At 50.4% G+C, this 284,604-nt stretch overlaps 2 protein-coding genes and 3 long non-coding RNA genes across 9 annotated transcripts in view; 2 read left to right on the forward strand and 3 right to left on the reverse strand.

The window, feature by feature from the left end:
• Positions 1-3,965: 3,965 nt before the first annotated feature.
• LOC118522499 (uncharacterized) lies at positions 3,966-9,107 on the reverse strand. The gene is made up of 2 exons (XR_004910654.2): positions 8,987-9,107; positions 3,966-5,103 (listed from the first exon to the last, which is right to left on the reverse strand). It is a non-coding gene; the product is annotated as an uncharacterized LOC118522499 (long non-coding RNA).
• On the forward strand, positions 8,477-172,550 carry SLC24A4 (solute carrier family 24 member 4). Of its 4 annotated transcripts, none has more exons than XM_036071554.2 (17): positions 8,477-9,274; positions 11,134-11,244; positions 113,574-113,650; positions 116,706-116,780; positions 119,156-119,240; positions 119,754-119,857; positions 120,673-120,747; positions 123,627-123,652; positions 125,420-125,473; positions 127,013-127,155; positions 131,453-131,622; positions 135,732-135,936; positions 159,936-160,102; positions 163,893-164,007; positions 167,871-167,983; positions 168,422-168,487; positions 168,583-169,203. In XM_036071554.2, the coding sequence occupies exons 1-17, from the start codon at positions 9,145-9,147 to the stop codon at positions 168,679-168,681; spliced, it is 1,815 nt and encodes a 604-aa protein (XP_035927447.2). In that variant the 5' UTR covers positions 8,477-9,144; the 3' UTR covers positions 168,682-169,203. The 4 variants fall into 4 exon arrangements, with proteins under 4 accessions (XP_035927447.2, XP_035927446.1, XP_035927448.1 ...); XM_036071553.2 differs by lacking the exon at positions 168,583-169,203 and adding an exon at positions 169,690-172,550 and having other exon boundaries at positions 8,478-9,274; XM_036071555.2 differs by lacking the exon at positions 168,583-169,203 and adding an exon at positions 169,690-172,550 and having other exon boundaries at positions 8,479-9,274; positions 127,013-127,098.
• Positions 172,551-191,475: 18,925 nt separating this feature from the next.
• Positions 191,476-193,189, reverse strand: LOC144378880 (uncharacterized). The gene is made up of 2 exons (XR_013440814.1): positions 192,988-193,189; positions 191,476-192,500 (listed from the first exon to the last, which is right to left on the reverse strand). It is a non-coding gene; the product is annotated as an uncharacterized LOC144378880 (long non-coding RNA).
• Positions 193,190-193,564: 375 nt separating this feature from the next.
• RIN3 (Ras and Rab interactor 3) overlaps positions 193,565-284,604 on the forward strand; it is a 123,582-nt gene continuing 32,542 nt past the window's right edge. The window contains exons 1-5 of one of the 2 annotated variants that reach the window (XM_036071562.2): positions 193,565-193,751; positions 231,444-231,651; positions 245,837-245,954; positions 272,364-272,436; positions 279,148-279,239. In XM_036071562.2, coding sequence (XP_035927455.1) covers positions 193,708-193,751; positions 231,444-231,651; positions 245,837-245,954; positions 272,364-272,436; positions 279,148-279,239 — 535 coding nt within the window. In that variant the 5' untranslated portion in view covers positions 193,565-193,707. Of the gene's footprint in view, positions 193,752-231,443; positions 231,652-245,836; positions 245,955-256,954; positions 257,055-272,363; positions 272,437-279,147; positions 279,240-284,604 lie in introns of those variants that run through there. The other variant, XM_036071560.2, reaches the window with a different exon arrangement.
• LOC118522502 (uncharacterized) lies at positions 280,185-281,465 on the reverse strand. Its single transcript, XR_004910656.2, has 2 exons — positions 280,920-281,465; positions 280,185-280,337 (listed from the first exon to the last, which is right to left on the reverse strand). It is a non-coding gene; the product is annotated as an uncharacterized LOC118522502 (long non-coding RNA).

Genomic DNA, 284,604 nt, shown 5'->3' on the forward strand with positions numbered 1-284,604 from the left:
GCCAGGCGGTACACCATTTCGGTCCTTGGATCTTGGTCTTCTCCCGTCTTTCCAGCCGTGGGAATTAGCAGGAATGTTTGTACAGGAGCCCCCAAAGTGGGCAAAGTGAAACTTTCCCTCATTAAAACCCCAAAGCACAGGCTAGAAGGATGCTCACCATGTGGAATTGGCATCTGGTTGGGGGGGGGGGGTGGCTTGCGGAAATGCACCTGGATAGGAGATGCACCTGTCCCAGTGGCATTTAGTGATTCCCCTTGTGGCAGATCTGCACTCCCTTGGATGAAAATCTCTGGCATTCTATCTGTCCTTCTCTCTCAGCACTTGTCGTCTTACTTCTGGCATAATTATCATTTCTTCCCGTGTATTCAGGCCCTTCCAGAGATGCAGAGAGGCTGGGGCTTCTGAGGCTCGAGCCATTAGAGAGAAATGAAAAAATGTGAAAATAGGGCACATTCCCAGGAAAACAAAAACCCACACTGCTCTCGCCTTTGGCTGTGCAGTACGCTGATTGTAAAGGAAAATCTGGCTTTTGTGCAATGTCATGGCTCCTACCGAGCAGAGAGACGAATCCAACAGCAGAAAATTAGCAACGGTCTAAACTGGAGGCACCTTTTGAGCCATGACCCTTGCCAAATAGCCCTTCCCACTGCCCCTCGTGGCGAGCCCTCCCCCCTCTACTCTCAGACTGACAAGAGCTCAGTGACCATAGGGGCAATGAGTAGAGGGCACTCAGTAATCCGCACCCTGGGGAGGAGGCTTGGATCTGTGACTTACTACCTGGGGCGTCTTGGACAAGTCCCTTATTCTCCTGAGTCCCCCCATTCCCCATCGGTGGTGGAGGCCTGTAGCTGTCCACTGAAATCCCCCCTCTACTCCCACCATCACAGAATTGTCCCGGGCACATGCTGCCCAGACAAGCATTTTCTTTTCTTTTTTTTTTTTTAATTTTTTTATTGTTATGTTAATCCCCATACATTACATCATTAGTTTTAGATATAGTGTTCCATGATTCATTGTTTGTGCATAACACCCAGTGCTCCATGCAGAACGTGCCCTCCTCAATACCCATCCTCCCACCCCCCTCCCCTCTAGAACCCTCAGTTTGTTTTTCAGAGTCCATCATCTCTCATGGTTCTTCTCCCCCTCCGATTTCCCCCCCTTCATTCTTCCTCTCCTGCTACATTCTTCTTCTTCTTTTTTTCTTTCTTAACATATATTGCATTATTTGTTTCAGAGGTACAGATCTGAGATTCAACAGTCTTGCACAATTCACAGCGCTTACCAGAACACATACCCTCCCCAGTGTCCATCACCCAGTCACCCCATCCCTCCCACCCCACCCCCCACTCCAGCAACCCTCAGTTTGTTTCCTGAGATTAAGAATTCCTCATATCAGTGAGGTCATATGATACATATCTTTCTCTCTTTGACTTATTTCGCTCAGCATAATACCCTCCAGTTCCATCCACGTCGTTGCAAATGGCAAGATCTCATTCCTTTTGATGGCTGCATAATATTCCATTGTATATATATACCACATCTTCTTTATCCATTCATCTGTTGATGGACATCTTGGCTCTTTCCACAGTTTGGCTATTGTGGACATTGCTGCTATAAACATCGGGGTGCACGTACCCTTTCGGGTCCCTACTTTTGTATCTTTGGGGTAAATACCCAGGAGTCAGACAAGCATTTTCTAGCCTCCCTGGGTTAGGTGTGGTGCTACGACTAAGCTTCCACCAACAGAATATGAGAAGTGAGTGATACAGCCTGGGGCTTACAACACTGGGCTCTCCTCCTCCTTCCTGTTGGCTGCAACCAGGACCGGTGGTGAATCAGCTTCAACCATGTAGCTGACGATCATGCCCTAGGGGATGGCTGAGCCACAAGGTGGCAAGAGCCTGGGTGGTGATGAGGTGCCAAGCCACCTTACCAACCTGGACTGCTCTATGCGGACCCTTGTTTAAAGAAACACTTGTCCTTTAAGTCATGCTAGTGCTGGATTTCCTTGACACAGTAGCTTACCTTGCACTCAATCTGATGTATTGTTTGGAGGCTTGTGGCATGGTAAGATATTTAAGTCTGAAGTGATATACAGTTAGGTGCTCAGTAAATGTTTTCTGAGTGGTAAACAAAGCAATTTGGTTATTTTCATATTTAAATCCAAGGACTCTGGGCACCTTGGTTTGGGTCATGATCCCAGGGTCCTGGGATTGAGCCCCGTGTCGGGCTCCCTGCTCAGTTGGGAACCTGCTTCTCCTTCTCCTCCCCACTTATGCTCTCTCTCGATCTCTCTCTGTCTCTCTCTCAAATAAATAAATAAAATCTTAAAAAAAAATAAATCCAAGGACTCTGAGAAGCAGGCTTGCAAAGCATGGAGCAGCTACATGGGTTGATTTTAGGAGACCCCGGTTCTGGTCTAGGTAAGCGTCTTTCCTCCTCCAATCAGCCTGCACTGGGAGTCCCCCCACCATTAGTCAGTAACCAGGAGATGACCCAGGCAGAACACAGCGCCACGACACGTAGCCTTCTGTCTCTATTTATAACTAACTTATCCAACAGGCTAGTTAGCATGCCCATCAGGATGAGTCGCTGTGACATGCTGTCGTGGGTGAAGGGTCTGGCTAACGGGCAGAAGACCCGATTCAGATCCTGGCTGTACCTCTAACTCCTTGTGCGAGCTTGAGCAGGCTGACTCAGTGTGAGGGACTCTAAAAATGGGGATGTTAATTCTTGTTCTGCCTCCTCCTTGGGGCTATTATGGGGGTTAAAAGATGCAGCGATGGTGAAAACACCACATATTACAGATGCCGGTAGGAACAACACAATGGGCTGAGTCACACATGGTGAGTGTGGGCCAGGTATGCTCTCCCTTCCTTCCATGAGCATTTATTGAGCACCTACTACATCCAGGTCGTGAGCATGGTAGATGTGGTTCTTGTCCCCACAGAGCTTAGAGCCTGGGGGAAACTATACACAAGGAAATAGGTCATCATAATATGGCCTGATGAGTTATTTAATAGAAATACAAGGCACCATAAAAACACAGAAGAGGGGGTGCTTAACTCAGACTTCAGTGGTCCTGCAAGTCTTCTAAGAAGTAATGATATCTTCCTCAAGATTGGAAGCAAAAGAGTTAACCAGGCGTCTTAGTTCAGGCTGCTCTAACAACAATACCATAGAACGAGTGGTTTATAAACAACAGACATTTATTTCTCACAGTTCTGGAGGCTGGAATGTCCAGGATCCTGGTGCAGATTTTGTGTCTGGTGAGGTCCACTGCCAAGTTCCTAGACAGCCATCTTCTTGTTGTGTCCCCCACGTGGCAGAAGACGAGAGGGAGCTCGCCGAGCCCCTTTTATAAGGGCACTGATCCCACCAGTAAGGCCCCACCCTCATGATCACCTCTCAAAGGTCCCACCTCCAAATGCTATCACATATGCATTTTGGGGGGAACACAAACATCCAGTCCATAGTGCCAGGTGAAGGGGGCTTTGGAGGTAGGAGGGCATGTTCCAGAAAGATGGGACAAGGGTCACCCCTGAAGAACAAGAAAGGAATTCTGAATGGCTGGAGCCTGGAGTGAAAAGAAAGGAATGATGAAGGATGGGGTGCAAGGGGCCATGAGGGTCTGGAGCAGGGTTCACCACACTGGCTGTCACTTGGATAAAATACCAATGTCCAGTGCCCACCCCCCAGGGGCTGAAAAGTTCCCCAGGTGAATCAAATGTGCAGCCAATGTGGAAAGCCCTGATTAGATCATGCAGGATCCTATGTCAAGCTAAAGAGCTGGAAGTCTGTGCTGAGAGCAACGGGGAGTCTCTGAGGGTTTCATGGAAGAAAGGGACATAATCAGATTTTCCTTCTTTGGCAAGATTACTCTAGCTGCCCAGTGGAGACAGGAATGTGATGGACAGGCTGGCCTTCGAAATATGGTTAAGAAGTCCGCTGTAGGGATCAAGAGAGGCACAGAGCCCGTGGTGTCCACTGCAATGGCAAGAAGTAGACCCATCTGAGGTCCTAGTGGTGACAGACCGGGGCGGGAGAGGAAGAGGTGGGAGGACCAGGATGAAGCCCAGATTTTTGATTTGAGCAATCTGAACACACAAGCCTACATTCCTGAGAAGGCTCCAGCTCCGTACTTCTAAGTCAGCAGCAGAGGGCAAATCGTGCCATCCAGAGAACTGATGAGCTCTCCGGGGGAAGAGAGGAAAGAGTGAGAAAGACAAGCCCAGCACAGAAGCCCAGAGGGCTGGGGGAAGAGCTGGTCAGAGAAGGAAGAGAAAACCCAAAAGCACGTGCCATCCAGAAAGTTACGGATGTGACTACTGGTAGGAAGGTGCATTCAAGCATGTCAAATCCTACTGAGATGTAGCCACAAGTCGCTGGTGACCTTGACAATGAAGATGAATGGAAACTTAGGGTGGTGCGAAAGGGATCATGAGAGCAGGCGCCACCCAACAGGGGCAACGACTATTCTTTATCTTCTTCACATTGTAGCCAAAATGTGTTGATTTAGTCATTCCCTAAATATTTATGAAGCAGCTAATGTGCTGGGCACTGTGTTCAGAGCTGCGGATAAGACAGCAAGTCCTTGAGGCCCTTGCTCGCCAGCAGGAGATGGATACTCTCACTCATATCACAGGCTGTGTCATGGAGATGCACGTCAGCGGCTTTGCAACACTCGGAGCCCATTCTACCAGGGAGTGGGGAGGGGCGGGTAGGAAAGTTCCTAACAAGCCCGGGAGAGGGATGTGAGTTCTGCCCTGGGGTTGTCACTGGGGCCATCCACTGAAGAAGTTCAGATCTCAACCAGCAGGGAAGAATGGCACTCCAGGACCTCCTGGTGGTTTGGTGGGACCCTGGGACTGGCTTTGGCCAATGAGTGGTAGGTAGCGGTGAGCATGTCCCTTCCAGGCCAGCGTGCATATTCCCTTGCCAGTGCCAGCGTCAGATCCTCCAGAGGTCTCCCTCTGGCATGGCGAGTGGCCAGGTTTCAGACTGCGGCTGCTCCCAGGTACCTGAGTAGCTGCCCCCAAGAGAGCATACAGGGGAAGAAAAACTGTTTTCCCTTTATCCATCTTAGGTTCCTTGGCTGGAGGTCTATAAATTAGATCAACGAAAGACAGATTAGCAAGAGAAAGACAAACAGAAATTTATGAACATGTGCATCGTGCGTACACACAGGAGCCCTCAGTAATGAGTAACTCAAAGGAGTGATTAGAACTTCGGCTTGTATCGCATCTGAACAAAAGAACAATACATTTTTAGCAAAGGGACAAGACAAAGGAAAAAAGACTTTGAGCTTCTAGGGGTGGCAAATTGTGGGAAGGCAAGTACATGGGGACCTAGTGGTAGATAAGGGCTAGTTTTAGCAAAATTCGTTAGATAGATCCCTCTGGTGCTGTCTCTGGGCTGATAAGGATCTAGAGCTGTCACCCATGATTAACGTCTGTCCTTCCTGGTAGGGGTGGGTGTGGGGGGGGAACACCTTTAAAAATTTATGTCCTGTTTTTACATAAATAGGGGAAGGGCAGAGGGTTTTTCATGTATCTGCTTCTTCCCATTTGCCTTCAGCTCAAAATAATCCTTATGCCAAAGTGGCATATTTGGGGATTGCGTATTTTGCCACCCAGAAGCAAACTTTTTGTGGTTTGTTATAGTCACCATGGCATAACCTAGCCCAGTGGTTCTCAAAGTGGGGTCCCTGGACCAGCAGCCTGAGTTTCACCTGGGAACTTGCTGGAAATACAAATTATTGAGCACCACCTCGAACTTACTGAACCTCACTCCCTGGGGCGGGGCTCAGACCTGTGCGTTTTAATACACCTTCCAGGAGATTCTGAGGCATGCTCAGGATTGAGAACCACTGCCCTAGCTGGTGCTGACTGCCTACAGCCATCTGAAAGGCAGAGCAAGAGGAATTAGAATTTATAGAGAAGATCATTCCAGTAAACTTGAAAAAACCAAGTAAGAAGAATTAAATGGTGAGGTTCTTCCTGTCACAGGAAAAAATTTTTAAGAAAAAAAAAATATATCGTATCTATCCCCAGACTGAGTCTTCCTACTAAAATGGCCAAAACTGTTTGGCTTTGTGGAGAGTCTCCAACTATGTCTCATCAGAAGAAAGCAGCGTCATGGAGGGGATACTCTGAATCCAGCGGCACTGAAGCCAGACCGAGGGCCTGAGATAAACCCAGAAATGCATTTCCCATTTGTCCCCATGGCCTTGCTGACTTAGAAAATGCTCCTGAATGCTTTGAATCTGAAAGGTACATAAAACCCAATTCTCTCTTCTGCAGGGTGAGTCATTAGAGATGGAGTGGAGGCTATTTGGTAATGGGCACTATTTAAATGAAGCAAAAAGTACAATTCAAACGAATTGCTTTTTAAACTGTCAAAGAAGAAGAATCCATTTGTGCATGTGAAATTATTCCAAGGGTTCTAACTATTAACTGAAAGCAGGTGGAAGCTGTCAAAGAAAACAAATGTGCTATAAAAGAGCCGGCTAAACGTTTAAAGGCAGACACCTGATGACTCCTTTGGCCTGTTTCGGATTCAAAAATTTGTTTTAAACAGCCCTAGGTGGGCTCCACGGACGGAAATTTTAAGAAATTTTTAAATCCTAGTAAGCGGATGCCATTTTGTTTCTTGGACTTGTTTTAATCAATGTGACCCGAAGGCTGTCTTATGGATAGGACAACAGCATATTAACATTTTAACTTTTTCCTTTGGCTTCCATTTGATGCCAAAGGCTCTTGGCTGGCTTTCCAAATGATGCATTTCACACATTCTTGGGTTTTCTATTTGCTATTGATAAATGCATCCGTGTACAGCCAAGTCAATGAGAAGAAAATTCTTCAATAGTATGAAAAGTGCCTTTTTATCCCTGGCAGGCATGCTTGGTAACAGTCACCCATATGGAGCAGAAGCCTTAATGGTACGTGAAGCATCTCTGTAGGCCACAGGGAGCCCTGCGCTGTTCTGTAGGAGACCAACAGTGGCCTTTTCCGTTTCATTTCCTCTAGGGGTTTCCACTGCAATTAGTCTTGTGTTCATGCCTTCAGGGTCTTGTAGGCACTGAAACAGGGCTGCTGAAAAATAGTGAGCCTTCTCCCTTTCCTGGCCCTCTAAGTACCTCTTACTTGTGCTCCTGTGCCAGACTAACAAACACAATTATCCGTGCTTAGCCCAAGAGGAATCGTGCAGATGGTGACCAGCTCGAGGCACAGGGACAGGCTCAAATGGGCCATGCTTCTCACACTTGGATGTGCACACAAATCTCCAGGAGGTCTTGTGAAAAAATGCACGTTCAGACTCAATAGATCTGGGCTGGTGCCTTGGAGCCTACATTTCTTGCAAGTTCCCAGGCAGTGCTCATGCTCTGGTGGACCACATATTGAGTAGTGAGGGAATAATGCAGGTTCTGCATAAGTGACTTTTAGAACTGACCTATTAAACAGAGGTGTAGCCGAGGGTCTGGCTCCCCTTTGATTTAGGGTTCCTTGAAAGCAGGGGCTAGATCTTACACTTTTTTTTTTGGTTGTTTTGTTTTGTCCTCTGGCTGGCACTTGGCACAGGTCCCTGCACACGGTGTGTGTATATTTATTTAATTAAACAGATCTGGCTTTGTTCCAAAAAGGACTTTAAGTGGACTTAACCCCTAGCGGGTCCTAAGCTAGGTGCGTGCTGAACTGGCCAGGGAGGGAAGTCAGTTCCGGGGTGCATTCACAAACCCTCTGGGCTGAGGCCCTTCCTGGGCAGGGCCCCACCGCTTGCTTGCACCTCGATGCCACTCCAGCAGCTCTTCTTCTGAAATTCTCCCTCCTGGTTTACACTAGAGAGTCGATCAGAGACAAGGAGGAAAACAAAACCAGACCAAACCAGAGAGCCCTGCGAAGCGGTAAGGCAGCAGAACATCAAAAGCGCAACTCCGGGCGGCAGGGCCGCGGAACTCTGGGGTTTCTCCCACTGCCTGATCTGGAGCATTTTGCAGGTCGGCACTGCGCCCCAGCCGCCGGCTCCCCCGCCCGCCCCGAGAGCCCTGCAGGAGCGGTCCCGGCGGGCGCGGGCGCCTGTTGGCTTGGTGCAAGCCTGTTTGTTAGCTCCGCTCGAGCAATTAATCTTCTCGTGCATCTCCCGCCCCGGGTGGGGTGGGGAGAGCGGGGGGGGGCTCGGGTCGCCTCGGGGGTCGTGGGGAGCCTGCACAGGAGCGGCCGCGCGACAGAAACCCTTGTTCCGAGAGTCCCTGCGTTGCCAGAACCCGTTCCTCTCTGCAGCGGCCTCGGAGGGTAGAGAAGCGATGGTTTCGGCTCCAGAGGGGAGGGAGGGGGCGATTATATTGGTCAGTAGTTGAGCCTCACGGGGGGAAGGGAGGAGCGCACGGGCGAGTGCGCCCTCGGGGAGGAGTACACGTGCTGAGGAGGGGGGTGAGAGGCGGGCGGGAGGGGAGGAGAAGGGAGGCGAGAGCCGCGGGCGGGAGGCGCCACGGCCTCGCAGACGCAGGCGCCGGCAGCCGGAGAGAAAGTTCCCGGGGAGAGCTCACCCCCGGGAGGGCTGACGTCGAGGCCGTTCGCCGCGAGGGTCGCAGGTCCCGGGGGGCCCCAGCCTGCCTCCTCCCCGCGCGCGCGCGCTCGGCCGCCCGGGCTTGGGCTCGCCGGGAAGCAGGGGAGCGGTGCTTGGGCGGCCGCCGCCAAACTTGGAGGGGGAGAATGCTGCGAGTGGAAGCGGCGGCGCGGGGCGCGGGGGCGCACTGAGTGCTCCCCGCGGGCGCCCCCCGGGCACTGCTGCCGGGGCTGCGGCCGGCCGAGCGCGCGGAGGCCGAGCGGGCAGGTAGCGGCTCCAGCGCCGGGACTGCGCCAGCCCTACGAGCCAGGGCCGCCAGCGCCACCGTGCCGGCGTCGCCTCCTCGCCCCGGAGCCATGGTGCGCGGAGCGCGCACGCCGCGCGCGGGACTCTGAGCTCCGGCTGCGCCGCGCGCCCTCACCTCCCTTCTCCCGGCCTCCCCGCCGACCTTGCCCGCGGGCCATGAAGCTTTGGCCGGGAGCCTCTCGCCTCTGAGCTTCGCGTCGCTCCGCCACAGATAGCGCTCCGGCCGCCGAAGCTCCCCGTCCGCTCCCAGGGACGGCACCCGGGCGCTCCAGGATGGCCCTCCGCGGGTGCCTCCGGCCGCGCAAAGTTCGCAGGAGGCGAGAGATGCTGCCGCAGCAAGTTGGCTTCGTGTGCGCGGTGCTGGCCGTGGTGTGCTGTGCCTCCGGCCTCTGTGGCAGCTTGGGTAGGTGCCGGTGCGGGCCCGCCCCGGGGGTTGAGGGGCTCGGGCTGGGAAGCCGCCGGGTAGCTCCGAGATGTCTCCCCTGCCTTCCCCGGCAGCTTGGTCCCTAGGGTTCATCCAGCCCCGTCCCCTCCCCACCGGGCAGGTAGAGCGCACCCAGGAGGGCTGACATCGACGCTTTGAGCTGTGGCGCTCGTTTCCCTGAGCTGCGCGCGGCCCCTGGGGGCTCAGGACTCGGCTGCAGGTCTGTGTTACCAAGATGAAAGCCTGAACATCGGGCCCCTCCGTGCCAGAGTTCTGTCCCCAGAGTGCGTGGGGGAACGCGCGGCGCAGAGGCGGGGTGCAGGTGTGAATTCTCTTAGCCTGGGGCGGACCAAGCTGAGTGGTCCGCTTTCCAATTTTGCGGAGCCAAGACGGTTGTGCTCCGCGTTTCTCGAAAACCCAGATACGGAGGCTGGGAACTGAGTCTCAGCCCTCCCCTCGCCCCTTGCCGAAGGAGTGCCCTGGGTGTCCTGGCGCATCCTCTCCAAACCCTAAAAACGTCGAGGGCAGCCCCCTCGGGAGGTTGCTGCCAGGTTTCAGCATCGCTTAACTCCTCTTAATCCCCAGGGCAGGAGAGCTCTGGTGTCTGGAACCACAATTCACACTTCTTCATCCAAGACTGAGGGATTTGGGAGTTGCTTAGGATATGCAGATTTGAGGTGGAGAGAGAAAGAAACTTAGAAAAAAAATCGGGTGGAATGGGGGATGTGAGCCCATGTGGAATTTTCAGAAGCTATGCACTTGGCTAATACGCCCATTTTTAGTTGGACACGGTGGACCTTTTACTTCTTCACATTTAAAAAAAAACGAAAGAAATGCAGGTGATTTAAAGCAATCTGGACATGGAGATAAAACAGGGGGTGCCTTTCTGAGCAATTAGACCATCTAGAGCGGTTTATAGTGGTAGGTAAAAATCAGGTGGGACTTGATTAAACTCTTAAAAAACTGCTTTTCAAGACCCCAACTTGTGATTTGAGGATAGAAGGTCAAAACATGGCTCTTTCCAACAGAAACCCAGAAAGGTTATTTGAACATCTTAACCTGATGCTTTGCAATTGGTCAAGTCAGTGTATTTTTTCCCCTCAGTTACACACCAGAAATAACAAAATACTTAGAGGCTCTTCGGTGTCAGCATTATAGAAGAGGTATTATTACCCAGCTGAGGCAGTGTGCACATGAGGAGAGGTAAATGAATACTCTGAAGCTCTTAAAGTGAGAATCGTTCGTATTTGCTGGATCAGGAATTACCTTTGGGAGTTTAACTGTGTGGTCACTGGCATCCACACCACTACTCTCCCTTGTTACTCTGTCGCCCTCGGACCAGCAGAATTAGCATCACCTGGGAGCTTGTTAGTACAGAATCCCAAGGCCCAGCCCAGACCTACTGAAACAGAATCTGTATTTCGACAAGGTCCCCAGGTGATTTCTGTGCACATTCAAGGGTGGGAAGCTCTGGGCCAGACCCCCTCAACCTTCTCCACCTATCTGCTGACCTAATATCCATTTGCAGTTCCCCTGGGGGCAGGGACACCTGTCTAAATCCTTGTTGCACCTGTGAGGGGCCGAGCCCTCTTGGCCAAGGTCAGATCACGGGCTGACGCATCTGGGACTAGAAACAATGGACCAGATCTAGGAAACAGATTACTGTGTGTGAAGCAGGTGATACTGTGCTTCCAATCATTGTATTACTCCCAACAGGTGGCTCTAAATAGTCACACAGGGCTGTTGCTGGTGTGTGTAGATACAGACATGTAAGGTCATTGGAAGAATGGACGCACCATATTGACCTAATGGTGTTTGTGACTTATTTTCCAATACAGGGCATAAAACAGCTTCTGTTAGCAAGCATGTTCTACCAGACACATGGAGACCTAGAAGGCTGATGGCACCTGTGAACGGGACTCAGACAGCTAAGAATTGCACAGATCCTGGTAAGAAATCAATCTCCCCCTTGCCTCAAGGCATTTGGCCTGGAGATGGTGCTTCTGTGGACATTACAGCCAGAGCTGAGAAAGGTGGTTTGACGAACCCAGTGGGAAAGGGTAGCTGTAAGGTGTAGACAGGTAACGTGCAGGCATTAATCAGTTGTGCTGCTAAGCAACTCAAGTACTTTCTTTACCCAGCAACGGGAAAGGTCACATTGGAGAGTTTTGCAATTTCCTTTTTTGTTCTCACAATGCTCCTAAAGGCTCCGTGTTTCCCTCTGCTGTCTTGATTGTGCTCGCCTGGGTGTCTTTGTTTTCGTTCCCTTTTGCTCACGGTATCCATCTGACGGACCTCAAGGGGCAGCAAGGCTGCTCTGGCAGGTGGCACTTTGGGATGACCCGCCCACGAGGGTCGCAACATGCCAGGGCACCTGCAGGGGTAGGACACTCTGGAGTGCTGGGGTCCTCTCTCTACAGTGGGAGTTCCCAGGGTACGGTGCTGGCTCGGGGGGGATGGATTCTGCTTGCTGTGGGAGGCGGTCTTGCTGTTCCCTTTCAGAATTCTCTAGGGGGTCGGAGGCTGTAGGGACCCAGAGATGACCTCTTATCTGTCCTGCCAGGGGCAGGTTTTCCTTAAATGGGTGAAGAAGATTCTCGGGAGTGTGCCAGCAAGCGGTGAGGCAAATGGAAGCTGCCCAGGCCTCAGGGCAGTCCTGGGCCAGAACTCTGTCTCCAACAGAGTCTTTGTGGGCAAGATCCAGTGGGATGAAGCATTCAAAAGCCCGCTGAGACCTTTGAGGTCTTACTGCAGATGGGTGCCACTTGGCTCTTCCACCGCGTTGCCCGGCAAGTCACAGCATCTTTGGGGGTCTGTTTTCCCACCTGTGAAATGGGCAGAATTGTACTTCCTGTTCTGGGGTTGTTGGGGGAAATCTGTTAAGGCCCTGGCTGGGGCTGGATGTAAATGGGAATGGAAACCCAGGTTTTGATGGCATTCTTCTTCACTTGTGTTCATAGGCAGGTCTTCTCTGCATTCTATAGGTCAGGAGACCTCTAGGGGAAGACATGAGTTGCTCAGAGTCATAAGTCTTGTAAGTGGTGAAGCATTGGAACCTCAGCCTGTGTGATTAAAATATGTGTTTGGTTCTATGGGCATAAGGAGGTCAGGGCTGTCCCTCAAAGCCTGTCTGCTACACCATCAACCCCCCTTCCCTCAGGATGCCTTCTCAGAAGGCCTTGTGGGACATGGAGGGTAGGTGAGTCCAGGCTTGTAGAGAAGCTGCCAGGATTCCCTTTGAACTTGGACCATCCATTCCTGAGAGATTCCTGGTGAGTCACTCTGCAGGCGATGGTGCTCATCCCATCATTTAACCTCCCTCGGACCTCTCTCATTACCAGAAGCAGTGGAGGCATGGACTGGACTGACAGGTGACCTGTGTAAGGCCAGAGGTTAACATTGGGGTCCATGTCCTCCAGGGACCCGAGATGTGAGGATCAGCACCAGCCGCGGGGGCCGGGGATGCTTTGCTACTCTGGGTAAAGAATCCAGGGTAGTGTAGCTTTGGTTTCTTCCTCGCTGGTGCCCTCACTTTGGGCAGGCTCTGCCCTCCTGTAACTGCTGTCACCTGTAGTCTGGCCACATCAGCGTAGACAGGGCCCTGTTTCTTGGGTTAGAGTCTCATGTGCTCCCTCATTGTCCCGTATCTTCAGTGTACTTTCTCATCCAAAATTATCTGACTGACTGTGGAGCAGTCAGTCCTATTTGGCAGGAAGACCTGGCCTTGTCCCCCTTATGGAGAGGGAAATGAAGGGAAATCAGCATTATCTTTAGCAATAATGAACCCTTGGATTATGCTTCTTTTTTTAAATTTTTTAAAGATTATTCATTAGAGATCATGAGAGAGCATAAGCAGAGGGCGGGGCAGAATCCCCACCAAGCAGGGAACCAGACGAGGGGCTTGATCCCAGGACCCTGAGGTCACGACCTGAGCCGAAGGCAGACCCTTAACCGACTGAACCATGCAGTCGCCCCTGGGTTATGTTTTTTGTTAACTGTTTCTGGGATAGGGCCCTGCATGTAGGAAGGACTCCATGAAGTTTGGTCGAATGATGGAATGAAAGTGCATTTCAACTATGAAGCACTTTTATCCTTTCAGTGTTTTTGCAAAGATGAGGAACGGGGCAAGGCTCAGAAGTTTAGTGACTCCCCAAGACCTCTTGGCAGGCAGGTGCATCCCTGGTTCACCTGGGCCCAGATCCCATGGCTTCCCCATCGCACCTGCCCTAGCTTTCCTTCCCGCCCAGGCGGGGCTGAGACCCGACTTCCCTTCCAGCCACCTGGGCCCTGGGCCCCCTTTCCAGTTCACAAGCACGTACACAGCACGCACTTGCTGTTGTCTCTCCTACCCTGTGGTGGGCACGTGGCGGCGGTGGGTTGGGGGGGACGTGGTATAAGCAAGCATGAGAGACAGCCCTTGTCATCAAGTAGCTTACGGTTGTGGAGAAGACCAGCTCCTGACACAGGGAAAACTCGGTGAGGAAGAAGGACGGCAGAGGTCCTGTAGTCAGCAGCCCCAGGGGGCCACTTTCAGGGGGCTCAGAGGAGGGTGACTGGGTCTGACGTGGTGTGTGGAGTCTTGCGGTCTAGATGAGGAAGGCCTCGATGGCAAAGACAGGAAACTTCCCCAGACTGGGTTTAGTGGAAAAAAGGGAAATTTATTGGGCCAGTCACTGAACGCGTGAGATCAAAGATTAAGTGTCATGACTTAGTTTCCCTCTGTCTCTGGACTCCGGAGTCCTCCAGTGTGGGAAGGTGGTTACCACGGCCCCAGCTTTCTGGCCTCCCAGACCGCAGCATGTGTGCCCCAATGGGTGCTGTCCTTCTGTGGGAGTTCTGAAGTCCTATGGGCTTGGGGCACATGGCCCCCTCAGCTGCTTGCGGGGCCGGGGGATGGCTGGGTGTGGGCTGGCTTAGACCTGAGTCTCAGGCTCTGCTTCTGGAATGCTGCTTCGGTAAAGGTGGACCAGAGCTTCCTCCCACTTAGAGTTTCGGGGTGTGACGGAGGGTGGCACCCACTGGTTGCCCTCTTCCCTCCACGGGTAAAGGAGTTGCCTGGGAAGAACCATACAGGGGGTTCTTGCATCCTCTGAGGCTTCTGTTCTGCATCCATTCCACCAGTCCTGGTCTACTAGGTGAGGTCTTCTAGGGACGTGGGAAGATGGAGCTTTAAGAATTTCCTGCTGTGTCAGAGTATCCCGAGCTAAAGCACCCGCATCCCCCACCCCAGTCAGCATTCAACAGGTCAGTTCATGTTTTTGTAAGAACGTCTTTGTTGGGGGGGACTGGGTCTTATTTTCTGTAGCCTCTGAGTGTTCCTCCTCCCCTGTGAGAGGAATAGCTTCTCCTGTGGAAAAGCTTCAGGGCACCCTGCTCTAGTCGTTCCTGAAGACTTGGTGTGGAAAATGGGCTCTTGGCTCTGCCTGGGGTCACTTCCCCAGGTCTTGCTGGTGTTCCCATCCCATGGTGTGTGTTGTGCTTAAGTGCCTCCCCCATCACGTTACCCTATATTTTTATGACCTGTATCACCATCTAAAGTAACTTATTTGTCATCCGTTCCTCTTGAGGGCTCCCTCGCTCACTGCCCTGTGTCCAGAAGAGTGATCCCTAACCCTGCCCTCATCTTGCAGTCAGGGAAGAGCTTCTGAAATGCCCAAGACCCAGCCCTGGAGTGGCTGCCGTCACGGGTCTGGGGATGGGACCCAGGAAGCTGTATTTTTTAAGAGCTCCCAGGTGAGTCCGAGATGAAGCCAGGGGTGGTGCTCGCTGGGCGAGAGTCCTGCTGTCCGGGGTGGTTGGCATCACCAGGCAGCTTTCTGGGAATGCAGAGTGTCAGGCCCACCCCAGGCCTTCTGCATCAGAATCTGCATCCTAACGAGATCCTGGGGTGATGTGCGTGCACCCCACAGGCAGAGAAGAACTGGGCTAGGACGCTGCCTGACCCTTCAGAGGAGTCCAGTAAATATTTGGATGTTGAATGAGGGCTAAGACTTGGTGTAACACAGAGATTTTCTTGAAAACCAGTTTGGTGTCGTTTTTGAATGTAGAGAAATTATATAAAAAAAAAAACTTCATTTTTGACTACTGAGGTCTGGGGGGAAGTCATTAATTTATCTTCCCCCCGAGATCTGGGCCTCTAGGACCTAGATTTTTATTTCATGGTCTGTGAAGAGCAAGCACTACAAAAGAGAAGTGGGTCCCTCCACATAAAATGCATGAAATAGTGAGAGGCTGCTACTTTGAGTCTTCTGGACTCTGTCTTAGCTCAGGCTGTCATAACAAAATACCGGAGACGGGGTGCCTTAATTTAATTGACAGACCCGTATTTCTCACAGTTCTGGAGGCTGGGAGGGTCCAGGGATGGTTCCTGGTTTGCGATGGCCCCCCCACGTCACTGTGGGCTCACTGGGTAGAGAGAGAGAGAATCTGGGCTCTGGTCTCTCTTCCTCTTCTCCTGTCCAAGTACTAACCAGGCCCGACCCTGCTTTCTTTCTCTTCTCATGAGGGCACGAATCCCATCATGGGGAGACCCCATCCTCATGACCCCCTCCAAATTACCTCCCAGAGGCCGCACCTCCAGGTCCCACCACCTTAGGAGAGGAGGGCTTCAACACAGGAATCTGGGGGAGACGCAGACCTTCAGGAACCAAAGAGTTTCTGCACATTTGCTTTTTAAACCCAGCATCTGCTTCAGTTTTTCCTTCTGGGATAGTAAAGGGGGTGATAATTGCATCCACCTCAGAGGGTTGTTAGAAATAAATGAGTTAATACCCATGAAGCACTTAACACACATGCTCAGATGTGAGCTTCTGTTTTCATTATTTTTTTTTCTTATCTGCTTACCCCAGACATGATACAAGGCCTATGAATCACAGGTACTGGAAAACTATTTGTTACTTGAATTTTATGAGGACAAGGTAAGAAGTAAGCATCTTGCCAAACGTTGTTTTTTGTTTTTCCTCCTGGAAACAAATTTTTGGTTTTGTTTTTTAATATTTTGAGGATTTGGGATGTTGGAGGATGGCCCACCTTACAGAACATGCCTCTACATCGAAAAACTGTCAGGTTTTTTTTTTTCTCTCGACAGTGAGGCATTACTTTACAGGTTGGCTGTCAAACTGGGGTGGGTATGCCTCCCCCTCTTCTCACACTGCCTTTCCCCTCACATTTCAGGCTGAATCAGTGGTGTCCTCCACAATGCCACACCTCTTCATTTGGGTTCCCAACATCCTGTGCCCATATTCAAAAAAGAGAGGGGAGCTTTGCCCCCCTGTTGATGTTGGAGGGATTTGCTTTGTCATGTTTGGTTTTCTGCTTTTCACATACGCCTTTTGAAATGCCCACTGGCTGTATGTCTGTCTTTGCTCAGGCTGCCGTGACAGAATTCCATAGCCCGGGTGGCGTAAACAGCAGAAATACCTCTTCTCATGGTTCTGGAGGCCGGGAGTCTAAGGTCAGAGCGCCTGCCTGATCAGGTTCTGATGAGAACTCTCCCTGGCTTGTGGATTGCCCTCATTTTGCTGTGTCCTCCTGTTCCAGGAGGGAGAGCTAGTGAGAGCCAGCTCTCTGGGGTCCCTTCCCGTAAGGCCTCTGATCCCATCAGACCAGAGGGCTCCCCCCCCATGAGCTGGTCTAGCCCAGATCCCCTCCCAAAGGCTCCATCTTGAAATAGCATTTCTTTGGGGCTTAGGGCTTCAGCATAGGCATTTAGGGAGGACACAGACTTTCCATGTCCCTAGAAGGAAGGCTGGGAAGAGAGGGCTGCCGGGGTGAGGGGGTGCTTGAGAGCGATCTGCGGATGGAGGTGGTTCCTAGCCTTTCAGGAGAGCAGAGGAGTGGATGTGGGCGCTCGATGGAGCATCTTCTGTGGCTGGTTCACCTTTTGTTCTGTACCGGGGCTGATGCGCGGCCACAGTGGGAGGGGAGGGGAGGGGAGAGGTGGAGGCAGCTGGGTGGGCCCGCACACAGGAGTTGGTGTGGAGGCTGGGCTGGGAGGAGATGAGGTCACTGAGCAGGTGGGCACCGCGGTGGGTCTCCGTAGGCGCCCCTGTGTGGGGAGCAGAGGTGCAGAAAGCATGAGAAAGCAGGGGTAGGAGGAGCGGACCTAGAGCTGCGAAAAGTACATCAGGATGTGGGTGTGGAGGTGTGGCGCTCCCAGGGACATGAGGCAGTGTCTGGATTCTGAACGGGTGTCTGTTCGAATGCTGCCTCAGCAGGCTCGGGAGATAAGTGGCACATCTCAGGTTTTGAAGTCGTTACGTAAAAGCAAACCCTGACTCGGAGAACCAAGAATTGAACTCGCTACTGTGGGCAGCGAGCTCACAGTCTAGTTACGGTCCTGGTGGGGGGGGGGGCAGGGAGAGGAGTTCCAGCCCTGGGAGGGCATTTTCTAGGTGGGGCAACCCCAGAGAGCCAGGTGGCTTCTTGAGGAAAGTGTCACCAACCACCTTGGGACGGTGATAGGCTCGCAAAAGGAGGCCAGCCTGATGACAAATGGAGCCCAAGGAAGATGGCAGCCCGTCATCTGTGTGATTGCTCTTTGCTTTTTGGGGGCTTGGGGGCAGGGATGTTCTACGGGGGATCGAGTGGCTTAGGGACCAAAGATCTGCGTTCTAGTATTGGCTCTGTCTCCAGCAGCCAGAAAGGGCTCCTGTCCCAGCAAGCACCAGCCCTTTCTTGGAGAAGACAGTTGGACATGGTGAAGGCAGATGCCTGGGTGTGAGTCCCAGCTCACCCTGCTGGCCAGCTGTGTGACCTTGGGCCAGTTACAGAAGCTCTCTAAGCTTCAGGTTTTCTCTTTTGTCAATTGAGGATGGCAGCAGTTCCTACCTGCCTCACCTGCAGGACTGAAAGCATATGACGTGTGGAGGTATGAAGTATGTAAGGTGTACCGAGCACACGAGAACTGTCGTCGTCGTCATGATCGTGGCTACCACCAGCATACCCCGTGCTGGGTGCTATGCTAAGTGCTTTCCCTGCATTAACTTACTTGCTGCTCCTAACAGCCCTTTAGGCGTGTGCTATCAGTATCCTCATTTTGCAGATGAGGACAGGAGACCCAGAGAGATTAAGTAACGCGCCCAAGGTCACCTGGCCAGCAAGAAGCAAGGCCAAGTGTGCGTGTGTGTGTATTTAATTAACAGACTACATTTTGGAGCAGTTTTAGGTTTACAGAAAAATTGAGTGGAAAATAGAATTCCTATATGAATCCCTCCCCCCGCCCCCAGCTTCCCCTGTCTTATATTAATATGGTGCATTTGTTGCAACTGATGAGCCAGTATTGATATTATTATTAACTAACGTCCATAGTTTACATCAGAATTCACTCTGTGTTGTACTTTCGATGAGTTTTGATAAATGTACAATGACCTGTAGCTACCCTTGTAATATCCTACAGAATAGTTTCACTGCCCTAAATATTCCCTGTGGAGCCTTTTAATTTGGATGGCCTGAATTGTGAGCCTATAGACTTCTCCATAATTATCAATGGATGGGTGGAAAGAGACCACTTGGAGATGAGGCTCCTGTTGTAACTTCTCATCTCTGTCACTGTCTGGGTACCCCACCACCTGGGTACCCCACCACCTGGGTACACCTCTGAGAAATGGGACTGCCTGTTCATTGCAATAGCAAACACCTGGGTGGGCCCTGCTTCTTGGTATGTTTCTAATACTGATTTGTTTGCAATCAAAGCTTTCTCCTCCCTACTTTTATTGAGAAATAATTGACATATATCACTGTATAAGTTTAAGGCTTCAGTATGATGGTCTGATTTGCATATATTGTGAAATGGTTACCATAGTATGTTCAGCTAGCATCCATTTTCTATAGATAAAAAAAAAAAATTTCTCCTTAGGACGAGACTGCATAGGATTGACGCTCTTCCCAGCTTTCCTGTACATCACGCCGCAGTGTTTGCTATAGTCATCATGTTGTACGCTCCACCCCTAGAACTTAATTCTCTTATAACTGGAAGTTTGTACTTTTTGGTCCCCTGCCTCTGATATTCGCTGCCCCCACCCTCCACTTCTGGTAACCACAAGTCTGGTCTCTTTTTCTGTGAGTTGGGTTGTCTCCTCCCCCCCACCTATTAGTGAGATCATGCAATATTTGACTATTCGACTTATTTCACTTAGCGCAATGCCTTCAAGGTTCATCCATATTATCACAAATGATAGGATTTCCTCCTTTTTTTGTGGCCGCATAGTATTCTGTTGTATGTATTCCATGGATACCTATAGATGCAACTTCTTTATCCATCCAGCCATGGATGGACACTTAGGTTGTTTCCATGTCTAGGCTATTGTGAATAGCGCTGCTATGAACGTGGGAGTGCAAATATCTTTTCGAGTTAGTGTTTTCATTTCCTTTGGCTATATTCCCAGAAGTGGGATTGCTGGATCAAACAGTATGGATCCTCCGTACTGTTTTCCACAGTGGCTGCACCAGTTTGCATTCTCACCAACGATCCCCTGGGTTCCCTTTCTCCACATGCTCGCGGATACTTGTTACCTCTTGTCTTTTGGATACTAGCCATTCTAACAGGTGTGAGATGGTCTCTCACCGTAGTTTTAATTTGTCTTTCCCTAATGACTAGTGATGTTGATCATCTTGTCATGTATTTGTTGGCCTTTCATTTATCTTCTTTGTAGAAATGTCTATTCAGGTCCTTTGCCCATTTTTTCATTGGATTATTATTATTTTTTTTTGCTGTTGTCTGAGTTCTTTATGTATTTTGGATAGTAACCCATTATTAGCTATATAGTGTGTAAATACTTTTTTTCCGTTCTGTAGGTTGTCTTTTCACTTTGTTGATAGCTTCTTTTGTTGTACAGAAGCTGTTTAGTTTGATGTAGTCCCTCTCGTTTATATTTGCTTTTGTTGCTTGTGCTTTAGGTGTTGTATCCGAAAAATCATTGCCAAGACCCATGTATAGGAGCTTTACTCCTGTGTTTTTTTCTGGGAATTTCATGGTTTCACATCTTACCTTTTAAGTTTTTAATCCATTTTGAGTTAATTTTTCTGAGTGGTGGAAGATTGAGGTCCAGTTTTATCTGTTTACATACGAATATCCAATTATTCCAGCACTTATTGAAGTGCTTTTTTTTATTGAAGACACTCTTTTCCCCATCAAGTTTTTTTTTTTTTTAAGATTTTATTTATTTATTAGAGCTCTGTGAGAGAGAAAGAGAGAGAGAGTACATGCACGAGAGCAGGAGCGGGGGAGAGGGAGAAGCAGACTCCCTGCTGAACAGGGAGCCCGACGTGGGCTTGATCCCAGGACCCTGAGATCATGACCTGAGCTGAAGGCAGACACTTAAATGACTGAGCCACCCATTGAGTATTCTTGGCTGCCTTGTCAAAGGCTAGTTGACTGTATATATGTGGTTTGCTTTTGCACTTGCGGTTCTGTTCCATTGGTCTATTTGTTTCTGTGCAGTACCATACTGTTTTGATGACTATAGCTTCATAGTGTAGCTTGAAATCAGAAAGTGTGCTGCCTCCCACTTTATTCTTCTTTCTCAGGATTTCTTTGGCTATTAAGTTTTTTTTTCCCCCCTTATCCAAACTATTGGGGCCATCTGCTAGCAGTCTCTCCTCCCTACTGGGCCATCTGCTACCCCCTGACTTCCAGATTCTCTGCTCTTGACGCCATGCGGGCCTCCCGCAATCCAGAGCGCGCCCACTCGGCTTCCTCTTGAACTCTGAGAAACGTTCCTCCTCGAGTTAAAAATGGAAATCATTAAGCATTGCCATGTGTTGCCTTGGGTGGAAGAGAGATAGTCCTTCAACTCAACGGAAAAGGTTTAAAAAAAATTTTTTTTTTATTAAACATTGTCTGTTATTGAAGAGGACATTGGAGCATAGCATTTTACTAAAAAAATAAGAGAATGTGCTGGAACAGTTTACAGAAGTTTCTCCTGAAAGGACAATGGATGTGTCCCTTGGGAAAGGAACAGAAGTCACTGTGTGGTTGAGAAGCGAAGGTGCTCCCTGCTCGGTGGGTCGTCCCCGCCCGGACGGGGCAGCACAAGCACTCCGTGTGCGGGCCTGCAGCGCCCTTTGCTCGCTCAGCACAGTGCAGGGCTTCAGCCCTGGGTCTCCTGGTAAGCGCCCGAGAAATCCAATGCAACATGCACTTCTGAGTGTCTACACGTTCTGCACCCTGCTGGGCTCTGAAGCTGAGAGGGACCCAGGGCCCTGTTGTCAGGGAGTGTGCAGCAGAATTTGGGGGGGGTGGTCAGGCTGGGGGAGCTTAGGTAACACAGAGCCAGCTGTGGCAGTTACCTCGGGGCGGGGCGGGGGGGAAGAGGGGAAAAAGTGCCCTGGTTCAGGGGAAGGGCGCCCTCCCCGGAGGTGACCTCTGATCCCAGCCTCAAAGGGGAAAAGGTGGCAGTGGGAGGACATTCTAAGCAGAGGCACGGTGTCTGGGAGATGGCCGATTCATGTCTGTACCTGGAGCCGTGCTTGCTAGCAACCGCTGCGTCTTGCTCACTGGCTATCCGAGGGGAGAGCGCGAACAAACACCTCCCAAGATTACCATGCAGAATGGTAAGTAATTAGGCTTTGGGGATTTAGCAGGAGTCAGTGCTCAGCCAGGGCCGGGGCTGAATCAGATTACTTTTTTTTTTTTTTTTTTAAAGCAGGAGGAGGGGGGCTGGGAAATGTACCGGGGCCCCGGGTGAAGTTGGCAGACTGGTTCCCAGTGGCCCCGCTGAGCCGCAGGTAGGGCAGGCACCCAGTTCCCGGATTGTGCCCGGCTCCGTGATGGCTCAGGACAGACGGCAGCCGTACTCATGGAGCTATCTGCCAGTCTTTCCCTGCTAGCCTGTGCGCTGCTAGAGGGCAGGGCTGTGTCCCCGGCATCGTTGGCTCTTGGGCTGAGGCTGGAGTCTGGTGTAAATTCAGCTTGCAGCAAATGATGTCTAGAGAGACAGCCCCCCCCCCCGCCAACCTACCTGTCGGGGGCCTGTGCCCCAGAACAGTGGCTGCTGTCTCCCTGGCTATCCCTTCTAGCCTGATGCCGTGGGACAGATCAGAACGTGCAGCCAGGAGGGATTAAGGGTTAAGAACGTGGACTCTGGAGCCAAACTGCCAGGTTTCCAGGCCTGTGTGTGTCCTTCCTAGTTAGGCGACCTTGAACTAGTTTCTTTGCCTTTGTGTTCTAACCTCAGGGAAGGGGCAGGCTTTGTTTTGTTCACTGATGTAGCCCGAGCTCTAGAACAGTGCCCGTGTGTGGGTGTGTGTGTATGTGGGTGTGTGTGTATGCGTGCAAGTGTGTGCGTGCGCTCGTGTGTGCGCGAGGCCATACAATACCACTACATGTGGTGTTAATCTATGTAAACTGCTCACGAGAGTGCCTGGCACAGAGAAAGTGCTATACAAATTTTTGCTGCTGAAATTATCTCTGAAAAATAACTTGCATTGAACTATAACTTTACAGGATAGATTTTTAGAACCGACCTGTGACGAAGGATTGAGGGTGAATTTTGTAAATGCAGTACTTGCTTTATTTCTTTTTTTTTTTTTTTTTAATTAAAGATTTTATTTATTTGTCAGAGAGCACAAGCAGGGGGGAGCGGCAGGCAGAGGGAGAAGTAGGCTCCCCACTGAGCAGGGAGCCCGATGCGGGGCTCGATCCCAGGACCCTGGGATCATGACCTGAGCCGAAGGCAGACGCTTAACCGACTGAGCCATGCAGGCGTCGCAGCACTTGCTTTATTTCAAGTTAAAAATGAACATCTGGACTTACGTTTGCTTGTTGTTAATTCTTTGAGGACAAGAAGCTGTTGACTTTGCATGGCTGATGCTGAGAGGCGGCCCAGCCCGTGAAGGCTGCAGCGGGCCTCCCCAAGTGTATTCTAAATCTGGTCCCCCCTGTTGGTGATGGGGGATGTGATGCATGAGGCATTAGGAGACCAGTTTGCGTTCTGGCCCTGATACAACCTGGGCGTGTTTTGCATAAGCCACTTTGCTACGGGAGCCTTCGTGTCCTGCCCGTGAGATGGGCAGCAGGGGCATGCTCTTGATTCTGTCAGCTTTTCAGGATTCGGCTGTGCGAGTATCATTTACCACCGTTGGCACAACTGTGCTGGATGCTTGACCCTTTGAAGAGTGTTCCTTCCTTGTGGAATGGAGAACATCAGTTATTCAGGGGTTTTCGGCATGGATCCATAAAACCACAAATAGGATTTGGTGAAAGTATTGTGTTTGTCTTGGGTGAGGCAAAGGGCCTGTTGGTGGAGGGTCTGGCCAGAATGGGAAGATGGAGATCATTTTGATCGTCCCCATACCTAGCAGCTTGTGGGACGCCACCATCGCTTTCTCTCATTTCACGCTAGAAATGTCTCCCTGGATCCTATTATACATGCTAACTTCAGGGACCAGCTTTTTAGTTGGGCCGATCACACATCAGCTGGACCAGCTCTTTACTTAAGGCATGTTAAAATAATCACATGTGTGAAAAAATTATGTAGGCCTCCTGAGGGCAGTTGCTCAGAGCTCAGGTCAGAAGTCATCCTTGGCTTTAATATCTGGTGGCTGAGTGAGTGCTGACCGAGCATGCCTGTGTGCTGGGCCCGTGGGGAAATTAAACCCGACCTAGATGTGCAGCCTGCCTCCAGGGAGCTTCTGTTCTCGTTGAGAAGATCAAAATCCGCAAAGCTACCCCGTAATACAAGGGGGGAGTGCTGGAATCCGTAAGAACAGAGGAGGGACGGGAAGTCCTGAATGCCAGGATCAAGAACACCGCCACATCAAGGGGTCACTGAGGATGGGCAAGTTGGCTTTTGAAGGATAATCACGGCATTGACATTTGGGTAGCCCTGGTCTCCGTGCCTTCCATGCACCGCCCCCCTTGCTGGCCCTCATAACAGGCCTAGGAGGGTGGGTACCCGTTTTACAGAAGATGTGAGTAGCAGGGATTTGAACTCGGGCAGCCTGGCCCCAGAGCCTGTTACTCTTTAGGGAAAGAAGATGCAGGGTCCCCTGGCTGTGGGACAAGTAGGTGCCGGGTAAGGTTGGGGCACAAGGTGTGTGAGCAGCTATGGGAGGCGAGTCATCCTGTAGTGAGTGCGTGTGGGACCACGAGGCTTAACCACTCGAAGGCCCTTCCTTGTGCTCCTGTGAGCAGTGGGGGCCGGTGTTTCTGAGCAGCTGTGTTTTAGGAAGATGATTGCTGGCAACGTGGGGGGCATAGCTTCAACTGAGCTGTAGGTTAAGGTTGTTGGCATTACGCTTGATAAGTTTTGGGGACCCCTCCCCTGTGAAGACTGAGAGAACAATGGGGGGTATTGCTCCAGTATTAGGCAAGATGTAGGCAAGAGTAATAGGCTTGTTGGGGAGGTTGAGGAATAGATTGGGAGGCGGAGTCTACGGATCTCAGCAGATGTTGAGTTTGCAAGCAGAAAGGTGGAGTCCGCTCTGCTCACAGATGCAGATGGATGGTCCCCAGTACAGGGGTGCAGATGGGGGCACAGGAAGCCCTCCTTCCTTCTTTAGATTCGGACCCCTCTCTTGGGGACCCTCGTCCAAAAACAGCCTTGTACTGAGCACAGTGACTGGTTTGTGTCCTGTATTTGATTATTCCTAAGTACACCTCTGACACTCCTGGGACATCTGTGGGTGGGGCACTGGTTGGATGTTGGCCCTGGGGGGAGAGCTCCTGTCCTCGATGAGCCCCCAGGTTAGGAGGAGAAGGTAGACTTGTAATCGCCACGTGTGACCTGGAATGACCTGGGAATGCCCAGCATGGCTGCAAGGCATCACGAAGCATGGAGCATTTGAGCCATGCTTTGACGCAAGTGGGTATTTGCTAGACAGATGGGAGCATTCGACGTTCCTGGTGGTGGATATGGTGATGCAGAAATAGGGTGGTAGGAGAGAACCTGGCCAGAGCAGGGAGGAGGGGGGCATGTTCAGTTGGCCTTAGGTTTGGGTCCTCGAGGGGACATCATGGGCCCTGTGGTGGCATCGTGCCAAGCCAGAGGTGCACGGCTTCGGTGTCTGGACCCCCTCTGACTCATGTAGAGTTTTAGGAGTAGGAAAGCTTAGTAACTGCTCACCCTTCTTTTCACCCAGGCGCAAGGATTCTGGGCACCTGCTGGGCAGGGCACTGAGGGGATGCGAAGGTGTGCCTAATGCCCTCAGGGAGCAGGGCTGAGAGGAGCATGGGCCACTACAGTCCCCATGCTCCTTCTGCACATTGCCTTGATGGGTGTTGGGACACCCAGTTTATGATACTCTTTATATCAGCGTGGCTCAATCCCAGTAGGACTCCGTGGGGGCTTTTACTGTAAGCAAACAAAACCACAGGGAAGAGTTTATAAAACGCAGAGCGTGGTCCGTACCTATGAAAGGGAAGGCTCTGGGGTCCTCTCTCTTGGGGACAACTGCCACTCAGAGCCTCATCCTGGTTTCCTTTTCTGTCTCTCTCCAACCCCTCTGATGAGCGGGAAGGGGGTGGGGTTGCATGCTTGAGCTGAAAGAGGATTCCTGTCACCACATGGGCACCTGGGCCAGTGGCCGCAGCCCAGCCTCCTGGCGCGTCCTGGTGGCCTTTGTGCCTCACCTTATTTGGTGATGAACACTGGGGCCCCGAGGACCACTGACGTGCATGTGCTGTGCCCCCCGTGCCAAGGGAGCCTCCCCATGGTGGCTGATGAGGGCGTGGACGCGGTGCTGGGTCCTGCACGGCAGGAAGGGTGGAAAGAGCCAGAAGTCGTCCCCACGCCGAGCCGAGGGGTGGTCTGCAGCCTACAGAAACCCAGTACCGAAAGGGGTGGAAATGTCCCCAGGGGCCCGAAGGGGTGTTGATAAAGGCGATTAATGGAGTAGATAGAATGATTTACAAGTGAAGATTAGGGAAGCTAAGTGGCTCTGGCCAATTAGCTAAGCCTCCACGAAAGAGCGCTGTGGGAAGGGGCCCCAGGGTGGTTTTGCAGCGATTCACCGGGTGGCAAGAGGCTGCACCTAGGGAATCTGCAGACCAGCGAGGGGAAGAACGGGGGCAGCTCGCCTCCCCTAAGTGCCTCTTAAAGGAAACCTTGGCTCCTCTGACAGCCTCCCCAGGAAAACACGGGGGGGGGGGGGAGGGAGGGGGTAATCCCATGGCCTGGAGTATTTAGATTGGGCAGCGGGCTGGAGAGTGAGACCCCCGCACGGCGGCAGGGTGGCCTGACTGTGCTCTTGCGTCTTTTCTCTCTTGTTTCTGGGTAATTCTGTGGGCCACGGAAAGGGCAAGCCCTTGAAAGAATTGCTTTTGAAATCATTTAAATCGTGCTTGTTTTTCCTGAGCTGGCAAAAAGCCCACTGTAGTGTGGTGTGACTAAGTGACTTGTGGGCTTTGGGGGACCCAAATGCATTAGCAGGAAGAAAGGGAAGGGGGAGGGGGTGCAGACCATGTGCCCCAGGAGGGTGTTGCTGCTGCTCCGGCAGCCTCCCCCTCCCACCCCCCCAGGCTCCAAGCTCACAATGGATGCTTAGAATCCCACAATCCAGTCGGAAGGGATGGAGAGGAAGGGGAAGGCAGCAGGTTTTGAGCTGCGGCTTCTGCATCTCTCCTGGGCCCAGGAGCACCTGGGGGCCTGGTTAGCATGCCAAGGCAGGGGGAGGTCTGCCGTGTGGCCCGAGGCTGTGCATTTCTGACCAGCTTCGGGGTGAGGTCAGTGCTGCTTCTCTGGAGACCACACTCGGAGCAGTGAGAGCCGGGAGTCCGCCCGAGACCCGGCTTTGGGTCCCAGCCCTGCCAGTGAGCCGTGTGACCTCGGGCAGGTCTCTTGGCCTCTCTGAGCCTCTGCTTTCCCCATCAGCGAAATGGGGGTCCAGGACTTACCTGGCAGGGGTCTTGGCAGAAATAAGAAACTGTGCCTGTCGGCCACTTTGCTTGGTGCTGTGATAGCTGCACGGCCAGAGCCCGGTGATGCGAGGCTCGTGCTCAGAGCTTGACCCGGCATTCCCCACACGACTTCGAGGGGCCCTGGTCCGCAGCTGGTCTGCCCCCTCTCTCCATCTGCTGCTCAAGAAAACTGCCATGACCAAAGAAGTCTGGGGAAGACTTGTAAAGTCTGCCTCTGGTGAGGATGGACTGGGCTGCAGTAGCATGTTCAAGATTCTGGAATATTCTGTAGTAAAGAACCCTTTAGGCTTACGAGCATTCTATGGCGGGAAAATGCACAGAACATAAAAGTTACAGTTTTAACCATTTAAAAGTTAAATGCCACCGTAGTTGGGTGGCACTAAATACATTCACACTGTTATGCAACCTTCACCACCATCCATCTCTAGAACGTTATCTTCCCAAACTGAAATTCTGTACCCATTAAATGATGACTTCCTGTTTTCTCCTCTCCCTAGCCCCTGGCAACCACCCCCCTCCTTTCTGTCTCTGATTCCCACTATCCCAGGTACCTCATTGTAAGCACAATTGCATGGCATCTGCTCTGTTGTGACTGGCTTGTTTCACTTAGCGTAATGTCCTCACGGTTCACCTCTGTTGTAGCACGTGTCAGAATTTCATTCCTGTTTAAGGCCAATTAATATTTCATTTGATGTATATACCATATCAATGGACACTTGATCTTTTCCACATTTTTACTATAGTAAATAATGTTGCTATGAACATGGGTGTGCGAGGATCTGAGCTTTAAACTCTTTAAACCCAGCAGTTCCCAAATATTGGGCGTGGGTGTGTGTGGATGGAGAAATGCTCAACAATCCAGCCCAGTATCCCCACCCTTGCATGTTACAGTACCCCCACCCTTGCATGTTACAGTACCCCCACTCTTGTATGTTACAGTACCCCCACCCTTGCATGTTACAGTATCCCCACTCTTGTATGTTACAGTATAAGGGGAACTCTCAGGTCTGTAGCTGAGGGGTTCAATCCTGGCTGTGCTTTAGACTCACCTGAGGAGTTAAAAAATTTTTTTTACCCATGGCTGGGCTCCACCCTGGACCAAATTAATCAGATTCGGTAAGGCTGGGACTTATTCTCAAATCTTCAAGGTGATGTTAAGGAGCAGCTGGAGTAGGGAGCCACGCAGGGCTTCACTCCCAGCTGCCGTGCGTCCCTGGGACAAGAACCAAGCCCAGGCAAGCCCCACGACCTCCCCTGCTGCAGCCCTCCAGGAGTCTTCCTCACCCAGATCAGGCTCCTCCACTGGAATTCCTACCATGGGCCTGCAGGGCATAGGGTGGTGAGAACGGTGTGTCCAGGAGCAAGGGCATGACCTTGTGGTTAGCAGCCCCTCAGCCTCAGGCTCCCGTAAATCCAGCCCATGTTGACAAGTGTCCATTGTCCACCTCTGCTCGGTAGCTGACGAAGGTCCTGTCTTCCGGGAGCAAACCCAATCAGGAGGAAGGCCCACACGTGCATGAAATCACCTTCGATGCCCCTGCATGCCCCAAACTCGGACTTGCCTGAGAACGGTATGCAGAATAAAGGCAGATCAGATGGAGCATTTCTGATTTTGAGGTTTTATTAAGAGAGGGCATTAAGAGCACCACATTCAAATATTTCTCATCCAGGGAGATCACACCCGTTGATTCTCCTTGTCCCTTGGAGATCGGGAGAGGGAGTTTCTGGCCTTGAGGTTATCAGGCAGATGGCCTGGTTTGTAAACGCTGCGCCTCCCTGAGACTGGGATTTGTCTCTGCAGGACTTGACCTCGGGAGCTACTGTTTAGTGGCCTGCTGTCGCTGTTTAATTTCCAGGGCTTGGCCATCTCAATTGCCCAGTCTCACTTGGGTCTGATGTGCAGTCATGTGGAGCAAAGACTTAGAGACATTGACATTATTTTAAGCATATTATGAGCCTGGGAAAACAAGCCACAAGTCCATTTATACTCCAGTTTCAGTCTTCAATCTGGCTTGTTCCTCTCCTTCCAGGATCGTACGATGTGGCGCTTTGCTTGATAGGGTTTGTCGTGGCTCATCTGTTCATTCACCTCTTTCTGTTCTAGAATTGTATCTTAGGAGAGTAGTCTTTGGATGCAATCCCATGTCTTAAATTGTAGTACCCGGCCATCTTTTTCCGGGGGTAGTTGGCAGACAAGGTAGAAAGCAGTTTGCAGATGTATCAGAAATTCACTGTCACTCCATTTCATCGAGTGATCATGATTCGGAGTTAAGCTAATCCTTGAGGCCAGATTTTTACCCCAGCTTCCACCCCCCACCCCCCAGCCTCTCAGACTGATTGGGTTTTCCACTCCCACCTCCGCTGCCTCTGGGCTTGGAGTCTGCTCCGGCTTTCTGCTCACTCATTTATTTACCCATTTGTTCATTTATCCAAGAAATTGAAGAACCTCTGATGTGGGAAGCACTTTGGCAAGTGTAGACGAATCAAACAGGGCTCACCCTAATACAGTGCGGGAGGAAGGAGGCACCATGAATCCAAATATCAGTGGATTGTCATGAGGAAAGAACTCTTTCTGCCAAAAACCCCCCCCCCAAAAAACAAAACAAAACCCAAAAAACCAAAAACCCTCTAAAGCCAAATGGGAATCCAGCTCTCCGTAAACTCACTCACTGAGGATACACTGCTTCATGCCTACTCTGTGCAGAACAGCCCGGTTCAAAAGACTGAAGCCACTTCCAAGGATCCTAAATTATTATCCAACAGGGAAGGTTGTGAACTGTCAAGAACTGAAATGCCCTCTGGGGCTTGAGGGACATTCACATCTTGCATTCAGGGGCTCAGGGCTCAGAGAAGCAACAGGTGTTTCCTTCTGGGTCTTCACGGAGGATTGGCCTTGAAGATATTAACAGCCTTTCACCCCCTGGATGGAGGGACCACATGGACTGAGGCTTCCAGGCAGGGCATTCTGTAATGGCTTATGTGACTGCATTGACCTACCACTAGACCTTCCTGAAGAGGTAGGGACGTGACTTGCACAATAGGGTGTTCAGTCCATTGGCGTTGGACATGGACACTTGACTTGCTTTGGCCAAGGGCACGTGAGCAGATGTGGCTTAGAGCGTGTCTGAGCAGAAGCATTAAAGCCATGTGTGTTTCTTCCATCTCTTCTCACCACCCCCCCAATTTCCCATGAGGATGGAGTGTCCTGGATGGGACTCATCCTTCTGCTTGGATTCTAGAATGGGAAGACATGAGAAGCCAACCCGTGGCCACCAATACGTGATGTGAATAAGAGCTGAGGGTGTGTCGTATGCCACTGACGTTCTGGGCATTGTTCATGACGGTAACATAACCCACAGCTGGCTAGTGAAGGCTGATGGATATAGTCTCAGCAGGAGAATAGTGTGGTTCGCTCCTGAGTTGTGTTCAGTGAAGGAGATTGGGGGAAGGGAGATCATCTCAGAATCAGATGACAGCAGGCTTCTGTCCAGCTAAGAAGTTTGGGTTTCTCACAAGGTGGTGGGAGTTGGGGAAGGCTTCTGAGCCAAGGATTGATCCAGTGAGGCTCGTGGTTTGGGAAGGAGGACTCCAGCCTCGGGGTGGAGGATGGAGTTGGTTCTGGGGTGATATTTGACCCTGTTTAGGGTGCACACACAGGGAGAGGGGGGCAGTGTCCGTGGAGAGAGGGTCCAGTTTCAGAGAGCGGGTCGTGGTCCCGCGAAGACGCACGTGGCTGTTGCCTGAAGGTGAATGAGGGAGGCAGGCAGAGGGGCTGGGTTCTTGCCGGGGAGGGGGCTCTGTCTTGTTAGGCCCTCCACAAGCTAGGAGAACCGGGCTGAGTGAACGTGGGTCTAACGTCTGGCCAGTGTCTTGTGCGGTCTGTTTCCAAAATGCTGTGCTTGGCTGTGTCACCGTGAGATTTCCAGCGGGATGTGCCAGGCGTTGGGTGGACTTCGGGTTCTCTCTCCTGGCTTGGAGGTGCCCTGAAGTCCCGCGACTACCCACACTGTGGTGCAGACGGGATGTGAAGGTTTGATGGCACCTGACTGAGGAATCAGGCAGCGTGCTGGGGGCCGGGGTCTGGTCAGGGTGCACTGGACCCCAGGGCAAGCTTCAGGACGGCCCCGCGAGTGGCCCTGCTCCATTCATTGACTCCTTAATCATTCATTCAGCAAAGCGGTTAAGAGGGCAGACTCTGGAGCTGGACTGCCCGGGTTTGAATCCTAGCTCTGCCGCTTCCTGGCAGTGACCTTGGGCAAGTTACTTATTAACGCTCTGTGCCTCAGTTTCCCCATCTGTAGAACGGTGCTGACAACCCTGAGGCGAGTAGTCTTCACGAGCAGTGTGTTAGCAGAAGTCGAGCAGCAGGAACAGGATTTGATACGTAACCAGGGCTGCCGCAGTGGCGGGCATGAAGCACCTGCTACGTACGTGCCCCGCACTGGGCATGCGGCAGGGAACAAAGAGGCCCTGCCCTCGCAGAGTTTCCTCTGGTGCAGGAGGCAGGAAATAAATTTGTAAGTGGAGTGTGAGGTAACAAATACCATGAGGAAAAAGAAAGGAGGATAGGAGGGTAGTGACCAGGAGAGGTTTGGGGATCTAAAATAGAGCCCAGGGCAGGCCTCTTAGGGGATGAGTCCCGCATGTGGTGAGGGGAGGGCCTGGGGAGCTTTCTGCCAGAGGAGAGGAAGTACTGGGAGCTGTGTTTCTGGCCAAGGGAAGAGGAAGTGCAAAGGTCCTGAGGAGGCTGTTTCTGGGGCAGCAAGGGGGCTAGTTCTGGCTGGAACAGAGGGCACTCGTTGAATATTTCCCCTTTCGTAAGGAAATTGAAGCTTTCTGAGTCTATTACTAGTTGCGGTTTTAGAGCAAATGGGATAGAAAGTCATGCAGGAATAGGAAGGTCTGTTGTTCTCCAAACTTACACTGTTTTTGGCGCCTCACTTTTTCCATCTATAAATGGGGCTTGTCCTCCCTGCCTGTCTGGATGGTTGTGAGGAACACCCGAGGCCATGTGTCCCCTGTCTCTGCAGACAGGAGATGCTCAGCAAACATTAATTATGGGAGAGCAGCATGATCCGAGGGCAAAGATGGAAGAAGCCTCTCTGGAATATAATATGTTGGGCTGAGGTCATGAGGGAGCGATGGATCATCGTCGTGACCATCTACTTAAAAAAATTAAAAGGGTCTTATGTTCAGGCTCTTACTCGTATTGTAGTAATGGCTGCTTGCAGGGGTAATTTTCCTTGTGAAAGAGGAAAATGAGTGTGACATCGTGAATTGGCATTGAGCAAGGGCTGGGGTTTTTTACTTTGGTTGCTCATTAGAGTCACCTGGGGAGATTTAAAACCCCTGCTGCTGAGGCCAGACCCCAGACAAGTTAAGTCCGAATCTCTGGGTGTGGACCTAGCCTGGGGAGGATTTTAAGGTTCCCCCAGTGATTTGAATGTGCAGCCACCGTTAAAAACGATTGAGCTGGGTTGGGTGGGGATGTGGCCTCCCTGGCTCTGGAAGATTCTGGAAGGGAGACTCGGGGGCCCCTGTGGTTTGGGATTGGGGTGGGGGGGTGGAGGGTGGTGTCGGAATAAGAACGAGCTCAAGAGTCAGGGTCCCACCAAGCTTCTTCCTTTGTAATCCCCACTGCCAGTATGGTTCATTTATGTGGCTGGACATCACTTTATGTTTAACCTTCTAAACATTTTATAAAAAATGAGAATGCTTTACAATGGACTTTATCAATCTCCTATTTCTTCCTCTTTGGGAGCCAGTATAGTGATAGGAACTTATGGGGTGCATTCCTGATCCCATTTAGTGTTCCACACTGGGCTGTTCCTGCCTCATTCATGCTGGGATGCTTGGGGTCTTTTGAGGACCCAAAAGCACCAGGACCCCGGTGTATCACTTTGGGGCGTAAGACCTCACTGATGACAGAGGCAGAGTTGGGGACACCAAAGCTTAGACTAAACTAGCAGCCAGGAAGGGATGATTTGTCTCATTAGGTAGTGACATCCTTGTTGTTTACCTTGTTTCCTTCATTGCTTTGGCCGCCAGGAAACTTAAAAGTCTTTTATGCTCACTTGTCTTGGATTCCCTTACCATTTTTTTTTTTTTTTTTAACATCATGATCTCTTCTGTCTTTACCATTACTTCTGTGTCCTGTTACTTTGCTCTCAGCGTTTCATTCTGGTCTCAAGCCTTTCTGGGAGGAGTTGGGTTATAAAAATAGTTTTGTCTTTGTTTTTTGTTGTTGTTGGGTTTTTTTTTTTAAGAAAATGATAATACAAAATACAAATTTTATTTTGTGATATAAAATATATACACCAGATAAAATGCAAAGAACTAGACTAAAATATCCAAAGTGTCACAACTGTGAAAATTCTTATAAAGATGAGGAAACAAATTTCATCCAACTTAATTTTCTCCAATGAAAATTTCTAATGAAATTTTCTAATGAAAAATAGCATTTAGTTTCTTGTATATGGCTTTTCCTTCATTACACTCATTCCCTTTTTCTGTTTAATTGAAGTAGAGTTGACATACAGTGTTACATTGGTTTTAGGTGTACAGAAAGTACTTTTAAAGAAATTGATGGGGGCGCCTGGGTGGCTCAGTCGTTAAGCGTCTGCCTTCGGCTCAGGTCATGATCCCAGGGTCCTGGGATCGAGCCCCACATCGGGCTCCCTGCTCGGCGGGAAGCCTGCTTCTCCCTCTCCCACTCCCCCTGCTTGTGTTCCCTCTCTCTCTCTGTCTCTCTCTGTCAAATAAATAAATAAAATCTTAAAAAAAAAAAAAATTGATGTAAGTGTTGACCATTTGGGGCATCACCCTGGTCGCTGAGACCTGGCTGGGAAAGAGTTGTTCTCATTAAGTTCAAAGGAGTAGTTGGGGTGTTAGAGCTTCTTTTGTGACCCTGCCGTCCTCACAGATGAGGACCTGGTCCCAAAGGGGAAGGCTTGCTCAGGAGGTGACATGATGGAGGGAGCTGGGCACTCAGTTATCAGATGCACTGGAATTTCAATCCTCGCTTCTCCACTTACTATTACATTGGGCAGGCTTTAACCCCCTTGAGCCTCTGTTTCCTTACTTATGAGGTGCAGACCATCCCAGCTTTGCAGGTTCGTTGTGTGGATTGGTTGAGCTAAGGTGTAAAAAGCAGTTGGCATGGTGCCTAGCACTTAAAAACTCTGAGAGGGTAGCATTTTTAGCATGATTATTGCTCTAAGTCAGGGGCAGCTGATTGTTAATGAAAAGGGCCAGATAGGAAATATTTTAGGTTTTGCTGGCATACAGTGTCTGAGGTAACTGTTCAACTCTGCTGTTATGGGGGGAAAGCTAAGCAGTGTGTGGGGCTGTGTTGCAATAAAACTTTATTAACCCCCCTTACCAGCCCCCTGCTTGCTGACCCCTGCTCTGGGGCACAAAGCCCGTGGGCGGTTTCCTGATTCCCAGCCCCGGGACCCCAGAACTGGACACATGAGAAATGGAGACTGCTCAGTAATTAGTTTTCTGTTGTCTGTGGCTAGTTTTCTAGGTTAACTTTTTCCCTAAGATTCATACTAAGGCAGAGTTTCATCTTGAGAACTCCAACGGGCTCAGCATGCCTGTGTATTTTCTCTGGGCTTCATCTGCTGTATGTGAGGAAAATCTTTCAGAAGCTCAGTGTTCTAAGGGCCCCTTTGGTGAAGGCTTTTGGCATCCAGGGCCCCCAAAGTGTGGAGCCAGGCCCCTGTGAATTTGGGAGCAGTGATCACTGAGAATGTCACACGGAAGTGACAACCTCAACTCAGGAAGGAGCCCAAACTTTGCAGAGAGGTTAGCTGCTGACCGAGGCTTCTGATCCGGAGTTCCCAGCTCTCAGGGGGCCAGCAAATCCTGCTGCAGGCTCCAGAAGGCTCATGCAATGAACCATCACGAAACAAGCGGGAAAGAATAGGGACACCCCCAATTCCAAGTAAGAAGACTGATAGAGCGATTGCTGTGAATCCCTCACTGCCAATTTTCAATGTCCTGAATAATAAAAGTGACTGGAAGATTTTTTTTTTTTCTGAGTATAGAGGTCATATTCTTTTTTAGGTTTTTTTTTTTTTTTTTTTAAACTATTTGAGGACTGTAGAGTCTCCTGCAGCTGTAAGAAACAGTACAGGGAGCTTCCTTGTACCCTTTACCTTGTTTTCCCTAATGGAAATATTTTGAGAAACTGTATCACAGCCAGGAAATTGACATGGATACATTCAAGCTAGAGAGCGTTTCTGTCCCCACAAGAATCCCTCATGTTGCTGCAGGGCGTTTTAAAATACAAGCTTTTGAGGGGCACCTGGGTGGCTCAGTTGGTTGGGCGACTGCCTTCGGCTGAGGTCATGATCCTGGAGTCCCGGGATCGAGTCCTGCAATAGGCTCCCTGATCAGCAGGGAGTCTGCTTCTCCCTCTGACCCTCCCCCCTCTCATGCTGTCTCTCTCAAAAAAAAGAAAATACAAGCTTTTGTTGAATTTGGAAGCATTCAAATAGGGTGGCATACCAGTCATTGTTTTAATGACTTGCTTTTTCAAATAATCTCTGTGGCCAAGAGGCTTATTTCCAAAGGCAGAATGTTTCCTTTCTGAATTGTGGATGAAGGAGCCGTGTCATCGATTGTCTTTCTAGGAGGCAGTTCTCAAGGTTTCGAGGATGTGCCACTGCACGGGTCCCACAGGGCAGCCACTCACCACTCAACCCAGCAGACGTTTGACCAAAAGGGATCATTTAGGGCTCATCGTGGGTGGAAACTTGTCCAGGCTCAGAATAATGCATTTATGAATGGTAGCTGCAGGCTCATGGATGCATTGGACCCTATTAAAGTCTCTGTATCTAGAAAGACAACATAGAGTAGTAGCTGGTGAACTGATCCCACCGGTTTCATTACGTGCAGTCCTTTGTGGGAGCTAACAGTGGTGGATGGGAGCCAGCCGCTCCTTAACACTCTTGCAACCAGGTTATAAAAAAAGCAACGTTAATACGTTCTGCCCCGTGTCTAACCTTCAGTAAGCGGAATGAAGTCCCAGCACTCTCGTTTTGAGTATTCTGAGCACAACTTGCAGGAAGGATTGGCTCAAGGTAGAATCGATAACATTCAAGTGTCAGGATTCAGTTAATCTTATGGTCAGGATCAGACAGCCAGAAACCAGCCATGCCAGTGGCCAGACTCGGGACCACTTGGGGACCAAGTGTTGGCACCATCCCTAAGGACACAGGATACAGGCTTCTCTTCCTAGTCACCCGGGGTGGGGGAATGGGGGTGGGGATGACCCCTGGGATCCCTCATCTTTTCCACTCCTCTCAAAGGCTATCGAGTTCATCAGGGAGGGTCCATTTCCAGCTCCCAGTGTACTAATTACGGGGTCATTAAGTTACCAGCAAACCTGACTCATTATGCAGATTAGCAGAGTCCCTGATGTTGATGGGAAACAGAAGCAGCTGATGGATTTTGGAATTTTGCCAATCATCGTGTTAACTTAAGGCCCCTGTAGTAGGAATTCAGGTTTTGGCAACTGACCTGCCCTAGAGCTTAGCTGAAACCACACACACTCATGCACCCGTCACGCTGTCCATGTGAAGCTCAGGGTGAATTATAGGCATCCTAGAAGTGGTTAGCCCGATATGCTGGGCTCCAGAATGCCGGTCTCTAACACTTAGGCATTGTGCGACTCTGGGATTTTTTTTTTTTTTTTTAACTGTTCTGTTTCCCCATCCGTGGAATGGGGATAATAGGACCTACCTCAGGGGGTTGCTGTTTGAGTTCAATAAATGTTAGCTGCTCTTGTTAAGTGGGGAAAATAGACATGACTCTCAGCTTTCTTCTGCCTCCATTGGAATGAGTAAGACAGGAGTCCTTTAGAGTCCTCCTTAGATACTCTTTCTCTTCTTGGAAAGTTATAGGCTTCCTTTTAGTTGAAGGTGGGGTAAGAATAGCAGGTTAGGTAAGTGGAAAGGAGGAAGGTGACTCCCATGTGAGCCCCTGCTATTTGGTCAGTACTCTTGCAGGTGGCAATGAGTAAGAGTCCTGACCCCCTAGGGAAGCTGAGGGTCTATAGGGAAGATAGACCTATATCTATCTAGGTCTATAGATAGTTAGACTTGCAAGGGGACTTGGGGGAGGGGTGGGACTGGTGAGACCAAGGTACTTGTTGGAAATGGAGGCTGCCTGCTAAGTAAAAATGAAATCTACACTTTGGAAATGCTATCAGCGATCCATGGAAGTAAGTCCCTATCTTAGCCTTTTCGGGCTGCTGTAACAGAATATAAGCAAAGGAAATTTCTTTCTCACAGTTGCAGATGCTGTAGGCAAGCTCAAGTGCCAGTCTGGGGAGGTTCTGCTTCTGGATTGCAGACTGCTGACTTTTTATTGTGTCCTCACATGGTGGAAAGAGGGCAAGAGAGCGCTCTGGGGACCCTTTGATAAGGGCAAGAATCTCCTTTGTGTGGGCTCCACCCTCATGACTTAATCACCTCCCAAATGTCCCACCTCCTAATACCATCGCACTGGGTTAAGATTTCAACATCTGAATTGGGAGGTAGGGGCTGAACCTTTAGCCCGTAACAGTCCTGTTTGAGAATGTGATTCCGGAGAGGTTGGGAAATTCTGAGTTAGAATCCCTCAAAATTCTGATTAGGATATCCTGATGGTGCTTTTTAAGATGACCTGGCAGAGTAACTTCGGTTCAGTATAGGGAATTTTTAAAAAAGTTAGTCGTTGAGTAAATAATATAATTCATGTGATTCAAAATCAAAAAGCACAAAAGAGGATATAATAAAAATTCTCCCTCCCAGCTCTGTCCAATAGTAACCCAAATACCTTCCCCAAAGGCACCCCATTACCAGGTTTTGCCGTGTGTATCCCAGAGCACGGGGCTGTGATAACTCCCAGATCTCACTCAGTTGTTAGCATAGCATACCCACCGTTGTGTACCTTTCCTTGCTTTTGAAGGCCAACCCAGATCATCAGTAACCTCTCTCTTCCCATAGTATCTATTGTAGGACAGGCTGCGATCTATTTAACTGGCTCCCTACCACCTGCCCACATAGACTGTCGAAGCAGAAGGAGGCAGAAGCAATGTTGTGAAGAGTAGCTTAACCAGTAGAGTTCCTGGGCCAGAGTATATGTGAATTTGTGATTTTGATAAACGGTGCCGAATGGCCTTCCATTGAGCTTTGTATCAGTTGACGGCCTCTGTCCCACAAGCCAGGGATGAAACGTCCTATGGTGTTATCAGACCTGTGCTTGCCAGCGTGGAGGGAGAGTCCTGTCTCAATGGAGTTTTTGCTTCTGTCTCACTCCCGAGTGAGGTTGAGCACCTTTTCCTGTTTGATACCTTTGTGTCCCCTCGCTGCTTGCTGTTGCTCACGTGCTTTCTGTGCAGACACTGGATCTCGCGGAGCCCTCACAAATGGGATTGTTGCCCTTATAAGTGGGTCCCCGGGGAGCTCTCCTGCACACTCCTTGGGCTGTGTTGTCGGAAAGAGAATTGTCACCATCAGGTTTCCTGAAAAATAAGCTTAGAGAAGCTCAGGATGACAGGACCTGGTCCAGAACAGCTGGAGGGGGTTCTTGAGCGCTAAGTTTTCTGAGGGCGCCATGACCCTAGAGCGGATCAGAGCTCCAATTCCACCTGTCCCGCCTGTGTCTATCATAGCCTTCACACGAGTCTTCCACACAGCTGGCCCAGAGAGGGCAGCCACGCCGATGGGCCTGCACAGCACTGGAGTTAACCAGCCCCTGATAGAAAATGAACCAAATCACCTCCTGGTTTTCCCTGCCCCTGCCAGGGAGCTTGGTCCTAGGGACCTGGCTGTCAGAAACCCAAGGCCGGGTCTCCCGCCTTAGCGAGCTCACCTGCCCCTGGCAAACTCCACCATGAATCCAACTCTGCATTATCCTGACCTTCACTTCCTTCAGAGTATTCATTTGTTTGTTGTCTATTAGCACATCTGCAGTGTGGCAGCTGCCTTTGTAGTTTGGGGACCCAGTAGAGGTTACAAGGGACAAATGCCTGCCCTCGCAGAGTTTGCAATCTGGTGGGGAGGAAATGGGCACAATAAAGAAGCAAAGCATATAAAGCTAGAATAGAATTTCTTACACCCAAGCGTGTACACAAATCTTCTGGGGCGCCTTATGACTCTGATCCAGTGGGTCTGGGGTGGGGCCTGGGATCCTGCATTTCTCCCAGGCTCCCAGGGGCTGCTGCTGATATTGGTCCCCAGGCCACACTTGGAGTAGCAAGGCCCTAGAAGGTGCTAGTGGCAATTGGGGAAAAAGAACAGGGTAAGGGGACCCCCCCAGGTGCTGTTGGGGATGAGGCAGTTGGCATATCCTATAGACTGCCAAGTCACGGCCTCATCGAGAACATGGTATGTGAGGCATCTATGGAAAGGAGGCAGGGGGCAGGCTGGCAGACACGGAGGGGGCAGCCAGCACATAGGCTGCAGGGGAGGGCATGGTTGGTCTGGGGAACAGCAAGGAGGCGGGCATGGCTGGAGTATGGTAGCAGGGAGTTGGAGTTGTAGATATGGGAGAGAGGGCAGATGGGACACAGGGTCTGGTGAGCCATGGACGACACATGAAGGGACACTTTATTTGGCTACTGACAACAATCTGCTGGGGACGCTCACTCTCAGCTGGAAGCAGGGGTTGGAGAGATTTGACCACTTGCTGACAGCTAGCCCTACGTCGGGGTCCTCGGACTCCAGGTTTCATACAAGCAGATGCTGACCTGCAGGGTGTAGGAACTTCTTCAGTCCCTGCAGAAATTGGTCTGGTATCTTAAAATACCTCTTTGCCCAAATGCTAGGAACCAGGACCGGGCTGGGAAGGGGTAAATCAGGTTTGCTGGGCCTGAGAGCCCTGCCTGCCCCAGGTTCAGGGGCATCTGGCCACGCCCAGTTCCCATGCTTTGGAGGATCTATCTCCATTCTGTAGCCGGAGGTCACCCAAAGCGGTTATGAGTGACACTGGCCATGTGAGCCGGCCAGGTGAGATATTGTGAGTGTGGCAGGTGGCAGGAAGTCTTTCCACTTGTGGGTCCATGTGGAGCTCACCCTCTCCCATCCCCTGACTGGCAGGCGTCATGTAAGCTTGGGGGTGTGCACATGCTATGGAAAGTAGGAGGGGCTAACCCACACTGTAGCCTTGCCTTGCCCACGCTTAGCCCAAACAGGAAACATGGAGCTCTGATGGACTTAATGTGACCTTTTCCGTGCTTGTCTGTCTTCAGCACCAGAATGCGCGGATCTCTATGCCTCTAACAGCCTCTGCAAACGGTTACAGGATAATAAAGCTTCATGGTCAGAACACAGGCTCTGAAGCTGGAACAGCTGAATGGGTAGCCCAGATCCGTTACTTACTAGCTGTGTTACCTTGGGTGAGCCATTTGACCTCTCTGTGTCTCTTCATTCCTCCAACGGTGATGTGGGGATGGCAGTGTCTGGGTTGTGGGGATTATAGGAATTAATAGAATAGAATTAATAGAAGGCACATGATGTGGCACAGTGCCAGGAACATAGGATATGCTCAGGAAATTATCACGGCACGGACCGTGTCCTCCTCCTCGACGAAGCTTCGGTGGGTCCCCGGATATGGGATAAAGTCCAGACTCTGCAGCAGGGCACATTTCAGTTCCCTCTGGGATCGGGCTCCTCTCCCCTCATGTCCATTGCCTCCCTGATAACCCTGGTGTGCTGGTCACTGTCACACACGTTATAGCTATTTGTCCTTGATTGAACACAGCCAAAAAACAGCACCTCTCAACTGCCGCAGTACAGAGAATGCACTCAGTGCGTGAACCTACAGAGGCCATCTGAGGCTGATCGAGTGTCTCAGGTAACTGGAGGTGGGGCATTTCTTTGTGTTGGGGCTGAGTGGCGTTTCCTTTATATTTTACTCTATCTTATGTCTAGCTCTGGTGAGTGTTCGTTGGATAATTACATTCTCCCTTCAGTATTGGAAGAACACTTCTCTGTCTGAGACTCACTAGGGCTGTCTCCTCAACAAAGGTTAACCGAATGTTACAGCCTTGGAAGGGTAAGAAGAAGATCATCTCTGGTAGGACTTGGCACCATTGAACTCCAGGGAGAAGTTCTTCTAAGCTCAATAAAGATCCGTCCAGAAAACTTGGTTGTAAGAAGGAATTGGAAATCCTGGTGTAAAGCCAGAAATTCGTCAGCTCGATTAAATTTCATTTAGGAAACGAGGAAGAATCCATGTTGCATTTCAGGCCTCTAAGAGATGTCCACTTTCTGAGGGGTGTTATTCACCACACCCAAAAGGTGGAAGCTGCCCAAGTGTCCTTCGGTGGATGAATGGGTTAAATGTGGTACATGCATCCAAGGGAATATTATTCAGCCCCAAAAAGGAAGGCCGTTCTGACAAATGCGTCAGCATGGATGAACCTTGAGGACAATAAGCCAGTCACAAAAACACAGTTGCTGTATGATTCCACTTGTATCCGTTACATAGAATAGTCAAATTCATAAGGACAAGAGAAGAATGGTGGGTGCCAGGGGCTAGAGGGGAGGAGGGATGGGAAGTTGTGTGTAGTGGGGACAGAGTTTGAGTCTTCCAAGGTGGAAAGTGTTCTGGAGATGAACGGTGCAGATGGCCATGCAACACTGTGAATGTACGTCATCCACTGAACTGAACACTTGAAGCTCGTGAACATGGTGGATCTTTATGCCCTGTGTATTTTACGGCAACAAGAAACATTTTTGTGAAGGATGGGTGTTGCGTTTGGAAATGGTGACAAGGGAAGGCAGTTTGCTTCAACCCGTCTTAGGGGATGAAATAAATGGAGAAGTCTCCTATGTAGAGTTCCATAAAGCCCAAAACGAAGTTCGGCGAGTGTGTGTTTTCAGTAAGATACCTTCTAAGAATCTGCTCCTGGAAGGCCTGCTATTTGAGGCTGCTTTGGCAAAAAGTGTGGAGTGGGGAGCGAAATTAAAGTTGGTTCTTTTCTATTCAAAATTCTCTTCTTCCTAAAATTACTTGTTTCTGTTCTGCGTGGAGGGGACATAAGGTGGAAATACTGTGTAGGAACTGGGGAGGGGGTGGGAAGTGTGTTCAGATTGGCCCGTTAAATGCTTTCAACTGGGATAGGTCCCCCCCCCTTTTTTTTCTGCCTTCATCTAAAGGGCAAATGATGATAACCCCTTTTGAAACATGTTTATTTTTAATTAAGTTGGCCCTTAGCAATGATATAACGCTTGGGGTTTCTGCTGTTTGGGATCACATGCTGAAATCTCATCACATAGAACAGTATCTTGGTTGGTCCACACATGTTCGAGAGGTGCTGGGAGGCTGGCATGAAGGAGGGGTGCGTGACTTATCTTAGCGTGGGGAGCTCCAGGCTCCACTATCCACTGGCCTCTGGACGCTTCTCCTGGGATGTTCAGTAGGCCCCTCCAAGTTGACATGATGCACACAGATTCTTGATGTCCTCCTGCACCGCTCCCCATGCCTGCCTCGTCTTACCTTCCTAGTGCCCAAACCAGCTATCTCGGTACTCAAGCCTGTGCACTGCCTATCTGACCCACTTACCTCCAGAACCTATCCTGACTCTCTCCCTTTCCCTGTCTCCATTGTGATCTCCCCAGTTCTGGCCACCATCCTCTTTGATGTAGTCCAGGGTGATGATCTAGTGTAGGAAGCTAAAAACTTAGAGCGCTCGTCCAGTCTCATCTAGCCTAGGGTTCTAGTCTGTTCTAGCCTTAGCCTAGCCTTGGAAGAGTCAGGCCTCCTCTATTCTCACCTGTTGGGCTCCTCTAGAGCAGTGGAAGGGCACCTTACTGAGCACTCCGCTTTTCCTCTCCCCGATGGTCCACTGCAAATACAACTAGGATGCTTTAAGACCTTCTTAAAACAATCCGATATTACCACAAGCAGAAATGTGCATAAAACAAAAATGTAAGTGTAACAAATAAAATGGAGATCCTCGTAAAGATCACTCAGGTCAAGCAATGGAGCATTACCAGGACCCCGAGAAACTCCCCAGCATGCTTCCTGCCAACCACACCCTTTCATCTCCAGTAACTACCAACCTGACCTACATGTAATCACTGTCTTATATTTCCTAAGTAGGTAAAACCAGTTAATTTTGTCTTTAAAAAAAAAAAAAAACCCTTTATATTAAGGAAGTTATACTAAAATGTAGTTTTGTCCCTGCGTTCCTTATAGCTGTAGTTCATTGTTGTCATTGTGAGTATCTTACACAATGGAATACTAAACAGTTGATTTGTTTGCAGTTGTTAGATCTTTGGGTTGTTTCCTGTATGGGGCTAATACCAATAATGTTCTTAAATACAACTTTGTTCATGTCGCCTGGTACATATGGTTATCCTTGTTTCTGGGGTAGTTTCTAGAAATACCTAGAAATAGAATTACTGGACCATATGGCCAAGTGATTTTCCTGGGCATTCATATCCATTATCCCTGGTATTTATTTTCCTGGTGGTATCTGTGAGTTCAGGTTGCTCCATATCCTTGTCAATGCTTAGTATTTGTGGCCTTTGTTAGCTAGAGCCTTTCGGGGGTGTGTGTGGTGGTATCTCCTTGGGGTTATACTTCTCTGATTTGAGACTGATTTTCATCAGTCTGATGGCTACTTGGTATCCTCTGTGTGAAGTGCCCGTTTACATCTTTTTACTCGTTTTTCTATAGGTGCTCTGCCTTACTGATTTGTAGAAGTTGTCTGTGTATTTTGGATCTGAGTTCTTTGGTTTTTGCTACAAATATCCCCCAGTCTGTGTCTTGCCATCTTTCTGTTAAGTGTGTCTTTTGATAAAAAGAGGTCAAATTTTAATAGAGCCAAACGTGTCCGTGTATATAGTTAATATTCCTTGTGTTTTGTTAAAGGTTGATTTCCCTGCCTCAAGGTCACAGAGATATTCTTCTACTTTATCTCCTCAAAGCTCTATAGTTTTTCATTTCACATTCAAATTTGTAAATTGCCTGGTGTTGATTTCTGTGACTGTTTTAAGAGAGGAATCCAATGCCACCTTTTCTGGTAGATAAACTCAATTGTCCTATTAATGTAGGGTGATTTTTACACCTTTTACAATGTAAATCATGCTGTGTTACTTCCTCCCCCTTTTATTAGTCATATTAAACCTTCAAGTGGCTTCCAAACCCCTTACCTCTTGGTCACCCCATTCTGTAGCCATCTTGGCTTTAGTTCTGTTTTTCAATCAGGCCAAGCTCATTCCTGCCTCGGGGCCTTTGCACTTGCTAGTCTCATTCCTTTTCCCAGAGTTTTACCTGGTTGTTTCCTTTGTATCTTTAATATCATTATCACCCTCTCAGAATGCCTTCTCTGTTTACACTATAGATTCCCCCAACCCATTACTCTCTCCTATATTAAAAGTATTGGTCACTATGTTAATTTTATTCTTTAATTTCTTTATCCCCCTCCCCATTAGAATATTTGAATGCCAAGATTATTTGACTTGTCCTCTGCTGTGTTCCTGGTCTCAAAACAAAGCCCAGGCAGATACTCATTCATTGTTGAATGATTGGGTAAATCAGAATTTTGTGAAATGAGAAATTCTGTGAAAAATGACCACCGAATGCCATAAAGGACTTTTGCAAGTTGAAAAGGTTGTTGATGTGTGTTGTGAGGATTTTCTTTATTTAAAAACACATATGTCGTGCTTAGATTTAGTAGGCACCATTCTGAATTGCTTACAAAATATGAACTCATTTAAATTTTTAAAAATAATGCAATTATGCAATTTCATTATAACGACATATTGAATATAAAAACAATCATCTCTTCCTCTTTATTGGCTAAATCATACCATTATTCTGTTATTCAGAAAGTGGAATCCAACCCTTTGAAGTAGGTATTCTTGTCCCCATGTTGCAGATAAGGAAAACGAGAAAGAGACCGTTAAACACCCAAGATCCTCTGACTAGGATGTTGAGGGGCTGGGATTCAAACCCAGGCAGGATCCATGGGAAATGGTAGATACAGTGGAAATGTGACCAAGGAAGAGTGTGAAGGGAGTAAGTTCCAGGATCTCTCCAGAGACTTGCGGGGGTCCTTGGTAAACAGCACAGTTTACTGTAGCATTCTCCAAGGTGTTCCATGGCATTATAAACCCTGAAGATGAGCCGGTGGTAAAGGACATTGGGAAATATGTATCTTGTTGTTGTTGGTTTTTTAAAAATATTTATTTATTTGAAAGAGTGAGAGCAAGGGCACATGGAGAGGGGCAGAGGGAGAGAGAAACTTTAGCAGACTCCGTGCTGAGCTTGGAGCCTAAGGTGGGCCTCGATCTCACAACCCTTGAGATCATGCCCGACTGGGGCCCAAACCAGGAGTTGGATGCTTAACCGACTGTGCCACCCAGGGGCCCTGGGAAATGTGTATCTTTTGTCCTTTGGAGAGTCACAGCCCACTTTCACATGGTAGAAAGAAATTCTGCAGCAGGAACTATCCTGTTGAACCCACCATCTATAAGCACAGCCCCCCTCCTCCATCAGTATAATGATAAACAGATCTGTGTTGTCACAAATGGTAAGATTTCATTCTTCTTTTATGGCTAAGTAATATTCCATTGTATATATACTACATTTTCTTATCCATTCATCCATCAATGAAGACTAGTTGTCTCCATGTCTTGGCTATTGTAAATAATGCTGCAGTGAGCTTGGGGGTACTGATACCTTTTAAAATTTGTGTTCTTATTTTCTCTACATAAATACCCAGAAGTGGAATTGCTGGATTATATGGTAGTTTTATTTTTGATTGTTTAAGAACCTCCATATTCTTATCCAGAGTGGTTGCACCAATATATAGTGCATGAAGGTTCTCTTTTCTCTGTATCCTTGCCAGCACTTATTTCTTGTCTTTTTAATACTAGCCATTCTCATTGATGGGAGGTGGTATCTCACTGTGGTTTTGATTTGCATTTCCCTGATGATGAGTGATGTTGAGCATCTTTTCATGTGTCTGTTGGCCATCTGTTGTCTTCTTTGGAAAATTGTCTATTCAGGTCCTCTGCCCATTTTTTAATCGGATTTTTTTTATTTTTATTTTTTGCTATTGAGCTGTATGAATTCTTTATATAATTTGGATATTAACCCCTAATCAGATAGATGATTTGCAAATACTTTCTCCCATTTACTAGGCTGCCTTTTCATTTTGTTGATGGTTTCCTTTGCTGTGTAAAAGCTTTTTAGTTTGATATAGTCCCACTTGTTTTTGCTTTTGTTGCTTTTGCTTTTGGTGTCCGATCCAAAAAGTCATCCCCAAGACCCATGCCAAGGAGCTTACCACCTATGTTTTCTTGTAGGAGTTTCATGGTTTCAGGTGATAAATTCAGGTCTTTCATTTTGAATTAATTTTTGTGTATGATGTAAGACAGTGGTCTAGCTTCATTCTTTTGCATGTGGCCATCCAGTTTTCCCGACACCATTCATTGAAGACAATGTCCTTTCCCCATTGGCTCCTTTGTCATAAATTAATTGGCCATATGCATGGGTTTATTTCTGGGCTCTCTGTTCTATTCAGTTGATCTATGTGTCTGTTTTTATACCAAAGATTGCTTTGTATAATTGCATTATGTCCTGAAAAGTGACTACACCATTAAGTAAACTAAACTATTGACTTAAGTTGTTAGATTTCTAGGTGGTTTCTAACATTTGCTGTCCTAAATAAAGTGTGGAGATAAATGTCTTCTGCGAAAATGCTTTTAAAAAATATTTACAATTGTTCCTTAAGATACTTTCCTGAAAACAGAATTACTTGGGCTGAGTACACACATTTTTAAGACTTTGATCTCTCAAATTGCTTTCCACAAGATGCCAGTTTGCCATCTGCAGGATATAAAATTCTTTGTTTTTAAACAAACTTCGGTGACCCCTTGTTAATTAGAAAATTCTATTACAAGGTGACTAAGTGGTGCTATGAATGTTTTATATCCTTACCATTAAACTGGTTTCCCATGTGTCACAGTAAGACTGTTATTGTTCAAGAACCATTCTTGGAGTGCCTGGGTGGCTTAGTCGGTTAAGCGGCCAATTCTTGATTTCAGCTCAGGTCATGGTCTCAGGGTTGTGAGATCAAGCCCCGCACCCTGTGGGAAGTCTGCTTGAGATTCTTTCCCTCCCTCCCCCGCCGCCCCTCTGCCCACGCCCCCCCGCCCCACTCCCATGTGCATTCTCCCTTGCCCTCAAATAAATAAATCTAAAAAAAAAAATTATTTCTCATTTCAATTTTTGTAACTTCTCTTTTCTGTAGAGTAAATAACTGATCTATTTGTTCCTTATCTGTCTGGAGATTTTGTGCTTCTACAACAAATGTGTGTTGTGTACTTGAACAGATTTCAGAAAGGCCTGACCAGATACTGAGATTCAGCATGGCTGCTGGGGGAGGGTGGTGGCTCAGGGTGGGAGCACGTAAGAGCTGGACCATTGGTGTGGGGGCGTACCCCTTCCATGCCAAGCCCAGTCCATCTGAGAAGCCCCAAAAGGGTCGGTACATAGCTGCTTCTGCTCACAGTTGAGCTGATAAGGATAGGAGTTTATTTCTTCCAAGGCCTTTACTTTTTAATAGTGTCTTGAGGACCCCTGCCCCCAAACCAATACCCTGACACATGTAAATCATACCCATCGTTTTATCCTCGCTGAAGCCCTGTGAGGGAGAAAATTATCCCTGTCACCATTCATGGATAAAGCGATGCCCCACTGGACAGGTGAGAAGCGGCTTACGGATACGGAGAAGTTGAGTGCTCACTTTCTGGACTATCCATTACCTCCCCTAGATCGATGACCTTTCAAGGACGCCCGTCCTTTGATCTGTGTGATCCCGGCACACTGCCCATCCATCCGGTTCACGCCGTCTGCCCCAGTGACCAGCTAGTGAGTGGCAAGCTTGGCCCCTGGCTCCGCTGTCCCTCCCTTAGCACCTACCATGCTCCCAGGTCACCGTGGAGCTCTTGGTTTCTGTGGCCCAAAGGTCACCAGTGCCTGATGCAGCCGCACGGTGTCCTCTTGCATTTCAGAGGACCAGCCATTCTGCGTGTGAAAGTAATTAGAATAAAGCAGTCAAGCCTTTTCAGTACACATTTGAAGTGAAAGGGAACATTTTCATCTTATAAAAAGACATGGTGTTGCCATGCTCCCGGCAAGCGCCGGCCTCAGCTTTCAGGTAGGAGGTGTCGGGATGGAAAAAGCCACAAGTGTTCATGGCCAAAATCTGCCCATGGCTGTTGAGTAGCTCAGGTTTTCCTACAGTTGGCATCATTCCCCACACGTTTCTCATCTTGGGGATGTTGACGGATTATGTAATAGAACATTTTTTGCTGAAGATAGCATTTGAAACTGCAAAAATGTTCCCTGCACTAGCTAAAATATATATATATATTAAAAAAAACAACACAACCTTCAGCTGCAGGCATTCTCCTTGGAAAATGTCACAGGGGTAGAGGAGCAGAGCTGCGGAGGGGGGGCTTGGGAAGGTAGAAGGGGGCACCATGTAATTTTCTTAAAACCTTGAGATCTCAGCTGCATGAATTTCTGGCTGCGAGGTCACTTTGTAAAAATAAAGCAAGTGGAGGTTGAATCAGAAAAGAAGGGAGGGGGAGACCTTTCAGAGGCAAGGGGAGCATAGTTAGATTCATTTAGTCAACAAGTTTAGTCTTTCCTAGGTGCTAGGGTCAGTGATATGCTCAAACAAAGCCCTTGTCCTCATGATGCTACAATCTCGCATGCAGGGGGAGAGAAATCCCGGACGAATACGGTGTTCGGTGGGAAAATGAAGCAGGATGATAACTATGGGGGGGGGCGGGGGAGTCAGAGTGACACTTGAGTGGGGGTGGGCTTTGCTCAATATTAACTTGAGGTTTCCATGGGTCCTCCAAGTAGGAACAGGTGCCTAGCTGGTGATTGGACATGGAGCCAAGAGAAATGTGGGCTGGGTGGAGGATCTTCAGGGAGGAGGGGGGAGGCGTGTGTGTGGGGGGGCGCATGTGTTGGGGCAGGCAAAGACTGGAGCCTTGGGAAGCCTCTTCTGGGGGAAGGAGAACCCTGTGTAATTGCTGGCTCACAGGTGCTCAGGAAACATTGGTTGAAGTAATGAGTGCTGGTAATGGCCTAGAACACGGGGAAGTTAGAGCAGGTGTGGTTCCCTGAATGTGATTTAGCACAAGGCCTGGGACTTTCCTGTCCGTGCTTGGTTGGACTAAAATAGAAACCCTGGGGCCTCAGCTTCCCTGTCCAACCCCAGCCGGTGAGTGGGGTGTCTGGCCTCAGGGGCCTCTGGGTTCACCAGACTGTCCCTCGGGCCCAGCAGGTGGAATGGACTCCCTCGAAATGTAGTTAGCGGGTCAGTGAGCCAATAGATGCCTGCAGCCGCTACACGAGCGGGCACCCACAAAAAGGCCTTGGGGGGGCTCCTGGTGGAGGTGGCTTCTGGCTTCCAGGTAGATGGAAGTTTCATCTTAAAAATCAGGAAGCTGTTTTCTAAAGTTGTCCAGGCTGTTACCGTGGCAAGCCCCGTGCCACACGGGCGTCTGCTCAAAAACTTGTGTGGGTGTGGAGTAAGTGTGCAGAGAGAGGCAGCGGCTGCAGGCCGCATGCGCAATGCCATTGATACTCGGTCGGCAACCATTAGATACTTACTGTATACCCGGTCGGCAACCATTAGATACCTACTGTATACCCGGTCGGCAACCATTAGATACCTACTGTATACCCACCCGATGCTGCCCTCGGGGTGCCTTGCTCTGCAAGGAGCACCCAAGAAGAAGCCGTCAGCCTAGCCGAATTTCTCTTGACCAAGCTAATGAAACTTGGAGTGGGTTGGTTTTTAAAAACGAATAACAAAGAGGAAGGGAGAAGGAAAAATGAGGAAGGGAAAATTTAGGTTTTTTAGTCCTCCGCCGTTCTCGCTTTGGGGCGGGTGCCGCAAGGTGATGCGAGGAGCGTGAATCAGACGGCTCAGGTCCGTCTGCGCCTGGAGGACAAGCCTGTCCCCATCTGAGTCCCCACGGTAGCAGTGACAGGGCATGAAGACCGAGCAGACCAGCTCAGGGCTGAGCACGAAGTCGGGGCGTCGGGAGCTCCCTGCCGGCAGTGGATGCAGATATCTGGTCTGGAAGTGGTTCTATGCGTGCACGTCATCTGAAACCTGGTCAGTCGGCCCCCGGCTGGTGGCCTGTGGTTGCTGCTTGACCAGTGCCCGCCCCCCCCCCCCCCGGCAGAATGCAAGACACTGGACGACTTCACATTATGTTAATGGCACAGGCTGAGAGGCCGTCATTCACGTGTCCACGATCCTGCCCTTCTGAGAGCTCCCCTTGTCCATGTCCCTCCTTTGATGAAAGTCTTCAGAATTCTGCATGGCCCTTAGGATGAAGAAGAAACTTCTCAGCCTGGCATCTGGGGGCCCTGGTTCCATTGCTTCACCCGTGTGGGGTTATGGCCACCTGAACCCTGATGGCATCACCCTCGATGCTTCCGTGTCACCCTGTAATTTCTCCTCTTCTGTGCAGAGTCCTCCAACCTCATTTGTCAACATCCACCTTAAATTGCTCCCCGGCAACACTCCCGATGCCCTTGGGCAGAGTTAGTTACTCTTTCTGTTTATTTCACTACTGTTTTCATGACATAATTATAATTATTAATGTGTCACATAGCTGCCTTTCTGGACACATTGTGAACTCCTCTGCTCCCTGCCCAGCCCCCAGCCGGTGGGTGGCATGTGGCAGTCCCAAACTTTCACAGAATGGACTGGATCCATGAGCTTCATGGGTACCTCCTTAGATGATGACCCCCCCCCCCCCCCGGGCAGAGCTCTATGCTAGGCTCTTGGGGCCACAGAGGGGTGGAAAGGACAAGGAGAAGTGGTAGGGCAGGGCTACAAAGGAAGGAGGGTGGGATCACTGCCCTTGGGGAGGAAAAAGGGAGAGGCAGAGAATGCAAGAATAGTTATCTGTAAACACATGGCAGGAAACAGGTGTATATGCAGAACACCTGCGAGGGCTTAGGGAGGAGACAGCATGATGGTGACATTGGAGCACACAGCCCAAGGGAGAATGGCCTTCTCCTCACTCCCAGAGCCACCCCCCCCATCCCTGGAGGCTGGAACTGGGGAAGGATGGAAGGACTCGAATGTGCATTTGCTGTTCCCTTGACCAGGCATGCTTTTCCCTGGTCTTCGTACAGCTGCTTCCTCCTTAAGTCTCTTGTCCCTGATCACCTAGAAGAACTCAGAGCCTCTCCATCTGTCCTCTCCGAATGACAAATTGGTGACCAAGACGGTCGTGGCTCCTGCTTGAGTGTATCCAGCAGAATCTCAAACCTTATCTGGCGGGTGCTCAGTAAATGTATGTTGGACGAAGTGCATCTCCTGCCCTCCTCCCCCAGTGGGGCCAGGCAGCCCACTCATGTGCCCTATGGGGCCCTTTTTTCCTGCCTTGCTCTTGCCCTCCCCTGTGCCTGATCCTTCCAGGTTTGCCTATGTGGCCCACACAAAGCCTCCTGTATGCCCCCTGGCCTGAACTGGGGGCTGCTTTCCTTGGCACAGCCAGGCCGCTGAGCATGGGCTAAGTCGTGGTCTGCCCGCTGTCTATCACAACCCCTGTGTTGGAGGCCCCGAGGTCGAGGACCACTGCCGGCGCTCACTGGCGCTCACGGGGGAGAGGTTTGTGTGGATCTCAGTTCACCTCCCCAGGCTGTCGGAGTGTTGATGACAGTGGGTCCGTAGATCAGGCGGATCTTAAAGCATCTACCGTGATTCTGGGCTTGCTACCATCCTTACGATCCTCACTTGGAGCAAGCTTCTGCATAGGCTTGTAGCTCACGCTCAAAGACTTCGTGTCTGGATGGGCCAACCCAGGAGGACTTGGGTCGGTGCTCCCCACTCCCCTGAGCACTGGCATTTATGGGGATGAACAGTAGCCTGTCGGCACGGGTTTGTGCTTCTCCCCCACTCCTACACTGTTCCCCTGCACTCCCCTATTTAGCGTATCTTATGGTGTGATGCGCTGGTGACCTCCTCCTTCCCACCGTGGGACGGTAGCTGCTCAGCCCTCTGCTCCCAGGGCCTGAAGCTCAGAAGGAACACTCTGTAAAGAGTTGAGCCAGCCTCACTTCCCTGGGTCTCACAGTTCCCTGGGCTGGGAGATGTTGTGATGTGAGGTCCCCAGGCAGGTTGGAGAGGATTATGATATAGCTCATATTCATTGGTCCCTTGCCATGTGTCGGCCACTGTTCTTAGAATTTCAGATCTGTTAACTATTTTTATTTTTTAGCTTTATTGTATTGTAAAACTCACCCATTTTGAGTGCACGGTTTGAGAACTTGGGTAATTGTGTGTGGTAATTGTGGAACCACGCTATGCTCTAGAGGGAGCAGTTTCCTTCCCCCCACCTCTGAAATTTCCTCATGCTGTCTGTGTGTTCAGTCTCTCCCTGACCCCTACCCTGTCCCAGGCAATCCCTGATCTGCTTGCTGTCACTAAAATTTTCCTTTTTCTAGAATTTCAGGTAAATGAAATGCTATAGTATGTAGTCTTCCTCTTTGATTTCCTTTATTTAGCATGAAGTTTTAAAGATCCACCACTGATGACGTGTGCCTGACTTTTTTTTTTTTCTTTAAAGATTTTAAGATTTATTTAGAGAGCACAAGCAGAGGGAGAGAGAATTCTCAAGCCAACTCCCCACTGAGCGCAGAGCCTGACCCGGGGCTCGATCCCGGGACCCTGAGATCCTGACCTGAGCCGAAACCAAGAGTAGGAGGACGCTGAACCGACTGAGCCCCCCCAGGCACCCCTGTGCCTTCCTTCCCATTGCTGAACGGTATTCCACGGTGTGGATGTACCACATTCATTAATCTCTGCACCAGTCAGTGGAGATCAGGGTTGTTTCCAGTACAAACTCTTCTTGCAACAAGACCGCGAGGAATCTGGAACAGAGAGCGAGAAACTTGGCCAAGGTCACACAGGGTGAGTGGCAGAGGTGGGACTGGAACCAGGAAGTCTGGTGTCAGAGCCCGTGTTCAAACCAGTAGGCCGTGCTGCTGTTCACCTAGTGTCTACCGTAGCCCAGGGACTCCCAGTCCTAACTTTCGCTTGAGAGCTTCCTGCGTGCCGGGCACTGTTGCAAACCCTTCACATGCATAAACTGGGTTGCTTGGCCCAGGCTTTTGTGGGATGGACACCCCGATATTCCCATTTAGCAAGTGAGGAGGTGGAGGCCCTGAGAAGTTAGGTAGTTAAAGCAAAGTCTGACTGAAGTGGGGAGGGAGGTGCACTCTTCCTTCTGGATATGCTGCCCTGGAGGCGGGCCGCCTTGGCCTGGGAGTACTTGATCCTGGGGCCAGGCCTCCGGGAAGGGGGCAGCAGAGTGTGTAGGGGGCACGGTCCTGCTGGCGCACACAGACCTCTCTGGTGGGCAGGCGGCCACAGGATGATGGGTTTGCCCGCAGATGCTCAGGATAAGCCGCTCTGGTCCCGGCCAGAGGGACGAGGTCATGGCCGCCTTGTTCAGGTGGGAGCAGGTGCAGAAATGGGGATAACCTTGTGCCTCTGGCAGAAGGTGTATCAACTAGTGTGAGGTGTATGGGGTCACCCCGTGACTTCAGCCCTCAGGGTGGAATCTCCTTGGCCTGAACCGTGCCCTCCCCTTTGCATGTCGTCAGCTGGGGTTTGGAGCTTAGACATGAAAAAACAGGCCAGCACAGCCTCGGGACAAAGACAGAGGCTTGCTTGGATGACAGAGTTCATCTGGTGAACTTTGTGGAGCTGGAGGGCACTTTCTAGGAGCCTGTCTCTACATCGCTCACCACCTCCAGTCCCTGTCCCCACAGACTCAGTTCAAATGTAAGGATGTCCCCTCCACAGACACACCTATGTGTGCCCATTGCTGCCACTCCTGTGAAAAACAAAACTTGAACTGGAAGAAGGCCACAGGCACTGTTTTCTTTTAAACTGGTCTGATTTAAGGCCGCGTGGGTGGCTCTGTCAGTTAAGCGCCGGACTCCTGGTTTTGGCTCAGGTCATGATCTCAGGGTCGGGAGATCGAGCCCCACGTTGGGCTCAGCACTGGGCATGGAGTCTGCTTAAGGTTCTTTCTCCCTCTCCCTCTGCCCCCCATTCTCTCTCAAAAAAAAAAAAAAAACAAACGCCCCCCCCCCAAAAAAAAACCCCAAAAAAACAAAAACAAGAAACTGAAACTTTGTCTGATTTCAGACTTGTGTTTAGGTGACAGTGGGCGAGTCAGGGGTGAAGATCCCCAAAGCCAGAGTTGCTATTTATGTTCCTTTTATTTCTTTAGTATCTAAATATAAAAACTCTTAAACAGTTAAGTAGGGGCACCTGGGTGGCTCAGTCGATTAAGCATCTGCCTTTGGCTCAAGTCATGATCTCAGGGTCCTGGGATTGAACCCCACGTTGGGCTCCTTGCTTAGCAAGGAGTCTACTTCCCTCTCTCCCTCTGTGCTCGCTCTCTCGCTCTCTCTCAAGTAAATAAATAAAATAAAATAAAAACAGTTAAGCATAACAGGTATGACTCCTCTGTTGGCTGGATTAAGAGGATCGTGGTGATAATAAATCTCACTTTATATTTTCCTGTGAGCTTGCAGAAGCATCGTCTTTTTAGGTTTTTAGAACAACCTTGGAGTAGATAGGGAAGGGGTGATTAATTCCACTTCTTTTTCTACCCAAGGCTCAGAGAGCCTGAGTAACTTGCCCAGGGTCACACAGCTGGTGAGCAGCACGCTGGGACTAGACTGAGACCTCTTGTTCTGGGTTCGGTGTCTTCTTGGCCACTCTCCAAAAACCCCCTGCCTGACTTTCTATTTGGCTTTGAGGTGACACATTCCCAGGAGTGGGGTAAGGGATGTCCAGGGTGGATGTCCAGGGTCCCCTCCAGGAAATGTGGGAGGAGTCCTCACATGTCGCCTCAACACCTTCTGATGCAGCCAGAAGAAAGGACAAGGCACACCAGGCCTTGCTAAGTCAGAGGCTGGGAGGTCTGTCCTTCGACCCTGATTATGAGAAAGCCAGAGTACAACTGAGTGTTTCCGCCTTCACTCTGCTGTCTGTGGCTTGAGATGGGGATTCATACATCCAGGAGCTACTGAGTGCTTGCTGGGTGCTGGGTGCTGTTCTAACATGTGTTCACTCCTAGACTCCTCCCAACAAGGCAGAAAACCAAGGTAGAGCAAGGTCAGGTGTGCCCAGCCAGGCCAGAGCTGGGCTTCCGACCCCTATGCCATGATCAGAAGAACAGAACGAGATTTTGGTAGACCCCAGCTGGGTTTGGACGATGATACGATTTGAGGTAGCAAGCTGAGTGCTCTGCCTCAGAAATGAACAAGAGTGAAGGGTTATCCACAGCGGGAAGGTGGCTCTCGAAGGAGAAATAGCAAGAAAGAGAGCACGGCGAGCCGCTCAGGGAGAGGTGGCCCATCCTGCAGAGAATGTTCGGAGGTTCAGAGTGGCAGTACGATGTTCCGTGTTGTGGCGTTTGTAATGCCAAGCCTTCAGTCACGGGCTGCCCATGAGGGCCTTGAGGGCTAGGGTGCTTTTGGGGATGAGAAAACAGAGGAGGGGACATCACAGCGCAAGGAAAGTGGAGATGGGCTGGGATTAGCTGCCCGTGAGTTGCATTGGAGAGAAACCGAAGCGCTTGGAGAGCTGTCCGTGTATTCTTGAAAAAGTTAAACACATAATTCTCGTACAAATAGCAAGCTTGTGTCAAAGACTTATTTTAACTCATGAATGAGGGAACCTGCAGCATGATGAAGCTCACCCCAGGAAAGAGCCAGGAGACCTCTCTTATTAGTGAAATGATACTGGAATCGGATTCCTGAGTGAGATCCAAAACTTGCCAACATTCTACAGGGCAATGAAGCCACCACTTTTGGGATTGTCTCTTATCCCAAGACAGAAACGAGTGGCGATTGACAAGTTAACCACTAGCTTGACAAAGTCTGGGCCACAATGAGGAGGGAATTATCAACGCGATCTTCCCAGGGGAGTCACATGACCCTTTGCTGGGCAGGTTCTATGATGCTCCCGTGTGATTTGGGGAGGACAGCCAACATCCACCTGCCTTTCTTTGGAGTTCTGGAAGGTGGTTTTCCCTGTGTCTTTGGAGACCTCTGGGGAGAAGTTCCTCTGAATTTCCTATGGTAGAGGGTTTGGGGACTCTACCTGTTACTTAAATATTGAAGGATGCAGGCTCACCATTGAAGGTGGTGGATTGAAAAATGCACATCGCCTTGGCTCCTTGCCATTATGAGTTCACCAAAAAGGTTTTTGGAAAAGCTAAAAAATTCGGAAAGATGAGAAAGAGAAAATGAGTATTTTGGAAGCCGGAAAACAGAAGTGTGAGCAGTAAGTAAGTTGTCTTGCAAGCTGGTGGGATGTGCCACCAAAAACAGGAGGGTTGGGGGGTGGTCAAGGAAGCAGTTTGGTGCCCACCCCCCGACCCCCCCACCCAATTTAGCAGAGCCAGACTACTCTGTCCTGACTGTGGCAGAAAATGAGAATTTACTCTTTGGAAAGCATGACACCAGGTCCTTGGAGAAGAGGGATTAGGAGGAGGTTTGTGTGCTGGATGGAGACCCACAGCTGTCCTCCCCCACTCAGCTTCCCAAAAGCTGGTGGCCTATTCTGTACCCACTCGGAGGAGACTGGAAAGTTCTTCCCTGGAAACTCTGATCACCCTGAGAGGAAGCATCTAAAGACTCTGACCTCTATTTTTTCCACATCTTTGCGAGCACTTGTTGTTTCTTGTGTTTTTGATTTTAGCCATTCTGACAGGTGTGAGGTGATACCTCCTTGTGGTTTTAATTTGCATTTCCCTGATGATGAGCGATGTTGAGCATCTTTTCATGTGTCTGTTGGCCATCTGGATGTCCGCTTTGGAAAAATGTCTATTCAGGTCCTTTGCCTATTTTTTAATGGACTTATTTTTTTTGGTGTTGTATAAGTTGTCTATATATTTTGGATATTAATCCCTTCTTGGATATATCATTTGCAAATATCTTCTCCCATTCAGTAGGTTGCCTTTTTGTTTTGTTGATGGTTTCCTTTGCTGTGCAAAAGCTTTTTATCTTGGTGTAGTCCCAAAGAAAATGAAAACACTAATTTGAAAAGATGTATGCACCCATTTACAATGGAGCATTATTTACAATAGCTAAGATATGGAAGCAACCTAAGTGTCCGTCGATAGATGAATGGATAAGATGTGTATATAAAATGGAATATTACTCAGAGTAGCCCTCAAAAAGAATGAAATCTTGTCATTTGCAACATGGACAGAGCTAGAGAGTACAATGCTAAGTGAAATAAGTCAGTCAGAGAAAGACAAATACCCTATGATTTCACTCATGTAAAATTTAACAAATGAACCAACAAAGAAAAAAAGAGACAAAAAAACCAAACTCTTAAATACAGAGAACAAATGGGTGGCTGCCAGAGGGGAGAGGGGTGGGCGGAATGGGTGAAATTGATAAAGGGGATTAAGAGTACATTTACCTTGAGGAGCACTGAGAAAAATAAAGAATTGCTGAATCATATTGTACAGCTGAAACTAATATAACATTGTATGTTAATTATACTTGAATTAAAAAATCACCTAAATACAAAAACAAATAAATAAAGACCCTGACCTCCAGAGATTCCCCACGGAAACAGCCTGATAACCCTATAATCGAGGCCCTCAGTCAGGCAATGCTTCATGCTTCTCACGTGAGCCCAGGCAGCCAAGAGTCACCCAACATCTCAGGAGAGCCTTGACTTTGCAAACCAGACAGAAGAAAAGCAATTTGGAGGGAACCATGTATGCAGGGAAGGAGCCAGCCTGTGTTCCCTGGATGAAAGTAGACTTTGCATTACATGTGTCATTTTTTTCCCAAGATGTTGAGTGTGGATATAAACATGAGGAAACCAATGAATCCACATGGAGAGTGGTATATAAGAAACTGATGTGGAGACTTCAAAGATGTGAATGAGAAGAAGAAAAAAGTTGGTCCTCCCCTGGAGCAAATTAGCTATGACCACCGTATGAAGTGGTGGGATCCAGAACTGGAAAAAATATGTATTTGCAGAACACATTTTGGGGACAGCTGTAGAAATCCGAATATAAGCCATATGTGAGATAATATTCTATCAAAAGATGAAATTCCCTGATAGTCATAATGGTGTTGTGGGTAGGAGCAGGGTTTCTCGACTTTGGTACTGCTGATGTTTTAGGCCAGATAATTATTTATGGTGGAGGCTGACCCGTGCTTTGTAGGATGCTTAGCAGCACCCACCAGACACCAGTAGCTCCCCCTCAAGCCTTGACACCTCAAAATATCTCCAGACATTGTCAAATATCTCTTTGGTGTGGGAGGGGCTAACATTGCCCTTGGTGAGACCCATTGGAGTAGAGGAGAATATTCTTGTTCTAAGGGAAAAGGTATGGAAGTATTTAGGGCAGAATTTTATGATCTCAGCAATTTACTTTTAAATAGTTTAGCAAAACAAATGTGTGATATAGAGAAAGTGAATATGGCAAGTATTAAGTGGTCAGTAGGTGTAAAGGGTATGTGGGCATTCATTGTATGTTTCATTTTATTGAAGTATAGTTGACAATGTTAGTTTCCAGTGTACAGCATCATGATTCCATAGTTCTGTACACTGTGCAGTGCTCATCACAATAAGTGTTGTTACCATCTGCCATCCTATAAAGCTATTACATTATTATTGACTATATTTCCTGTGCTGTACTTTATATCCCTGTGACTTCCTATTTTATAACTGGAAGTTTGTACCTCTTATTCCCCTTCACCTGTTTTATTCATTCTCCCCATACACCCTGCAACCATCAGTTCTTTGAATTTATGAGACTGTTTGTTGTTTGTTTGATCATTTGATTTTTTTTTTTAAGATTTTATTTATTTATTTGACAGAGAGAGACACAGCGAGAGAGGGAACACAAGCAGGGGGAGTGGGAGAGGGAGAAGCAGGCTTCCCGCCGAGCAGGGAGCCCGATGCGGGGCTCAATCCCAGGGCCCTGGGATCCTGACCTGAGCCGAAGGCAGATGCTTAACGACTGCGCCACCCAGGCGCCCCTGACCATTTGATTTTTAGATTCCGCATATAAGCGAAACCATGTAAGTCTTTCTCTGACATATTTTATTTAGCACTTACCCTCTAGGTCCATCCATGTTGTTCTGAACGGCAAGGTTACGTTTTTTTTATGGCTGAGTAATATTCTATTGTTTGTATGTACCACATCTTTATCCATTCAGCTATTGGTGGGCACTTAGGTTGTTTCATATCTTGGCTATAGTAAATAATGCTGCAGTAAACATAGGGGTGCCTGTATCTTTCCAAATTAGAGTTCTTGTTTACTTTGAGTAAATACCCAGTACTGGAATTACTAAATCATATGGTATTTCTATTTTTAATATTTTGAGGAACCTCCATAGTGGCTATACCAACTTACATTCCTACCAATACCGCATAAAGGTTCTTTTTTCTCTACACCCTTGCTCACACTTACTATTTCTTGTCTTTTTGATATTAACCATCCTGACTGGTATGAGGTGATATCTCATTGTTGTTTTGATTTGCATTTGATTGATATTAAGCATCTTTCCATGTATCTGTTGAATATCTCTAAGTCTTCACTGGAAAAATGTCTATTCAATTTCTCTGTCATTTTTAAATTGGATTATTTGAGGTTATTTGGTGTTGAGTCATGTGAGTTCTTTATATATTTTGGATATTAGCCCCTTATCAGTTACATCATTTGCAAATATCTTCTCCCATTTAGTAGGTTGCCTTTACATTTTGTTGACTGTTTCTTTCACCGTGTAAAAGCTTTTTAGTTTGATGTAGTCCCAGTAGTTTGTTTTTGCTTTTGTTTCCCTTGTCTGAGGAGACAGATCTAGAAAAAAGTTGCTAAGGTTTATGTCTAAGAGATTACTGTGTATGTTTGCTTCTAGGAGTTTTATGGTTTCAGGTCTTGCATCTAAATCTTGAATTGATTTTGAGTTTATATTTCTGTATGGTGTAAAAAGTGGTCCAGTTTCATTCTTTTGCATGTTGCTTGTCCCGATTGCATATTCCTGTCTCCTTTGTCATAAATTAATTGACCATGTATGTGTGGATTTATTTCTGGGCTATTTATTCTGTTCTATTGATCTATGTATCTATTTTTGTGCCATACCATACTGTTTTGATTACTATAGCTTTGTAGCATTGCTTTAAATCTTGAAATATTATAACTTTGTTCTTTTTAAAATTGCTTTGGCTATTTGGGGTATTTTGTGGTTCTATACAAATTTTAGGATTGTTCTATTTCTGTGAAAAATGCTATTGCGATTTTGATAGGAATCGCATTGAATACGTAGATTGCTTTGGGTAGCATAGATGTTTTGACAACATTCTTCCAGTCCATGAGCATGGTATATCTTTCCATATTTTTGTATGGTCTTGAGTTTTTTTCATCAGTGTCTTATAGTTTTAAGAGTTAAATTTATGGGGCATCTGGGTGGCTCAGTTGTTGGGCGTCTGCCTTCAGCTCAGGTCACGATCTGGGATTGAGCCCCGCATTGGGCTCCCTGCTAGGCGGGAAGCCTGCCTCTCTCTCTTTCACTTCCTCTGCTTGTGTTCCCTCTCTCTCTGTGTCTCTCTGTCAAATAAATAAAATCTTTTAAAAATTAAATTTATTCCTTGATTGAATTTATTCTTAGGTATTTTATTCTTTTTATTCTTGATGCAGTTGGGATTTTTAAATGTTTTCTTTTTGTTCATTATTAGCATATGGAAATACAATAGATTTTTGTATCCAACTTTACTGAATTCATATATTCTAATAGTTTTTTGGTGGGGTCCTCAGAGTTTTCTAGTATCATGTCATCTGCAAACGGTGACAGGTTTACTTCTTTTCCAATTTAGATGCCTTTTTCTTGTGTGATTGCTGTGGTTAGGACTTGCAGTACTATGTTGAATGAAAGTGGCAAGAGTGGACATTCTTGTCTTGTTCCTGATCTTAAAGGAAAGCTTTTAGTTTAACAATGAGTATGATATTAGCTGTGGGTTTATCATATATAGCCTTCATTTATGTTGAGGTGTGTTCCCTCTAAACCACGTTGAGTTTTTATCATGAATGGATGTTATATTTTGTCAAATGCTTTTTCTGCATTAGTTGAGATCATCGTATAGTTTTTAACCTTCATTTTGTTAATGTGTATCACATTGATTGATTGTGGATATTAAGCCATCCTTGCATCCCTGGAATAAATCCCACGTGATCATGGTAAATGATTCTTTTAATGTGTTGTTGAAAATGATTTGCCAAAATTTTGTTGAGGATTTTTCCAACTACGTTCATTAGAGATATTGGCCTGTACTTTTTTTTGTTTTTGTTTTTGTGGTGTCTTTGGATGTGGTATCAGGATAATGCTGGCCCTCATAGAATGACTTTGGAAGTTTTCCTTTCTCTTGTATTTTTTGAATAGTTTGACAAGGATAGGTATTAAATGTTCAGTAAAATTCACCTGTGAATCCATCTGGTCCTGGACGTCTGTTTGTTGGGAATTTTTCAGTTACCAATTCAACTTCATTACTAGTAATTGGTCTGTTCAGAGTTCCTACTTTTTCCTGATTTAGTCTTTGAAGATTGTATGTTTCTAGGAATTTACCCATGTCTTCTAGCTTATCCACTTTGTTGGCATATAATTTTTTCATAGTAGTCTCTTGTCATCCTCTGTGGTTCTTTGGTACCGATTGTTACTTCTCTTTCATTTCTCATATTATTTGAGACCTTTTTTCTTGATGAGTCTGGCTAAAGGTTCATTAATGTTTGTCTTTTTGGAGAACCAATTCTTGTTTTCATTGATCTTTTCTATTGTATTTTTAGTGTCTTTAATTTATTTCTACACCAATATTTACTATTTCTTCCATGACTTTGGACTTTTATTTTCTTGTTCCTTTACGTGTATGTTTAGATTGTGGATTTGAGATTTTTCTTTGTTTCTTGGGGTGGGCCTGCATTGCTATAAACTTCTCTCTTGGAACTGCTTTTGCTGGCATCCCAAAGATTTTGAACTATTGTTTCCATTTTTACTTCTCTCCAGGTAATTTTTAATTTCCTCTTTGATTTTTGTTGTTGTTGTTGACCCATTGATTTCTTAGCATGTTGTTTAGCCTCCACATGTTTGTGCTTTTCCCAGTTTTTTACTTGTAATTGATTTCTAATTTCACACCGTTGTGGTCAGAAAAGATACCTGACACAGTTAAATCTCCTTAAATTTATTGAAACTTGTTTTGTGGCCTAACGTGTGATCTATCTTGGAGAATGTTCCATCATTGTATTCTTTAAACTTCTCTTTGGATTTGATAAGTCTGAAAGTAAGTTAATATAAAAAAAGTTTACAGGGGCGCCTGGGTGGCTCAGTCGTTAAGCGTCTGCCTTCGGCTCAGGTCATGATCTCAGGATCCTGGGATCGAGCCCCGCATCAGGCTTCCTGCTCAGCGGGAAGCCTGCTTCTCCCTCTCCCACTCCCCCTGCTTGTGTTCCCTCTATCGCTGTGGCTCTCTCTGTCAAATAAATAAAAAACTTAAAAAAAAAAAAAAAAAAAAAAATTAAAAAAATTAAAAAAAAAAAAAAAAAAGTTTACAAAAGAGAACCCATAGATTTGCATACAGGAAAGGTAAAGAACTCAGAAAATGGTTAAAAAAGAAAATTGAGAACGTCTCCCAGATATAGAACAAAAAGAAATTTAAGACAGAAGATGCCTGAATCTGCCACAAATTAGCTGCATGACTTTGGGAAAGTCTCTTGACCTCTGTGGATTTCAGTTTCTTTGCTGGGAGGATGGAGCTCATAATTTCTGTCCTGCCTACCACACAAATATAAAAGGCAATTCCTATCCTTGCAATTACATGAATTTCTCTGACTCTCTGAGATACACCTGTTTTCCTGTGAATGGTGTTCATGTACTAATTCCTCTGATTGCATTCATTCACTCATTTGAGAAACATTATTTGAAAATACTTCTATGAGTAAAATGTGATTTTCTTATAAACAAAAAACAGAAAAAATAATAGAATTAGAGAATGAGATCAGAAGGTCAAACATCAGAATAATATTCTAGAAAGAGGGGACAAGGAAGTGGGGGCAGAAATCATTAAAAATTTAATTCAAGAGCACTTCTTGGAACCGAATTTCCAAATGAAAAGTACATTTAGGTCTTCAGCAGAAGGTATGAAAAGGGCCTCACTAAGGCTTGTCATTGTGAACTTGTCCCTGGTGTTGAGAAAAACGTCTAAAAGTTTCCAAACGAGGAAGAAAGAGGTCACATACAAAGGACTGAGACCTAGAGCGGCTTCTGACTTTTTGCCAACAGCACTGGACACTGGAAGGCCACAGAAGAATGCCCTGGAAATCCTGAAAGTTATTCTGGCCTGGAATTCTCTACCCTACAGAGCGTCTAATCAAACTTGAAGGCAGAATAAAGACATTTTCAGACCTGCAGTGTCTCTTCTGTGTCTCCGTCTCCATGGATTTGCACGCACACACTCTGAACTCAGGCTGTCTCATGAAGTGTACATTTCAGGGGTCGTGGCCACTTCCCACCCCCAGACCATCACCGTCCGTGGCTGCGTGAATCCTGAGTAGAGAGAGCAGTTCCAGAATCTGAGGATCTGGGGTACAAGGATGACATGGAGGGACACACGGGCAATGGTGTGTTTATATAAATAAAAACATCATAATAAAATAACAGTTCCAGCCTGTGACAGCCAGGGCAGGCTCTCAGGGTTCTGAGCAGCATCTTGACGTGGGGGCAGGAATTGGGGTGTGTGTAGAGGTGTGCTGGCGTGAATCCGTATTGGGGTGAGGGGAGAGTCGTCACAGGGAGAGGTGTCCTCCGTATATGCAGGTTTCCTGTCAGTCCCTGTGACTGTCTCAGAGTGTGCGCATCTCACTAGACAGACCCACCTCCCACCGCTGAGTAAATGAGAACAGCAGAGTTCCGGGAGCCCATGACCTGGCTGGCTCTGACCTTGAGCAGCCAACTGCCCACAGGTGTTTGTGACCAACAGCCTGAGGTTGACCCAGGAGAATGAGGAGTGCACGGGGTCCACGGTGCTCAGTCCCGGGGTCATGAGAGAGAGAGGGGGGGGGCAGCCAATGGGCGAGGACTCCTTTTAGGAATTGTAAGACCTGTGCACATCAGGGCTGCAAGCATGCACACCTGGCTCTATTTGAGACTTCCCAGTGCTGAGCTGGGATGGAACGGCATCCTATAATCAGGTGTCCTGGAGTCTGTGATTTGCAGCTAAAGCCTGCCCAGGCTTCCAGAATTGGAGGATCTGGCTCCCTCCCTTGTACCTTCATCAAGCTCTTGGCCTTTCTGAACTTGTTTTTCCCATCTGTAGAGTGGGGATGACGTTGACTTCCAGGTTTCAGAGATGTGGGGAAACATTGCCCATGACATCACATTTGCACCTGGTAAAGCCCTAGGGAAGAGAGGGGGTCATGGTAGTTTTTAAGAAAAATAGACACTTGGCAGAGAATGAGCTGCTGGGCAGAGAAGCACCTTGCCCGGGTCCATAGTGAGCTAGAGTGAGTGGAGAGGGTACCCAGGGTGCTCTGGCCTCCATCCAGGGGTCTGTGTCCCCCCCGCCTCCACCTTGCCTCACTCGCCTCTCAGGTAAGCTCTGCAGTCACTTATCAAATATCCTGAGTGTGTGTGTGCTTAGGCTCTGCGATAGTTATTCTTTCTCTCATTCTTTTATACATATCAGAAAAATGCACCACTGAGAACAAGGTCGGGGAGAGATCTGTCTCCATATCGGGTGGACTTTTAGGCTGGGGACAGTGAACTCTGTAAAGAACACCCTTCACTTAGCTCTGTGTTTGTATGTGTTCAACCATGTTTGGCCTTTTTTATTTTTTTAAGATTTTATTTATTAGAGAGAAGGACAGAGATAGCGAGAGAGCACGAGCAGGGAAGGGAGGGAGAAGCAGGCCCCCCACTGAGCAGGGAGCCCAATGCAGGGCTCCATCCCAGGACCCCGGGATCACAACCTGAGCTGAAGGCAGATGTTCAACCAACTGACCCACTCAGGTGCCCCAACCTTATTTTTAAAAAATATTTTTTATGCAAAATTTCAAAAATATGTAAAATCAGAGATAATAGTATAATCCCCAACATACCCATCACTCAGATTCATGGCCAGTCCAGGAGGTTTTATCAATGCCCCTTCCTTTCACCTCTTCCTATAGCATTATTTTGAAGCAAATTCCTTATATGAGGTATCATTCATAAATAATTCAGCATGTATCTCTAAGAGATTTTTTAAAAAATGACATAACCACCATTATTGTGCCTGAGAAATGATCTGATTTTATTCTTTGTTCACACTAGACCTGGGTCTCTGGTGCCTCCACTAGGAAGAAAAGGCCCCAGACAAAATGCAGAGAGAAGCCCAGAAAGTTCTTTGCCTTTGTTCTTCCCTGGGCGCAGGTCCTGAAGATGGAAGAGTGGTTTCAGGGACGGTCACAAATGTTTTTTGTTTTTTTTTTTTAAGATTTTATTTATTTATTTGAGAGAGAGAGAATGAGAGAGAGCACATGAGGGGGGGGAGGGTCAGAGGGAGAAGCAGACTCCCTGCCGAGCAGGGAGCCCGATGCGGGACTCGATCCAGGGACTCCAGGATCATGACCTGAGCCGAAGGCAGTCGCTTAACCAACTGAGCCACCCAGGCGCCCGGTCACAAATGTTTTTGACCGTGCGTGACTTTGACCCCAACTTTCTCGAGCCAGGCAGGGCCACGGTGCCACTCTCAGTGCGGGCTTACACCCAGAAAGCCAGGGGGGAGCTCTGGTGTCAGTGGAGTCCCTCCTGGGGTCGGGGGGGAGCACCACGCACCATTCCCTTCCAGTGGAGCGGGTGGTGTGGTTCCCGCTGAACAGAGAAGACGGAGGCTCAGAGGCTCGTCAGGTAGTGAGTGACCATCCGGGATCAAACCCATGACTATCTTGGAGAACGTGATTCTGTCTTGGGTTTCTTGGAAGGTGGTGTCAAATCACAAGCTCATCTCCATAGACAAGCTTTTTCGTGCAGGCATCTTCCCATGCCCAAGGCTACTACTCTCACAGGGACGTGCCTGTGGGTTCGGCACCAAGGACCGTGTTCTCAGTTTGCAGAGGGCTCAGGCATTCCGGAGAGAAGTGTCTCCTGCAACAATCCCCTAGCTCTGTCTTCTCTTCCTTGATTCTGCAACACTGGCTCTGGCCACATTTTCTCATTATGCTCAGCATTTGAGGGTTGAGTCTGAATTTTAAATTTGTGCTCTCAATATATCGAGCCTTAAAAAATAGGACGTTTCAACATCCTATTACCCATAGTTAGGGGACCTTTAAACATTGGATGCAATGTTTTGCAATTTGCTGGTTTGCCCTAGTTTTGTTAATAGATCTTTAATTCTCTTTAAACATTTGCTCCTATCTTTTGGTTTTATTAAATTTTGAAATGTACATGTGTTTTGAAGTCCTCTGGGTAACAAAATGTCAACAGATTATAGAGTACATTTTTTTTTGTTGCCTACCAGCTCGTAGAGTCCTAACAACCCAAATCTGATTAGAAATGAGGTTACAACCCCCCACCCTAACCCAGATCTTCTGAGAATAAGGCCACCGAAATGAGAGAAATTAAACCAATGATCGCGTTCCCCTCAAAGAGTTAAAACTTTTTACCAAAGTCCTTCCTGGGGATTGGATTTCATAGGATGAAATGTCCTTCAGCCCCGTACTGCCATCAGTCTGCTGAGCACTAGAATAAGGTGCATTCATGTTCGATCAAGAGAAAGTTTGGGTGATGCCAATTCGAACCCCCTAGGGTGGCTGTGATTTAAAAAAAAAAAAAAAAGTGTTGGTGAAGATGCAGAACAACTGAAACCCTCATATGCTACTGGTGGGAATCCAAAATGGTGTAGCTGCTGTGGAAAACAGTTTGGAGGATCCTAAGTAAGGCGAACCTAGAATTACCATGTAACCCAGTAGCTGCCCAATGTCATTGAACACAAGTGCTCAAACAGAAACTCATCCATGAATATTCATAACAATACTCTTCATAAAGGCCAGAAGGTGGAAACCACCAGAATGCTCATGCCCTCACGAACGGGTGAACAAGCTGTGGTATGTCCATACAGTGAAGTGTTACTCAACCATAAAGAGGAACCAAGGACCATGCTATGCCACAAAGGAACCTGGAAAATGTGATGCCAAGTGAGAGAAGCCCCATATTGTAGGATTCCATTATGTGGAATGTCCATGATAGGCAAAACCATAGACAGTCGGCTGGTGGTTGTCAAAGGCCGTGTGGAGTAGCTGGTTAATGGGTAAGGAGTTTTATTTGGGGATGAAGAAACCGTTTTTGCAACTAGACGGGCAAGGGAAGGGAGGGTTGACAACCTTGTGAATGTGCAAAGGCCAGCAAAGTGTGTACTTTAAAATAGCTGAATTTATGTCCTGTGTTTCACTCCATTTGAAGAGAGTGAGACAGTTTGGCTTCTTGGAACATACTTACTATTGTTCTACTTGGCGTGAGACCAAGTAAGTAAGGGAGGATCTGTAAGTGGGGTGGTTCAAGCTGCAGCCTGGAGCAGTGGATTAGAGAACGGGCTCTGGAGGGAGATGGGTGCGGGCTCAAATCCTGACTTCTCCACGCTGTGTGATGTCAGGTAAGTTAGTTAACCTCTCTGAGCCTTATTTCCCTTCTCTGTTAAATAGAGCTGCCGTAGTGCCTACGTCACAGGGTCACCGAGGAGACCGAGCTCTTAATCTTAAGGTCAACCATGAACGGGTTCAAGCTGCCAGCTGGGCATACCCCTTCTCCGAACTCTAGTTTCCTCCTCTACTGAAGAGTGAGCACCCTGCCTGGCACATCCTGTCACGTGGGTGACGAGATCGCAGGTGGGAGTGCGTTCGGGCAACCCCCCCGTTTCTGTCCATGATCTCAGGCCACACAGGCTCTTGGCACTTAGAAGGCAGATGGTTTTCCTTTCCTCTGTGTTCTGTCGATGCGCAGGGCATCAGGAGGCTGGGCTGGAGCTGACCAAGCCCCTGGAAGCCCTTTGCCAGGTGTGGGGCGGGCCTATACGTGTCCAGCTCCCACTGCGAGGTGGCAGACATACTCCGTCCCCACAGGGCGTGTGAGTTTCCCAGGCGGGGTGTAGCCTCTGAGCACCAGGATCAGCCGGTTAAACCTGCTTTGGCTCAGGTGCTGGGGGTTCTGGGGATTCCTGGGATCAAAATCTATGTATCTGGTCCCCACCTGCCTCCCAGGGGACTTGTGGCAAGCTCTGAGACCTTCCTGGTTTCAGGGGCCCTTACTGGCATCTGGGGAGCAGAGACAGCCTGCAATGCCCAGGAAGCTCTGTAGACCAAGAACAAACCGGCCCAGGACGTCAGCCATGCAGAGAAGACCCCTCTGCTAAGGGACCTGTCAGAAGGATGGGTTTATAATGCCCTGAGAAGGGGACCATTCCTGCCTGCCATTGGCACCTCGTGAAGTATCTCAACAGCCGTGGAGGCATCTCCCCACTTCATACATGAAGAAAGTAAGATCCAGGAGGCTCTTGTCCAGGGCCCACAACTGCCAAAGATGTGAACTTGGGTCTCACTCCAGAATCTGTTTCCTTAACTGCCTATCAGTAAAACAGGACAACAGAACACGTCTAGGCTGCCTTATGAAGGCCAAAGGGGACCAAGTATGTTTTATTTGGATAAACCAACATTACTCAGTGCCTCTTCTTGCCTGGGAGCCATGTGCCATGGTCCTTGCTCACAAGGCACCTAGAATATAGTGGGCAAGGGGGCAGACCTCCAAACAGAGAAATTAAATCCACTTTTCTAAGGATTAAGAGTTGGAGAAGCGTGTACCCAAACCGAGAAGGTGCTGCCCGAGCTGAGCACAAAGATAAAGTGGCAGTCAGTGGGGAGAAGACCGACAGGAAGGGTGTCCCAAGTCGATGAAAGAGCATGAACGCAGGGGTGAGGTTGTCAAGCTGTGTAGAGCTGTTGCAGGGGGCGGGGCTGGACACTTAGCTGACCTGGGAGGCCCACGATGACAGGAGAGCCGTGTGGCTCTAGAGGACGAGGGAGTGTGTGTGTGGCACGTGCGTGCACTTGGACCTTATCCTGAGGGTGAGGTGGGGAGCGACAGGACAGGGTCCGTTCTGGATCAGGCATTCAGGCTGCTGGGTGCAGACGGACCTGAAGGAGCAATGGGCCAGGCAGTCAGGTTGCTTTAAGTCATGAGGTGGGGCTGGACGGTGGGGCGCCGGGGCCGTGGGAGATGGATTAGAGGCAGGAGGTAAATTCGTAGCTGGTCTGCCTTCTGGAAGAGGAGAAGGGAGGGGGTCTGTGGGTATCCCAGCTCTCTAGCCTGGGGGAAGGGGAATGTTCTTATCCTACTCACAAGGGAGGAGAGGTGGGGGAGAGGTTTGAGTTTGAGCTGCTGGGAGACCGGCAGGGGGATCCGTCCAACACACAGTTGAGTGTGCTCTTGGGGGCGTGAGTACCCGCAGCCTGGCAGCTTGCCCGCACCGTTGTTTGGGATTCCTCCCTTATGGGGAGCCTTAGTTGATTTTTTTTTTTCATTGTTCTGTCAAATTCCATGGAATGAGCAGATAAGTGATTACCTGGTTCACCCATTCAACCATCAGTGAACATTTAGGTTGTTTGGAGCTATTAGGAATAAAGCTGCGGTGAGCATCTGATAGTTGCCTTTTGGGAGTCATGGGCTTTCATTTTTGTTGCATACAAAGGGGTAGAATTACTGGGTCCTGGGAATGTGCTTGGACGTTTTCGTAGCTATGGCTGGATAGTTTTCCATTCTACCACTTTACATGGCCTCCAGGAAGTATAGGGGTTCTTGGTACTTCATGTCTCGACCAACATTTCAATTCTAGTATCTCGTGAATTTCACCTGCATCCCTGGAGATAAATGGTTCTGAGCACTTTCTTATGTTAAACACATAATGGCTGTTTAGATATCCTTTTCTCCCCTCTCCCCCCATGATGTGTCTTTGTCCAGTTTTCTATTAGATTCTTTTTCTGATTATATCCGAAGAAGTCCTTTTGTTAGGGGCTGTATTCTGTTTTCACTCTTACTGATGTCTTTTGAATGGAAGTTTTTGATTTTAATGAATTGTAGTAATGACAGCAATGAAATAAACGTCATTGTTAAAAACGGAGCGAAGTGGTATCTTGGAGAGAGGACGCCTAATACTGCGGCTAGTGTGATTTTTAAGGGAATTAAAAGTCTTCTGGTTTCATGAGTGGAGAAGGGAAACAGCCGGGATGGATCTTGAGTCTGAGAACTTCTATTGGGCAGGTCCCCAGTTCTTGGTCTATAAAAGGGGGGGGGCTGTCGGCCTGGCCTCCTGGGGTGTTCACAGGGCCCAGTGAGTTCACTTGGGCAAGAAGGCTCCAAAGAGGGATGTCCACACTATTCTCAGAGGTTCTGCTCAGAGCCTGAAGGCAGAGGGGAGGCCCCAAACCCATCTCCTCCCTGGCTGTGGGGGCGGGCCTGGGGGACAGGGGCATGGTGGGGGCTGCTAGAATCATCTAGAAGGGAGTGGATCAGGCCTGAGTCATCTAGAAGGGAGTGGATCAGGCCTGAGTCAGGTTGGGGAAACTGGGACACCCATGCTCTCTTCTCTTTCCTAGGGTCTCCCCCTTCTCACCTCTTCCCATCCAAGGCCTGAGAGCCCTTGCCTGGTGGCAAAGGCCCTCTGGAGGGAGGACACTTCCAGAATGCACTGGCTGACCTGCTGGCCACCTGTGCCATCTTGGTAGATGCCCAGTTGGATGGGGCTCGGAGCTCGTTCCCACAGGCTAGCAGTCATGCTCGAAACCCACGTTCCTACTACACAACGCCATTTCCCACCACATCCCCATCACATGCTATGCTCCGACCACACTGACCTTTCTGTTCTGGGAACATTTTGCCACTTCCTGCCTGTGCCCAAACCAGCCCATCAGCTGAAGATTCTTCCCCTGTCTGCACATCCTCAAGCCTTCTGCTCTCTGTCTCCCCTGGTTGGTGGCCTTTTCCCCACCCCCACCTTTGCCCGGCCGTGTATTCCCTGAAGCTCTCCCTGGAAGCCGGGTCACATGGCACTACCTGGGTCGGGTTCCCCCTTGGTCCCACCCGCAAATGCTGGAGGGCGTGGACCTCACTCCCCTTTGCTGCGTCCCCACAGCCTGAAATTGTGCCCGGCATGGGATGGGAGCTCACAGACCCTGAAGGCAGGGGGACAGAGACACTTGCCAAAAAGTGGGTCCTCTGCAACTGAAGGTGGAACAGGTTGGCAGCAACAGGGAGCTCGGAGCGAATTCCACAGTCAGAGGTCAGGGCGCCTTACTTTCCACCACTGCCCTCTGTCCTCTTTTGCAAGAGGTCTCGGAGGGGAGTTTTAAGCTCTTAAGGGCCAGGTTGAGCTTCCTAGGAAGTGGCCAACCATGCTTGCTTCTCCTCCACAATTCCTGGGTCTTGGTCAGTTATAGAGGAGGGGGGCCAGCCCTTGGTCACATTTCCTGGCCCTGGGTAGGAATCTGCCCTGAGAAGCCTGCTTCTCAGGCCCCCTCTCTCCCCCAACCCCCCTTGGAGCCACATGTGGCCATAGAGGCCTCAGTCCCCTGAGGGCTTCGAGAAGTGCAAGATGGCCCTCTGCTAGGGGCAGGACGGGTGTCGGTGGCAAAGTGACATTCAGGCGTCTGGGCAGACGTTGTCAGCAGCCTGGGTCCCGGTAATCTGCAGTTTTGTTTTCAGCGCCCTGCCCCGCACTGGTGGGGCCTCTCTGGACAAGTCAGAGCAGGAGGCGCTGCTTTGTTAAAAGCCTGGGCCACCTTGGTGACCACCGTGGAGTTGCTGCTGGGGGGGGGGGGGGCGGGAAACTCCGCTTTTGAGGCAGGTGCAACTCATCAGCCCCGGAAGGAACTTGGGGCTCCTGCCCAGGGTCGCAGGACGGCCAGAAGGTAGCCCGCAGGCTGGGCTGTTCAATGCAGCACGAGGCTGGGTGCGGAGATCTGGTGGGCAGGACAGAGACCCCAGGGCGAGGCGGGTGGTGTCGGGCTCAGGGCCGTGTCCGGGGGCTGCCACTGGTGAGCCAGTGACCGGGTGGCCAGAGAGGTGGCCCTTCTCGATCTCAGTGTCTCCTGTGTAGAAGGGGGTGGCTCCTTTCTCTGGGGCCTGATGAGGGGGTTCAGTGAAAAATTGCAGCCCTGGGGTGGGTGAGGCAAGAGGGGGGGTGGCCCCATGAAGGAGACGGCAGAGATGCCCCCTGAGCCTTGAAACATGCTCTGATGGGCACGTGAAGAATTTTCAGTTGGGGCGTCCGGTGCACTTCACTTCTTGGATTATTTCATAATGTGATTTTGCTCTGTTTTTACCCTTTTAGGCCAGTGACTCTCAAACAGGCCTGCATATTGGAATCACCTGGGGAGCTTTCAAAAATGTAAAGAACTGCCCAGGTGCCCCCTCCTCCTCTCCCAACATGAAGATGTACTCATCTGGGAGGTGGCCTGGGCACCCGGGTTTTTAAACCTCCCCAACTGAGTCTAAGGCCGAGAGCCCCTGTGTTAGGCAGCCCCATGTATTCTGTAGGTCACCTCCTCTCAGAAATCCATATGAAACCCAGCATAGGTGATTGGAAAATGCACACAAGTTCTTAAAAATTTTTGCCTTATTACATCAATTTAGATCTGCTGGATCCCCAGGCCTCACACGTGGGAAGCACCCATCAAGTGCTTCCTGAACGTAAATGGGGTTGAATGCGCATCTTTGGCATTTGTAAGCCCCTCCAGCACAGGCCCGAGGTCTGTGCGTCCCTTTGAGGCCTCTCGCAAGGCCTGATACTGGAAGAGAGGCAGAAGTGTGCTGGTACAATCTATCCATCGACGTGTTATGGGGTAAGCCTCTCAGTAGACCAGTCTGTTTTCGGATTTGCTCTAGGTTATTCCACGGGGAAGAAGAAATGAGGTTAAGTTACAAAACAGCCATGCACCATTTTGATTTGGGGTTCTATACATCTACTATAACAATATGTGAAGAGATAGGCCAAAAGTTGAATGGTAGTCTCTGGGTTGAAGGATGGCCAGGCGTTTCATTTTCTTCTTTATGGTGGATTCATAGTTTGAAAATTTCTTATAGTGAACACGTATTTTCCTGTAGCCAGAAATAACTAAATTTTAAAGGGGAGATTTGTATTTTTCAATGCTTCTGGTACAGTCGTTTAAACACTCTGATGTGCGATAGATAGGTAGGTAAGTGGATGGATGGATGGATGGATGGATGGATGGATAGGTGATAGAGAGAGAAAGGAAAAGAAAAGAAAACCAAACCAAACCAAACCAAATCTTCTGGTTCCAAAGCCAGACCAACCTGGCTCCGCAACTTGCTAGCTCTAGCTTAGGCAAATTAACCTCTCCCATCTGTTACTACTACTAAGGTACCAGGTGAGGCTCTCTTAGCTACACTATCTCCCGTAACCCTTTCATCCCCTGAACAACCTAGGAGGTAGACAGAAGCAGAAACCGAGGGAAGCAAAGCAGAACTTGCCATCGATTGTTGTCATAGCAGGTATGGGACGCAAGTTCGAGCTACCTCCTCAGGAGGTCATGCACAGACCCTATGGGGAAACAAAGGAATCGGTCAGTCCTGTAAAATCAGTCCTGGAGCAATTCTTAGAGAATCCTGTGCCCTCCAAGTGGCCCTGGGGTTTCTCGGTGCTGTGACTCCGAGGGTCCTGCCTTGGGCGCTCTGCCCTCCAGTGGCAGACGCGGGAAGTGCGTCTCTTCCAGGCCACTGAGCCTCTGGACGGGGTACAAAGAACACTGGGTTCAATCAGAAAGTTTCTTCATTCACTAGCAGTGAGAGGCTAGTGGTTCAGGTCTCAGCCATGGTTTCCTGACACCTCTGCCTTAGACCTGTCCCCCCACCCCATCCCACCCCATGCACCTTGTCCGGACTGTTGCAGTAGTCTGCCTGCCCGCCTCCCTCCCACAAGCCATCACAGTTATCTGGATAACCAGCAGATAGGTCTTGTCACTCTCACCCGTAAAGACCCTGTGGGTCCTCGTGGCAGGGCGAGAGACCTCATGTTTACTGAAGGTCTGGCCTGAGCTGGAAGCTTGCCATGTGAGACCCTCTGTCTACCCCCCCAACCCCGTTTGCTAACCTCATTCTGTACCCCCTCTCCTGCGCACCCCTTGCGTTGACCCTTGGGAGCACCAAGGCAAGTGGGACTTGGTTATAGAAGTGACACGGGGGCCAGGACGTAGGACGGAAGGTCCGGAGTGTAGGAGACTTTGCACACGCCATCCCCCTCCTGGAATGCCCTTCTTCGCTGTCTCCAGACACCCACCCTCCCATACAGACTTGGGGGCACAGACCCACCTCCCCTTTCCTGCAGCATTGCCTGTCGGTGCTCCAGTCGGCAGGAATTGCTTTCTCCTCTCCTGTGACCACTCTGCTGAAATCCCCGCAGGCTTCGTGGGTCCTGCCCCATACTCTGTGTTTCCCGCCTGGCCTCCCCTGCCAGACCCCGGGAGCCACCCCCTGGGCAGAGGCCCTATCAGCCCCGGGAGGCGCTCCCCCACCCCAGCAGGGTGCCCCCCACACAACAGGCTGCAGTGTTTGTGAATAACTAAAGGGGATGCCAAAGATGAAGACCACTTCCCAGGCACCCAGATGTCCGGTGCCCGTGCCCCCAGGGGCCTCCTGCGGCACCCTCTTCACCCGTGCCAGTGCGCAGGTCTCCGGCACGGCCCAGAGCTGTGCCTGGTGGGGAGCAGCTCCGAGATGTAAGCCAGAGGTAGTCAGGAGCAACCCACTTAATGACTCCAGCTTGACTCTAGTGAGATATGAACTGAGTCAACGCCGAACAAAATGAATTTTTGATTACCACTTGGGCATTGTGAATATTTCTGTCTGACTCGCCCGGTGTTCTGCTGGGGGTTTTTTTTTTTGCCCCCAACTCAAGCATGAAATATACCCTGCGGTTCCTCAGAAGAGCCCGGCTGGCAGGCAGGGCCCTTGGGGTAAAGGAATGTTGGAAATTATCAGCATAAGAAAGGAAAATGACAGACCTCTGCAGGCGGAGGTTTTAGCCCCTCTCCTGTAATTAAAATTTACTTCGTATTTCAGGGCTGCATTTATGAAGCCTGGAGGGAGGATTGTATACCATAGCGTGATCACATTTTAGAGCTGGTGTGTTTTTCAGGGAAATGTGATGGAGAGGGGGTTTTCGGGTCAGTTCTGATTTTTAGAAATGTCATCAGCACGTGCATCAGGGGTTCTGTGCCTGTGCTGGGGAGGGGGTTGTGGTATGGGAAGGTGATATAAAGTTAAACTGGGTGAGAAGCCTGCCTTTAAGCAGACAGCTGTAAATTAGGTAGAGGGACAAGTCGAATGGTTTCAGGGCTCTGGAAAAGGGCAGCAAGTTCAGCGCCCCAGCAAGTCAATCCCGGGTGGCTTCATGGAGGAGGTGGTGTTCTAGGCAGGCCTTGGGAGACAATGAGGCTTTAAATATGAGTTACCTGGGGTTGGAGAAGGGCAGCCCAGGAGGAGGGATCATGGTGAACAAAGGCTCAGATACCAGGGAGCCCGTAGGTGGGCCAGAGTGCGACCGAGGAAGGAGGAGAGGACAAGCCTGGGAAAGGAATTTGGGGGTCAAGTGGTTGAGTGCTGACAGCCACTCTCATAGCGATGGCTGCCCTTGGCGTGGAAGAGCTATTGTCACTGGGGGGGGCATTTTTCCATTGTTGGGGGCTATGGGGAAAGCAGTAGACATGAACCTGCCAACTGGGGCGTGGCAGGTGACCATTCCTCCTCCTTGAGCTCAGAAGGCAGTTTATGGGGGTTGGTTACTAAGCATCCCATTAGCAGGATGCAAAAAAAAAAAAGGGATCTGGCTCTGTGTATCTCTGTCCCCCAACCCTTGTGTTATATTTGAAGCCTGATTCCAACTGAGGAGCATAGGAGAGGGGCTTTTAAGCTTTAAACCGCGGCCGGATTCCGGCCCTTGCTGGCGGTAGCTGTGTGATTTCAGGACTTAGCCTCCCTGAACCTCCGTCCCCCATCTGTGATGTAACGGGACGGTGTAGTTGGGATAGCTCCTAAGTGCTAAGGCGTTCTGAGCAATAAAGGAAGCATCATGCCACACTGAGAACCATGCCTGACAAACAGCAAGTGCTTAATAAGTGCAGGCTGCCACTGCTCTGCTCCAGCCACTCCCTGATTTCTCCTGCCTGGTTTGATGAGCGTGCCATCAAACTCTTAGCATCTCTGCTAAGACGCACCATGCCTTCCAGCTCCCGGGCACTGTGTCTTATAAAATCCCCGGAGGGGTCTGCCAGGTAGTTTCCTGTTGCCAAACGGGAGACCGAGCTCAGCGGGGTGGGTGATGTGGTCACGGTTGCACAGCCCCATTTAGATGTACATCCGAGGCTTCTAATGATGGCTGGGCTCCCCAGGCTCCTCAGGGATGGGTCCTTATCACTGGTTCCAGGTGAGCTGATACCGCACGCTCTGGGTGCGGATCTGTCTCCTGATTAGGCTGAGCTGGGATGTCTCAAGGTTGGTGCCTGACCATCCCGTGTCCCTTTCTCCCAGTCCTCCATGCTCTTCTTGAATTTGCTGTCCCACCTCCCTGGATGCCTGGGGAGAGGTGAGGGGGCTGGGTGTCCGCCTTTGCTATACGACAGGTGAGCAGTTATGGAGGAAGAGGAGCTTCCAGATGGCTGGGCTCTGGGTGCTGGGATCCCATGTCCCCCATGGCTTCATGGCAGCTACCCATCTGGTGAGGGTGCTGGACCCTGCACAGATTTGGGGGCACGGGCATCTAAAAGACCTATGGGATCCCTCAAAAGGGGAATTTTCAGACTCTAACTCTCCATTCTTAGAAGCTTAAAAGTAGATGTGTTTCTCAAAACAGTTTCCTCTTTCCTTTCCAGTAGATGTTTCTAGCCTGGCAGGAAGGCATGTTTTGGGAGGCAAGCTGACTGCCTAGGTAATGCTCTGCATGGACTGTTGTGACAAACACCAGTGAGTGGCTTTGGGAAGAGACAGGCCTGGGCTCAACTCCTATCACCTTGGCAAGTCACCTAAGCTCTCTGTGCCTCAGTTTTCTCAGCTGTGAAATGGGATCATAACAGACATACCTCCCCAGGTCACTGTGCAGATTAAACAAATGCATATAAAACACTTCTCCCTTCTGTAATTTCCCTGAGTGCCTAAAACCAACAGGACACTTGGGGTCCAATTGCAAGCAAGCAAGACTGCCCCCAGAGTCTACTTTCTTGGGGGACAGGATAGCTTTTAGCACAAAGCTCTCAAGTGATACATGGTACCTGCTGTTAACCAGAATTAGTATTATTTAAAGCCAACCTCATTCTCCCCTCACCCCCGCCCCCCGCCACCCCACCCCACCCCAAGAAAGGCAGTTAAACCAGCAAAAGAAAAGAATGTAGTCCCCAGCAACGTGGCCCATCCTACTGGAGAGTTTGTTAGATATTTCCATTAATCCCTGTTTAACATATAAGCAGATTATCTGAGCAGAACCAGGATTTTGGTGCAGAATGATTTGCCTGTCCTTGGCCTGGGCTGCTGATGCTGCCCTTGAGGCTCTGTCTGTTCCTTGTGTTGAAATTCCAGGTAGTCTATGGAGAAGAGCCGTGGGCAGGGGGAGGGGGCTTCTAGAGCTCTAAAAATGTGTTCTCGAAGATGTCTGTGAGTACAAATGTGCTTCCACCTTGACATTCAAGAGGCTCCTGCAGCAAACCTTGCTCTCACGCCCGCCCCCCCCTCCCCCCCAGACCCACCTCCGCCAGCCTCCCACCGTCCTCCAGGGTTGAAGGGAGGAAATGGGACGGCAGGAGCTGAGGGGCTCCAGAGGCAGCCAGGCAGGGGTGGAGTGGGTTGGTAGGCCTCGGGAGAGGAACATTTTTATCACCGATGTTTAAAATTGCTGGCCAAGGGACGCCTGGGGGGCTCAGTTGTTAAGCATCTGCCTTCGGCTCAGGTCATGATCCCAGGGTCCTGGGAATTTTTGATAACTTTAATTTTTAATTTTTTAATTTTTTTTATCATGTTCAATTAGCCAACATATAGTACATCATTAGTTTTTGATGTAGTGTTCAGGGTCCTGGGATTGAGTTCCCGCATCGGGCTCCCGGCTCAGCGGGGAGTCTGCTTCTCCCTCTGCCCCCCCCAACCCCCGTTTGTGTGCGCATGCTCTCTGACAAATCTTTAAAAAAAGTTGCTGGCCAGTGTGAACCACGAGTAGTGCAACGTCTATGATTTTTTATCTTGGGAAATACATCTAACATAAAATTTACCATTTTGACCATTTTTCAGTGCACAGTTCAGTGGTGTTAAATACATTCACATTGCTGTGCACCTGCTACCACCTCCCATCTCCAGAACTTGCTCATCTTCCCAGACTGAAACTCCGTCCCCCGTAAACACTAACTGCCCATCCCCCTGACCCCAGCCCCCTGACCCCAGCCCCCGGCAACCACCATTCTCCTTCCAGTCTGAGTTTGAGGACTCCAGATACCTCATGGAAGCGGGATCACAGTCTGTGTCTTTTTGGGACTGGCTCTATTTCCCTGAGCATGGCGTCCTCAAGGTCAGGATTCATCTGTGTCCTAGCAGGCATCAGTCCGTCGTCCCTTCCCAAGGCTGAATGGCGTTCCGCTGTGTGCGTCCACCGCATCGTGTTTACCCGTTCATTCATAGGTGGACACGTGGGGGGCTTCCCTCTTGGCTGTTGTGAGTCGTGCTGCCTTGGACAGGGGGGTGCAATATCTGCTCGAGTCCCTGCTTTCTGTTCTTTTGGGTATCTGCCCAGAAGTGAAATTGCAGGATCCAATGGTTAACACCACGTTTAATTTTTTTGAGGAGCTGCCGTACTATTTTTATTTATTTATTTATTTTTAAGATTATTTATTTATTTATTTGACAGAGAGAGACAGCGAGAGAGGGAACACAAGCAGGGGGAGTGGAAGAGGGAGAAGCAGGCTTCCCGCTGAGCAGGAAGCCCGATGCGGGGCTCGATCTCAGGACCCTGGGATCATGACCTGAGCCGAAAGCAGACGCTTAACGACTGAGCCACCCAGGCGCCCCTGCCGTACTATTTTTAAACTGTATAGACCATGCACCCCTTTATTGCCTGCACCTGAGGCTGACATGCCCAGCCGCTCCCCCCCGCCCCACCTTGGTGCCCCATTCCTGTACCATTTTCCTCTCTTGTTGCCTGATGAAGTCCAGAAGGACTTGTGTGTGTGACATTTAGGTCTGGAGGTTGTCCCCGTCATGGGAGCTGGGCTTCCCCCGGACTCACTAGTGTGGTCTGTGGTTTGGTGGCTGCTGGCACCCAGGCGGGGTTCCCCCCTATGTCCTCTGGGATTCTTTAAAGCTCCTGAGGGCCGGCTTCCAGTTTTCTTTTCATGTGGAGAAGGCCCACTGGCATTGATTGGGGACACCTATCCTTAGGGCTGGGCTTTGGCTGGTGGTCCAGGTTGCCCCTCCCGCTTGTAGTGGTGGGCAGGGATGGGGTGCTTCCCCTCCCCTTTTAGTACCGAGGAAAAGGGAACATCAGAGGGGTCCTTGTCCATCTGCTCATGGGGAGCGGCTGGTCCCAGATCCAGGTGATGGTTCTGGAACTCGCACTGTCCACCCTGAGGAATGTCAAGGTTGGCGATGTGCAGGTATCTGGGGCCAGGTTTCAGACCCCATGGTGGACCCTAGACCCAAACTGGGGCCCAGGAGCCTCCCTGCCTGCCTCTGGTCAGCCTGCACCTGGAGCAGAGAACACCTCTGGGCTCTCAGGGACTCTAGCCAGATTTTCTACTGAGTTTGCTTTAAAAAGGCAACTTATCTTAGATCTGTGCGCTAGAACATTTACGGTAGAAGTCCTGTGCTAACTGGGATCTTCTTCACAATAACCCGGGTGGGGAGCTGGGGAAGCGGCAGGGTTGGTGGGGGCAGGAGATGAGACCACGTCGCCCTGAGGAGGACTGGGTAGTTGTTGAGGTGGGGAGCTGGCTGCGTGAGCACCCACCGTACTGTTCTCTCTATTCCTATGTCCCTGTGACCTTTCCCATATTACAAGTTCAGAAAAATCCTGACTTTTTTTCCACCCCACTCCTGGAGGAAAACCTTTCTTGAGCACTCCTTACGCTTGGACGTTTCCCCTGTGTTCTCTTATGAAACGTTCAACACAAGTGCAGTGGGTACTGGGAGCCCCATTTTAGAGGCAAACGGAGGTGCTTTGACATTTCACCAGGTGAGCGGCTTAGCTGGGATCTGAACCAGGTCTGGTTCCCAAATGTTGTCCTGCCCCCGGACCTGCTGCCCTGGAACGGAGATCCCGGCCCTGCCTCACCAGCCGGGGGTCTGCCCCTGGAAACCCAGTACCCGGAGTGAGGGTGGGGGACCCCTGATCCTCTCCCTGTGGCTTGGCCTTCTCCCTCTCCTATCCCCATAAAGTCCTGCCGGCAAGGACCTAGAGATTGGCATTCAGAAGGGCAGGAGGGGTGATGACTTAGCCCAGGTCCCTCAGCTGCTTGTTGGAGGCGCCCCGCCCCTGTGCCCCCGGCTGCTGCCTCCCCAGAAGCCTCCCTGCCCCGGGGGCACACAGCCTCATTAGCACACGTTCATTTCCTGTGTCTTCCCTGGGCTCCTGCACCTTGCTGCTCAAACCTCCCCTCACCCCTGGGCTCCTGCTTCCGGGCGCAAGTTGCAGTCCCAAGCATCCGTGCAGCTTGTTTGTTTGGTTTCTTAACTCCCTCTTCTGCTCTGTTGGTCTGAGGCCAGCTGGTCCCTCTGCAGAGGTATTTTGGTATTTTATTCCCTCCCATTCCCTCTGCAGAATCTCGCATCACCTCTGCTTCCCTTGGGCCCGTGTCTCCCCAGCCAGGTGTCCCCACTGCTGTCCCCGCTGGTCTCCAAGCCCAGGTTGGCAGTGCCCCCCCCCCCACGATCCCACCAAAGGGAGTGCATTTCTCTCGGTCCCGCCGAGGCATGCCCACGCCATCTCGCCCGTGGCAGCCTTCCCCCGAGCGGAGAGGGCACAGTGCTGTCAAACAGGACCTGGTTCCCGGCCTCCCACTCGGTCTCATCAGCTTGTCAGCCTTCATTACATTGAAGATATTTTTAAATACTTTTTACCTTCTTTTTAACCCCTCCCCTGGTTAAAACATGGTTCTTCTTCCAGTTAATTTTTCCCCTCAGATCTGACAATGTATTTTCTGGAAATGTTTTCTGAACCTTTATTTCTTCGCCACTGTAAATTTAAGAACAGTTACAGAAATAATAAAACCTCCTCCATGGCTGTACCCTGTACCCTGCCCCTGACTGGGCCAGGGTGTCCTCTGTGAGCCCCAGGAGGCTTTAATGTGCTGGGGTGTGGTCCTGGCTGGTGGAGCATCTTCTCCGTGGTCATTCAGAGACCCGGGCTCCTTCCATCCATGGCTCTGTCTCACTAGGGCTCAGATTCTTACACATCATCCAGCAGGTGGGAAAAGAAAAGCATGTAATAAATGCACCTGATGCTTGACGACCGTGGTCTGGGAGGGCCCACATTACTTCCACCAGAGAGGGCTGGTCGCATGCCCTCCCTAGTGCAGGGGAGCCTGGGAGGGGTCCTTGGCTGGACAGTTACTTCTCAGCAACTACCCCGCTCCAGAAGAGAGAGCCACAGTCTTTGGAGGACAGCTAGCCAAGTCTGCCAGACATGGGAGCAGAATGCGAAGTGGGAAGGAGGAGTGGGGAGTTGGAAGAGACCCTTGTCGTTCCCATTTTTAGGTTCACTAAAGGAGTGCCAAGTCTTTCACCCAGTTTGATCTTCAGGGTTTATATCCCCGCTCAACCCTTGTGCCCTGTGATCAGGAGCCAGGGTCTCGGTGGGGATCATTACCATCTGCAGTGCCGGTTTCCCCAAAGTCTGGCTTGGGGATGCCTTACCACATTGCTCCTGGGAGTAAGCTCTATGTGGACAATCTGTCTGAATCCCCCAAGTGCCTGGAACGGTATCTTGTACTTGGTAGGTGTAATTGATTGTGGTGGCCATCTTCAGAAAACTGTATCTCCTGTCCCATGGGCTCTTCTGCCGTGTCACCTTGCCACTTACCAAGTTCCCTCCTCTTGAATCCGGGCTGACCTTAATGACTTTCTTGACCAGCAGAATGTAGCAGAAGAGACATTCTGGACTTTTGAGACCAGATCATAAGAGGCCTTGCAGCTTTTATCTGCGTCTCCTGGGACTCTCTTGTCCGGGCTCCTGCACGATCACCTGCCATGTTCTGAGAAGCCCAAGCAACACTAGAGGTGCTCCACTTCCCATCCCCAGCTAGGCTCCCAGCAAACTGCCCATGTCAACTGCCAGCCATGTATGTGAGGGTGTTACTGTGGACACCCAGGCCCGTTGAGCCTTCAGAGGACAGCAGTTTCAGCCAACATCTGGCTGCAGCTGCATGAGAGACCCCAAGTGAGAACACCTCTTCCCTGACCCCAGCACTGCATCCCATCCCCTACCTGCTCTTCCACGGGGCTCTCAGTCCAGACTTGAGCCATGGCTGCCAGCTCTGTTGCATATGGGACACTCAGGCGGCTCCATCCCCCTTCCCAGCGCCCTGTCAATTTGTCCACATGATTCTAGAGGCAAGGCGGGATTTCTGGATTTAGGGATGAGCATATAGAAAGCGAACCCATCAGGATCTGAAAAATACATTGGGTGGTTATCTTCTCAAAGTTTTAGAACCCTGGAAGAAGAGACATTAGCAGACGGTTTTCCTTTTCTCCCATGTCCCCAGATTTTGTCTTGCTTGATTTCATTCTGATGTCCCCTCTGCCTGCCACTTCCCTTCTGGACCCCTGGGCCAGTTTTCCATCCTCACTAACAACACCTTGGTTTATGTATCAGGGCACCGGCTTTCCTCTCTGGGCTGTGGCTGGAAGTGGCCTTGTTTCCAACGAATGCTCTGCAGGGAAATATTCAGGGTTCGGTGGTTGGTTGTGTATCCTACTGGCTAGCAGGGGCTCACTTTGAGGACCACCCACCAAAGGGCACCTTGGAACGGGAACGGGAATCTCAGCGATGGAATTGCAGAGCTCTGAGTTGGGGGCAAAAGAGTAAGAGGGAGAAACGATCAGTTAGGATTGATTTTCCTTTTCCATCAGAATCTACACTATCAGGGAGCAGCTCCCCCTCTGGAGGTTTCTAAGGAACAGTTGATGTTTGGAGGTTCAGGTATCTCCTGAAGCACTGAGGGTATGGGGGAGTGCCCCCCACTCCGTGGATGCCCCTGTGGATGCCTGTCCCCCTGCCCGCATGGATGCCCGCTATCTGAAATAGAGGTTGGGTCAGGCACCAATGGTCATTGCTTCCAGTTCCATTCAAGACAGAATGGAATAATGCCATAACCTCTCATTTTCTCTCATCATTCCCGTGTTTTGATGTTTGTCATTTCTAGATGTTTTTCTTGGTTTGGGAGAATCCATTTGCAAGGATTTTTAAATGCAGAAATGCAGACTTCTGCAAGCAATTAAAAATGGCCATCCAGATGGAAAATTACTACCGTTGTAATATTACTGTTCTTACCATAATATAAATTTTGTTTAAAACAGTCATAAGGGAGGGGCACCTGGGTGGCTCAGTCGTTAAGCATCTGCCTTCAGCTCAGGTCATGATCCCAGGGTCCTGGGATCCAGCCCCACGTCAGGCTCCCTGCTCCGCGGGAAGCCTGCTTCTCCCTCTCCCACTCCCCCTGCTTGTGTTCCCTCTCTCGCTGTGTCTCTCTCTGTCAAATAAATAAACAAAATCTTAAAAAAAAGTCATAAAGGAGACTGGAATCAGGTGATGTTATTTCAGTGGGGATTCAGATTGTTCCTCCTATAACTTTTAAAATGATTCTGAACCATAGATAGCTACTTAATACACACATCATTCAGGATGTCACCAGCACCATTTACGTGATCTCTGTGAATGGTGTTCTATTTTAAATGATGGGTAGAGTGGGAAAGAAAGTAAACCCTACTCCATCAGTCCAGGTCCTTCTGCTTCAGGGCAAGCTTCCTGACTTCCCTCCCCCACCTAAGAAAGTAAGGTACCGATTAAGAGATGCCGTGGGACTTGAACTTATAATGACCTTCCCACTCAAAAGCCAGACAGCAGGAATGACAAGGGATGCAGGTAAGTGGGGAAGTGTCTGAGTGGCCTCCAGGATGGATAATAGTTATGAACTTGACCCCACATAGGCGTATAGATTGTTATCCTGTTCACTTTATTTTTATTTATTTTATTCATTTGTTTTTTTTTAGAGACCATGAGCAGGGGGGAGGGGCAGAAGAAGGAGAGAGAGAATATTAAGCAGGCTCCACACGCAGAGCCTGATGTGTGGGGCTCAATCCCACAGCCCTGAGGTCGTGACCTGAGCCAAAATCAAGAGTCAGATGCCTGACTGACTGAGCCCCCCAGGCGCCCCAGTATCCTGTTCTCTTTAGAAGTGGTAAGAAAACAGGAACCCATCATTTTTGCCTAATTTTTACAGCCCACTGTTTTTGCCTCCCTTGAAGGCAGGGGGCTCTGGTGTCTGGGATAAAGGGTTAATTTTGGCTGCCCTCAATTTCATGAGAGGAAGCCAAGCCCCATTGCCCCTTGACAATTCAGTGATGCAAAAGGTCTCTTGAGATCAGCAATTCTCAGAGCAGGATCTGCCACTTGACTGGAAGAGTTAGGGACCCTCCTGAAAGACCAGGATTAAAAAAAAAAAAAAAATCCTCTCTGGTTCTTCTGGGCAATGATGTATCTACGACTAGCTCCAAAACCTTCCATGTGCAGAAATGGCAAAGGGTTACTTATCACCTGAGCTCGCTCTTAAGGATTTCTGTGATAAGGCTGTATTTGTAAACTAAAATTAGTGAATTTCTAGAGTTTGAGGGCCCTAATTCAGGATTCTGTGTGAAGCTTGGATTCCACTCCGCAAAGGCTGATAGTGCCCAGTTCCTACAGACATGTGTATGCGTGGAGAGTTGGAATTCCTTTGCCTTAAAGGAAGTGTGCTTTAGGAGTTTGCTTTCTGTTCATTGTCTTGAGATGGTCTCATTTTTTAATTGCTGCTCTTCTTTTCATCTCTAAGTCGATCGCTGTTGGTTTGGCTTCATCGCCAGTTTAGTTTGGTGTGGGTTGTTGGCATCACAGGGGAAGGTCAACCCCATTTGCATATTTTGGCTTGTCATTTGCCAGTATTTAGACTGAGATGTGTATAGTTTTTAAACATTTTTAAAATTTTTAATTGAAGGATAGTTGACCTGTAACATGAGTTTCAGGTGGGCCATGTTGTGATTCGACAGTTCTATACATTACAGTATGGGAAGTGGGGATAGGTGAGGTAGGGGGAGTCTGAAGCACTCCTTTCCATCTTCGTGGGCCATGATGCAGAAAGATACAAAGTGAACGGTGTGGGCACTGGTGCTCCTGATCAGACTGGGGAGCCGCGATCGGCACAGAGAGGAACGGAGTCCAAACCAGGAATGTGACTCTCTGCATCATTCAGCAGCTCTGTGTTGTATTTGAAGATAGGCCCCCAGTTTCCTCATTATGTTTACTTCCGGGGCATCCATAGCTCTTTGTCTGTGATGGGGCAGGTTTTATACACAGCGAGCATGCTTTGGCATTCCGCTTCATTATCTTCTCTGTTGTGTTCTGTGTCTCTTTGGTGCTCAGAATTCTTGCTTGGTGGTGCAGTGGTCCGTTGAGTCATGATGCCATGCTGACTGATGGCCTGGGGCATTTGAAGGGCTTTCTGAATCTGTCATCACTCCCTCTGCTTGTGGCACCTCCCACCCCCATATACACCCCCTCTTGATGCCAGTGTGGCCGTGAGACTTGGGGACATGCCGTAATAATGGGCTTATAAGGCACAAAGTGCCAACACTGTGCTGCCCCAGGGACTCTGACAGGGACAAGCCCCTGGTTCTTGGCACTAATACAATTTTCTCTTCCTCCGGTAGGAAATTGGAGGTGTAAAACCTACATGTTCTTAATGATCTCCAAGTTTTGATGGATTCTGTATAGAGTTTTCTATAGAGAAGCATCATGGGGACAAGAGACATGCTACGGCCGTTTTTCTGTTGGCATTTCATACCAGCGGTTGCTCTGAGGCCGGAGGATGGTGTGAAATCTATCACAATGGATAATCCCAAATTTGCATTTGGAATGCAGCGGTATCTTTTCTCCAAATCCCATGGAAAACTAGCCTCCCTGCGTGCCCAGCTCCTTCTGCTCTTGCCTGGTTCTCCCGGCTGGGTGGCATTGGGAGGAGTCCCTGAGTCACCATGTGGAGCAGCCATCTGTGACTGAGTGATCACGGTCTGGAGCTATTTGGGTGTCTGGCTTTGGCTTGAAAAGGAGTCTGTGATGAGCCCAGTGCTGCTTCCTTCCAGAGCAGTGTTCTTTCCCCTGTTCCAGAAGGAGGAAAGAGCTTTTTGTGTGAGGATAGTTGCCCCCGCCTGGTGGCAGAGGGGGGTGCTCTGTCTGCACTCTTAGTGTGCAGGGAGGGGCGCATGAGCAGAAGGGCAGAGGTCCGAATGGCCAGAGATTGTGTGTGGGGCAGTGATCAGGCTAGAGTCCCGAGGAGAATGGCTGGCAAAGTTGAAATCGTCCAGAGCCAAGTTCTGTAAGGAATGAAGGATGCTTCTGGAAGTTCTGTTTGTGATTATCTAATGTGGTAACTTGGGATTTAATAGAACTAAGAGCCTGGTAGAGAGGCTTTTCCTACCTATATCCTTTTCCTCACCCTAAAAATAGAAACAAGTGATATATTTAGGATCCACAGAATAAGTTGGATTTGACTTCAAAGTGGTCCCGAATCAGAAAACTTGATTCAGATCAGCAGGACCCAAGCCTGACCCCTCACTCAGTGTGTCCTTTTTGAGAATAAGCCGTATAATCCAAATAGGGGCCCATGGGGCCAAACCCTGAACAAGGGACTGCCTTTGTGCCTCCTCTGTCCCAGCCTCCACCCCCACCCCAGGCCCTGGCTTGGGGCTAGACCCCGAGGAGGATGGGCCATTGCTATCATCCGTTTTGGGTCTACACACACCCAGTGTGGTCTCATTTCAGGTGTTTGTGTGTGTGTGTGTGTGTGTGTGTGTGTGTGTGTGTGTGTTTTGTGTCCCTGGAGTGTGTTCACTTAAGTTGGTTGAAACCTGCAGATGGGCCATTGTGGTTGGTAAATCGGCAGGTGGCAACCATTTGGCAGCAGATGGGCAGTTGGGTGGCACACTTAGAATGGCCTCATTCCCGGGACAGTGGGGATCACTGAGGGTCTCTGAAGAATGGCCTGGCACAGCCTCCACGGGGCTAAGAAGGGGTGACGGTGGCAGCAGGCATCCACACAGAGCGTCATGGGAGTGGGCAGGGAGTGTGTGACCCGTTCTGAAGGAAGGGCTGGTAAAGCTGTCCGAGCCGGGCAGGAGGCAAGGGAAAGAATGCAAAGTGAGCTCACCTCCAGGACCCGATTTTATGGACACCTCCTCCTCCTTCCTGAAGCTTTCCAGTCCTCAGAATAAAAGCCTGTTAGCCTCAGCCCCTGGCTTCTCAGGGCCCCCAACCAGCCTGGGCTGCTAGGATAGGTTCCCTTACATCCTTGCCCCCGTGGGTTCAGACATACTCCTCCCCACACAAGCCAAAGTGGAAGGAGGAATTAGCACACAGTGCCTAGAATCACCCCTGAGACAAGGCTGCCCTAGGTGGAGGAGCCCCATAAGGGACACTTGCCTCCCTCCCCACTGCCCCCACTTCCTTACGTAGTTCCGCCTCTTTCCCAAGGTGAGATCCCCTCGGTCAAGGACTGTGTCTATGTGAGTCTGACAACACGACTCAGTACTTGTGCGGTGTTTGAGGATCATCAGGTGGCCTACTTCAGGAGGATTCCAGCAAGATTTAGGACCTTAATTAATAATCTTAACCACCTAATCCTGCTCAGCCCTGTTAGATGACATTTAAATGTTGGCACTCTTATGAAATACCCGGGGAGAGCCCTGCTAAATTATTCAGACCTTAATTGATCTTAAAATGCATTTTCAGTAGGATACAGAGTTACCTAGACGCTTGTTCTCAGAAAATAGCATGCTGTTGATTTCATGCACACCGAGTTAAGAATGTCCCTCCGTGGGGTCCAAATTGCCATAAACTTGCTTATGCGGCTGGGGCTCACCTTGGCTTTGACACCTGCTAGATAGGGGTCAAGGTTTCCCATTTGGCATGATGAATACAAACAGTTCAGATTAGCAGCTTCCAGAGCTGATGTTTCTTTTCTCCTAGAAAGGGTACAACAAATATGTCTTGAAGAAATTAGGAAAAGGCCATTGGATTTTCACAAAATTTGGATGGAAAATAACTTGATGTCACTGTCATTTTTCACAGGCAAGGTACTACCTAAGAACGAAACCAATGTTTATTTCCCGGCTTTGGCTTTTAAATGCTGCCCTGTGTTTCCACTGAAATCATTTTATTGCCTTACTGGGAGCGGCTGTGAAATCTGGAAGCATCCTCAGTTACTTCTGTCCCCCTTTCCCTTCAGTGAGCTATTGGGCTGGAACTCAGCTGGCTACCGGGGTTTTGCAGTGTGATGGAGCTAATCATTTCCTCCTCTGGTACCCTCCAGCATATTCCCCCAGTGAGAGTTTTTATCACATTGGTTAATTAAGACAATTACAGTAAAATTTATGAATTGCAAAGGTGGTTAGAGAAGAGAGGTGACCTACAAAAGCTTTGCAGAGAAGAATTTGCCTCATCTGAGCTTTGGAGGATGAGGGGCAGGGGTGGTGGAAGGTGGGCGGGGTGCAATTTTAAATAAAATACTAGTATTTTGTAACTGGTGGTGCTTTGTTAATGATCTGTAATTATGATACCTAGATAAACTGGGAAAACCCTGAAGATGTTGGCTTACAGTTGGGGGGAAGCACACCCTGTGTGTCCACCACCAAAGGACAGGCAAACCTGGGGAGGGAAGATTCCTCGGAGCTTGACAAGGAAGCGCTGGCCATAGTGACCTTCTCTAGGCCATGCAGGACTGCAGTTTCTTCTACGCTCGGCTTGGAATCCTGGTTCATTAGGGGCATTCCCCCCCCCCCCCCCGCCCACTCCGGGCAAGTAGTGACCAGTATATAACTGAGCACACAATCAGCTGTTATAATTAGCTGTAATGATATGAAGCTAACTCTCTTCACTCCCTCTGATAGGTCTAAAAGCAACCTAAGAACATGGGGTCCCCTGCTGTCTGTCTTTTCCTGCTTATTCCTCTGGGCATTGGTGTTTAGTGCGAGGTACACACTTTGCAAATACCTTTTGCTTTTGCCAGTACTCTTGATACGTGACATAAACAAATACGTTTGAAAGGTTATTGATGAAAGGAAGGGAGCGAATCTCAAATCTCATTGGTACTTTGGCCAGTCCCCACTTGGGAGGTGAAACTGAGAAATGGGAATGAAAACCTAGGTGGAAATGATTGTTTTGAATGTATCTCCATCTCATAGAGAGGGAGGAGCTCCTACAAGGCACCCAGCCACTGGCAGGCCTTGCTCCTCCACCAGCAGTGGGGGGGGAAACAAGAGAAAATTCTGTGGCCTCAAACCTTGGTCTCATAAGGAAGAGTCAGAACACAACAGTATTGTGTTTTCCTCTAAAAGTAAAAGAGAAATATGGACGCATATATTGAAATTCATCTAGGCCCATTGCCTGATTTCCTTCATGATGGGCTCATAAAAGTGATGGGATATATGGTTCCATAACATTTAAGCACTTTATAGTTTGCTGATTGTGGTCCTCAGATAACATTTATCAACTTACACTCTTGTTTCAAGGGACAAGGGCAAAGCTGAACAAGATTAATGTTCGCTGGAATAAGTAAACCATATGTCAAAAGCAAGACATAACATTGGTTACCCTGGCTTCTAAAAATACCTCCGCGAGGCAGGCAGAATTATTGAGTGCTAAATGTAATCATAATTTAGTATGGCCACTCCCTAATTGTGATGGTCCTGACATATACTGAGTTTTATATTCATGGTCTAAACTTTTTCCTTGTCCAGGGGTATCTCCTTGGTGACAACCCCAAAGAGTGTCCCTGATCCTTCACATCTCCTAGCAGGGTCTCTGTCCTGTGATCTAAAATCTCGACCAGACAATGTAGAGGGATGCTTGAAAAATCAGAAAATGTGAATCTTTTGGAGGCTAGTTGGGATAACGATCACAAAAGTAACAGAGAAACCCTCAAATCTCAGTAGCTTCACCCAGTACAAGTTCACTTTTGACTCCCACCACAAGCCAGTGTGTATGTTCAGCAGGGAAGCTGCCCGACTGGTGACCCAGGGACCCAGGCTCCTTCCTGCTCTGCCGCCATCAGAAGGTAGCCTCCGGGGGGCCCCGTGAAAGGTGACGGAGGTTCGGGAAGACATACCTGTTTCTGAAGCTCTTTGGGGAAGAAGAGACACATGGCCCTTGTGGCCTGGCTAAGGAAGTCCTCTGGTGGGCAGCTATTTCTCTACAACAGGAGCTGCTCTGTCCTGGGAAGGAAGCACGAATCTTTTGGAAGCCCCCTGCTGTCTTGGTCAGCAGGCAGGTATGAGAAGTTAGCCCTTCTCCTCCCCCAACCCCCCACCCCCCACCCCCCAATGAGTTGGTTCAAAACAGCAGACTATCGAAAGCCCAAAGAGTACTGGCTGAGGTTTGAGGTTTTGGAACCTGGACCTTATACATCAGGGAGAATTGCCCCCAGTTGTTCTGGATGCATTGAGGGCCGGCCTTTAGCCACATTTCGAAGGAGCCATCTTCTCTCATCTCTTCCTCCTTTTTTCTACATCCTTCTAATGCTCTTCTCTGCAGACTCTGCTAAAAATTTCCATTTCGGCGCCACACCCCCACCCCCTCCACATATGCTCTGTTCCTACATTACGTACCTAGGTTCTCTTTCAGCCAAACTACTCATTCCTTCAGTGCTGCTTGATGCTTAGTATTGAGAGGTAAAGCTGCTGGGGCTAATTTATACTACTGTGTAGTTGACTGACAGCTCTATTTCTCTGGGAAATAATTGCATTTTTTAAAAAAAGATGTTTGAATAAGCTTTGATCTCTAGGTTTGCCAGAGCCTCGGTTCAGTGACTGTTAGAAAAGAGCAAGTTGTGTAAATTTAAACAGCAGTAAACAAAAACCCCGTCCTGTCTCCGGTGCTATGTGTCCTGTGCTTGTCTTCCCTGAGAAGCGAGGAATATAGTGTAGCAGTGAAGTGCTAACTCTCTGGGTACAAACCCCTGCTTTGTCACTTGCTGTGTGACTGTGGGCAAGTTACATAACCTCTCTGTGCCCTAAAATCAGCTGTTGCAGAAGTTTCTGCAATAACCCAGGCATGGTATGGGTCCAGCCAGGCAGGCCGGGTAGATCAGTTAGCCCTTCACTTAGAGGTCGGATCCCCTCCAGAGAAATAACAGGATTTAAGAATAGGGCTTAGGAACTGTGTTTATAGCAGAGAGGTAAGTCTGAACATTCAGTTGGAAGCTTTTCCATCAACTCTTGAGTGGCAAGGTGGAGAGCCAGGAGTTTTTAGCACGGGCCTCACCCCAGTGGTGTCCAGTGTTAAGGACGGCTTACAGCAATAGAACCAGTTTGCAGGCGATCAGAATCAGCCGATGCACGGGGATTGTATGTACATGCCTGTTAGGGTGGCCGGCTTGTTCCTAGCGTGGATTCAGCTAGAAATGATTCCGTATGAACCAAAGTGCTGAATTGTCACGGGACGCTCCTGTGGTTTGTGTGTGTGTGTGTGTGGTTGCAAGAGTGTGTGTGTCTTCTTTCACATCTGCCAGGGGGGATGAGTCCAGATGGAATTAAAAAAAGGGGGTAACTAAATCGACCTGGGATTCGAATCTATTCTTGTATCTGTTGTGGTTCCATTGAGTCTCCTGGGTTTATTTGTTTAAGGAAGTAGCTTGCCTCATTATTTACTTGATTATCCCAGAATAGCAAGCCGTAAGTGCCTGTGTGTTGGAAACATAGGTTGCGGATGAGCATGGGCGGGTGGGGAAGGTCAGGGGAGCTGGGGCCTGGAACGGGGCTAAAGCTCTCTGGATCTCTGCAAAGGTGTGAGTTTGTGTTACCTTGGAAGCCTTTGTTTTAAGATGGTGGCTATGAGAAGTGAGCCAAGGTGGAAAAACCCTAGGCTCTGGAGCCAGGCCCATCTGGCTCGGGATGAGCTTTGGCTTTCCTGCTTATGGGCGGGATGGCTTCAGACAAGTCCCTTAGCCTTCCTGGGCCTCAGTCTTCTCATCTGCCAGATGGGGGCAATGAGACCTCCCCTTCAGGTGGTAATTAGGAATTAAGATCATGACTAACAAAGGTTGGTTCCTTTACTTCTCTGCTGGTGTTAATCACGATTTGTTTTCCTCTTCCCTAGTCCCGAAGCAGGTCAAGATATGCCTGTTCTATGGGTAGCTCTCCTGCGGGAAAATTTAGTTAGCGTAGATGTATACATGCCTTTTCCTCAGTGTGAGAGGGCAGGGAACTTTGATTCCAGTATCTGGGAATTACAAGTCACTATTGTCAGGACTAAACAGACAGATAAGGGGCTGGAGTTTTCTGAGAGACAAGAAGCGGCAGGTAAAGAAATTCTGGCCCTAGAGCCATCTGGCTGAGTCTTGGGGTGAAGGGGGGTGAGTTGGGCTTTGACTGGGGTTGCTGCAGGCAGAGGTGGGGCTGGGTCAGGACGGCTTATGGAGAAGAGCGCCTCGTCCAATGCTGGGTAGAGGCCAGTCCCCTGGGCCCTTCCCATCTCAGTGGTTCAGCTGCTCTGGGTCATTACGACTTGGAGAGGTCCAGCAAGCTGACGTCAGCAGCTCCAGGAGGAGGCGATGCTGAACAACTGGATGGAGGAATGGACCTGGAGGTGGGGAGTGGGATGGGGGGGTGGGGGTGGGGGGTTGCTGGCTCGCTCTCCCAGCCAGCCTGTTTTGTGCAGAGCCAGACAAAGCTGGAGGCCGTTTGCGGCTGTGAGGCACAGATATGGTGGAGGAGCAAGGGATGGGAGATGGAAATGCATTCAGTGCTCTTACAGGGAGCACGCGGTTGCCGCCAACATTCATCTTTTTTGTTTGAGAGTGCCTTGGTTTTAGAACTTTTTATTGAAGGATAACATACATCCAGGAAAGTGCACTTCATAGATTTTCACAAACCGAACATACCCACGTCACCAGCAACTTTGATCAAGACACAGACTATTACCAGCCCCAGATAGGCCCCCTGATCCCCTTCCAGTCATCCCACACCCCCCCGCCCCCCAAAAGGGAACCCCTCTCCTGACTTGTGACAGCACAGGTTTATTTTATAAGGGCAGCTTTTTAAAGGAAAAACTCCATGGACACCCACTAGAAAGTGTCCTTTTTTGGTATCGCTGACTGCGTGGACTAGCGAACGTGGACTGAACCCTCGCTGTCCGCTGGGTCTCTTCCACACCTTTACATACATCCTATCCCTCTGTCCTCTGAATGAGTCTGAGAGGTAGGGGCTAATACTATGCCTGGTTTGCAAATAGGAAACCGAGACATTGCAAGGGTAAGAACCTTGTTTGCCAAAGCCAAGCCACCCGTAAGGGGTGGAGCAAGAATTTGAAAGCAGTGAAGGTCCTTGCCATGCGCCTCTGGCGGGAGGTGGGGGCGCATGTCATCTGGACATAATGGACTATATGCTGAGAAAACAGTGTCAAGTGATTGTGAGTTTAGTACTTCGATTTGGAAAATATTAGGCATGCAACAGCAAGTATCCACACGCTCCTACTGGTGCACGTGGGAGGCGTGTTCATCCCGCGTTCACTTGTGGGTTTATAAACGCCTCTTAGACAAACTCTTGAGTTGTCCCCTCTGCCGGAGAATCACTTCTCTGGTCCAGCTCTCTCATGTACAGCTGAGGGAATTGGGTCCCAGAGGGTGGAACTGACTTGCCGAAGGTCATGCATTCGATGAGTGTCAGGGCTGGGACTCTGTGTAGGCTCACTGTACAGTGCTCTTTTGTTTCCTCCCTGCCATCCCCGTTAATCAGCTTCTCCACACACATATTTCATGGACATTCATAGTTGAGTATTCTGGAGCCTCTGCAGGGGGTAGGGGGGCACAGGCCTGGCTTCCCCAGCTGTCCACCCGTGTCCCCACCTCTGGCCTTGGGGTCGGTGTTGAGATGCTTCACAGAGCTCTAGGCACCCATGTTCCCTCCTTGCCCGGTGAGCTGCTACTCACAGCCAACATTTTCCATGCCCAGCTGGAGGCCTGCCCCTTTCCTGAGACCAGGTAATTCCCTTCTTTCATATAGGCGCTTAGCCGGCATGCATTTAGAGCTGGCGCCCCATGAGCTTCTTCTCTCCCAGCTGGGCCTGTCTTGGTTGGTTGTATGAGGTAGAACCAGGTTCCTGAAGCTCACGGGTTCTCTGAACCCTCAGCCCGTGGAGAAGGAAAAGAAATCCACACGGCCTGCTGACGTTTCTTTTCAGAGTTTCCGCTGGCTCAGTGTGTCTGGTGCCCTGGGATTGTGTGCCTTCATTCTTACACCAGCAACTATTGAGCGCCTACTGTGTATAAAGGCACGTCTAGTGATAAATACAGCAGATGCAAGTGCTTTGGATAAGGTCATTTGTCAATCCTCTCAGGTACTTTGTCACACACGATTCCAAGATCAAGGCCTCTGCCCTCTGGGGTTTCATTCTAACAGCAGCAAGATGTTTTAGGACTTTGGCTACAAGTGACCAAAACCCAGCCTGGACTGGCATGATTGGCTCCTGAACTGGGAGGTCTGAGCTAGCTTTAGGTATGGCTGGGTCTAGGGCTCAGTCAGTGGCAGCAGGATTGACTCCTTCCATGGTGGCTTCCTTCACAGCAAATCTCTCTACATGGAGTCCCTGGGAAGTCGTGGCCTGCATTTTTACCACTTTCAGGTTCAGCAGAAAGAAAGCCTTTCCTTTTCCCAAATTCCTGAGAGTGACTCTCATGGGACCATTCTCTTATCTCTGAACCAACCCTTCGGCCCTGGGGCAGAACCAGCCCCACTCAAATCTTAGGTACAAGAACAAGGGAGGGGATGGTCCCCCAGGGAGAACCAGGCAAACAACAGATGTCATCTTGATCAGCTGCCCCAGTACTCTGAGTAACCGACTCTGGTATGACCGGGCAGTCTCTGAGACTGGCTGATCAGCATTTGGGCCAGACACTTCTGTCCTCTTGGGCCTGGATGTGTGGCCACAGCCACAAGCCTTTCTGACCCATGCCGTCCCCATGTTGTCACCCATCTAGATTGATGGCATCATAGTGCTCTCCCATCACTCTAGCCGGACACCGTAGGTGCCCCTCAGCCCTCCACACTGCAGCCCAGGCTGTCCCTCTCTTGCCATCCCCTTGTTACCCCAGCAGCTTCTGCTTGAGGTCCCTGTCGCTCCCCACCCCCTGAGTGATGTTTCTAAAACAGGAATTGGCAAACCACGGCCCATGGGCCAAATCCAGCTCATCGCCTATTTGTAGGTGGCCCACAAGCTTAAAATGGCGTCTACATTTTTAATGGCTGGAGAAAAAATACAAATAATAATAGTTTGGGGTATATGAAAATTACATGATATTCAAATTTCAGTGAACATAAATAAAGTTTTATTGGAACACAGCCATGCTCATTTGTTTATGTATCATGTACAGTGGTTTCTGCTCCACGGCAGCAGAGTTGAGTAGTTGCGACACAGACCATATGGCCCACAAAGCCGAAAATATATACTATCTGGCCCTGTACAGAAATCAGTTTGCCAGTTTTTGGTTTAAAATACTCTAATCCTTGTCATTCCTGAGCTTATGAAATCTAGTATTCCCTGGTGGTGTTGAGACACAGCTAGGTTCCCATCCCGGCACTCCAGGTCCTGTGATCTGGTTCAACCCCATGTCCCAGTATCTCTTCCCATTGTCACTTCCCTCACCTTCCGGAACACCTGGGTCCCGATGGCACAGAATTCCCAGCCTCCTGGGCTCCCTCCCCCTTCCCGCCTCAGCATCCAGTTCATTCCTTAGCCTAGAAAGCCTCTCTCCCCTTTCCTGGGGCGTCCATGGAAATCCTCCAGAGTTCAGTTCTCCTGTCTCGGGCTCTTCCCTGAGTCACTTTTTCTGAGTTAGAGTTCGTTGTTCCTTCTTCTGTGTTCCACTGAAGCTCTGTTTAAACTCCTCCCCATGGCATTTGTCACATTACAGCCACCATCGACTCCGCGTCTGCTTCCCTGTCTGTGGTCTGCCTTATCCTTACCCCCTTGCAGCCCCTAGCGCAAATCCTCCTGGGAGATGACACACACACTCTGCACTGGTCCAAAGGAGTGAAAGGCAGAATCTGGGCTGGGAGCAGTTTCTGTTCCAGGGACAGACCCCCTCGCTGCACTGGAACCCACACGTAGGAGCACCGCAGCTGAGAGAATAAAAGTCACCGCGGTAGGAGAATGAGCAGCGAAGTTCATTCTGTACCATCCATGGGTAGAAATAGGCAAGAGATTTGCCACTATTTAAAAGTGTGGATTTGAGTTGACTTAATGAGACTAGAAAGAGAAGGTGGGGCAAGGGGGAAGGGGTGAGATTCAGAGCTTTCTGGCATGTTCTCGCTGCCCAGTTTGGGTGGGGAGTTTTGGGAGTGGGGAGGACCTGTGATTTAGCAGCATGGGAGCTGGTATAGATGCCATGTGTGAGAGGCAGAGAGTGGGCAGCTCTTAATGACAAGGAGACAGAGTGAGGCAGGCGTCTGCGTTCAGTGGACAAAGGTAGCAGCTACCACTTTTTTTTTTTTTTTAACTGAAGTAGAGTTGACACACAATGTTATATTAGCTTCAGGGGTACGACATAGTGATTCAGCGATTCTGTGCGTAACTGCGTTTGGCTGTGCTCACATGGGCAGCTCCCATCTGCCACCAGACAAGGCTGTGAGTGTACCTCCGTCCACGTTCCCTGTGCTGTGCTTTCATCCCTGTGGCTTATTCATTTCCACGACTCGAAGCCCGTACCCCCCAATCCCCTTCACCCATTCCCCTACCACCTTCCCCTCTGGCAACCACCGGTTCTCTGTATTTATCTGCTTTTTGTTTGTTCCTTTGTTTTGTTTTTAGATTCCACTGACAAGTGGAATCATATAGCATTTGTCTTTCTGGGTCTGACTCATTTCACTTAGCATCATACCTTCTGGAATGTGGTCTGGGAACTTCTGTTACCCATCTGCGACAGGAGCGGAACAGAGTGAGAATAAGCATTTGAACACTTTTAAGCAATTTAACATGTGACAGCCGAGTACGTGGTCATTTTTCTAGGGACTCCTTTTTCTACTATTTACAAGAGGGTCAGTCAAATAAAGCAACGAGTTTTTTACCACAGAAAGTACAGGAAGCGGTCATCTGGGGAAGTGGTTATCAGCTGGGGGAGATTGTGTCTCTCCAGTTACCCTGCCTAGGTGACCTCTGGAGACATTTTTGGTTGGCAAAACCGGGGGCAGGGGTGCTCCTGGCATCTAACGGGTAGAGGCCAGGGGTGCTGAACACCCTACAATGTGCAAGACAGCCCCCCTAAACAAAGAATTCTATAGCCCCACTGCCAGTAGTGTCCAGGTTGAAAAACACTAACCTAGGGAAGAAAATCAGTAAAAATGGGGGGGCTGCTGGCATTTTTCTAGATACGTCTTCTGAGGCAAGGGAAACAAAAGCAAAAATAAATTATTGGAACTAAATCAAAATAAAAAGCTTTTGCACAGTGAAGGAAACCACCAATAAAATGAAAACACAACCTGTGGAATGGGAGAAGATACTTGCCAATGGTATATCCAATAAAGGGTTAATATGCAACATTTATAAAGAACTTACATAATTCAACACCAAAAAAACCCAAATAATCCAATTAAAAATGGGCAGGCAACCTAAATAGATATTTTTTACCAAAGACATATAGATGGCCAACAGACACGTGAAAAGATGCTCAACATCACTCGTCATCAGGGAAATGCAACTCAAACCCACAATGAGATCTCACCTCACACCTGTCAGAATGGCTAGCATGACAGAACTAGCATTGGCGAGGATGAGGAGAAAAAGGAACCCTCGTGCGCTGTGGGTGGGAATGCAAACTGGTGTAGCCACTGTGAAGACAGTATGGGGGTTCCTCAAAAAATTAAAAACAGAATTACCATATGATCTAGTAGTTCCACTACTGGGTATCTACCCCCCAAAAACAAAAACGCTAATGTGTCAGAGAATATTCTCTGCTCCTGCAGAATTCACCGTGTGCTGGGATTTTGTCACCCATAGGCCCTTGGTAGGACGTTTATTCATCATCATGTGCTGTGACTGACCTTCTGAAAAGCGCACAGGAGGATGCTGATCAGACTCCCCTTGAAAGGTGATGCTCACCTCGTGTGGGGGCAAGTTCATTGGCCGCTTCCCAGATAACACAGCTCTGTGGAGACGGCATTCCTCAGAATTCTCCTGAGGAAGGGCTGGAGTCCACTTTGCCCCTTGCCATCTCGTAAGTTGTTCCCCTCCCTGACCGTCTCCAGAGCCCGAGCTGAAGCACTCCTCGGCTCTCCTCTTCCTGCAAACAGGCCGCGTACATTCCCAGTTCTGGCCCACCATCTAGGGAGGCTTCTTCCCGTGTTGGGTGGTCAACCTGGAAGCTCAAGTCCCTGCCTTTCATCCTGTGGCCCAGCCTGGGCTTGCGATGGCGAGAGATGCAGTTGAGGACTGTGTGGATTCTAAATTCGAAGCCTTGAGCTCTATGGAGATGTAGAGAAATCCTGCCATTCTTTCTGGGAAATGGAAGTGCTGTGTGTGTGTGTGTCTGTCTGTCTGTCTGTCTGTCTGTCTGTGGCAGGGCATGGCAGGTGAGAAGTGAAGAAGCTCAGTGACTTGCAGAGCATCACCATGTCTAGCTTTTCAACCTAGACACAAGATGTGGTAGGGCGCCTGGGTGGCTCAGATGGTTAAGTGTCTGCCTTCGGCTCAGGTCATGATCCCAGGGTCCTGGGATCGAGTCCCACATCGGGCTCCCTGCTCCTTGGGAGCCTGCTTCTCCCTCTGCCTCTCTGTCTCTGTCTCTCATGAATAAATAAATAAAATCTTTAAAAAAACTAAATAAATAAAAAAAAGATTTAAAAAAAAAAAAAAAAGATGTGGTAAAAGTCTGCAGTGTTGGGCAGGTAAGCGGAGGAAGAGAGGGGCTAGCGGGAAAGCGAACCGTTGTTTCCCTGGATTAAGAATTTGCTTCCTTCCTGCCTCGTGCAAGGCCCTCTCCAGCAAGGGGACTCAACACGTGTGACACTGAGCTGAGAAACGATCATGGTCCGTGGCTCTGATGACCTTAGCTCTCCTCTTACTCAGGAGGAAACTGAGGTCAGGTCTGTCAAAGTTAGTGGCTGCATGAACTGAGGCCAGCGCTGAACTTTCTGGACTCCCAGTGCAGAGCACGTTGTCCGATTGTTTACTGCCTCCTGAACCTTGATTTGTGTTGATGTTTTGAAGAGGGAGGGATGGGCCTGGGAAAACATCAAAGGAGAGATTTTCTTTTGTGATTCGGAGGAATCTCCCATTCAAGCTAAGAGCTTCCTCAAACCTCAGTGTTTTGTGGAAACTAAGGAGCTAAGTAATTTTCCACAAGCTCACAAAAGAAAGCCAAGAATAAAATTCAGACCCTAGTGACTCTTTATTGGAAATGTTTTGACAGAAGCCAAGGATGAGAATAAGCACAGAGCCTAGAAGGAATTAGGCAGACGTTTTTGTTCTGAGATCTTAGGAAAGTGGGGCTGTATGGCCAGAGCATACCTACTAGTCATTCAGCCACTGTTTAGTTAAGCACCTACTATGTGAGACCCACCTGGAAGTACATGAGATGTCCAGTTCCTTCCTTTCTCCCTGTAATTTTGCTTTACCCTCTCACTTGAACTATAGCAACTAGATGGTCTCATTAGAAGTGTAACAAATAATCCAGGGAAGAAATGGGCAGAAGACATGAATAGATACTTTTCCAAAGAAGACAGCAGATGGCCAACAGACACGTGAAGAGATGCTCAGCATCACTCATCATCAGGGAAATGCAAATCAAAACCACAGTGAGATACCACCTTACACCGGTCAGAGTGGCTAAAATCAACAACTCAGGAAACAACAGATGTTGGCGAGGATGCGGAGAAAGGGGAGCACTTTTGCACTGTTGGGGGGAATGCAAGCTGGTGCAGCCAGTGTGGAAAACAGTATGGAGGTTCCTCAAAAATTTAAAAATATCACTGCCCTACGACCCAGCATTTGCACTACTAGGTATTTATCCTAAGGATACAGAAATAGTGATTCGAAGGGGCACCTGCACCCCAATGTTTATAGCAACAATGTCCACAATAGCCAAAATATGAAAAAAGCCCACATGTCCAAGAAGATGTGATACACACACACACACACACACACACACACACACAGGAATGTTACTCAGCCATCAAAAAGAGGGAAATCTTGCCATTTGCAACGACATGGACAGAACTAGAGGGTATTATGCTAAGCAGAATAAGGAAGTCAGAGAAAGACAAATACCGTATAATTTCACTCATATGTGGAATTTAAGAAGCAAAACAGATGAACATAGGGGAAGGGAAAGAAAAGTAAGAAAAACTGAGAAGGAAGCAAATCATAAGAGACTCTTAAATATAGAGAACACCCTGAGGGTTGATGGGTGGGAGATGGGCTAAATGGGTGACAGGCATTAAGGAGGGCACTTGTTGGGATGAACACTGGGTGTTGTATGTAAGTGATAAATCACTAAATTCTACCCCTGAAACCAGTACTACACTATATGTTAACTAACTTGAATTAAAGAAGGAAAAAGAAGTGTAAATGTTTACAAGGAGCACATATTTCCTCAGCCAGTGCTCACTGGGGGACTGCCTTCGATGCTTCTCTCAGGAAAGGAGAAGCCATTCTGTTCTTTCTGGGAGGATCTCACTGTGCCTTACCAAACAGGACTGATGAACTCAGTGCCTGTCTGCTGAATTCTGGCCTGATACTTCTTGCCTTGAGGCCACTTGGGAGAGAGACAGGATTGTGCCAAAGGGAAAGATGGCCAAACAGGGAACCCCAGGGACTGGGGTGGGGAGACAGGGTAAGAGTGCTGAGGGGGTGACCCTGACCCACAACGGTGGGTTATGAAATGGTGAGAGTAGCCTGGCAGGTCCCTCTGTGAACTCTATGTGCTCGTCCCTCTGTCACCTGGGCTCTCGCTCCTCCTTCATCTAGGGGACAGGAATGGCTCCTTATTCTCTACTTCCCAAGCCTAGTTGGCCAAGGTCCAGTGTATCAGTCAGAATTATCCAGAGAAAAAGAACCAATAAGAGGCATGTGTACACACACACCCATAAAGGGATTTATGTCATGGAAATAGTTCATGTGATTACAGGGACTGGCAAGTCTGAAATCTGTAAGATGGCCAGGCAGGCTGGAAACTCTCAAGGCAAGAGCTGATGTATCAGTCTTGAGGCAGAATTTTTCTCTAAAGGCCTTCAACTGATTAGATGACACCCACTGATGTGCTTAAGGGCAATCTCCTTTACTTAAAGTCAGTTGAAGGTAGATGTTAAGCACATTCACAAAATATCTTCATGGCAGTACTTAGATTTGTGTTTGATTAAATGACTGGGCACTATAGCCTAGCCAAGTTGCCAAAATTAACCATTCCATCCCGCATGCAGCTCCGCGGTGACCTCAGGACCAGGTAGAGGTAAAGGGAGGGCCATTGCAACCTTCCTCCAGGTCCATTTCTGGTTAGTGGGACCCTGGACCACTCACTCTTGGCAAGTCATCCATCCTTGCCTAGATCAGAATGTCCTTGGTGGGAGGTACTCCAGCATCTACCTTTCCCTAGGAACTATTCACTTAACCTCATTGAACTTGAGGCTGACAAGGATAAGGATGTACCGAGTGTCCATGTTGGAAATGATGGAGGTCTTTCCTGGCATGTCAGCACAGATTAATTTGAACTCTCTTGGCTAATTGGTATTAATTTTTACTCCAGGTCACTGAACTCCTAATGAGCAGGGTGGCCATGAAATTTATCATCCAGACTAGGACACTTTTGAGAGTGAAGGGGCACTGTTAATCATTCTGGACAGCAGATGTGAATCAGGATGGTCCTGGGAAAATCAGAGCATATAAAAGACTTCATTGTGGCCATTGCTGCGTCGTCTTAAGAGCTCTTTCACGGGGAGTTATTTTCTGTGCCTGTGTTCCGTAGAGCAAGAGTTAATCAAGTCAACAATATGAGCGCTGTTGTGGGTTGAATTGTGTTCCCCCAAAAGATAGGTTGAGGTCCTAATCCTTGTTATCTCTGAATGTGACCTTATTTGGAAATAGGGTCTTTGCATAATTAGTCAGGAGGAGGTCACGTTGGGGTGGGGCGGGGAGGGGACCATCCAAAAGAAAGCCATTTAGGATTCCTCCACCTGCTACATCCACTGGATTCATTTTGGTGTATTTCTTTTCAGTTCTTTTCTTTGGCTTATTTATTCGTAGCTGCAAACAAACCACCTGCGATTTTGTGTGTGTTTTCATTAATGATTAGATTTATTTCCACATCCAAGGTCTTTTTTTTTTTTTTTTTTTTTTGAATGACACTTGACCTAAAGTGTGCCACAAGGGCAGGGGCTTTGCCTGTCTTGTTCATGGCTATATTCCCAGGACACAGAACAGTGCTGGGACATGGTAGGTGCCAGTAAACATTTCTAGAAGAACTGGAGGAATGTGTCACAACCATAGAACCATTTCCCTATTACTGGATGATGAGTGACTTACAGTTTTTCGCGGTAATGGACTCTTCACTTCTATGGTTTTCCCCTTATATGTTGAGTGGCACACTTAGAATACAAACCAAATGATGAGTTGTGTCAAAGAGAAGAAACCTTTTCTGGCTCTTGCTATATAGTCACGTGCTGTTTAGAGCTGAATTACCCAGGTATCAGTCCTGGGCAACTTCCTTAACCTTTCTGTGCCCTAGTTTGCCCATCTGTAAAATGGGACTAATGATAATATTTCACAGGCTCATTGTAAGGATTAAACAGAACACTATGTGTAAGGTACTTAGAGTGCTTGGTATACAGTAGGCCCTGTATATGTCTGCTATTTAGGGTTTATACATAAAACATCATGCTAACAAAAAGTTACATCTCTGTTCCCAAGTAGAAATAATCACTGTCTTTTTGATAAATTCAGTGCCTCTCTGTAGTGTCCCCTGGTGAGCAGCTCAGAGTTTGATTGTTTTACCGTGTTCAAGAACCTTGGTTACAAGAAACTTGGTATATAGTGTGCATTCTTGGTCCCGTCCTGTAGCTGGATGCCGTCTGGTAGAGGTGGGGACAGGACCGGGATGAACAAATTGACCCCACGGCACACCAAGAGCACTCAACCCTAGGGTGGGAGAAATAGACACATAGACACAACCAGTGGCCATTGGAATCATGGAAATCAACGAAGGCCAACCCAATGAGAACACATCCCCGATGTTGACTCAGTTTACCACAGCAAGGGAGTCCGCTACCATCGCTTGTCTTTGGCAGAGACGCAAAGGCAGGTAGGGGAGGAGAGAAGATTTATAGCAAGAACGGGAGGCTTGGGGTGGGCCCCGGTGGGAGAGGATTGGCGTGGGAAGCTAGCAGCGGGCTGACTGGAAGCAGGGCGTGTCACGCCATTGGTTTGGGGAGTATATTTGTTTCCTAGGCCTATTGTAACAAATGACCACAAACTGGGTGACTTAAAACAACAAATTTTTCGCTCCTGGTTCCAGAAGCTAGAAGTCTGAGATCAAGGGTATCGGCAGGGTTGGTGCCTCCTGGAGGCTCCAAGGAGAATCTGTTTGCTGTCCCCGCTCTGGCTTCTGGTGGCCGCCAGCGATCCTTGCCATTCCCCGGCTTGTAGACCCATCACTGCGGTCTCTGAGGTCATTAGCACAAGCCTTCGTGGTGTCTCCGTGTGTCCTGTCCTCTTATAAGGACATCAGTCAGTGGACCAAGGGACCTCCCTAATCCAGTATGACCTCATTTTAATTTAAATAATTACATCTGCAAAGACCTTAGGTTATAGACAAAATGATGTCCCCACCCCCCACCCCCTACTCCATATGTTGAAGCCCTAACCCCAGTGTGACAGTATTTGGATACAGCACCTTGGTAGGTAAGTCAGCCTAAATGAGGTTATAGGTGGGGCTCTAATCCAATGGGACCGGCCCTTAGAAGCGGGCAGGATAGCAGAGCTCAGTCTCGGCACACACACAGGAGGCCACGTGAGGACACGGCGTGAAGACTGCTGTCCCCAAGCCAGGAAGAGGGGCCTCACCAGACACCAACCCTGTGGGCAATTTGATCTTGGACACCCAGCCTCTGGAACTGCAAGAAAACAAATTTCTGTTGTTTAAGCTCCCTTGTCTGTGGTATTTTGTTGTGGCAGCCCTAGTAGGCTCATGTACCTAATTTCTTTTTTTTTTTTTTTTAACTTAAAATCAATTTAATTAACATACAGTGTATTATTAGTTTCAGAGGTAGAGGTCAGTGATTCATCCGTTGCATATAACACCCATTGCTCATCATATGCATCCTCCTTAATGCCCATCACGCAGTTACCCCAGCCTCCCACCTCCCTCCCCTCCAGTACCCCTCAGTTTGTTTCCTGTGGTTAAGAGTCTCTTATGGTTTGTCTCCCTCTCTGATTTTGTTTTGTTTTATTTTTCCTTCCCTTCCCCTATGTTCATCTGCTTTGTTTCTTAAATTCCACATATGAGTCAGATCATACGGTATTTGTCTTTCTCTGACTGATTTGTTTCACTTAGCATAAGACACTCTAGTTCCATCCACGTCATTGCAGATGGAAAGATTTCGTTCTTTTCGATGGATGAGTAGTATCCCATTGTGTGTATATATTTGTATCACATCATCTTTATCCATTCATCTAATTTCTAAATAAGTTTCTTGGTGGACATGGGTTTTATTCAGCCCATTATAGGGAGCATATTTAGCTTTCTCTGGCTGGTCTTGAGTTGGAAGTGGGGATAAGCTGTAGGGAAGCTGGCCCTCGCTGATCAAGCTCTGACCATGTGGGCCAGTTGTGGTTGGGCTTCCTGGGCTTCCAGATGCATGGGTCAGAGTTCTGTTGTCCTGTATGGTGTGGCCATTGTCCATTTGTCCATTTGGGTTATTAATTCTATTGCTAAGTAGCTGTGATGCTGAGTAAAAGCACTTGATGTCTCTGCACTTCAGTGTCCTTTTCTCCCCTTTAAAATGGGGGGTTAAGTGGTTCTCATGGGCAGGAAAAAGATGTTCAGCATCAGGCCAGGGAAGGAGGTGGAAATGGCAGTGTTGGCTTAGAGGATGTCGCCCCTATGATTTTGATAAGCCCATGCCCTGTCCTGGGTGCAGGACCACTGGGCCAGGTAGCATCTGGAGCCTCTTCCAGCCCTAAAATCCCACAGTGGTTGCTCCTGGAGAGAGCAGTCCTACTGCTGGATCTTCCAATCATATCTTTGTTTTTCATGGTGCTTAATCTCTTTTGGAATGTGCTGGAAGAAAAAAAAAAAGATAGGATTTTTAAACTCCTTTTCATGCTGGTTAGGCCAATGATTTAATTATTTTTGCTCCTGGTTGAGACATGAGGGTGATGGTATAAAACCTAGACATTCCAGCTATTGCCCATGAAAGGTATAAAACTCTTCGCGAAGTTATTTTAAACCATAGAATTGGGGGGGAAAATCACGATTTTTTTTTTGCTTTTGGTTTCTGGCACTCGGGTGGTTTCTAAAACACATAAGTTGAAATGATGGAAGTTTGAAGCTATTTAAATTACTTCCCCAGCCTTACAGTCTAGCTTACATCGTTTCAGAATAAACGTCAGGGCTCAGAACGTGGGGCTATTTTTAACCGAGGTAGAAAGCAGAGAGAGAGAGAAAGAATGGCGTGTTTTGAGGCAATTTTTCTTTTCTGTTTTGAAAAATTCAGTTCACAGTTTATATTCCGTAAAGAGAGTCGACTAATTGAAAGGTTGAAGAAAGATCAGCTTTAATGGAGGCACATCTCTGTCAAACCCTTTCCTTCTGGGAAAGGTCACGGCTCAGCATCCAGGCAGCACCGTGGAAGGCCAGAGCTGAGGAAGCAGGGCCGGCCAGCCTGTCTCTTGGGCATCCTTTGGGCAGAGCTCGTTCTAGTGGGTTTGTGTCCAAAGGGAGGTCAAAGGCCAAATAGTCATTCACTCCACGGATGTTTCCTGAACACCCACCTGGTGCCAGAACCCGGCAGCTCACAGGCTCGAGCAGAGCCAGCGTGAGAGGGCAGGTGGCAGGCGACAGGAGGACACGAGAGATGGGGGGCCACCCCGGGCCAGTGGGCATTTATCCTCAGCGCAGCTGGGAACCGTTGAAGGGCTTCAAGCCCTCGGCACCTGTGGAGGAGTTGGTCTGGCTGCGTGCGGAGCACGGAAGGGGGCAGATCGAGAGAGGACACGAGCTGGGGAGGCAGGCGGAGCGGGAGAGGTGGGTGGGCGCAAGCCGCGTGGGCGGTGAGATTGCCCGGACCCCGTGGAGCGCTGGCTGAAGACGGGCAGAGGGTAACGGTCAGCGGTCCATGCAGGAAATAGAAGCCCTTCTCCGCATTTTAAACAGAAAGGAGTTTAATTCAGGGAACGATGTGCTTATGAAATTGTAAGAAGGGCTAAAGGAACAGGAGCTGGAAATGGGAAGATCAAATTCAAAGACAACCTTGGGGGGAATAAGGAAGAGGGTGCTGTTGCCAGGAGAGCCTCTCTACACTTACATCTCTGGAACCTGGGCTGCCGGAGGAAGAACCCTCTGCCTCTTGTCCTCCCTCCCAGTCGCCTAGGTTGGCAGAACCTACTTCTTATGCAGAACCCCAGCTTCAAGATTGTCCAGACTCCACAGAACAAGGAACAGAGCTGATATGTGTGACCGTGCAGCGCACAGCCTTGTGCACTATACTAGTGTCCTTGATGGGAAGGCTCGTGGAAGGAAGTTAAATTGGAAGCTGGGTGCCAGTTGGCCCTGTCCACCCATCACAGAGCGTGGGGGAGGAGGGACCAACACCAGGGACCAACACTGGGATTTCTTTCATGCAGACCAACATGGATGGTGGGCCACTCACTGGGGACAGGTTTTAGGTACTTCTAGGATGGCGACGGTGTGACGTTCAGTTGGTACCTGGGTGTATTAGGTCTTGAGCTCAGGAAAGATTGGGATTTGGGAGAAGTCTGCAGAGATTAGGGAGTCAAAGCCAAGATCCCGTGGGGAAGGTGCGTAGATGGAGAGGGAAGAGGGTTCAGGGAAGAGCTCTGAGAACCACAGTATTCGGGGTTCCACGAGGGAGGGGCCCCTAAAGGCCACTGGGCAAGTGAGGAGAATGAGGGAGTCAAGCTAAGCGAGAACATCAAGTGGAGGTGGGATCACACAGCTATGTGGGTGAATCCTAATGCATTTTGTCAAGTGAAAGAAGCCAGACCAAAGGGGGCAAAAGAGACCAGAAGGCAAGGCTGCATATTGAATGATTCCATTGATATGACGTCTGGGAAAGGCAAACTGTAGGGAAAGGAAACACACCAGTGGTGGCCAGGAGTTGGGGTGCAGAGGGGGGATGATTACAAAAAGTCAGCACGAGGGAATTTTTGAGACGCTGGAACTCTGCTGTCTCAGGATGTGATGGGTGGATCTCAAGACCCATGCCCCCAAAGAATGAATTCTATATGTAATGTGGTTCGATGGGTGGGTGGATAGATCGATCATTCATTCATTCATTCACTCATTCATTCATGTGTTCCTACATCCATAAATGGGAAGTGGTCAGTTTTATTAAATATTTCAGGTAGGTTGAGGAAGAGGAGTGACAGGTTTTCCCGGAGCCATGAAGTAATGGACAAGACCTCTGCATGGGTAGACCATGGACTATCAGCAGAATTGGCCCACGGCATGCATGTGCAGTCCTCTTTTCAAGAGCACGACTTCTTGCCCTGGCCCTTAGAGCTTCAGGAATACAGAGCCTGTCCTTGGGTAAAGGAGACATTGGTCCCGATTTGTACCTGTTAGGGGTAAAATGCTCTAAAGAGCCTGGTATTTGTTGGGTTCCCGCCTGGGTCCTCCTCTCCTCACTTGTGCCAAACCTGTGATGGTAGGCAAATCTAGCTTCTCAGATCCTCCATTTCCTCATCAAGAAAACAGGGCTGTGGGACCAATGTGGCAGACTGATATGGCAGATGGGAGGGCTTTGAAAAGTTTGCAACGCAGCCTTTAACCTCGATGTGGGTGCCCTTCTCTCCATGGGCTTGCTGCTCGCGCCCCCTCGGGTCAGTAACCCACCTGGCTTGCTTCACTCCCCACCGTCCCCGCAAGCTTCTCACTGTCTCTCAGTCATTTGTTTACTTGTCCTACTGCCCCCAGCCCCTTACGGGCACATCTGCTAGACTCATAGTTAATGCTTGTGCCTGGCGCACAGTGATGCTCAAGAAATGTGTATCGATCTGTACGCTTTCAGGATCAGGGTATTTGCCATCTCGATATCCTGCTGCTTTCTGAATAACTTTGGCTTTCTCTGAAAGTCAAGTCACCCTCCAAGATGAGGAGCGGCCAAGCCCACGGATGCCTCAGGATCCCGTCTGCTCTTTCCCAGAAGGTCCGACACCTATTAGCAAATACTTGTTGAACAAATTAATACATTTTGAAAAGGAGCAGCAATGTTGGCAGAAGTACAAAGCCTTGAAAGGGCAACACTGACTCAGGGGTTCTGAAATACGATCGCATCATCCATGTAAGTTTGTCAACAAAAAAGGTCAAGTGTGCCTGGGGGTCTTGTTTATAGGGTGTTAGCTGGGTAGCTGATGGTGGGGAGGGGGGTTGCAGATGCTTTTGTCCCCAGGGGCCTTACAGTTTCCCCTCCGATGTTCAGGAAGGCACCTGGTGGGAAAGACCCCCCCCACACACACACATACAGTTCCCACCTGCCCTGCACACAGTGGAGGTGGGGGGATAGGAGGGAGGCCGACATCTGAGGTGTAAGGAGAGGGGTGTGTTCAGAACCACAAGTAATGGAGAAGCCAGTCCTGGGCACCAAAGTCCAAAAAGGAAAGAATCCTAAAAGGGAAGTGGGCAGAGGCTGCTGGGTCTTTGGCAGCTTTCCCTCCCCTCCTCTTCCCCGGGCTCCCCCCACCCCCATCCCCCAGTGTCAGGGTGCTGGGATCATCCTTGGTTTCCCAGCTCGGCTCTACCTGCAGACACATCCCTTCCCTTTCCCCACACCCACCCCTGCCAGATTTCTGTAGCTTAAAGGCTTAGGCGTGACCTCAAAAGCCGCGTGTGCCTGCCCCCTTGATTCCTCCCTCCTCCCTGGTGGGGATTTGAGCAGACGGGATGGCTCGGCCCCTCACAGACGTGCAAACATCATGCCTTGAACATGGCCCAGGGGCTCCTGATCCCAGCAAGCCCAGGAGGAGAGTTTTTCTCAGGAAGCCGGGATTAAGCGGCCCCAGCATCCAGATCCTGATGTGGCTGGTCTGATCTCATTTGCCTTCTCCTGCTCGTCCCCTCTAAGCTGGTTTTGCCTTCCCTTCTGCTTTCGCAAACCCAAGCCTCATCCCCTGAGCAATGGTGACAGCCTTGTGTCAAAGGTAGAGTCTGGAAGTTAACCATCCTGTGTGACAGCCACCTAACTGGGGCTGAGTGCTGTGCATCATTTAACCCTTACAGCAGCCTGGGGGGTGGCAGGCTCTGCAGTGATCCCCACTTAGAGGTGAGGGAACAGTCCCTGAGGTGTTAAGCAACTTGCGAAGGTCCTGCGAGTCCAGAAGACTTGGGTGGGTACAGAGGGCAGTGGGTCATGAGCCGCGATAGCTCGGCTGATTACTCTGTCTTGGCTGGCAAAATTAAGTCCTGGATGGCGTGCCCTCCCCGCCGCCACCCTCCGGGTTCTATGCAGGGTTGCAGAGCAAGCAAGGTGCTGTGGCTGAACCAGTAGAAGCCTGTCCCTACCAAGGACAAAGCCGTTTATAATCCCTATCTCCCCCCTGCTAGAGCCCAGTGATATGTCCTCAGAGCAGAAAGGCATATTACTTTATTCTAATTTTCAAAGAATTCCCAGGATTGAATAAATCACCGGCTCTCAGCACACTGGCTCGGAGAATCAGGAACGGTCTCGAATTTTCAGGGCAGAAACGTCTATCGATCTGCCTTGAAATACCCCAGACTGTTGAATTTCTCCTGGAAAAACAAGACCCCGGCCACAGGAATGCCGAGCCTCCCCCTTTAAAATGACCATCTCTGAGCCGACAGGCCTGGAAGCAGACCCTCTCCCTTGAAATGACCCAACAGCGGTTCTATTAAAGAATTTTGATTACAGGGGAAAAAAAAAAGTGAAAGAATCCATATTTCATTAAAGGTTGCTTCTTTTAAAGTGGGAACATTTTCTGGATGTCTGGGGAGCTGATGTTTTCTAGGTCTTGCGGGAGAGTCTGGTCTTAAAAAACAAGATTTTCCACATAAGGGAGAAATCATCACTTTCAGAGCTTAAGGCCAAATTGTATTAACAGAGAAAGGGATTTTTTTGCCCTGGAAGTTTCTTTGCGAGCGTTTATGGAGCACCTACCATGAAGCTGGTGTCATTCTAGGGGTTTAAGCGGTTTATGAGGGTAATGAGAGCATTCTGATAGGATGAGAGGATATAGATGGGTATTTTTATTTGTATTTTACCATTTTTTAGTTCAACTGACTGTTACAGTGTTTTGGGCACCCGCTGTGTGCCAGGCCTGGCGAAGGCACAGAGGATGTAATACAGGGCAGTGTGGATCCCCACCTTCCAGAAGCTTCCAGTCTAGCTGATGGGATGAAGACGTGGGGCTGTGGGAGCGTCCAACCGGGGACTTGCAGAAATGACCTTCACAAAGTACTCCTCCATCGCTCATCTCGAGTTGGGGAGTGGAGTGAGAAGGCATTGTTCCTTCATTGCCTGTGAGCTTTGAGGCCCAAGAAGTTGCTCAGATCCCTCGGGAGTGTCAAGGGTGATACCCCAAAAGCTGGGTGTTTGATTCCTAATACAGAAAGCCCTGCACATCACAGGGCCATCCATCGTCCAAGATGATGAGAGCCCATAACAGGAGTGGGTGGTAACAGCCCAACAGGGGCCTTCTTGGGGCCAAAGGAGGGACTGTGACATGGTACTCGATGACCCAAGATGGCGGAATGCTGGTGGCGGCACACTTGGTGCCTGAGGGATCCAGCAGATAAGGGGACGGGGACCAGTGCTCTCAGCCCTCATTCCCTACCTTGCTGCGTCTCAGCCTGGGGCCCGGCTCCAAAACTCACCTGGAGCCTCACTCCCATTGATGGTGTTCCCTATGTGTGTGGTTCCACGGGAGTGCACCCAGCTGGGGGACAAGAGTTTTTCCTCCTCGTACCAACACTGCCATCCCCAACACGGCCGATGTCACTTGACCTCTGTGGGGATCTTGGCTTCCCCGTCTGGAGTGACAGATCCATCATGGGCAGGAGGAGAGGTTGAGAGGAGGGGCCGGTGGGCCTGGGAGAAGCTGAAAGTGCTTTGCCGGAGAACACCTGTCCCTGAGCTCTGGGGGGTACACAGGGGACCAGAAATGACTCCGGTGTGAGGGGATGAGCCTGCTTCTCAATTCTTACCTCGCAGTGGCAAGGGAATCCTATTCCAGAATCCTAGGAGGGCACGTTTGAAATTCACCACAGGCTGGAAATGCTTTAAAAAGTAAGGTATAGGGCACCTGGGTGGCTCAGTTGGTTAAGCGACTGCCTTCGGCTCAGGTCATGATCCCAGAGTCCTGGGATCAAGTCCCACATCGGGCTCCCGGCCCAGCGGGGAGCCTGCTTCTCCCTCTGACCCTATCCCCTCTCATGCTGTTTCTCTCTCTCTGTCAAATAAATATAAATAAACAAAATCTTTAAAAAAATAAAAAAAATAAAAAATAAAAAGTAAGGCATATTATTAAAGTCAGTCTCACCATTTTGCTGATGATGAAACTGAGGTACACAGAGGTTAAGGAACTGTCCTTGTAGACACAGCTGCAAACATTCGAGGCAGGATCTGAACCTCGTGGCAGTGTGACCGCAGAGAACCTGCCCTCCTGAGTGGGAATGACCGTCTCCAGCCTCAACCTGACTGTCGACAGGGACTGCGTTTGTAATAGATCCAAGTAGGCATTGAAGCCACTTGGGACTCCCAACTCTCTGCTGGGAACGTGATCAGAATCCTTTGACAAAGTGAGGAACCATCCCCTGATTTCTCTCTTTGGTGTATTTTGACGTTTTTTTACTTTTTTTTTTCCTCCAGTAACATCTTTATTGAGGTAGAATTCACATACCATACAATTCACCTATTTAAGGTTTATAACTGGGCGGCTCTTAGCATGTTCATAGTTGTGCAAACATCACCACAATTTTAGAACGATTTCATGAACCCCAAAAGAAACCCTGCACCCTTTAACTGTTATCCCCCAAACCATCCTGCCTTCCAGCCCTAGGCAACCACTAATCTACCTCTATCTCTCTAGATTTGCCTCTTCTGGAATTTTATATTAATGGAATCTTACAATATGTGGCCCTGCGTGACGGGTCCCTCTCAGCATCGTGTTTTCCTTCACAAGGGTTCCTCCGTGTTGTAGCATGTGTCCGTGTTTTGTCTTTGTGTGGCCAAATATTCCCTTGTATGGCTAGACCAAGTTTTATTTATCCACTCATTCATTGGTGGATGTTTGGGTTGTTTCCATATTTGGGCGCTTATGAATAATACTGCCATGAACATCCCTGTGCAAGCTTTGTGTGGACGTGTTCTCACTTCTCTTGGGCAGATACTTGGGATTAGACTTGCTGTGTCATGTGGTAACTAGATGTTTAACCCTTTGAGGAACTGCCAGACTGTCTTTCCACAGCAGCTGTGCCCCCCCCCACCCCCCGGCCAGTTGTGAGGACTCCAACCTCTCTATGCCCTTGCTAATATTTGTTATTATTTCTCTTTGCCATCCTAGTGGGTAGGAAGTGTTTCGATACTTTAAGAAAAATTGCAAGGGATACGTTAAATTTGATCAACCCCAAGTTTCTAGAACGTCTGTGGATAATCCAATACTCGGCGATGTTTTCCGGACAGCGTGGGCGTGCCGTGGGCCCCGGAGCGGTAGCTGGCCGGCCCCCTCCCAGGGCAGTCCAAAGCCTAGCAAGTTCTACAGTCCACAGGGGACTCACGCTGCCAGTGGGGCCATCACAAGGCCCACTGGCAACTCACACCCTGCCGTGTCCTCTTGTCTTCCAGCGATTCACGAGTTCCCCGCAGACCTGTTCTCCAACAAGGAGCGACAACACGGAGCCGTCCTGCTGCATATACTCGGTGTAAGTGGCCCGGTGGGATGGGCTGTTTCTACACCACAGGCAGGCGAAGCGTGTCTGCAGAGCACGGCCGAGCCGGAGTGTGTCAACGATGTCCCGTCCTCGTAAGACGGTACCTGGGAGAACAGGCGCTGGACCCGTTTTAACCACCAAAAACCCAGAATCTTAAAGATGTCGGGTGACTGGCTCTGTGTTGCACAGCAAGTGACCTCAAGAGCCAAGACAGGACTTCAAGTCTTCCTGGGCCCCATTTTCTGCTTTCATAAAAAGGGAGTGACAGCATCTCTCCCAGATGTGTGAACAGGTGTGAATGTGTGAGTAAAGTGCACCAGACGTTGCACAACATGTAAGAAGTGCTCTGTGCATGCTTGCTGTCATGATTCCCATGATCCCCCACCCCCATCCCAAATCTCACCACCTTGACATAACTATAGTTTAAAACTTTGGTGCACTCCTTCTCAAATTTCCCTGTCTTCAGATGAGCCTTGGTGGACAAAAGGTGGAATTCAAATACCAATTCAAAAAGAAATAGCGGGTCCAAACCTAAATTATAGGCAAAAGTTGCTCTTCTCTGTCAGCAGTAAGCAAACCGCAGCCTGAAGTCATTGCTGGTGTTTGTAAATAAAGTTTTATTGGAACACAGCCGTCCCCATCATTTCTGTGTTCTCTGCGGCTGCTTTTGTGCTTCAGTCCCCAAGTAGTTGTAACGCGGTGATGTGGTCCACAGAGCCAAAAATATTTACTGTCTGTCCCTTTGCAGAAAAAGTTTGCCAGCCCTATTGTGTGGTGTGGAGAAACGAAAGTGCTCGCGATTTGCTTTTCTACTTGGGACACGGCAAATTTTCCTCTGATTAGGTTCCCCAACCACCCAGCACCATTTGCTTCTATAAGCCCCACCAAGGATTAGTCTTTGCAAGAGATAATTCAGAAAGTGAAAGCTAGGATTCTCGCAGAGATAGTAGCCCCCTGAGAATGATGAGTGAGTGAAGTTTTAATTAACAGGATAAACCATTAATGAAAATGAAGGTTGTAGGCAAATATTGAGTGACAGGCCTGTGTATTTCCGTAATAGAGCTATTATCTTCCTAGCTCCTCTGGCTTTCCCACGCCCTCCTCTTTCACGAAGAGGGTGTGGGTTTGGCGAATTAATCCCATATTTCTGGTGCTCTGCTTCGGGAAAGTCTTGGTGTTGCTTGACTTTCCCAAGACAAAACCTTTTCTCCTGAACCTGAGAACACCTCAGGAATTTTGCCAGAGCCCTTTAGAGCTGACATTAGCCAAACAATGCCTAGAGGGCCAAATCTAGCCCACCTCCTGATTTTATAAATAAAGTTTTATTGGAACGCAGCCACACCCCCTCCATGTTCTCTTCTATGGCTGCGGTGTCATTGTGGCAGAGACCGTGTGACCTGTCAAGACTGAAACATTTACTATCTGACCATTCCAGAGAAACTTTGCTGACCCCTTCTTTAAGAGCAAGAAAAGGCTCAAGCTTTGGAGACATTTTTGTCTGCAGCGCTAGGAAGCTTCTCAGTTGCCCCACCAGAGCAGTGTGGAACCATCTTGGCCTCCTTTTCTCTCAAGTGTTTCCAAGGCCATCAAGAGAGCTACGGCCTCCCTTTGCCTGGAAGATGATGTTGGGGGAGCTTTTGGGGGTGTGAATTCAAGTCTGTATCCTGAGATTTTTATAGCAGGATCTCTCTCCCCTCGTTCTCTCTCCTTCACCCATAACCCCCAGTATTTGTTTCTTTTTGCTTCCCCCCCCCCCCCCCAAAGGTAGTGAGTCAGATCCAGGGACAGCCGTGCCTGGACTGCAGTAGACACCTGCCTTAGAGGCCTTGGCCACAGCTGATATATCTTCCAGTTTATTTAATCACAATTCATTAGTGTGCTACTCCAACAACTTCACAATTGTTTTTGCTGAAGCAGCCCAGCCCTTCCCATTTCTGTGAACAGAGCATCCATATCACTTTGTCTTTGAAGAAAGAAATGCTTCCCTCGGCATGTAGCACACAAAGTCCCATCTGTCCATGGGCCCTGGGCTTGGCCCGTCCCTCCAACCTCATATCCTCTATTTTCCACTTCAGTCTCACTCTGGTCTTACCTGCATTAGTCACCTTGCTGTTCCTCAAGGGCATCAAGCACACTCCTACCTCAGGACCTTTGCACTGGCCTTTCCCCAACAGTTACACGTTATTTGCCTATTTGCCCCACTAAGGTCAGTTACAGGATGCAGAGGCATTTCCTGGCAGGTTAGCCATGGATCCCTGATGCCTAGAATAGCGCCTGGCCCATAGGATGAGCTCAGTGAAACCATGTTGGATGAACAGGACAGGGAGGGGTTCTGTATATAAAACCATTTGAAAACTACTGATCTGTTCTTACTCTGTCATCAGATAGATGAAGAGACTGAGCCCTGGAGATGTGACTTATCCAAAGTCACATGGCAAATCAGTCCTAGAATCAGCAGTAGAATCTGGACTCTTCGTTCCATGAACCTCCGTGTGTGAATGGCTTGTGTGTTTTAACCTTTGCCAACATTAGGTAGCATTCCAGAAATTGCTGGCTCTCTAGCTGCCATTCATTCCAGCAGGGGGTGGCCGGGTGGTAAGAAGGAAATGGTGCCTTCACTAAAAATGAAGGGGGAAGATCAGGCTTGTTCTCATTTTAAACTCTTAAAATGGTGATTCTAAATGCTTTCCTTCTTAGCCCTGAGTGTTAGATCTGGCCTTTCAAGAGCAGACTCTGGTGCCGGGGAGAGAGCTGGTGCTTTACAAAGAGAGGAAGGAGCCCAAGACCATGTGGCCTGAGCTCTCATCCCCTTTGCTGCCCAGCACATTATTTCCCTTCCCTGGGACTCAGTTTCCCCGTCTGCTCGTGAGGGGATTGAGGGAGCAAATCTCTCTGGTGGTGGAATTTTCCTCTGTCTCTCTCTCCGTGCATCTAGCCTCTGCCTTGGCCAGGTGATGGCTGCCTGGTTCGGGGCGCGACAGCTGGCCGGCCATGCCTCCTCGGCAGCAGGTGCCTTTGCTGAAGATCTCCCCCATTTCCTCCTCAGGCTCTGTACATGTTCTACGCCTTGGCCATAGTCTGCGATGACTTTTTTGTTCCGTCTCTAGAGAAGATCTGCGAGGTATGTAGAGGGGACTTGGGATCCCACAGCAAAGCCGGGCAGGGAGGCAGGGGACCTGGGGCGACCTAGGACATAGGACACGTCAGGGCCAGACTGAGAAGGACCAAGCAGGGAGCACTCTGGTGGTGAAGATTGGCCACACGCTTAGTGTGGCCACAGCAAAGCCTGGCTTTGAAAGCCCTAGAGTAGAGTTGGCAGAGGGCGTCCTCTCCCCGATTTGGCAGAAGAAAGGCTCCTGGTGGGCAGTCAGCACCCAGAACCTCTGGCTTCCCGAAGCAGCAGGTGGCAGGTACCAGGTGGGGATCTGTGTCTTGGAGGAGGGTGCCGAGGCTGAGCAGGGAATACCCTTTGGTCCAATGTTTGCAGGCTGACATTTTCTCCTTCTAATTGTTTTGTGAACTTTTGACTTTCTTGTCTTCTCTCTCCTCACATGCAAGACTCCAGCACTGGGGCGCTTGGCCGGCTCAGTTGGTAGAGCATGTAACTCTTGATCTTGGGGTTGTGGGTTCGAGCCCCACGTTGAGTGTAGAGATTACTTAAAAATAAAATCTTAAAAGAAAAAAAAAAAAAGGCTCCAGTGTGTCTCTCTGCTCTGCCTTACCCTTGGCTTCTGACCAAGGAAGGAAAACTACCTCTGTTTCCAGCACCTACTATGTGCAGATGGCTCTGGGCTTTGGCACACTTTGTCCCTGTGAAATCTCTCAGCTGTTTGAGGCCATGTTGTTGTTGTGACATCTGCAGCCGGAGACAGAGCTGGTTAGGACAGGTGCTTCCATGCTGCTAAGCACAGAAGAGGGACTTTTTGACCTGGGCCTCCTGAAGAGTGAGGGATGTGACAGAGGTGTGCAAAGGCCTTCCCCTCCCCCTGTCTCTCTTTGCTCACCTCTCCACCTCTCACCCGGCTCAGACCGCACGGTGGGTCAGTGAGTAAGTTGAGCCGGCGAAAGAGCGTAAGGAGAGAATCAGGAAATGTCCTCTGGGGATGGGCGACCAATGCACAGGACAGTGCCCAGTGGAAGTGCCCCTCCAGGTTACCTGTCTCTGTAAGGACACAGACGTGAGCGAGGGGATTTTCCTGGATATATGGGCAAATCCACTAGAAGGGGCTCAGTGAGAGCCATCAAAGGACTGAAGAGCCTAAAGGAGGGATGCAGTGTCTCTGTTGGGGAGAAGCCTAGGAGGGCTTCATGGAGGAAGCGGTATTTGGTCCAAGCTTGCGCAGTGGTGAGGATTTCTCCAAGCAGAGAGGGCAGGGAAGGGTGTTCCAGGAGGAAGGAGGAGCCCAGGCAAAGACAGAACAGGATGTAGCATGGTTTGTATTATGCTAGAAGATACTAGAGATGCTTTGATGGCAGATCATCTTCTGTGGAACCCTCTCCTGGTTGATGAGGTTAGGGTGGCCAGGCTTCTGCCCTGGGGGATCAGTGCTTGACAGAAGTCCAGAGCTCCGACCCATCCGAGGGACCCCTTCCTACAGCAAGGTCAGCAGGGAGGTTGTGCTGACCCCAGGCTGCCCAGGGTACTTTGGAAGGTGGATGCAGGAGGACACCAAGCCCTGCCCAGACGCCTTCTGAGCACCACAGAGAAGGTGCCTTCAGGTTGGTGTTCAGGGAGATCCAGAATCTTGGTGGTTTCTCCCAACATCCAAAGCCCCCGGCGCCACATTCTTGATCAGAGGATTGGCCTCTGTGGCTGGAGCATGGCCTTGCCAAGCAGAGTGTGTCTTGACAGAGCTCCAGCCCTACGTCATGCTGCCTCATCCCCTGAGAGAGGGTGTCTGGGTCTTCGTCTCTGTGAGCAGCCGTGCATTGGGCCTGCCATGGAGAAGGCCTTCTGGAATGCAAGGGCCAGACTGTGCATCTGGGACCTCCAGGTTCCTGGAGAAGTCTGCGTGGTACCCAGGGTCTGCGTGGGCCCTGGGGGTGGCTCCCTGCTGAGCACCACTGCGTACCAGACTCTGTGAGGTGCTGGCGACCCAAGGCTGAGAAAAAGGCCAACCTGTCCTCCTCGTCCGGTGGGGAAGGCAAGCGCATAACCCTCGGACCCTCATCGGGTGATCTGTGCTTCGTTAATTGGAGGACCAGACTCTTTGACCTGTCCCAGGGGACAGGTGGCTCTGGGTGTACCCCTAGAGAGGAGACCTCATTTAGGGGCTTGGAGAGTGAGCAGAAACTGACAGGGGAAGGGGACAGGGGACTCCGGGTGGGGTGGCCGACAGAGTAGCGGGAGGTGTGTGCTCGGGGTGCCGGGAGGCGACACGGCCCGCTCAGGCCACAGCAGTTTCCCCACGCTTTCTGGGGCCGCAGGAGTGTCCGCTGAGTGTGTCCGCTGTCCCCACCTCCCAGCCTGAGTGTCTGTGGTCACTTCCGTTTCAGAAGCTCCATCTGAGTGAAGACGTTGCTGGAGCCACCTTCATGGCTGCGGGAAGCTCGACGCCCGAGCTGTTTGCCTCCGTTATTGGTAAGAAATCCCAACCGGCCAGGGACCCAGGGTCTAGACCCCCCTCACCTGACCAGTAAGGGCATTTGTCAGCTCGGAGCCTCTGTTTTCTCAACTGTAGAACGGGAGAGCTGGGGAGACAGAAGGTAGCGGTTCCCTGGGGCATGCGGTGGAGCGGAGAGTGGGTGGGGAGAGGGTTCCTTTTGGGGGTGATGAGAATGTTCTAAAATTAGATTGTGGTGACGGTTGCACAATTCTGGGACTATACCAAAAGACTGGATTATATACTTCAAGTGGGTGAGTTTTATGGCATGTGAATTATATCTCGATAAAGCTATTAAAAAAAACGGGGAGTGGAGTAGCTGGTCCCCAGGACACTGTCTCCTCTCTGGTTTTGCCGTCCCCCTCAGCCCCACAGGCATTGTGGTGGTGAGAACAACTCCCTCCATCCATGGGGCTGGGGACACAGACCTCACAGCGGCCTGGGTCGGGGGCAGGGCAGGCCCAGGAGGATTTCCGCCTCTCCCGTTGCAGGCGTGTTCATCACCCACGGAGACGTTGGGGTTGGAACCATCGTGGGCTCTGCCGTATTCAACATCTTGTGCATAATTGGCGTTTGTGGATTATTTGCGGGGCAGGTCAGTGGTTTGTCTCCCTTCGTAGAGTGACCTAAGGGACAGCAGTGGGGGAACCCAGGGCCGCCCCTTAGATGCGCCCTCGACTGAATGCGGCTGAGCAAGTCAGCTTCCCCCTCTGAGCCCAGGTCCTCACGGGTGCAAGTGGCATCTGACATTCCTTCCACATCCCGCACCAGCGGATCCGAGGGCAGGACAGTGTCGGCTCTGCTGTCCGGGCCGAGGGTGAGCGTCCACTCAGTAGCAGTAGATCTTTGAGAGGCACCTCCTATAACCCTGGCGCTGAGCTAGATTCTGGAAATATCTGAGGCCTGCCTTTGGCCTCCTTAGCAAGGAGCATGAAGCTGACCTGTTGCTGATACCCCATCAGCATCTTCCTGGTCATCAGGGCCGTGGGGACGTTAGACTCACCCTCAGAGAGTGAGACTCATGAGTAGGCCCTACCTGGCCAAGGGAGGTAGAGGTGGGCGGCTAGTTTACCACCAGAAGCTTCCAGCATCGGGGGGAAAGCAAGTACTTCTGGCCTCTGCCTTGACCTTGGGCTTCTGCTGTGAGACATGAGATGTTACCTTGAAGGAGCTTGGCCATCACTTACAAACATTCTGTACTTTTGTTCTGTTCCCCAAATATAGAGAAGAACACTGGGCGGCCTTGAGCAGCCAGGAAAGATTTGTTTCTGGTGGCACAGTTAGGAGGAGCTCCATGGGCACATCCCTGCACCTGCAGGGCTCAGGGGGTGGCGAGAAAGCCACTCCCCGCACCAACCCCCCCACCCAGTCTCCCCAACCAGCAGCAGCTGACAGCCCTTTGCTTGGCAGGTGGTCCGTCTGACGTGGTGGGCTGTGTGCCGAGACTCCGTGTACTACACCCTCTCTGTCGTCGTCCTCATTGCTGTGAGTTACCCCCTGCCCGTGTGCGGGCACAGGACCCCTGCCTGTCTCTGTCCCCAGCGCCATAATTGATCCATCCCCTTGCCACCGTGCCTCCCCTGCCTGAAAACCTCATACCTGACACCCTGGTTATGGAGCAAATCCAGGGACCACCTTGAATTCAAAAAGGCCTTGGAAACGTCAAAGCATGTGTCACATGGTCCGAGCGGTTAAGTTCAAGCACTTTGCTCCTCAGGGGCCCTCAGAGCCTCACTTAGAGCCCGATGCCTGAGAATCAGAGTTTCTGGGTTCACTGCTTACTGCAGAGCAGGAGAGAGAGAGGCTGGTTAGAGGCAGGCATTGTGGGCACCTGGGAGAACAGGAGAAAGGCAGAAGAGCTGGAACAGAGATTTCTCGGGTCTGTTAGTATCGGGGGGAAGGGGGGGATTACCCCTGTGGTCCCCCGAGGGCTAGGGTGACATCATGGCACACGACACTGAAGCATATGATGCAGGCTACTGCCGAGGAGTGTGCCATCCACAGGGGAGCCATTTCAATTCAAGCGGTGGCATGAGGGCAGATGCACATGGTGTGCCCAGATTTTCTGGAATGTGCCCCAGAGAGACCGTTCTCAACCTTACAAGATCTAGAGCCAACTGTATAGGGCAGTCCCATCCCTTGTATGAATTCTCTATTGCTGCGTAACAAATTTCCCCCAAACTCAGCCGCCTAAACTAGCAAGTATTTCTCGCTCTTGTTGTCTATGGATCAGGATCTGGGGGTGACTTAACTGCGTCCTCTGCTCCAGGGCTTCTCACAGATGTTGGCCAGGGTATACAACTCCCCTAGGAGAGGATCCGCTTTGGGGATCCCTGGTGGGGCTGCAGATAGGCCTCCTCCAATCCTTCCTGGCCGGCCGCTCCTCAGTACAGCGCTCACCACGCTAACTGGCTTCCCTCAGAGCAAGAGTGAGAAGGTGCCAGGGTGGAAGCGAGTCTGTAACCTAATCTTGGAGGTGATAACCCATCACTTTTGCCATATTCTGTTTGTTAGAAGCCAGTCCCTAGGTCCAGGCCGTAGAGACAGGTGCAGTGGCATGCATGTCAGGCAGAGGGTTACTGGGACCATTTGAGACAACTGGGACCCCTGCCTACCACAACCCTGAAAACGAAAGTTATAGATAAAATAATTCACCTGTACACGGTTTCAAAAAAAAAAAAAAAAGAAGAATCAATATGATGCCCAAACTATCAAAGACAAAAGTCATTTATAATAAAAGAATACATCTTTCAGTGTGTAAATGTTTTGGCAAGAAGATGCTAGAACCCCAGATGATGTAACCCGTTGCCCCCATACAGAAAAATCTCTGAGCCTGAAATCTACCTGCACAGACTGAAGGCCGGGTGCTGGGCGGGCACCTTGGACCCCGTGAGTGGTGCCGACATTGATGACATGATTTTCCAAAATTATGAATGACCCCTGATAAACCGCTAGGCAGAGCCAAGTCCACCTGCCCCTCCATTTGCATGATAGCTACCTCACTGGAGAATTACATATTTATTAAAACTGTGTAAAAGTACTTTGATTTGTACAGTGGAGTTAAGTTTTGGGCTCAGGTCTCCCTCCTCCTCACTGCCCCGCCACTTGCCTAAATATTTAGCCAGACATTTAAATAAGATGTGTGCCACATGTGGGAAAACCTTCTGATAGACGTATTTCACATGTTCTAGCTTGGTCAGCACCTGGCCAGCACCTTGCCTCTAAATGCCAGTAGCCCTCCACTGGGCTGTATAAACTAAAAATATCCCCCTCAAATGTCCTCACGTTCCCCAAGGCGGGCATTGGGCACCTCTCTGTTGAGTGCTACTTCCCCAGAGCCTGGAGTTTGGGGAGCCTCACGGTGATGCCCAGCCAAGATGACCCCTCTTGGAAATGGCCTCCCCACGGCAGCTCCCATGTGTGCTGCCCGCCATGACAGCCAGGAAAGGGGCACCGTGGGTCCCCTGGCTTCTCCTCGCATCCTATGCAGGGCCCCTTGGTCTCCAAGATCAGTTGGTGGGTGTAGCCTTCTATCTTCCTGTCCACACTGGGCCTGGCTGGTGGTGCTCCCAGGACTCCTCCCCTGGACCACAGGGGCATCATTCACCTGTGTCTGTGCCCAAGATTCTGGGTGGGGTTGTGGGGCAAGGACTGTGCCCTCTGCAGAAACTGAGCATCCCCACCATCAGCCCGGGGCTCCCTTCAAATAGTACAAGTGGGTCCTTTGCCCTTAGAATCTCCAAAGAGGTTACTCTCTATTTAAAGAAAATAATATCCCTTGGAGCACCTGGGTGGCTCAGTCAGTTAAGCGTCTGCCTTCAGATCAGATCATGATCCCAGGGTCCTGGGATCGAGCCTTGAGTTGGACTCCCTGCTCAGTGGGCAGTCTGCTTCTCCTTCTGCCCCTCCCCCCTGCTCATGCTCTAACTCTCTCTCAAATAAATAAAATCTTAAAAAAAAAAAGAAATAATATCCCTTCCCTCCCATATACACGAGTACCATAGATAGGTAGGTACTGTAGGGAGACAAACAGATGGGTGTCTTTCAGTTTTTAAGAGTGTTGATTTCAGCAAGTCTGTGCATCTGCCAGGCTGGCCCCATCCGTGACCTGGAGTGTAATGAAGCACGGGCCATTTCTCTTGGGAGGCCCACGCTAACCTGGAGCCACACACGGTCGCATCTGCTGGGTTGGGTTTCGACTAAGGAGAGGTCACCTGCCGCTGAGAAACCCAGAAATGGAGAGAGGAGCCCAGCTTTGTGTAAAAATAACAAGGCACTGTGTGTGAGCTCTGAGTGCTTAAGGGTCTGTGTGTGTTCTTTTGGAATAAATATGTCCCCCACCCTTTGTTTCTTTTGCCTTCCAGTTCATATATGATGAAGAAATTGTGTGGTAAGTTTTAAACGTTTGTTTCTTGTTCCTTTTTTGGTCCTATCCTTCCTCTTTGGGTTCGTTGAAACTTTTTTGAGATTATTTTTACAAACATGAGCTTATGCACTTGTGAAAGTAAAAAGCATCATTCTAAGCAGTCACACCTTTATCCTTTCAAAGTGACAAAGATTGTTTCCCTCAGTGTTCCTGCTCTACCAAATAACAAAGTATATTATAAAGCTAAAATAATGAAAACGGTATGGCATTTTTCCACTGGGATAAACATAGGCCAAAATGGACTGTGGAACCAAGAACCCAGTCATGGGCCCATTTCTTGGCCGGGGGATATGACAGGTGTCACGACAGGCAGTGAGTTAGGGAGAGGGTCTCAAATACTGCTGGAGAAACTAGGGATCTATACAGAACAAAATAACGTCAGATCCCTTCCTCACACCTTATACAAGAAGAGAATCCAGATGAATTAAAGATCTCACTGTAGGGGCGCCTGGGTGGCTCAGTTGGTTAAGTATCTGCCTTCAGCTCAGGTCATGATCTCAGGGTCCTGGGATCGAGTCCCGTGTTGGGCTCCCTACTCAGTGGGGACTCTCTTCTCTCTTTCCCTCTTCCCTGCACTTGTGCTTGCTCGCTCGCTCTCTCAAATAAAATCTTTTTAAAAAGCACTAAAGCTTTCACTGTAAAAAGCAAAGTTAAACAGAATAAAATGTCAGGACTCACCTTTATGACCTCGAGATAGGAAATGGTTCCTTAATTAAGATACATAAAGCAGAAACTTGAAAGGAAAGGTGGGTGTATTCACTGTATATGTGTATCCTACATCCATAGGCCATAGAAATGTTCTCTTCATGACAGTGATTCAGAGTCCGCATCACGTCGGTGTCTATTTGTGGGAATGTGCTCAGGAGGCCTTGCTGAGCAGCCAGGTGCTATGGGCCCAGAGAAACTTGTTTTCACCCCCCGCTCCCCGGCCCCTAACCCACCATGTGAGCCAGGCAGCCTCTCCTCATCAGGGGTCTCCTTTGCCTAGGTGGAGTGGGGGTGGCGGTAGCGGGGTCATCTACAAGTCTCTCCGTAGCTCTGCTGGGCTGCAGCTTCTGTCAGCAGAGGGAGAGTTCCTGAAACAACCGTAGCTCGTGCCTGGCACATAGTAGGCCTTCAGCACACGTTTGTCAGATGACCAGACAAATTAAGCTGGGTGGCTCCTCAGAGGCTTGTGGTCTGAGCTGCAAAGATCCTGGCCACGTCGGGGGTTGGGCGCCTCATCTGCTGGATAGCTGGATGTGCATCCCAGGAAGGCCCCCACCCCGCCCTGCCCCAGTGCTCAGCCCTGCAGGCTCCTGTGCTGGCCCCTTTCTCCAGACAGTTCTTTGGGCCCCTTCCCACCTGTACCCACAGCCTTTTTGGTCCCGGGCCAGAATCTCGGGTGAGCTTACAGGTCTCTTAGGACCAATTTGGTATGACTCCAGGTCACTCCCCGCTGTGGATCCTTGGATGGGGTGGTCCTGGTCCCTCTATTTTCTAGGTACCTGTGGGAACGCTGCCTGAGCCCTGCAGACCCCCTGTCGCTGAGAAGAACCCACCCTTACCTTCTCTGTCCCCAAGAGGGCTTCACATGGCAGCTGGACACAGGCTGGGGGGCCTCCCCTACATGCCTGGCACGGGGGCCAGGGAGGGTCAAAGGACCTCCTGCCCTATTCCCTGCTGCCTAGCCGTCAGTCCCAGGCCCCAAGCGCCCCCAGCCCTAACCACAGTCTCCGTTCTCTCTTTGAGGTGGGAAGGACTGGTGCTCATCATCTTGTATGCGTTTTACATTCTGATCATGAAGTAAGTAGCTTTTTTCTCTTCTCCCGCTGGGCAGTCTGATGCCTCGTTCCGCTTCCTGCTCTAGCCTTTTGTTAGAGCCCAGACAAAATTGATGACAGACCAGCTGTCATCTATTCCAGCCAGCTCCGGTTCTCTGGGGGGTACCCGCTGGGGTGCTCAGACACTGTTTGGGGGGTGCTGTCCGGACCAGAGGAGGCAGGGCTGGTGGGTGGAGGATGAGGCTGCTCCAAGACAGATGGCAAGCAAGACCTCTTTCCCTGTGGCTCCTCCCTGCCCCGGGTGACCGCTTTTTCTCACTGGCCCTGTAACTCTCCCGATCATGTAATACTGCTCTTCTTAAAGAGCCAGGCTGCCTCACTTCTGCGCCAGGCTTCGTACAATGCCACCTGCAGGGGGCGTCACTCAGGAAGGAAGGTGCAGATGGTGGGTCAGGGATGTGCACCCAAGCAGCAATTCCAAAACTGCCTGGGTGAGCGTGATCCCAAAAGAGCCCGTGAGGAATATTATTCAGCCCTAAAAAAGGAAGGGAATTCTGTCGTGTGCTACAACAGGGATGAGCCCTGCAAACATGCTAAGTGAAAGGAGCCAGTCGCAAAAGGACAAAGATAGTATGATTCCACTTAGGCGAGGTAGCCAGGAGAAGTCCAATCCATAGAGATAGTAAGTTAGAGATTACCAGGGGGCCTGGGGGAGGGGCCGATCACTGGTTAATTGATGAATGGGCACACAGAATTGTTCTCGATGCTGCAACCCAACAGTAAATAATGCTGACAGTCACCCGACATGTTCTGGAACTGTGATTAATGCCAGTGAATTAGACACTTAAAAATGAAAAAGAGTTAAAATAGCAAACTTTATGTCCCCCCAATTTTTCCACATTAAAAAAAAAAAAGAAAAAGAAAAACACCCCCTTGAGCTGAGTCCTCTTTAGGTTTTGTCTTCTTGTCCACATCCTCAGAAAGAGTTAAAAGCAACACTGAGTTTGAGGAGACTCTGAAGCCCCACATTAATATCAAATGTTTATAGTATTTTGTGAAAATGGGTGATCACCTGTCCAAGGGCAGGAGGCTTGTCCTCCCGTGAACCGCTTGCTCTCTTTCAGTGAGGTGGGCGGTCTGGGGTCAAAGCTGGAGATGGTATCTTTTCTGGGGGGTGGGGGGTGTGCCTGGCTAGGAGGGGTGCAGGCATGGCCCACCGGGCAGCCCATGGGGGCAGGACCTGCAGCTGTGGGAGGGAGGATCAGCCTGGTGACACCTCCTTGGAGCCTGCCCTTGACGCTGGCCTGAACTTCCTTTATGAGGACAGGCTTGGGACGGGCATAAGTAGGCATGGGTCGTGCTCTTGGACCAGAGGTTCCTTATGCCACCACCACTCCCCCCCGCCCCACACAATGTTCTCGGGGTCCTGTCAGGGGACTGTCAGCTCCATGGGCCACTCCCAGGGTCTTCCGCCTGTGTGTGCATGGGCTGGGGGGTGGGGATACCTGCCCACTGCGGCCAGGTGTCTCCCGAAGCTCTGACCTCCGGCCTTCACTTGCAGGTACAATGTGAAGATGCAGGCCTTTTTCACCATCAAACAAAAGGCCGTTGCCAATGGCAACACGGTCAACAGTGAGCTGGAGGATGGTAATGATTACTGTGATAGCAGTTCTGATGACCCCTCCATGCCATTGCTGGGGCAAGGTAAGGCTGAGCAGACAGGAGCCGCCCCAACCACGTCACTGAAACTGCTCTCCCCTTCTCTTTCCTGCCCACGCCACCCCCCCAAATTGTCCCTCTCTTACCTTTGGCCCCCGAGGAGAGGTGGCTCAGATTTGCATTTGCATAGAAGGGAGAAGAACCAAGAGTCAACAGTCACGCCCTGGGGACTTTTCCCCAAGCCTCCCGAGGAAGGCTCCAGGCCTGCTGGGCTCAGAGCCCTCCGAAACGCAGTGAGTTACCTCTCTGACCCTTGTAAAAGGCCAGTGGCAGGAGGCTGAGGACTTGGGGTGACAGAGCAGGCGCGGGTCTCCCTGTGATTTCTCACACACCGGGCCCAGCTCTGGCGGAGAACTCCGTTCTGGAGAGACCTCTGGCTTGTCACCCAGAGGAATGGCAAGGCCCGGGAGGGCAGCCACAGAGCTGAGCAGGAATGCCCAGACTGGCCCCTGAGAGCCCTGCTTGGGAGCCCTGGCCCAGGGGCTGCAGCCTTGTGTCCTCAGCTTCTCTTTGGTCCCCTTGCCTGGGGTTCTGGGCCTGCAGAGCGAGTGCGTGTTGTCTCTGCCGAGGTCCCCCAATCCGCTAGGCCAGACCAGCTGCTGCTTTGGAAACCGCATCTTAATCCCACCAGTTACTCAGTGATTCCCGGTGTGGGGGCGGGGGGGGGGGGGAGCTGCCAGCAAGAGGGGCACGTTTCTGTTCTTCCCCACCCAAGCCCCCAGGGAGTGTTAGGGCCTGAATAGGTTCTTGTACTGAGGGTCGAGGAAAAACAGATGCGGCTGTTCCTAATTCCACCCACGGTGTTGGCAAAGGCCTCTTCAGCAGCGGACAGGTGGATGGGCCACGTGAGGGTCTTTCTCCCACGCTCCCCGTGGCCCTGGGCGAGCCACGTCCTCTTTCAGGCGACCTGAACTCCTTCATGGTGTCTGCGACAGCCCAGGTGGTCTCAGGGGCCTGGGACGTGTGGGGGCTGAAATCTGTCCGCCTTGGCCCCTCACAGAAATCTGCTCGTGCCTGGGACATGTGGGGGCTGAAATCTGTCCTCCTTGGCCCCTCACAGAATAAACTTGCCTGACGTCCAGGGGATGGAGCCCCTACCCTGATCCACCCCTCATACCCCTCACCCTGGGGTAGGGTCTCCATCCCCTGGACGTCAGGCAAGTTTATTCTGTCCCACCTCAGGGACCCCGCTTCACAGGTGCTTGAGGGAGGAATGAATCTCTCCTTACAGAAAGAAGAAACCCACTGGGGTAGGGGTGGGGGAGGGGGGGTACCAGTGTAGTCATGGTTACGGCCCGGCTGCCAGAAGCCGGTCCCTGACGGTCAGAGGAGAGAGGCCTGCAGAACCTGGGGCTGTATCCATGTGTCCTGTTGCCAAAATGCCGAGCAGCCTACCCCAGGGGAGAGCCCGTTCCCAGGACCACCTCCTCAGAGGGGAGGGATGGATGTGGCTGCTGGTTTGCATTTTAGCTCCACAGATTAACAGTGGCCCCGAGGTCCCAACCGCACATCCCCACACACAGTGTCTCAGGACAGGGGCTGAGTCCTGCCCAGTCTTGTACCCAGAGATTAGTGCTCCGGGGCCCTCAGGACCTTCACGGCAAAGAAGGTCATTCCTCAGGTGCCCCAAGAGCTACCTACCACCTGTGTGGCCGATGGAGGAGGCACCTCCCTAGGGTCCCATGGGAAGCATCCCTTACTCGCGTACGGCTGCGTGGGTAGCGGCCACATGCGGGACCTCTCCTACAGCTCTGTCCTGGTGCTGTCTCCACAACTTTGGTACCCAGGACAGTAGGACCTCCCGCACAGGTCTCTTATTTTCCGCCAGATATCTAAGTCCAGGAAAATTTCTAGAAAATTAGAAGATTAGACACAAGGCTGCCCAACCTCCCCCCAACCCAAACACAGGAAAAGGAGGAAGATAGGCCTCCCTCCCAAGTTTTATCAGGGAGAAGGCATTTAGATAAAGGCCAAGGAGAAAAAGATCTGGCGGGGGGAGGCTGCAGGACTGGAAGTGGAGAGGTAGGAGTCCCAGAGATGCGGCTTTCAGGATTTTGTAGCCCTGGCTGGTGGAGGGCCCTGTGTGTAAGTCACCGCAGGGTGCTGTCCCCCCAGAAATAGACTGAGGAAGGAGCTCCCAGGAACCCTGCAGGGACTGAAAAGGGGGCCTCAGCAGTTTGCCTCTCCTAGCGGTGATGTTGTCACGAATCTTTCCAATACAGAGCTCCCCTCCCTGCTCCTCAGCCTGCAGGCGGGTCCCCATCTTCCCACCCACCCGAGGAAGCCCAAGATTGTAGCTGGTGGATTCTGTCAAGAACCCACGTACACACACAGCTCTGCCTTTGCCTGTTCCCAGTTTCGGTGTTTCCCCGTGTCAAATCAAAATTTTCAACCTGGCCTCTTCGCAGGTGTTTGGCCTTGTTACTACCACTCTTGTAAAATGCCTTTATGTACTTGAATGTTCTTTAAAGGTCATGCGGTTCTTTTTACCAAATCCTCTCAGGCCAATTTTTTGTTGTTGTTGTTGTTGTTGTTGTTGTTGTTGTTTTGAGGGTGGGAAGGAATAACATCCTCCAGCTTTGTTCAGATGTTTGGGTTTTTCTAAAAGTGTTAGAAATTTTTCACATCACACTTGAGTTCTGCTCAAGGAAGCAGAGCACAGTACCCCAAGAAAAGGTCCCTGGGGCAGAGGAGGAGGGCGCCCCCCGCCCCGTTTCCCACCGCTGTGGGGAGTCCAGCTTCTCTTTGCTGGTTGCACACGGCCTGACAGCCCGGGCTACTGGGGCTAACGGCTAGGCTCACCGTGGACCTTTCCAGGCTGCCTTGGCCCTGGATCCAACTTTGGCTTCAAGCAGGGGCTCGAGCATTGAAGCCCCCAGTAGCAGGAACCCCTCTACTAACTTCTCCTTCAAATAACCCCCTGGCATCTTGGCCACCATCAAGAATGCTGCCCCAAACTCTCGGCGTCCACCGCACGCTAATCACCTCTGGCAAATCTCTGTCGGCCTTTGTCTCCTTAACTCTTCTCTTCTAAACTGTAAGTAATCTGCTTTCATCCAAGCGATAACCCATGCATTACAGAAACAAACAAACCAGGGCCTCCGCGCACGCCTCCTTGGAGGTTAGCGTCTGTCCCCGACAGATGCATGGGCCTCCTGGCTTCCTTTCTAACCACCACGCCTCCTGTCTGCTGAGCCTTGCTGCCTGTTTGGTGAGGGTGTGCGTGTCTGGTGTGCATTTGTTCGTGTTGGTGCCATTAACTCTCACGAGGGTGTGCGCTTGGCCACTCCTGCCCGGAAAGGCTGCTCACCAGGAGCTGGTGACCAGGGCAGAGGGACGGGCCTATCTGCTTTGACAGCCTCCCCGGAGGGGAAAACTCCACCTGCTTCTGTGTGCTGTGTTCCTGAGTGGTTCCATTCCTGGTCTCCCCAGGGCTCTGGAGTTAGATGTCAGATCCCCCGAGGATGCCCACCCTGAGCGAGTCTGTGAAGGTGGCGAGGAAGAGGCCTGAGGCCTGGAGACATTTACTCTTCAGCCTCAAGGGCGGGGGGCAGGAGGCGGCGGGGAGCAAAGGGTGAGAGAGAGTCCCCTTCCTGCTGGAGGGTGTGTGTTTTATCAGAGACACTGGATTTGGCCAGCAGCCCTCAGCAAGTAGGCTCTCCCCCTTGGGTCTCTCTTGCCTCGTCCAGCACCTGTGAGCCTCATCTTCACCCTCACTGCCTGCCTCGGGGAGAGCACAGTTAGATACATCCTTCTCTGCCAGGTGGAGATGGTTGTTCAAACAGAGCAGGTAGCCTGGTGGGAAGCTGAGAGCCAGTGCTGTCTAGTGCTTTCTAGCATTTTCCATCCTGGAGAGTCCTTGTCAACATCCAAAGTTTTATCTGAGCCTCTGTCAACAGAGGGAAAGAAAGGTCCCCTCGCAGTCATGGGCTGGGAGGTGGCAGGGACCCTGTCTTAATTGTAGCTGGGCTTCCCAGTGAGGCGCAGATGAGGAACTGAGAGACCTTAGTCAAGATGGGCCCCCAAAAGAGGGGGCATCACCTGGCGTAGGGGCTAGACATGGAGCGCCTGCTCATGAGTGGTCCGGTAGCACGGGACCCCGGGGCCTCGGCTAACACTCCCCGTTGGCAGGCAGTCCCCTTGGGCTCAGTCAGGCTCCCCGGCAGTGGCCAAGATCACAGCCCCAGGAGGTCTGCAGCATGAGGGGAAGTCAGCTGGCCCAGCGCTGGGGTGTCGTCCCCAGGAGATCTCGGCACTAATCATGGCTTTGTGCTCAATATAGTGAAGGAGGAGCCTCAGTACAGCAAAAACCCAGTGGTGATGGTGGACGAGGTCATGAGCTCCAGCCCTCCCAAGTTCAGCTTCCCGGAGGCGGGCTTACGCATCATGATCACCAATAAGTTTGGGCCCAGGACCCGACTGCGGATGGCTAGCAGGATCATAATCAATGAGGTCAGTTTGCGTCAAGGGCACTGAGAGGGAATGGCCTCGGATGTGTTGCTGCACTTTGAGAACGCTTGTTGTTGGGTCACCAGGAAGTCCTCGGCCGGGCTGGCCTTTATTGCCGTCCCTGCTTACGGAAGGAGGCCCAAACATTACCGCGGGCAGCACACGATCTGATCCAGAGGTGTGTCACAAGGCAGGGAGCAATCGAATACGATTTCTAAGATGTGCCACTAAGACTTTTGTCAGGCACTAAAGGAAAGCTAATTGGAGAAAGGCCAGTTGGAAGTACGGGTTGTTTCTTTAAAGTGTTATTGAGGACCAAAAAAAAGATGAGCACACACCTGTTCTCTATGGATAGAACAACTCTAGGAGAAAACCAAGAACGCTGGCAGAGGTCACTTACCCTTGGGGACTTCGTTTTCACTCTGCACCCTCCTGTTCTGCTTGAAGTTTGTGCCCTCTTACTCATTTGGGGGAAAAAAAAAATCTGTTTTAATGTTATTTCATGTCCAGACAGTTTAGCAAAGATGCCCAGGCTCTAATTGTTAGGGTTAGGGTTAGCTTTCTTCCAGTCTTTGCCACATATGTGCATATCGGAGTTTTAAGTCCTTATTCTCACACCCAGGTAGTTCTCAGCTTGAAACCTTAATAACTAATAATCCATAGTTAGCATGTCAGAGGTATGGAAAAATGACATCGCCCAGGGCTTAAAAGTTCTGTAATGTGAACATTTCTGCTTTCGTACATAATACGTCCTCCCTGTGGAAGGTGTAGTAAGGAGAAACATTGCAAATTTTGCATCATTCTGAATCCTTTTGACCCTAGTCAGTAAAATAGGAATCAGTGAAATTTTACTGAATCCTAGTTATTTTTCATGAGCATGATAATTGTGCCCATTGAGTGGGGGTGGGGACAACTCTGAAGGATTTGGGTTTATAGTATCTTTTTCATGCCATATGCACTAGGGAAATAATGGGGGTTTTGATGAACCAGTAAAATACTGATTGTCATGCCCCCAGATGTTTTAGGCTGCTGGGAAAACCTTGTTTCCGCCCACCACCCCCACCCCCAGGCTAGGATTGAGTGCCCTGGCAGGTAGCATGGGGATCCAGAGAGGCCAGGCTCAGGAGAGGACATTGAGTTTTAATCTCACTTTAGCCACTAACTCGCTTAATCTTCCTGGGCCTCAGTTTCTCTAACTGAGAATGTTTGGCAGGATGCTTACAGTTCTAAAAATTTCAGTGACACACAACTGATAAGCTATGCGTGGAGGCTAAGCCATATCTTGGGGTAAATTCATCAGGGAATGGGAGTGGGAGGAGGAAAAAAAAAAACCCAAATGCCCGGTTTCAAAGTTTTTTCTTAAGACCCTGGGTCTCATTAGAATGTTCAGTCATTTTAATTCCAAAATGTTAGAGATGTTTGCAAAGCTGCAGTTAAGCCATGGTAGATTCTAGTGCTTACGGGACAGATGCTCTCGTTCATTCATCGGAGAGGACAGAGCAGCTGAGAGGGGGTTTGTAGGGGGTGGGTGCATGGGGGGAGGGCGTGTGAGGGGTTTTCCTTCACTCCAAGGCTACACCTGGCTGTCCTCACCCAGAGCCACTGCAGTGAGTTGCCAAGGGGCACAAAATTTCACCAACCCTCAGTTTCCATGCATCTCACTCCTGGGTGCTGGTCATTTTGAGCTGGTCTGTCCAGCTGCTGAGGGCGGGGCAGGTGCGGGATGTTTTACCTGTGGTACAGCATTAATCCTCTTAAGGACCATCTGAAGCAGATGATGAGATTTCCAATTTATCAGAGAGGCAAAATAATTTCCCCAGAGCCGCACAGCTAATATGAGGGCAGAACAGGAATTCCCACCCAAATCTGAGTCTAGACTGCAAAAGTGGGACTGTGTAGATTATCAGGGGTCAGTTAGTCCACCTCCTCAGCCTCTTCTTTCTGTATCTTTATTCCCTCTATAATGTTCAGCCCCTGCTTGAGTTGTTTTTAATTGCCTCTTCCAAGTGACAACCCTTTGAACATCGCCACCCCGTGATTTTCTCCTTGAACCTAAACATCCTTAGAACCTCCCACCCTCCCTCATGTAACATGGTTCCAGTCCTCCCCATTTTCTAGCTTATCTCTCTCAGCACGTGGATCCATCACCACCTTTGTATTGTAATCTATGCCTCTCTTAATACAACCTCAGGTAACTTTAGATATTTTTCCAGGTACAATTCTCTGTTGATTCCTATTAAGCTAGAATCATGACCCCTTCCCATTGCTGCCATTCATGTTGCCATTAAGTCATGCCTCCCTCCTTACGATTCTGTCCTTGTACAACTAGGTTTTTTTGTTTGTTTAACTACAGGGATGACCTGTCATTTAATACTACTTGGGTTTGCTACTCAAGTAGCAAAATATTATGCCTCCACATCTGAACTTGAGTCTCAGACATAGATCTCTTGCTCTTTTTGGTAGGCTAAGTGTTGTGAACACACTTGTAAAAAAAGGAATTTTAAAAATTTTCACCCCACCCTAGACTTCATGATTTAGGAATCCCTGCCTAAAACCAACATGAAGACGGTTAAATGGTCAGTTCCTTTTTTTTTTTTTTTTTAAAGAAAAATAACATGTATCTATTTTAATAATGATGTTTTAACTTCCAGTAACCATGAGGATAGGCGTTGGGCACACAGGTAGAGAATAATGTCTTGGGGACGCATTCACGCAATCTTAGTCTCCTGGTGAAGAATCAGGAGGGGTCTATATTTGTTCATTGTGTGACAGTCCTTACCCCCAAGGCCTAACTCAGACTGATCCACAGGCTTTTATAATTGGAACCAGATGAATGGGAGCTGGGCAAAGGCAAAGGAAAGTGGAAACCTGTGGATTTCTTGAAATGTGGCCTCTGCCTTTCCCTGGTTTCTAGAAGCCCATGGATTTGGTGAGGAGGGTCAGCTTCTGCGTGGGCAGAAAGGAAGCAGCCTTTGTCAGTCACTATAAGATAGGGCCAGGAAGAGGACAGGTTAGTTCAGGGCACACCCATTAGATATGGCAAAGCCCTGGGACAGCAGAGGTCATCCCAGTGGCCAGCAACCCAGTGAGGTGCTCAGCATCGCTAGTTGGCAGGGAAATGCAAACAGAGCCACAATTAGATACCATCACCACCCACCAGAATGGTTCAAATTAGGAGGACTGCCAGGGTAAAGCATTGACGAGAACGGGACACAAAGGAAATTCTAATCCATTGCTGATACGAGTGTGAAGTGGTTCAACGTGCACCTACTGAATGACCTAGAAATTCCACTCCTAAATACCCAAAAGAAATGAGCGCATTTGTCCAGAAAAAGACCTGTGCACAAATGTTCATAGCAGCATTCTTCATGAGAACCAGAGAAGGGAAACCACACAATGCGTTGGCGGTCATTCATACAATGGAATACTCGACAGCCATGAAAAATAGCCAGCTACCAGGTCGTGCAACTCCATGAATGCGTTTGACAGATATTGATTGAAAGAAGCCACACATAGAATAATACATATTATATTTATACAAAGTTCAAGTTCAGGAAAAACGAATTGATGTTTATAAAAGTCAGAATAGCAGTTACCTTGGTTACCTCTAGAGAGAAGGGGCATATAAACCAGGGAGGGGCCTGAGGGAATCTTCTGAGGGGCAGGAAATGTTCTACATCTTGATGTAGCACATCGAGCTATATGCCTCATTTAAGTGTATTTTTTGCACAATAGACGTGAAAAAAATTAAACATTCAAAAAATGATGCAGGACGTTTCCTGTGACTATCTTCAGGCAGCTTATAAATGTCAAGGATCTGGAATGGTCACTGTCATCCAGAGTCATGGGCTGGGTGGTCATGGGCTGGGTGGGCACAAAGGTGGTGATGGATCCAGGCTCTGACCAATCCCCAAAGGCTTCCCGGTATCAGTCTGCCTGGAGACGAGCAAACTGAGATGGAGCCCAAGGTTCTAGGGCCATTTCTCAGGGAGATTGATCACCAGGGATGGTGTTCTAGAAACCTTTCAAGGCTATGTCCCGGTAAGGAACAAAGCCACCGTGTGACACTTTGTCACATGTCTTGGCGTCTGACTTGCCTCCCGTCCACACAGCGGCAGAGACTGATCAACTCGGCTAACGGTGTCAACAGCAAGCCACTTCAAAACGGGAGACACGAAAACATCGAGAACGGGAACGTTCCCATGGAAAACCCCGAAGACCCTCAGCGGGAGCAGGAACAACAACCCCAGCCGCCACCCCCACCCCCAGAGCCGGAGCCGGTCGAGTCTGCCTTCCTGTCCCCCTTCTCCATGCCCGGTGAGTTCTGGGGGTGCAGGGCCCTCGGGCTGAGCTGAGGTCTTCAGGACGGAGACCTGGACCCAGGAGGGCCGGGGGAGGCTGGTGCGAAGGGTCGCCGTTAGGTCACCAGAATGCCTTGGAGGCACTTGATAAATACGTCCTAAGTAGCAAGCTGTGGATTAGAGCCGCAGTCAGATGCAGGCATGCCCCGTGTGGGGGAGCCTGCGCGCCAGAGAGCAGGCCAGCTGGAGACATGGGGACCAGTAACCCCTAGTGATTGCACTTAAATGCCCAGGGCAACTGGTCTTTCTTTTGCAGTAAGAAAAAGCAACCACCACTCTTAATTTTATGGACCTGGTTAGACTCTCCAACCAGACATTCGCCAACAGGATATTCTAAGGCCACAAATTACCCATAGACAGTTACACCTTCTACATTTGACAACATCTCCTACCCGTACGTAAGCCCTCAGCTCCTTCCATCTCACTGGAGTGTGACTTCTGCAGCCTAGTGTCCTCTGACTGCCAGCTTCTTGCTGACCTCAACTTCTGCTCTTCTCCTTCTCGTGCCCTCTTCTCCAGCCACACTGGCCCCTTCACTGTCCTTAGAACACACCAGGTATGCCCTGCCTCAGGGCCTTTGCACTTGCCTGTCGCTGGAATGCACCTTCCCCGGTGGTCCACATGGCTCACTCCCTCCCCTGCTTCAGGTCCCTGCTTAAATGTCACCTTCTCAGGGTGGCCATCCCTGACTACCCTGTTTGAAATATTTTATGTATTTTTTTCTCTTGTGTGTCTCTCCCAGCTAAAATGTCACCTCCACAAAGGGCAGGGATCTTTGTCTATTTCGCTTCTGCCTGACACACGGTAGGTGATTAGCAGGTATCTGTCCAGTGAGTTCACATGCGAGAGGAATCCCAGACACCCACAGTGTACCCTCCTCTTTAACCAACTTTCTGTGTGGGCCTTTGAGTCCTAGGTGGGAGAGAAAGGCCTCGGTCTCAGAGTTTTTGTCTTGGTGTCCTGCCATCTGGACAGGCCCCAGAATTCTAGGATTTTCAAGTCCAGAACTTGATGTTTTTCTGAAAAGAATTCTGTGTTTAACATCAGGCTCACAGAGCACGTAATTTAAGAGATGGCTCTGCGGGGAGAGAGGCTGTCCAGTCCTTCATCCCCATGTTTTGGAAAGACTCCTGCCCCCAAGTAGACGGTGGGGGGCCTACCCAGGCTGGAATACTCTGCCACCATGGTTCATCCTGAAAATATGGGCTCCATTTGAGATCACACAGCTGCCTCAGAGTTCCTAGATGAGAGTCTCCAGGGTCTGCCGATCACAGCTACCTGGCTCTTCCCCAAATTCAGGGTCTGGTTCTAAAACACGGACATTTCAAAGATCGGCACAGGACGTGGGAATCAGAATTTTCCAACCTTCTCTGGGTGATTCCTGGGAACTCGCCAGGTCAGGAATTGCTGATCCCTTCTTTCACATGAAGGGCAGACCAGGCAAGTGAATTTTTTCCCTTCACTAAGGTCACAGAGGGACCCAGGCCTGGGGTTCAGGCCACCCCCTCCAAGGTCCATCTGACACGTCAGCACACCTGTTGGAAGGCTCTGGGGAGCAGAGATCATGCTCAGGTAGCTTGACTTGTGGGCTAAAGGTCACACTGTACTTGGGTGGGAGCTTGGCCCCTGGGGCCAGGCCTGGGCCACTGAAAGAAGGGGTGTTCTTCTCCAGATCCTGGGAATCTGTATCAGATGACCTATTTGGATACACTGGGGGAGAGATGATATCTATGCAGTGGGATCCCGGGAGGGCAGTGTGTCCCCCACCAGAGCAGAACCTGCTCCAAGTCTGAAGAGCCGGGATGGGGCCCTGCCCTGCCTAGCATTTTTCAATACTGTGTTCATGAGCGGTCCAAACACAGGCCCGGAGTCCGGAACCCCGGGGCCCCCCCACAGCTGTGCATCGTAACTCCAGCAGCCCACTTCCTCTCCCGTGTGTACTCAGGGCGAGCACGGGGACTCGGGGCGGCACGCACTCCAGGGGTTTCGGTTCCTCAGGGGCGGGAGCCCAGATGCAGCGGGGGCTGGGATGTGGAGGGAGAGGCCAGCCGTGGCCCCGCCAAGCTTTCCGGGGAGGAGGTACCGTGCCGTGAGTTGTCTTCTCTAGTCCCAGAAGGTGGGTGGCAGAGTCCCCACTTTGCGGATGTGGGCCCTTATGGGGCCCCAGCTGCCACCCTCCACTGGCCACTTCATGTGGACCCTTGTGCGGGCGTTGCCCGCTGTCCAGGGCTTGGCCGGAAACCAAAGAAGGGAGGTGCCCTTCTTGGCAGCAGCCATTCAGGCAGCCACGTGTAAGGACCACTCACCTCTGCGTTTCCTCAAAACCTTGAGTTTGGCAGGACTGGGTGGGGTGGACCCCAAGGCTTGCCGTCCCTCCCTTGGTTTTGTCCCGGGACCTGGCGCTTCTCAGAGAAGTGGCCATGGGAAATGGGATCTAGCTCCCTGCAGGACTCTGGATGGCTCAGCCCCCTGGGGAGGTCCGGAGGCGGGGAGCTTCAAAACGCTGCTATCTTGCCAGGGCTGGGCCCGGGCAGCTTGCAGGCTCTGTGGACCCCTGCCTGGCAGGCCCCGGCTTCCTGCTGCAGTTGGTCACCTTCCTCCTCCAGGCGGAGGCTCCAGGACGTTCCCCAGGGCTCAGCTCAGATCGGGGCCATATGCTGGGAGCTTCCGCCCCGTGCTTGCCTCCTCTTGCCCTCAGGAACAGGCCGGGCTTCCTGCGTCCCTGTGCAAAGCTCCCTCTCCCTTTGTGTCCCTGCGGATGTGTGTCCAGGTGTTGCCCTTGGAAACCACGAGTTACTTCCTGCACCGCTTCCTCTGCCTTCCCCTTGCCTCCTTTGAGGAGTTGGGTGTGGAAAGGGAGCCATGTGGTTGCTGCCCGTTTAGGTGTGTACTGTGGCCACAGAAAAGCGAGGCCGGTGTGGGCAGAGGTTTATAGGAACCTGGACGGTGGGACGCAGCGCCTGGGAGGGTCTGGCTCCTGACCCTGGACCACCCACTCTCGCTCACCTTGTCTTTTCAGTTCCTCTCTGGTGGTGACCTCACAGTGATCTGGGGCTGGCCAGTGGCCCCGAGGATGCTTTAGGGGCAGAGGGAGCTAGCTATCCCCTAAGCTGGGCCCAAGAAGGAGTCACCAGGGGCGAGGAAAGTGGTAGCAGGGGTGGGGATGGGAGGAGGGCAGGAGCCATTCCTCTGGGTGGCTTGGAACCAGCCTCGCTGCAGTGGCAGGATGAATCGGGGCCTGCTGGTTCTATGCACGATTCTTCTGTGTAGTCGGGGGCAGCCTGGGAGGCAGGCTCTGGAGTCCAGAAGTCCTGCGTTCAAGTTTTGGTTCACTCACCGGCAGGTAGCACTGGGAAAGCTGCTTCACGTCCCTAAGCCTGTTCCTCAGCCAGAGAACGAGGGCGATGGTGCTTATGCCCCAGGCTCGCTCTGAGTAGTGAATAAGGTGCTTAGCCACTGTCTCTCGGCACCGACCGGTGCATAGTAGGTGTGCAGAAAATGCTAATTTGGATTATGTGCTTGAATCACGTGGTTTCTGTTATATCCAGCTTTTCACCTCTTTCCCTGTTTGGACTACACACTGTGTTCTAGAAGGGTCACAGGTGCCAGGATCCCTGGAGGCCTGGAGCCATGGTCATCCTGAGTGTCAGGGAGCACCTGCTGTGCGCCAGGTGCCCAGCTCTGGGCACTTCGCAGATAAGATCAGTCTTTTCAGTAAATATTTGGGTACGAGACCACTGTGGGCTTTGGGTATGCAGGTGGGAACAGGACAGCCGTGCTCCCTGTCCTTTGAGAGCTTGCGGGTGTGCTGGGTAAATCCAAGCAGTTAACTACCCGATGCGTCTTATGCATCATCTGCCTTTACTACACGGTGGACAGGTAGAGGAGGTGGCCCCAGCCTGGGGCCCCTGGGCTCTGCCACCCGCATGCGGGATCACGGGGCTTGTAGACTAGAGCCCAGGGACATTTCAGCAGCAGCCTGTCCCTGGTGCCCACCTGGCCTGCTGCTGGATTCCCATCGACATCCACTGCAGCCTGCTCTTCCCACTCTGGGCCGTGGAGGCTGGTGATTAGGCTTCCCCGGGCCAGCTGTTGGCTGGGGGAAGAGGAAGAAGAGAGAAGCTTTTTCTCCCATGGAAACTGTGGTCTGTAACCCCGGGGAACTGCTCTGAAGTTACCAGCTGGTGACCCTGAGTCCCAGCCTGGCCGGGGAAAGCCCATAATGCAGGCTGTTTGTGGTTGACTTGTGGTCTGGGAGGGCCCACCAGCCCAGGGGGCCAACGGGACTCCTCTCTTCTGATACTGGGATGCTGGCCTTCATGTCTGCCACTGTTGTAGCCCTGGGGACTTGCTGTAGGTCAGGCCTGGAGTGAAAAGTCAGGAACCCTTCCAGGGCTCTTGGGGGGCTTCCAGGTGCTATGCCCTGTTCTAAGAGCTTTTTCTTTCATTGAATCCTCCCATGAGGTGGGGACGATGATCTCCATTTTGCAGAGAAAGAAAGAGAGGCCAGAGAAGTTAAGCCAGCCATGCAGTCACCCAGCATCTAGGTGGAGAGGAGCATTCCCGCCTGGGCAGCCCCTGCTCACCACTGTGCCGTCCTGTCTCGGTACTGAGCATTTGATTTATCCTCACAGCTTCCTTGAGATTAGGCATCATCTTTATCTCCATTTTGCAGAGGGAAACTGAGGCCCTGAGAGGCTGGGTGACTTCCCGAATCACACGGCCATTAAGTGGGGAGAGCCGCTCTTCCATCCTGTGCCTCCTGAGCTGTGAACACCATCCCAGGCTGGTCCGCTGGGGAGCAGAGTCCCGGACCGTGAGCCCCCAGGCTGTCCTACAACCGGCAGATGACCTCAGATGTATATGTATCCGGGATCTACGAGGCCGAGCAGCTCCTGTCAGTGGAGAGACTGGGATGAATGTGCATTTCTCAAAGTCTAGGCCCTTGGAGGTGCTTGAACAGTCACAGGAGGTAAAACTTACTGAGCACCTCCTATGGCCCAGGCAGGGGGCTTTGCACGTAGTCACCCATTGAGTCTACACGACAACCCTAGAGGGTGGATGCCGTGCTCCCCATTTCCTGTGTGAGGAAACTGAGGCACAGAGAGATGTAGTTGCCAACGTCATCCAGGAGGAAGGGGGCAGAGCTGGGTTTTGCACCCTGGTGTTCTGACGCCAGACATGCTTAGGGGCCAGCACTGGGGTCCAACCAGTGGATTGCCAAATAATGTGTCTGTGGGGCATAAACTGTTGGGGACCTCACATGTCCTCCTCAGGCCTTGGATGGCATGGCTCTACCTTCTCTTCCTTTATTAGAATAAAACTCAGCACAGGCAATCTGGAGATTTGGGGATGTTTTTAGGGCTTTTTAGGGCTTATTCTCCCCAGGTGGGACAAGAGGGTTCTGTTTAGCCTCTTTAAACCCTGGTGGGGAGGGGGGGCAGTGCACTGGAGAAATAGAGCTCTAGAAACCCGTGGGCACATTCTCACCTTGGAGCCCCGCAGCACCGTGAACGTGGCGGAAAAACCAGGGGCCATGGGCTCACGTACATGTGACAGTCCGGGCACAGTGCCCGTCTGTTCCAGGCCCCCAGAGACACGTGGCTCTTCACGGTGGAAAGCCTCTCATTCTTGCCTCCGTCTCCGGAGCCGCCAGAGAAATTGTCTCATAAGTCAAAGTCAGGATTTCAAAGGAGTGTCCTTGCCCTTGCTGTGGAGCGCCGAGCTGTCGGCTCACAGCCCCATCAGAACAAACTCTGGTAGAGCGTTTTTTGGTGTTTTTTTTTTTTTTTTTAATGTAACAACTTTATTTTTTTTTTAAATTTTAACTCCAGTATAATTAGCATGTGGTGTTCTATTCATTTCCGGTGTGCAATCTAGTGATTCAGCATTCCACACGTTGCTCATCGTGCTAAGTGTACTGTTCATCCCCTGTAACAGCTTTGCAGATAGAGATTTCACTTACCCTAATATTCACACCTTTAAAGTATACAGTTGAGTGGGGTTTAGTAGATTCACAAAGCTGTGCAAACATCACTACAATCAACTTTAGACTATTTTCACCACCCCTCCCCCTTAGCAATTTATCCCCATCCCCACCCCACCCCCGCCCCGCCCACCTCCTGGCAACCACTACTCTGTCTCTTTGGATTTATCTGTTCTGGACATTTCATAGGAGTGGAATCATGTCGTAGGTGGCCTTTTGTGACTGGCTGCTTTTCCTCAGTGTGGTTTCAAGGTTTATCCATGTGGGAGCCCATGTCGGCACCTCGTTCTTTTGTATGGCTGAATACTCCCTTGTATGGATACACCACCTTTATCCATCTGTTGCTAGACATTTGGATTATTTTCACTTTCTGGCTATGGGTGGCTTATAAAAACATAATAGAGCATAGTGGAGAAAGAAGCTCAATTTTTTTTTTAATCTAAGTGGAAGCAATTTTCCTCCAGGTCCCTGAGGTATGTGATAAACGGTATCTGAATACTAGGATCGGAAGGGATCGTAGGAATTTAAGACCTGCTGCTGCCTCCTATGAAGTGGGAAACTGAGTCCCAGAGAGGGGCATGGGCTTCCCCAAGGGGCAGTTTTGACCAGAAAGAGCCAAACATCCAGGCCATTTGCCCCGGATGCTGTTCCATGGTGTTCCTGCAGTCAGGCCAGCGTGGTGCACGCTGGGAGGGCGGGGGTGAGGGGACCTGGACCCATCATGTGCTGGGGTCCCGAAGCCTCTTCCCATGCCAGTAATGCAAAGCCCACACAAGCTCCCACAAGATAAAGGGGGACTTTTTTTAAAAAAAAGTAAGGATGTAGGGGTATGTTATGGATTCCCAGAGCACAGAAACAGCTAGAGTCATCCAGGGCCGGGATTCAGGGTCTCTGTGGATGTCAGGACTCTTCCTGGTCCTTGTCTTCATTTCTCCATGTATGCCTGTCAGACTGGCTTTTGTAGATTCGGTCAGTCCTCACTGCAGACTGTGGCCTCGCATGGACTCCAGACTGGTCCATGACCGTTCCAACCCCCCCTAACTTAGCTTGCTGGTGCTGTATCTGAATTCCAGAATCTGGAAAGAGAGAATGCCGTTGGCCCAGAGGCCAGGTGTCCGCCCCTGGTCAGTTCACTCTGCTCGCCAATATGGCTTTGGTGGCCCCTAAGAAGGTGGCTCTGGGGGAGGAGGGTCTGCGCACATGCACGCCTGCATCCCTCGTGGGACCTGTGACTGCCGCCTCTAGGGTTATCAGGAGATGCTGGGTGTAGCCCATCTCAGACGCAGGAAAAAGAAAATGCAGAGATGTAGGTGCCTTATGTGATCATGGGAAGGACATCTTAGTCTGAGCACCAGCAGTGACCCCAGAGCCTCCCCCACCGAAACTGCACCCACTGCCGCCACACCAGAATCGGGGCAGTGGGAGCCAGGATACCACAGATCTGTGAGTTCGAGATCTCGCCATCAGAGCTGTGATCCAGGGACCAAGAGGCCGTTGCCACAGCTGTGTCTCAACTCCCAGAGCAGCACAAACAGGGCACTGGGATGGGTGGCCAGGCCTCTGGACAGTCCCTGACATCCACTCAGCTAGTGCTTGGGCTCAGACCCCCCTGCGGCAAATCCCAATATCCCAGAGCCCTGCTTGCCGGGAGCGCATCTAGAGCAGCCGAAAGGCAGCCTGGCCCCACCTCAATTCTTCTCAAATTAGGGAGGCTCTTTTGAGTCCAGACCTGGAGCTGCAAGGGAGTCTGGGAGATGCCTCTGCAGACACCAGAGGGAGGTTGGAATGGGAGCTGAGGGCCGGCTCAGCACGTCCATGTCCATGAGGACCTTAGTGCAGCGTGGAGAAAAACAGTAAAACTAACCTTTACTGATGACTCAGACCGGACCTGGTAAGGGACCCGTGTGGCTCTGCCTCGGGGAGACCAAAGAGAGGCAGGCCCCAACCCATAGCTTCCTCAGGCACCTGCCGCAGCCCCAGCCCTGTACCTAGCACCTTATATTAGGTACTTGGGGTACTGCACAGCAGCCCTCCTGGGTGGCTGGTGTAGGTCCCCATTTCCCAAATGAGCAAACTGGGGCTCAGATGAGTACGTGCCATGGCTGGGGCTGGCACCAGGTCTGCCCAGCTCCGAAGTGCTGTCCTTTGGTGTCACTGTTGACTTTGGCCAAGAGGGCCCTCTGCTAAGCTGGCGTGTCGGCTCTAGGATGCCAGGGGCAGCAGGAAGGAAGGGGAGGGAGGAGGCCAGCTGCTGGGTCTGTGTGGTTTTCAGACACCAAGAACATGGGAACCCAGGAACCCAGCCACCCCGCCCTGTCATTGTAGGGTTTGCAGAATGTTTAAGGCCAGAGGGCACGCCAGCGGTGGGGGGGGGGGGGCGGGGGGGGCAGTGAGCGTTCTTGACTTTCTCGGTGTTTCTGGGATTAACGGTCTCTAATTTCATGCTCCCTGGGGACTCCGAATTCAGACAAAGCCTTCAGAGGCTGGGCAATGAGCTCTGTACTTTGTGCTTTTCTCTGTTCTCCCCACAGTTCCTGGAAGTGGGTGAGGGGCAGCAGTTCCCTACCATCCCACAGAGGAGGCCGTGGAGGCTCAGAGAGGCTGACCGTCCGCCCACTGCCACATAGTGGAGAGTGATGGGGGACAGAACAGCTCTCTCTGCTGGATGCCCTGAGATCCCTGAAGTGGGGTGCAGAGCTGGCCATAACTTGGGGTCTTTAGAACAAGGGCATTGATGCACCAACCTCAGATGACTTTCTAGCTCTGGGACCCATTTACATCCAGTCCCAGAGTTGGTCGTGGAGCGTCCACAGAGCTCAATAGGGGCCATGGGCTCATTCCCAGAACTGGGATGGGGTCTCAGGGATCTGCACCAGCCAAGGGAGCTCAGCCCCACCCCTTCTCTGTGGCCTGGGAGATCTTGGTCTGCGGGTTGGATCTGTGCCCTCTTCCCCATGAGGGCAGCTGCTTCTGTCGGAGAGCGGGAACAGGGTCCTAGTGGCCAAACCCTGTTCCCTGACTGTGCCAGTGTTGGGGGGAGACCAGGCCAAGGCCTCTCCCCTGGAGAAGGCCTCCCAAAGACCTCATGAGCCCTTCAGGCCTCTACTCTGGACTGCCAGATACATCTCTCTGGGCCTTGAGTCCCTGTGTGCCCAGCCCTGCCTGCATCCTCATGTCAGCCTTCAGCAGGGCCTGCCTCTGACTTTGCTGAAGCTTAGTATGTACTTTCTCATCCTCCCTTCCATTCTTCCCCTCCCTCCCAGCCTCAGCCTGGCCGCTCAGCATGATTGTAGTCCTGACCTCATCTGCTTCCTGTGGGGTCTCCGCTCGCCCCCTCTAGTGCCCTCAAGATCAAAACCCACCCTCCAGAGTTCAGGATGGGGTCCTTAAGAGGCTTTGGTGTTGGCCTTCTGGGTCTGACAGTTCCTAGCTGTGTGACCTTGGGCACAGGGCCTTATCTCTCTGAGATTGTTCTCTGTAAAACCACCCAACCCAGTGTTTGACAATAGTACCTGTGAAGTGGAAGTTAATGTGGTTGTTAACATCAACAATAGGTAAAATTTAGTGTTTACTCTGCACAAGGTGTTATTATAACACATCATGTGTGTTGGCTCATTTTCAGTTTTATTTCAGTTCGTGTGAGGCAGGAACCATTGTGCTTCCCATTTTACAGATGAGAAAACAGATACAGAGAGGCTCCATACTTTCCCAAGTTCACACAGGTAGCATATGCCACAGCTGGGGTTTGAATCTGGCAATCTAGGCACAGTTAACCATGGAGCTGCTGTGCCTCTCGGAAAGCAATCCATTTAATGGTAAGTCTAAATTTAAGGATACAACAAAAATGTATTAAAAACCAAAAATTATTCTGAAGTTCGTTTGCCCCAAGGAATAAGAAAACTTTAATGGCTCCCCTTCTCAAGAGGAATTTTCTGTTTAGATCACAGCCATAAGCTAAGGGTAGGAAGCTCTAGTTGGACAGTTGACACTTCTGCCGGCTGGCGGGTAGCAAAAGGACGTCCACGGGCCTTGAAATCACGGGACTCAGAGGGCAGGCAAGCAATACAGCTCAGGACTGTAGGTGTAGGACTCAGGATTTTTAAACTTTGAAGACCTGCATTCAATTCCTGGCACTACCTCTCAATTTCTGAGATGTTTAAGTCCCTGAATTTCACCAAACCTCAGTTTCTTTACCTATGAAATAGGGAAAATGTCCCCTAAAAGTTGACATGAAGAACAAAGAGAATGTGAAAATCACCTCCAAGGTGTGAGGCGTGACACAGATGTTGGGTAATGGTGAGGTAGTCCGTCATCAGTCCCTCCTTGACAAGGCTCGATGTTCCCCTGCATTCCTCACTCCCCCACCCCGTCCCCGCCTCTCTACAAAGGCCAGCCTGGAGGCCCCTGGCTGGGGAAGCAGAGTCTGTTTGTGGCTCTGTCTCTAATTTTCTGTGAGATTTGGCACAGTTCATTAACCTTCATGGAACTCTTTTTTTCCTCTTTATAAAACTCATGGAGTTAACCAAATGAAACTTATGCCAGGAATGCAGTGTTGGTTCATCGTATGAGAAACAATACACCACGTTGTTAATAAAACCACATGATCATCTCAGTAGAGAAAAAGCACCTAACAAAATCCAACACTGTTTCTGGATGAAAAACCCCAGAACAAACTTGGGAATAGAAGCAGACTTCCTTAACCTGATAAAGGGCATCTACAGCTAACATCGTACTTCATGGTAAAAGACTGAAAGCTTTCCCCTTCAGACCAGGAACATGACAAAGATGTCACTCTCACCACTTCTATCCAACATTGTGCTGGAGGCTCTAGGCAGGACAAACAGGCAAGAAAAAATAAAAAGCATCCAGATTGGAAAGAAATATAAAACTATTCATAGATAACATGATCTTGCAAATAGAAAATCCTAAGGAATCCACAAAAAATTGTTAAAACTAAACTTGCAGGATACAAGAGCAATGTAGAAATTTCAGTTATATTTTGGTATATTAGTAATTAACCTGAAAATGAAATTAAAACAATTTCATTTATAATAACATCAAACAGAATAAAATACTTAGGAATAACTAACAAAGGTAGTGCAAGATGTGCACACTGAACACTACAAAATATTATTGAGAGATATTAAAGATCTAAATGGAAAGACATCCAATGTTTATGGATAGGGAGACATAAAGATCTTTTAAATGACACAAGTCCCCAAATTAATCTTCAGATTCTGAGCAATCAAAATCACCACTAGCTTTTTTTTTTTTTTTTTTTTTGCAAGAGATTGATGGGCTAATCCTAAAATTCATATGGGAATGTGGGAGGCCCCAAATAACCAAACAATCTTGAGAAAGAACAGAGATGAAGGACTCACACTTCCTGATTTTGAAACCTACTACAAAGATGTAATCAAGACTTGTACTGGAAATAAGGACAGTAGTATAGATCAGTGGAATAGAATTGAGAGTCTTGAAATACACCCATACACTTAAAGTCAAATAATTTTTGACAAGGGTGCCAAGACCATTTGATTGGGAAAGAATAGTCTTTTCAACAAATGGTGCTAGAAAAATGATCGCCACATTAAAAAAAAAAAAAAAAAGATCCCAAACTCACACTATATACAAAAGATAATTCAATACAAGACACAGACCTAAATGTAATAGCTAAAAATGCGAAACTCTTAGAGGAAAACAAGTGTCCATATTCATGACTTTGGGTTAGACCATGGAGTCTTAAATATAACAAAATCATAAGTAGCTGAAGGAAAGCATAAATTGCACTTCATCAAAACTTAAAACTTTTGTGATTTATAGGACACCGAATGTGAGAAGACAACTCCTAGAATGGAATGAAACATTTGTAAATCGTATTTCTGGTAAGGATCTAGTATCCTGAATATATACAGAACCCTTAGAACTCAACACTGGAAAGACAACCTAATTTTAAAAATGGGTAGAGGATTTGAATAGACCATTCTCTAAAGAAGATATACAAATAGTAAGTCCATGTTAGAAGATGCTTAACATTATTAGTCGTCAGGGAAATGCAAATCAAAACCGCAGTGAGATACCACTTCACTAGAATGGCTAGATTCAAAAAGAGACAGCAATGTGTTGGTGAGGATTTGGACCTATTGGAACCGTCAAACGCTGCTGTTGGAAATGTAAAATGGTATGCCTCTTGGGAAACCATCTATCAGTTCCTCCAAGAGTTAAACGTAGAGTCACTATATGATGCAGCAATTCCACCCCTAGTTGTATACCCAGGAGGAATGAAAACCTATGTCTACACAAAAACTTGCATGTGAATATTCATAGCATCAATCATGGTAGCCAAGAAATAGCAACAATCCAAATATCAATCGAGTGATGAACGGGGAAGCAAACTGGTGTATCCATACAATTGAATGTTATTCATCCATACAAAGGAAGGAAATACTGCTGTGTGCTGCAACATGGATGAAACTTAAAAACATGTAAGTGAAAGGCAGACACAGAAGCCTACGACTATGATTCCATTTATATGGAATGTCCAAATTAGGTCAGTCTGGTAGAGACAGATTAGTGGTTACCAGAATTTGAGAGAGGAGGGGAATGGGGGATGATTGCTTATGGGTACAAGTTTTCTTTTGGAGGTGATGAAAAGCACGTGGGAATTACATAGTGGTGATTGGCTGCACAGCTTTGTAATATATGAAAACCCACTAATTATACACTTAAATGGGTGAATTTTTAATGTTAATTGTATCGCAATTGCTTTTCAACATAGAGCTGATCAGAAGTGGTGGTACCCAGAGTGTGGTCCCAGCACACTCAGCAGCATGTAGGAACTTGTTAGAAATGGAAATTCTTGGGCCCCTATTCCAGACCTGCCGAACTATTAGCTCTGGGGGTGACGGGAGCATCTAATGAGCTCCCCAGGGAATTCAGATTTAAACTCACGTTTGAGGACCACTGGTCTAGAGCTACAATCCCTAGATCTTGTAGATGCCCCTCATTCCAGGGTTCATGAATATCTCGATCATGCAGTGACACAGCCCCGCACACCACAAGTTAACCACTCCCTTAGTTGGAGTGCCTAGTACGCCATCCAAATTAATCTGTTGAAGTTTTTCATCAACAACTACATCCGTTCTTAATTTTTGCTTCCAGTATGATTAGCCATCTGTTTTGTTACAGTTTATTTTAAAGATTTTTTTTTCACATAATTGTAATTTTCTACTTCAAAAGGAAAATCTGAGAGCTTAGTGACACAAACTACTGAAGCCCTTCTTTCACTTGTGTTTGCACATCAGTCAGGGTCCATGAGGAGCATCTCTCAGATGTCCCTGACATTGAACTTGAGGGAAAAGCAGTGAGGGCCAGCAGGGACTCCTGGTGGAGGTGGTAGGGGAGATATCCCTAGGTATAGACATTGTCCCATTACCCCTGTCGCTACCCGCCCCAAACTCATTTCACCCATGAATTAGTCCAGACTCTCTTTTTTTGAGAGAGACGGCATGTGCATGTGGGGGCTGGGGGGAGGGGCAGGGAACAGAGGGAGAGGAAGAGAGAATCTTAAGCAGGCTCCACACCCAGCTTGGAGCCTGACACAGGGCTCAATCCCATGACCCTGAGATCATGAGCTGAGCTAAAATCAAGAGTCAGACGCTCAACCGACTGAGCCACCTAGGTGCCCCAGTCCATACTCTTAATGTTAGAGAAACCCAATTCAGGCTGATTTAAGCCAAAAAGCCCACTGTGGCAAGGTCACTGGGAGAATCTACCTTCAGGCAGAGTTGAACATTGGGCTCAGATGGTTACAGAATACTGTCCGTCTGTGCTTTCCCTGGGTTGGCTTTATCCTTGGGCAGTTTGCAGAGATGGCCACCAGCCACCAGCCATCTGGCTGACATCCCATTGGGTTAATTCAGTGTACAGGTGGTACCTCTGAGTTAAGGATTGCATTCAGCTGCATGTAACAGAAAATTCAAGTGACAGAACCTTTGCCTCAAGGAATTTTTGTTACCTAACAAGAAGCCCTGAGTCTTGCAGCTCTATCCTATCACCAGTTTCCATTTCTATTCCTCCATCCTTAGTGGCTGGCTTTTGTCTTCAAGGTTGCCAGTTGGTCCTGCAGCTCCAGGGTGCCCATGTTCCACCCAGGAACAAGGAGGAAGGACAAAGGGCAGGAGACACATGTCACTAAAGCTTGTCTCTTTTTAAAGATTTCATTTATTTGAGAGAGCAAGAGAGGGGGCATGAGCAGGGGGTGGGGGGGGCAGTGGGGATGGAGAAGAAGAAGCAGATTCCCCGCTGAGCAGGGAGCCCAACAAGGGGCTCAATCCTAGGACCCAAGGATCGTGATCTGAGTCACCCAGGCGCTCCTAAAGCTTGTTTCTTATCACAAAAATACTCACTTTCCTGGAAGCTCCACCATATAGACTTCCAAATAGATCTCTTTGTTACAGCTGTGACCTCTCCTACCTGCAAGGAAGCCTAGAAAATTAAGATTTTTAGCTGGAAAATGACTCTCGCAAGCAAAATAGGGTTCCTCTAATAAGAAAGGGACAATGGATATTAGAGGCAGATATTCCCGGCAAAATCCCCAGGGTTGACTCTCTAGTCATGTGCCCAGCCCCAAACCTGTGTAAACCTCCTAGTGGCAAGGGTGTTGTCTTGTTCACTGTTGGATTCCCAGTACCTAGAATAGTGCCAAGTCCAGAGAATGCACACGCCAAGTATTTATGGGATGCATGATTAGCCACGCTTGACTCACACCCGAAGAGCTAGGAGGTAGAGTCAGCCCTCCAAACCACGTGAGCTGATGTGGGATGGAGGGTTGGCTCCCTAAAGGAACATTAGCTTGCTGTTACCAGTAGAGGAATGGATGCTGGCCAGATAAGAACAGTGCATGCCCAGTACAACCCAGAAGTGCTCAGACTTGCCAATTTTTAGATATCACGCAAACTACTCATCCAGGAGCACAAACTAACCAAGGCAAACTAACCAATCCAGATCCCAGTGTTCTAAACCACCTCCTCTGTCTGCCTCTCCCACTCCAGGAGGCGGTATTCCTCTGCCCCCATCCCCCCAGGGTCAAGTACCAGATAACCAGAGATGGCCTCTAGCCCCCAGAGCCTGCTGAAATTATTCAAACTAGCCAATCCAAAGCCTTCCTACTGTGCCTTGTCTTTTCGCATGGAAATCTCAATAAAGGCTCCTGCCCATGCTTTCCTCCTGCTCCTCCTGACCAACCCGGGTGCTTCTTCCTGTGACTCAGCATGGCATACCTTGCCTCCTGTTTCTAGGGATCTGTGAATATGAAAACTTTTTTCATGACGATTATTTTTGTCTGCGCGTCTTAACCATACCTGATTAAAACAATGCTAGGTGCATTTTACAACACACTAGATGTGGGTTTGGTAAGATAATATGTATTTGGGAACAGCCTCAGACCTTGAATCTTGGTAGGACTCAGGAATCTGTTAGCAATCCGCCCCCCCCCCCCCGCCGCCCCGCCAAGGTGATGTGGATGATCAGCAAGAACTGAAAATCAATGATCTAGTCTCATCCTCTCACTTCGCAGATGTGAACGTTGGGGCCCAGGCTGGTGGACATGTCAGGAGACCACATCCTGGGGCAGGAGGTTGTGTGGTGAGCACAGAATTAAAACAAGGAGTGAGATGCTTCCAGCCAGGAAGAAAAGCCCCTCCTACAGCAGGGTGGTTCCTGTCTTCTTAACTCTATTGCTTAGGACCCTTTGGTTGCAAGTAACAAGTGAGCTAGAGCTCACCTGAGCAGGAAAGGGAATTTTATGAAAAGGGTACATAGGTGTTTCCTGGAGCTGGTGCAGGTGGGTCTCAGGACCAAGCAGAGCCAGGAAACACAGGATCAGGCCGGCCCCTCTCCCCCTGTCCTCTTCCTCGTCCCTGTGTAAGCCCTTGCCCCTCAGACTTGCTTCCTCTGCCTGTCCTATCCTCACTTCACAATTCCACCATGCACACTGTCGTCGGTCCCAAGTTCAATGTCCTGGGAAACAGACTGTGATAACTCAGTGTGATTGGAACTACCCTTGGGCCAGTCACAGGCAGGAGCACAAACATGGCTGGCAGAAAATAGCCCCCCTGATTGGGATCGCTGCCAGAGTTGTCCCAGAAATCTCACCGAATCCGAACTCCTGTGCCCAGCAAGGCCTGGGGTGGTGGTTCCAGGACATTGGCACCTCCTTTCCCCAGTCAGTTGTGACTGGGTTCTCTGTTTCTACTCCAGTAACAAATCCTTGTGATGTGTTCTGTTCTCTTGGAGAAGTTCAGGAAATTTCTCATTTCATTGGCATGATCTAGAGAAATCCTTTCCAGGGAAAAGGCTTTCAAATGGGAATTCTCACGTCTGCTATGTGAGATTTTAAAAATTCGTTTTTATTTCTGATGGTGTTTTTCCTATTCTTGTCCTTATGTCCTGGGTGGTCCTTGGCCTCCCGTTCATTTCACACGTACTGGGGCTCTGCTGAGGGCACAAGCATGTAAGGATCTAGCAGGTCCCTGCCTGTGGGCAGCTCAAACTCTGGCTTCAAAACTCATCCCAGTGACTGTATCACCCAAGCCAACATAGAGAGCCATGGTCTCCCTAAAATATCCGGAACTGGCTCCGCATTAGTAGTTCCAATAGTAATGGTGAGGGGTGCACTGACAGATACTGTCTTGTTCCCAAGCCCCCGGTTTGCTATTATCACCCCCATTCTAAAGTAAGAAAAAGGTTTGGGGGACTGCTTGCCCTGTGATCCGTAGCTGATGAGTTACCCAGCGGGATTTGACCCCCATGTCAGATGCCAGAGCTTTGCCCACTGCCTGTCTTGTCTCTGGCCTTTAATTATTGCACTTCATACCCAGCAGTCAGGGAACAAAACAGTAAATAAAGTGCTGAATTACACAGTGCAAGCCGTTAGCAAATAGGACAGCGTGTCACCTCGTGCTAATCGTATGCTGCAGACGAGTGCAGAAGGCACCCGAAGCTGTTACCAGCTGTGTTTGCACCTGTCCTGGAAAAGTGTAGATGGGGGATTCGGGCAGTGAGGCCCTAGGTCAGCTTCGCTAGTTTCAATAGCTCATAAATATCCTTAAAAGTCAAAGCAGTTACAGAAGAAAGAGATCACCATGGACTGAGTTAATGAGGAAAGGCTTTCCAGAAGAGTCAGAACAATGGGGAGGCTGCAGATAGAGGGTGGGGGGTTCGGGGGGGAGGAGTGGGGGGCATAGCATGAGCCCTGTGGAAGTTTTCCACATATGACCATGATCTGTAGCAATAACTATTTCACACACAATTATCTATAAAAGGGAAACAGAAGTCTCATAGAATAATATTTAACTCTTACTATATACCATGACACTACTATTTACTTCTTTTAAAGAATATGCTAGTTGCCATCCACTTAATTGCTCTCACCGTCCATTAATGGATCGCCTCCAACAGTTGATCAACACAGCAGAACAGGTCTGATGGAGCATTGTTTTGTAGAAAACAATGGTGGGCCCTGAGGCTTGCCAGCTGGGTGGGGCCAGCTCAGGGTAGATGTCCAAACCAGATGTGAAACCCATACCAGGCAAAAACAACACAATTTCGTGTCTGTGAAAATAAGAAAATGATCTTCGTGCTGTGGCGTTTGTATATATCTCCAAAGATGCTCCCGGGCACTTAAATGTTCAGGGTTACAATTCCCCGAAGTGGATTCTTCCCGCATATATGGAGTTTTAGGTCAATTGTGGAGAGGCCCGGCGGCCTAGATGGATTGGGGTGTGGGCTGACAAGGGAAGAGCCAGGAATTTTGGACAATCCAATCAGGCAGGAAACCTTTCTGCTCTTTATGCAAGGATTATAAGGCACAGAAATGTATGTAGAGAAAGAACTGGGAAGACAGATGTCTTTCTGATGAAGTTTCTAGGATGAATACGTGAATGGATTTGCCAATTTTTGAGCTAACCATAGTCTGTTGGTTCATTATTATAAGCAGGCTGGGGTGTTTTTTTCTTAGTAAATATGCTTTTAATGATTTAGGAAGATTCAAGCCCAGATGTACAGAGCTAACACAGTTCCTGCCAGCCTACTTTGCAGTTTTTTTATTGAGACATAATTCATTTTATCATGAAATTCGCCCTCATGAAGTATCTAGTTCAGTGGTTTTTAGTGTATTCACAAAGTTGTTCAACCATTATTATATAATTCCAGAACGTTTTTTTTTTAAGATTTATTTTCTAGAGAGAGAGTGCGCATGTGTGCACAAGTGGGAGGGGCAGAGGGAGAGGGAGAGACGATCCCAAACAGACTCCATGCTGAGCGCAGAGCCTGACGCAGGGCTCAATCTCACAACCCTGAGTGAGATCACGACCTGAACTGAAACCAAGAGTCAGATGCTTAACTGACTATACCACCCAGGCTCCCAATTCCAGAAAATTTTCATTTCTCTGCCCCAAAAACCCCACATCCATGAACAATCACTCCCACCCCCCCCAACTATTGATTTTTCTGTCTCTGTTGGATTTGCCTATTCTAGACATTTCATATAAACAGAATCACATAACGTGGCCTTTTGTATCTGGTCTCATTCATTTTGCAAGTTTTCTAGGTTCATCCATGTTGTAGCATGGGTTGGTACTTCATTCCTTTTTATGGATGAATAACATTACATTGTGTTTATATGCTGCATTTTGTTCATTCATTGATGGATATTTGGGTTGTTTCTACTTTTTGGCTATTATAAGTAATGCTGATATGAGCATTTGAGTACAAATTTTTGTGTGGGCATATTGAGGAACTGCCAAACTATTTTCCAAGAGGCTGCATGCGCCATTTTACATTCCCACCAGCAGTGTATGAGGGTCTGCGTTTTCCCATATCTTTGCGCATATTATTATCTGCCTTTTTTGGTATAGTCATACTTGTGGGTACAAAGTAGTTTTATTTGCCATTTCCTAATGACTAAAGATGTTGAGCTCCTTTTCACATACTAATTGGCTATTTTTATATTTTCTCTGGAGAACCATCTATTCAAATCCTATGCCTATTTTTCAGATTGGGATTTTTTTTATTGTCGAATGATGAGTTCTTTACATATTCTGCAAAGTAGACCTTTATGTGATTTCCAAATATTTTCTCCTATCGTGTGGATTGTCTTTCACTTCCTTGATAGTGTCCTTTGAAGCTCAAAACTTTTAAATTTTGGTAAAACCCAGTGTATCTATTTTTTTCTTTTGTTTGTGTTTTTTGGTGTCTTTTAAGAAACCGTTGCCTGATCCAGTGTCATGAAGAGCTGTGCCCTCATGTTCATCTAAATGTTATAGTTTCACCTCATATTTAGATCTTCAATATGTTGAGTTAATTTTTGTATGTGGTGTGAGGGAGGGGTCTAATTTCATTCTTTTGCATGTGGATAGGTTGTCCCAGAACCATTTGTTAAAAAAGACTGTCCTTTTCCTATTGAATAGTCTTGACACCCTTTTTAAATATCAATTCATCTTAAATGGATGAATTTATTTCTGGACTCAAAATCCTCTTCCATTGATTTATAAATCCTTACACCAGTAGCATACTCTCTTGATTGCTTGTAGCTTTGTATTAAATTCTAAAATCAGGGCATGTAAGTCCTCCAACTTTATTCTTCTTCCAGGATTAGTTTGGCTATTCTGGGTCTCTTGCATTTCCATATAACTATTAGAAACAGCTGGTCAATTTCTATTAAAAAAAAAAAAAGGTCAGCTAGGATTTAACAGGGATTGCATTGAGTCTGTAGATCAGTTTTGGGGGAGCATTTCCATTTTAATATTAAATCTTCTGATCCAAGTACAGAATAGCTTTCCATTTATTTAAGGCTTTTTAAATTTCCTTCAATGTTGTTTGGTAGTTTTCAGCATATAAATCTTATACATCTTTTGTTACATTTATTCCTAAGGGTTGTTTTTGTTTTGTTTTGTTTTGTTGGCTGCTATTGTAAATGGAACTGGTTTTCTTAATTTCATTTTTGGATTGTTCATTGTTAGCATGTAGAAATACAACCTTATTTTGTATATTGATCTTCTTATCTTGCAACTTGGCTAAATTGATTTACTGTAATAGTTTTTTGTGTGTATGTGGACTTTTTACAACGTTCTCTCTACAAGAGAGATCATGCCATATACAAATAGGGATAGTTTTACTTTCTCTTTCCAAGCTGAATGACTTCTTTTTCTTGCCTAGTGTTCCTGGCTAACGCAGTACCGCATTGAATAGAAATGATCAGAGCAGACATCCTCATCATGTTGAAAGCTTTCAGTCTTCCGCCATTAACTATGATGTTATCGGTGAGGGTTTTATAGATCCCCTTTATCAGGATGAAGAAATTCTCTTCTCTTCCTAGTTTGCTGAGTGTTTTGAAAAGGTGTTGAATTTTGTTAAATGCCTGTCTTTTTCTTTTTGCCTCAGTGGACATGATTATGCAGGGGTTTTTTTTTCCCTTATTCTATTGACATGGTATACTGGACTGATTAAATTTCATATTTGAACCAAGCCTGCATTCCTGGGATAAATCCCACTTGGTCATGGTACATAATCCTTTTTATATGTTTGCTGGATTCAGTTTGCCAGAATTTTGTTAAAGATTTTTGCATCTATATTCATAAGGGATATTGGTCTGTGTTTCTTTTCTCTTGGTGTCTGGCTTTGCTACCAGGATAATTCTGGCTTCATGGAGTGAATGGGGAGCTGTTCCTTTCTCTTCTGTCTTTTGGAAGAGTTGTGAAGGATTCATGCTAAATCTTTTTTAAACATTTGGTAGACATCTGGTCCTGGCCTTACTTTAAGGAAAGTTTTTCTGTTTGTTTGTTTTGTTTGTTTGTTTTTTTACTATGTCAATCTCTTGTTATAAGTCTTACTGGATTTTTTTTTTCTCTTTTAGTCAGGTTTGGTATTTTTGTCTTTGTAGGATGTTGTCTGTTTCATCTAGGTTATGTAATTTGTTGGCACACTGTTGTTCATAGTATTTCTTTAATAATTCTTTTTATTTCTGTGAGGCACATAACTGTCATCCTCTTTCATTCCTGATTTTAGTAATTTGAGTCTTTTTTTTTTTCATGGTCAGTCTAGTTAACAGTTTGTCAATTTCATTGATCTTTTTATTTTTTTAAAGATTTTATGTATTGAGGGAGAGAGAGAGAAAAAAAACAAGTGGGGGGGAGAGGGAGAGGCAGGCTCCCCACCGAGCAGGGAGCATGATGCCCCGGGGACTCAGTCCCAGGACCCTGACATCATGACCTGAGCCAAAGGCAGACGCTTAACCAACTGAGCCACCCAGGCACCCCTCATTGATCTTTTTAAAGAACCAACTTTTATTTTCATTGATTTTCTTTTTAAAAAAAATTCTATTTTATTCCACTTTAATATAGATTATTTCTTTTCTTTTTTGGGGCTTACTTTGCTCTTTTTTTTGTCTTAAGGAGGAAGATTAGGTCATTGATTTAAGCTCTTTCTTCTTTTTTAGTATGGTCATTTATAGCTATAAATTTCTAAGCACTGTTTTTCCTGCATCCCGTAAGTTCTGGTATGTTGTGTTTTCATTTTCATTCATTTCAAAGTATTTTCTAATTTCCCTTGTGATTTCTTTTTTGACCTATTGGTTATTTAGGAGCGTGTTCTTTAATTTCTGCATATTTGTGAACTTCTAGTTTTCCTTCTGTTACTGATTTCTAAGTTTTTTCCATTGCGGAGTGGTTGTAGGACATACTTCATGTGACTTAAATCCTTCTAAAATGTATCAATGCTTGTTTTTATGACCTGAGGTGTTGTTTATCCTGAAGAATGTTTTATGTGAGCTTGAGAATAATGTGTATCCTTCTTGAATGTATATGTTAATGTTTTTCATCAGATTTGGGAACTTTCTGAATGTGAGTTCTTCGGGTATTTTTCCGGCATTTTTTCCCTTTTTCTTTCTGTTTCTGAAACTAGATCATATCAGCTGGCCTATCCTCAAGGTCATTGATTGATTTCTTCTTCCTGCTTAAATCTGTTGTTGAGCCCCAACAGTGAATTTCTCAGTTATTTTACTTTTCAACTCCAGAATTTCTCTTGGTTCTTTTTTATGGTTTTTACTTCTTTATTGATAGTCTCTGGTGAGAAATCATTCTCTTCTCTTTAGTTTTTTTTAGACATTTTGACAACTCCTTTGTGAATATGTTTAAAACAGCTAATATAAAGTCTTTGTCTAGGGGCACCTGGCTGGCTTGGTCAGAAGAGCGTGCTACTCTTGATCTTGGGGTCATGAGTTTGAGCCCCACGCTGGGTGTAGAGATTACTAAAATGAATGAATAAATGAGTAAATAAGTAAATAAACAAACTTTAAAATAATAATAAAAAATAAAGTCTTTGTCTAGTAAATCCAATGTCTGTAATTCCTCAGAAGTAGTTTAGACTGATTTTTTTTTTTCCTGTGTATGGACCATACTTTCTTGTTTCTTTGCATGTCTCATAATTTGATGTTATTGTTGGAAACTGGCCATTTAAAATAATATAATTTGACAATGCTAGAAATCATATTCTTCTCCCTTCCCAGGGCTGCTTGTTACTGCTATTTATTGCTGTTGTTTGTTTAGTCACCATTTTCAGGTAATTCTGTAAAATTTGTCTTCTTCATTGTGTGTGGACACTGAAATATCTGCTAGGTTCTCTTAAGGTCATCTAATGATTGCACAGAGATTTCCTTAGATGCCTGGACCAAGTAAGTCTTCCAGTCTTTGCCGTTAAGTTCTGTGTGTGTTTGGGGGCACACCTTCAACACTGAGGCAGATCACAAATCTACCTTAGTTTTTACTTTCTTACTTGCTCAGAGCCTCAACATTAGGCAGAGGTGAAAGCTTAGGGCATCCTCAAATCTTTACTGAGCATGCAAATACCCGCAGGCACAGCCCTATGCATACTCATGGTCTTTTAGATTCCCAAATATGTGGGAGCTTTGCAAAGCCCTCTATAGATATCCCATTCCCCAGTTTTGCCTTTTAAGCTGTTTGGCCAGTTCATTGTTTGTCTCAACTGTTACCCACCACCTTGGACAGTGTGATGTTCAACAGTTGCCTCTGATTGTTTTCAACAAATGCCCCAAGGAAAATGCTATTCACACTGGCTGAGCTCTGATTCAGGAAAAATAAAGACAGCCTTGAAAGTGGGATCTTCCAGAAAACCACCAGATAGGTCAAATAAAGCCAGTTCTCTGAGAATGGACTTGGAAGAAGCTCCAGCCCTGCCCCCTGTGGTGGATGCCAGGATGCTGGCTCTCAAGACAACTCCAGAGCTGGTGGAAGGGACTGGAAAATAGAGCAAGTTAAAACTCCACAAAGCTCACTGTTCTCAATGAGATCCTGCCAATTTTCTTAAGTAAACTCTGCTGGAATTACTACATGCCTTTGGTTAATTTCCAGAGTTCTGAAAAAGGCTGATTCTGACCATTTTTGCCCGTGTTCTCATTGCTTTGTGGAGGAGAGAATCCTCAGAAGTCCATCCTCCACGATTTCATTGGCGTGGCCAACAAGCTAATTTTGAGCCTGCATGTGCCCACCGTACTCAGTGGCTAATTAAGGACACTATGCTTGCACCCAGTGGCTTAATGAGGCCACTTTTCCGTGGTTGAATTGTTTGTGGATTCTGTTGGTAGGGGCCAGTGGGGTCACGCCTGCCAGCCAGACACTCACATTTTAGTCTTGTATCTACAACAAGCGGAGTATATGACCTTGGAACAAAGGAGCTGAGATTTCCAGAGTACTAACTATATGCCACAGTGTGTGCTGGGTCTTTTTTGTACATTATATCATGTCATTCTTGCAACAACCAAGAAAGAAAATGTTTCCGTTTAATGGATGAAGAAACTACTAAAACACAAAGTGATAGGCAGGTAGACTAGCAGGTGTGTAACCCGGTATATGTTTCTCTCCTCCCCCTTCTGGCTCCACCCCATCCCACTGCAGAGGCAAGAGGGGACAAAGCCAAGTGGGTGTTCACCTGGCCGCTCATCTTCCTCCTGTGCATCACCATCCCCAACTGCAGCAAGCCCCGCTGGGAGAAATACTTCATGGTCACCTTCATCACCGCCACGCTGTGGATCGCTGTCTTCTCCTACCTAATGGTGTGGCTGGTGAGTGGCGGAAGCGGGGGTGGGCCGTACAGACAGCCCCTGCCCAGCACCTGCCGGAGGTGGGAGAGCTGGGTTCAAGAGCGACCTCAGACACGGTGGTGCCACCTTGAGCAAGTCGCCTCCCTTTGCAGACGTTGGCTTATTTCTCAGTAGAAGGGGGTTTCAGCAGAGGTGCCTGGGGCTGTGCTCGGCACCAGGGATACCCGGATGGACACAGCATGGCACTGACGTTCAAGGCAAGCGTGGGGGCAGGAGAAGAGATTCTGAGATCCACTGCTCAGGTGCGATGGGAAAAGGAATATGGCGGTGTGGTGGGGATGCTCTGGGAAGATCTCTGGAGGGCCAGTGCCTAGTCCCCTTTCCTTTCCAGGGCCCCTGGGGGAAGGTGAGGGAGACAAGTCAGTGGGAGAGGAACACAAGGCAGTCTTTTCTGTAACCCCTACCAATAAACTCTTTGGGCCCTCATAACAACCCAGTGGGATAGGGGTTTTTATTTTGCCCATTTTACAGATGAGGAAACTGAGGCATCCAGATTGAGTAATTGGCCCAGTTGCACAATTATCAACTATAAAAGATTAGTTACATAATCAGTAAGTTCTAGAGTTGGGCTCCTGGGTCCATGATCTCAACGACTATCCCGAAATGCCCCTCAGTTTCTTACTGGAGTTTTCAGATGCCATTTGGACTGAAGTTTTGCAGGCAGAGAGGCTTTGGCATAGCTCTTTGTAAGCACCTCTGGCCACGCGTGACAGCTCCCTGTACAAACCTTTCATTGGCTGTGGGTGGGGGGCGGTAAGCAGGAGCCCCTTTCCCCTTTGCTCCGTGTACCACCCTGTGGGGAGGGAAGGGCTGTGGGGTCACATGGAAATGCATTTGAATCCTAGATCTCCCACTTACCAGCCGTGAAACCCGGCAGGTGACTCAGCTTCCATGAGCCACGGTCACCCCCTCTGCAGAAGGGGGACGACCATCCCCGTCTCACAAGTTCATGGGGAGGATGGAGTTCTCTGCTCAGGCTTTGTGGTTCGAGTTGGCAGCATGCCTGATCGATCGTAACTGTCGATAGCAACTGTTTTCACCATGAGATGCAGCCAGGGCTGCGTCCATGCTTTGTCCAGACAAAGGTTAAAATCCTCACAGATGCTGGTGTGTGTGTGTGTGTGTGTGTGTGTGTGTGTGTGTGTGTTGGGGTGTGTGTGTGTTGGGGTGTGGGAAGAGTTGAAAACAGCTACTATCCAAACCCCCAAGTAGAGGACAATCAAGGATCACGAAAACGATGCCTTATGCGAATTGCCCTTGTAAATTGACATTTTTCAGAGAAGGTTAACACCAGCCCATCTTTATATTTGATAGAAGGATCCAGGGAATTCTCTTACTGAAGTGCATTCCCAAAACAACACTGCAAGGAAAAAAAAGTATTGCATGACATCTGAGGAGTAGGTATGAGAATTAGGAAAGATCAAATTAATGAATGGGTGAAACTTTTTCTTCTCCAGTTACTGGAAACAACAGTATTATGAAATCAGCTCTGCTCATTCGCTGTGAGGCCAGGTGTTTAACAACACTCACATCCCCATGACCTCGAGTCAGCCCACCTGCACTTCTTAAAGCAGAGAGAGTCTGGAAGCAGCTTGCCTGGGGTCACAGGAACTGCTTGGCTGGGGCACCCTTACCTGTGGCTTTGAACTTCAGCCCGCCTCACAGCTTGGGGGAAATGGAATGACCCTGACGGTAGAAATTGGTCAAGACGACAGCACCCCATGTTAGCCTTCATTTTGGGCCATGAGCTTGCTTTCCTTGTGACCCGATGGGGGCCGCCAGGGAGCAATGACATCTCATCTGCCCACCCCTTACTCCTACCACCTTTTATATCTCTCACCCCTAAGGCTTCAGGGAAAACAATTCTTGAATGTCAGTGTGAAGGGAGGGACCTTGGAAAGGGATTGTCCTGCCCGGCACCCTTGCACCGCTGGGGAGACTGAAGGCCAGAGGGGGGCCACGACTTCCACAAGGTTGCACAGATAGTCAGCCCCAGAGCTCTGGACTCAGTTCTGCTCCCCTATCGGAAGCCTGAGTATCAGGTGGGCTCAGAGGGCCCAGGGCTAGAGTCCGGGGCAACGCCACACTCAGGCGGCATCTCTAGTCTGAAGCACCCTGGATGGTGTGTGCACGCATGCACGCGCACACACACACACACACACACACACAAGACCTTCCTTCTGTTCTTCCATCCTTCAGCTTCTTAGCCACGTAGTTCAGTGATTTAAGGGGGGGAGTGGAGGCATCCCCCATAATGCCAAAATAACCCAGGCTCCTGTATTGACGATGTCTGGCATCCCCCACAGAAAGCCTGTCAGCCACGGCCTGGTTGTACTTGTGGAGATCTCGTTCATGGCCAAGGTAGACTGAACATTGGTGGACCAATGGTTCAGTTGTGCCCTCCTCGGTGTCTGAAAGAGAAGGGAAACATACATCTGTGAACGTCTTGCACAGGCCAGGCACTGTCATCTCACATTTTCTCACTTAATCTTTATTAGCAAGCCCATTTTGCAGATGAGGAAACTGAGGCTCAGAGAAGCAAACCAGCTTCTCCTAAATCACACAACCATTCGCTAGGATTGGAGCCATCAGTCGAGATGCGAAGAACCCTAAGAGGTGCCACGGTTCCCATTGTAGAGATGGGGGGGGAGGGCAAGCCAGAGCTAATGGGGTTATCCAAATGCTTCTAGGGCTTTCCATCTGGCTCCTGCTCAGGGCCCCAGCCATCTCTCGAGTGTCAGGCATTTCTCAGTAGAGTGTGTGACTGCATCAGGATCCTTTGATCCGGAAGTTCTATTTCTTGGAGCTTTTCCTAAGAAGGCAGTAAGATAAGGACCCAAAGATGTACACACAAGGTGCATGATATTGAGGTAGGAGCATGGCCTTTAAAGTCAGTAAGACCTGGCCCAGAATCCCTGCTCCACCGCTCACCAGCTTCTTGCCCACAGGCAATGCGGCATAACCTCTCTGAGCCTCAGTTTCCCTGGGCGTAAAATAAGTGTAACCACAGTGCCCCCTCACCAGTGGGTGGTGATAATAGAGCACCTGAGACTGTGTACGCAACATACCTGGGAAAGCACCTGGTATACAGTACGTGCTCAATACATGTTATATGCTATGAGATCGTAGGAGCAAAGAAAGAGATCACCTCACTGTCCGATGGTGAGGGATTGGCTAGAACCATTCAGCCACGCCATGAAATCTATGCTTCGGTTTGAAATAGTATCAAAGATGATGACACGAGGTGGAAGGGTATCCACAGCGTCTAACACACACACACACACACACACACACACACACACACACACACACACACCAAAAAGAAGGTCAAGGTTATATTCTAAAGCAAGAGTTTTCAAGTGTGGTTCCCAGACCAGTAGCCACCTGGGAACTGGGTAGGAACGTAAACTCTCGGGCTTCACCCCAGGCCTCCTGAATCAGAAACATGGGGGGCGGGGGGAGCAGTCTGCATTGTAACCAGCCAGCCAGAGGCTTTTCCACGGGCTCGAGTTTGAGAACCACGGGCTGACAGAAAAGGCTAATAGTGGTCGTCTGTGGGTCTTGTTTTTATTTTCCTTCAGTTTCTAAATGTTTTAAAACAGCAAATAGAACAGCAGTCCTCCGTTCCAGTTAAAAGCACTCGGAATAAGCAAAGGTCCTGGGTATTCCTCCCGGAGTTCATGTCCCCCCCCCCCCCCCCCCCCCCCGCCGACTCTTCTGGTTCATCCCTCCCTCCCCGACTCTTCTGCAGGTGACTATTATTGGATACACGCTTGGGATCCCCGATGTCATCATGGGCATCACTTTCCTGGCAGCGGGCACGAGTGTTCCAGACTGCATGGCCAGCTTAATCGTGGCGAGACAAGGTAAGGGTGGTGCCCCTCCAGCTGTGAGCATCACTGGGCAGGCCCCCCTGCCCCTCCTGGGGTTAGAGTTCATGGCCCTTCTGACCGGTACCTGTTACATCCTGCTATGGAGCCGGCTGATGAGGGGAAAGCATCATGCATCCGAGTCCATCCGTGGAGAGAATACGACAGCCGTAAACACCTCCATCCAGATCTCTAGAACCATTTGCTTCTGCAGACTTGGATCAAAGGAACTTGTTCTGAAATCACCAATGTGGCATTAAACAGAGCTGAAACCCCGACTTCTTACAGCAAATACAATAGTAACGAGAAGTCTTCGGGTCCCAGGAAGGCAAAGGGAGAGGGGTATCGTGCACCTCCAACTGTTTTCCTATTCTTAAAATTCTAGAACATGGATACCGGTTTGGTTACTTGGTTGGTTGGTTAGTGGTTTTTCTTTGGGGCTCACTACCTGACATGGGTTAAGCAAGGTAAGGAGTACCTGTATGCTCTTTAATGCAGAACAAAAGCCCCATAAAGGGCTGACCTTTATTGATTGTGGTGTGTGTGCTGGTGAGGCTGAAACCCAGCATGGACCCCCACACATCGTCCTCCACAGATGAAAGTGTGAAAGGATGGGGGGCGGGGCGCTGGGGGCCAATAATAGAATGACACCTCAGAGGAGACAGGAAAGAAGTGCTCAAGGGGAAAGTGGGCTCTGGCAGGCAGGAAGTGACATTTTATTCCTCCCAAGTTAGGAGAAAAGGGTTGACTGAGGGGGTCAGTCGGTCCTGAGAAGACCTGAGATGAGGGGAGAGAAGTGTGGGAGTGTGGTTGACATAGGCCAGAGGCTTGTGGACAGTGGGGACAGTGGGGACAGCAACTGAGGGGAACGGTGTTTAATCGAGTGACCTCTGAGGTGAGTATATTCACTTCCTAGGCCTGTCATAACCAAAACACCACAACGGGGTGGCTTAAAACAAGAGACTGATAGTTGCACAGTTCTGGACGCTAGAAGTCCAAAATCGAGGTGGCAGCCGGGCCACACTCCCTCCAAAGGCTGTAGGGAAGGGTCTGTTCCAGGCCTCTCCCTGCAGCTTCTGGGGGTGGCCAGGCGGATGGCTTAGGGCTGCGTCACTGTCGTCTCTGCCTCTGTCGGCACGTGGTGTTCATCCCTCTGCGTGTGTCCCTGTCCAAACTTCCCTCTCCTTACGAGGACACCCGTCATTGCATCAGGGCCCATCCTAATTCAGTATGACCTCATTTTAATTTGATCACATCTGCAAAGACCCTATTTGCAAATAAAGCCCCAGGCGCAGGTGCCGGGAGGACACAAGCTGCAGGGAGGGCGCTGTTCAACCCGGTGCAGTGAGGACTCGGAGAGCCACCGAGCGTCGAGGGCCTGGCTGATGTTCAGTGGCGTCAGCTTGGCCGAGTGGGACTCAGGCATACCCAGCTCCAGTGACACACACATGAGAGATGACAAGTTCACCCAGAGCTGGCGTTGCCGGGTGGATGCAGGGAAGGTCAAGGGGTAAGAGAATGTGCTGTTGAAACAACCAGCCCTGGAGTCCAGGCTGGCTGGGGGCTGGAGTCATGATGCTAGGAGGTGAAGGCCTGGGCGGTGAGGTCAAGAAAGGGCTCTGTAGGAACCTGGGCTAGGTGGGGTTCTGAGGGAGGACGTCCTATCAGGGTGACTCCTGTGGAATGCGGAGGGCACAGAAAGTGAGCGAGGGCAAAGGGCAGGTGGAGCGTATCATCATGAAAGTGACACCGGGGTCACTGGCCGAGGATCCAGCAGACATGGTTAAAGCATGGACACTTTCTTCGTGGCAAAGGGTCCAGAAACCTCTGCTCAGAATGCATTGCACAAGCAGACCATGCCACGTGCTCTAACGCGGAGATCCTGCATCCTAGGCTCCCGAAGGCTCGCAGCTCCAAGTGTGGTCCGGGCTGGCGGTGGCAGCAGCAGCTTGACCAGGGAGCTTGTAAGAAATGCAGAATCTCAGGCCGCCTCGGTGGCTCAGTGGGTTAAGCAGCCGACTCTTGGTTTCGGCTCAGGTCATGATTTCACGGTTGTGAGATTGAGCCCCACGTTGGGCTCTGTGCTGAGCTGAACATGGAGCCTGCTTCAGAGTCTCTCTCCTCCTGTGCCCCTCCCCACCCCCTGCTCTTGCTCTCTCTCCCCCCAAAATTAATTAATTAATGAATTGATTAACTTAAAAAAATGCAGAATCTCGGGCCCGCCCCAGACCCACCGCCAGGCCCCCAAGTGAGTCCTACGCTCTTGAAGTTTGAGAAGGTTGCCCTAAGTTTCCTCGACATGCAGCACTGGCGCAGGGTGGGAAGTCTGCCAAATCTGAGACCCCCTCCTCCTCTCCTCTCAAACTCGGGCGTCCGCGTACCTCCTGACCCATCGAGCGGGTGCTGCGTCCTCACCAGAGGCGAGTAGCTGGCCCAAAACTGCTGTCGCACGTCCCTGCATTGTTCCAGAGACTGAGATGCTGGGAGGCTGATGCCCCGGGAGTCAGCGCCCCAACACCACCACCAAGATTTTGAAGGCACCCGGCACGGTGCCGAGACAGGGAGGAAGAACGTGAGGTCCTTGAGGGAGGCACTGGGTCCTGGAGGTCTGCAGGTGACAGCAACAGGGCAGGAGGAGGGGGTAGCCCAGTGTCCCCCGACGGGGCCGGTGCTCAGACGGACGCGAGCCGGCTGTCCGGGTGCGGGGCCCAGCGGCTGCAAGCTTCTCAGGGACCCAAGCCGTCTTAGGGCTGCAGACATTCGTGTTCCAAGCTCGTTCATTGCACGCACACTTGCATTTGTGCCAGGTTTTGACGGTCATGTCAGGTGAAAGCTAGGTGGCCCGGTTAGAGCAGATGGCAGGCAGCCGGAGTCTTATCTGTACAAGTTTGTTTTCTAACTTTTAATACCCCTCGAGCTGTTAAGTCCTTTGATTGTGTGGCTAGCATGATCCCAGCCAGCTGGGCAGGAAGCAAAGGATGATGGCGAGGCCCCTAGCCTCTAAGATGCTTCTAGTCTAGTTGGGAGAAAAGAGTTTACCCTGCAGAAGCCTCCAGGGCATGAGACCCGATGCCTTATCCTCTGAGCGCAGGTCGTGGGGCCATCACCTGGGCTCTGTGAAGGATGCTGGACCGCTCACAAACTGTGTGACTTCGGGCGTGCCCCCAAGCCTTGGTTCCGTCATATGCCATGAGGACAATGCCCCCTCCCTCCCAGGATAACTGGGAGGATTCAATAAGGTGACACACATAGTGGGTCCTCGGAGCACATAGTGGGTCCTCGGGGAACATCAGGGGACCGACCCAGCAGGAGAAATGATAAAGGGCCCTATATTCATTTCCCAGGGCTGCCATAACAAAGCACCACAAAGAACAGAAATGTATGGTCTCAGGGTTCTGGAGGCTAGAAGCCCAAGGTCAAGGTATTGGCAGAGTTGGTTCTTCCTGAGGGCCGTGAGGGAGAATCTGTTCCAGGCCTCTCTCGTTGGCTTGTAAATGGCTGTCTTCATGTTCCCTCTCTGCTGTGTCCAGGTGTCCCCTTTTGTAAGAACACCAGTCAGATTAGGGTCTACCCCAGTGACTCTTTTTAAGTTGATGATCCTATAAAGATCCTATCTCCAAATGCCACGTTCTGAGCTATTGGAGGTTAGGACTCTAACATAGGAATCTCAAGGGTCATCATTCAGCCCCTAGGAGTCCCCTTAGACTTCATGGAGTGGATTTAGACCTCATAAGAATTTTCTGAAATGTGGGATCCATGAAGAAGGAATTCCTTTCTGAAGAATAGCGCTACTAGGACACAAAGAGGGGTTTCCAGCAACCTAATCTTGGTGAATGACACGTGTCAATTGTCTGCTCTAGGCCTTGGTGACATGGCGGTCTCAAACACCATAGGAAGCAATGTATTTGACATCCTAGTGGGACTCGGCATACCGTGGGGCCTGCAGACCATGGTTATTAACTATGGGTCCACGGTAAGTTCCTCCCACTGCCTTATAAGCCTTATAAGTCTGGCGTGGACGCCAGACACGAGCACTTGATGGGGACAGACGGTGGCATTGGCCCTGTTCCAGCAGAGAGCCCCAGGTGATACACTGCCCCCCCCTTGGCACCCTGGCACCCACTTTCCATGAAGACCTCTGGAACGGCCTGAGGGGCACCTGCAGGAGGAAGCCCCCATGTGCAGCCACCCCACACCTCAGCCCACGGACACGTGTGTCCCCTCCTCATCGGTTCCTTCCCAAGCAGAGTGGAGACTTAAATCCACGGTTAGCTGACCCTCCCCCACTACAGGCTCACGGTCAACACCCTATCCTATGCTTTCCAGAAGGAATACACGAGGGTGCCCTGGGCCCTCAGAACAGGGCCCCGAGCAGCCCCGAGATTCAGGGCGTGTGTGTTTGTTTTTCCAGGTGAAGATCAACAGCCGGGGTCTGGTCTATTCCGTGGTGTTGTTGCTGGGCTCTGTCGCTCTCACTGTGAGTCTTCCGGTTCTGGAATTGTCCTTCATTCCATCTGATCCTGCATCGTTACTTGCAATGTCTCTGAAACCCATCTCTCTTCCCTCTGGCAGCGAGGGATGACACTGAGAAAACACAGATTCACAGAGCCCTCCAGACGCAGTTTGCACCCAGAACGTTGGCACCCCCCCCCCCACTACATTTTTCCCTGAGTGACTAAGAAGTCACCAGAGCAAGTGAACTGCATCCCGGTCTCCCCACTGCCCCATCCGTCTCCCCTCACTACTGCCAGGAGGAGAGAAGTTTCCCCCAGCCTAGCCGAGCTGACAGAGGGGGGACATGGCTGTCAGGCCTCAGGACTGGCACGTGAGTAATGCTGAGGTCGCCTTACTCCACGCGCCCGGGCTTGAGCTACACACTCTACCTCTGCTTATTTTATTCAATCCTTATAGCCACCTGATGATGCTGTTCCCATTTGGCAGAAGAAATCGAGGCCAAGGGGTTGAGTACCTTGCCCAAGGTCACAGGGGTAGGAAATGGGAAAGCTGGGATTTGAACCCAGATCGGTCTGTCTCTATAGAACCCATGGCCTTGCTCTGATGGGGTAACTGTGATCCAGCCCTTAGGAAGTCTCCATTCAGAGATAAGAAAGAAAGGCATGAAGTGCAGGAGAGTCTAGAAGGAATGTAGAATAAGGATGTGCTCCAAACACACACACACACACACACACACACGTGCACACACGCACACACATACCACCCGCCCCCTCACCCCCACCCCTGAAGTTAGCCAGGCTGTGAGCCAATAGATGCATTAGAAGTTTTGCCTAAGAGGGCTGAGGATGCCAAGTTCTGCAGCAAAGAGGACTCCGAGAAGGTCCCTGATTGTCGCGAGAGAAGGTCTGGGCAGGGAGGAGGCCCTTGGTGCCGGGCTGGGCCTTGAGGACACTCAGGTCCCCAGGAAGTGGTGTGCCAGCTCGAGGTGGGCCATCCCACGGGGGCAGCTGCCATGTGTCCCTGGAGCCCGTGGGCCTGGGTCAAGGGCAAGACCGGACCACGGATGTGCCTTGCAGTGACACTCTGCCCTTGCCCACATTTTGGAGAAAGTTCTGGGGTCCGTAGCGTGTGTCTAGTTTTCCAGGGAAAATGCCTGGACAACTGCATTCATTCCTCTGCCCCCACCCCCACCCCCGGGCCCATCCTTGTGCTCTGTCCCTCCAGGTCCTCGGCATCCATCTCAACAAGTGGAGACTTGACCGGAAGCTGGGCGTCTGCGTGCTGGCCCTCTACGCCGTCTTCTTGTGCTTCTCCATCATGATCGAGTTTAACGTCTTCACCTTCGTCAACTTGCCCATGTGCCGAGAAGACAATTAAAGCCCAGCCACTGCACACATCCCCCCCCCCTGCCCGCCCCGGGAGCTGTTCTGGACTCTCCGGCACCGGTGTCCTCGCTCTCTCCCCTGCCCCACCGCCAGTCTCTCCTGCCTCGGCGGTCACCTTCTGCTCTTCCACATGCTGGAAGGAAGGGCCGTCGTGCTCGTCATCTGGTCACGAGCCGGGCCGCTGGGTGGTGGCCTCCTCCTCCTCGGAGCTCTGCCCTCCCCACGCAAGGCAAGACTGAGGGGCCGCTGCCGAGCCGCCTGGCAGCCCCCTGACCTGGCAGCCACAGGGGTGCGGCGGGCCCCTCACCTCTCTCAGACACTGTAGTGAGGACTTCCACGTGCAATGTGTCTTTCTGTCACCTCGGGAGTGAGGCGGCCAGGAGAACGGGAGGTCCCCTGGGACAAGTGCAAAACGGGAATGTCGCTCTCAAGTGTCACCTCTGGGCCGGAGGGTGTGAGTCCCTCAGGCTGCATGTGCGCCTCCGACCTCAGCTAGGAGCACTCACAGTTCGGAGGGGACAAGGCCTCACCCTGCTGAGCGTTTGGAGGGGCCCCCCAAGGGCAAACACTCCACCCCTTTCTCTGGAAAAATTGGAAGACTTGAAAGAGCGTCTCACAGCCAAAAGGAGAAACACGCGTGAACTTCCTTGTCACTTGTATTGAGGCATTCAGAGAACAAGCAATGAGATATTAAAAATAAAATGTCCTGTAGATCATCATACTTGAAAAAATAGCATTCCATACAAAAAGGCGATGTTGGGGACCAAAAAAGGTAACACTCCATGGAAAACGAACCCTATGTGTATCGTGTTGCGCTGACACCAAGATGTTCGGTTTGGAATATAGAAAAGCACGAAAGACTAACATCTACCTGGGTGCTAATTCAGAGACGTGGCGGAGATGGTAGTTTGCGGCCCTACAGTCCAGACCTTCCGTGTGATGCGGCACAACGTCCGTGTGGGGTTGTCGTCCCTTTGTTAAGTGCTCTCCTCTCATAAGCCACCCTGTTGCAAGACCCGATTGTCTCTATGCCCAGCAAATTTCATAGCCTGCTGAACTGGAACGAGTGAGCCACACGTAAGGGGTAAAAACGAGAAGAGAGATTTCCTGAGGGGGGAAAAAAAAAAAAAAGAATTGCTCTCTGTTCCCGGGAGGCAAGTATGAAAACCATAACTTGGCATTTTGTAGAACAAGTTTCTTGAGCCTTAGAGTTGGCTGCCCGTGAAGGGCCAAGGATGGGAGGCGGAGTCACAAAGAGAAAAAAAATACTAAACAATTTTCACCTGCTTCGTAGCTCTCAGATCTATATTAAAAAAGATTTATGAACACAAACCATCCGTGGTTTCTAAAAAGAAAGCACAATTCGTTTTATATAAAGGGGTTTTTTTCTTATTTTTTTAGTATTTCTATTGCAAAAGTCTATCGGATTTGATGCACTTTTAATAACTGGGGTATTTTGCCCAGAAGAATGTGTGGGAACTGGCCCAGATAGGGTGAGGAAAGAAGGTTTTTAGTGATTCACCAATAATCAGTCATGGGTGATGAGCTGAAATGCAATAGCCAACTCCTTCCTGAAACCCAAAGGTTGTGACCTGAGGTAGAATTCGTGGCTGTGCTTGCTAAGGCCTCCTGAATTTCAAAGGAGGAAGTGCTCGCGTCTGTGTCCTTTCAGTGAGCGTGAGCCTAAGACAGGAGGGAACTCGGTCACCAGGCTTCTGTTCTGGATCCGCATCAGTGTTAGCAGCTACACCACACTAAGGTTCCTCTTTTGTTTCTCTACCTAGATTGGGCTCAGTGGTCTTCAAGTTGAGGGCAAAGGTGGTTTTCCTAAGAAATTAGCTAAGTGGGAGGCCAGTGGGATTGTTGGTATAAACTTGACAAGTGCAGGAGTTCAGAGCCCCCTAGGACCTCTCAGCATAGCTCACCGTGTCCCTTTGGTCTTAACGGCTTCATCTGGGCTTCAAAGTGTGTCCATCTCCATCTCAGTTCTCAGAATTGCCCTTTGATATGCATAGGGGTGATTCTCCCCGTTTCACAGAAAATGTAGTCTTGGGAGAGGTCGGGTGACTCTAGGCCGATTGTCAGTAAGTAGCAGAACACTACTCATCACCCCTCCCTGGGCGGCCAGTGGGTTGGCCATCCTTGGTGGGGGGTGGGCGGAGGCCTAGCCTTACCCTTGTGGTTGGTTCTCATTGTTTAAGTTAAAACTTCGGCAAATATTTAATTGACTCCTGGTGCCCCAGCTCAGATCCTAATAGCTGTCCCTATCTGGTGCCCCTGTTTTTTTCCTGGTAAAGACCAAAAGATATTTTTATCTACAAGGCACAGGCCACGTGGCCCCCAATGATGTCCGTGCTGGATTCACTTCTCTGAATCCTTGGGTAGCTTCTAGAGAACACATCCTAATTACCTGCCTCTTCCTCAGGAGAGTCCATCTGAGAGGATACAGTATCCAACAATGGCAGTTTGAGACTAAAAAAATAATAGTGTTTCTAGTACCTAGAGGACTCCTGCTGGCTAATTCTCTCTTGACTGTAATGTGCCAATGTAACTTCCTTAAAGGATCTGTGTATTTATTGTATCTAGGAAACTATGTATACATTATAGGTGAATAATTCTCTTTTAACTATTTTTCCATCACAAGTTTAAAGAATTGCTTGTTAATTAGGCCTTCACTTTAAAATAATGCTTTTATCACTACACAGGATTACGTCCTTTATTTTATTCCCAAAGCTAATTAGCATGGGGTAATTACTCTGCTTCAAAAATAGGCAATAAAAAAAATAAATTCAGCTCTTCTAACTGGGAGCAGGAAAGAAAAAGATGAACCATGGCACTGAGATGGAAAATGTCTGTAGAATCCGGAGCAGGTGGTGCCTGTCAGTTTCTAGTTTGGAATTTGCCCTTACCAGCTCAAGCACGGACAGGGTTGTTAGGTGTGTGGTGTCTGTTGAAAGCCTGGCCCTGGAGGAAGGTTCTGAGTCAGCCGGGGGGAAGACTAATAGTGAAGGGCACCGCGGGCAGGGCAGGGCAGAGTCATCATCCTTCCCGTAACCTGCAGTCTGCTGGTCTCTGAATCTCGCCCACGTGCACAGACCTCGCTGCTCGTCACCCCTCCCCACACACACACCTGTTAGGGCTACGTCTTGCTTCTGCCTGTCGATCCCCTTGGGCCTGTCGACCCAAGCAGCTGATAAGGCAGAACCCTCCCAGAGCCAGGTTAAACCAGGTGGGGGGGCATGCCCATCACTCCAGGGCAGTCCTACAGACCCCAACCAAAGAACCCCTCCTGGGCTGCCCAGGGGTCTAGGTCCCCAAGGAAGAAACTGCCCCCTTGGATGAGGAATCACAAGCCTGACATGTTTGTCCTGCCAGAGTCCTGGGGCCCCTCCCTCTCCTTAAGGTGGGGGTGGACAGAGGTGAGATGGCCTGGGAAAGGGTCAGTTCTGTACCCCCCGGGGCAGGAGGGAAGTGGGGGAGAACCCCAGCACCAGCGGCTGAAGCTGCTTCCGTGCCCTGCCCTCCTTCCCCCGGCATGAGATGGGCCAGTGGGGTCCAGGTGCGGGAACAGTGCAGGTGCTCCCTGCCGCGTGTGGGGACTTTCTCCTGTGGCTCAGCAGGAGGGAAGCAGAGATGCCGCAGCTGGGCTGGTGCTCCCCAGTGGGGGTGGTGTTCTGACGGGGCCATGGCCCTGACCCTGAGTGGGCGCTGAGGGCGGGGGGTGGTCCCTTCTCTTCCACCGCACCCCCCCTTTCCTTCCCTCGCGTGCCATGTTCCTCCTTGATTGGAAGAGATGACTGGGCTGCGTATGTGACAGGCTCTCAACAAGAGCTTGTTGCTTAAATAAACCAGGAACTTGCCTGTTAGGCTGAAAATCTTCAGGAGATTGTTTCCCACGCGCCGTGACTTAAATGTTCCCAAGTCTAATGCCCCCTGAACGTGATCTCTGTGTGTCTTTCTCCCCTTGGGGCAGTTAGCAGAGGTGTCCAGGGCACCTGAGATGGTTCACGTCTTGGCAGCTTTGTTGCCACATTGTGCTCATAGAAACTTCCAGAAATTTCTGAACATGCTCTCTGGGCACCTCTTGGGTGGCAGGAAATCTGTCATCTCCCTCCACCCCCCGGCACACACACACCCAAAGTGCTGCCTCCCTGACCCCTGCCCGCTCTATGTGGGTTCACCCAGAGTGTCTGGACACCCCCACCAGGTGTGGACAAGTACATTCTGCCTCTTCCGGTTGCTGCAGCTGATCGCCTGAGCCCCTCAAGCCTCCCTCCGGACCTTCTCGAAGCACAGAGAAGGGGCCCCTCCAGCACTGGGTAAACCTTCCCACTGCATCAGTCATGCAGGCACTAGAACGAGGGGGTCTTTCCATGGATCCATCCCTACAAGGCAGAGAACTGTAGAAAACGTTCCCCAAAGGGCACAGACCACAGGGGCACAGATTTTTAAAAGACATTTAGGTTGTTGTATTTGCTTCTCAATGAGGAATAGCAGACTGGGAGACTAGCTATGTATCAGGCCATCCCTCAAGCGTAGTAGCCGAAGGGAGACCATCCAGCCTGTCACAATGCTGCCCAAACTCGAAGAACTGGGTGTCCGCATAAAATCGGGAGAAGAGGCACGTTTTCCCCATCCTGCCACCTGGGTGGAGCTGCTTTTTCCATTGCAACAAGGAAGCCAGCTGGCTGGTATTAAAGCTTTGATATTTTATGGAGTTGTTTTTTTTTTAATTCTAATTTTTCAATGACAAATAGTATCCTGGTTCCATTTGTCTCTGCTAAATCTTCACACACTGCCAGGGGCTGGTGGTCCTGCTTTGTGTCATCTTTTATCTTCGTGTTTCCAGGGTTTTCCCTCACCTCTTACAGGTGTGTGCATGTCCAGGGCTCAGGAGCTGGTTCCTCCACAGGATTCAAAGCAGCGGCTGAAAACATGGTCCCTTCTAGTCTGAGGAAATGTCTGGGGTCTGAATACCCCCGAGACAGACCTGGGGGCGATGGGGGGCAGCTCTGAGAGCTGAAAATGCCCACTGCACCCCCGTGACGGTCAAGCCCTTGGTTGTGTAGCTTTATCCATTATTAGATTTGTGGGTCTGGGATTGGTTGCTCCTTGGTTAAAAGCCTGATGACGAATTTGGACATAATCCACACCTATTCCCACTGTTGCCAGAATTTCAACAGTTGCTTTTTATGCAACATGTTGGTTGGGACTTTTCCATGGTCAAGGCCAATAAAACCCTTAATCCTGGAGAAGGTATGTACCCTCCCTACCCCATCACTGGAAAACAATTTTTTTAAGCTATCGAGAGAAAGTATGGGCAGTTTGGGGTTTCGAGTTGCGTGGTCTGGTACGATCAGCCTTTGTGCATAAAAGGAGGGTCCCAGACAACAGCACCCTTCCTGCTCTCACCCCAGAATTCCCAAGATAGGAATTCCCAATTATCCAGATGGACTGTCTCCTTTAACAGAAGGAACAAGGCCTTCCTCACACTGAAAATGACTGGGGTGTGAGCCAGGCAGCTCCGTTTTTCCAAATCAAATGTTCTAGGGTTTTGTTTTTTTTTCTGGCCAGTGGGGCATCCCTGTCCTCACCTCCAGAGGTGCCCTTCTGAGCTGTAGAACGCTTCCTGGCACTTCCTAGACATGGCTTAGACCACAGATTTTTGGGGACCCAGCAGACAGAGCTGTGGCTGAGCCTCTGGGGGCCAGCTCTTGGGGAACTTCTTCAGGGAGCTGCTAATCTGGGCGGCTGGATGTCCAATTCAGAGCAAGGTGCCTTCTGCATGTGTCTCCTGGCCATCAGCTGCCAGCCAGGAGTAGTTGCTGGGTGAACACAAAGAGAGCCTTGATGACCTAGAGAGGCGAGAGGGCTGCCCACCAGAGGGGCCGGGCCAGTGGGCAGGGGAGGAGCTGCCAAGAAGAGGGCCAAGCGAGGAGAGAGGCTGGGCACATCCCAGATGCCCAAGAGGCAGGCTGGGTACCGTTTTCGCAGGACCATGGGATTTCCCTGGGGTCCGGCCATGACCTACCAAACAGCAGGTAGATAGAATCAGGGGGCTCTCGTGTCCAGGAAGAACCCCCTTAAAAACGATCAAAACCAAAAACTTCTGGGGCTCTTATATGTCACTTGAGTCCCCCTGCCCCCAAGACATTTCTGGCATGTTGGACTGAACGCCACCATCCTTGTTCATTCTAACAAAGCAGGAGCAATGAGTTGAAAAGTTGTAAATAATAAATATATTTATCTCACTATTTATTTTTTCAATAACTGTGACCTCCCGCACTGTGAATGCTCTGTGATATGAGATTCTAGGTTTAATAAAACTGTCATTAAATTTGAATGAATCGATGCTGTTTGTTCCTAAACACTGGCATGAGTTTATTGTGAAGAAAACATCTAGAGTAAATATGAACTAAATCTTTATAAGAAATCTAGCAGTCAGTATTGTAATGCAATATATCAAAATCTGTACACCGTCAATAAAATCAATGAGCTCAAGTTGACTTTCCCGATACAGAGCTTCCATTCACGTTTTAATAGGCACATACACATTTGTATTTTTTGGAAGGATTACTTACACTGGAATCCCAGCCTTACTTAAAACCATTTCTATTTGCATATCGAGAAAAAATAAACTTCAAAAAGGATGAGGGATGGAGCTATTTAATTATAATGTTTGGTAACGAATAAAAACAAGGCAGAAATGTTGTGACTTATCTTGACTACCATGCGTGAGTCCAGAATGTCCCCAACCGTTTCCTACCTCATCAGCAAGGCCAGCTTCATGGGCGGGGGACCCACACAGTCACTGAGGGCCTCACACTTAGAAGGGCGCCGGGCTTCGTTGTCACCACTTTGGATTTCTTCATGATCGTTTTTGAAAAAGGGGCCCCATGTTCTCATTTTTGCACTGGGGCTTGCAAATTTTTTTTGATTATTTATTTAGATTCAATTAGCCAACATATAGTACATCATTAGTTTCAGATGTAGTGTTCAATAATTTATTATGTAGCTGGTCCTGCTCATCTGGGAATAGGTTAGACCAGCAGCTCCTGTGTTATGAGAAATTGAGATTAGGAGGCGAGATCCTGGTTAATTCCTTCTTTCTACAAGTTTCCTGAGACCCAGCTGCCTCGGCTGCCACCACAGACTTTAACGCGCTCATGAATCACCTGGGCGTCTTGTTAAAGAGCAGATTCTGGTTCAGCAGGCAGGGGACAGAGCCGAAGATGCTACATTTCTAGCAAGTTCCCAGGTGATACCAATGCTACTGGCCTACTTTGGGGAGTGAGGAGATAGACCAGTCCTACTCAGAGTGTGACCGGGGCATCCGTACGGGCTTACCGACTGCTCCCGATCTGCAATGAGCCGAGCACAGAAACAGAATATAAATATTTATGGCAATAGGATGGATAATGTTACGCCTCCATCTGCTTTTTCATTGCATTTTTCTATTTACTGTGCTTTATAAATTAACACAATTAAAATTTAAAAACATGTTTTAAAAATCTTTCCCACAGGTAGAAATTCTACTTTAAAAGAGAGACAGAAGCCCCTTTTGTTTTAACTCTTTTCCTGTTGAAAGTTGATCCAGGAGTGTCTTGGTAATTCCAGTCCAATAATGTCAGTGGGTCCTGCAGCCACGGGCCCTTGCTTCTGAGCATCTCAGCGTCCCTCAGCCCATCTGGCGCCGCATGACTGAGAAAGCTGGTGAAACACGGGCAGCTGTTGCCTCCATGTCACAGATGGGGAAACGCGGTACAGAGAGCACGCTTGCCGGGCACGGGGACTCAGCTACTCCCCACAAGAGCTGCCTTCAAAGCCAAGTCCCCATTCACTGCCCGAAGCTGCCCATACCAGACCAGGTAGCAGGTGTTTGGCCGCATCTGTCCCCTCCTGGGGGCCCGCCTCCTAGTTGATTTCACAACTCAGGCTCTGTCAACTGGCTTTTGATGTTTTCTAGAAGTTGCTGCAGGCAATTCCAAGCTCCCCGTGGGCCTGGTGCAAGTGGCCTCATGGTCCACCGACGTGGCCTTTGCTAGCTGGTGTCCACCAGGCAGTGCAGAGGGGAGGAGTAAATTCTGATCTCTCTCCGTCCCCCCAAAACACACTCTCTTCTGAGACTCTGCTTCCCCTCACTACCTCTGAGGTCTCACGTCCCACTCTCTGCCCTGGATGTGTCATCAGACCACGATACCCCTGGGCTGTCGTTCTCCTCAATCACTGTGCAGGGTTGAATGCTGTGGATTTTGTCCTTCCTAATAAACAAACTCACTCCTTTGGTTCTCCACATCTTTATTTCTGCATCTCTTCTCCTGACTTCTCCTCCACCTGCTCCTTAGATGAAGGTGTTTGCCTGCTTTCCATTCTGGAGCCTCTCTCTCTTCTGTCGAGTGGTTCTCGATCCTGGCTGTCCATTGGAGTCATCTTAGGAGCTTTAAAACACACAGCTGCCCAGGACCCCACCCCAGAGGTGATCGAGCTGGCCCGGCCAGCCGGGTTTTAAAAGCCCCCAGGTGATTCTAATGTGCAACCAAGGTCAGGCACCATTGATCCAGCTCAGCCTTCCCAGACGCAGCGAGGATAAGCACCTTCACAGCTGTCCCCCAGAGCTCCAGCCCCGGGATGCTCAGTCCCTCCAGAGCCCCTCACCTGCACTTCTAACCTCCTGTTGGACTCTTCAGCCTCCCAAGTGCCTCAAAGTCAGCGGGATCAAAAATAACCCAATTTTTTAAAGTGGGCAAGTGTTCACAGCCCCTTTATTAAAAATAGCCAAAAACCTGAAATGGCTCAAATGTCCATCAACAGGTGGATGGAATAAAGGAGAATAACGCATAAAGGAAGAAATGCTGAGATTATCAATAGCAGGGAAAAAAGAACCTTAAGCAAATACTGAACTCCAGGAAATGATACGCAGGCTAAAGAGTTGGGGGGTGAAGGGTCCCGATGGCTACACCTTACTTCAAAGCGCACCGAAAGCTTAAGATGGATGCCCGGTGGCTGATGTGTGTTAAAGCAAGTTCGGTCAAGGGCTAATGGTAGGAGGTCAGTGGTGGGTATGTGCATGTTCACTGTACACTTTTTTGGACTTTTCTGTATATTTGGAATTTTTCGTAATAAAATGTTAGGAGAAAAAAGCCAAGGTCCTCCTGCCACCCCAATCGCTTTCCTGCTCTGCTCATCTCAGAGGTAGTAGTAGCTCACAAACACCCCCAGTGCTGGACACAGTGATCAGGCTTCTCATTGCCTCCCTTGCAGTCCACCTTTTTTGCAACGTCTCACTCCCCTGCTCCAGCCATCATGGGCCCTGGTCACACCTTCCAGTTGGTCCCCGAGCCTCTGCTCTCCCTCTCTTCCCAACCCAGCCTCCATGCAGCAGCCAGAGGGATCTTCTAAAGCAGGAATCAGGTTTGTCCCTATCCTGCTTGGAAACATTCAGTGACTCCCAGTTGCCTCAGTGGGCCCCTTCAGACCCTCCACGACCATCATCATCTCCCCCTTTATCTGCCTGTCCTCGTGCTGTTTCCTCTGCTCGAAAGAGTTCCCCCAGCCCTTGTCCTGCAGCGGGGGAACCTTCGCTTCTGCCTTCAAGGTCTTCCTAGACAATTACGCATTTGGAATTTTCTAGAATAGTCTCAATTTGAGATCTACTCACCCACGGCCCCCACCAACCACAGAAGGGCACCAAGTTGGGGCTGTCTAACCTACATCTCTCAGATGGGCCCTTGAAGCGAGAAAGAGCACAGTTTGTCCCTCATTGATTGATTGAACAGATACGTGTTGAAGGGCTGCTCTGTGCCAAGCATCAAGCCAACTGCTGGTGGCAGAGGTGGAAGGCCCACCTCCCACCCATGCAAGGAACCCCCAAGTTCCGGGAGGGAGTGAGCTCAGGGGGAAGGGGCCCAGAGGAGGGCTACCCAATCATGCTGGCAGGCAGGGAAGACAGAACTCAAGTTGCAGCTCATGGACGAGGGGAGTCAGGAGTGGTGATGGCAAATAGACGCACAAGGCATGAGCCACGCATAAGGGAACACATTTAAATCATGCCAGATAGTTCTGATTTGAAAAGAGGCGATGAAGAAGGAAAAAATATGACTTGGAGATATTCAAATATGTCCAAGTAACTCAAGCTGGAAAACGCATGGGGCCCGTGGAAGACAGAACAATGCCCCCCACAAAGAAGTCCACTTCCCAGTGCCTGGAACCCGTGCATCTGGCACCTTACGTGGCACAGGGGACTTTGCAGAGGTGATGAACGAGGGTCCTGAGATGGGAGACTCTCCTGGACTGTCCAGTGGCCCTGATGTATTCGCTAGGGGCCTCATCAGAGGGAGGCAGGAGGCTCAGAGGGAAGTAGGAATGTGGTGATAGAAGCAGAGGTCAGAGGGATGTGGGGCCACGAGCCAGGGAATTCTAGCAGCCTCCAGAAGCTGAAAAAGACAGGACACAGTTTCCCCTCGGACCTTCAGAAGGAAAATCGGGCTTGATTTTAGCCCATCGAGACCCATTTTGGATTTCTGACCTCCAGGACCGCAGGCTAATACACCTGAGGAGCTCGAAGCCACTAAGCTTGCGGTCATTTGTTCAGCAGCCACAGGAAACCCGTGCCGAGCCCGAGTGACATAAGGAGGGGGAGGTCAAGGGAGGCAGAGTCTGCCAGGGCCCCTGGGGGTCAGGCAGTGGGGAGCCACTGAAGGCTGCCCAACAGAACAGAGGCTGCTTTGCTTTCCAGTCTCTGAACGCTCTCTCTGCAGATGGAGAAGCGCTGGCCCGGGCTGTGGTGGCGAGGCTAGAACAGGAGCCATCAGCCAGGAGTCCGAAACCCAGAGAAGAAGTGAGGGACACTGGTGGAGGTGCCGGGGGGGGGGGGGTTGGCTAAGCGCAGGTGCTCGACGCTCACTGAGTGATCTGTGCGCTTATGTCACCCGCAGGCCCCCGGAACTGATTATCAAGAGAAGGGAGAAAGTCGGAGAGCAGGTGGGAGTCAGGGACGTTGGCTAAGTGACTTAACCTCTCAGACAACCACCCCCTCCTCTGCCACACCGGGGGGCAGGGACGGTAAAGCCGATCACACAGGGCTACTGAGCCCACTGTGTGAGAGGGCGGGTCCCACCCCGCACCCAGCGCCTCCAATCTAGCCACCACCCAGGAAAGACAGCTGGGAGTGCAGCTGGGACAGACACCTTGCTCGGCTCAGGGAACCCGCCATCCAGAGCTGCTCCCCCACGGCTCTCTCTCCGGGAGGACACACGCTAGACCTCTTGAAGGTGGAGCACGGGCTTGGGAGTGCTGAGGATTTGGGGGACTTCAGTTAGGACTTCAAGAACCAAGCCTGCAAGGCAGGAATGACGGTTTCTCCCACAGTGGGGAGATGACCTGCCTGTCTTGAGACTCAGCCCTTGGACCTGTGAGCGGCAGGAAGAGAAGGACAGGGAGAGGGAGGTGGGGTGGGAGGGCGTCAAGCTGCCTTCTTGGGGAATCTCTGCCCGGGGAGGGAGAGCACCTGAGATAAAAGCTTTGCGGAGCCAAGAGGGCCAAGGGCTTTTGTGACAGCCCCTCTCTGGCCAAGCTTTGGTCAGGCTCTTCTGAATTCTCTTCTCTGTGAGGCCCTGAACTTTGGGGCTCCGTGTTTGTCTCCATGTTGTCCAACTTTGGGAGGAATCCTGCCAAGTCAGTCTGGCCAGAACCTCACATCCTCCACACTGGTCACCGTCCGCCGGTGAGCGGACTCCTTGACCCAAGCGACCCCAAGTGATGTTGACTACCCTGGCCTGCCTTCCGCAAGAGCCCTTTTAGGTCAGTCTAGCCAGAATCCCCCATCCACCTGATGTGTCCTCTCAGTAATTTTCCACCCACAGACCCCACCCTGCCCCTTGGATATAAATCCCCATGTTTTCTTGCTGTTCTCGGATTCAAGCCCAATCTCTCTCTCCTACTGCAATGATCCCCGCACCCGTGGCGATGACCCTCCTTGAATAAAGTCTGCCTTGTTCTTTAACAAGTGTCATGAATAATTTTTTCTTTAAAGCTTGCCAAAAAAAAAAAAAAAGCTTGCTGCACTCCACCCTTGGGGCCCCTGGGAGGAGGAGGCCCTGTGGCACCGTGGTGCGAGGCAGCCAGGCCGGCCCGCAGGGTCCAGAGAGGCTGCTCCCCAGGCACGGGACCCGGAGTGCCTCCCGCGGGGCTGCTGACCACAAGCAGCCCTGCACGTGGCGCTGACCCGGGCATCTAGGCCAGGGAGCTGGACCCGGCAGAGGCTGCGGGGTCGGAATGCCGCTGAGGCTCCCTGTGAGGCTGAGCCAGCCAGAGTGCCGGGACCAAGCTGGACCATCCAGTGTGGCATGAAACCCCCATGTCCTGGGAAACCCATCAGGCTGTGGCAAACTATGGTATTGGTCACCTGTGCAGTCGTGGGAGCCCATGCTTAGAGGGTCCCACACATAGAAGGTTCTTCTGCTTGCTTTCATGTCCTTCTGTTGCTGCCTTGAAATCGGCAATACTTTTTGAGCAAGGGATCACACATTTTCATTTTGCAGAAATCACGTAGCCTGCCCTGCCCTGGGCCAAGATCCCTGTGAGGACCCCACCCTGCAGGGTCAGCATCTGAGGCTTCCGCAGACGAGACCCCCGGGGAGCGTGGATGCTATTCCTTCCTTTCTGGCCCCCAACACTGTCTAAGGCAGCGTTAATTACTGGCAGCTGAATTGAACCCAAAGTTCCCCAAACACACCTCTTGGCACCCCTGTCAGGCACTGGGCCCAAGGTGGAATGCGCTGCAGAGCCCACAGAGCCCGGCATCTGTTCTGCTTTTATATAAAACCAATAAAGGAAAAATTTAAAAAAAAATACACCAATGGAGGGAAACTGACATTTTTCACAAGCCTTCTAAACAGACACTGTGAGCCACCTTCCATATCATCCTCACAAGCAGAGGTGAGATACGTATGCCTCCATCCAGCTTTCAGAAGAGGAAGCTTGGGCCCAGAGAGGCTAAGAAACTTGTCCAAGGTCACACAGCAGGCAAGATGGAGCTGACCCAGGAATCACGCTGTGTGGTTTGAAGCACCCAGAGCGTCATTATGTCCCACCCCCATCCCCAGGCACCCTCACGGCAACTCTTCAAGGAAGTGAGTCCGTGTTTGGGAAGGTTCTTACTTGAAGTCCCAGGAGACTCTGGCTAAGTGCCCACAAGTCTGTGGACTCTCACCTGTGGACTCTCACCTGGGAAGTGCCCCCAGGCTGGGACGGGAAGACCAGGGTTGGGTCAGATTTCCTTTCAAACTGACCAGCCTGTTGCCACCCCATGATTTTAAATGAACCACCCTGGGTTTTCTCACAAGGAAGAAGGCTTGAGGACACCACACTTGAGTTTCGGAGGAAGTGAGTATCCCCTAAAGGGAGAAGTGAGATAGAAATAAATCACGGCCTTTCTGCTGAGTAGTTAAGGAACATCATTTTTGGCCAAGCGCACTATACAAAGAAGCGTAAGATACAGTCCTTGTCCGCGAGAGACAAAAGACAAACGAGGAGGATTAGTAATTATCAACAATTACAACACCCCTCGAAGATGGGCATTTAAGCTTGCTTTGGCAGTAACTCATTTTTCCCTCATCACTGTCTTGAGAGGTAAATAGGGTCCTCCCTCCAGGTCTTTACTCACACAGTCACCCGCCCTGAGATGCCCTTCCTTTATTTCTACCTGTTGAAATCCTACTCCAGAAGAGTGCCAAAGACCAGTGGCTTGAACAGGGTAAGATTTTATTCTCTCTCATGTAGAAGAAGACAAAGGTGCTCAGTCCAGACTGGTGTAGCACTCCACGGTGGTGGTAAACCCAGCCTCCTCTATGTTTGCCCTGTCTTCCTTAGCATATAGCCTCATAGTACAAAAGGGCTGCCTACCTTCATCTTGCCTGCAACCTCATGAGAGATCCCGAGTCAGACCCAACCAGGTAAGCTGCTCCAGAGTTCCTGAGTCATGCAAACTATAAGATTATTGAAAACAAACAAAAAAAGTGCTTATTGTGTTTAAGGTTGTTAAATTTGGGGTAATTTTGTATACATTAATGGATAGGTAATATACTCCCTACACAGGTTTTGGCTCATTTATTCAACTGTCCTAAACCCCTAGTCTGGGCACACGTACATGAATCAGACATGGTTAAAGATTGCCTCCCAGCACATGAAGAGTTCCCAGGGGAGGGGGCAGAAATCATGTTATACGTGTCCTTGCCCTTGGAGCTCTCTCCTCTCCTTGACGCACAGGGTCACAGTACCTGGCACACAGTAAGATCTCCGCTTCCCAGAGAACAGCCTCAGCCTCCTGGCTTGCCTTCTGGTAGATGAGCCAACTCAGATTTGATGAGCTGCTAACATTCTATCATCTGGCCTCTTGTCAAAAATGTGGATTTGTTTCCCAGAAGTCACTGTTTTAAAGCCTTTCCATTCCTGCATTCCAGGTGCTGCCAAGAGGGACATGATAACAAGGCAAGTGAGTCTCTCCGGAGCCAGCTGTCTCCCCCCTGCCTGCAGCCATGTGCAGGCTGAGTCCTTCCAGACCCACCAAAAGCCACCTCCTCCTCGAGGCCTCCCTGGTCATCCGTTCCTCGGGGGGAGGGAGCAAAGAAGATGATCTTGAAAAATGATTCCCTCGTGCAGAATCTTTAGGAACAGTATTGTTAGAGCAAGTTGAACGATACCTATAATCCATGGCCTTGTTCTCTTACATAATAAAACGTGTAATGCTCTACTATAAATTCCACATAGCCAAACGATTCTCACAGAATGTTTTCACTAATTTCTGCCAAACTCTTGTATCTCTAACCAACCTATGGTTGCAACTGATCAACAATAGGAATGCTGTAAATTATCACATTTTTGCTTACACTAGTACATACAACCAAAGCGAAACAATAAGGACATAGGTCAGAACTTTACTCATTTATCGATGACATGAATAACTTCCCTGCAGAATCGAACAATAGCCTTGAAAACCGGAAGAATATTTGCTTAATTTTTTGTGCTTTTCACAACATAATAACTAAAGATATGACATGCTTTTTAAAACAGCTTTTTTGAAGTATAACTGACATACAATAACGGTGCATATTTAAAGTGTATAATCCAGGGATGCCTGGGTGGCTCAGTCGTTAAGCGTCTGCCTTCGGCTCAGGTCATGATCCCAGGGTTCTGGGATACTGCGTTGGGCTCCCTGCTCAGCGGGAAGCCTGCTTCTCCCTCTCCCACTCCCCCTGCTTGTGTTCCCTCTCTCTCTGTGTCTCTCTCTGTCAAATAAATAAATAAAATCTTAAAAAAAAATAAAGTGTATAATCTGATGTTTTTATATATGTAAATATCCATGAAACATCCACCACAATCAAAATAATGAATATATCAATCAACCCCAAATGTTTCTTCATACATGGGTCTTGTTTTTCTGGTCATTTCTATACAGATGTTGTGGACCCTGTTGGTTATCTACCCAACATCCATTCTCTCCTTCCTTCCCAATAGAACCTTAACTTTGATCAGGTTTCAACTCCTTCCCACCATGATGTGGGGGACCGTCACCTCCAAGACCAGGACCAAGTGTGGATCCTAATTAAGCCAATCAGTGCATGACATTCTCTAGGTGACTGGGGCCTAAGATGACCAATCACACTACATGGACTTCTGTTCTAGGCTTAGGAGAGAGGCTTTTCCCTTTTTCTGCAGGATAGACCTAGAGAGCATGATCCCGACTGCCACTGAAAGCTGTCTTGGAACCATAGGAGAACCAGCCTAAGGATGAAGTCAATGCCGAGGAGGTCAAAGCAGAGAAAGGGACCAAACCTGAGTGACTGATGGCAACGTTGAGTCCCTGACTGTTTTGCACATGGAGCTGCCTATAGTATGTAGCTTCTAAGATGGCCTCAAAGATCCCTGCCTTCTGGTCTTCACACCTTCGTTGAATCCCCTCCCCTCAAGTATAGGCAGGACCTGTACCTTTCTTTCTAATAGAATAGATCCAAAATGATGGGATGCCACTTCCATGATTAAGTTATATAAGGCTGTGATTTCCATCTTGCCAGCATATTTGCTGTATTGTCTTCTCGGCTTCACACGTTTGATAAATCAAAGATCATGGTCACTGTCACAGGACACTGAAGATGGCTTCCAGCCAACAGCCAGCAATGAACTGAGGCCCCTCAAGGAACTGAACCCGGCCAACAGCCATCTGAGTTTGGAAGCAGATCTTGCCCTAGTCGAGCCTTCAGATGAGACCCCAGCCCAGGCCAACAACTCGAGTGCAGCCTTGTGAGACCCTGAGGCAGAGCCAACCATCAAAATTGTATGGAGACTCCCAACCCATAGAGTCTGTGAGATGATAAATGTGTGGTGTTTTAAGCTGCTACACTTAGGGGTCATGTGTTACACAGCAAGATACCTGATGCGCATCCCTATCTCTACGCTTCAAGTCGTATGAGACAATCCATTTCCTTTGTACTCGATCCACTTAGATTCAAAGTTTTCTGTCACTTAAACCCAAGAGCATCCCCCTGTGGCTTGCCTCATCCCACTGGAGTGAAAAGTCCTCCAGCGCGGAACTTCCACGACCTCCCAGCACCTCACTGGTGTCGTCACTGTGTAGACCGTACGAATTAAGGGCATTCTAGGCCCTGGTTTTTAGCTCATCTTCTGACAGCACGAAGCGGGGATAGATTATCCTCACAATGGCACAGAACTCAGAAACGGAGAAGGCTTTCTCCCTGGTAGCAAGTGGTTTTCATTTAGCCAATGAGGGCTTGTTAAGTGCCTACTGTTTGCAGGGGCCTCCACTGGATATTGGTGGGGCGGGGTGTAGAACAAAATTTTAAAAGAAGGTGTCCTCTCCGCTCCCAAGGAGCCTGTGCTCACACTAGGGATAATTGAAGCATGAGAACATCAGAGTGTCTAGAAATATGTAACAAGGGCTGGTGAAGAGGGCACTTCAGCTGGGAGCAGACAGGCCTCGGGGGCATATCTTGGAATCAGATGAACAAAGGCAGCTGGTTGTCTGGGCGGGAGAAGGGTTCCCCGAGGAAGATCTTAGAAGCCTCTAGTTTCTGCCTCAGGGATGAATGGGGCTGGCCGAGTGGGAGTGGGATACTGGACAAGAAGCTACCTCAATCATCCATGCTGAGGGCTGCTTTAAAAACTTTGGGGGGGGGGCGCCTGGGTGGCTCAGTCGTTGGGTGTCTGCCTTCGGCTCAGGTTGTGATCCCAAGGTCCTGGGATCGAGCCCCAAATCGGGCTCCCTGCTCTGCTGGAAGCCTGCTTCTCCCTCTCCCACTCCCCCTGTTTGTGTTCCCTCTCTCACTGTCTCTCTCTGTCAAATAAATAAGTAAAATATTTTTTAAAATAAAATAATAGCTTTTTGGGGTGTCTCATGAGCACCCTCTCTCTGAAGAGACCAGTGACAAAGATAGCCAGCATGGTCTCAGGTGAGACACCCAGAACATGTCTGTCAGGGCCCATCCTTTCCAGAACGTGGGGAATCGCTGAGTGCCCCTGGGTTTCCTGAAGCACATCTCCACTCTCCACCTGTGGCAGCTGCATCTTCCTGGCACATGGCATCTCAGAGGAGACAGACAGAAGATCCCAAACCAGCCCCATAAGGTGATGGGGCCCCCAGAAGTGTTTCTTTAGCCAGTACAAGGTTCTAGAAGTCTGAAACGGTCCTAGAGAATTCCCGATTTCCAGTATTTATTTTTTTTAACTGTAAGATCTTGTGTGCCCGGGCCCTCGTTCCTGCTGAGCAGTCGTGGTGAGAACTGAGAAGAGGCTCCTTCTCTCTCCAGAGCCTGGTTCCCCGGTCACCCCAGTCCCTGCCCAGCCAGTGCAGTTTTTTCCTGGCTGACCCCTGAGGATACAGATTGATTTTGCAAGAATAAAGTGTTTTCTCCCCACCCTCTTTTAAAAGATTTCTCCAAAGTAATGGGGAATGAGATGAGGGGGTTTGTTAGGGGTCAGAGGATGGAAAAGTCCACAGAAAGAGCTGTTTTCTGTATTTATTTTTGCAAAACAAAATATCCCAAATAGCCACTATTTCATTCTACATCACCATTTTACCAGTCCAGAGTCCAGGCAGGGCCTGCCTAGTGATCCTCCCGTTCCATAGGACGTTGACCGAGGTCACTGAATGGTGTTCAGCTGGCAGATGGGCTGGTCTGGAGAATCCAAAACGGCTTTGCTCTCATGTCCGGTGTCTTGGCTGATTTGCCAGGGTTCACAGCCAGAGGCTGAGTAGGATTTGAACCAGTTTGTCTGATTCCCTGGCTTTGCCCTCCTGCCCCTGTTCCTGTCCCCAGCCCTTCTCCACGCTCCAGCAGGCTGATCCATAGGGACCCCACACCCACAGGGACTGGCCAATGGACTCCCAAGCCCTCAGGCTTTGGCAATTGAGGCCCCCACCCCCCACCCCGCTGTAGGAGATTGGAGCAGGGGGAAAAGACTCAGAGCATTTATTTTCCTGGCTGTCTCCCTCAAGGTCGCTGTGAGCTGGCTGCATCCCTGGACTGAGGGTCCCTGCTCCTCTCCCCTGGCAGTCTTTCTACAGGACAGGACTCTCTGCTTCTGGGTCTAGTAACCACCCCTTCTCCCCATCTTTGGGCTGAGGAAGGTGATGGGGCTGGCCGAGTGGGCTCCCTTGTACCTCCTCACCTACAAATTCATTAAACCCTCCTCAAATGATCCTAATCAGATGTGCCATTTTGTTTCTGGTGAGATTTGACTGATACAGGAAAGACCTTGGTCATGGTACAAATAATAACTAATACTTACTGAGCACTTACCATATGCGAGGCTCTGTTCTAAGCCCCTTACCTACATGAGCTCATACAACACTCACAGCAACCCTATGAGGCACTATTTATTTTTTTTAAAAAAAGATTTTATTTATTTGTTTGAGAGAGCGAGCGAGAGAGCACAAGCAGAGGGGAGGAGCGGAGGTAAAGGGAGAAGCAGGCTCCCCACTGGGCAGGGAGCCCAACGCAGGGCTTGATCCCAGGACCCCGGGATCATGACCTGAGCTGAAGGCAGACGCTTCACCGACTGAGCCACGCAGGCGCCCCTGAGGTAGGCACTATTATTCTCCCATCTCATAGAAGAAGAAACTGAAGCACAGAGAGGCAAAGTAGTTTGCCTAAGGTCACACAGCCTCTAAGTGACAGAGCTAAGATTTGAACCCTGGCAGCCTGACTCAAGCCCCTGCTCTCATCAACTATTCTAGATAGAAGGAGAATTTCTGTGGAAATAACACACTCTATTTCCTCAAAGTCTCTTATCCAACTCAGAGCAAGTTTTGGGGAAGTTTTGAAAAGCAAGACTGTGCCGTGAGACTTTTTTCTTCACTAATAGTTCCCAGAAACTCTCGCAAGCCTTGAAGTTGACCTCTTGTTGGTGACCTTTCCCTGAAAATTCCCACGGTCCTCCTTGGGACTGAGTCTATTTGCCCTCACCTATGTGGAGGGAGGAGGAGGCTGAGGAGCAGTTGGAGGTGAGAGCCACCCCATGAGGACCCCAGAGACGCAAATCAGCCTCATATGTTTGGGGGCAATAAGTTGAAGGATTTACCTGTCCATTCCTATAGCCCTGCCACAACTGAACATCTTCCAGGCCGTGAGGAGCGAAGACGGAAGAGGGGCTGTAGTCATGGAGAGCCTGGAAGCTTGGCGTGACGACTAACAGAAGCCTGACTCCAATTATGTTTTTCAAAAAGGAAGGGAAAATAAAAAGGACTGTATTTGTTCATGCAACGGAGATGTTTAAAGGTGCAGCTGGCTTTAAACACATCAGAATCTAGACCTCAAAGGCTGTCACTAGGGCATGGTCTCTCCCCACAGTGCTTTTCTCCATCCTGGCTTTCCTCCTGAGTACCACTTCGCCACACGGTGGCCCAGATGGCTATTGTGCTACCCCAAGTTTATACTGTCCTAGCCCAACCAGTTTGGGGTGAGGGGGAGACTGCCGGCTTCCCCTCACCCTGCCAACAAAAAGTCCCAGGGAGGAATTTTATTGGCCCAACTTGGGTCATGTGTTCATCCATGAACCAATCACTGTGCCTGGTGAGAGTAGGACTCTGATTGGCTAGACTAGACTATGTATTATTGGCCCAACATGGGTCATGTGTTCATCCATGAACCAATCACTGTGCCTGGTGAGAGTAGGGCTCTGATTGGCTAGACTAGAATATGCGTTCCCTCTCAAATGGGGGTGGAAAGTTGTCAGCTCCACCTGAACCCAACGTTGAGGAGTAGCTTCTTAAAGGGAAACCAGGTACTGGGGTACTAATGAACAAACACAGGCTAGGGGAGGGGGGAGGAGCCTGCGGGCCCAAACAGCAGCAGATACGCACTCCCCAGCAGGAGTCCTGAGATCCGTGTCCAGGAGAGGAGTAGGGGGCTGGTGTAAGGACTTGGGTGAGTCAAAGGGAGACCCAGGAAGGGCAGATTTGGCAGAGGCCGCAACTAATGGAAGCTGCTCAGATTTCTGGAATCTTGGCAACTTCCTTTTCAGTCAGTTACTAGCCACAGGCGCAGGGTGGGACCTCATCTGGTGTCTACCTGAAGAATTCTATCTTCACAGAGCAGGGGAGCAACAGGCCTTGTGGGGCCTCTGTGGGGATGTGGTGAGAACCTTGGGGCTGGTCCCATGGAACCCAGGCTTTGAGGGGCTCGTCCTGTTTCTCAGCAGTGGCCCAGGAAGCTGAGGGAAGCCTTTATTTTGGAGGGGGGGGTGGAAGGGGGGATATGGAAGAGCAGGGTGACTCGCAGTCCAGATCAGCATGGTAGGGTCTGCAGGATTGTTCTAGGTGTGATATTTGCATAGCCCTCTCCCCTGGGGCCCAGGGAGGCCTGGGAGTAGCCCCCAGGTTTGTTTTAGCAACAACAAATGACTAAAAATGGTGCCTGGAGTGGGTGCCCATTTGCACTCATCATTTTTACAGATGACCAAGCTGAGGCACTAGGCAGTGGTTTGCCCAGAGCTACCCAGCTGGAAGGTCCTAGGGTTGGACTTGAACACGGGTCTGCCCTCAAAGCTCAGGTTTTCAAACAGGAGCTACGGTCCTATCCAGGGAGATGTGGAAAAGATTCTCATCCGGGAAGGAGACAGTGGAGCCTCGGGAGGAGAGGAAGGCTCAGCGGGAGCATGGTTCTGCTCTAATGAGGGAGGCCTGCAGGGATCTGGGCAGAGGAGGAAGTGATATGGCTAGAACAGTCAGCAGAGCCTCCCGGAGGCTGTATTTTAAAAATAAAATAACAGTTTAATTGAGATAGAAGTCACATACCATACAATTCACCCGCTTCAAGTGTATAATTCACTGGTTTTTAGTTTGACCACAAAATTGTGCAATCATCACCATAGTCGATATTAGAACATTTTCTTCACGGCCCCCCCCCCCAAAAGCCCCGTGTAGACACTAGCAGTCATTCCCCCCTCCCCTCCCCCCAAACCTCTGGCAACCACCCGTTGACTTTCTTTCTCTATGGATTTGCCGATTCCGGACATTTTATATAAATGGAATCCAACAGTATGTGGTCCTGTGAAGGATAGCAGGGTTCTTGTCTCTCGGAGTCGAAGAATGAATCTCGGGGACACAAAAGGGTGAAGTGAAGTGAAAGTTTATTAGGTGAAGGTGAGAACAGAAAGGACAGAAAAAAGCTCTCTAGAGTGAGAGGGGTCCCGAATGGGTTGCCCCTGGGGGCTTTTCCTGGCAGTCTTCTGATGAGAACTGACCAGGAAGCTTGTGGCCTTGAGATTCTGGTGCCATCTTGGGTTGAGCAAAGATTATTGATGACATCCTTAATGGCTCACTGCTCGGAGGTCTGGTCATTTTCTGTGATTACAATGTAGCTGCCTCAAAATATACTCCCTAACATCCAGGGCCAGGTGGTCTGGTTTGTTCCCTTTATCTCTGGTTTTGTCTGCCTCAGCATTTCCCCACATTTGGGGTTTCTGTGAGCCTGGTCCCATAGCCCCCTGCAGTGAGCCCAGTCAGAGGAGTCAGGAGCCTCCTCTCTCTCCCTGCCTATACCTTAACCCTTTCCTTACTCAGTACTCTGGAACTGGCTTCTTCTGGGGAGGATCTTTGCCAGGTTCATCCACGTATCAGTACTGAATTCCTTTTTATGGCCTACTAATATGCCGTGGCACGGATAGACCATGTTTTGTTTTACCCACTCATCAGCTGATGGGCGGTTGGACTGTTTCCGCTTTTTCATTGACATGAACAATACTGCCATGAACATTCACGCACGAGCTTCCCTGAGAACACATGTGTTTGTTTCCGTGGAAGTGCTGTATCATATGGTAACTCTAGGTTTCACCTTTTGAGGAACTGCCAGACGGATTTCCAAAGTGGCTGCACCATCTTAAGTTCCCACCAGGAAGCTGCACTTAGTTTCCTGCATAGAGCTTCTTTCCTCTCTAATTTCTGCCAGGCTGATTTGGTGGAAATGTCAGGAAAGGTGGGGAGGGAGGCATGAGGGGAGCAGCAGGGCAGAGGCATGGAGGGCAAAGAGTCTTCTTCATGCTTGTGCCCAGAGCCCTGGGTCTCAGTCCTGTCTGCACGCAGCTTGCGGTGTGGCCTCGGGCGAGTCTCGTCCTCTCTTTACGGCTCAGTTTCCTTATCTGTAGAATGAAGGCGTTAGACCAGTGGGTCTCAACTGGGGACATCTGGCAAAGGCTGGAGACGTTTTTGGTTATTACAGTGGACAGGTGATGCTCCAGATATCTAGTGCGTGGAGGTCAGGGATGCTGCCAAACAGCTTACTATGCACAGGGCGGCCCCCATAACAAAGAATTACCTGGGCCCAAATATCGATAGTGCGCGGGGGTCTGCGGGATCCTGGGGAGAAACCCTGCCTGCATTAGACAGAGGTGGCCCTGTAAGGTCCACCAGTCCTGTGCAGTCACTGTGAAATGCTCTGAGGGCAGTTAGGGCTCAGGAGGCATTTGTGAGTGCCCAGGCACTTAGAAGAGAGGCCTCCTGTTGCACAGGACTTGCTGTGGCTATCGTATCTGTGTGAGCTCACTGGCTTTCGCACTCTGCTCCCAGGTAGGTGTGGTACCCAGGACAGGTGAACTGCATGCCTGGCTTGATAGATGAACAGACTACCTTGTGAAGTAGTGAGTTCATCGTCAGTGGAGGCATCCAACAGGAAGCTCCGTGGTCACCTGTCAGGGAGGTGGAGGAGGCGACCCGCCTCTGGTCCGGGCCTGCCCCGGAGCGAGTGTCAGGCTCCTGCAGGCGGGAGGCAAGGCTGTGGCTCCCTGCGGGGCGACAGAGTGCTCCGCGCCCAGAGCCCTTGGCTTCCCCACCTGCCGGTGGGCGGCCGAGCGGGCTGCGGCCGGGAGCGCCTTCCTTCCCACGCGACGCTTCGCCCTGTCGGAGACTTCTCCCGAAGTTTCCCTCCCGGCGCTCCGGGAGCCGCCCGGGCCGCAGCCCCAGCGCGAGGAGGCGGCTTCACGCCGCTGGACGCCCGCCGCCAGGCCCGGCCCCGGGGGGGCGCGGCCGCCGGGCTTCCGTGTGGCCCAGGGGGGCTCCGGGCCGGCCGCCGCCGCCGCCAGGCTTCTGACAAAAACCCCTTGACCACCAAGGCCAGCCTCTTCCTGAAAGCCCCGCTCGCTCCGATACAGGAAGTGGAAGCGAGCAAGCGCCCCAGAGCGCGGCGGCGGCGGCGGCGGCGGCTTCCCACTCGGCGCGGGGCTGGCGGCGGCGCCCGGCCGGGCCCTTCCCGAGGGCCAGCGCCAGGGCCATGCGGGCGCCCGGGCCACGGCGGCCCGCGCCGCCTGGCGCCTGAGCCCCTGCGTCCACCGTCCCGGAGCTGCCGGCGGCATGATCCGACGGGCCGGGGCGCCCGCGCGCGGGGACCCCGCGGGGTAAGTCCGGGGCGGGCGCCCCTCCGCTTCCCCGCCCCCGGGAGTGCTCGGAGCTCCGCGAGCGGCCCCCCGGCCAACCCGGCCTCGGGGCGTCGGGTGAGACCGAGCGCCTCCCCAAGGCCGGACTCCCGTTCTGCGTGGACCGGGGCCGCGCTGGTGGCTGCAGGACCCGGGGACTTGGCTAAACTTTGAAGCCCAGACGTCACTGCTCCCTGGAAAAGACAGCCGGCACGCTCGGCGGCTAGGCGGCCAGGCGGGCGGGTGCAGGAAGGGCGTCTCTACCTGTCAGAGCCGGGGTGGAGGGACTGCGTGGACGTGGCCCCTTTCCCGGTCTCCTGTCCCGCCTGAACTGCAGAAGCGATCGCTTGGGGTCCGGATCCCGTCGGCCTCCCGCACCCGCCGCTCCGCCTGCGCCCCCGCGCGCGTCCTGGGACGCTGAAGCCCAGCCGGGCGTGGGGTGGGGGGCCGGGGTCCCCGTAATTTCGGGCGCTCGCCGCCAGGCAGCTGACCGCTCCGCCTAGACCGCGGACCCACCGGGATCCCCTCCCCTGTCCCTCAGGCGGGTCCGGGGACGGTGATCTTTGGACCGGCCTTTGTCGAGCCTGGTGCTTGGGGAGGGTCCAGGGCGCACGGGCTGCGCGGGGGTCTGCGGGATCCCGGGGAGAGGGCACACAGCTTGGCGTGCATAAAGCTGAACTTCTTTTTGGGAAGTTTGGGAACTGGCTTTCAGGAGGGGTCTCTGGTGCCTCGTTTTAGGTCCCCCTCCTCCACCTAAGAACCCAAAGCTGCTTCTGGACGTTGCTAAGGGCTGCGCTCTGGGGAGAAGGTTCCCTCGCCCTGCCCTGCCCTGCCCTGCCCAGTCCGGCGGGCGTCCCGGGGAAACTTTAGGGGGTTGAAGAGGCTCCAATTCCGGAGGCAGATTCTTGGGAAAGCCTCTTAGAACCTTCTGGGTGCCAAGGTTTATGGGCGCCCCCACCCCCACCCCCAGGGCTGCCATTCCTGGCTTTTTGGTCTAAAAATCCCGGGCCTACTTCTGCGATGGACACCCAGCTGCTGCCTGGCCTAGCTTCATGACCTCAGCTCCCAGGGCCTCAGTTCTCTACTCTGTAAAGCAAGAGGAATGGGCTGATCTTGTGCAGTCCTGGATTGGGGGACAGCTGGAGGTGACCGGTTCGCACTCTGGTGGGAGGGGTGGCATGGAGGGGCCCTTAAACTCTGCTGCATCTGAATGCCTCCCTCCTCCCTCTTCTCCCATCGCTGCCCCTCCCCGGAAATTCTGCCTGGATGCTTTCCCTTGGAAGTGACCTCTGCAAAGACAAATGTCATCCGGTGGGAAGAACTGGAAATTATGTTGGGGAAGGGGCCCCTTAGGGGCAAGTGTCTACCACATCCAGTATTGCAGGGAGGAGCTAGGAGGAGTTTCCCAGGGAGGAAGGGGAGGTGGGGGGCCAGGGTCCTGACCTCTCCAGCTTCCCTTTCCCCACCCCCCACCCCCGAGGAATGACCTTGCCTCACCCACTTCCTCTTGCCTTTCTTTGTTCACTACTGGGTCAGTTACTTAAGCTCTCGGTGCCTCAGTTTACTTATCTATAAAATGAAGATGAGTAATAGTAACTGCCTTCACACAGTCGTTTTAAGGATTAAATGAGATAATGCATAAAGAGTTTTGCACATTGGAGTGCCTGGGTGGCTCATTCGGTTGAGCATCTGCTTCTTGATTTTGGCCCAGGTCCTGATCTCAGGATCCCAGGATGGAGCCCTGGGTCAGCCCTGCCTGGGGCTCCCAGCTGAGTGGGGAGTCTGCTTGAGATTCTTTCCCTTTGCTCCTCCCCCTGCTTGTGCATTCTCTTGCTCTCTCTCTAAAAATAAATAAATCTTAAAAAAAAAAGTTTTGCACATTTGCCTATAAACTCTTAATAGTTGTTTTTGATAATAGTAGTTATCTCTGTTTACTAGCTATTTAGCCTTGGACAAGAGACCTGGCCTTTGCCTCATTTATAAATTGGGGATAATAATAACACCCACTTCATAGGATTGCTATGAGGTTTGAATGAGTTACTATTGAAGCAGCTGCCTACGGGCAGCTAAGGGTTAACACACCAGCTCAGGCCTGCTTAGAACAGTGAGGGCACGTTCTAAGGAATATTGGTTTGTTGCTAAAAACACTTTATTTAAGAGGACCTTTTGTGTTGGAAGGGTTCCTAAATATTATCTCACTGAACCTTGGACCTGGTACAGGAATCCCTTTGACAACATTCCTGGAAGGTACTTGCATACCTCCCGGGACGGGGAACTTGCCACCACTGTGGCAGTCCTTCTGACAGGCACATACATAAGAAAGGAATTCCTGAACTTGAGTCGCAGTCTGCCTCCCACTAACTGCTACCATATGAGACCCTGTTCTCCCCTCGGGAGGCCCGTCCTTCTTGACTCTCGAGTCCTATAAGGCAGTTCTCAGGTGCACCCCCACACATCCCCTGTTCCCTGGGCTGCACCTCCTCCTGTGTTCCAGCCCAAAGATGACGAGGAGTAGTCATTTACGACTCCTCACCCCCAGGCCACCCCCAGACCCTGCTGACCACTCGGGGCTGAGATCTGAGTCCTAGGCTGAGGATTCTTCTTTCCGCTTGGCTTCCAAAAGCCCCCTCCTTCTCACTGGCCGGAGATGATGTGCAGACAGCCAGGGGAATGCCTGCTACCCTCATCCCCCTGGGAGCTAGGATGGTGTCACTTGGGTGTCAGCCCCCTGGAAGAGGAGTGTGAGGATCTTGGCAGCTAAGCTCTATCTACTTCTTGTTGAAAATGTCAGCCGGGGAGAAAGAAAAGGCAGACAGGCTGCCCAGTATCCTCAGTGTATATACTTTTTCTCCCTCTGTTCGACAAATAGTATCTGCATTGGGAGGAGGGGGGGGCAGCATTAAAGCAAGCCCCTGCCTGCTTGCAGCTGATGTTCTCAGAAGAAACAGAAAATCAGGGTAAGGGGTGTGGGGACCCCAGAGGGGCTGTTCTGGAGCAGGTGGTCCGGGAAGGCTACTCCAAGGAGGTGGCATTTGGGAGAGGCCCGGGGGAAGTGGGAGAGTAAGGCAAGTCCCTGGGGGATGCTGCTGGCATGTCGGGAACCTCGAGGCCCGGGAACCTGGAGTGTGGAGATGAGGACAGAAGGTGGTCTGGTGGGGTAATGGCTTTGGAGAGTGCTGGGGGCCACAGATGGGGTTTGCACAGATGGGCCTTATTGCAGACAGACTGTAGGGGGAACAGAGTCAGGGAAACTGCAGGGAAGGAAGCTCTTCTGTAGGCAGGAGAGAGGGCTGTGGGCTGGGCGGCTGGGCAGTGAGGGAAGAAGCCGGAGCCGCAGGATCTGCTGATGAATTGGAGGTGAGGTGCGGGTGGGAGAGGCGTCGAGGATATCTCTGGCGAAGCTGTGACCTGCCGAGAGGCCAGGTGTCAAATTGTGCAGGGGTCACTGAGGACATGGACACTCAGAGCCCACACTTTTATATGTCCGGTAAATTGAGAGTCTGCTTAAGATTTTATTTGAAAAAGGATTCCACTCTTGGATCTAATCCAATCCCCTAATTTGACAAGGGAAAAGAGTCCCAGAAAGAGGAAGTGACTTAGCCAAGGTCTTAGGAGCTGGAGGTGGGGCTGGGCCTAGAAATTGGGTCTCCTGAGCCTTGAGCCTGCAAGGGGCTGCCTGGGCCAAGCCCCGGAGAGCCCTGGATTTCTGCCTCATGACTGACATAATGCAGGGGTCCTGCTAAACCCCTTGAGAGTCCCTCAGGCACTCCAGGCTCTAAGACTGGAGGTTCTTCTAGGCTGGGGCCCACCCAGAGCAGTGATGGATTCGGGGTTCCAGATCCCAGCTTCAGCTCTGCTCGCTGACCTGGGCTTCCTTGTTTCCTTGCTTTCAGGGGCTAAGCTCCCAGGTGGTCCTTGCTGGCGCTCAGCTGGGAAACCCACCCCCTTCTAGACACTAAAAGAGGCTCAAGCCTGCCCTTCTGGGCCCTGAGAAGCCCCAGTGCACCAGCTAGGAAGCATGTAGGGGGTGGGGGCTCAGGGTCTGCTTGGGACAGGGGAGTGCCCGCACATTTGTCCCCGAGAACCCCCTTCTCATCTCCCCTACCACGTGACAGGACCTATCCTGGGCCAGGGTCGCTGTGTAGTGATCTTTACTGAGGTTGAAAACGTTGAAAGCTTCAAATCCTTCATTAAAATGAAGACACCTGCATTTTAATCCAGGAGATAAGAAATAAAAGATGGAGACCCACCCAAAAGTAGGTATGATATTTGAAGGGGAGACCCACCCCGGGCCCCTCACTGCAGTCTCAGGCCTCCCTGGAGCTCCATTTTATAGACAGGCACCTGAGCTGGCCTGTGGTGCCTCCCAGCCAAGGAGCCAGAGCGGAGAGAAGGGAGGGATGTTGATAGACAGCCACAAACTCTGTCCTTCCCATCCCATCACGGATTCCATCTGTCCCTTGAGTGAGGGTCGTCCCCAGTTCGTGCCATCCAGACAATGACAAATGAGCAGACCTGTGTAGGCAGCATTGAAGAGGGAGGCCAGGTTTGAAGGGGAGAAGTGTCTGAGCAAAGCTTAGAGGTGGGAAAGTTTAGGGGGGGCTCTCAGTGGGGAGGCTCTACCCCTCGGTTATCAGAACAGGGGAGGTAAGTCTTGACTGGGAGACAAGGGAAACGGCCTGGCATAGGAAGGGGGCCCATCCCCAGGGCCTGGGTTACTCTAGGGGTTTGAAGCACCTGTGTGCCCAGAAAGAGCCCTAACCTGGGGGAAGTGACTCAGAATAGTCCCAGACTTCCTGTTTGCCCCCAGCTGTCTGCCCCCATTCAGGAGTCACCTTCAGAAGGGAGTGAGGGCCCAGGAGTCATCTTGTTCTTGGCAAGTTGGCTTAGAGACAGTGAGTGCTCTGGTGGCCAGCTCTAGAACTTTTGGCTCTAGAACTATTACCCAGTGACTTTTCTAAACTGTATATCTCCCCTTGATCTCATCCTACCGCCCAATGGTGCTTGCTGCTAGAGACTGAAGACAGCCACCCAGCCACTGCTGAGGTCCCTAGGCTGGGTGGGGAAAACAACATGACACCCATAATGCCTAATGACCATTAGGTGCCAAGGACTCCCTGTCCTCCATACCCCATTCCAGTCCTGCATGAAGCCGATGCACAGCTTATACTTTTTCTGTCCTCCCTGACATGGACGGCTACCGTAGCCTCCTGCCTTTGCCCACAAAGGTTCTTCCTGCTGGGAAGCTGCCGCTTCCTCCGTGAAGCCTTCCAGCCACACAGCTCTTGGACATTTCTCCTTTTTGAATACTCAAAACACTTTTTGCATGAACTACTTATCTACCTAGCAAGACACCAAAACCCCTTTGATGTCACATCTTCTTGTTTCGATTACAGACTTCCAAATAAAAGGGATTAGATCTTTTACTTCCGGATCTTTCTGTCCTGCACAGAGCTGGCACTCCATAAATGCTCGGGGACAATGATATACTGAACAGGATTCTAAAACTTGCCTTGCAGCCTTCTCTTTTGTGTCCTGAAGCATCTGACGTTCTGGAACTATTTGTTAAGGCAGTGCAGAGCTCAGGGTGGGGCCCAGGACTGGGAGGTCAGGAGCCCAACTCCCCTTCTGCAGCAGATGGTGACCCCCTGAGGCCACCAGTTTGCAACAAGATTGTAGGGACCCTGTGTAGCCCCCAATCTCTTCATCTTATCCTCCCCAGCTGGGCTCCCCTAATTCTAGCTGCATTCCCTTGCTTCCAGAGGAGAGAGGGTGGGAGAAGCTGAAGCCAGCTCTGGATCACCAATAGATACTGCATCCTCAGCAAAAAGGCTGGAGTTAGCTGGGTGTACAGGTTTTGGGGGGCCCAGGCTGGGTCATTGGGTCCCAGGTGCAGGTCTGTGGTCCATGGAGAAACTAGGAAAATCGGGTTGTGGTGGTGGTGGTATGTCTCTGTGTGTGTGTGTGTGTGTGTGTGTGTATCAGCCAAGATCGCCAGACCATCTCTTCCTGGGCAGAACTGTCTTTTATTCTGAGATTAGGGTTTGTTGGTTTGTTTGTTTGCTTGTTTGTTTGTTTGTTTTTGCCACATAAAGCCTCCTTTCTTCTATGAAATGACAGGGTAAATTAATGGTGATTGTTAGTCTTTCATGTCTTTACAGCAAAATAAAAGATTGTGGAAGGAAAGGCTGAGCAATGCTGCTCTAGTCGTTTCAGTGGGATTTATCCCTTTTGTGCCCCCTTCACGCCCACTCCCGCCCCACCACGCCTGGCAGTCAGAGAGTCGAGCTAATTGTATTGTCCTCTGCTGATCTGGAAGATGCTTGGGGGCTTGCACGCTGCCGGACGTCGGTGGGGCTGGCGGATGTCTCTAGGGTCCCGTCCCTGTGGTGATTTGGGAGCATACTCTAGGAAGCAAGTCTCTAACTCTCTCTGGGCACCGTTTTCCCCGTTTAAGAAATGAACCCAGTGATCTCTAGGTCCCTGCTTGGTCCGATGTTCAGTGATTGCCCGAATACTGGCTGAAAGGCAGCAGAAGCTGGCGGGATTGATGTGCCAGCTGGAGATAACTAGCCTTTCTTCCTTCTGACGGCTGGAAGGCAGCCTGTGGAACATTCTAGAACATATGGGTACACTTTCGTACGAAACAAAGACCCAGAAAGGAGACTTCTGGGTCATCACCCTGACCAAGTGCCTGGAAGGAAATGCTTTTTCACTCCTGTGGGTTTATTTTTGAAAAGCCATTTTTGAAAAAAGTGCATCGGTTTTGGAAGCCCACTTTGGGGCTGGGCCCCTGGTCTCCTGGTAGGACTTGCTGGCTGGACGGTGGGTCGGGCAGGTCACGTTGGGGTCTCTGAGTGTGACTGGATTCGTGAGGTGGCGCCGGCTCTCGCCATTTTGTGTACGAGCTGAGGCGATGCTGAGAGGGTTGCAGGCAGCCTCATGTCACAGAGCTCCTGGTGGGAAGGCTGTCCTGTCAGGGGTTGAGAGGGATGAGGCCCTGAGAGAGGGGGCTCCCTGCGGGGCAGGCCGGATAGCAGGCCCAGTGCTGCCCTGAGGTGGCCAGCCCGTCCCTGTGTGGGCGGGGCTGCAGGTGACAACAGTGTGCCTCCCCTGCACCCCCCACCCCCACACAGTGGTAGACAGTGAACCCAGGCCCTTCCCTCCGTCAGCGGGGCCTGGAAGGAGGAAAAAGCGCTCGGTGGGTACAGAGGAACCCTCCCCTCTGCCTAAGTGTCCACAGGGCAGTGGGGGGCGGGGGGGCCTTCCTAACTCCGTACCTGTGTGGCTGTCAGCCTCTGCCTCTGACAGAAGAATCTGGAAGCCACCATCATGGCCGCCACCTCCGGCTTTCCCCACCTGCTGCCTCAGGCCCATCTCCTGTCCGCGGCCGGTGGAGCTTGAGGAGGCTGCCCCAGTGGCTAAAACAGCTCTGGTGGTCGAAACTTCTGGCGCTCAGAAACAACTCTGGCGGTCAGCAGAGCTCCTTGCCCCCATCTTGCCAGTAATTCCTGGGAGCGTTCCTACCCCAGTCTGTACTTGTTTGAAGGGACGAACCAGCCTGCTGTGAAATGTCAGTTCCCTTTCAAAAGAAACGGCCTAGAGAGCGGTTGTGGTCAAGGCCTGTTGCTGGTGTGTGCACCGCGGCAGCGACACACACTCAGGCCACATCCTAGGGGCCAAGGGCACCAGCCCCGGGGCCGGGCCCCGCTGCACCCTCCGTCCTGGTGCCAGGCAGAGTGACGGTTCCCCCAGAGCCTGGCTCCACCCACAAACCTGGAGCCCAGGGGAGGTAAAGATTCTAGGAGAGGGAGGCCAGGGTGGGGATCTTTGAGCCGAACGGTGAGAGGCTGCCCTGGAGGGGGCCGTCCTAGGGGGCATTTCCTCCCATGAAGGTGGCCCCCATTTCCTCACTGACTCTGGGATCTTTGTCAAAGCCCCGAAATTTGTATCCCTAATTAAGAGATGAGACTTGAGCTGTTAACACCAACCCAACTCCTTGATTGACATTTGAGAGGAGACACCAGGGCTGATGAAAAAGCCTGTTTTCTGAAGATGGACAGAGGAGAGAGGGGGGATGGAGAGGAACAGCCCGGGAGGAGGAAAGGGGACCACATCAGTGCAGAGAAGCCTTCTCCTTCCGCACAGGTGTCCCAGAGCTAAATTATTCCCTGGGTCCATAAGTGTGAAATAAAGAAATAAAGGACTCTGCATCTGAAATTCACAATCTGATGATCTCTGGCTAAAGGAGCAAGCTGTCAAGAAGGAATTCACCAGGGACCTTTCTCCCCAGCCTCCAAGTCTCCAGCTTCCTTAATCTCAATCAATATCAGATGGATACTGTAAATTTCTCTAGGGATATTGCAATTCAAAGCAAGGATTTAGCTTTCTGCAGATGGCATCTGATGACAGCATTTATTCATTTATTATGCTTGCTTCTTTCTGTTCTTGACATTTTTGACAGTGCATCCATCTAAAATATATTCCGAGATTCTTGTCTAGACTAATATCTTCTTTATCCATCCTTACCCATCTGTCCATCCATTCATCCATCCATACACTCATCCACACCTCCTCCCATCCATCCACCCATCCTCCCATCCATCCTCCTATCTACCCACCCATCCTCCACCCATCATCCATCCATGCATCTACCCATCCTCCCATTCATCCTACCATCCTTACACTCATCCATCCATCCATCCATCATCCATCATCCATCCATCCAACCTTCCATCCATCCATCCTCCCATCCAAACACTAGTCCATTCACCCATCCGTCTATCTACCCATTCATTCATCTATCCATCTATCCATTTACTGAACATTTGTTGGACATCTAAGAGTTTCCAGTTTATTAGGGAAAATAAGAGAAATATGCACATAATTAAATCACAGGGCACTATATAAAATCATGCCTGTGTTCTACGACACCTGGCTTATGGTGAGCAGGAAGGACTCTCTGGCGGAGGTGGCATCTGGATTGAGTCTTGAAGGATGAGTAGGATTTTAACAGCTGAAATCAGGCATATGCAGAGAAGGGCATCCCAGATGGAAGAAAAGCACAAAGCAGGAAGGTAGGGAAGGACAAATGGCGTGGGGGAGCCCTCAAGAGCCTCCTCTGGGGGCAGGGAGGAAGAGTTCTGTGTGTAATGAACCTAGAGAGGGACTTGGGTCTGCTTGGCAACAGTTGGAAGAGTTTGGATTTAACCACGGTGGTGAAGACCACAGGTCTGTTCCCCTACTTAGAGCAGGACAATCCTGTACCTGCCAGGACACCTTTCTCCTTCTTCTCCGCCATGTGGAGCAGGGAGGGATCCATGCCTCCTAGGGTTGTTGTCGCCATTACATGAGAGGATGTTGGGTCTAGCTGTTCGGGCTGAGATTAGTTGGGAGCTGTTACCCGTCTGTGTATGGTGGGTGTGTGCAGTGCGCACTTGTGCACTGTTGATTTCCGTCCAAGGCTTATTATATACCTGAAAAAAGGCACACACGGACACACAAAAATAGCGACATTTAAAGCATCAAACATTTTTCTCTCTTTGAAGCTACACCCAGTCTGAGCGCGTGTTTACTTAATTTTGGTCTGTGGGCACAGTTTGATCTGCATGTATGTGTTAGTCTGTGTGCCTCTTTTTTCACTGCGTGTTTCCTATACGAATTTTTATATGCCGTGCTGTGGCCATACGTCACACACATATCATCTTGGATGGCCTCAGCATATTATGACCATTTTAATGGTTGGAGTTGACATGTGTCAACTTCTTTCTAATCCCCTCTGTTTTAAATGAAGCTCCTGAAAATTTCTGTGGGTCTAGGATTGGAGGACCATTTCCTTGAGAAGTGTCACCATCCTGGAGTACTTGAATTCAAGGGTAAAGCAGAGCCTGTTGAATGGCCCCTGAACTTTAATTGGGTGAAAATTTTAGCTGAACACTTCCCAGTTTCCCTGAAGCTACGTGTGGCCATGTGATTAAGTTCAAGATGGTGAAATTTAAGTGGGGAGTGTAATTTGCTTGCAGATGTCCTTAAAGAGAAGGGACATGCCTTTCTCTCCTTTCCTCTTTCCTGTTGGCCGGAATGCAGATGTGATGGTTGGAGTTGAAGCAGGCATCTTGGACTCTGAGGTGAATTTGAGACTAGAGGTTCCTCGACATGTTGGAGCATCATCCCACCCCTGGACTACTTACTCAGACTTTTATATGACAGAGGAATACATATCTATCTTATTTAAATCACTGTTATTTTAGATTTTCAGACACAGACAAATTTAATCCTAACTAACATAAAAAGTTTTCTTTCTTGTCACACAGTACCAGATTATGTCAACAATAATAAAGCTGCTCTGCAGGGCTGCCTGCAGGTCTTCATTCCTAATGGAAGTTGGAAGGAGGAAGAGGAGGAGAGAGAAAAGGCAGTTTTGTGTCGACCAAGGCTCTTATTTCAAAGACTAGATTGCAAATACTGTCTTCCTCTTGGGTGTTTGTGAGTTTTAGATTTCACCAGAAGCTGCATTATTCTGGTTTGAGTTCTGACTCCCAAATTCTGGGCCTTGATGGAACTAAACTTAGCTGAGCAACTGTGTCTCTTCTTTCAGCCTCAGTTTCCCCATCCCTGCCATAGACAGAGAACTCTCGTAGGTTGACCCTCTCTGGGCTGACCCTCTGCAGCTCTTTCTGAAATGGAGTCTCCTGTCACCCCAGCACCAGAAAGCCCGGGCCCAGTCTCAGCAGTGCCTCTGTCCTTGCTGGCCACCACCATCCATTCATCCATCCATCCACTGCCTCTTTTTTCCTAAATATTTATTTATTCACTGCAGAGAGAGAGAGTACTCAAGCAGGGAGACAGGCAGAGGGAGAGGGAGACAAGCAGACTCCGGGCTGAGCAGGGAGCCTAACGTAAGGCTCGATCCCAGGACCCTGAGATCATGACCCGACCAAAATCAAGAGTCAGACATTTAACCAACTGAGCCACCCAGGCACCCCCCCCACCCCTTTTTTTTAAGTAGGCTCCACACCCAGCCAGTGTGGAGCTCTGAGATCTCGTGACCCTGAGATCAAGACCTGAGCCAAGATCAAAAGTCAGACACCACCCAGGGAGCCCCCCCCCCGCCACTGCCTCTTTATTGAGCACTTCCTGGGCACCAGGATGGGTTTGTGCTGAACACTGGCCCCTGGAGGTCTTGAATGATCACCTTACCTCTCTGCCTGGCCTAGGGAGAGGTTTGTCCTGAAATGCCCGGGTTTTGACTTCCCCTCCCCAGAATAGCACAGGCTTCTTTGGAGCCTAGAAGAGCCTGCTCTGAGCTGACCTGCACAGCCCAGCATTGCCCATTCAGGGCTGCGTCTGGGAGGCCCTACGTGTACAGGCCTGGGATTGAGTGGGGTGGGCTGCCTTGGCAGGCTGAGCAAGTGTCCCTGGAAAGGGTTTGAAAGATAGTCAGGGCTCTTCTTTTTTTTAAAAGGTTTTTTTAGTTTATTTTTTTGAGAGAGGGAATGAGAGAGAGAGAGAGCACTTGAGAGGGGGGAGGGTCAGAGGGAAAGCAGACTCCCTGCTGAGCAGAGAGCCCGATGTGGGTGGGACTCGATCCCGGGACTCCAGGATCATGACCTGAGCCGAAGGCAGTCGCTCAACCAACTGAGCCACCCAGGCGCCCAGGGCTCTTCTTTTTACAGGCCAAAGCAGCCCCCATCCTTGGCTCTAGCATCGTCAGATGTCAGAGCTCAGGGTTGCTCTTGAGGCCCCCAATCCAGCCCCTGCTTACAGATGAGTCTACAGCAGAGAGAAGGGGAAGTGATTGTCCTGAGGTCTCGCAGCTGGACCCAAGCTCTTTCCAAGGCCCTGTGAAGGTGCCTGGGCCATTCTTTTGCGTGAGGCATCGGAGATGGGGGCAGGGGGGACTGGCACATCAGTCTTCACTGCATGCCTCTCCCTCCAGCCTCTGGAAAATGTGAGCTCTTTCCTGCCTCGGAGACTAAGCACACAGGCCCCACCTCCACCTCCTGCAAAAAGCCTTCCTGGCTGTCTAGCCTCCAGGGCTGTTGCATACCGTTGTGCAGGTTGTTCACTGCACAGAGGCACCTGCCTGAGAGAGAAACCAGTGGGGGCTAAAATTTCATCCTCTTGCCGTGCCATGTATGATGTCAAGCAGTGAAGGGGGAGGGAGTGGTGGTGAAGGGTTGCCTGCATTCATGGGGAGGAAGGACACCGAGTTCTCATGTACACAGAGGAACCGCACGGGCTAGCAGGGACCCCGGACAGCAGTAGACCCGTCAGCACCCTCAAAGCCTTGCTCCTTGCGCCCGGCACAGTGTACTCTTTGTCCGTGGCCCCAGCAAGCTCCCCAGGGCAGAAAGAGGGACTCCTCTTGTCCTGTGTCCTTGTCGGCCCAGCACTCTGCTGGCCAGTGCTCAACTCCCAGAACACGCGTGCTGAGCAAGAGTTGGGAGGGCTGGGGAGGGGTGTCCAGCTCAGGGCTTGGGAGATGTTTGTTGAGTGAATATATGGCAGGTTAATGCCAAGGAGAGAGGTGAGGGGAGGTTGACCAGGACAGAGGGCATCTGGGAGAAGGAAGGGGGCCACCAGGAGGCCTGCAGCTTAGGCTTTTTGCAGGAGGTGGAGGTGGGGCCTGTGTGCTTAGTCTCCGAGGCAGGAAAGAGCTCACATTTTCCAGAGGCTGGAGGGAGAGGCATGCAGTGAAGACTGATGTGCCAGTCCCCCCTGCCCCCATCTCCGATGCCTCACGCAAAAGAATGGCCCAGGCACCTTCACAGGGCCTTGGAAAGAGCTTGGGTCCAGCTGCGAGACCTCAGGACAATCACTTCCCCTTCTCTCTGCTGTAGACTCATCTGTAAGCAGGGGCTGGATTGGGGGCCTCAAGAGCAACCCTGAGCTCTGACATCTGACGATGCTAGAGCCAAGGATGGGGGCTGCTTTGGCCTGTAAAAAGAAGAGCCCTGACTATCTTTCAAACCCTTTCCGGGGACACTTGCTCAGCCTGTCAAGGCAGCCCACCCCACTCAATCCCAGTGGGGACCAGTGGAATAAGGGGGTGACTGGACAAGCCATTGGGGCCCCCTCTGGGTAGGAGGCCCTAAGAGCAAAGGCTGGGGCTGGAGAAACCGGGGGCCCACAGGCATACCCGGCCTAGCCCCTGACCCCACCTCTGCAGGGCCAGGGCCTGCACTGGGCCCTTCGACGCCCACCCAGCACAGGGTCCTGGAGCACAGCGCTGGCCCAGCAGTGGCCCAACGGCTCATCCTTGCCACAAGGACCCTCTGTCTTGTGGGGACACGGGAGGGACATGCAGTGCTGTGCCTATAGGATGCGGGATGTTTGCCTGGAGTGCTGGGGTCCCCACTGGCTGAGGGGTGTCCTGCTCAGATGAGGGGGTGTCTGGGAGAGCTTTCCTGAGGAAGGCAGAGCCACGCTGAGAGATGTCTGGGAGTTTCCCAGGTAAACGTGGGGAGGGAACCAGTATGGCCATGTTGGGGGCGCTGCGGGCTCAGCGTGCCTGCCTTTTGCACTCTGCACGGATGGAGGATGGGCTGTGCAGGAGAGGGGACCAGACAGCAGAGGCCCTTAGGCTGTATCCTGAAGGCCATGGAGAGGGAGACGGGTGTGTTCCCCATTTTAAAAACTGAGCCATGTATTCATGTCCCAGGGCTGCTGTAACAAAGTAGAGCCAACTAGGGGGTTTAAAGCAAGAGAAATTTATTCTCTCACAATTCTGGAAGCCAGGAGTCTGACATCCAGGTGGCAGCAGGGCCATGCTCCCTCTGAGAGTGGGTAGACCCCCGCTTGCTCTCCCCATTTTCCGGGGGCCCGAGGCAGTCCTGTTGAGTCCCTGGGCTTGTAACCTGTGCTCCAGACTCGGCTTCCTGGTGTCACGGCCATCTGCTCCCTGTGTGTCTGTCTCTGTCTAGTCTCTTCTTACAAGGAGACCGGTCCCCCTGGATTCGGGCCCATCCTGCTCCAGGATGACCTCATCTCAACTCATTACATCTCCAACAACCTTCTTTCCAAATAAGGTCACGTTCGGAGGTACGGGCAGTTAGGACTTCAGCATATCTTTTGGGGGGACACAGTTCAATCTGTAACAAGCTAGAATTTACGTAGGGTAAAATTCACCTTCTTTTGTGTTCATTTCCATACATTTTGGCCCACGTAGTGTGCCCCCACAACCAAGATATGGAACGGGCTGTCGCTGTCCAAAATTCCTCTGTGCCCTTTTGTAGTCAGCCTGCCCTCCCTCCGTCCCCCCAGTCCTGGCAGTCACTCATTTCTTCTGGGTCCTTACGGTTCTGCCTTTTCGAGAATGTCATATGCACGCTGCCTCGTGAGGCTGGCTTCTTTCACTTAGCTGAATGCATCTGCGATCCGGCCGTGGCTGCATCTCAGGACTGTGTTCATTTTTATTGCTGAGAGGATCTCGTTGTTTTGGACGTGTCACCGTTGGTTTATCTGCTCACCCACGGCAGCACATTTGGGTCGTTCTGGTTTTTGGCGATTGCACAAAAAGCCACTGCCAGCATTTGCATGAAGGGTATAGGTTTGGGGTAGGGAACTCAGTGGGCCAGCCTGCGTTCGGGATGCCGCCTGAGGAAGAACGTGGGGTGGGGGAACAGCATGTGGGGAGGCCAAAGGAGGCGGCGGCCAGGGTCTAGGCGAGCAGTGATTGCGGCCTGGACAAGTGTCTTGGTGACGGGGCTGGGAAGAAGTGGGCCCACTGGAGGGTAGAGTGCACGGGGCCCGGTGGGGGCGCCCTGGGGGGGCACCATGCCAGTGTGGAGGCCCACCCTCTGCCCCCCCCCACCCCGGGGGAAGGGTGGCTGTTGAAGCTCAGCGTGACAGCGTGGACCTGGGGTGCTGACGGGTGGACCACTGCAGTGTAACGGGTAGGCGTGGGGACGCTGGCGCTCGCTGTCAGGATTCCCGTTCTCCCCTCCGCCTGTTTCCTCGTCTGTAGGACAGGGATACGAATAGTTCCCAGTTCACCGAGCCGTTGTCGTATTATGTGACTTATTACCTGTAAGGAGCTTGAACAGACTCTGATACGTAGTAGGTGTGCACGAAACCCGAACCACGGTCAGTGGCCGGCTCCGCACCCTCTCGTCTACTCCACTCATCCCTTTGGCCACAAGCCAGTCTGTGGTACCTCTAGTGGCTCTGTGGGGCCATGGATGACAGTCATCTGGGCCCCGTCCCAGGTCTGCCCTGACTTGCTGGGAGAACCTGAGCTTCCTCCTTTACCTCTCTGGTCACTGTTGCCTCCCCTCACACCGTGTGGAGGGACGAAGCCCCGCCATGTGCCGGGCTCCTTGCAGAATGGCGTGCGGCAAGGTGGCCACACACAGAAGGAACTTCGTAAGGACATGCAGGTGAGGGGTGCCCGGGCGGCTCCGTCAGTGAAGCGTCTGACTCTTGATTTCAGCTCAGGTCGTGATCTCAGGGTCGTCAGATCGAGCCCTGTGCAGAGTCCGACACAGGGCGTGGAGCCTGCTTAAGGTTCTCCCTCTCCCCCTGCTCCTCCCCGCTTCTTCTCTTTAAAAAAAAAAAAAAAAAGGACATGCAGGTGACCTGCTCATGACAGTCTGTGGGGAGGCCCAGGTGAGTGACTCTCAGGGCACCCTCAGGTTTGGGGACTGGCGGAGGCTCCCCTATAGTTGCCACAAATCTCATCCTCCTGTTGTCCTCCCAAATCCATCCTCCACCCATGACAAGAACAACCCAGGTGTCACCCGCAGCGGCCACCCCGGTTGGAGGTGAGCGAGTGCCTGGCTTGGGCTCCACAGGGAGAGGTGTGGCGGGTCGTTGTTCAGACGCCACAGCAGCTCCCGAGGTCTGTTGGAGAGCCTGGCTCCGAGACCAGGGTTCATGTCCCAGTCATGTTTGGTGCTGGCCTAACGAAGGAACATTTACAGTCAATCCTCAGGACTCACAGATCCCCTATTTGCACGTTCTTCTACTTGCTAAAATTATTCGTAACCCCCAAATGGTAGCACCTCAGAAGTCATTTGCAGACATGCTTGGAATGGTGAAAAACTGGGATCCTCTGACATGCGCATTCCCACCTGAGGCCAGATAAGGCTAGACGCTGCCTTCTTGTTTCAGTTCTTATCCTTCAAACAAGGGTCCTTGTCGTGGTCTGTTGAGTGCCATGGTTTTCACATTTTTAATGCATTTTGTTGGTGATTTCACTGTTTACAGTGTCCCCTGACCACAGAGCTGAAGTGCTTTCTAGCGCTCCTAAATGCAAGAACACTGTGATGGCCTTGCAAGAAAATGTGTGTGTTCGAGAAGCTTCATTCAGACGAGGTGTATGCGCTGTTGGCTGTGAGTTCAATATTCATGCTTCGAGAATATATATTAAGTAAAGTGTCTTTAAAAAGAAAGGCACATAAGGAAGGTTATGTATTGATCAGTTGACGAAAATGTTGTGACTAGCAGCTCACAGGAACCTCACCTAACCCTATGTTTCCCCTGGACGCAGTGGTTCAGTATTCGCTCAGTGCTCACGGTGACTTACAGAACATAACAACCACAAAAAATAAGAACCGATTGTATCTACATCGTGTAGATAAATTGGCCCCAGGTCTCTCCCCTGCGCCCTCTGCACTTCCGCTGCTAGCAGCTCATTCCTCTGGATTAACAAGTGCCCTTTTTATATATGGTCTCTCCTTCAAATGCACAAATCCTTGGGATAGGCACTATCCTGAAATTCAAGACTTGGAAGGTTTCCGAGAAGGGGAGTGGTCAGCACTAGGATGCCGTATCCTGTGATTCTAATAGAAGGTTCTACGGGGCGCCTGGGTGGCTCAGTCAGTTGGGCGTCAGACTCTTGATTTCGGCTCAGGTCATGATCTCGGGGTTGTGAGATCCAGTCCCATGTTGGGCTCTGTGCTTAGTGGGGAGTCTGCTGGAGATCCTCTCTCTCCCTCTGCCCCTCCCCCCACTCATGCATGCATGCTCTCTCTCTCTCTCTTTCTCAAATAAATCAATCTTGAAAAAAAAAGAAATCTTTGCAGGGAGCAGCATATCAATCAAGGCAAATAAAAGCAAGGATTCTTGGCACTCATAGGTGTGTCCCTAATAATTACAGCAGTTATGTCCGGAGGGTTTACATCAGGCCCCTTTGCTGAGAGCTTTTTTTGAGTTCATTATCACAGCCCCAGGAGGCTGGGGTTACAGTGCCCAGTTTACAGGGAGGCATAACAAGTGATTCGGTCAGAGCTCTCAGCAATCAGTGGAAGAGCCCAGACCTGGATTCAGCGTCATCTCAGTCCAGAGCCACCGTCCTGAGCCCCCGAACTCCCTGCATCCCAAGGTTCCGGGACCTTGCTGCCTCTCCTAGAGCCAGGTGTGCCTGGATCCCGGAAGGAATGCTGTGGACACCCCCCCCCCCCCGAGCCTTCTGAGCCCCTTCCCTGATTTGGCCCTGTCCGGATGGGCGAGCCTGGTCCCACCTGCTAGTGTCTCCCTTGTCATCCTCTGGCAAAGTCCCACCCTGGAACCCCTGGCCCTGGAGTCACAGGGAGACAGTCTAACCAGGGTGGGTTGGCGTGTGCCTGTCAGGCCTCAGGATGGCTCCCTATAGCTCCTTACTCTGTGCACCCCAAGGCCTCCCCACAGCCCCCGAAGTTAATGAGCCAGCGTCCTGGGCTTCCTCCAGCCCCCCGCTCTGGAAAACTCAGCGCTAGTGACTTCCCTCATGCTGAGGCGTCAGGGACTGCGCACACTGTAAAGTCTGACGAGGACAGGTGGGCATCGCTGCTTGCAGAGAACAAAAGCCTAAATATTAAGATGTGCGCCCGGAAGGTGGGATTTCAGGCAGGGAGTGCGGCATCCCGTTTGTATTTCAAGGTAGGGGCCCGGGCCCAGGAGACAGCAGCTGCCAAGAAGCACCAGGACGAGTGAGGCTGGCTTGTCACATGACTCGCTTACCCCCCGTAGAGGAAATGTGGTCACAACAACTGTTGGGTGGGTTACAGGGTGACTCAGTGTCACCAGGGGTGGAAGGAACGTGAGACTGAAGTAGTTTCCTGCAAGGTGCTGTGAGGGCTGGTTGTCCGCAGCCTGCAGCCTCACGCTGCTCTCACCAGTGCCCTGGGTCGGCTCCGTGCCCGACTCCACCTCCAGTTTAGAATGGGGTTCACTTTGTCAAAGCACATCCCCACACCCTCTGGTCATGGTTCACCCTTCTGGCAACCCCCTGAAGTAGTGGGGTGGGGGGAGTATTCTTCTACTTATTTCACTACTGAGAGAACTGAGGCCCAGAGAAGGAGGGAGACTTGTCCAAGGACACACAGCAAGCCTGTAGGAGAGGCTAGAATAGACCCCGGCTCCCTTTCCCCAACAAAGCATTTTCTGCACCACTCAGGTGTCCAGGATGAGTAATGTCACCGGTAACCATTTACTGAGCCCTTGTTAAGCTCCAGATGAAGTAGTCTATCTTGTCCTCCCAGGGTCAGTGCTGTTCTCGCTCTCATATTACGGACATTGAAAGGCCAGGCTCAGGGGGCACCTGGGTGGCTCAGTCGGTTAAGCGACTGCCTTCGGCTCAGGTCATGATCCTGGAGTCCCAGGATCGAGTCCCACATTGGGCTCCCTGCTCAGCGGGGAGTCTGTTTCTCCCTCTGACCCTCCCCCCCCATGCTCTCTCTCTCTCTCTCTCTCTCTCATTCTCTCTTTCTCTCTCAAATAAATAAAATCTTAAAAAAAGAAAGAAAGAAAGAAAGGCCAGGCTCAGAGTGGAATTTGGTCAGGCCGAGAAAAGAGAAATCCCAGCAGAGATCCAGCAGGAGGGGCCTGAAGGCACAGAGGTCCCTTGTCTCTCCTTCTAGGTTGAGTCATGTCCACCATGGGCTGCTGATCTCCCCCCTTGCCTCTCCCTCCCTGGCCCAGTGTCAAGTTGGGGAAGGGAGCACTGCATGCTCCTTCCTTTTTCCCCCAGATGATGGGGAACTACTGAGTAAGCAGGAGGCAGGGCCAGAGGCCAGGGTCACAGTCGGACACGTGGGCCACCATGCATTGTGGGTGCTCCTAGAGATAAGGAGGCTGGCAGGGGCAAAGGACGCAGCCTTCTTAGAGCTGTCTGAGCCCTGTTTTCCGAGCTGGGTCTGCCCGTCGGAAGGACAAGGCAGCAGAAAGGTGGGCAAGGACTCTGGGAGTTTTGTAGAAGCTCAGGAAAGGGGTGGTGGGCTGGGATCCGTGAGCAAAACCGGACCTGCAGCCAGCCCCCTAGAGAACGGGCCCTTAAACACTGGAACAGGTGACCAAGAGCAGAATCTTCCTCTTGAAGAGCTTTCTGAACAGGGTAATGGCAAATGGTATTAACTCAACATGCATATAATTTTCCTTTTTATCTTTTTTCTTTCGTCTTTCTAATTAAAAACAAATCCCCCACGTAGTACACAAATTTACACACACTGAAAAGATTTAAACAGTATTAAAAGTCTAGACCTGTGTTGTCTAATACATTAGCCACTAGCCACATAGAGCTATTTTACAAATTAAATCAGTTAAAATGAAGTAACATGGGCGCCTGGGTGGTGCAGTCGGTTGGGCATCCGACTGTTGGTTTCAGCTCAGGCCGTGATCTCAGGGTTGTGAGGTCGAGCCCCAAAACATCAGGCTCCGTGCTCAGCGTGGAGTCAGCTAGGGACTCTCTCTCCCTCTCTCTCTGCCCCTCCCCCGGTGCTCACTCTCTCTCTCTTTCTCTCTCTCTCTCTCCAAAATAGATAAATCTTTTTTTTTTAAGATTTTATTTATTTATTTGACAGAGAGAGACAGCGAGAGAGGGAACACAAGCAGGGGGAGTGGGAGAGGGAGAAGCAGGCTTCCCGCGGAGCAGGGAGCCCGATGTGGGAATCGATCCCAGGACCCCGGGATCACGACCTGAGCCAAAGGCAGACGCTTTATGACTGAGCCACCCAGGTGCCTGACAAATAAATCTTTAAAAAAATAAACTTAAAAAAATAAAATGAAGTAACAGTCTCACCAGCCATACTTCAAGTCCCCCATAGCCGCAGGCAGCTAATGGGGACCACACTGGATAGGGCAGGCATAGAACATTTCCATCATCATCCACCATTCTTGGGGGCAGCACTGACCACACCATAAGCTGGGAGAACTCTCCTGGCTGGAAAATCATTTTTGGAATCGGGTTGGTTCCTTTGGACCTGTTTTGTGTTACGTATGTTGGGGTATCCACCTTTCCTCCCACAAAATTCCATCTGGCCTGCCCAGCTCCTGGGCCCTGTGGGTATGCGGATGATATCTCCCATGTTTTCCAGATGGGAAGAAGGCAAGAGGGCCACAGGTAAGGGGAGGGTGGGGTCAGGTCTGTCCCTAGGAACAGAAGCCCTTCCCCTTGGTTTGTCCCGGGTGGCTGAGTTGCGGCCAGCCAGGGACCGCGGTGATCTATCCGAGTCCCCGCATGTGGTGCCATATCGTCTGTGACAGGGAGACACAGATGAGCAGATGGTCTCCGGGAAGACTTGCTCCTAGGCATCCATTCCTCCATTTTTATTATGCCCCTGAAGTGTTCACTTATTGTCTTCTCATTTTCATAAGAGAGTACAGTCAAGGGTAAAGAAGGAGAAAGAAGTCACTTAATTTCAGGATTAACAACTACTGTTGGACCAGTTTACACTCGCGCCGACAGAGCAGAAGGGCTCTGGTTCTCCCACATCCTCCCGGGCGCTCAGTGATGCGGGTCTTCTTCGTGATAGCTGTTCCTGTGGGCTCTTGGAGTTGTCATTCCACATTCCTAGATTCTTCATGCTGTTGAGAATCTTCATGCACTTGTTGACCATTGGGAAGTCCTCTGTGTGAAGTTCAAGTGTCTTGCTCATTTTTCTATCTGCTTCTATTTGTCCTGCCTCTTCCTTATTGATATGCAGAAGTTCTGTGCTTAAGCTGGGTATCAGCCTGTTGTTGGTTATGCGAGTTACCAGTATCTTCTCCCACTGAGGATTTGACTTTACTCTCTTAAGGGCATCTTGATCAACAGAAAGTCTTCATTTTAATGCAATCCAATGTATCCATTTTTTTAAGGTCGGTGTGTGTGTACTGGTTAAGAAGTCTCTCTCTTCCATCAGATTATGAAGATATTCTTTATTTTCTTCTAGAAGCTTTTTGTTTTGCTTTCCACATTTAGATCAGGACAGAGTCTCCCTGGAACTGATTTTTGTATGCTGTGAAGAAGAGTCAAGTTTCTTTTTTCTGCCCATGTGGATACCCTGTTGTCTCAGCACATTTTGTTGCAAAGACTGCCCTTTCCTCAATGTCCTACTGTGACCGGGCATAAATCAAGGGACTGTGTGTGTGTCGGTCTGTTTCTGCACTCTTCTAGTCCGCCGACCTACATGTCTATCCTGCACCAATACCACACCATCTTAATCACTGTAGCTTTAGAATAAGTCTTGGTGGGGCGCCTGGGTGGCTCAGTCGTTAAGCGTCTGCCTTCGGCTCAGGTCATGATCGCAGGGTCCTGGGATCGAGCCCCGCATCGGGCTCCCTGCTCCGCGGGAAGCCTGCTTCTCCCTCTCCCACTCCCCCTGCTTGTGTTCCTTCTCTCGCTGTGTCTCTCTCTGTCAAATAAATAAATAAAATCTTAAAAAAAAAAAAAAAAAAAAAAGAATAAGTCTTGGTACCTGGCAAACAAAATCCTACCCCATTCTTCAAGTGTGTCAGGGATAACCTTGGCCCTTAGCATCTCTGCATGCCTTTTCACGGGACACCTTTGGGAATCTAACTGGAATTGCATTGATTCTTTAGATCAGTGTGTGTAGAATTCATACCTTGGCATTCCATGGACAAGATCTGTCCTTCCATCTGTTCTCATCTTATATGTTTATAATGTTCACTGTTCCATGTTATAAGCAGGAATCTGGAGGGGTTTGGCAAAATGGGTTAAGAACGTGGACTATAGATTGAGAAACCATCAGGGTTCAAATCCCAGCTCTGCCGCTTACTAATTCCATAGTTTTAGTGAATGGCTTAACTTCTGTGCCTCAGTTTTCCCCCTCTGTAAAATGGGAATGATAACCAGAGTGATCTCACAGGGTTATTTTAAAGGATTGATGTAGTTAATATAGAGCAATGCCTGGTGCATAGAAATCTCTGGAAACATTATTAGTTTATTTTTGAGTATGTAATACATTCACAGGATTCAAAATAAAAGTATATTTTTAAAAAGATGTATAGTGAAAAATTCTTACCACCTTTATTCCCTGTGTGCCTATTCCCACCCTTGCCCAACTAGTTACTGGTTTCTCCTATCTTCTTCCAGAGTTTCTTTATTCAAATACAAATAATCTTTTTTTTTTTTCCAACAAAGGAGCACGATAAACGTATAGTTCTGCATTTGCTTTTATCATTTAACCACATATCCTGGAAATCTTTCCATATCAGTATACAGAGGGCCTCTCCATTCTTTTTTTAACCATTGCCTGGTATCCATCTATTTATGTCACCCCTTTACGATGGATGTTTAGATTGTTTCCAGTCTTTTCCCAGTTGCGGACAATGCTGTAGTGAACCCAGGGAGTATCTTTGTCTATTCATCATTTTGCACACGTGCAACTATATCTTTATAGATATATGATTCCAGGGCTTGTATTAGGTTGAATATCTAAAATTGCTTTCAGAGGCACCTGGGTGGCTCAATCGGTTAAGTGTCTGCCTTCAGCTCAGGTCATGATCCCAGGGTCCTGGGATCGAGTCCCGCATGGGGCTCCCTGCTCTCCCTCTACCCTTCCCCCCTGCTCATGATCTCTCTCTCTCTCAAATAAATAAATATTTATGGGGAGTCTGCTTCTCCCTCTACCCTTCCCCCCGCTCATGATCTCTCTCTCTCTCTCAGATAAATAAATAAAATCTTTTTTAAAAATTGCTTTCTTTGTAGGTCAAAGATAATTGGATGTTGCCAACAGTACTAATCTTTCCTCAATCACTCAGTCGTTAACAAAATTTCATCGAGCACCTGTTCTGTGCTGAGCCTGGGCACACAGCAGTAGATATGACCCGCCCTGGAACACAGAGTGAGGGGAGGGGAGGAGACGGGCAGTGACAAGCGGTATTATTCGCTGTTTGATTCCACCTTTTGATATCTGTAAGTCATGTTGCAGTAAACATCTCTGTCCATGGAGCTTTATCATACTTTTTCTTAAAGATTTTTAAAAATTTATTAATTTGAGAGAGTGGGTGTGAGAAAGCACAAGCAGGGGGAGTGGCAGAGGGGGAGAGAGAAGCAGGCTCCCTGCTGTGCAGGGAGCCCAATACGGGGCTCGATCCCAGGATCCTGGGAACACAACCTGAGCCGAAGGCCAGCGCTTAACTGACCGAGCCACCCAGGCGCCCTTATCATACTTTTAAAATATCTCTTTGAGATAGATTCTAGAAGGGAAATGACCTACAATGCACCATCTTAGCCAAAACAAGAAAGCGGTGTTCTCTAGATCTGCTTGTACAGAACCCCACTCAGTTCAACATCTAAAATCCCCTTAATGAGAACTTTTCTTTTTGAAAGTTACAAATTGTTTTGATTATTTTTTGAACAGGTGATATAGTCACATGGTTCAAATCCAAAAGGTACAGAAAGGTATGCAGTGAAGCACCTCCCTCCCACCCCCAGCCTCCCAGTCCCTCACCCAGGGAACCACCACATCCCTCTCCTGTGTCTTTATAGAGGTGGCCTCAGCCCATCTCAACATACATATGTCACAGATGCCCACTGGCCTAGGTGACCTGGGTTCTTGTGTCCCCCCTGCCTCCAGCTTCAGTCCCAGGCAGGAAGTTTGTCCCCCAAGTCCTGTCTTCGCCAGTAGCCATCTCCATGTTCAGTGAAGTTTCGAAGAATTTTTGGAGGGGAGGGAGGGAAATGTCAGCTGCTCTTTCACTATGTATGATTATTTTTGTAATCATTATTATGATGAGTCTAGAATTTTGTCTGGTCCATAGTAGATGCTCAGTAAATACTCATTGGATAAATGAATGGATGCTAATAACATCGATGAATGTTTGCTGTATTCTGGGCACTATCCTAAACTCTTTACAGGAATCTCATAATGTAGTAATGCTTATATTTCCCATCTTAAGCGTAAGAAAATTGAGGCAGAGAGAGTTTTAGTCACTTGTCAAGTTCACCAAGTGGGATTCTAATCCAGGCTGTCTTGTTCCCTGAGCCCATGCTTAAACCACTAGTCAACACAGCCCTTGTTGTCACTCAAAACCTACTGCACACAGCACTGTGGAAAGAATTGGTCTTACCGTCTGTGAGCTGGGTCCTGATGGGAGTGGACAGTCCTAGCCTCAGACTGGTGTGGGGGGAGGCTGTCAGCAAGGCCAGGAGGCTGAGTCACCTTCGGCTGGGTTCCAAGGGCTGGCTGGGATAAGGAAAGGGGCTGGGACCTGTGAGCCAGAGGAAGTTACAGAGGGAGGGTGGAAGAACTTGACCCAGATTCCCAGGAGGCTGTGGGTGCCCAAGGCTCTCAAGAGCACAGATGGGCCAGGGCCCAAGGCCAGGCATTGGGAAGCTCTGAGCCAGCAGTCAGAGCCTCTGAGAAACAGGGTCCAGGGGCAGGCCTGGTAGTGGGAGCAGCCAGCAGAGGGCTTAGCATGGAAGCCAGGTGCCTCCTGTGGGCTCCACCAGGGCCCGGGAGGGGCTCCGTCTGAGCAGGTGGAAGCCCTCGGGATCAGCGGAGAAGCCAGCAGGCAGCCTGGGAGGCAGGCCTGGGAGCTTGGTGGTGCCTGAGACACACCAGGCGATAGAGGTCTGCAGCACACACAGGTGTGGAAAGTTTGAAGGCCTTTGACCTGCTAGACCCCTTGATGTGGGCTGTGACGTGCGAACTCAGACAGCCTGACCCGTTCTCTGCACTTCCGGGGTCCGGAAGACCTGCTTAAGCTGACTTCCCCTCTGAGAGGCTGTGGGCAGGGGCCCACAGAGCCTCATCCCAGCTTCCCTGGGGCTAACCCGCCAAGGGTCAGGGGTCTCAAGCTGCACCCTGTGTCCCCCCTCCTCATGGAAGGCCTTTTGGTTTCTGGGTGGGGAGAAACCCAGGGAACTTTCACACCACACGATTTCCCATACACTGTCCTTGGAGCCCCAAGCATCAGTGCGAGCACACCAGAGCCTTGTGTAGTTATTTAGCCTGTGAAACTGGGCTGGAGGCATTTGCTGTGTGTTTGCACATTGTGTGTGTGAGACATTCGGATTCTGAAACTGGCTGCTTCTCTCCCATCCCCCTGTGACGGCCATGGTCAGCCTGGAGCCGTGTTTTGGGTCCCGGGTGCACCAAGGGCTGTGCCAAAGGGGGAAATCAGGCAGCAGCTGCGGCTCAGCTTCCACCCATTGAGGAAAAAGCCACAGAGAAGCTGGGCTGGCCGCCTGCTTTTTCTCAGGCTGTCTGCTGGGGCAGAGCCAGCCCGGCTAAGAGAAGCCTTCCAGTGGCATCTAGCCAAGGGTCAGTTGAGTCCAGAATCATGGAATGCATAGTGCTGGAAGGAACCTTAGTCCCCGGCCTGATCCATGTCAGTAAATGCACAGCCCAGCTGCTGCGTGTCTCCAGTACAGAGCCCATGGCAGACACGATAGTAGATTCCAGCATTTTTTCTCTGCTGAGCCTTCAGCCTCCCAGTCTAGGCAGCTGCTGCCGGTCGACTGGCTTCGTGTGGACATCCAACCCCCTTGCCATCCCAGACCTAGCTCAGCCTTCTCATTTGACTGAAGGGGCTGCTGAGCCTAGAGAGGGGAAGTGAGTTACCCAAGGTCACATAGTGAACAACAGAAGGAGAATGTGGTCTCCTGAGTGTGAGCTCAGTGCCACTTCCTTCATATCATACCTGTTCTCCTGATGAATACGGCATTTGTCATGTCACTACTCATCTCATAAACTTGTTATCTCCCTTCATTTCCACAATGTGATCCCAACCTCAGAACACACACAAAAAAATTTCCCACCATTTCCCCAGAGTGTTGCGTAGGTAGCTGGAGAAAAGCGGATGCTGTCTCGGGTCACGTTAATAGAGTAGAATATCTAGATTGTGGGAAGTGATGGTTATGCTTCTTTCTTTGCTGCTCAGGGCACACCTAGGGAATCATTTCCCTGTTTGAGACTCTACATTTCAAAAATACAAAGACAGAGGAGACTCAGCATGCCCCACCAGAAGGATAAAAAACAGTGTAATGAGGGGGGCTCAAAACCACTCTGTAATTTACAGTCAATTGATTTTCAACAAGGGTGCCATGAAAATTCAAAAGAATAATCTTTTAACAAATGGTGCTGGGACAACAAGATATCCAAATGTAAAAAAAGGAGGTTAGACCCCTACCTCACTGCAAACACAAAAATTAATTAAAAATGGAACAAAGACCTAAGTGTAAGAGGTGAAACTATAAAACTCTTAGAAGACAAATTCATGATCTTGTATTAGGTCATGGTTTCTTAAATATGAAACCAAAAGTACAAGCAACAAAAGAGAAAACAGATAAATTGGACTTCACCAAAATTAAAAACTTTCATGTTTCAAAGGATACCTTCAGCTTTTCACCAAGAACATGAAAGATGGTCACAGAATGGAAGAAAATATTTGCAAATCATATATCTTATAAGGGACTTGTATCAAGCATATATAAAGAACTTAAACTCAAGAAGAAAAAGACAACCTATTTCTAAAACAGGCAAAGGATCTGAAGACATGTTACTCTAAAGAATATATAGAGAGAGTCAATAATTTAAAGATGCTCAACCTAATTATACATCGGGGAAATGCAAATCAAAACCACAACAAGATACCACTTCATACCCATTAGGATGGCTATAAAATAAAGACAGGCAATAACAAGTGTTGATGAGCATTTGGAGAGATGGGGACCCTCATAGGCTGCCAGTGGGAATGTAAACTGGTGTAGCCATTTTGAAAAATAGCCTGGCAGTTCTTTAAGATGCTAAATATAGAATGGCCCTATGTCCCGGCAATTTCTTTCCTAGATATACAAGAGAATTGAAAACAATGTCCATACAAAAACTTGCACATGAGAATTAACAGCAATACTCATGATGACCAAAAAATGGAAACAACCCAAGTGTCCATCAGCTGGTGGATAAGTAAAATGTGTGCCCATGCGATGGAATATTATGTGCCAAGAAAAAAGAAATGAAGTACTCATACACCCTTTGAGCTGTGATAATATGGTTCAGCCTTAGAAATTATGCCAAGTGGGGAAAAAAAAAACAAAAACAAAGACAAACAAGAAAACAGACTCTTAACTGTAGAAAACAAACAGAAGTTTACCAGCAGGGAGCTGGGTGGGGGGATGGGTGAGAGAGGTGATGGAGATTGGGAGTATGCTTATCTTGATGAGCACTGAGTGATCTAAGGAGTAGTTGAATCGCTCTATTGTACACCTGAAACTAATATTACACTGTATGTTAACTACACGGGAATTAAAAAATATATATATGCCAAGTGAAAGAAACCAAACCGAAAAGACCACCTGTGGTCTGATTCCATATATGGAATATCCAGAAGGTGAATCTATAAAGACAGAAAGTAAATTAGTGTTTGCCACCAGCTGGGGTATTGGGAGGAAATAATTGATGGCATTATGGGTACGGGATTCCTTTTGGTGTGATGAAAATATCCTAAAATTGTACTGATAGCTGCATGATTCTGTGATTGTATTAAAAACCGTTGAATTGTATACGTTAAAATGTTACTGAAAAACAAATCACTCCATATGCAAATTCACGGAAAGAGTGTGTGTAATACACCCAGCTCAGTGCCCGCCAATGGGGGAAGCAGCTGATAATGTTACCTTGGGGTGGCCTTGTGGAGGAGTGGGGCTGTTCATCCCAGAGAGGAGAAGACGTGGGGGAGGGGCTGTGCCAGCCCCCTGCCTACAGCTGAAGAGCTCTATGGGGGCGGGGTGAGTTGTCCCCAAGGCCCTATACAGTATGGAGAAAGCAACAAGAGAGAAGACTTCCGAGGAACACGTTTCATCTCAAAAGAAATTGAGAATTGCTTCTCAGAATGGGTTGCCCGGTGAGGTCGTGAGTGCCCTGTCATTAGAGGTCTTCAAAGAGATAGAGCAGTTCTGTCCTGGGGATGCCACAGAGAGAACTCCAGTGTCAGGGACCATGGGAGGTAGAGGGCAGTGGCTTGGAAGCTCACAAAGGCCTCTGGGTAACTCTTCAGGAACTCTGCGGGCGGCTTGTTACCAGCGACGGCAGCAGTACTTCCACCTCGGAAATCGCTCACTGCACACCCGGACGTCTCCCGCATGGTCCCCAAACGCCCCATCCCCTCTAGGAGTGACCACCTGTAGGTATTAGCTGCGGCTGGAGTCTTTCCTGATGCTGTCCCATGTGATCCTCACACCACCGTTAGGTAGCTGGGCTCATCTCCCTGATTACAGAGCGGGGCACTGAGGCTCAGCCGTGCGAGTGGCTTGGCTTTGCTCAGCCAGAGTGTCATTCCCGCTGACATCAGCTGCTGCTCCTGGCCTAAGTCCTGTGGCTGCCAGAGAAATGCCCCAATGACCTCTGGCTTCTTCTCTAGTGACCTTGGGGCAGCTGTCAGAGGATTTCCCCAAAAGTCTCCTGGGGCCTGATTCTTTGGACCAACTGGTGGACGCCCAGGCTGGGCTTATCTTCATTGCCTTTCAGCACCGGCCCTCAGGCTCCAGAATTGACTTTAAAACACCAAAATATATATATATATATATATATATATATATATATATATATATATATATAATCAAAAAAAGCTGGAGTGTCCCATATAAATTGCTCTGGCAGAAGGAATAGGCCTAGGTGCCTGGAGACCTCCCACCCCATATCTCCTCAGCTTATGACAGGTGCTGGGATCTTGGGGGAAGGGGTGTGGGAGTTTTGTGTATTTTTTTAATTATTTCAAGCACACAGAAATCTAGGGAAAAACATAACAACGCCATGAGTACCCATAATTGAGTTTTGTTAAATCCTATCATTTTGCCATATTGCTTCAGAGCTCCTAAGAGTAAATCAGTGGTTACAGAGCAGGCTGAAGCCACCTTCACACCCCTCCCTGGTCCCATTGCCTCCCGCTTCCCCGGGCAGTAACCGTCACCCAGAAGCTGGTGCGTGTGCAGCCACACGGGGCACACAGAACGGTCACGTATGTTTTTACACCTAATTGTTTCCATTCTCTCTGTAATTTGCTTATTGCACTCCACATCAGGTTTGTAGAATTTTAAAACTTTTCCTTTTACTGTAATTTCAGACTCCCTAAAAGTTACAGGATGAGTACAGCGAAGTCCTATATGTACACTCTTCACCCAGAGTCACCGATTATTAACATCTTGTCACATCTCTCTCATTTTTTTCCTGAACCTTCTGAGAGCACGTTGCAGACACTGTGCCTCTTTACCCCCATATATTTTAGTGGGTGTTTCGCAAATACAAGGATATTCTCTTACCTAACCTCAGCATGGGGACCCAAATCGGGGAATGAACAGGATTTTGATATTAAGTAGCCTTGGGTCCTGCCTTTTAGCAGCTGTGTGATAGTCCAGGGTGGCTGGGATCACAGCCTGTGAGCCCGTTCTCTTATGGATGGACATGGGTCATTCCCGTGTCCTGATCACTGCCAAGGCCATGTAGTACCATCGTCCTTGTCTCCTTGTGCCCATGTGCATCCTGGGAGGGGCTGCCGGGCCTGGGCTGCAGCATCCCTGCCTCTCGTAGATTTTAACATTTTCAGAGCAGGAGCACCTGTCTTCATTCTCGGCGGTGCTTTACCCTCTCGGTGCTCCGGTGGCTTTTAGGGGGCTGAACCATGGTTTCTTGCTTATCTCGAGCCATCTCTCGCTTTGCTGCCATAGCAACAGGTGTCCCTGGGAGAAAGAAGGTGTGACCGCATACGTGGTTACCCCCGCTAGAATAAAGACCTATTTGAAGTGTCACCATGTTCCAGGTGCGGCTTGATGCACATTAAGCATGTGCAGGTGTTACCAGCTCCATTGTGCGGATAAGAAAACTGAGGCCCGTAGGGGTTCAATACCTTGCCCTCCGTCACTTGGCCAGGGCGCGGCAGGGGCTGGGACAGAGACTGACTGCGTCCTAGTTCTTCACCCTTGCACTGTGCAGGGTGTGGAAATGTCTGCTGACCCTCTAACTGTGAATCTGTAGAGAGAGGGCACCGGTGAGAGGTTGATGTCCCTTCCTGCAATGACTCACACCTCCCACACACCTGTCCTTGTCTTTCCAGTCCCTTCCTGTCTGTGCAGGAGTCATTTCCCCGATGAGCAGTCTGCACGGAGGACGAGGAAAGGGATGGGGTGTTGGGAGCAGCAATGAGCAACTGTCCTGTCTCACCCTGGAGTGTTGAGGCATGGCTGGTTCTCGGGGCCACCAGAGTCACAGACAGGGAAACTCCCCTCCAGGAACTCTAGACAATCCTGTCCCAGCTGGAGAAATAGGGGCTACTTCAAAAGGGAGGAAGGGGGCTTTGGACTTTGGAAGTTTAGGGTGGGTGCTGGAATCCGCTCAGCAATTCAATTATGGCTTTTAGAGGTTAACTCTTAACGAGTCCCATGATAATCATCGTGCATAGAGTGCCCTCTTCATACCACATACCTGCCTACTTCATCTTTGCTTCCAAGAGAAATCCTCTCAGCTGGTGGTACTTGCTCCCTATTTTACAGAAGAAGAAACTGGAGGTCATAGTGGTTGGATAAGGTGTCCAAGCCCCAGCCGCGAGTTATGTGCAAAACCGGGATACGAGCCGGGCTTGGGAGATCCCCAAAGCCAACAGCTCTCCATCTCTCTGTATTCGTTTATGTGACAAACAGGGTTATTTTCACACATTATTTAAGATGGGTTTTAATCATATAAGTAATGCTTAATCAGTATAAAGAATTGAAACAAATCCCATGAACTTCTCTGTCTTTAATGATGTCTTACGTAGCCTTCTGGAAGTTATTTCTATGTATATTTTTATATGTGTCTGTGTCTGTTTCTGTATATTCCAAATGATATAACAAACATTATTGAACACTCTTTCTTTGCCGCGTACTACAAGGATACAGATATATGGGAAAATTTTTAAATTTCTTCAAGAGCTCGAAGAGGATAATGGTTTGAAGCACAAACTCTGAAGCTAAATTGCCTGGGGTTTGAAACCCAGCTCTGCCATTTAATGGCTGTGTGACCTTGGGTGAGCTTTTTGACCTCTCTGTGCCTCCGTGTCCTCATCTTTACATGGGACTCTTTGATGTCGGGTATTCATTTCCCAAGACTGTGGTGTTTTACCAAAACCTTGCAGCTTGAAACAACAGGCATTTATCCTCTCACCTTTCTGGAGGCCAGAAGTCTAACATCAAGGTGTCGGCAGAGATGGTTCCATCTGCAGGCTCTGAGGGAGAAACCGTTCCACCCTCTCTCCTAGGTTCTAGTGGTGGCCGTCGGCTCTTGGCGCTCCTTGGCTTGAGATGTTCTAATCCAGTCTCTTCCTCTGCCATCGCGTGGCCTTCCGTCATCTCTCCATGGCTTTCCTTCTGCTTATAAGGACACCTGCCACTGGATTTAGGGCCCATCTTCAATCCAGGATGATCTCATCCTTAACTTATTTACATCTACAAAGATCCTCTTTTCAAATAAGGTCACATTTTTAGGTACCAGGGGTTAAAATTTGGACAAACCATTTTGGGGGACACAGTGCAACCCAGGTTTATAGGTGTGAGGTCGGCCGAGTTAGGGGACTGCGTGGAGTACTTAGAACAGACCCACACGTGGTCGTGCTGTGGGCTCCTTGTCCATCAAACAGGCAGGCTGCTGCCCTGCATTCCCAGGGCCCCTTCCCATCCGGCCTCCCACGTCTCCTGTGTGCCCACGCACCAGGTACAGAGTGATCGGGCCAGCCCATGATTTCTACTCCTGGAGCCACATCTAGTCCCTGCAGGCCTGAGAGCCCCTGAGGGCAGGGACCACGGCTCTCCATCTTGATAGACCTGCTTGGTCTTGAAGCTGCTTGGGGTTGGGATCATGGGTGGGACCAAGGTGGCCTTTTGCCGGTCCTCTCTCTCCATCCTATATTCCTCTCGAGTTCTGGCTAAGTCAGTTCCCCTCACAAGGAGGCATCACTGGAACTTCCCGAGCTGCGGGAGCCCTTGTGAGCTGGGAAACATCCATGCTTTCCTTCCAAACGGGCAGTGTCGAGCCATGCCCCACACCCCAAGCTGTCACCCTCCCCGCTCTGACCCCACACTCGGGTAGCCCCCTGGGGCAGCCTCTCCGCCCCAGAGCAGAGCTTTCCTCTTTGCACCTGTGACAGGGACACACACACCAGGCCAGGGGATAGCGGACGCACCAATTCACTCCTCCTCCAGGGAGCTGGTGAGAAAGTGCACCCAGATGAACCCGGTTACTGCATCCAGGCTGGGTCCCTGCAGCTCAGGGGAAGGGTCTTCCCGAGTGCCTGACCACACCGCCTCTGGGGGGCTCAGCCTGGTGTCCAAGGACAGCTGCCCTGAGTGGAGCTCTCCTCCCCACCAGCGAGCAGAAGGAAACTGGCCGTGAACAATTTCTTTTTCCCGCGGAGTTGCTCTAAAGTTTCTAAGGCTCATTACTTTTCGCTAACGGTCCCATTCATTACCCCAGGTTCCCGTGGCTGCCTTTGCGGGGCCTTCAGCTGGAGTTTGGCTGCTGAGGGGGAGGACATGGATGTCTGGGTCCCCTGCTCTGCCAGCAGATGCCAGTTAGAGAAGGAGCAGCTAAGGCTAGGGGAGCTTTGGGCCTTGCTCCGAGTCACGGGAGCACAAGAGCCCTGAAGGGACAAAGTGACAAGGGCACCTGCTCTGACCAGGCCAAAGAAGGGCCATGGGGCCAGACCCTCTGATGCCTGAGTCCCTGCTGACATTGGGCCTTGGGTCACTTGAGCTGTCTGGGCGCCCACTTGGGACTGCACAATGCCCGTGCCAATGATGGAGCTTGGGCTGGGCTGTCGGGCATAAGCATAATGGCAGAGGGAGAGATACCCAGAGCCGACACCGTGTCAGGCCTTGTTTCCTGCTGTGATTACTGCTATGGCACCGCCTGGCCACAGCAGCTCTAACTGCCGGGGACGGTCGCTGAGCCCACACAGCACTTGAACTTGCGAGTTACCTCTGGGGCCAGATGTTTTCTTGGGTACCAGCCAAGTGCAACACATAGACATCTACCCGGTCACTCTTATCAAATGTGCTAAGTCCTAAAATCAAGGCTACGAAGTGGAAGAATTGTAATGCGAAGAATCGCAACTGGAAGGTTGGAATGATAGAAAAACAATAGTTAACATTTACTGAGTTGTGCGAAGCACTCAACCCACCTCTCTGTCTCGCTATTAGGTAAGGGTTATTCTTACCTTTTTACAGACACTTAAACTGAAGCCCAGACAAGTAACGTAACTGGCCAGAGGTCACACAACCTAGATTCGAAACCAGGGCTTCTAATACAGCAGACAGGCTTCTTCTGGATGGGTCTTAAGGGATGGGGAGAACTTTATCCCCAACACTGTACTATAAAAGATTTTAAACATGCAGAAGAGTCGAAAGAATTTTGCAGGGAACACCTTTTTTTTTTTTTTTTTTTTTAAGATTTTATTTATTTGTCAGAGAGAGAGCATACGCAGGGGAAGTGGCAGGCAGAAGGAGAAGCAGGCTCCTCGCTGAGCAAGGAGCCTGATGTGGGACTCGATCCCAGGACCCTGGGATCATGACCTGAGCCGAAGGCAGACGCTTAACTGACTGAGCCACCTAGGCATCCCCATCTTACTTTTTTTAATGCATTTCAAAGACAGTTTTGGGCACCCCTGAATATGTTAGCATACCTATCATTAACTAGAATTCAGTGTTTATTTATTGTTCTTTTTTATTGTTTTGCTGTAAAATTTCCAGATGATAAAATGTAAATACACGTATCTCAGTGTACCACTTGAACTTCATACAAATGGGTTCATGTGGTATGTATTTTTGCGCACCTGGCTTCTTTCAGCACGTTTCTGGGCTCATCCATGTGGTTGTGTGGATCAGCACTTCCTATTGTATTGGGTGATACACCACTGTCAGCTGTTCATTCTCCCATTGATGGACACCTGGACCAGTTGCAGGCTATCATGAGTAAAACTGCTAAGAATATTCACGTACAGGTCTTTGTGTGGACATTCACTTTCATCTCTCTTGGGTAGATAGATACCTGGGACTGGCATGGCTGGGTCATATGATAGGTGTATGTTTAGATTTATAAAAAACTGCCTTTTTCCAAAGTGATTGTACCAATTTACATTCTCTCCAATAACTCGGGAGAGTTCTGGTTCCTTCCCACCCTCACCAACATGTGGTGTTGTCAGTCTTTTTAATTTTAGCCTAGAAATTCTAGTGGTTGTGTCATGATATTTCATTGTGGCTTTAATTTGCATTTCCCTAATGACTAATGATGTCGAGTAGTCTTTCACCTGCTTATTGGCCATTCAGATGTCTTCTTAGAGGTATTTTCAAATCTTTTGCCCATTTTTAACAACGAACTTGCTTGTTCTTTGTTAGATGTATGCTTTGCAAATATTTTCTCCCTGCCTGTGGTTTGAGTATTCCTTTTCTTCATGAGGTGTTTTGATAGCACAAGTTTAATTTGGTACGTTTAATTTATCCATCTTTCCTTTTATGGTTCTTGCTTTCTGGTCCAATCCACTAAACTTTTGCCTGCCCATTGGAGAAAATGTTGGTAACAGGGAACCTGTAGGAATCACAGGTGGATAGAGCAGGCTGAGCCTCAGGAGCACCAGGTGGGGAAATGCAGGTTTTGCTGAGGGGATGGAGGGCAGCCCTTTGTTGGGGAGTTTACATTGCAGGGTGGGGCTCAGAAAGGGAATGCGTTCAATAAGGAGACTGGATTGGATCCTGGATCCTTTAGGCAGTGGGAGCCATTGAAGGTTTTAGAGCAGGAAGGGACATGATCATAAGGGAGAGATGTCATGGTCCCTCTGACACTGGAGCCTGAACGGAGTTTCTCCTTGGTCACCTTGTCCTCAGGACACAGGTGGGACTTCCAGGGAACTGGGGCCAGGGAGCGGCTTCATCTCTATGGATCTTTGAAGACTCTCTGTGGGCCCAGAAGCCACCCAGGTCCCATGAGGTCTTAGTGGGCCCATTTCTTGCTGAGGAAGCTTGCATGTTGGTGTGGCCTAGTTGTTAACCAGCAGCCCAGGGAAGGCATTCATATACATGGACTTAGAGTCAACTCTGCCAGTGGTTCCAGCATCCTTACGTGGACCCCCACACTGCCCCCTCTGACCTCCCCACGCCCCAACCCCCTAGGCCCAGCACCTGCCATCCCCCAGGCTTCCTTGAGGTTTCTCTGAGTCAGGTGGCTCAAAGGCCTTTGCTCTTTCCCAAATATCTGCACCCTTGTTATAGCTCAGCACAACCTGACACACTCTAGGTCACTCAATCACCTTGTCTGTCATCTGGCTCCTCTCCTAGAGATGAGTTTTGTTGTTTTTGTTTTGTTTTGTTTGTTTTTTACTCCTGTTCTTTGCTCTAACCCAGTTCCTAGAACAACATCTGGAGCTTGCAGGCCCTCAGAAAAATATCCATAGTACAAGTGAGTGGGAGACAGACCCCTCCTTTCTCCCAGAGCCTCTTTGTTTGATAATGGCTTTGGTTCTAAGGAGAAGATGAGGACATTTGTCCCCAAGGCCCAGGCCCTGCCTAGGGGCACCCAATAAATGGAGGAATCTTCCAGGCCACCCCTGGCCTATTGCACAGATGAGAAAACAGACTCGGAGGGAAAGGACTCACCAAGGCCTAAGCCTAGTTGGTGGCAGAGAGGAAATGGGAGCTCTCACTCCCAGCTTCCATGAGAGGCCTAATCTGCCCCTGGGGGAGGCCCCCAGCCAAGTGAGGAGGTTTAAAGATGATCGGGAAGCCTTTTGGTGCCAGAAGATAGTTTTATGTTTCCAAGGGTGGGGGTTAGAGGAAACTAACAGGCCCCAGGGTGCTTCTTTTCTGGGTAATTCTGGCCTCCAGCCTCTTAAGTTCTTTCCCCCGGAGGAGATGCTATGACCTTGTACTTCAGGGCCTGGGAAGAGCTTGCGTCAGTATCAGCTGGGCTGCCCTGGACTTGAACTCCAAATGAGGCCCACTGAGCCCCCGTTCCACAGCCTGTGGACGTCCATGGGGCCGCCATACTGCCCCTCCCGGCCCCACAGTGCCTGCAGCTGCCTCAGACACTCCTGTTGTCCTGGTGACCGGGCACACTTTTCAGTGTGGACCCGGCGGGGAAATCCACAAGTATCCATGCACACACAGCATCCGTGAGAAGGAAGGCTTCTCGGAGGATTTGGGAGTGGGGGCGTGAGGAGGGAATTTTAGCCAGGACCCAGTCCTTCCCTTCAGGAATTGCTGTTCCCTCCTCAGGAATTTTGGGTCTTGCAGGCCTCTTACCCCCTCTCCCCTACCACCTGGTTCCACTCTCCTGTGCCTTTAACGGGGCTCATCCCGGCCTCGTTCTCCCCCCACTCCCCAGCAGCTCCTTACAGCAACTGCTAGCCAGGGACGCAGGCAAAAGAGAGGCAGCAGCCACATCTTCCTACCTGTGTGACTACCTCTCTCTGTCTGATGCAGGTTCTCACCCCTGCAGATACCCTGAGAGATTTAGTTCCTCGGAATCAAAACTGACCTGCCAGTGTGTGTAGGGGGTCCAGTGGAGTGAGCATTTTGGGGGAGGGTCCGAGATCTCTTAAACTGGACCTCTTTTTGGGTTTTTGCTCTTTCTCAGGCCTGTGACTGTCCTCTTTCCCCCTCCCTGACTGTTACATCCTTAACCCCGGGGCGGGGGGGGGACAGAGAGTATTGACTGGGAGGGGACACGAGGGAGCCTTCTGGAAATGTCTGTATCGGCACAATAGAAATATAATGCAAGCCACAAATGTAGTTTTAAATTTTCTAGTAGCCACATTAAAAAAGTAAAAGGAAATAGGTGAAATTAATTTTAATAATGTTTTATTTAACCCAATATACTCAATCTACTATCATTTCATCATGTAATCAATGTAAAATATTATTAATGAGCTCTTTTACAGTCTTTTTTTTGCGTATCAAGACTTCAGATCTTGTGTGTATTTTACACTCACAGCAGGTCTCAATTTCGTCAACCCACTTTTCAGAGCTCAATACCCCCATGTGGCTAGTGGCTACGTTATTGGCCAGCCCATCTCTTTCGGGGTGGTAGTTGCGTGGGTATAGACATATATAAAAATCTGTCTAGATGTATATTAACGACTTGTATGTTTCACTGTAAGTTACACTTCAATTTGAAAGTTTTTTAAAAATCCTCTGCAGAGCTCTGCTCAAATGCCCCATGTGTTTCCCTTGAAGCCAACCTGGGTTGGAATTAGCTACTTCTATTGCATGGTGCTCCCGTTATATTTATCCCAATCTTCTGCTTCAGCTGGTTGCTTCTGTGTAGATCCAACTCATTTTATGATAAGCACCCTAAGGTGAAGATCATGGTTTGTTTATTTTTTAATTCCCCAGAGGACTGCTGGGTTCATCGATGCTAAATGAATGAGCATGGTTTAATTGAATCTGCATCTATTATACACAGCTCTGTGGGCTGGCTGCAGGAGGGGCTGATCATTTGATTCTGTTCTCAGTCCTGTTCCAGATGTTGGCAAAGGAGAGGGAGAGGAAGAGGAGGAAGAGGATGGCGTGGGGCCTTGTCCGCCGGTCGCCCCGAAGAACTGCCTTCTCCAGCGGGGCATCAGTGTCCTGGAGAAGCTCATCAAGACGTGCCCTGTGTGGCTGCAGCTCGGTCTGGGCCGGGCGGAGGCAGCCAGGATCCTGCTGCAGGAGGCGTCTGGGGTGAGTTGGGGTCTCTTTGCCTTGTGGCCGGGGGTGGGCGGACACAGCTGCAAGGAGCTGCCCGGGCTCCCACCTAAGCAGCTGGCCTCTGCTTTCCTTTCTTGGGCTGCTCAGCTTTTCGACTGGGGTGTTTTTTCCAGAACGCAGGAGTGAGAGACTGGCGGGACATCTGGTTCCTGCTTTGGAGAGCAGGTGTCCCCCCTGGAGAACAGGGGACTGTGTGGCTGGCGTGGGCTGTGTGGGCACTGGGGCACTGAAGAGGCAGGACTGACACTTGGAGAAGTCAGCCACGCATCTGGGACCAGAGGGGATCAGAGCTGGAGGTACCTGAGAAATCACATCACACCCCCTTAGTTGACATGAGAAGCAGGGGCTGTGTGATGGAGGCAAAAGCTTTTCTGCAGCCAGGCTCTGTGAGTTGAGCCAAGGGGCTTAGATTTTTCTGAGGCTCACTTTTCTCACTTTGAAATGGGGCTGTTAGTGAAGGTACTCTGGTCCGGATAGTATGAGCATCACAGGGGAAGGAAGATAGGTAGATAGTGAAATGTGAGTCAGAACCCATCAAATGCCACCCACCCCACGTGTTTTTCTCTTACACGCCACTTCCTTTTTAAAAAACATTGAGTTTGTTTAATTATAAAAGTGACAAACATGTGTAGTCACTGTAAAAAAAAAAAAAAAATCAAGCTGGACAGAAGTGAAGAGTCTTCTCAAAGCTTTTGCCACCTATTCTCTTTCCCCTCACCTACTTCCCAGAAGTCTTTTTTCGGTTTTGTTTGTTATTGAGGTGAAAGTCACATCACAGAAAATGAGCCGTTTTCAAGCACACTATTTAGTCTGTTCACAGAAGCAGCACCGCTGTCTGCTTCCAAAACATTTCATTGCCCCGACATAAAGCCCCGCATCCATTAAAGCAGCCGGGCCTTCTTCCCCTGGCCCCGGCAATCACCAGTCCACTGCGGAAAGTGTGTTTGCTCCAAGCGCATGGTCTGTCTCTGCAGGCATTATCTGCAGAGTCCCCGGTGACAGCAGCTGGGGTCCGTCAAGCACTATGTCCCAGGCACTCACCGAGGGCGTGCACGCGAATCAGCACCATGTGTGCTCACGGCAGCCCTCTGACGTGGGCATTGCAATCAGGCCCATGTTACAGAAGAGGTAAACTGAGATGCAAAGAAGCTGAGTGACCTCCCCCAGGTGACTCGGGGAACAAGGGCTGGAATTTGAACCCAAGCAGTCCGGCTGCTCCCAGGCTATGTCGTATCTGCATGTGCAAAGGGAATCCTACCTTTCAGCCGCTGGGCTCACCTTCAGTGCAGTAGGTCGTGCTGTGGGCGCTGCGTCTGGGGAAGAGTCCAAGCTCCCACATACATGGGGCTCAGGACGAGATAAAAATCCATCAAGTAAGCGGTTGTACCTGAAAATCGGAATTACTGGAACTTATGGGCCCTCCAACAAAGTTCCAACCTCCCCTTGCCACAGAGCCCCTACCAGGGGGAGTGGGGACCATAGAGGCCAGACAGCCCAGCAGAATCCTGCCGAGACCAAGCTGGGGGTCTCCTCTGGGTATGGTGGCAGGCACCCTGCGGGCCAGGCCAGCCCCACTGCAGCACCAGGGGCAGCCCGGGAGTCTGCAGATCCCTCTAGAGTGGGGAGCTGGGAGGGGGCTCCGGGGGCAGTCAGGTTGACTGTCGTCCTCAAGAAAACAAGCTCTGTTGTTTCGTCCCTCCCCACCAAAAGGTTTTCTATTTTGAAAATCATATCGGGGACTTACGCCAGCGAGTGTCCCAGTCAACCTTTCCAACATGTCCAGTCAACCAAAGAATCACCCACTTCCCTGTTAGGTTCTGAGGGGACTTCCCGCCCTTCCTGGGGGGATGCGGCTCAAAAATAGGCCCAAGTGCAAGGTTTGGATGCTGAGGGATGGCCATTTTCTGGGCCTTTCTTGGTCACTAGGGGAGATGTGTCCTGGGCATGGACATAGATGCGGGTGGACAAGACAGTAAGGACCCGGGCACCTGGGTGGCTCAGTTGGTTAAGCGACTGCCTTCGGCTCAGGTCATGATCCTGGAGTCCCGGGATCGAGTCCCGCATCGGGCTCCCTGCTCAGCAGGGAGTCTGCTTCTCCCTTTGACCCTTCCCCCTCTCATGCTCTCTCTCTATCTCATTCTCTCTCTCAAATAAAAAAAAAAAAAAGACAGTAAGGACCCTTCATGGGAGAGGCAAGTGCATCTCCAGGGCAGGCTGGGCCAGCCAAAGTCCTGACTGCTCTGCCCCCAGGGGTCAGCAAAAAGCAAAAAGCAAAAAAAAACTGTCTTCAAAAAGTTTAAGATAAGCCCAAATCAAAATAACAAGAGTGGCTCTATGTGAAGATTGCTTCTTGATGCGGGGCTCTGTACCAGCATTAATGCCAATTCCTATATGATGTCATCTCATTGAATCCTTGTGATAATCCTGGGAGGCCTCTGAATCTGCCATTATCCCCAATTTACAGATAAGGAAACTGAGGCTAAGAGGAGTGCCCTAGTTTGGGCTTCCCCAGAAGCAGACCCCAAGACAAGGATTTGAGTTCAAGTGGTTAATTTGAGAGGTGATGCCAGGGAAGCCGGCAGGGGAAATAAGACAGGGAAGGGAGGCAGCTAATAAAAGGTATGTGATCATGCAAGTTATCGCAGCCTGCAAGGGGAGCTGGATCCTGCTGGATCCTGCTGGAGCATTCTGTGAACCAGTGTGGAACACATATCTCAAGGCCATCCCACCCAAGAAACTAGCAAGCTCCTTGTCCACTGACTCCTGAGAGCCATTGGTTCAAGGCTGTGGGGTGTGAGGATCTGTCTTCCAGTACCTCCTCTCTGCCCTGAGGATGAGAAGATCTGGCTGTGGCCAGAAAGAGATGTCGAGCTCTGGGGTGATACGGGCAGACTTCCTGGAGGAGGCAGATGCTGAGCTGGGTCCTGCAGGATGGATGGGCAGGACTGGGATGGGGGAGCAGAGAGGGTCTGTTGGAGAATTGGTGGGTCTCCGAGCCAGCCCTGAAGACAACAGAATTGGAGGAGATGTGCCTTCTCTTGCCTTCCCTGCCCCCTCCCTCTCTGCCTTGATCCCTGACTCTTCACATCTGTATTTTCAAGCAGAAGCAAAGCCCGAAGTTCATGCTGTGATAAGAACAATTGGCCAACTTTTACCCAGGGTTGTTCTTTGCACAGTCTTATCTATCCCCACCGTGATTTCTGTCAGGTGGTTGGTATTATTAGTGCCCTTATTTCCCCAGTGAGGAAGTAAAGGTGAGGAGAGGCTCACTCACTTGCCTGAGGCCACACAACTAGTGAGAACAAGAGTCTACCGGGTGGGACCTTCAGCTGGGTAACTTCATCCCAGCACTGAAACTCAGCCAGGGCAGTGCTTTCCTCATTTTTAAAGCTGCAGACACAGGAGCCTGGGTGGCTCAGTCGGTCAAGTGTCTGCCTTCGGCTCAGGTCATGATCCCAGGGTCCTGGGATCGAGCCCCGAATCGGGCTCCCTGCTCCGCGGCGAGTCTGCTTCTCCTTCTGTGCCTCCCCCTGCTCATGCATTCTCTCTCTCTCTCTCAAATACGTAAATAAAATCTTTTTTTTTAAAGTACTTTAAAAAAATGGAAAAAAAAATGGTGCAGACACCACAGGTGGCCCCCAGGCTGTGAGAGCTCGAAGGGTCTTCAGAGATCGCCTGGACCCCACCTCTCCTGATGAGGAGGATGCTTCCTCCTGTCCAGAGGCGAATGGTCAGGAGACCAGGCATCTGGCTCCTTTGCCCACCCCCCAATATCTCTGTGATCTTGACCGTGCCCCACCTCCTCCACCCCTCCCCATCTCCCCTCTCTGCAGTCTGCTTCTCTGATAAGGTATTGGAAACATACTGGCCCATTTTTGATTTGGCAATCAAAAAGCCGCCTTTATTCATTCTTCACCCAAATGGTGCTTTTTTTTTTTTAAGTTTAATTTTAGAAATTTTAGATTTACAGAAGAGTTGCAAAGACAGTATGGGGAGTTCCTGAATACTCCTCCCCCAGTTTCTGCTACTGTTAACATCTCACACTGGTAGGATACATTGTCACAATTAATGAAGCAAGTTTGATACATTCACATGAACTAAAGCCCCTAGGTTTTGCCTAATGTCCATTTTCTGTTGCAGCATTTCACGCAGGGCGCCGTCTTACATTTAGTCATTGTGTCTCCTCAGGCTCCTCTAGGCTGTGAGAGTTTTTCAGACTTTCTTTGTTTCTGATGTGGCCTTGACAGGTTTGAGGAATACAGGTATTTTAAGGTATTCGGTAGGGGGTCCCTCGCTTGGGATTTATCTGATGGTTAGACTAGGGTTATGAGTTTGGGGGCGGAAGACACAGAAGTAAAGTGCCTCTCTCAGCACATCATGTCAGAAGTACCTACTATCGGGGCGCCTGGGTGGCTCAGCCGTTAAGCGTCTGCCTTCGGCTCAGGTCATGATCTCAGGGTCCTGGGATCGAGCCCCGCATCGGGGTCCCTGCTCAGCGGGAAGCCTGCTTCTCCCTCTCCCACTCCCCCTGCTTGTGTTCCCTCTCTCGCTGTGTCTCTCTCTCTGTCAAATAAATAAAATCTTTAAAAAAAAAAAAAAAAAAGAAGTACCTACTATCAACATGACTTATCACTTACTATCCGTGTTTACCTGGATCACCTGGCCGAGGTGCTTGTCAGCTTTCCCCTCTGTAAAGTGAACCTTTCCTCCCCTTATGCTGCCCTCTTTGGAGGGAAGTCACTATGCACAGCCCATCATCAGGAAGTTCCTTGACTATCTACATAAATTATTTGGAGTTCTTCTGCACAAGAGACGTGTCTCATCTTCACTCATTTATTTATTACATCATTTACTTGTAGGAATATGGACTTGTGGATATTGCCTTTCTGCTTTGGGTTATAATTAATACTACTTTAATGATTCTGTTGCTCAGATTGTTCCAGCTTTGGCCATCGGGAGCTCCTTCAGTTGGTTCCCGTGTCCCTTTGACATACGGCCACCATTGCGTGTGTATGTGTGTGTTTGGTTTTTGGAGCGCTTCCTTACTTCCTGACACCGCATGCTCCAGGATTGTCTTGTATATTCCTTGTCCCAATCCTAGAATCAGCCATTTCTCCAAGGAACTCCGGTTCCTTTTATTAGAGAATAATATTAGAAAGCAAGATCTGGGTGTTGTGTGTGTTTATTGCTACTGGTTTGGAGTATGGAGTGCCATGGCCTGGAGGACAACAGGTAGTTTTTAATGAAAGAAATCTCTCGTAAGATTGCTTTTTGTAGTGGGGGGTTAGCTCAAGAGTCGGAATAGCCTGTATGGTGATACGGACCAGCCATGTAGGTGGTTCAAGGCACCTTCCCCAGGTGTGAGCCCAAGGAATGCCAATTCCATTCAAGATTTGTTTGGAAAAGCATCAGTGCAGCCCCTCTCTTGCCCCTCCCGGGCCAAGGAAAGAAGCACGGTCAACAGTTCCCGCAGGTCTGTTGTGCCTTAAGCACCCTCTCTCATCTTTCCAACAGCCCTGTAGAACAGGGGGCAGGCTTCCTATTTTATAAGTGAGCAAAGTCAGCTCTGATGGTAAGGAGCCTGCCCGTGTAATCGGCTGCTAAATGCCGAAGTGTGACTTGAACTTACCAACTCACTGCCTTCAAAGGCTTTAAAAATGTCTCGGCCTCATTCCCAGAAATGCTGATTTTTTTTTTTTTTTTTTGGAGTAGAGCTCAGGCATCAGCATGTTTTAAAAAGCTCCCTAGGGGGGCACCTGGGTGGCTCAGTCGTTAAGCATCTGCCTTCGGCTCAGGTCATGATCCCTGGGATAGAGCCCCGCATCGGGCTCCCTGCTCAGCAGGGAGCCTGCTTCTCCCTCTCCCACTCCCCCTGCTTGTGTTCCCTCTCTCGCTGTGTCTCTCTCTATCAAATAAATAAATAAAATCTAAAAAAAAAACCCAAAAACTCCCTAGGTAATTGAGAAACTCCCCTCCGTGCCAGGCTACCACTTCAGTAGAAGTAATGGGAAAGGTGGGCCACATGTGTCCAGAGTGGGCTCTGGCCACTGACCCACTGGACCACCGGCCTCCAGAGGCCTGGCAGCCCCCGAGCTTCTGGCCTCTGGGAAGAACCAGCCACTTCTGTGACTGCTCCGATGGGCATGATTGGAAAGTTTCCCCCAAGCAGCTGGAAAATAGTCCTAAAATAACCAAAGTAGAAAAGCAGACAGCTCTAGAGTGTCCAGGCCAAAAATGGATAGTAGCAGTAAAATCATTATGGTGTATTGGGCTTTGGGTTATTATATATTTATTTGGAGAGGAGGAGGGGCATGCGGAGGCTGCATAATTCTCTCCCTGAGCATATTCTGTCCCAGCTGTTATGGAAATCAGTTTGTCTTTCCAAAAACCCACTCTGGCTAAGGGTAGGCAGGGCGAGGTTCCTACAGCCGGCTCTTCCAACCTCGTGGACTGCAGTCATTTCCCCGGGAAACTCAGTGCCAGCCTCTCAGGATCTGGGAAAGACCCCAGGACGCTGCTCTGGGAGAGTATGTTCGAGAAGAAAGGAGTCCTGGGACCCTTCAGCCCCTCACTAGACTGGAAAAGCCAGCTCAGAGAGGGGTAGTGACTTGCCAAAGGACACAGCAAACCAGGGGCAGAACTAGGAGGGCCACCAAGTGTCCTGCCTTTCAGCCCCGCACTCTGATGGCTACCCCACAGCTGTTGTGGGGGTGGGGACAGGAGAATCCTAGCTCTTCAAAGAAAACTGGACCCCCAGAGTGGGCATGGCCCAGTCCATTTGTACAATTGTGGGAAGAGGGTTCTTCTGCTTTCTGAGAGTTTCTAATGCAGGGCACTGGGGAAGCTGACAAAAATGGGGGCGGGGGGGGGAAGAGGGAATAGAAGGAGTGGGATGACTCAGATGTCGGCTCAACAAGGCACCAGACTGTGCTGTTCCCATAGAGGGGAGAGGCTGAGTGAGGACACTGGGGCACAGCAAGATTTGTTGGCAGCCTGGTTAATCGGGGAAGACTTTTAGGAGCAGTGGGGGAGGGTGGGGGAATGACTGAACTGTTCCACTCCTTATCACCCTGGGTAGCCCCTGCAGGGGGACAAAAAAGGCCCCCACGGCTGCACTTGTCACCTCCTGGTCCCTCACTCCCCACCTTGAGCTTAACCCTTCACTCTACACTGAGGCCTGAAGTCTGGAGCTGCTAATGAGGGTATCTGTCCTTCTCCTGGGTACCTGGTGTCCCACCGTGCTTCCTTTCTGACTCATGGAGCCGTGCATGAACTGCTGAAGATAGGAATGCTACCTTCTTGCAGGAGGGGGTTCTGTGCCATTTGTCCTCAGGACTCGAGGCAGGTAGAGGAGCACTGGGGAGGGGAGGCACCATATACCGAGGCTTATTATATAGCCGACATTCTACTGAAGGCACCTGCGCAGGTCTTTTAATAATCACTCGAGGCAGGAGCGCCTGGGTGGGTCAGTCGTTAAGCATCTGCCTTCGGCTCAGGTCATGGTCCCAGGGTCTTGGGATCGAGCCCCGCATTGGGCACCCTGCTCAGCGGGAAGCCTGCTTCTCCCTCTCCCACTCCCCCTGCTTGTATTCCCTCTCTCGCTATGTCTCTCTGTGTCAAATAAATAAATAAAATATTTAAAAAAAATAATCATTCGAGGCAAGTGGGTCAGCTGGGAATGCTTTCAGCTTCAAGTAACAACAAACCCAGCCTATGGTAGCTTCAGCCATAAAGCCACTACTGTTCATCTAATGAGAAATCTGGAGGTTGGGGTCCAGGGTTAGTTTAGCAGCTAAGTGATATCCTTAGAACCCAGGATGTTTCCACCTTTCTGTTCCCCATCTTCAAGGTGTTGGCTTTTTGGCCTCTGATTTGTCACTTCATGGTGACAAAATGGCTGCTGCAGCCCCAGCCATCTCACTCATTCAAAGGCGAGAGGTCACAGGCAAAAGGCTTTCTTCTCCTAGCAGTCTTTTGGTCAGGAAACAAATATTTTTTTAGATGCCCTTTTGGTCACCCCCTAACTGCAAGGGAGGCTGGGAAAGGGGGTGAATGGCAAAAAGGAGCAGAATAACCATGATTGGCTTTTGACCAAATCCTCCTGCGGCAGCATACATTGCATCCAGATCGGAATTGGAGTTAGTTGGCAAGAAAGGGGAAAGACTAGTTCTTGGGGAGCTGATAGCGACTGTCCCTGGCAAAAACTGTTACGAGCACATTTTCCAGATGAAGAAGCAGCCCCAGAGAGACCACTCAGAGTAGCCAAGCTAAGGACTGAACTCAGACCATCTGGCTCCAGAGCCTGCAGGCCGAAGTCGTACATGGAGGGGCCCCAAGGCCCACTGCTCTGAGCGTTCCCTTTTCCCTCTCTTTCTGTTGCTCCTCCCCCCATACTTTTCCCATCTGTACAATGGGTAAAATACTCCAAGCCCCAGGCTGAGAGTTGGTGCAAAGTATCTAAAACATCTAGCCTGGCATAGAACGCATACTCAGTTGACACTCATGGGTGCGTTGGTTGGAGGATGTGACCTGCAATGGTCACAACCGTGACCTGAAGGTCATTGACTTTGCGTTCTTGTCCTGGTTCTGCCACTAACGACTGACATGGCCTTAGGAGGTCTCTGTCATCTCTGGATCTTGGTTCTTCTGGCTGGAGAGTGGGGAGCTGGGCACGTCACTGGCTTTCAAACTCCCCCCACCCCGAGCTCTGGAGACCTGCCCACAGCACCTCCTAGAGGGAAGAGAGGAGCAGGTACCCAAAGGATGGGGCCCATGTCCATACACCCAGTGGCTCTATCATTAGTGACTGTTACAGAGCAAATCACTTCAAACTTCAGTGGCTTAAAACGGTCACCATTTGATTTGCTCACGATTCTGTGGGTTAGCAGTTTGGGCTGGGTTCTGCTGAGCAGTTCTACTGCTGGTCTCACCTGGGGTCCGCCATGCAGCCGCAGTAAGCCGGCAGCTCGGCTGGGGCTGGCTGGCCTGAGGTGGGCCCACTCACTTGGCTGGTGCGGGCTGCTGGCTGGGCCACGTGATTCCAGCAGACTCACTCTGGGGTCCTCACATGACAGCTATGGTCCCAAAGGGTGAGCGTGGAAGCTGACCTGCCTCTTACAGCCTAGGCTCAGAACCCCACAGTGCCCTATGTGCTGCATTCTTTTGGTCAAAGCAAGTCCCACGGCTACCCCTTCCAGGTGTGGGGAAATTTGATGGGAGAAGCTGCAAGGAATTTGTGGCCATTTTTAATCTACCACACAGGAGAATGGTCCGTGAGTCCCTTTTTCCTATCTCCCCCTCTGGAAAAAGATACATAGTAATCATCTTGCTAATAATTACTTATTTATCAAATGAGATTATGCATATAAAAATCTTAGCATGTGGCTTAGTGCTCAGTAAATGAGAGCAGTCTACTCCAATAATAAAGATTGTAAGTACTTTTTATTAAGTGCACACTCGGTGTCAGGCATTTGACGTACACAGTCAGCAATTCTCACAGCAACCCTGAAAGATGGATATTATCATTCTCACGCTCACATGAAGAGATTGAGACCCGCAGGACTAAAGGCAGCTGGTCCGTGGATCCACAGCTAGTGCGTAGTGGAGCTGGGATTTGGGTCCCCCTGCATCTCTCAAAAGCTAGCTGCCGGGGGTAGAAAGAGAAGCAAAGGGGGCTTGAAGAATTTGCACATGGAACCCCCAAGGGTGTTGGAGCAAGAGCGCTGGGTGGCCCATGCAGCCCTTCAGCCTCCTGTGCACTCATCTGCAATCACCATTGTGGACAGACCCTCCTTAGGGGATAGGCCAAGGCCACCCCGAGGTGGAGCATAGGAGATTCCCCATGACCTAGAAAGCCAGGGGTCGCTATGCATTATTCCTCGCTTTGCTACACAGCAACACTGCGTCTGGGGTGCTGTCTGGGGATCTTTCCCAAAAGAGACCCTGTGACTAGCTGAGCAGCTAAGCCTCCCCAAAGGGGAACACGGAACAGACTCTCTTGTTCCAAAGGACAGTGGCCCAGGCAGACCCTTGTCTGTGTCCCCCTCCCTCCTGGCTAACTAGGCAGGAAGGGTCAGAGGTCTCCTCCAGCTTCCCTCCCCAACCTGCCCCCACTAGCTCACAGCCTCTCCCACCCCCCCACCCCCGCCCCGCATCTTCCCCCAGTGCCTTATCTTGGCTTTTCAGATAAGAGCCCCAGGACTTGGCCATGGTAGAAGGAAGTGCTACGTGAGGCTTTGTGGCCGTGCAGAAAGGGTGGGTGTTGGGCATTCAGAATTGGGGACCGGTCAGAACCCAGCCTGGGGGACTTTCCACCCCTGTCCACACCCCTACCCCCCAATGAGTAGATGACACAGACATGACAGCAATAAAGAAGCGAGGTGCTCCCGGTGACACCTGGGTCTGTGTCCTGCTTTGGCGCTTCCCATCAGCATGGCCCTGGGTGTGTTCGGCCTCTCTATGCCCTGAGTCTTCCCCCGTCAAGGACGGATAGTAAGTCCCTACCTCACGGGGCTGCGGTGAGGAGTGAGTGGGGCCAAATATAAGGAAGGAGTGTGGCCAAGGCACAGGTGGGAGCCACTGTTCCAGCCTCCGGCCCCTTAGCATCAGCTGAACCACTCTCCCAAGGAGATCCCTCCTGGTTCTTTTTCACAATTAACACGAATAGCAGACTGATCCCCAGTTCGCTATGGAGCCTGAGACCGGGAGACTGAAGAACAAACCCCAGCTGTGGGAGGGCGGGGGGCAAACGGAGAGTTAATCCTCAGGGAGCATCAGTGGAGACCCGATTATCCCACTGGGGGCTTTCCTGTGCGACCCCAGGATTTCCAACACGGAGAGGCGGGACTGTGGTTGGGTTCTTGTGTGTGCTGGGTGCTCTGGTGTTGTTATCCCCATTGACAGATCAGAACACTGAGGCTCAGGGAAGCCACAGAATTACCCAGGGCCATGGAGCTCATGACTGGCTGCTTGGGGCCCTCTGGGAGCCCAAGAAAGATACAGATTGTGACAGACTGACTCTCCTCCCAGCTGGAGCAGTTCCTGTCTTCTCTTTCTCTCGGTGAGGGTGGAACACAACACCGATGTGTCAGCAGAGTGAAGAAATCTAGAAATAAGTGCGTGCTGGGTATGCAAGAGCCAATTAGCTTGCAGGGCAGCGTCAAGGAGGTCCCCGGTTGAGGCCAGCAACCATGCTTGGTCATTGCAGTCAACCTAGGGAGAGATCAGTGCGGGTCAAAAGAGTCAAGGAAGAAGGCCAGGCCAGTAGAGTAAGAAAGAAATCTACGTTGGACTGTGGCCCTGGCCCTTTGTAGGTCTCTCTCTCTCTCTTTTTCTCACTCTCTGACAAAGAGTCCATCCTTCTCATAGGCATCCTTCTCATCTTCGATTCTCTTCTATTTTATTTTGAAAAAATAAAAATAGTGGGTGGCATTTGCACCCATGGGTCATGACCCACAGTTTGAGCAACACAGGCCCTCCTTCCTGCGCCGTTCCTGACACTCGAGGTCGAGAGAGAGGCAGCTTGGCTACGTGCATGGCCTCTGAACAAGGGACCCACTGGGCAGGTGTCCCCACACATAGGCACCACACGTGTGAAGGGTGTGCTTTCCCTGCAAAGACAGACACCCCCCCCCACAGTTTGGTTTCAGTTTGAGGCACCAGCCTTAGCTCCCACCCCGGCTCAGGATCAAGGATCCGGGTTTGTGCTGTCGGCCTTCCTGGGGGTACCACCAGCTGCGGCTCAGGCCTCCTGTCCCAGAGTTCCAGGTGGGATGCCCTGGGGCAGCCCAGAGTTCACTCAATCCATACTCACCGCCCCCCCCCCCACACACACACTCACTCACTCTGCTCCGACAACAATTCTCTGACTCCAGTGGGGTGTCCCACAATTCAACCCCATTCTGACACTACCCGAAGTGAGTGCAGGCCCCAGAAGTTAAAGGTCAGGGTCCCCAACAAGGCTGCCCAGACTTCAGGTGCCAGACGGAAGTGAGGTCCCCAGGCTACCCACACTCACACTTCTAACTCGGCTGCAAACACGACCCCCATTCAGGGTTGACAATTTGCTAGAATAACTCGGGGAACTTCCTGAAAGCACTATTTCTGTTGACCCTTTTATTCTAAAGGGCCCAACTCCAGAGCAGCCAATGACAGGGACAAAGAGGGGTGAGGTCTGGGGTGGGAAGGGGCAAACAGAGCGCCCACACCCTCCCCTGGCAGATTCCGGGCACGTCTGTGTTTTCACCAACGAGGAAGCTCCAGTGGAGTCTGAGTGCCCAGGGCTTCCAGTGAGTTTTATCTCACAGACGTGATGGACTAACCTGTTGGCCATCCCAGCTCCAGCTCCTCTCCCCAGCGGAGGAGGTCCAGGTGGGCCTGGGAGTTCCAACCCTCTATTCTCCTGGCTGGCTTTTCTGTGGCCAGACCTTCCTTTGATACCAGGGGCCCACCATGAGTCACCCGTTAGTGTGAACTCAGGTATGGTCAGAAGCAGCTCATTATGAATAATAAAAGACACTTATCACCCAGGAAATTCCAAGGGTTTTTGAAGCTCTGTGCCAGGAACCGGGGACAAAGACCAGATCTACTTGTTATTATACTACACTCACCCACCCCCATGCACAGACTCGCCCTCACGTTCCCTCACACACAGCTGGTTCCCACCGGCCTAGGGGGCAGAAGGCAGCTTGACCTTGGACCCCTGAAGGAGAGGCCAGGTGACCTCTTTTCTTTGAAGGGCAGCAGCGTGTTCCTGGGGTCAGATCAGGCTCAGGAGAACGCATCAGCTCAGGATGCCACAGCTGTGGGTAGGCAGGCATCCTCCCTGTGTGCAGAGGCATCTAGAGGTGAGCTGGCCTCCAGCTGGGTCCCCTAAGGAGGGCCACCTTCCAGGCTGGGGCACATTTACAGGCAGCATCCCACCTGCATTTTCACCCCCAGAAGCCTTCCTCCCGTCCTCCCCCGTCCTCTCCTGTCCTCCCCCGGACAGGTTCTCATGCTCTCTCCACCCTGCCCTGCTCCAGGAGAGGGGCTGTAAACTTCCAGCCACAGTCTAGTAACTCATGGGCTCATGGTGTCCCTGCTCCCAAGGGGACACAGCCTCTCTGGGCCAGGTCCAGGGGGTACAGGGGTGGTGGAGTGCCAAGGGGGAATCCGAGGGGAAGGGCCTGAGCTCAAATCCCAGCTCTAGCACTTACTAACCTAGTAGTCTTGGGCATGAGTTGCCTCTCTTTACCTCGGTTTCCCCATCTATAAAATGGGGATAATAATAACACCCCCCCCCCCCATAGCTTTAATAAAAGAACTAAGTGAGATGGAATCTAGTCACCGGGGTTAAGGCTCGAGGCAGACTAGGGAGGCAATATGTATGTGGTAGCTCCTACTAATCAATAATAATATTATGTTGTATTAACAATTATAATAACATAGCAACATGATAATAGTCATCAATAACAATGGCAGAGAATTTGGACCATCACAAAAAGGGTGGAGGATAGTGTGCCTTGGTGGGGAAAGGGAAGAAGTGGCATCTTAGTGGTTCTCCAGAGCCTCTCGTGCCTGGGTCCACGTCCACAGGGATGTCCCAGTGGCTACCCAACCTTCCCTCAGCAACTTTGGCCAGACTCCGGTCTTCCAAGCTCCAGCCCAGGTACTTGGGGCCTGAATGGGAGAGGCTTAGACCCCAGGGTTGGGGGGAGGTTAGAGGTGAGCATACATGCTGGGGTGTGAGTTGAAAATCAACATGACTCCCCATGCCTTAGAGCTTTACTAAGTACAGATGCAGGACCACTACCCATATCAGAATCCCCCGATTCTGGGCCCCACCCATCCAACAGCATCGCACGGCTGGGGCACGGGAACCTGCCTGTTAAACACCCCTGCCAAACTCTGTGTCTACGACACAAAATTCTTTGGGAAGCATTGATTTAGTTGGACCTCCTCTGTGGGCATATGAGAAATGGAGATTCAGGAGCCAGGGGACATGGGCCAGGTGACACATGGCTCTCAGGGCAGAATCCCCAGTTCTCCAGAGGAATGCTTGACTCCCCGACACTGCCTCCTTGTTTCTGGAACCTTCTGGATGACTTCCATCCCATTGTCCTTCTAACCTTCACCCAAGTATTTGATTCATGGAGTTGCCCCCCTTCTTCCATTGCAGACGTTCCTGGTCCGTCGGGACAGCGGCTTGAAGCACCTGGTGCTCTGTGTCCACTTCCCTTCCCTGAACGAGGGCTCGTCCGAGGTGCTCGAATACACCGTTAAAGAAGAAAAATCGAGTAAGTACCTGTCTTCCTGTGCTGGCCCCGACCACACAGCAGCGGCAGCATAAGATGCTACACCACACAACCACAGACACTCCCAGCAGGCCAGAGGGGTTTAAAATTAGAAGAAGGGGGGAGCTCTCAATCCCCCGAAGTTATTTGGCCGGATCTGTTGTGAACTCAGTTTATCAGTCAAGTCAGTATGAGCTTCCGCTCACGCATGTCATGGCGTGGTGGCTTTGCTTCCTCGTGGTCTCTGTGAAGTTTCTTCTTGTCAGCTCAGGCTGGAGAAAAGGAAGAAAAGGAGAGGAACTGTCTGGGTCCCTGGTCCTAGAGACAGCTCAGCACACACGCAAACCATGATCTTGGACAAGTCACTCAACCTCCCCGAGCCTGTTTTCTCATCTGTCAAATGCACATAATAGTCACTGTTCTGCCTGAGTCACAGGGCCTTTGTGAGGGTCAAACAGGAAAGCACTTTGGAAGCCAGAAATCCCGTGTGTGCACAGGGTTGCCAGGAGCAGGCCTGGGCCCTGGTGGGAAAATGTTTGGGGGTCTCCGATCAAGGGCAGGTTTGTATTGATATGCAATGAAAAGATCCGGGCCTCTTATGGGTATTAAAGTATTAAGCTCCAAAAAGCCTAGAAGTTAGAAGAATCTAGAGAACATTCCAGACGTCAGCTTAGGTCCTCTTATAAATCCATGGGGTTATGGGAAGTTTTTTACCCTTAGTTAGAAGCAGAGTGAAAAGAGTTAAAGAAGATGATAAAATATGTATTAAGTATTTCATAAATATTATATATTCATATCACATACAAATATAATAAATACTTTGGAGATATTTATTAAATATTTTGGACTAGTTGTTTCTCAGGAAGCACTTGGCCCAACACTGGGAGGATGCACAGATGAGTAAGCCCTGGCCTCAAGGGTCTCCCAGTCTAGCTGGGGGGGGGGGGGACATGATGGGGTTGGGAGAGACACAGACATCAGTACTTGCTGTGCAGTGTGACAAGTGTGACTGCAGAAGGACCCCTGGCTGAGGGACACAGGGGATGCCAACCACAGCCGGAAGGATTCCAAGAGGGCCTCAAAGAGGAGAGAGTACAGGCTGGGTCCTGCAGGGTGACCAGTGGGTATTCGTTCAGTGAAAAGCGAATCTTCTAGCTCCAGAGGTGGATGAGAAAGTGAAAGCAGAAACAGGTTGCTTTTCTTGCTATAAGGGGGCCTTGCCATAGAGACCCTGATTCATTGTGTGTTCAGCACAGAGTTGCCGAGTGTCACCCCTGTGTCAGGAGCTGCTCCACCACTGGGGACACAGCAGGGGACGAAACACAACCCCTGCCCCTCTGAGCTCACATTCAGGTGGAGGGAGGAGACAATAAAAAAGTAACAATACAGGGTGACCTTGAGATGAAGAATCGCGCTGTGCAGAACGTGGAAGCGGGATGATTAGCTAGTTGCCACAATAATAACAAAAATTGTCGTGGATTAAGCCCAGAAAAGGCTAGTGCCCTGCTCCTGTGCAAGATTCCCCATCAGTGGGGAGGGCTCTTCCAGGGACCCTGGCCGACAGTGGCTCTGCAGCTGAGCAGGTGGACTCCTGGCTCCCAGGGTGGACTCCAGCCAAGAGGAGGCCGGAAGCTTGTGGGAGGGTCTTACCAAGGTCTTGTCCAGGAAGTGGGTGTGTCACCTGTGCTTGCATTCCATTGGCTAAAACTCTGTCATATGACCACACCCAACTGCAAGGGAGACTGGGAAATGTGGTCCAGGCCTGTGCACAGGCAGAAGCAGAGGACTTGGATCCTGGTGAACTGTTGCGAGTCTGTAAGGTGGTAGAGTATGTGGGGTTGTTACTTTAGACAGCAAACCTCAGTGATCCCTGTCCTGCAGTGTCCAGCAGGGAAGAAAATGTAGGGATCTCAAAGAAGAAGGAGGGTCATAGTTTTCCCAAACCAATATACGGCACCCTCTAATGACTGCAGAAGGGTGAGGTTGTTTGGGGCGCCTAGTGCTCTCCAAGAACCTGGGCCCTTTCTCAGATGTTCTCAGCAGGTGCCTGGGAGTACACAGACCCCTGGGTGCAAATTTGGCCATCAACCAGGTTCAAAGACCCGCCTGCCCAGGCCCTACTTACCTACAGTCCCTTTAGAAACCTGAGGGCCAGTTGTGCTCGTGAATTTCAACACCAGCCTCTGGCAAGTAGCTGAAGGTAAGCAGTGGTGATTGCTGAGCATGCATCCACAGATGCTCTAGAAGTGCAAGGAGGGAGCTTTGTTCAAGGGCAGGCTGATAGGGGAGGCTTCTCGGAGGAAAAGGGAACCAAGCTGGACTGACAGAACGTGTGGAAGATGTGCTTTTCTCTTTTGCCCCACGCTTCTGTCCCACTTCCCCATCCTAGACTCCAGGGCAATCACTTCTAGGTCTTTCCAACCCAAAAACACCCCCTGGCCTTTCGGGACTTGGTCAGAAAGGATGCACAAGTCCTACCCAGTGGAACCAGGATTTCACGTTGGGTTGCAGTGGCTCATTTCCAATTAGGAGCCCAGGGGACAACCCGGGGCACCTGGTCATGGAGGCAGCTTACTTCCCCGGTGCATATCTTCCTCCCAGGACCATGTGGTAGAATCTCATTTCCCACTTTTGATTAATTAATTAATTAATTAATTATATTTTAAAGATTTCTATTTATTTATTTGAGAGAGAGAGAGTGAGACAGAGAGAGCACGAGCTGGATGAGGGGCAGAGGGAGAAGGAGACTCCCTGCTGAGCAGGGAGCCGGATGCAGGACTCCATCCCAGGACTCCAGGATCATGACCCAAGCCGAAGGCAGGCTTAACTGACTGAGCCACCCAGGTGCCCCTCCCACTTTTAAACTTTTAAACATTCAGTGCTCAACTTGCTGAAAAGACCATCAAAACTCAAACCAAAATTGCTTGATGTAATGTAACTCTTTCAATCACAATTCGTGTCTATTCCCTGTGACTACACAGATGTCCTCTATAAGTTTGCATGTGTTTTATTTTGCTCTTTCTTTATATTATGCCACTGCTCCCCAAACCTCAGACCCCTGAACCCGGACAACATCAAGAAAGTACCAGGTAATGTGTTTCTTTTTCCATGTTGATTCGCTGCTCTGACCTGTTTGCTCCCTCTTCCTCATTCCATACCTTCCTCCTTCACATGGTGATTGAGCACAGACTGTGGAAGCCACATCGCCTGTGTTTGAATCCCAGCTCTCCCTTTTACCCCCTGTGTCACCTCTCCAGGCCTTACTTAACTTCTCCAGGCCTCTACGATACGGAGGATAATGGTGTCTCTCCCTTATGGTGCTTGAAGGAGTTAGTGTGTCTAAAGTACTTAGGACAGGGACACCTGGGTGGCTCAGTGGTTAAGCGTCTGCCTTCAGGTCAGGTCATGATCTCAGGGTCCTGGGACTGAGCCCCACATCGGACTCCCTGCTCCGCGGGGAGTCTGCTTCTCCCTCTCCCTCTACCGCCCCCTCCTGCTCATGCTCACTCTCTCTATCTCAAATAAATAAATAAAATATTTTTTAAAAACAATAATAAAGTACTTAGGACAGTACCTGGAGCACAACAGAGGGTTATAATTATGTTTTTATTATTATTATTATTATTATTATTATACTATTATTAATCCTTCTGCAAGATGAAGCCAAAAGGAAGAGTGGAATGAGCCTACACAGAGGGTTCCAGGCTCTGGGTAAATCCCAACCACCGTGTGCACCCGCCTTGTAGACCCTTATGTGAAGAGGGAGCCACCAGCCTTCTGAGTCCCCTGTGGCTGTGGTGGCCGCAGTGGGGGTCAGCCTGAGAGGAAGTGGGCAAGGGGAAGGCCCAGGCCTGGACCTGGGGCCTTTTGTTGGGATTCCCCCACACTAAGGCGAAGGGGGGAGACGAGGGAATCCCCCAAATGCGGGTGGTCAGCCTCATCTGTGGCCCTGCTCTGTTTGCTCTCAACCAGAAAGGCTCACTTCGGCCCCCTCTGTGCTTCTGTGTGCTTGGATGGTCTTCTGGTTCCTTGTTAAGAGTTTCTTTGCCAAACACCAAACCGGTAGCTGGGGCTACTGGTGCTGTGGGGACAAACAGCCCTGAACTGCAGTGCTGTCCTCTGTTCGGCTGGGGGACCGCAGGGCGGGGCAGCCAACCCTTTGAATGAGCGTCAGCAGCTGCTACATCCTCAGCCCTCCTCTTGCTGCACGGAGGAGAGAAGACGGCTTTGCCGGGTCTGGGTCGCCACTTAGCTTCACAGGGACCCTCAGAGGTCAGATGTTTGTGTGTGGCAGGTGGGGGCGGAGAGCCAGCAGAAGAGGCCCTGGGGCAGGGGACCCAGGGGACAAAGGAGCAGGGCATAGGATGGATGGAGGCTAGGCCAGCTGCCCCTTTATGGCCAAAGTTAACCACCCGGCAGAGGGGACGCGAGCTACTTTTTCATTCATCTGCACCCTTGAAGATGGTGACATTACACAGTCACATGATGGCGTTTTCTCTGCTGGCTGCTAAAAAAAAAGAAAGAGAGAACGAAAACCAGTTGGCCCCATCTCCAGAAGGGGAACCATCAGACAGTGACACACAGTGTGGTGTGGCCCCTACAGAAAGTGACTGCCTGGCACTCGGCCCCCACCGTCCTCCCTGCCTACTCCCTGCCACCCTGGCTGACCCCCTGGCTTTAGAAAGGCTGGCCTGCCGAGCTCAGTTGCTCTTTCTTCTTGCCCTGAGCAGCTCTCTCAGTCTGAGGTCTGAGGTTTTAGGCCAAGTAGTTGAAGCTGATAGATGCACTTGTGATTAGGAGTGGAGCCCACCTCATGGGTAAATGTGGTGAGTGTTGTGCTAATTGGTGCTGATGGTTATCACCACTGGACTGGGGGAACTGTTACACCAAGGAGGAGAGATATTCTAGATGAGTTTTCCTGGGCAGCAGAGATCCATATGTATGGGCAGGTCAGAATGTCATCCAGAATGCCTTTGAGGTCCACACAGGAGATTTGCATTGCTGCTCCTGGGTTTGACCCCTTCTTCACCAGTTGACCATTATCCTAGGATGAGATTTAACCTGTATTTGGGCCACAGTGTATTTCTTAAGTCCATAAAAAGGTAAGGAACAGTTATTACTAGCCTCGAGGTCAGAGCGAACAAGACAAGCTCTTGCTATTTTAGCAGGGAGGCGGTGCTGGGTTGTGGTGAGTCTTACACGCTGGTCAAAGCAACCCTCTTTTGAGAGCATGTGCTTTGGGAAGGCAGATAGTCCTACAGCGTTCTTCTGTCTCTGTCACCTTGCGACATCAGACAAGTGACTTATCTATGCGTCGGTTTGTTCGTGTGCAAGACGGGAACACCTACAGCGCCACTGCTGGAGGATAGAAGAGCTAATACAGGCAGGGACAGGGGACAGGATTCCCTGGTGCGTGGGAAGCACTCAACAGCGTCGTGACTGTGTTACCATGATTTATAATAAGAAATATATGTTTGGTCTCCATTCCAGTTCCGGGCACAGAGCTCCCCAAACCCTTGGAATTTCCTAAGCAGTAGGAGCCATAAAGGTGTCTCGATACTCATGACAAACCCCTTTGAACCACACCAGACTTTATACAAGGACGGCGGGGGTGGGGGGTGGGGGGGTGGGGGGGGCTGGTTGCCAGGGGAACCAACCACATGACTCGAGGGTTGGACCTTTCAATCCCACACCCTGGACTCCAGGGAGCCGGGAGAGGCTGGAGGGTGAACCAACCGCCAAGGTCAATCATACCCACATCACATACTGAAGCCACCACAAAAGCCCAAAGGATGGGTTTCAGAGGGCTTTGGGGTTGGTAAGCATGTAGAGGTTGAGGGAGAGTAGGGTGCTCAGAGAGGGTGGGGAAGCTCCCCTTCCCTTCCCCATCCCCTGCCCTGGGCAACCCCTTCCATCTATATCATTTTATAAGAAACTGGTGACCTAGTATGTAAGACCTTTCTCTGGATTCTGTGAGTTGCTCTGGCAAACTCATTGAGCCCAAGAAGGGAGTCATCGGAACATCCCACCTCTCCCTGTTGGGTCACCAGCGCAGGTGACCACCGGAGTTGCAATTGGCATCTGCAGGGGCGGGGGCAGGGGGCTATCCTGTGGGGCCGAGCCATTAACCTGCGAGGTCCACACTACCTGCAGGTGGACGGTGCCAGGATGGGGGTGGATTGTACGGCCACCCGGCTGGTGGAGGAGAATTGCTTGGTGTTGTCGGGGAAAAGACGCATTGGGACCGAGATTTGGAGTAACTTCCTAACATCATCATGTTGTCTCCTGGACAGAATGGGGCTATTTCTGGGGCAAAGCTATCCCCACGTCCGCGTGGAAGAAGCATTCAGGAAAGACCAGCAGTTATAATTCGCTATGGGGATTGAGTAACACCAACTTACACCTCAAAACCATTGTTTCCTGCAACGCCTCGCTCCCAGAGAACTCTGCTAACAAGCTGATTCATTCTTATCGAGCAGTGGTTGTTACCCAGGGAGATTTGGGCTAAAAGCTAACCACAGTTTTTTTCTGGTTTCAGCCATTCCCTTTTTGGCCTCCAGAATTGGGGTTGGCCCAGGAAAAAAAATACACCGTCGGATAATTTAACTCCAAGAACTTTATTGTAAAACTCTGGTGAACTAACTTTCTTTCTTTCTTTCTTTCTTTCTTTCTTTCTTTCTTTCTTTCTTTCTTTCTTTCTTTCTTTCTTTCTTTTTCTTCTTTCTTTCTTTCTTCCTTTCTCTTAATGCATTTTTTAAAAATGTTAATTCCAGTATAGTCCACATACAGTGTTATGTTAGTTTCAGGTGTACAATATAGTGATTCAGCAATTCTATACATAACTCAGTGCTCATCACAATAAGTGTCCTCTTCATCCCCTTCGCCTAGTTCGCCCCACCCCCACCCCAGTGTATTTTGAATCATGGTGGTGCATATAGTTTTTAGCCTCCCTTTATTTATTTAAGCAGTTTATTATGAGCTTTCTCTGAGTTATTAAACATTTTGACAACTTTGCAACCAACGGAATATGTGCCAATTGGTTCTGAAGGAAGACACTTATGATGGGCTCTGTAAGTCATGGCTCCTGACGTTGGATCCATAGGGCAGACAGATGGACACACACACACACACACACACACACACCTCACCAGAAGTGCAAGCCAGACTGTCATAAGTGCTCGAATGTTAAGTGTGTGCTTTGGGGGCATCAAAGTTGATGACTTTTGACTGAAGGAGATCATCCAGACCTCCTTGGGCCGTGGAGGTTGGGAAATCATTGAGAACAAGAAACGGGACAAGGCCTCTTTACCAGAGACCACAGCACGCATCGGGCTCGGAGGCAGGAAGGAGAATCGGTGGGGGGGTTGCTGTGTTGGGTGTGAGGTGGTGGGGAGCCAGATCAAAGATGAGGCTGGGAAGGTGGGATTCGGTTGGGTCACTGAGGGCCTTGACGACCACCTCCAGGAGTCAGGGACTTCGTTTGCAGTGTCCGGGGAAGGCTGACGGGACTTGGAGCAGGGGGTGCTCTGGCGAGACTGGTGCTTTTGAAGGTTGCTGGCTGTTTTTGGTGAGGATGGGACTGTCCGCCCTGCCAGGAGCATCCCCGAGCAGGAGGAGGGAGGGCTTGGGAGACCTGCCTGAGGGAAGGGTCTCGGTGGTGGGGGATCTGGGACAGGCCTGCGAGGCCAAGAAAAGGGGAAGGGGGGGAGGCCTTTTCAGTGGGTGAAGCTTCCTGAGGAGGTGGGGGTGCTGTACCACCTCTCTGGGTCGCGGGAACACAGGGACTGCCAGGAGTTTGTTTTGCCCTGAGCAAGTAGGACACAGGGGAAGTCTTGACAGAGATGGGAGAAAGATCTAGAACACAGGGCATTGGCGGCAAGAGAAGGGGAAGATGAGGGAAATGGGTTTGTGGGGGTGAGGGTCTCATGCCAACGTCAGGCCTGAGTGGGTGGCCTGTGTGTCCAGGGACCGCCACCTTCAGGGGCAGCTTCCAAAAATATGTCTAAGGGAAAACAGTCCAACTCAAGTGTTTCAGAGAGCCAGGGGCCTCTGTGCAGCCCTCCCTCTTTTAGGGGTGACTACAGAAGTGTCAGGGGTCAGGGTCCAGGCCTCGGTGTCTCCTGGGCTTTCCGTCACTGGAGAGCAGGAGGTGTGGATTATCTTAGCTCAACATTTGCGTCTGGGGCTTCCGCCGTCCTTTTGAGCTGTTTCTGCCTCCCTCTGCCACCTTCCATGACGACTTGCTGTCTGGAAACTCTCTAGCCAATAAACAAATTTATACTAACATGTGAAAGGCTTAACAGCGCCGTAAAGTAGTGCAATGAGGGTGCGCATCGCAGTTCTCAATAGGAATAAAAGCAATAGCACTGATGCGACAGTGTGGGAGGGTCAGGCATCAGCCAGCAAGGAGTGGCCGTTCGTTTGTCCCAGCTGCCCTGAAATAGCAGGGGAGGGGGCACCCACCTGTTCGGACTGTCCACATCCTCCCCAGGCCCACCGCTCACCAGGGGCCTCTACTTTGGTAGACGGTGAAGTTTCCCAGTGTGCCCTTGCCTGATCTTGCCTATTTGGGGCAATTTCCCCCAGGTTATCACAGTGTGGAGCCCCCCCCCAGAAGAGCACTAATCCCTGCACCCCCATCTGGAACCGCCCCACCCGCTACTCTCCCCCCTCCCTTGTACTCACCAGGTTCAGCCCTCTCTGCCTATGCTTGGGTGCTCTCCCCATTCCTCCAGGCCTTCATTGTCTGTTCCATGTTTTCCTATCTCCTTTCCACCCAGCCACCCCCCCACCCCGCTGCCTGGAAGCTTCCAGGCTATGTTACAGTATCTGTGGTCCCCAGAGCCTGGCATGGGCAAGGCTATAGCAAGTGTTCAGCAAACACGGGGCCATTGATCAACTGCTTTATAACACCTTACACTTGAATAGACAGATGGCTTGGTCCCAGGAGGACTGGGAGGGTGGGCTTTGGAACCCAGTGGTCCCAGATTCAAATCCTACCCCTGTGCTTTCATCAGCTGTGAAGTCTTGGCAATGCTGCTCAATACTCGGCCTCACTAAGCCTGGGTTTTCTCTACTGTGAAGTGGGTTCACAGTGATGGTGAACCAGAACTATGCACAGGAGGTGCCCACAAAAAGTTAACTGCCCTCCCCCTTCCCTGACTGTCTGCCCTCCCCGTTGGCCTGGGTCTTAGGGTTAGAAAATCTGGATTTGTGTTCCATTCTCCCACTTAACTAGCTCTGGGAACTGAAGCAAGATGTTTGACTCCTGGGCCTCACTGTCAACCACAAATGGAGTGAACTGTGCCTCTAAGGAAATTGTTATGAGGAACAGACAAGAAAATGTATGTGGACATACCTAACACCAGGCAGGAATGCAAGAGGGACTCTCCATCTATCCATCCATTCATTCATGTATGTATGTAGCTAGCATCTACTGAGGGTCTTCATAAGGCCAGATTCTGCTTTTTTTTTTTTTTTAAAGATTTTATATATTTATTTGAGAGAGAGAGAGCATGAGCAGGGGGAAAGGGAGAAGCAGACTCCCCACTGAGCAGGGAGCCCGATGCGGGGCTCGATCCCAGGACCCTGGGATCATGACCTGAGCCAAAGGCAGACACTTCACTGAATGAGCCACCCAGGCGCCCCAGATTCTGCTCTTAAAAGGATCACTGGGGAAGCTGATTCGTTGGGGCAAGAGTGGAAGAAACAAAGCAAAGTACTTCTGCAAGTGCTTTGTGGCTCTCCCAGCGACCCAGTGCAGAGGCTTGGCTTGCTCTGGAAGGTTTATCCCATGTTCAGGACTTATAAGGAGATATTCCTATAAGCTTTGGGGTTTTCTCCTGAAAGAGAAAGCCAGTCGCTACCTCTGAACACCTCTGGAGCACCTCCCAGATTTGCTTTCCTCTGGAAGTTCTCAGGCGTCTTCACCCCTAGGAAGAGGGAGCAGCTAAAGGGCCAGTGTGAGCCTGTGCAAAGCCACGGGTGGGTGTCATTGAACCGGGGTCTAATCTGGCTCCCCCAGTAACTTGCTGTGTGACCTTAAGCAAGTCACTCAGTGTCTCTGGGACTGCTAGGAGAAGGGACCCCTCACCTCACCTGGCAAGAGATGGATACGAAATACCTTGGAAAGGCAGAGCCCCACGTAGAGAGGAGGTACTGTTCTTTATTTGCCTGACCCCAGACGTCCCGAGCACCTGGATTATAAAGCCTCGCCACAGCTGAGGAAGATACGTGCCGCTCAGTGTCCAAGCAGCTGGGCTGGCCTCTTGGGAAGCCACATGATTATGCCTGTCCCACCAACTTCTTCTTTCTGCCCAAACTATTTAAGGAAGAAGTCAGAGGTGGGACCTTCTGGAAAGTTCTATAGAAATGGACTGGTGTCTTCCATGGCTCTTTGTGTCCATCTCCCTTTATCTGTCGAGAATCAACAAATCATTTGCACTGCTTTCATCAGCAGTCCTGATCCTATTGAGTATGTTTTGTTGTGCTTTTTGTTTGTCTTGGTCTTGGTTTTCACAGTGGAAACTTTTAAGGAACTTGCCCCAGCACAACTTCCCCTGCTGGAATGTTCTTTAATGTAGTCATTGTTCCCAGTCCAAGACTGCCCTGAGCAGCCCCCAGGTGAGACCCAGTTCCCCAATAATGAGGCCCTACCCAAGAAATCTCATATGGCCGTTAGCCCCCAGTTATTAGGGACAGCATGTGCCAGGCACCGTACCAGACCCACTGGGCCAGTCACTGCATCAGCTTTCATAGAAGTTGTTTCTCTTGGGGGGTGCAGTCATCTAAGCCTGCGATTCTTGGTTTCATGATGTCAGGGTCCTGGGATCGAGCCCCACGTCGGGCTCCATGCTCAGTGTGGAGTCTGCTTGAGATTCTCTCTCTCCCTCTCCCTCTGCCCCTCCCAGTCATGTCGTCTCTCTCTCTCTCTCTCTCAAATCAATAAATAAAATCTTTTTTTTTTTTTAAGAGAGAAATTGTTCCTCTTGTCTTCCCCACAGCCCTAGGAAGCAGATGCTGGGACCCTCGTTTTGCAGCTGAGGAAATTGTGCCCAAGGATGGAGCTGGGGTTGGGCCCAGGCTGTCAACTCCAAGTTCACGGTACCTTCACCTGGGCCAGGTTGTTTCTTGTCTTGTCTCCCATGGTCCTCAGGCCTGTGGCTCTCCAAGTCAGGGGAAGTTGGAGGAGAAGAAGGGAAGAGCAGACAATCATCAAGTATACTTAGGAACTTTGGAGTGACCCTCCGAATCTGAGGCCTGAGCTAAGTTATATCCAAGCGCTTCATGTTCATTGCACAGACCCAGAGCCTACAGAAAGGGAGCAGACGGGGAATAGGTGGTTTTCAGCAAGGACAGCTGTGCTGAGATGGGGTCAGTGGGTCACGTGAGTCCCAGGCCTTTTGATGGTTCTGCCTCCTAATGACCATCAGACAGTGGCTTCGGCATGCGGGAGCCAGCTCGTTCCAGCTCGTGAGACAGGGGCGCGCACATCTCTTCCCAGCTCGGCGCTTGAAACCAGCGTGGTGGGAGTATTTACGTTATGGAAGCTGGCAAAGGCTGTGAAATCGAGGTTTCTGCCTGGGGGGCTGGTGGTTACACGTTTACCATACCCTCTCCATATGGTCTCCAGGGGGTACCTCCAGGTGGTCTCTCCAGGATGGTGGTCTCAGGGCTATCAGATTTCTTTACATGGCAATCCAGGGTTCCCAGAGTCCAACAGAAGCTGCCAGTTCTCTTAAAAGCTACGTATGGAGCTGGCAGAGTGTCCCTACTGCCTTACTCTATTGGCCAAAGCAGTCCCAGGCCAGCCCAGATTCAAGGGGAGCCGCACGCTGAGGCTCAGCTTCCAAAACCATAAAATGGGGACTCCAATGCCTCCCTTCCAGAACCCCTGGGAGCTGACATGTATGTACACACATGTCTCGCCAACTAAAGCTTATGCGTGTGCCTGTAGATGTGAAGCACGTATTTACGTGTAAGCGGTTACAATGCTTACATGAAGAGCGGGTGCACGTGTGCCGGACATTTGCAGAAACAGGAGATGCATCAGGGTTGACGCCACGGGTGTGACACGGATTCCAGAGAAACCGCGTGGATGATGTGAGACGGTCAGCTGGTCACGGGATAGCGTTTGAAATCATGAGGTACCTTCTAGTGGGAGCCCGAGAGCTTCCTTCTTACAGGTGTCAGGGTCCCAAGGACCGAAGTCCCATCAGTCATTGAGAAGACACGGTTGAGCATTTTCCGTGGTTTTCTTGGCGGTAGTAGAAAGAGCCGACGGACAGGCAGACCTGGATTTGAAGCCTGTCACTCACTACCTGGTTGAACTTGGACAGGCCCCGGAGCCCGTTTGAGCTCCGTTTCCTCATCTGTAACATATGGGTTTGGGGGGCGCCTGAGAGAGGGGCCTGTGGGGGCTTGGACCATGTAGCTGTGCGCTGGGTCGGTGTTGGTTCTGCTCTCTCATGCTCCCTCATAACTCTATTTTCACTGTGCAGTCTTAGGACTCCAGGGGACCCCTGGTGTGCAGAATGTGGTTCAGTGGCTGGTACAAGAAGCTCCCTCTCTGCCGCCCAACCTAGAATGTTCTCCATGTGCCTCTTCCTCTACTGAGTGAGGACACAAAATATTTACTGAGGAAGAGACTAAGGATGTAAGACACCGATAGAAATCATTTGTGGAGCTCTTTATATGAATTAACTCATTTAATGTGCAGATCAACCCTAGGATAGAAACACTATCCTGCGGCAGATTCAAGATGGCGGTACTTTCTTTGACCCTCTTCCCATCAAGGGCTACAGCTGCTCCCCTTGAATCTGGGCTGGCCCAGGATGGCTTCGGCCAACAGAGTAAAGCAGTAGGGACACTCTGCCAGTTCCATATGTAGCTTTTAAGAGAACTGGCAGCTTCTGTTGGGCTCTGGGAACCCTGGATTGCCATGTAAGAAATCTGATGACCCCGAGACCACCATCCTGGAGAGACCACCTGGAGACCATATGGAGAAGGAGCAAGGCCCAAGAGGGCCCAGCTGAGCTTAGCCTTTCAGCTGCTCATGCCAAGGCACGGGCAGGAGTGAAGGCTTCTGGATCCTCTGGGCCAGGACAGTCCCCAGCTGTGTGCCAGTGACCTAGTCAGTGCCATGAGGAGCAGAAGAATCTCCCAGCAGATTTCTGCCCAAATTCCTGACCCATAAAACCATGAGCTACACAAAGATGGTTGTTTTAAGCCAGCAAATTTTGCAAGCAGTTTGTTATACAGCCATAGATACCAGGACAGGTATGATCTTCATTTTACAGATGAAGAAACTGAGGCACAGAGAGGCTAAGTGGCTAGCTTGAGGTCCTGCATTAGTAAGTGGTGGGTCCAGGGTTTAAACCCAGTAGCCTGGCTCCCTAGCACGTGTTCTTCACACTAGGCTGTACTGCTCTTGAGTTGAAAACATGGTTCTGCTCTCAAGGAAACTTCTACCTACTCTGGGGTGCAAAGATCATGCACACTACATAATTAGAGAATTATAGAAGGCATGCACTTATTCATCTACTCGATTTAAGGACACGGGGCCATAGGGATACACAGACGATGATATTAAGAAGGTGTTAGGATTTTACTGCAATTAGGAAAGATCCCCAACACTGGAGGGTGAGTGAAACCCCAGGGGGATGCCTCCGAGGAGTGAGGACATGTGAGTGAGTCCTGTTGGGTGAGAAAGGAAGATCACGGGAGGCGGCGAGAAGTACGAGCAAGGACATGGAGTCACAGGATGCGGACCATTGACCAGAGCCAATCCCAGGGCAGTGTGCACCCAGGTCTTGATGTTTGGCCTTTATTTAGAAGGCCATGGGGAAGAACCCCTGACAGAAGGACATTAAGAATGGGGGGGACATGCTCTCATGGGCCTTTTAAACAGAAGCCCCTTGGGGCACCTGACTGGCTCAGTTGGTAGAGCATGTGACTCTTGATCTTGGGGTTGTGGGTTCAAGCCCCACAGTGGGTATAGAGATTACTTAAAAATAAAATCTTTAGATAGATAGATAGATAGACAGACAGACAGACAGATGCTCCTCACTGCTGGCGGGCAGTGTGGAGGCTGGAGTGCAGGGGAGGCCCCCCAGGATGAAGACCAGAGGGGACTTGGCTTGATCCAGGGGCAGCACGGTGGGGCCTGCACCCAGCTCCTACAGCAGGTGTAGAAGGAGGAGACATAGAGATACTTAGGAGGAGGACTGACATCACAGGTTGGCAGAAATGGCTGAGAAGGAAAAGGGGCCGGTAGGCACCCGGTGTTAGGGACCTGTGGCAGCGTCACCCAAGGTCCAGGGAAAGAGTGGTTGGTGGGGGTGACAGCAAGGGACACAGGGAGCCACCGTGCCTGGGAGAAAGAAGCCCATCGCCATCACCCCAGTGCCTGGAACAGTGCCTGGCGCATAGTCGCTGCTCAGCAAATATTTGCTGAATGAAAATGGAATAAACCCATGGGTCCAGGGCTCAGGAGGGAGGGCAGAGCCCAAGGCAGAGCTTTGAGAGTCTCTGGAGCATGAGATGGTAACTCTGCAGGCTCCCTCTGTTTTGGTCAAGGTGCCCGTTTCCATCTCTGTTCTTACTGGGCTGTGGAATTGCCGTCTGGGAGCTAAGGGAGAATCTGAATGAGATGTCGGGCTGGAGGAGCGTAAGGCTAGAGGAACTGCCTGAGAATTTGGAACCCTGATCCCTGGGAGGTCATAGGAACTTCCCTGTGTCAGCAGAGACTCTTCTCTGTGCCGCAACAGTGTGTCCCCTGTCCTGAGCAGGGGCATTTATGGTGATTCAGGAGGGCACCCAGCCCTATGTCTCTGGAGGGCTGCGAGGTCTATAAAAACACCCCTTTCTTCCACTCCCACATTCAGAACCAGCGAGGAGCTAGAGAAAAGGTAAGAACACCCACTTGCCCACTGATGGGCTGATTTGGGGATGTAGTTTGACCTACAGCCACAATCCAGTGCCCTATCACCCCCACTGAATTTGCTCCCCAGAACTGTAGGCCTCCCCCTGGCAAGGGCTGAGGCTGCCCGGGACACTTCCCCCAGGGACAGCAGAGAAGTAAGTGACATCCTGAGCCCTGGGCTGGGTATTTGCAAGCCGGTGTTCACTCGAAGCATCTGAAAGCGAGTGAAATGTCAGTTGCCCTGAGACTGGTCCCTAGTTCTTGAGTCCATGATTCAGTTTGTGGCAGTGCTGGTGAAGAGGATAGGGGGGTGATTCCTGTGATTCAGAGTCCCGGGGGGCACTCCTGTCTTCCATTCCATTGCACTGCGAGCACGATGTCGGGCCCCCGGCAGCACGCTAGGTGCGGGCATCCACAGTGCCCCTGGGCTCCTGCCAGTCGTTCCGGGAGCACGGACTGCCTCTCCCTCTGCAGCCGGATTTCTGAATTTCGGCACACTTGACATTTGGAGCCGATCATTCTTTGCTGGGGGCGCTGTCCCATGCTCTGTGGGGGGTTGAGCAGCATCCCTGGCCTCCCCCGCTAGATGTCAGAAGTACCACCTCCCCACCCCCAGGATGTGACAACCTGAGGTACCTCCACACATTGCCAAACGTGCCCTGGGGGACAAATTTGCTCCCGCTTGAGAACACTGCTTCAGGCTCTGCCGTCCCATGGGGGGGCCATGAGCCACACGTGGCTGTGGAACACGTGAGAGGTGGCCAGTTTGAATTGAGATGGGCTGTCAGTTAAAATTCACGCAAGATTTTGGGGACTCCTGGGTGGCCCAGTCGGTGAAGCGTCTGCCTTCGGCTCAGGTCATGATCCCAGGATCCTTGCTCAGCGGGGAGCCTGCTTCTCCCTCTCTGCTCGCCCTGCTTGTACTCTCTCTCTCTCTCTCAAAAATAGAAAATAAGAAGAAGAAAAATAAAATTCACACAAGATTTTGAGTAGTATGAAAAAAAAGTAAAATAGCCCACCAGTAATTTTTTATATTTATGGTTTGTCGAACTGATAATATTTTAGATATTTGGGGTTAAATAGAATATAGTATTAGGATTCATGTGATCTGATTCTGTTTACCATTTCTAACGTGACTGTGGGAAACTTTAAAATTGCACATGTCGTGTGCATTGGTCTGGAGAACCAACGGGTGTGTGCTGTGTGAGAGCGCGGACTGCAGAGTCACGTCCTGGTATCGTTTCCTCGCTCTGGGACCTCTGGCAAGCCACCGAACCTCTCTGGGCCTCCCCGCTTCCATAAGTGGTGGTCACTTTTCTTCTGGAGCTCAGATGAAAGTTTGCAGACTCGGGGGTAAGATCCTGAAGTCGAAGCCGGTTGTTTTCTGAGCTGGCTTGTTTCTTGATGGGTCCTTCTCCTGAACTCGGGACTGTTCTCGCCAGCAGGGTGGTGCCGTGGGCCACCTCCTTTTCTTCCAAGCCTTTCTTCTTGATGGGGACCGTCAAAGACACCTCCTTGTCCCTGAGTGTGAGCAGAGGAACAGGCCATGGCTTTTCCAGACTTGCAGCTCATTCTCCGGGGGCGTAATTAGAGCCCCTGATGGCGGACAGCCGTGCCTCTGCTCCACTCTCCTCCACCCTCCCCTCCCTGCCCCTTCTCCCCAAACATCTCCCTGTCTGCTTACTCTGTAGTCTCCCCTGACACTTGGCAGTTCACTCATCTGTCTAATGTCTCCCCTTCTGTTTTGGCATCTGAACCTACACATAGTTTCCAGGCAAAGTCCCATCTGCGTTGTGACAGTTGGTCGGTATTCCTTTCCCCAGACTTAAAGCGTCATCCGCACAGTTGCTAAATTTGGAAGAGCACCCTCCAAGAAAAGGAATCTTTCATCCCAGCTTGGACAGCGTCGTTACAGCGGATGCGGCTGGGGCTCAGAGGGAGTGCTCTTCACAAAGCCTGCTAATTGTGTCCTGTCATCCCGGCAAGGACCTGGCTCTGGGGCGGCGAGAAGAAGGGACACCTGACTCCCGCCCTCCCGGGAGCTTCATTCTGGGCTGGAGTCGGGCCTGGGAACACAGCGGGATGTGGTGGAATGATGCTCTCTGGCGGAGTGTGAACCCAACGCCGGGGCCACCGGGAGGGAGGCCGTAGTTGCTCCTGGTGACATGGGGCCTGCCTGGTGACGCGGGGGTGGGGAGCTGTGGCCCATGGGAAGGTGTCTCTGCTAGCTGACTTATTCACTTAAAGCAGGGACACATTGAGTGCATTCCAGTAGGAAGTACTGGGATGCCCTCCGTCCATCCCATGCCACCTCTCTGGAACAAAAAGTGCCTCATATACCAGGTTCCCAGGCTGCTGGCACCTCGTCGTGACTGTGGCCTGTGGGCCACTTGTTTAACCTCTCTGAGCCTCAGTTTCCTTGCCTATAAAAGGAGGATAATGGAGTTTGTCCAAGGCTGGCACGCAGTCGGCACCTAATAAATGGTAGATAATATTATTATTACTATTACTATTATTATTATTATTGAAACCTTGAAAACAATACCCTTCCATTATTAATCAGGAGGCTCAAAGCCTGTGCTGGGAATTTGGGAGAAAGGGGCAGAATGACAGCAATCAGAATCAGAACCTAGATTCCAGAGAGCACCACAGTTAAACTCTGGAAAGCACCCAAATTAATCCTCTCTCACAGCATGATGACGTACCTTCTCTGGACCTCAGTTTCCCCATTGAAGCAATGAGGAAGTTTGGACCAGTGTCATCTCTAAGGGCCCTTCCATTCTGGCTTTCAGTGGTTCCCCATCCACTAGGAGGAACATTTGGGTATGGTCAGGTCTCTAAGCAAATTTGGGGTGTGGTATAGAACTCAGTAAAAGGACATTGCTGTACTTTTTTCATCTTAAAATTCTTAAGAGGAAATTGCTCCTTATGCCAACCGCAACCAGCAAAGATGGCCATGACTCATAACCAGGGCTGCCATGGACCGTTGCATAGCTTGTGCACTGCCCAAAAGTGCTTCATTGGTGAATTGAATGGGAGTTGAAGTCTAGCTGGTGTTCTGCTTGTCAAGTTGTGCAGTTTAGTGCAGGGCTGCAGCTACCTAAAAGAGGAGACACCTCTCTGCTCCCTTGCGAGATCCTATAGTGGGGCATTAGGAGCATTTGGAAGCAGCCCTCTGCTTGGACCCCTGACCATGGCTGGCAGGTCCTCCTGCTCCTTTCCCTGTCAGCCTCCCTGCAGCTCATACGCTCCCCCTGTGGGCCTGTGGTTGATGGAGGAGATGTGGTGGGGGCAGCTAAGGGAGGATGATCTTACACTGAGAAACTTCGGGGCTAGGGGGGCTGGGGGTTTTACAGAGGGAGGCTCAAGCAGGCTGGTAAATAGACAGTGAAGGGGCTCCAGGCCAGCCAGTGAGCCAGAAGCCAAGGTGTCCACCCTAGACCACCCCGGCCAGGCAAGGAAAGAGAAAGGGATCTGTCTCCAGCACATTTTCAAATTGTCGTCCTCTCCCAGGTCCCCGCCCTCCCTCCACAGACCTTCAGACTCTGTATTATCTGTGGTGCAGGGGCTATGGGGCACCAACCTCTGCACGAGAAGCCAGAGGGCCAAGGAGGGCCTCAGGTATCTCATGCTCACTTGACAGTTAGAGAAAGCAGGTCTCTGAGAGTGAGGGCTTTGGACTCTGGGCATGTGGCCGCTGGAACCAGGAGCCCATGCCTGGCCGGTACTGTCCACGTTTGGGCTTTGCCTGGAGCAGGACGGAGAGTTTGCACCACCCCATGCTCCAGTCCTTGTATGGTCGGGCAGCAAGGCTGCCCAGAGAGCACAGGAGATCTGCTGCCCAGCGGGAGATTGTTTGTTCTATCTCCTGGCAGCTTCTCCTTCTGCTGGATCCAGCCATTCCTGAAGCCCTAGTCTAGCAGCATCCTTCCTTCAGGCAGGGAGCAGGCTCTTCTCCCATTTCACAGGGGAGGCAGCTGCATTGCAGCATCGTCTCGAAGCAAGGGGTTGCCAGAGCTGGGCCTGGAACCACGGGGTCCCCCAGACTGTGAAATTGCTATTTCCCCCAACTTTCAGCCCCGGGAACAGGGGAGATCATTTTCATCCACTGCAGCAAATTGGGCCTTTGGACAGAAAACAGTCCTCTTCCCGCCTCAGCTGCAACCGGGGCAGGTGGGGGTTCCCATGGCAACTGGACTGGGGCCAGGCCACCAGAAGGCTACTGTGACCTCCCAAGAGGGGAAGGAGCCGAGAGGGGTGGGAGGCCCCTGAACAGGTGGCCCCGGCCTCACCTGCCGGGCCTGCAGCTGACTCACCCTCCTGCTGCCCAGCTGTGAACCACTCCCCAGCCTCTTGGCACAGTGGCTTTTTATTCTCAGGGTCTGCACCCCTGGCCTTTCCTGTTGGGGACCCAGTTTGACGATCTAGTGTGCCTTTTAGGAAGCAGGATGAGAATCCATTAGGATCAGTCTTCCAGCCCCTTCTAGGTGATAGGTTTCAGGGAAGGTTGGCTTAGCAGTGTCACATAAGGCTTGGGAGGAGGGCCACTTCCTGGCTTTCCCCCCGGCCGGGAGTGATGGCCTTTTCTCTCCAAGGGTGAGCCCTGGGAGAGGTCTGTGACTCTGCCTCTCCTGCCAACCCAGGGTCCTTCCTGTCTTCCTCTGGGGACACTTTCCTCCTGGGGAAGTTCTCATCCATCCAATGCTCATTCCATAAACACGCATATTGAGGCCTTGCCACATGCAAGGTTTTCTCTTAGGCAAAATCAACTACACCTCTCCCATCCCCACCCAACCAAACTTTCAATCATCAAAAGAGAATGAGCTGGTTGTTTGAATCTCTATCCTTCAGCAGGATGTCCTAGATAGGTCCTGTGGCCAGACCATTGGCAAATTCCCTGTCATCCTTCTACCTGTGAGGCTTCCTCTCAATTTCTATATCCGTCTACCCTTTTTATCAAGATGATGAGCACAATAAATATTTGTCAATAAATGAATACCTAATGAAAATGTCCTAGCTAAAGAGGGACTCTGATCGAGCCCTTCGAAACAAAAGAGCAAACAACCTGATTTAAAAATGGGCCAAGAACGTAAAGAGGTACTTCTCCAAAGAAGTTCCACAAAAGGCTAGTAAGCACAAGGAGAGAGACTAGCATCACCAATCATCAGGGAAATGCAAATCAAAACCACAATGAGATACCACTTCATCCTCACTAGGATGGCTGTAATCAAAAAGGACTGGCAAAGGGGTGGAGAAATTGGAAGTCTCGTATGTTGCTAGTGGAATGTAAAATGGTGCAGTCACTTGGAAAAATAGTTGGCAGTTTCTTAAACATACGTAGTTACTGCATGACCCTGAACTCCACTTCTAAGTCTGGACTCAACAGAAATGAAAATGTATGTCTGCACAAAAACTTGTACATACATGTTCATGGCAGCATTACTCGTGGTAGCCACAAAGTGGAGACAGCCCAAACACCCATCCGTGATGAATGGATAAACAAAATGTGGTCCATCCAAACAATAGATTATCCAGCCGTAAAGAGGAATGAAGCATTGACCCATCCTACCACATGGACAAGCCTCGAAAACGTTGTGCTAGGTGAAAAAAGCCAGACGCAAGGGACCACACGCTGTATAATTCCACTTACATGAAATGTCTAGAAGAGGCAAATCCATAAAGACAGATACCTAGGTTAGCACTTGCCAGGAGCCACGGGGAAGGGAGGAGTGGAGAGTGACCACTGGTGGGTCCAGGGTCTCTTTTCTGGGATGATGAAAATGTTCTAAAATTGATTGTGGTGATGGTTGCACAACTCTTTAAATGCCCTAACACTGTTGGATTGTGCGCTTCCAATTGGCAAATTGTATGGTATGTGAATGATCTCTTAATAAAGCAGTTAAAAAAAAAAAACCTCAACGTTTAAAAAAAAACCTGTCCAATTAGAAAATGGGCCAAAGACGTGAATAGACGTTTCACCAAAGAGGATATAGAGATAGCAAATAATCACACCAAAGGATGTTTCGTGTCCTTCTGAAATTCAAATTGAAACGGCAGTGAGATCTCATTCTACACCAATCGGAACGGCTAAAATGAAAAACAGTGAAAACACCAAGCTGGCAAGCATGGGGAGAAACTGGGTCACTCCCACATTGCTGGCGGGAATGTAAAATGGTACAGACACTCAGGAAAATAGTTTGGCAGTTCCTTTGAAACGTGATGATGGACTTAACCATATTCCCAGCAATTGTTCTCTTGGGAACCCTAGGGAAAGGAAAATGCACTTTCACATAGAAACTTGTACACACATGTCCACAGCAGTTTTGTGCATAATAACTAAAAACTGGAGGGGCGCCAGGGTGGCTCTATGCATTTGTCTTCGGCTCAGGTCATGATCTGGGGGTCCTGGAATTGAGTCGGGGCTCCGTGCTCAGCGGGGAGTCTGCTTCTCCCTCTCCTTTTGCCCCTCCCCCCAACTGATGCTCATGCACTCTCTCTCCCTGTCAAATAAATAAATAAAGTCTTTTTTCTTTTTTTTTTTTTTTAAAGATTTTATTTATTTATTTGACAGAGAGAGACAGCGAGAGAGGGAACACAAGCAGGGGGAGTGGGAGAGGGAGAAGCAGGCTCCCTGCTGAGCAGGGAGCCCGATGCGGGGCTCGATCCGAGGACCCTGGGATCATGACCTGAGCCGAAGGCAGACGCTTAATGACTGAGCCACCCAGGCGCCCCTAAATAAATAAAATCTTAAAAAAAAAGTAAAAACTGGAAACTGCCAAGAAGCCCTTTAGTGGGTGAATGGCCAAGCAAACTGGTCCGCCCGACCCAAAGAATAGTACTCAGCCGTAAAAAGGATCAGGCTGTTGATTCACTCAGCAATTTGGAGGACCCTGGAGGAAATTATGCTAGGAAAAAGCCAATCTCAAATGAATGGAATTTCTTTAAAAAAAAAAAAAAATCTTCTGCTAGTTTTCTGGTCTTCGTGACTATTTCACTTTGATGTTGAGGTTGTAAATGCTAGAAGCCGGGCTGGCGTGCGTGGACCCTGCATCTCTATCCTGTCCCATCTTGATGGTGAGTGGTTAGGTAAAAGATTTCCTTTTCTCTAGGCGGAAGTGGTGTCCGGTCGTTGTCACCTGTTGTCACCTCCAGATGTGCCAGGTGTGACTGATGGGGACCCCTTCTCCTGTCTTACCCTTTGAGGGAGAAACGCATTAGACGGGTCTGGCATGTGCCCACTGAGGCTGCGGCTGAGGACCCCGGAGACCGTACACAGTGGAGGGCTCGCTGCTGGCGCTTGTCCAAGGTGACCGGCTGGAACCAGCATCTCTGTTGAGAGGGGCCCCCTGGCTGGGCTCCCGGCCACCAGCTGCTGCCAAGGGCACAGCACCCGCCAGGCATTCCTGAGGCTCTTTCTGAAGCTGGCTTCGCAGGGGAAGGGGCAGCGTGGTCCCCTCGGCGGTGGGTGGCACAGGGGCTTGTCGGCTGTGCCCGGCAGGGCTGTGAGTGGTCTCTAAAGCGGTCTCAGCTGAGAGGACGCTGGCAACCCATCAGCTTTAGAGAAAAATTGACAGAGACTTTTGGAAGATTAGCGAAAAATGTAGAGACGCTTTATAGTTTCTCTGCTTTCTGAAGTCATATATGCTCGTTATAAAAATCCCAGATAAACATACTATAGGCAGTGAAATTCAGTCCACTCTTGGTGTATGGGTTTCTCTTTTTTTTAAATAATGGCTTTATTGAGAGGTATTTATATAATATATTCAGTATCCTACAATTCACCCACTTAGGATGCAAAAACCCACCAGTGGCTTTTGGTGCGTTCACAGTGGCCCAGCCCTCACCATAGCAGGTCCGAGAACATTTCATCACCTCAAAAAAGAAGCCCCATCCTGCACAATGCGAGTGTACTTAATGCTACTGAATTGTACCCTTAAGATGGTTAAAAAGCTAAATTATATGTTTTTTATAGTTTAACACAATAAAAAAGCAGAAACCCATACCTTTAACATCATCTCCCTGTCTCCCCCCAAAGCCCCAGTGCTAAGCACCACTAACCTACTCTTGTCTCCGTAAATGTGGTCCACTCTTGATCCCAGCCCCAGAGGGCCGGGTCAGCTGTCCTTTTTGGGGTCCTCATGTGTGCCTGGCACAGGGTTGGGTGCGGTGCTGGTGACAGGGAAAGTGAGACCCGTTCCTGCTCCCAGTGGGCCCACAGTCTCACAGCCTCAGATCACAAGGTGAGCACCCAGACGGCGTTGCCCTGCTGGGAAAATGTGTGCTCTCTTGAGCACCTCCTGTGGGCAGCTTTCCCAGGGGAGAGGTCGGAATACTCGGGAAAGGCTCTGGGGCGGAAGGTGGATCCTAAAGGCAGTGAAGGGCAAAGAGGGGGTCCTCGTCCATGGGGAAAGAACACGAGCAAACACCTGGAGGGTGGAATATGGACTGCGTTGACGGGGACAAAGTGAGGAAAATGCCCCCCCTCCAAGGGACAAATTTTCTGTTGAGGAGCCATAATAATGCCAAGCCAAAGCCACATGCCTACCTTACGCCATGACTGGCTTACTTGTTTGTTTGTTTGTTTTTTAAGAATTTATTTATTTGTCAGAGAAAGAGGGAACACAAGCAGGGGGAGTGGCAGGCAGAGGGAGAAGCAGGCTTCCCGCTGAGCAGGGAGCCCGATGCGGGGCTCGATCCCACGCCCCTGGGATCATGACCTGAGCCGAAGGCAGACGCTTAACCAACTGAGCCACCCAGGCGCCCCGTGGCTTACTTGTTTAAAGTTAGGGTTTGGTAATCCTGTATCCTCGCTGGCTGAGCGTGCTGTGCACCATTCTAGCAGCTCCGGCGGATGAGTATTGCTTATGAGCGGGCACGTGAGTTTCCTAGGGCCGCTGTGACAAAGTAGCACAGGCTGGGGGGCCAAAAACAACACACATCGATTCTCTGGCCCTTGTGGAGGCCAGAAATCTGAAATCGAGGTGTGGATGGGGTTCGTTCTTTCTGCAGATCAGGGCGAATCCGTTCCACGCCTCTCTCCCAGCTGCCGGGGACAACCTCGCTCGTCTCTGCCTGCGTCTTTCCGTGGCTTCTCCTCTCTGTGTGTTTGTGCCCCACGTCTTTACGTGTTTTTATAAGGACACCATTCATGGGATGTAGGGTTCACCCCAATCCAGTCTGACTGCACGTTCACTCGATGACCTCTGCAAAGACCCTGTTTCCAAATGAGGTCACATCATCAGTGTATGTATAGCGTGGAGGGATGTGGCAGGCGCCCAGGGCTGGGGCAGAAGAGGTCAAGTTCTAAAGAAACAAACAAGAGCTTTCATCATTGCTCATGACTTTACAGATCCGCAAGTTTAACAGTAAAAAGGTGACTGGGCCACTATGTCTAGAGCCTGGGCCCTAGGCCACAAAAAGGAATGAGCTCTGGTGCCTGCCCCCCATTTGCAGACCAGCGAGGGGACAGTTGGTGAACTGAGTTTAAAGGAGGTATGGCTTTCCATAAAGCGCCTGGGGCACAGAAGGGGGAGTGGCTGACTTTATCTTAAAGGTTTCAGGTGTGCTCTGCAAAGGTCAGAAAAGTCCCCATGGCAAGCGAAAGCGGCTTTTTTTTTTCTTAAAGATTATTTATTTATTTATTTGACAGAGACAGACTGAGAGAGGGAACACAAGCAGAGGGGGAGCTGGAGAGGGAGAAGCAGGCTCCCTGCTAAGCAGGGAGCCTGATGTGGGGCTCGATCCCAGGACACTGGGATCATGACCTGAGCCAAAGGCAGATGCTTAACGACTGAGCCACCCAGGTGCCCCGAAAGCGGCTAACTATTGAGCGCGCCCTCCCAGTGTGCTAGGCTTGGCTAGCACTTTTTGGCCCCAGGCTCCCTTGGCCCAGTCACTTCTTGAAAGAGTCAGTGAGGCACCAAATGCCAGCACTAGGTGGCGCTGTGGGCCGCCCCACCGCTATTCATTCGCAGAGGGTGCTAATTCCTTGAACTGATGTTTCTGACTTTTCCAAGTACCACTGGTCCTGTAATCGACTAAACTCCCTTTTAAAGTGTTTATATCTACCCTAATGGGAAACCATTATATCTTTGCCATAAATAGATGATGAATGTGAACTTCTTTTTAAAAATCATGTTAACTGTTGAGCACAGTGTAGTATGTTGAAAGAAGGCAAATATAAAAATAAAGTGATTGGAACAAAACATGTTGGTTCATGTATGCCCATCTCGCAGATCACCGATGCAGTGAAATACTGTCCTGGGCTCTGAAAAAAGAACAGCCTGCTGTCAACTAGATACAGGCGTGTTTAGGGTGGGAAAGGCTCCTTCCTTCTGCAGGTGGAGGAACTGAGCTCATGGTTGGAGCCACGCCTGGGACCCAGGTCCTGCCTTCCCTTCCACCACACGGATGCGAGAAGAACCTTAGGAAATTGGAACTGAAGTGTGACACCCTCAGTTTCTCAGTGGCTCTGATGCCTAAGAAAATTCACTGTGGGCGTCCCCAGCACAGGGAGCCTCACCTATTGGGCATATGGAACCCTGGGATGAAAGGAGTCATGAGGGTGGGTGGCAACCAAGATGGGCAGCGGACCTCAACCAAACCGCTTAGCTTCTCTGGGCCCCTTGCCCTGAGGGTCCAAAGCAGGGTGTGGTGTGGTACCATGTTCCCCTTTCAGGCACAGTCCAGCACCCTACCCCTCCAAGGAGCCATATCCACCATGGGATGAGATCTTGGGCAAATGCGTTGATCCCTCTTTGTTGTCAGAGCTGGAAAATATCGGGGTCACCCTCACTCTTGGGTTACCCATGCAGCCAAATCAAGTAAGGTTCTAATAGGCCCAAGGGTTCTTGGGTGAAGAGCCAGTGGCCCTGGGCCGGCATCCCCGCATCTCCTGGAGGCCAAGACGGATCTGGGCAACTTGCCTCCTGCTGGTCCCTCACAGCTCCTCGTCAGGCCGAGATGACCTCGATCCATTAAATGTTTAATTCTGCTTTTACAATCTGGAGTCTTCTGTGTCATTTTGCCCCAAATGATGACTGTATATTAAAGATAACACCAGGGCGCCTGGGTGGCTCAGTTGGTTAAGCGACTGCCTTCGGCTCAGGTCATGATCCTGGAGTCCCTGGATCGAGTCCCGCATCGGGCTCCCTGCTCGGCAGGGAGTCTGCTTCTCCCTCTGACCCTCCCCCCTCTCATGTGCTTGCTCTCTCTCATTCTCTCTCTCTCAAATAAATAAATTTAAAAAAATAAATAAATAAATAAATAAAGATAACACCAGCTGCTATAATAATCCCCTGGGATCTCAGTGGATTAACACCATAGAAGTTCACTTCCCACTTCCCTTCAGTCTGATTGGCAGCCCATGTGTAGGGGGCTTTGGGATGCCAAGACCCACCATGAAGATGGCAGGCACGGCCCCCACCCGCAGAGAGCCTCCTTCTGTCTGGCAGGGACACTCATCCAAGGCTTTTGTCATCTCTCCCCAGTATTGTACCTGGAAGGCTCAGTTCTTGTGTTTGAGGACATCTTCAGACTGATCGCATTCTACTGTGTCAGTAGGTGAGTACACCTGGCCCCATGGAAGGGCATCGGGGTGCAACAGACGTTCCTGCACCCTTGGGTGGGGGCGAGCGCAGGGGCCCCCAGAGGGAAAGGTGCAGCCCAGAGGATGCAGAGAGAGGGGACGGTCCCTGGCTTTGCCCTGGTAACCATGAGGGGAGGTGTGGGCTCTGAAGCTATCTTGGTCTGGCCACGCAGGGCCCCTCCCTCATCACCACCTGCCCCCCCCCCCCCGCGCTCACTGCCCCTCACCCCAGCTTCCAGGACAGCCGGGGACCGAGCCGACCTGACCCGCCCTGTTGCAGGCAGATGGCACTTCCTGTGGGGACAACAGGAAGGGCTGATACCCCTCAGCGGGACAGAGCCTGTGATTCTTAAGTCGCTGCTGGGTGGGGTGGGTGACTGGTCACCACCCTCAGAGCCGCTCTGTTTACGCAGAACTGGTTTCAGGTCAACAGGAACGTAAAAATACACCCTGGTGCCATAGTGGCTTAAACTGCAGGGCCTTGACGAGGGCTGGACGGGGTGTCTCGGGGTTCAGGGCTCCAGGCCCACGTCTTCGTGCTCCAGAGAGACCCATCCTTCCTGCCGCTCAGTGAAAACCATGCTCATCCCAGAACAGCCCTCCCACCTAGCAGGACCCTCCTGGGCTTGGACGGGCTGGAAGGGTGATGCTGGGAACAGCAGCTGTGAGCCGCTGACACCTGTCGAGGGCTCGCAGGTACCCAGCGCTGTGCTATCCATTACCTTCATAAATCTTGCAAAAGTTCCAATTTCACAGATGAGGAAGCTGAGACTAAGAGAAGGAACTTGCTCAGGTTGCGCAGCTGGCCGATGGCGGGGTAGAGATTCGAAGTACGTAAAGCTCCCAGGTCCGTGAGCTTTGCTACGACCGCCCCACTGTGTGCCTCCCACGATAATTGGATGACCTAGCATGTTCCTCCGGGCCTGCGAGGCAAAGCAGCCGAGGCCCCCAGGGCTGTGGTGTCCTGCGACACGCGAAGCTCTCAGGCAGACAGGCCCGTTCCTGCTCTTAGAGGTTCCTATCTCAGGAGGGGTGCACAGCGCAGCGCTTGGCACACCCAGGTGCTTTAAATGAATAAATGAATGATGACGGGGTGCCCGGTGGCTCAGTCGTTAAGCGTCTGCCTTCGGCTCAGGTCATGGTCCCAGGGTCCTGGGATCGAGCCCCGCATTGGGCTCCATGCTCAGCGGGAAGCCTGCTTCTCCCTCTCCCACTCCCCCTGCTTGTGTTCCCTCTCTCGCTGTGTCTCTCTCTGTCAAATAAATAAATCTTTAAAAAAAAAAAAAAATTGAATGATGACATAATTGCAGAGCCCACAACTTGAGCTCGCTACTTAATCTCTCTGAGGCTCAACTTCCTCTTCTGTGAAATGGGAATAATAGCCGTTAGACAGGTGCTGGGGAAAGAGAGGATAAAGAAGCAGCACGCTGCCCACCAGCCAGAAGGTGTCCTAGTTCCGTTTCCATGGGGGGTAGTGACTTGGTCTGTCCAGGGAGATCTGGAGCCATACTCACCAAGCTCACACTGTCACCTCCCAATCTTTCCGCCTCTGGAGGCTGTTTCTCTACGTTCCAGAGAAGCAGGTACCTGTTTGCCCGCCCTCGACTGCTCAGGGAACCCACGAGGAGATCACAGGGCACAGAGCCCGTATGTTTGGGTGTCAACATGCTGTATTTAGTGTCAGTGCCAAGGCCGTCTGTCAGGGGTGAGGTGCCGTGGGAGGAAGAACCCCAGGCTAGGAGCTGGAGACAGTTACCTGGCTGTCACCTGGCCTCTCCTGCCTGTGGTTACCTCACCTGTCAAAGGGATGGTAGCCAAGAAGGAACAACACGGCTCCAGAGCGCTCATTGGAGGCATGCCCTCCCCCCCACCCCCTACCCCCCACCCCCAGCTCAGGAAGATACAGGTCCTGCTTCAGGGTGCTCACCCTAATGCTCCAGGCTGGATGGTAGTCCGGTGTGAGGACTAGAGGGGCTTCCCAGACCGGACAGGGTCCCATAGTCGCCCAGGGAGCTGGTTAAAAATACAGACTCCTGCCCGCGCCCCCCCACCCCTGAGACTCTGATTCAGCAGCTCGGGGGTGGTGCACAGTAATAGCCGCTTAGCCAGGACTCTCTTAGGGGCAAGAGTTGAGAGGACTTGCCCCCAAAGAGAGAGCAGCGGGGAGGAAGGGGGAGCAGGATGGGGCAGGGAGAGAAGCCCAGCAAGGGTGCGATTGCAGGAGACATCCCAGCCTCAGCAGGGTCCCCGGGGGCTTTCAGGAGCATAAGAGAGACCTCGGGGTCATTAAAACCAACGGGGCTGGGCTCTTGTACCACCAAGCCGGCCAGCCAGCCAGCTCCCACGGCAGAGGCATTTGAGGCTCTCCCTAGGGCCAGTGGGACAGGCAGTGAGGCTCAAGCATGCCAGAACAAGCCACTGAGGCCCTCAGGAGCAAGCCCCGCTGAGGCCGGGCCGTGGGTGGGCAGAGCTGGTAAGAGGCATCCACGGTCCGGATAGGGCAGCAGCGGTGACTGCGAAAATCAGCTCCCCCTGACCTGACGTTTGTGCTGAGTCTGGCTTGGTCTGCGCTCTGCCCACGGAGTCCTTTCTAGCCCCTACCGTGGCCTTGCGGGGCAGGTGTTCTCATCTGGAGACCCACTTCAGGGGCTGATGCCCCTGCCCCCAGGTTGTGCTAGGGGTCGGACACGAAGATCCTTGCAAGGGGCTTGCCAGAGGGCCTGGCGTGAAGTAAGCACTCCAATAGCCATCACGTGTGTTCTTACAGACAAGGAAACTGAGGCTGGGGGTGTCTCCAGCTCGGGTCGCACAGCTAAGTTCTCAGTCGATTTGAACCCAAGCTTGTCTGGACTCCAGAGCCCCGGCTGCTTCTTCCCAGCCCCCTGTACAGGCCTGGGGCCAAGAGGATGCACGTGCTGTTCCCACGCAGCCCTCCCCTTCCATGTATGGGAGGCTCTGGGCCTTCTTGTGGAAGAGGTGCCATCGGAAGCCAGGCAAGGAAGGGCAGGAAGAGAACTCTAGGTAGAGGAAAGAGCACTTAGTGGCGGGAAGCTTGGGCATGGCAGCACGGGGAGAACCAGACACGTGGGCAGGGATGAGAGAGGAGGCCTTGAATGCCATGCCCAGGAGCTGTGGGGACATCCTTCCTCAGCTACCATTAGCCACACTGCTGCTCCCCGTCCGTGTGCACTGTAGCAGAGCTGCATGGTTGCAGCAGGGGGTGGAATCAAGGCAAGGGGAGAGGGGAGACAAGCCCGGGGCCACAGCAGCCATGCCGGCACTATGAGGAGGCCCCTGCCTCAGCAGTGGTTGGAGGAACTGAGAGGGGTGGGGACAGCCACTGCAGAGAGGAGTGGGGGAACAGAGGAGCCAGGGAGATGCTGGGGCTGCTTTCCTCAGCAACAGAAGCATGAACGCACTTGATCATTTCTTGAACACTTAGTACGCACCAGGCGCTCTACTAAGCCCCTTAGAAAGATTGTGAGGACAAATCCTCAGCACACCCAGGGGTCAGGAATTAGTAGCCTTGTGAACTGGGGGCCATTAGCCTCCGGGTGGGGTCGCTGAGCCCTCAGGGGAAGAGAGAACGAGCATTAACTAGAGAGTATCATTGGTATGTGGTGTTTTTCAACCCTGGGTAAAAGCCAATTAGGGAGTGGAGTATAATACAAAAGTATATTTGGTTTGGTCTTTGTCCCCATTCCTGACACAAAGCTCCTAAAACCCCCTTGGGATTTCCTGAGTGTTGGGGGGGTTGTTAGTCATAATGAGCTACCTGAGTTAGTGCCAGAATGGACACAGGCAGGGCCCCTAGGCGCCCTCGGGAGGGGCTGGTCACAGGGAGACCCGGTGTTTAGAGGGCTGGAACTTCCAGCCCCACCCACCGACCTCCCACTGGGTGAACACACTGAGGTGCGGGGTGAAGCGGGGGGCATGGCGCACCCAGAGAGGCATGCAAGCTACCTTGCCTACGTGCCTCTTCATGCTGACTCCTGAGGCGTGTCCTTTATAATAAACCGGTAGATGTAAGGAAAGTGTTTCCCTGAGTTTTGTGCACCATTCTGGCAAACAGTTAAATGTGAGGAGGGGTCCGTGGGGCAAGTAGGGGTGGGCTGGGACTTGCAGCAGGCATCTGAAGGGGGGACGGAGTCCCGAGCCTGTGGGGTCTGCACTCACTCTAGGTAGGTAGCGCCAGAACTGAATGAACTTGTGGGACACCCTGTTGGTGTGCGGAGAATTGGAGAATTGACGGTTAGTGTTAGAAAACACCCTGGAGGGGGTCATAACGTCAGTCTAGTGGATCATGATGGCGCTCCTTTTTTTTTTTAAGATTTTATTTATTTATTTGAGGGGGGTGGGAGCGAGAGCAAGCTTACACAGCGGGGAAGGGGCAGAGGGAGAGAATACCCAAGCAGACTCCCCACTGAGCACGGAGCCCAACACGGGGCTCGATCTCACGACCCATGAGATCAGGACCTGAGCCGAAACCAAGAGTGGGATGCTTAACCGACTGAGCCATGCAGGCGCCCCATGACTGCTTTCCTTTTAAATGAAAATTTTAATTAAACTGGTAAATATGAGAATGTGTCTGATGTAACTTGGAATAAGTCTTGTTTTGCTAAACTCTTGCTTTAGTTATGTGTATGAGTGTGTGTGAGAGAGTGTGTATGTGCACACTGCCTCATGATGCCAAATGTGTTTCTTACTGGCAGTCATGGTCAAAAAAGTTCGAAAAACACTGGCTATAACAGAGGCCTCTAGGGAGGGGCATCTCCCACCCCGGGAGGTACACAAGCTGACTCACCAGCGTGTGGGGGGGCAAATGTTAGAACATTCATTCTTATTCCATTGGAGCAATATTCCATTTTAGAAATTTCTGTTTTTGTGAATGTTTTTTAATGGACTTAATTGTCCATTACATAAGAAAAATATAAGAATGAGAATATATTATATATATTCTCATATTCATGACAATATATATGTATGTATGTATATGAGAATATAAATATGAGAATACACACACTCACACACACACATGCGCACACACACACCTGGAGAGATGCTAAATTTTTATTGTTACCGATAGCCCTTGCTTTCGGGGCTGTGATTCCCATCCCAGGCTGTGTCCATCAGGATCCCCCTGAGAGCTGGTGAAAAATAGGGATTCCTGGCCCACCCCCAGACCCAACCCTGGGAACCTACATGCATAGTTCTGGGGATCTGCATTTTTAGCAGCTCCCCCATGGGATTCTGATCCGGAATTAATTAAGTAATATAAAGGTATTGATGCCTACCGATAGGGTTGTTGTGATATAGTAATAGCTGATTACTGTATATCAGGGTGCTTGGGTGGCGCAGTCGGTTGAGTGTCCGACTCTGGATTTCAGTTCAGATTATGATCTCAGGGTCCTGGGATCGAGCCCCGTGTTGGGGCTCCCTGCTCAGCAGTCTGCTTCTCCCTCTGCCCCTCCCCCCTAAAATAAATAAAGCTTTAAAAAAAATAGTAATAATCTCATGTGACATAAGACCTGCAAACACCCAGCCCAGGACCTGGGCACATACTGGTTGCCCAGCAAACACCCCCTCCTGTGGGTACTTTCCCTTGGATCAGAAGAGGCGGCCCCTGGGTGAAGTGGTGAATTGGATGATGCGGCAGGGACAGATGAAATCCTTGAACATAACTGGGTCATGGAGAAGGAGGAGGTCCCTGGTGCAGCCTCAAAGGCTCTGTAGAATCTAAGTAGATGTCGTCAGAGGGGATGAGCTCCGTCCAAGGTGGGAATGAGCAAGGCACACGCACTATAGGAAAATGAGCATGCTGTCTGGGGAGGCAGCCGGGAGGCCCCTGAGGGCAAGGAAAGGGTCTGTGGGGGGCAGAAGGGAGGAGCTGGTGGGAGAGGCAGAGCAGGGACCAGGCCCCGGGAAGGCGCTGGATACAGCAGTCCCGGCCCGGAGCCGGTCCCCAACCATCCCTGCAGCGGCGTCTTGACCAGCACACGGAGCAGGTGGCGGAGGGGGTGCGGGGGATGGTCCTGGTGGCTGGGGGTGGGCACCAGAGGAGCTGAGTGACCCTACTGCCCATGGCAACATACACAGAGACCCAGGAGCCACTGGAAACCCAGCCAGCAGGCCAGACAGCCAACCAGGTAAACTGAGGCAACACGGGACTAAATCATACCATCCTGCAAATTTAGAGATTGAGGTAGTGGTGGCCTGAGGTGGGATGAGTGCTGAGGGCGCAGTCTGGGTCTGGGCCTGACCAGCCCGGAAGGGCCGACTGGTAGCCTTCCCTGGGGAAGTCTGACTGTGTGCTCGTCCGGGAAGTCTGACTGTGCGCTCCCTGCCCGGCTCAGTGGGGAGCAGCAATGTGGAGCAGGCAGGAAGGGCCCTCTACCCAGAATGGCACCTTTAGAGGAAGCTACCTAGGGTAGCTACCTAGGCTTCCCGAAGGCCAGGAAAACCAGGGACCAGGGAGAAGAGTCTCCCATTTCTGTGGGTCCCTCAGTGCTGGCCCAGAACTAGATCTGACTGGTTGCTCCCTCAGCCACAGGGCTCAGCCCCTCAGCCCCAGAGAAGTTTCCAGTCTGCCTGGAGACCCCAGCAGCCAGCAGGATTGCAGGGGGCCAGGGAATGGACACACGGGTCCCTCTCCCCGACATGACCTCCGGCCTTTGCTGTCTCCACAGAGATTTGCTGCCCTTCACGCTAAGGCTGCCCCAGGCCATCCTTGAGGCCAGCAGCTTCACAGACCTCGAGACCATCTCCAACCTGGGCCTGGGTAAGTCCCCTCCAAGATTCAGGGGAGGGGGCAGGGCTTTAGAACGTGGGGCCTCAGGACTGCTGACCAGCAGGGGCAGCCCCTCGGGCTGAGTCCCAGCTCCTGCGGGACCACCGTCTCCCTCCCCAGGCTGCCGAGCCCCTGTAGCCCGGAGATGCTCCCAGTTTTCAAAGGGGCACGTTTTACAGCCACCCAGAAGGTCTGACACACAGCCTCGAGGGGTCTGGAGGAACCGGGGGCCGGTCAGGGCCAGCACAGGCTGACCTAACGCAGGGCCGAGGCTCTGGGAAAGGCTGAGCGGAACCCCCAGGTCTTTGTCCACTGACCAGAGCCGGGCACCAGCACGACCCCAGCCCTGGCTCCAGTCCCACCCTCGTCAGAAGGAAAAGCAACAGGAACATGACTGTGAACTGGATGTGGGATGAGGGATGGGTTAGGAACTCACGCAGCCCCAGTGACCTCTCCCCTGAGGTCTAAAGTGGCATAATGATACTTTTGGTGCTTCGTACTTGCTTGGCATTGTCTTTGTGTCATCCTCGTGTCCCCATTTTCAATATACAAAATCACGTCTGAGCACAGCTGAGAAGCGTGTCCAGGGTGGGCCAGATACGCGCCGAGGGCTTTCTGACACCAAGCAGGGCCTCCCCGCCTCCCCTCGGCTACACCTCACGACCTTCTCTGTTGTTTTGCAGAGGTCAGGCGCCAGTTTGAAGCCAAGTCAGCCGGGAACATGAGATGCATGGGCTCGGTCTGGGGAGGGGTCTGGGGAGGTTTACTTCTGACGGGAGGGGTCTGTTTGCCCCAGCCCTTGGCCCCGCCATGGGGTTCAGGCAGTGTTGTGTGCTGGTCTCAGCCCATCGATGCCCGATGTTGTGGTTGGACCGGCCCTCGTGGTTCTTATGATGTTTGCAAGATGCCCTACGTTTGCAACAACCATCAGGAGACTTTGAAAAAATAAAGTTTTATTGCTCACACGACCTGGAAACTACACAGCACCCCTGGGGCCTCACGGTAAGGTCGTGGGGAGAAAGCGCACGTGTAGTTCTGGAATGTGGGTGAGGTCCAGAGCCGTCGGCCAAGACAGAATTCTTGAGACACCTTTGGTGCAAAAAAGTGGTTTTATTAAAGCACGGGGACAGGATCCTTGGGCAGAAGGGGCTGCCGCACTGGGGATATGAGGAGTGACTAATCATATACTTGGGAGTTGGGGGAGGTCAGGACACAGGGAGGCGTCCCAAAGGATTTTCATATGCTAAAGTAGACTCTCAGGATCCTGGGGGCCCGGCTATTGTCAAGCTAACGTGGTTTTTCCTTCTAGTAAGGAACTAACATTAAACAGTTGGGAGTTTCCAGGAGGCATGTCACGCTCTGCCTATCTCAGGCAGTGGGCTGCAGGTCATAAAGAAATTAATTTTGTTTCCTTTCCCTTCTGCCTCAGTTTCCCACATCACTCATGGAAGGGAGGGGGAGGTTAGGGCTCCAGGAAATTGAGTCTATGGGTCTCTGGAAGTTAGGCTACTGATAGGAATGCATTTTCCTTGTAAATCAGTAAGGCATTGGTAAACTGAGGGAGCCTCCTGTCCTGCAGGACTGTGATTTCGACCCGTGAACCATTTGTTTCTCCCTTCCCTTAGTTTTAGGGCAGCTGGGAGGGCCTGAGGAATGTCTCACGTATCCCACCTGGGAGTGCAGGGGTGGAGAGGGGGTTGCAGGGTGTCAGCTTGTGTTTTGTCCTCAGCTGCTTTCTGCTCCCTCATCGTGCGGGCCTGGGGTTCTGCTTTTATTGGGGCTGACGGTGGGGACCTAGGGTTTCGCAGGCTCACTCTCAGTTGGTGAACTGAAAACAAGGGAGGGGAATTTAATATGCCGCAAGAGAGGAAAACAACAACAACAACAAGTGGCCCAAATGGTCAGTTAATCTAAACCAACCAAGATCTCTAAAGCAGAGGAGCTTTGGTGGAGGAAGGCAGCCTGGCCGTTAATCTAGTCTTGGGACTAGCAACATGTTTATTCAAGATAATGAAGGATGCCTCTTCCATCAAAGCTTAAGTCGCTTGCATAACAAAAAGCAAAAAAAACTGGGAGGGATTATACTGCAGGCAGGTGTCCCTGGACTGACCTTCACCTATAGCACTGATAGGAAATATGCAAAGGCAAAGAAAATATGCCCAGGGCCCCCGGACACACTAGGCATTGTGCCCTGCGCATCTCTCATTGTTCCAGACGAGGCGTTCTCCTGACAAAGAACTGAAACCCACTCGAACTAGCATAGATAAAAGGGGACTTCGTGAAGGGACACTGGGAAATCTCCAAGAAACAGAGCAAAAGGTCAGCCGGGCTTTGTGAGTAGCAACGGCCGCCCCCCCCCCCCCGCCACTGCCGGCGCCGCTCCCCTCCGCCCCCACCCTCATGGCTCTAAAGCCAGCCCCACCCCACCCGCTGACCTTGCCCTTGGAATAAGTTGTGAAGCTTACGTGTCTATCAGTAGTGTCTGCAATTTACTTTTTCTGGCATTCTACTCACTTTTTACAAAACGAGCAGAATGTAATAAATATCCAAATCATTGCAAAGCCTGGGTGCTCGGGCAGGGATGATGTTGCTGAAACAGAGATATTTCTTTGCAGGGTCAGCACCATGTGATAACCCAGAGGGGTTGCTCATGGCTCATGAGCGGACCTCAGAAGGTCCAGGTTTGGCCCTGGGGAGGCCGGTGTTCCAGGGGGCACTCTATAGAGGTATCATCCTGGGGCCATAAAACTAACACAGGGAGCAATCCAGCATGAAATTACATGCAGTTAGTTGATTCTAAGTGCAAGAGGAATGTAGAGAAACCGATGGTAAATAAGGGTTAGATTTGCAGAGGGTCTCAGATGCATTGGAGGTATATATACGCTTAATATGTTTAAAACATGTTTGGAGAAAGCACCTGTTCTGCAGCTGTAGGCAGTTTGCATGGAATTTGCTTTTTCCTTTACATTCTACAATGAGAATTTTCCTAGTTATTAAACACCCACCGACAACCCAAGTGTGAATGACAACTCAAGGGTCCAACCGCCCGTCCTTGGGATGCCACAGAAATACGTGTTCACTAAACTCATTGGACTTTCAAGCTGTTTCCATGGCATCTGGAATACTTGGCTGCATTTACTCATCCCCTCTCTGTCCCTTCCGCTAACCCGGGGCTCCCCAAGCGTGAAACCTTCATCACCTTGGCCCTCCGAGCCCACAGCCCAGTACCTGGCTCAGCCCTGGCCCTCTGAGGATTGTAGGAGCGGACACCCGGCAAGAGGCATCCCCGGCCGAGTTGCAGGACACTGCCGGGCCAGCGACACGTCCACCTCGGTCCGGGGACAGCGCAGAGGCAGGGAAGACACGGCTGCTCCGGGCGTCTCCGGCAGCTGAGCCGAGGCTTGGCGTGGTGCCCGTGGGCCCGGGCGCCCCCCGCTTTGCCAACCACTAGCATTGCATGACTGGGTTCCGCTTCTCCCCTGGCCTTGGCATACTGCAGGCTGCAGAGAAAGTTACCTACTTCCCTTTTTTTTTTTTTTTTTAGCATAAAGGCCCGCACTGCCACTGTGGTTCCCTGACAGGTCCCCAGACCCTAGGATGCAGCTCCTCGGTCCCAGCTTCCCCCACCCCTCAGAGTGGCATTGGCTTTGAGGCTGTGCCTGCCAGAACATAACCACCAGGCTTATCTTAGGGGCCGGGGAGCAGTTCCTAGTCACCCAGGCCCCGGGCGCATTGCTCTGAACCCCATTGTTTGTGCTGGTCCTGCCAGAAGCCACATGCAAGCGGTGGAAAACGTGTTCTTTTTCTTTTCTGTGCATGATGGCCCCACCTTGCTATCCTGAGGCAGGCTGTGGGGCTGGCTGGAGCTCCTCGGCCCTCTTTTTGCCCTCCTCCTCCCATTTTCTCGTCTCTTCTTGCCTGTAGCCATCCTCCCCTGGTTCAGGTCATCCCCACGTTACCATCAAAATGACCCTTGCCTAAGTGCCCCTGCTCAGAACCCCACCTGACTGTCCACTCTCGTGAAGCTCATGCACTCGTGTGAGCCAAGGGGCTGAGCTCCTGCTCTGGGCCAGAATGCCTTAGGTTCTGCAAATACTTAGATGAATGAAGCATTGTTGTGCCTTATGGAAGCTCACAGCCTGGAAGGGGTGGGAGGGAGTCAGACAAAACCCAAGAATTCCAGTCCCAGGGCTAGTCACGTGGGTCAGGGTGTGCCCCAGAGCTGGGGGAACTCAGAGGAGTATACGGGAGGTCTGAATGTGTCAGGAAGGCTCCACCAAACGGTAACATTTGACCTGGGTTGTGAGAGATAGTAAGAGTTTGCCAGGTCGAGAGGGTAGGAAAAGGAGTCTAAGCAGAGGGAACAGCATTAGCCAAGACCTTAAGGTGGGACAGCCCCATGACATGTTCAGGAAGGAATGAGTAGGTAACTACTCAGTAGGTGAAGCTGGAAAAGATGTGCAGGACCAGATCCCACAGGCCTCGAATGCCAGGCTAAAAGGTTGGCAGTGATTTGACCCTGAACAAAGAGCAACCAAGGGTCTACTCTGTGCGCAGCATCACAAGGAGGAGACTGGACGGGGGTGTGGGCAGGCTAAGGCCAGGGTCTAAGTGAGCAATAAGAATGTCCAGGCGTAGGTGGGCAGTTCCTCTCATCATCTGCCCCATGACTTCATCTTTACCCTAAGGAAGTTCTTAAGAGAACTTGGAGGTGAGCATCAGGGGCCTCGGCTCACACATGGGGCTGCTGCCAGTCCACCTTTGAGTCAGACTGGCTTCTCCTTGCTGGGAATACTTGCAAGGAGACAACTTGGTACTGGTCCTGTGTAGACAGGGCACATGGTGCTTCAGGTGCTTACCCCTTGGGCCCAGAACATCTGTGTGCTTGGTGTGAAGCACCTGGGAGAGTGGATCAGTCATGGAGAGGTCAGTAGCTGCCCCAGAGAGCAAAGTGCAGGGCCCGGACAATCTGAAAAACAGTCTGCTCTGGACGTGAGAGAGCCCAGAGGCTCCCCTCCCACGCCGGGCTCTGCACGTCCGCAAGCAGGGGCTGTGAGGCACGCAGAGCTTTGTGGATTGGGAACAGTTCACGTGAAAGTTTGTCATCCTTGTTACTATGGAGACAACTGGCCAGCTGCCCCAGGCTGCCCCACACAGGGTCTCTGCCCAGGACAGGGCTGAACGGTGGCCCCACTCTCCTTCCCTGGAGGGGCACACACTCCGGGGTGGGGGAGGGGATGCACACACTCACTTTCAGTCAGTGTCCCAGCAGCCCCATTGTCCTGGATTATACCCCGCTCCCCGTGACTGAAGTTGCCACCCATGGCCAGCAAGGTGGAAAAGGCCCCCATCTCTG

Source organism: Halichoerus grypus, chromosome 8 (genome assembly GCF_964656455.1).
Source record: "Halichoerus grypus chromosome 8, mHalGry1.hap1.1, whole genome shotgun sequence".
Taxonomy (NCBI): Eukaryota; Metazoa; Chordata; class Mammalia; order Carnivora; family Phocidae; genus Halichoerus; species Halichoerus grypus.

Bases quoted from the DNA above. Each gene is read 5' to 3' on its own strand.
- SLC24A4 (XM_036071553.2), top strand. From the start codon at position 9,145: ATGGCCCTCCGCGGGTGCCTCCGGCCGCGCAAAGTTCGCAGGAGGCGA. The intron at 9,275-11,133 runs GTAGGTGCCGGT...TTTCCAATACAG, and splicing joins CGGCCTCTGTGGCAGCTTGG to GGCATAAAACAGCTTCTGTT. The intron at 11,245-113,573 runs GTAAGAAATCAA...CTTGTCTTCCAG, and splicing joins TAAGAATTGCACAGATCCTG to CGATTCACGAGTTCCCCGCA.